Raw genomic sequence first — 288,358 nt, forward strand, 5'->3', positions numbered from 1 at the left:
TAGAGCCCCAGTGCTGGGGTAGTTAAAATATACCATCTTAGTGGAGGAGTAATGAGGTGGGACTCTCAAGGATTGTGGAAATACGGAGTCCATTTATTCCAAGTTCTTTCCCCCTTAAATATCCTTATATAACCAAAGCAACACTGTACATTCATTAAGTATATATTGTGTATGTGGAACCACATAAACAACTTGCTATTGTATGCAGATTGCCACCTGGTATCAGTCTGCTTCAATCACAAGACAGGTTGTCACTACCCCCTGACTTCTCAGGAGGACCAAGAGCCCTTCGGGGAGATGGGAGCCCAACCAGACATTGTCAGCAGGTTCCCTCTGGGCTGAAGAGTCTTATACCTCACCCAGAGTTCCCCCACTATCTGTGGCCCTCTATAATCATCCACCAATTCCTTTTAGGTTTAGTTCATTTATTAAATCACAATGGTTAACTCCTTTTTGGAACTACCCCACTTACTGAGTGTCATTAGGAACTTAGCCTGCTGTAATGGTATCTTCCTTCTTGTTAATGGCTACTTCCTAGAGAACTTAGATAACATCTTTCTCCTTGTTACTTGCTAACTCCCTTTTGAAACTTAGCCCACCAGTCAATGGTGTAATAATAAAATCTTTGCCTTTTGATTTGGAGAAGGTCTAAGCCTACAAATCCTTTGAGACACCTTGTGTCATTACCCAGATTCAATCCCTGTATCCCAAAATTTGGTGGACCCACACAGGGAAAGCTCTAGAACCCCAATATACTTTGGAGGATCAGTGCTTCTGCACCCCTGAACCCTCTCATTACTTGTGTCTAAGCCTCCAAGTTCTGTCCCGGCTCCTATTGTCTTCTCTTTAGTCTTTCTTGCCACCATATTAATTTACATGAGTTTAACATCATCTTGATGCAGATAACTCAGATTTTTCTCCCTCTCTCTTTCTGTTTCCCTTTCTCTCTTTTCTCTTGTTCTGTCAGTCTCTTCTCTTATTTTCTCTTTCTCTATATTTATCTCTGTCCCTCTGGGTATGTGTATGTGTGTGCTTCTCTCCATCTCTCTCCTTTGCCAGCTCCAAACCTTCCCTTGAGTTTCACTCCCAAATCACAAGTTCCTTATTTGATATTTTAAATTGAATGTTACAAAAATATCTCAAACTGAATACACTTAAAACTGAACTGATTTCCCTTAGAACTCTCCTCTCCTCCCTATTTCTGTTGAAGACCATCTTCTGGGCTCTTAATTCCTCATTCTCCTTCACTCCACATATCCAATTAGTTTCCAGCTCTTGATATTTAGAACTCGAAAATCTTTCTCATCTAACCATTCTCTCAATTTACATGGCTACCATTTTAATTCATGCCTTCTTCACCTTCTGCCTAGTTTATTACAACAATCTCCTAAGTAATCTCCCTGCTTCCAGTATCTCCCTGCTCTAGTTGATCTGACACACTGCTGTCAAAGTAATTATCATTAATTGTAGATCTGACCATGTGACTCCCCTAATCAACTACTGCAGGCTTCCTAAGGCTGCTAAGTCAAAATATAAATTTCCCACTGCCCATCTTATAGGCTGGGTATGAATTCCCTCTATATTTCTGTCTCATAGAGTCCCTCTGTTCCTTTTATTTTATATAGTGCAAATGCCACCTTTTGGATAGGGCCTTTCCTGATTTCTATCCTCCCTCCCTGACTAGTTTCCTTCTTATAAAATTTTCAGTTCAGTTGTTTGCAATTTATGACTCTTTTATGGTCCCATTTAAGATTTTCTTGGTAAAGAAAATGGTGTGCTATTTCCTTCTGCAACTCATTTTCAGATGAGGAAACTGAGGCAAATGGCTTTAAGTGACTTGCTCAGGATCACAGAGTTAGTATGTGCCTAAGGTAAAATTTGAACTCAGGTCTTCCTGACTCCAGCCTCCCCCCTCTTCATTACCCTATAATTAATTTTTGTATTTATATGTATTTTACATTGATGCCATAAATATTTACAAATGTACTTGTTGCTTCTTTTATTAGATGTAAATCTAATATGAATAAGGATTGTTTCATTGTTTCATTTATTGCATTTTTACCTTCAGGACGTCACAGAGTGCCTGACAGAAACAGGTGCTTAAAAAATGATTTTTGATTGATTTGCTAATTGGTTCAGAGCTAAATTTCCTCAGTAATTATCTGAACCAGTTGATTATCCTAGTTCATTTTCTAGATTTCTATTGGTCATAAGCAAATTGTTTCAGTATCTTTGTTTATACAAAGATACTGAAACAATTTATGTCCCAGATACAAGTTCTTGGACTTTGGTATACTCTTAGCTTAGTTTGAGGGAAACCCTTCCTCATAGCTCACTCCCTTGTATTCAGCATCATCTTTAGTCATCCTGATTTATGTTTTGTCACTGGATCCAGATACTGGAGGAGAAAGTGAGGCAGGTGACTTTGCACAACACCCTTTCACTTATATCCAATTCATTTGCATGCCATGGCATTATTCCCCTGATGTCATGGTCCTCTAGACTGAAGGACAAACAACCACCACAACTGCAATTTATATTTATCAGTCAAGTTGCACTTCCCAGATTCCTGTTGTCTTAAATAGATGAATGGCTTGGGACAGAAGTCCCCAAAAGCTGTGGTGGCCAAATTATTGTCTCATTGGCCTCTTTGTATGAAATCAAGCTATTCTAACTTCAGACTCTTTCTAAGGATTGGACTATTTCCTTTGTATTCGAAAGTATTGCATAAGTATAAAAAGAAAGACAGTATAAAATAAATACCTGGTTATTTTGGGAAGGAAGACACTGGCATTTGGGGACATTAAGTAAGATCTAATAGCAAAGGTGGGTTTTGATCTGAACTTTGAAAGAAACTTAAGGGTAAAAAAGGGACTTATTCCAGGCAAGGGAGTCAGCCTGTTTAGAAGTACAATGATCAGAGATGATGTATCATCAGGCCACTTTAGGTGGTCTGAAAAATGAGTAAAGAAATAAGACTGGAAGTGTTACCACTGGGCTTATATCCCAAAGAGATTTTAAAGAAGGGAAAGAGACCTGTATGTGCAAGAATGTTTGTGGCAGCCCTGTTTGTAGTGGTCAGAAACTGGAAATTGAATCGATGCCCATCAATTGGAGAATGGCTGAATAAATTGTAGTACATGGAATGTTATTGTTCTATAAGAAATGACCAGCAGGATGATCTCAGAAAGGCCTGGAGAGACTTACATGAACTGACGCTGAGGGAAATGAGCTGGACCAGGAGATCATTATATACTTCAGCAATGATACTGTATGATGACCAATTCTGATGGACGTGGCTCTCTTCAACAATGAAATGAACCAAATCAGTTCCAATAGAGCAGTGATGAATTGAACCAGCTATGCTCAGAGAAAGAACTCTGGGAGATGACTATGAGCCACTACATAGAATTCCCAATCCCTCTATTTTTGTCCACCTGCATTTTTTATTTCCTTCACAGGCTAATTGTACAATATTTCAGAGTCCGATTCTTCTTGTACAGCAAAATAACTTTATGGACATGTATACATATATTGTATTTAACTTATACTTTAACATATTTAACATGTATTGGTCAACCTGCCATCTAGGGGAAGGGGTGGGGGGAAGGAGGGGAAAAGTTGGAACAAAAGATTTTACAATTGTCAATGCTGAAAAATTACCCATGCATATATATTGTAAACAAAAAGCTATAATAATAATAATAAAAAAAAAGAAATAAGCCTGGAAAGGTGGGTTGAAGACATTGTGAAAGGCTTTAAATGCCAAATATAGAAGGCTTTATTTGATCCTAGATATAATAAGGAGCCACTGGAGTTTATTGAGTAGAAAAATGACATGGTCAGACATATACTTTAGGAAAATCACTTGGACAACTATGTAGAGGAGAAAGGGGAGACTTGGGGCAGGGAGACCAACTAGGAGACTATTGCAATGGTCCAGGAGAGACATGAAGAAGATCTGAATTAGGGTTTTAGCCATGAATAAGAGGAGGGAAAGGGATGTATTTGAGAGATGTTGAGTAAGAATTGACAAGACTTGAAAACTGATTAGAGATGCAGGGTGAGGGACAGAAAGATAACAGAGAGGTTGGAACACCAACCCTGGAGTGAGGAGGATCTGAGTTCAAATCTGATCTCAGACACTTACTAGCCGTGTGTCTCTGGGAAAGTCATTTTAATGATTTTCAAAATATATTGGGGTTTGGGACTAGTAATATGAAATGCTTCAAAATAATTTGCAGGCTTAGACCATTTCCAAATCAAGAGGCAAAGATTTTGTTCTGTTGTTAGGCAGGAAGTTAAGTTCCAAGAGGGATTTTAGTGATTAACAAAGAGAAAGACACAGGTTGAGTTCCCTAGTGGAATTCTCAGTTTACAAGGGGAAAGATGCCATAAGTCAGGCAATGTTCCTAGAGAACTTGCTATCATAAGACAGGCAGTTACTAATGAATCTGAGAGGGGAAGGGATTTATATAGTGAAGAAATAATCTCAAGGGTTGCTTGGCCTCTCTCAGGAGTACCTCAGGACACTTAAATTCCACTTAAATATAACAAAAGTCATCTGTTAGTGCCCCTCCCTATGGCTCACCTGGTAACCATGAACTTTGTGTCTTTGCTGGGGTCTTATTTATCTTATCAATTTAACTTCAATTGCCAAAAAAAAAACAAAACCAAAACCAAAAAAACAAAAACAAAAACGAAGGGTGAGAGTGAAGAGTTAATGTTGAAGCTGAAGTATCAAATCTAGGTACCCTTCAAAGAAACAAACAAAAAAAAAAAAAAAAAAAGAGAGAGAAAGAGAGAGAAAGTTTAAGGAGGATTTCAGTTTTGAACATATTAAGTTTGAGATTTTTATAGTAACCCTGCTTTAAAATATCCAAAGTCACATAGTTAATAAATGTCAGAGGAGAGATCTGAACCCAGATTTTCCTAACTTCAAACCCAATACTTTATTCTAATATAGTTATCTTTCCCTTTTTATCTGGGAAAATTAAGGTAACTGTCTTTAAATTCTAAGAAAAAGAAATTCTGGATGTGCGAGCTTTGCTTTTTCCCGGATTAAAATAGAGGATATTTAATTCATTCTCACAAGAATCCTGCAGAATTGGACAGGGGAGAGGCAGCTAGGTGGTAAAGTGGATGGAGTACCAATTCTGGAATCAGGAGGACCTGAGTTCAAATCTAGACTCAGACATTTATCTGTAAAATGGGGAGAGAAATAAATGTCAAATCATGACAGTATCTTTGCCTCAGTTTCCTCATCTGTAAAATGAGCTAGAGAAGTAAATGGCAAAGCACTCCAGTATCTTTGCCAAGAAAACCCCAAAATGGGGTCACCCAAAATGGGACATGACTGAAACAAATGAAGAATAAAAAAAACAAGATTGGAGTTCAAATCTGATCTCAAAATATTTACTAGTTGTGTGATCCTGAGAAAGCCATTTTAATGGGGTGCAGGGATTGAACCCCCAAAACATATTGGGGTTTCAAGCTGATGTTGTGGCCTAATACTTACAAACTTAATACTTCCAGAAAAAAAGACTCAGGTGCTTCTTCCACTTCAATATTCTTAAGGTCCACACAGACTGGCAGGAGCACTCAGCACCAGATATCATCAGACTGGCTTCCAGCCAGAACTCACCAATACACAGCCCAACCTGTCTTGTGTGCTAGCATGACTTGCTAGCTGGGTAGTTGTGACTACCTTTCTCCCTTAGGCATTTCTTATATAAGCAGGATTCTAGATAACTATTAGAATATTATAGATCAGACAATAATGTTAATCTGGAGCCCAGGTGGAGGAACTTCAAATAAGTTCATGTGTGTTCTAGGATGGAACAAGGCTGCTTTTGTTTGTGGCCACCCAGAAGCTAAACCAGGAGGATTCTAACGTTAGTTCTCTTTCCATGAGTATGGCTGAGCTCTCAAGACATTCTGGGCTTTAGTTTCCTAATCTATAAAATGAGAATAATTGTGTCATCGCAGCCCCTTCCCCCATCTAACTTTTTTTTTTTTGTTAAGGCAATTGACTTGACCAAGGGCACACAGTTAGTCTGAGGTTATATTTGAACTTGGGACTTCTTGACTCTCGACTCTGTTTTCTATACATTGCATCACTCACTTAGCTATCTAAGTTCTGACTTACCTCCATATTTTACATGAAGAACTAAGGCTTTTGCTTTTGCCTCTGAGTTGCCTATCTTTCTGGTGCTCTCCTCTGGAGGGTCTGGAGTCTGATTAGTGTTCCTTTCCACTGCCCAACCCAATGATTAACTAGATAATTTGTTATTTGTTCTGAAAGAGAGGAACTAGCCCTCCTGGGAAGAAGAATTCGGTGTTGGAGGTACAGTCATTTCCGAGGTCTGAATGAATAAGAAAAATCCCCGGAATCCTGTCTCCATCCCAGAGACTGGGTTCCAGCAAAGGGAGCAGGAAGATATTTCCTTGTTTTTAGGCTTTTGTTTATCAAATTAGTAAGTACTTTGGTAGCTCTCTAGCCCCCAGCATTATTCCAGCATGACATGAGAAAGCAATTAGACTTCTTCCCAATGTCAGTCAAACAGCAGTGATTCTGTCCTGGATCAAGGGTAAGGCCTTCCTTTTCTACCCATGAGCCAATTATCTCATTATCAGACCCTTGGGATTCTCTATAAAGAACTTCCTGGCCCCCAAGAGCTTTTCAGAGATGAATTACTCCCTGCAACAGGCCCAGGAGGTGGGTGAGTAGTTCTGGCATCATTCTAATCCCCTAATTGGCAGAAGGCAGTAGGGAAGCAGAGGAAGGATGAGTCATGAACCAAGCTGGAGACCGTTAGAACCAGGAATCTTCCCAAAGGTCAGAACCCCAGCATTGCTGGTGAGGAGGGAATGGGATGAGAAAGGAGGTGAAATTTTCCAGAACTTTGATCTTGGTGGACTGGATCATGAGATAAAAAGCAAGAGAAGATCTGGGAGCAGTGGTCTTTTTCCTCAGTGTTTCCCAGTCTAAGGAGATGCTGAATTGTTAAATGTCAATGTGAGCATTTACACCTTAGTAATTCACACATAAATGGAGAGAGTCATCTGCACCCAGAAAGAGGACTGTGGGGATGGAATGTGGATCACAATATAGTATTTTCACCTTTTTTGTTGTTGTTTGCTTTTTTTCTTTTTCATTTTTTCCCTGTGTTGATTCTGATTTTTCTTGTGCAGCATGATAAATGTGGAAATATGTACAGGAGAATTGCACATGTTTAACATAGATTACTTGCTATCTAGGGGAGGGGAATAGGGGAAAGGAGGGAGAAAAATCTGGAACACAAGATTTTGCAAGAGTGAATATTGAAAACTATCTTTGCATGTATTTTGAAAATTAAAAACTATTGTTAAAAAAAGAAAAGAAAAGAAATTCACCCATACTTTAACAGGGCTGGATTTATTGTATTGCTGACCATCCAGAGGAGTCAAAGCTAGCAATCACAAGGTGAATGATGTGCAAAATCAGCAGAATAAGATTAATATGTAATTAGGAAATAGTTTAACAAAATAAATAAAAATACAACAGAAATGATGTTTAATTTCTAACATTCTAAGTCAATATGTGGCCAACAGGGATCTAGTTCTATTCCTGTTTTACAAATGAAAAATGAATTAATTTATTTTATAAATGAATGAATGAGAAGAAATAGGTAGTCCCAGCTCAAGAGGTGACTAGACACTTGAGGCTCTGTTAAGGGTGTTTTGGGAGAAGGTAGATTCTGAAGAACAGCTGATGGGTCCCTAAAATTTTCTCTCTCCAAAAGACAGAAAGGAGGGAGATGATAGGTCAGAGTCAAGGATCTACTTAAAACTGCATACCTAGCTAAGGAATGTGGAGCAATAAAATCTCTTATCTGTTGCTTCTTATTTGTCCTTTGCAAAAAAAAACCATCCTGTCTAATTGACAGTACCTTGCTAAAGGGCATCCTATTTCCTTACCTGGATGAAAAGAGATCCTGCTCCTTCCTTATCTTTTTTTTTTTTTTTAATTACAATTTACAGCCTTGTGGGCTATTAACCTGCTAGCTAAACCTCAAATTTTCAGGGACTAAGCCCTCTCTGAACTATTCCTAAATTCCTAGACTTTTTTTAGAGACTAGCCCATCAACTATGGCATAAAAAATAAATTGTGACTGTAAGAGAATCTTTTTGAACTCTTTTAAACCATGACTTGCACACTTCACAGTATTCATAGATTCACATTAGAGGAATATGTGATGGACAATAAGTCAGAGTCAGAAAAAATACTATGGAGGGGGAGATATTTATTTAGGGCAGATCATTCAGTCATTGTGGTTCTGGGTATACTGGGTGGGAAATTACAAAAGCCACTAGAGAAGGAATGGGATAGCTGATCCTATAAATGAGGAAAGAAGAAAGTTTGTGTGTAAGTTTTGGCAGGAGAGGAGAGACTGAGTGGGTGGCTGAGTTCCAAATGTACAGACAAGGGAGATGGAGTAATAATAATGTCTTGGACATACAACAGGAAAAAGTAGCTAAGGGACAACGACTCCAAGATTTCTGGTCTTGGGAGTCTGGTGGGGATCTGAAATATGGAGAGTAGTAGTGGTATCATCAGTGTGGAGGAGGGGTGCTATCAGGCTGAGGGATGTTATTGGATATAGGAAGGAAGTTACAAAAGATCCAGTGTCTGAGACTGGGAACTACATTGCCCAGCAACTGCTACTGGGCAGAGTAGTGTGAGACCCAATGGCTCTGGCCCAAGAAGTGATAGAGCTAGGGGTTACCCCCATAGGAGTGAGGAGGCCTTGGTTAAAGCTAAGAGAGAGAAGAACCAAATGGGTATGAGTATAACAGACAGCAGTCATCAGGAAAGAGTAAGGAATATTTAAAGCGGATATTTGGAGGCAGTATTGTGGTATGGGAAGAGTATTAGATCTGGAGTCAGAAGACATGGTTTTGAATTCTTGCTGTTATTTAGTAGAGTGACCATGGACAGACTTTTTAGCTTCTCTGGGCCTCAGTTTCCTTATGTAAACAAATGTTTTAATAGCAATTTTTTCTAAATACATGCAAAGATAGTTTCCAACATTCACCTTTGCAAAACCTTATTTTCCATATTTTTCTCCCTCCTTCCCTCTCTCCCCCTCCCCTAGACAGAAGGCAATCCAATATAGGTTAAACATCTGCAATTCTAAACCTATTACCATATTTGTCATGCTATGCAAAAACAAAATAGATCAATAGTGGGGGAGAGGGAGGAAGCATGAGAAAAAAAAAAAAACAAGCAAGTAAAAAAAAAATTGAATACTATGCTTTGATCCACATTCAGTCTCCATAGTTCTCTCTCAGTTTTCATATGGCACTTTCTATCCCAAGTCTATTGGAATTGTCTTGAATCACCCCATTATTGAAAAGAGCCAAGTCCATTACAGTTGAGATGATCTCTTCTAAGGTCCCTATTAGTTTTAAACTGCATGATCCTATAGTTGATTTGGTGTGTTCTGCCCCAGCTAGATAGTAGGTAGGTGAACCTGGACTGATCACTTCTTCGTGTCTCAGTTTCTTTTACCCATAAAATGGGACTAATAATACAAGCCCTAGAATTGCTGGAATAAAATGAGATGATAGATGTACCTGCACTCAGAAAAGTACACAAGTGCTATTATTGTGAATATTTTATCTTTTCTTCTTAGTGATCTTCTTATTCCTGCTTCTCTTTTGCCCCAGAGTTATGAGATGAGAAATAATTGACACTTTGGCTCAGGACCAAGATAGGACACTCCTCAAGGAAAGAGGTAGCTTTGTCTTATTCTTCCTTTCTCTTGTAATAATAGCTGAAACTTTATGGTTTGCTAAATGCTAGGGGTAACTGTTATCTCATTGAAAGATAGTTATGATATTGTTATGATCCTTATTTTATAGATGATAAAACTGAAGATCAGAGAAATTCAAAGACTTCCCCAGGATAAGAGAGATTGCAAATTCTAGAGGCAGAACTCAAACCAATGTCTCTCCAATGAGAGGCAGATTAAGTGGTGCTGGGGATAGAACTGTGGTCTCAAGTAAGCAATATCTGAGTTCAAATGTGACCTCAGGTACTAGCTGTGTGACCCATAGCAAGTCACATAATCTCATTTTCTTCATCTATAAAAATGGGATTAATAATAACTCCTACCTTCCAAGGAGGATCAGATGAGGTAATATTTATAAAGTGCTTAGCACAATACTTGGCACAGAATGGGCACTTTTAAAATGCTTTAAACTGATCCTTTTCAGAGAAAGGGACCTACATGTGCAAAAATATTTGTGGCAGTCCTTTTTGTAGTGGTAAGAAACTGGAAACTGAATGGATGCCCATTAATTGGAGAATGGGTGAATAAGTTATGGTATATGAATTCTGTGGAATATTATTGCTCTATAAAAAATGATCAGCAGGATGATTTCAGAGAGACAGGGGTCCTCAAACTATGGCCTGCAGGCCAGATGCAGCAGCTGAGGACGTTTATCCCCCTCACCCAGGGCTATGAAGTTGCTTTATTTAAAGGCCCACAAAACAAAGTTTTTGTTTTTACTATAGTCCGGCCCTCCAACAGTCTAAGGGACAGTGAACTGGCCCCCTATTTAAAAAGTTTGAGGACCCTTGACTTATAGGAACTGATGCTGAGTGAAATGACCAGAACCAAAAGATCATTATACATGGCAACAGCAAAATTATAAGATGATCAATTCTGATGGACATCGCTGTTGTCAATAATGAGATGATTCAGGCCAGCTCCAATGGTCTTGTGACTAAGAAAGGATCTGCACCCAGAGGGAGGTTGGAAACTGTATGTGGTCCACAACATAGTATTTTCCCCTCTTTTTGTTGTTGTTTGCTTGCATTTTGTATTTTCCCATTTTTTCCTTTTTAATCTGACTGTTCTATTGCAGCATGATATTTGTGGAAATATGCATAAAAGAATCACACATGTTTAACATATATTGGATCACATGCTGTCTAGGGAAGGGGGGAGGGGGAAAGAAGGAAAAAAATTAAACCACAAGGTTTTATAAGGGTGAATGTTGAAAATTATCCTTGCATATATTTTGAAAATAAAAAGCTTTAATTTAAAAAAATGAATAAAATACTCCTTTTCAAGACTTTTAAGTCCAGTGTTCTATTCATTACATTGTGCTATTTCCTGAAGTCAAAATAAGGAAGGAAGGAAGGAGGGAGGGAGAAAGGAAGAAGGGAGGGAGGAAGATAGGAAGAAAGGAATTAGCTCAAGGGTTAAAGAGCTCAATAGCCTCCCCACCCTATTAAGGGATAAAACCCCAGGGAAGCTCAATATCACGAGTCAAAATGACAGATGTAAAAAAGCCCTTTTCTTGATGATGGGGAGTTTGATTATCAGCTAGTTGTCAGTTCCCTAGGTTCTGTCACCCTACCAGCATGAATTTGAACTAGTCTCCAGTTCCTTTTTCCTAATGCCTGATCCTAATTGATTCTAATAAAAAAATTTTAAAAGCTCATCAGACTCTACTAGGTAAGTTTAGTCATTTCTACCAGGGTTTCAGTGCTTTTTCCACCATCCTATATCCCCTCAATCAGTCCAGTCAATAAACATTTGTTAAGTGCCTCCTATTTTCTTTTTTTTTTTTCTTCTTTTTTTAAAATTAAAGCTTTTTATTTACAAAGCATATGCATGGGTAATTTTTCCAACATTGACCCTTGTAAAACCTTTTGTTCTCAGTTTTCCCTTCCTTCCTCCCACCCTCTCCTCTAGCTGGCAGGTAGTCAAATACATGTTAAATGTGTTGAAATACATGTTAGAGCTACTATATTTATACATATTTATACGGTTATCTTGTTGCACAAGAAAAATCAGATCAAGAAGGAAGAAAAAGAAAAGCTGAGAAAGAAAACAAAATGCAATCAAATAACAACAGAGAGAATGAGAATGCTATGTTGTAGTTCACACTCAGTTCCCCTGGTTCTCTCTCTGGGTGTAGATGGTTCTCTTCATCACTGAACAAGTGGAACTGGTTTGAATCATCTCATTGTTGAAGAGAGCCAGTCCATCAGAATTGATCATCATATATTCTTCTTGTTGCTGTGTAAAATGATCTCCTGGTTCTGTTTATTTCACTTAGCATCAGTATTCTATAACATTCATATGCCATAATTTATTCAGCCATTCTCCAATTGATGAGCATCCACTCAATTTCCAGTTTCTTGCCACTACAAAAAGAGCTGCCACAAACATTTTTGCACATGTGGGTCCCTTTCCCACTTCCCTTCCAACATTCATCATTATCTTTCCCTGTCATTCTAGCCAATTTCACAGGTGTGTAGTGGTTATCTCAGAATTGTCTTAATTTACATTTCTCTGATCAATGGTCATTTGGAGCACCTTTTCATGTGGCCATAAATAATTTCAATTTCTTCATCTGAAAATAGTCTGTTCATATCCTTTGACCATTTATCAACTGGAGAATGAAGTACCTATTATTTTCCAGGCATTGTGCTAAGTTTTGGGAATACGAATATATATATTAAAAAAATTTGACCTCAAAAATTTATTATCTAATAGGGGAAGACAATACAAAAATTCAAAAGAGGCTGGTGGAATAGGTGGCTAGAAAAGGTGCCCAAATAGGGGAGAAATCAGTTAAGTCCAGTAATACAGTAATAATGGGAGGTTCTAAGCAGTCCTTCCTTCTTAGATGGAGGTTTGGGAGTTCGTGTTTCCAACCTCCAATCAGAGATAAAAAGGGTAACGATGAGGTGAAATATCAAGGCTACTGGCATTTTGAGGGTGATAAGGTTTTTCAAAAAAAGTCTGACTTGCTTTAATCTATTATAATGTGCTCTATGTTTCCTTGTACTAGACTTTGGTATTCCAAACCTTCCTAAATTTTTATCACGACACCAGTCCAGCTCCCTCTTTTCTTCTTATTCCCCTCTCTTTAAGTCTTTTAACCCACAATAGTGCATTTCACTATTAAAAAAAATCTCCACTGATTCCTAAATCCCATTTTGGTCTCCTGTGCCTCCTGGCCCCTCAACCAATCTAGGTTCAGAGACCTAATGTTTCCATTTCTTCAGTTTTCTCATCTGTAAGATTTGGGGATGAGACAAAATGATCCCTAAGGTCACTTCTAGCTTTTAAGTCAATTATATTATGAGTGTCTATCCCCTCCTTTTATGAAGGAAAGGACAGTCAACCCATAAATATTTATATGCCTGTAATAATTGTAATAATTACTAGGGATAGCAAGAAAGGCAAAAGGTAATCAATCCTTGCTTTTAGGGAGCTCACAGTCCAATGGGAAAATAACATGCAAGCAACTATGTACAAACAAGATATATAGGTAGGTAGATATATATATATATATATATATATATATATATATATATACATATGGATATACTATAGTATAAATAAGAGATAACCAACAGAGATAAGACATTGTAATTAATTACATATACTACTGTAAGTTCTGGCCAATATTTGCTACCTTTCTTTTTATTCACTGTCTCCCCTGCCTTCTCTCCACCCCTTTGAGCCCCCTATTCCCTTTTTAGAACATGAGTGTCCTTTCTACAATTTATTTTTAAGGGGGGGGGGGAGAAATAAATCCAGAAATAGTTATTTCAAGGTAATGTAACTAGAATTGCACATAAAAGAAACTTATAAGCTAGAAGGGAAATTACATATTCTAAATATGATACAAGGTAGGATATGATAGGTACCACATGAAACATGAATAAAATACCAAGGGAGTTAGTTCAGAGGACAGAGACTTCTAGCTTGTGGGAGTTCAGAGGACATTACTTTCAGCTGGAGAGGGGAAGGAGGATAAAGGAAACCTCATGATTAGGTAGCTTGAATTTTTTCCTCCATTTTGTCACTGACATCTTATATGACTTTGTGGCATTGCAAAAATGGAAATACTCATTCCATCCCTCACTCCAAACAACACATACATCTCTGACTGACTTTAATCATAAGTAGACTGCAGTGATTGAGGGTTCAAAGACTTGAACAGGATCAGATAATGAATTCCTAATGGGAAAGTACTTTGAATTTCTGACTGAATGAATGTTAAGAGTTACAAGGTATGATTGTGGTTGGGTAATCATTTAATACGCTGTAGCTATGAATGAAGAGCTAGATTAATTCCACTAGGGGGCATAACTGTGCAAGTCATCAAAAAGCCCCTTTATGCCCCAGGGGAAGGCGGAAGCAAGAGAGTTCTGGACTGTCCTCCAGCCACGCGCGGCATGTGGCACTAGGCATGAGTAGTCAGCCCTTTTGGAGGAGATTGTAGTTTGCAGTAGTTTCTGAATCTCGGGCTCTGGACCCGTCTAATCCTTTCAAGGTGCGTTCGGGCGCCACCACAATTCTTCACTAGCCCCTGAGAGAGTCCCGGAAAAGTGAGGATCAAAGAAGGAGGAAAAAAAAAAAAAAAAAAAAAAACCAGCCAGGGATGACTAGAACAGGTGAGAGATGCACTTGAACCCACAACCTGCACAGACCCTACTTCCCCTGAGGGCTCTCGGAGTAGGGGACCCGCCTGTTCCCTGCTCTTCAGGGGTTAATCCCCCTCCGCCTTTCCTGCGCTCAGCGGTGCCAAAGTGGGTGTTACTGGAATTCCTCCCTCTCTCCCGTAATGAGGAGGCTGAGCCGTCTCTCCGAGGAGGGGGCAATAGTGTGGATAAAAGAGACTGGGAAAAAAAAGTGGGAGGTTTCCAAAAATAAAACCCTTCAGATCCCCTCCTGAGGTTGCAGTGACAGGGGGAAGAGACCAGCTGTGTGTTCAGAGTGGGCTGGGGGCACAGGGCTTAACGCGAGGTCAAGAACAGGTCTGAATCCGGGAGAATTCTCGATATCCCGGCACCGACCAAATCCTTTCCCCCAAGCTCTTGATCGAGAGGCAGGTTTGGGACCGAAATTGCTGGGTGGAAAGTGAATTTCAAGGCAAGCATCTCCTGCCTGGCGAGACCAGGAGCCTGGGAGCCCGGCGTGCAACTGCTCCGGGCGCTACATGTGGCCGCTGCGGCTAGTTGTCCGCTGAGTTCTTCTTGCCCGAGGCCAATCATGGGAAGCTACTGGAGAAGTTTTCTGCCCTTGACCTTGGCTTTTTTTGTGGGTGTGGGTGATGCCCAGCGGGATCTCGTGGGAAGGTACGAGCCCTCAGGCAGGGACCGGGGCCGCCTTCGGCGACCTGGCGTCAACCACTCCGGTGCGACTGTAGGCAAGGTGTATAGTCTGTTCCGGGACCAAGGAGGGCTTGGTCCAGGTCAGCCTCACGGAGATGTACCTCAGCCGGTTTGGGGACACCTGAGGAACCCAACCGACGGCGAGATCAGGAGGCCTCTCAGAACGCAGCAGACTCGTAGAGTCCCGCCACCTGTACAGATGTCTGCGATTACCCTACGACAACAGAGCCCACCTCTGGCCAGGACTGCCTCTGCTCTCCAGCGCCCTAGGACCGGGCAGAGAGTCCGGGCTGCGCCCCCGCCCCCGCCCTCCTCCCGAGGGCGACTGATGGGGTAAGCCAGAGGGTGTGTGTATGTGCGTGTGTGTGTGTGTGTGTGTGGGTACTTACTACTTTGGGGAAGTTCATTACCAAGATTATACATCACTTTCTATGTATTTATAGGTATATGTTTATTTGTACATGTATGTTGTATGTTTGGATTATATATGCCTCATAAATATCTATATGAAAGAAGCTAGGAAGGAGCAGGTATTGATAGATGTCTAGACACATGGATCTATATCAAGATAGGTAGATCGGTGGTATAATTATCATTTCCTGCCCTTCTCTTCCCGCTTGTTATCGTCCGTTTAAATTGGACACAAACTTTGAGCCGCTATGTGAGAGCTACCCGAGTTTTCGATTTGTCCGAGCTTAGCTTTTTTTATGTCGTCCTCAGTTTCTTCTTCCTCTCTAATTTAACTTTCTTAACCCCGAAGTGTTTGCACACCCGCAATTCAGATGGGGAAATGGAGTTCTGCTCCGGCTAAGAGGAAAAAGTGCACGCAGATCCGGGAGTGTCTCGTTGTAGCGGGCAGAACGAACCAGATGCTGAGGGCTTTCTTTACCGGGATTCACTTCTGTGTGTTGTGCCTGAATCCAGGAGCGGTGGTCCCTGGGGAAGGCGTAGGAAAGGAGAATGGGGACTAGCCTGGGGTGGAGGTAGGGGAAGGAGTGGTCTGGAGGGCGGCACTCGCAGGTGGAGTGCATTGGAAATGTTAGGAAAAGAGACCGACCCTATTCCGGGACTCATTTTCTGAAGGGAAGTTTAGTGTTTGTATGAACTCGTGGGTTTGTCTGAGAATGTTTAAGAGGACTGGATACATGAATGAGACGGAGGTGGGGGAGGGGACGCGGGAAAATTCTTGACTGAGTTTAGGAACTGGAAAGAGGTAGAAGTTTGGAGCGATAGGTTTTAGATTGTGTGTGTGTGTGTGTGTGTGTGTGTGTGTGTGTGTGTGTGTGTGGCTTGTACCCCAGAATATTCTTTGTGAAACTGAGCCATCCCTAAGAAACAGTATATATACTGATAAACACAAATTCCCCTCTTCTCATTCATCTTCCCAATATAACATCTCTCTTTGATTCCTGCCTCCCAATTTCGCTTTCCCTCCAGAAGCTCTGGGTTTCTCCACTACCTCTGCTGGCTAAGTCCTGTGACCTCCTCCTCCTGCCTGGATTGTAAATGCCATAGTACTTTTTGAACAATTGTGTGCCTGGCTAGTGCCTAGAGCTGGGCAGGTGCCTCCTGAGGTGAACTCATGGTTATTGGCAGTGCTGTAGAGAGCAGCAGGGGAAAGGAATCAACTGGCAAAGGACCTCAGCAGTAATGTCCCCATCCCTCTCTCTCTCTCTCTGCCCCTGTATTTTGTACCTTTCATTGGGCCCCAAGGATTGGGTGGACTAAGTCAATGATCTTGATTGTAGTTGTATTTCCATGGAGAACCGCAAACCGTTCTCTGCCAATTGTGCACACTAGAAACAACAACAGCTTGCATAGGTATGTGTCCTAGCTATCTATTTTTCTATCTATACACATGTATAACACATACATACATGATGCAGCTTGCCTATATAGAAGACAATATTTTCAAAAATCAGCTTTGTCCTGCCAGTATAGATATGGTACTCACTTATTTGTTAACAGGATTGTGTGGGATGTTTCTTCTAGTATTTCTTTGTTACATTTTCCTCACATCTTTCAGATAAGTTTCTTCCAAACTTCCTACCACCTACCAGCTCTGGGGCAAGTTGAGTGGGTTGGGAAATGAGAATATGGAATAGGAATTAGAGATAATAGAAAGGTGATTCATTAGAAAACTGAGTATTGAGTCAAGAGGGTCAGGATTTGAAGCTTAGCCATACAAACATATATGATTTGGAGTTTCACTTAAACTCTTTGGGCCTCAGTTTTTTTCTCTGTAAAATGAGGGAGGTAGAAAGGATATATCTATTACTATTGCCTCATTTTTTTTCCAGATGAAGACATTTAAGGCCTAGAGTGGCTAGCTCCCCACCTCACCCTTTCCACAGGGTACATAGAGTGTGGTCCTGGAGTCAGGAAGACCTGAGTTCAAATGCAATCCTAGACACTTACTAACTGTATGACCCTGAGCAAGTCACTTAATTCTGTTTGTTTCAGTTTCTCATCTGGAAAACGAGCTAAGAAGGAAATGGCAAATGACTCCATTTTCTCTGCCAAGAAAACCTCAAATGGGGTCACAGAGAGTTGGATATAACTGAGACAATTCAACAACATACTAAAACAATAATATCTGAATCAATATTGATAATCCACATTGGTTCCCCCCTGCTCCTATCTCTGACTCTTCTCCATGTAGCCAGTAGACATTTAGATAGTATAGCTTTTAAAAGCAGATTCATGTTTCTCCTCATGATTTTTACTAATAACAAAGTTTTTGCGTGTGGAATGAACTTCCACAAATTCAATAGTTCCAAAAATATTTCTTAAGCACCTATATGGTGCTTAAGAATTTCAAAGATGCAACAAGATATAGCCCTTGAGGCTTTCACAAATTAGTGGGAGTATGATGTTTACAGGTGACTACAGTAAAAATTAATATATGAAAAGGAGAGGTCTAAGCAGAATAGAGAGATCTGAGGTAGAAAAATCACTTCAAGCTTGAGGAATGCCCTGAGGATGCCAAAATGTTTGAGTTACAGATCACAGACCTGTAAATCTAACAGTAGATTTAGGAGAATGCAACAAAAACTTTCAAAGACAACAAACATTGCCAATGGCCTTTGAGAAATGACCCTTTTTGTTCTTTAGGAGAAAATGCTATAGGAGTTCAAGGAAAGGATTGAACACTATGAACTGGAATCATTGAGAAATAGTTGAGAGAGGGTGGGACTTGAGTTAGACCTTAAAGAAAGGGAAGGATGTAAGTGAAGGGGAGAGGAAATAAATTCCACAAAGGGGTGATGATATCAGTAAAAGTACACAAGTGAGAAGACCAATCTAACTAAAGCAAGAATCAGTCAGCTGATAACTATTTGATAAACACTACGTTAAACATAAAGAATAGCAAAAGATAGTCAGTCCTCTCAAGACCATTGTAATATGTGAAGGGAGACTATATTCTAATAACTATGACAGAAAAATTAAAAGCAATATAAATTGGAGATACTTTCAGAGAAAAAGAACAAGCATTCTTGGAATCTGGGAGAGATTTCCTGTAGAGGGTGGGATTTTAATTGAGACCTGAAGAAAGCCATGAAACAGAGTGAGGAGGGAAAGTATTCTAGGCATGGGGGACCAAAAATGAAAATGTCCAGAGTTTGCAGTGTCTTGTGCAAGGAAGAACAAGGAGGCAATGTGACTGGATCACAGAATGTGTGTGTATGGGTGTGTGTGTGTGTGTGTGTGTGTGTGTGTGTGTGTAGTGACTAAAGGTGAAATTGTGCATGTAGTGGGGAATAGGCTGAGCAGATAGTTGACAGCTTGTGGCACACTAAAGAGTTTGGACTTCGTCCTTTATAAACTGGACACTTCTTGCAAATTTGGGAGTAGGAAAGTGACATATGGGATAGCTAGGCGATACTGTAGATAGTGTCAAGTTTAGTGTCAAGAAGACTCATCTTCCTGTGTTCAAATCTGGCCTCAGCCACTTACTAGATGGGTGATCCTGGAAAAGTCATTTCACCCCCTTTGCCTCAATTTCCTCAACTGTAAAATGATTTGAAGAAGGAAATGGCAAATCCCTTCAATATTTTTGCCAAGAAAACCCCAAATGGGTTCAAGAAGAGTTGGACACAACTAAAATGACTGAATAGCAACAACAAAAGTGATTTGTTAATGGTACTTTAGAAAAATTTATCTGATGCAGTGAATGTATACATATAGAGTGACTTCATGTAAAGTGTGGTCAATCCACTATTTAAAGTATCTCCCATGTACACAGGGACATAAGCTATCAGCCTTTTCTTCTTGGTAAAGAAGAAGGCTTTTAACTCCCAGTTCTAGTCTATCACTCTCTACTGGCCTGTGGGGGCCTGAGTGGAGGGATCTTGTTACTTCATCTATCTTCCCCATCCAATGGAAAGAGATAAGGAGTCAGAGATTCTGTTTTAACATGTTCTGTCAGACTCTGTGTGATCTTGAGAAGGTTGCCATTCCCCTGGACCTTCTTTTCTTCATCCGCAAAGGGAGCTTGTTTTAGACTAGATTTCTAAGGTTTCTTCTAATTCCAAGTCTTTGATACTTTGTTCCTATGTCCACTGTGAATAATGATGGAGAGACTGGTTGATCAATGTTTGCCCCTAGCTACTTAGCATTGAAATCTAAGTGCCATCCGGTGGTGAAATTGGGAACTACCACGCTCTCTCACTTGGTTGATCTGCCCAAGAAGTAATATTTGGTTACTTTTGAATTTTGGAGATCATCTCGTCCGGTCCCCTCATTTAGAGAGAAGGCAACTGAGGTAGATGAAGTAATCTACGGCAGAATCCCACAGTTCAAAAGTGATACAACAAATGATTGAATAATCTAGATCTCTGGTTTATCATATCTCTATCATAATTCTATAATCCGTGGTCAGAACCAGAGACTGAGCAGCCTGTAGAAACCTTACTAAAGGGATGAATTTGCTCTAACAAGTGTGGAGTATGACTAACAATTAAGCAGCTCCGTGGTGCAGCAAATAGAGTACTCAGCTTGGAATCGGGAACTCATCTCCACAAGTTCAAATCTGGTCTCAGATACTTATTAGCTGTGTGACCTTGGTCAATTAACCCTGTTTGTCTGTTTTCTCATCTGTAAAATGAGCTGGAAAATAAAAAGCTCAGCTTTGACATCAGGGCTTCTAAAACTTTTTCTTCTCACAAACCCTTCTTACCTGGGAAATTTTTCTATGACCCTAGGTACATAAAATAGATATATAAATTAAAAAAAAATTTTGTACATATCTAACATTGGCCAACTTTCTTTCTTTTTCCAAATACACATAAAGTAGTTTTCAACATTCATTTTTGTAAGATTTTGTATTCTAATTTTTTTCTCCCTCTTTCCCTTCCTTATCTCCCCCTCCCCAAGCAATTTGATATAGGTTAAACATGTACAATCCTTCTAAACATTATAAATAATACATTTACTAATAATAAATCATAAACAAACTTATTTCAAAATAATTCTTAAATGTATATAATTTTATCATTTATTAAAGATGAAAACAATTTGCATATTATATTTTTACATAATTAAATCTTTATTTGATACAGCAGTTCAAAGAATATTCAGAAACCTTTTATTGTTGTCAAATTTTTCAAGTTCCTCATATTCAGTTACATGACCCCAATACAATGTTGTGACCCACAGTTTAAGAAGTTTTCTTATACGTGATGCCTTTTGTAAGTGTTCACGGCCAAATTTGAATTGAGGTCCTCCTGTCTCCAGGCCAGTACTCTACTGCACCACCCAGCTGACCCAGCATGATACATTTCCTGATCTTCCCCGGCTATTTCATTCTCCCTCAAAATTAAAATGTAATTATGCAGTATACAGTAATTAGCTTTCATATAGCATTGCAAGATTTGCTAATTATTCTGAATATGTTATCTCATTTGGTTTTCACATTACCCACTGAAGTAAGTGGTACTATTATCTCCATTTTACACATGAAGAAACTGAGACTAAGAGATTTAAAAGATTTGTCCAAGTTTCTAAGGTAGGATTAATACTCAGGTTTTCCTTGATTCCATGTCTAATCCATTCACCACCTAGCTGCCTCCAAATGTATTATCTCTCCCATTAGATATAAAATGTACATTTCTTGAGAGCAGGGATTGTTTCATCTTTGTCTCTGTAAACCAAGCAATTAACATGGGGCCTAGGTGCTTAATAAAAGCTTATTGATTTATTATGGTAAGCAAAGACAGTAGTAATTACTTCTTATTCCCTCTCAATTCATTGATGCTCTGTTATCTGCTTCAGGGGGCTTACTGGGCCAAATTTGTTCTTCCTCAAATGTAAGAACATAAATCTTGTGAACCTGGATCAGACCCATGGTGCATCCATCCAGCTTAGTATTTCATCTCTGATGGGACCATTGAAAAGTAGGCTATCAAAGGAAATGACCATTCTCCCTAATGCAAATCCTGAAGGCATATTTCCTATGTTATCAGCATTTAATAAGAGAGGGATATTTGGCCCCAGTACACTTCTCAGAATGGATTTTGTGCTATTCACAGCCCTTTGCTCCCATCCATCCACCACTTCTATGTCCTCAGTGTCCACAAACCCAATTCTGTTTGTTCTCACTGACCTCACTGACACACTTTGTAATCATTAAAAAAGGACAGGGATCTATAAATGGGATAGTTAGGTGGTACCATAACGCAGAGTGCTAGGCCCAGAGTCAGGAAGATTTGAGTTCAAATCTCACCTCAAACAGTTATTAGCTATGTGATCTTGGTTAAGTTTACCCTCAATTTCCTCATCTCTAAAATGAACTGGAGAAGGAAATGGCAAACCATTCCAGCCTCTTTGCCAAAAAAGCCCCAATGGGGTCATGAAGAATCAGACGTGACTGAAGAATAGCAACAATCTGCAGATTCTCTCCTCTTCCCCTCTTTTCCCCCTCTACTCAGTTCCTAGAAATTCTGGAAGGGTTCTAGGGTCTTTTTTCCAAGTATTGGAAGGCAGCACTCAGGAATAGGTGTGATTGACCTATCACCCTACTTGATTTTCCTGGAATAGGTTTTGGTGATGAAAGAAGAATGCTGGAGGGCATGAAGCTTCTGGAAGAGGCAAGTGCTAGGAATGTCTGATCCAGGAAGGTTGAGCTATGGGCCAGAGGGGTGACTTGGCTGTAGGGGACATTCCTGGAGCTCCCTGGGTGGTAGCTCCCCATAATATTAGTTCAGAAGGCCAGAAATGGGTTTCCTTTTTTTGTTATTGATTTTTTTTAAGTGAAAGGAATTTATTTTGAATTGTTTGTGAGGCTCCAAAAACCACATAGGCTTTGGGGTCCACTCAAATGTCAAACAAACTCCTAAGTGGGACCAGATGCTCCCCCCATGCTGCCCACAGAGGTTTAAAAGTGGCCACCAGTCTCAGCTCTTCCTTTTGGAAGAGCTCTAAACTCTAAACTCCTCATCTCAAGTTCTGATCTATCTTCCACTAAACTCTTAGCTTCCCCTTCTCTAGTATAGGCTTCCTCACTTCTAGCTCTGGAATAAGTATCTCTAGTGTCATCCTCACTCTAATCCATCTATCCATCTTCTAGTCTCATCCTCACTTCTAATTCCTTCATCTTTTCTGCTCCCGTGTACCTGAACAAGTTGGAAGATAGAAAGGACTTCAGTTTCTTTGTTAATCTTCATCATCACTTAGTTTAGAGGAAGAATCTATCCTTCTCCTCTATAAAATAAACATGCAGATCATTCATTTTATGATTTTCCCACTCTAATCCATTCTACTACTTTGCACATGATCTCATTCTTCATTCCATCTCTTTATCCCATTTTTCTTCACTTCTGAAATCTGTACTTCTTCAATCTTCACTTCTCTATTGCCTTCTTCTATCTCTTGTATCTCTGATCTTCTGAGACAATTCTTCTGTCCATTTCAAGCTTTTGGAATTGAAGCTCTTTGTATTGAATGTCTAATGCTTTTGTAGGAAGTTTGTCCAAAACCTAGGAGACATATTTGTGGAGTACCTGCTGACTGTTATGGATCTCAAAGCATCAGTCAGTCAACAAACATTTTATAAGTGTGTACTATGTGCCAAGCATAAAGTAACTGTGGTAGGGTGTAGGGTAAGGAGGACACTAGCAACTAGGGAAATTAGGAAAAGCTTCATTATAAAGTATTTGCTCATTCAGTCACCTAAGCACACCACCCTTCATAAGTCTGGGAACACTTATATTCTGCAGTTCTGAAACATACTTAGAAAGCCTTTGTCAAGTTGACTATCTGGAGTTGAACGTCCTGGTGAACATCACCTAGGTCCCTAAGTCATATTTATAGTATGGCACCCAAAAATGACTATTAGTGATGATCAGTGTTGATATTAAAGGCCAATTTACTTTTGTACAAATCAAGACCAAAGAGACCTTAGGGCAGAGGTTAAAAACCTGTGAACTTTTATTTAATACTTTGATTCCTTTGTAATCTTACATATTTTATTTTATGTATTTAAAAAGGCCTTATGCTAAAAAGGGGTCCATAGGTTTCATCAGACTTCCAAAAGAGTAGGTTTGTTTTATCCATCTACCAAATGGGTTCATGATATTAAAAGAAAAAGTTAAGAACTGCTTGCTTTGAGGGAACTTCTTTTGCCCAAAGCAACCCATAGTCTCTGGTCCAGTCCTGGGTTTTAGGGATTTAGGCCTGTTGCAAAAGAATCCCTTACTCCACATAGCAAGACCAAAGTCAAGGAACCCTTTCCCTACTGTGATAATTGCTTCCTGATTCAGAGTGCTTCTTTAGAGAAATCCTCCCTCCCTCCCTCCCTCTCTCCTTCTCTCCCTTCCTTCTTTCCTTCCTTCCTTCCTTCCTTCCTTCCTTCCTTCCTTCCTTCCTTCCTTTCTCCCTTTCTCCCTTCCTTTCTTCCTTCCTTCCTTCCTTCCTTTCTCCCTTTCTCCCTTCCTTTCTTCCTTTCTCCCTTCCTCCCTTCCTTCCTTCCTTTCTCCCTTTCTTCCTTCCTCCCTTCCTTCCTTCCTCCCTTCCTTTCTCCCTCCCTTTCTCCCTGCCTCCTTATCTCCCTCCCTTCCTCTCTTCCTTCCTCCCTTCTTCCCTTCCTCCCTCCCTTCCTTCTTTCCTTCCTTCCTTCCTTCCTTCTCATATTTTTACATAGGTCTTTATTGTGTTATCCCCATGAAATAAGCACCTCAAAAATCCAAATCATGGTTTCTATTGCTTTCCCATTTCCTTGTCCCAGCTTTTTATGGCATAATGCCCCTATACAGTGGGTAAAATTTGATTGACATGCCCCAAACAGGTCAAAGGTATGCTGCTTGAGAAGGAAACAGCAATGGAAAAGGGATATGGGTTATTTAAAGCTGGGCACTATCCTCAGGCAGATATTCCCAGAATGCCTTTTTCCTAATACCATTATAATCATGCAGGAGGAACGTCTGCGGGGGACGGTGCTGCCCAGGATGGACGACTGCCAACAGCACCAATCAGTGCATCAAACGTGAGTTGACCCCAATTCTCCTAAGCAGGACATTCCTGAGCTTGTGGGAAAACTGTGTTCCTTAACTTTCTAGTACTTTACATCCTACTCCCTTCCAAAGGAATTTTGGGGGATGGGGTTAGAAGGGCACATTTTAAAATATTTTCATTTGAAAAAAATGAATGTGCATATTACATTCTTACTATGTGTTTTAAAAGGCCCCAAGTTCTAAAGTTATAATTTCACCTTCAGCACTTAAAATTCTTATGTGATATCTTTGACCAGGTCCTTTTCAAGTACTTGTTTCTAGGCTTCCAGAACTAGCATGCAATCAGATTTCTTGAATATTCCTTCCTCAGATGTCCATTGTTCCTTTGTAATTTATGAAAAATGGCTATTGTTTTAATTCACTGAACAGGAGGGCAGAAGAAAGCATCTATGAAGCTGAAAGTATCCTAATGTTGGGCTTTGACCAGAATCCAAGTCCTGGTTCTGACTCTTATTGGCTATGTGACCCTAGAAAAATTCATTTACTGCTCTGTGTCTCAGCTTTTTATCTTTAAAAGAGAGATAATATAAAACCCTATATTGTAGTATTATTGTGAAGAGGATGGTTTGCAAACTTTAAAACAAATGAGTTATTATTACGGCTTTCTTGACAATTCTTCCTTTAGAACTGCTGCTAAACAAATGCCCACGATTGGTTGGTGGGAGTGGGGTGGATGGGAGTGGAGGAATAAATAGGGTGAATTCGAACAAAAGAAAGATCATAAAATCATAGATTTAGAGATTAGAAAATTGAGGTCCAATGAGATTGTCAAAAATTCTAGTTAGAATTTGAATTCAAGTCCTCTCACTTTAATTCTACTGTACTCTCTCTAAAACATATAATCTCAACTGGGCCCTTAGTGTCATAAGGCAATCCTTTTATTCTCTTATTTGATTTCTATCCTCCCCACAGAGTTTATTCAACCTTTCCTTATCTCCCTCACGCACACCTTCTTTCAGTTGAGGGCCTTGCCTTCCACTTTACTGAGAAAATATTAACCCTGGGGTTAATTTGTGCCCACACACATACACACACTCTTCCCTCCATGATATATCACCTAGAAGTAAATGAATCTAAAAGTTCCTGGCTATATAATTTATTAATAATATAATTAATAATCACAAAGGCATAATTATTTATGCTTTAGTCATTTGAATGTCAGAGTGATCTCTAATCATCACTGTAATTATTGATAACTTCTTGGAAATACAGTTTATTTAAGGTATCAAGTAAAATCCCTCCTCTTCATCATACATACATACACACACATACCTTAAATAAACTGTATTTCCAAGATGTTAAAGTAGTTTTATAAGGAAAGAAGATCCCTCCATGTTTTTCTCTGGGAATTTTCATTGTGGGATCTCTTTCAGCAGGTGATCAGTAGATTCTTTCCATTTCTTTTTACCTCTGATTCTAGAATTTCAGGGCAGTTTTCCTCAACCATTTCTTGCAAATGATGTTGCAACTCTTTTTTGTTGATTATGACTTTCAGTCAATCCAATTAATTTTAAAATTATCTCTCCTGGATCTATTTTCAGGTCACTTGTTTTTCCAGTGAGATATTTCAAAATGCAATTTTTTCATTCTTTTGGTTTTGTTTTATTGTTTGATTTCTTATAAGGTTATTAGATTCCATTTGCTCAATTCTAATTTTTAAGGCATAGTTTTTCTCAGTGAGTTTTTGTATCTCCTTTTCCATTTGAACAATTCTAATTTGTAAGGAGTTTTTTTCTTTGGTGAATTTTTGTGCCTTTCCCCCCATTTGGAAAATTTTGCTTTTTAAGGCATTTTTCTCCTTATTGACTTTTTGCCTCTTTTACCTCTTTTACCATTTGGCCTAATCTGTTTTTAAGGTATTATTTTCTTCAGCATTTTTTTTTTGGTGTGTTTCTTCTTTATCAGACTGTTGACTCATTTTTCATGGATTTTCTTCCATCATTCTTATTTTTCTTCCCACTTTTTCCTCTACTTCTCTTACTTGAGACCAGCTCTTCCCTGGTCTCAGACCAATTCTTTTTTTTTTTTTTTTAAGAGGCTTAAGAAGTAGGAGCTTTAAATTTGTTATCTTCTGAGTGTGTGCTTTAATCTTCCTTGTCACCATAGTAACTTTCTATGGTTAGAAATTTTTTTCTGTTGTTTGCTCATCTTCCCAGTTTTTTCTTGACTTTTAACATTTTGTTAAATTAGAATTCTGCTTTTAGGATAGAAGGTGTACAGTCCCAAGCTTCTGGAGTTTTGTGCAGCTATTTCAGAGGTACTTTTTGGGACTTGAATGTTTTAAGTTCTTCCAAAGTGGTATGATCTAAGGAGAGGTGAGTTTACTACTCTCCTGCTCTCTGCTCTGGTCTGTGGGTGATCAAAAGCACTCTTTTCTGCCCTGGAACTATGAGGAAGGTCCCTGCTCCATAATGGTTGCAAGCTCTGGTGTGCCAGGGCTCCTTCTTGCCCTGGGACTGCCACTTAGGACTACAAACTGGATTCAAGTTGAACAAAGGAACAGAGTATTGTTGCTTTGCCAGTACCAACAAAAAGACTTCTATGATCTCTTTCTGATAAGTTATTTGACTCTTTTACAATATATGGGCTGAGACCTCCTGAAGCAGTTGCTGCTGATTCTGTGGCTCCCAAGACCTACTCCAGGTTTGCTGGGGCCAGGTCTATGCTGACATAACCTGCGCTGAATTGTGGTCCATTCTCACCCAGGTGCAACAGACTTTCCTGCTGACTTTATAAGTTATCTTTGGCTGGAAACTTATTTTGCCCCATCTTTTTGTGGGTTCTGCTACTTTGAAAATTGCTTTATGGCATTATTTAAAGGTGTTTGGAGGGGCTTTAGGGACAATATTCTCTGCATTTTTTCTCAAGCCATTACTCAACTATATTTCTCCAGATTTACTTCTCATATTTTCTTTATAATGTTTCTTCATAAAATATAGTTGACAGATCTCCTAAGGAAGAAAATTTTCCTCATTCTCTTTTTGAATTCTCTCTCATTTCTCTCAAACTATCTTCATTAACCCTTTTCTCAGTTTTTCAACAAACTTCCAGTTTCAACTGCCAATATTAAACATTGTATTTGGCTTGTTATAGTACAATACTAGTAACTAGCATCTGTAGGAGAGGCCTTTGAAATGGGTGTTAAATTTCTCCTTCGAGCCAAAATCTTTCGGTCCTCTGAAAATCATTTGGAAATATACCAAATCTATATATTACATTGATATTAAAATACATAAGATACATGTATCATAATGCAAAACATTTGACTGGTTTTTAAATGAGAAAAAATATGCTTGCAATAGTAATAATTTGTTCAGGCTTGTCCAATTCTTCATGAACTCATGGACCATAGCAGATCATTGCTGTTCATGAGGTTTTCTTGGTAAAGATAATAAAGTGTTTTGCCATTTCCTCCTCCAGTGGATCCAGGGTTATCTTCAATTGTCTTGATCTATATTTTGCCACTGGACCCAAATGGCTCTGGAAAGGAAAATGAGGCAGGGGACCTTGCTCAGCCCTCCCTCACTTCAATCCAATTCACTTGCATGTCATGGCATCACCTCCCTGATGTCATGATCCTCCTGGAAAATGAAGGACAAACAATAATTTTTGTCAGTAAAGCTAGCCCACAAATTGGAATTGATCAGTTAGAAGACTCCTTCCTCCCTTCTTTCCTTCCTCCCTTCTTTCCTTCCTCCCTTCTTTCCTTCCTTCCTTCCTTCCTTCCTTCCTTCCTTCCTTCCTTCCTTCCTTCCTTCCTTCCTTTCTTCTTCCCTCCTTTTCTCCCTCTGTCCACATAGAGTGTCATACTCTTACCAACAAACAGATGCTCTTAAAAGCATTTTTTTTTCACCTTTGGACCCTCCCAAGATATCTTGAGCTTTACTGGCTAGATTGCTTTCTTAAGGTCTAGGCCTCAGACCAAAACCCATCTGATTCTAACTGGTCACCAAAAGGTCCTAGATCAATGCCTAGAGGTGTTGTTTGGGTCCTGATTGACTCAGATTGAATGTAAGTAGCAATCATTTTAGTTTTGGTCCTGAGGATCTTCCCCTCCCAGATTCATTTATTTATCTAGATTTCTTTGGACTGGGTGAAAGAGGAGATTCTTTGCCTCAGTTGCTACCTATCCTTAATCATTGAATAGGTATAGCCTCAGGGAAACTGAGACCGTTGAAGACTTTAGCTTAAAAAGGCCAAAGTCTCCCCTTGCATCATGAGCTGTCTCCAATCGTCCTGGAGACTGCATCCAGTGGAGGGGAAAGTGAGGCAGATGACCTTGCATAGCTCTCCCTCACTTAAATCCAATTCACTTGCATGTCATGCCATCCCCTCCCTCATGTCATGGTCTTCTTCAAGAACAAAGGACAAACAAGCAAACAGAGCTTTAGTGACTTGTTCAGAATCACATAGGTAAGGTGAGATTTAACTCAGATATTCCTGACTCCAGGCCCAGCACTCTATCCACTGAGCCTCTAATAGTAACCAAAAAAGAAAAATACATTTAATAACAGTCAAAAATACATTATGTATAATTCTACTATGTAGCTGAAGGAGTAACTCTGGCAACTTTACAATTTAACCTATTTAACATGAATTGTTGAATTATCCTAATTCTATTTTTATTTATTAATCTTTCTCTCTATCTAAATTGATTGACATTATAAACTCATTAAGATCTTTTTTTAACTTCAACAGCTTGTCTCATTATCCTAGGGGATTCAATGGCTGAGATTCTAGGCAATAAAGATAATGCCTCTTAAGTTAGCCCTTCCTCTGATTTGGCAACCTCTTTGGTCCTAGGCAAAATTATGGGCTTCTAGATGCAGTGTCTGCTTCACTTGGACCAATACCTCAAGGAGGAGCTCTCAAGGCTGAATGGGAAGCAAGCTGGGCTTCCACATTCTGAAACTATTGTTCAATGTAAACCATTTTCTTTATGGTACTGTTTAATAGTTCTTTTGTATTAACCTATGACTTGTTTCATTTCTTGTCACCATGGGTTTTCATCTCGTTTCACTTTCTAATTTCTTCTTCAATTGAGCCATATTCTGTTAAATTTTGTTATACCTGATTATCAAATCTCTGTTTCAAATTTCTCTGAAAAGTTATTTAGCAAGATCTTTTCATTTTGCTTCAGTTTTTTTTTTGCTTCAATTCTTGATAACAAACTCAGGCTTCATACTGTTGCTTATTTATCGATATTGGTTCTTGACTGGATGCTTTTAAATTAAAAAATACAATATTTAAAAAAAATTTATTATAGCTTTTTATATACAAAACATATGCATGGGTAATTTTTCAACACTGACCCTTGCAAAACCTGTTCCAACTTTTTCCCTCCTTCCCCTTCCCCCCTCCCCTAGATGGCAGGTAGACCAATACATGTTAAATACAATATATGTATACATACTTATACAGTTATCTTGTTGCACAGGAAAGATGGAATTTAGAAAGAAGGTAAAAATAACTTGAGAAGAAAAAAACAAAAATGCAAGCAAACATTAACAGAAAGAGTGGAAATGTTATGTTGTGGTCCATACTCATTTCCCAGTATTCTTTCTCTGGGTGTAGCTGATTCTGTTCATTACAGATCAATTGGAACTGATTTGGATCCTCTCATTGTTGAGGATATCCACATCCATCAGAATTGATCATCATTGTAGTATTATTGTTGAAGTGTATATTGATCTCCTGGTTCTGCTCTTTTCACTCAGCATCAGTTCATGTAAGTCTCTCCAAGACTCTCTGTATTCATCCTGCTGGTCATTTTTTATAGAACAATAATATCCCATAACATTCATATACCATAATTTACAATATTTTATTTTCCCACAATTACATGTAAAAATAATTTTAACATGCAGTTTTTTTAAAGCTTTAAGTTCCAAATTCTATGTCTCCCTCCCTTTCTGAGATGGTAAACAATCTAATATAGATTATACATGTTTATTGCATCCTCATTGCCAAACCTGATGGTTGTCTCTCAGTCTATCTCCTTCTTAGCGTCTCACTAATAACTGATGCCATGAGTCATCCTTTTCTCCTGGATACTCTCTTTTATATTGATTTTTGTTGATACTGCTCTTTCCTAGTACTTTCCCTACCTGTCTGGTTGATTGGTGCTGTCTTCTGTCTCTTCTGCTGTGTCTTCATCCTCATCATATGCTCTAAATACAGGTGTACTCTAAAATTCTACTGTTCTCTCATATTCTTTCTTTCCACCTGCTTTCTTGGTGTATCATCTTTCCTTGTAGGTTTATCTTCCTGCAAAGATTATTCTTAGCACTATGCATCTAGTCATAGTTTCCAGCAATGGTGATGGTGATGATGATGATGACAATGGTGATGTTATTGATGATGATGTCCAACTGTTTTTGGACATTTTGAAGTGCAACTCTCAAACTCAATATATCCAAAACATCATCTTTTCCCCAAAGCTTCCCCTTTCCTTAAGTTTCCTATTTCCATCAAGGTCACTACCACCCTTTTACTTCACATTTCCAATCAGCTGTCAAATCTTACTGATTCTACATATATAATCTCACATACAGCCCCTTTTCTCCACTCACATAATGACCACTCCAGTTCAAAGCCACATCAACTCACAATTAGAGAGTGCTTCTTCTTCTCCTTGTCTCTTTCTATGCTTGGATACATGGGATTAATCTGCTTATTGACTGTCATCTCTGACTGCATCTAGTTCCTTTTTCATTCTCAGCTCTTATCCAGATGATATGAAAAGGGGGAAAAGTTGCTTGAAGCTAATCATAGGAAGACAAAAGTCTTAGATGATTCAGGAGAGCTGGAGTGTGGAGAGATCAAAGAGTCATGGGGGAAAAAAATATCAGAACTTTGGAGCTGGAAGGGACTTCAGAGATCAATTAGTCCAACCTTCTCATTTTAAAAATGAAGGAATTTAGGGTAGAGCAGCAAAGTGATTTTTCAGTGGCTACAAATGTGGCAAGTAGTAAAGTCAGGGCTTAAAAAAGTCAGGGCTTAAAACTACCCCCTCTGCTACTGTATCTGCAACATGATAAAGAAAGTTGGGTTGGTAAAGTCACTTTGGTCCTTACCGGAAAAAAGAGCCTTTTGGAAAGGATAGTTTGGTTGTGAATGGGGCACTGCTAGGAGTCAAGATGAAGAAGTGACAGGATGCCTTGGCTTTGACAGGAGCAGGATTTCTTCCAGTCTTCCTTGTCCATTAAATGGGTCCATCCAAGCCTGGATTTCCAGACTAGGCATTTGAATCCTAGAGAAATTCTCATTATTTAAGCATGCTTGTAACTTTCTAGCTTTACCATTTGCCATAATGGAGTTTCAACACTGGAAATATTGGTTTGATGTCACTGAAGAATATTGACAATAAGGGGTGTGTGTGTGTGTGTGATCCATTTTTCCTATTAACTCCTTTTTTCTGACCCTTCTTTTCTTCATGTCTTCTCTTCCCAATCTTAACCCTAGATTTTAAGCCTGGCAGGTCTTCTGGAGACAATTGCCTGTAGGTGTCATCTCTGTGTATGGTTTCCCACTTGTAGTCCACTTGTACACTGGTGGAATATTTTCTAATTAGCTGATCCTGATGCTGTTTGCTTGTTGCTATTTTGCTGCTAATGAGTCTAATGGGAAACACGTGGGGGTTGAAGCACTTACCCAAGACTAACTGACTATGTCCTGAGTGCCTTAAGATGTAGGGCTCTTGGATCCACGCCGAGTCAGCTGGCTCTCTAGTCTGCTCACGTCCCATTGCTGCTTCCTTCTCTCCATCCCACCTCCTCCCAAGGAGACTCCCATTGCCTGGGAATGTTAATGATTCCTTCATGCCAGTTTCACACATGTGGGGTGACTCCCAAGGGTGTGTGTGTCAGGAGCTGTGTATGAAGTTCCCTCCTATAAAATGGGATCTGGCTTCAATCCTCATACCACCACCCCTCAAATTTTAAATACAATAGAACAGTGAGTTCTTAACCTGGTCCTTTTCAAATACCTGACTAACAAGGCCAACTAAGCATTAGAGAAATGGAGAAGTTTCAGTGCTTACTGATACTCTCCACAACCAAGTTCTCTCTCACATGTCAGTTAGTCTGTTCTTCTCTCTTTCCATCTATCTGTATGCTCACCTACCTTGGCCCCTCTCCCTATGCCCCCAGCTTTGGTTACTCCCCTGCAGGTGTAGATGATGATACCCCAGCTCTTTCCTTAACTCCCATGCTATCTCTCCATCTGGGCCTCTGTCTCCTTCTGTGGGTTTTTGTATCTGTCTTTCTTTCTGTGAGTTTGCCAGTTCTGAAGAGAGATTTATGTGTTTGTGTGCCTGAAGAGACAGCTGACTTGTTGAGCCTGCTGAATGTGGCTCTGAAATGGGGAAAGGCTGAATGGGTTATGGGTGAATTGGGATGAAGATGGAAATGGGGAGCAATGTACTGTTTATAGCTGTTGCTTTTGGAAGGACTTCCAGACTTCATGGGGGTCTTTTCCCTCTCCCCCTATAGTGGGGTGTTTTTGTGCCTGTGGAGAATTTCCCTGGAAGTCTTTTGGACTCTGGGAGCTGTACTATAAGCAACCAGTTTCACTGGGTGAGTTTTTGGGAAAACAGCAGACAGAGCCCCTGCAACTTGTTGGGAAGGATCTTTGTGCAGAATTCCCTAGAGGTACTTGGGTTTTTGGCAACTGGAAGGCTCAGATTAATGAAGTTCAGACTATTCTGAGGTGGGGAACCTTCTCACATCTCAAGTCCAATCTGCCCTTGTAATAATATACATATTTATGCACAAATACATGTGGACACATAAACATACATATACATATACACATATACATGGACATATACGGATACACACACAGACACATACACATAAATATATCTTTTATAAGAGTAGAACAGAGGGATAGTAGAAAGATGGCTAGGAGGAGCAAAATTTCCTCCAATGGTAGCTAGGAGGTGCAGTGGATAGAGTGCTGGGCCTGGAGTCAAGAAAATTCATCTTCCTGTGTTCAAAACTTGCTTCAGACACTTCTTAGCTGTGTGACCCTGGACAAGTAACTTAACCCCATTTGCCTCAGTTTCCTCATCTGTAAATGAACTGGAGAAGGAAATGGCAAATCAGTCTTGTGTTTTTGCTAAGAAAACCCCAAATGGGGTCATAGAGAGTTGGACATGACTGAAACGAGAGGAAAGGAAGTGTGGTCCTGAATCTTGGATCCACTGGGAGCAAGAGATATGGCATCTTGTTCTCTCTGTACCCTCTACCTCTAAAGACTCTGCTAGTCCTTGAAATCTTATAATGAAATCTTATAATAAAGATATATTTTCTTTCTCGACTCCTTCCCAAATGCTTGTTAGGGACAAGTCTTTGTGCTGCTTCTCCTGGCTTCCTTTGCATCTCCCTTTCTGGGGTAGCAAGTTTGACCATCCTTGGGTATCTGAGCTCTGTAAGATTTAGGAAAGTATGGATTAGTCCATTGGATTGCAATTTTAAAGCTAGAAGAGACGTTATGACCATCTTATCTAATCCTCTCATTTTACAGATGAGAAAACCAAGGCCCATACATAGTTCTAGTGTGATCTAAATAGTTGATGAAAAGTCACATAGGAGTAGGTGGCAGAGTTGGAATTCAATTCCAGGTCACCTGGCACTAATTCCAGTGTTCTTTCCACTGTCCCAGGCTGCCTTTAAGTTGAATGTGTGACTTCATCTGTCTTCCTTCCCTTAGCCCTTTTGCCTGGGGAACAGATACATTTTGTGGCACTTAAGTTTGGCACCTCTCAACCAGCGAAGAAGTTCTGTCCTCTCTGCACTGCCTAGGGATCTAGGGTGAAGATTCCCAAGTCCCAATCCTTTCCCACATTCCTAAGGTTACTTAGGATTTAAGGGCACCATGGAGTTCAAGGGAAATCAAAGGATGTGGGTTATGATCCTGTCTCTGATGCTTATTTTTTGTGTGATTTTGGGTAAATCACTTAGAGACCATGAGCCTCAGTTTCTTCATCTATAAAGTGAGTGGCTGGGACTAGATGGCCTCTAAGATTCCTTCCAGTCCCAGATCTCTGATCTTATGATTGAAAATATATGATGGATCAGCTCTGCTGCTCTAAATCTGTTTACATAAGAATGGAATCTGGGCCCCAGACACTTACTAGCTGTGTGATCCTGGGCAAGTCACTTAACCCTATTAGTCTCAGTTTTCTCATCTGTAAAATGAGCCAGGGGGAAAAAATGGCAAATCACTCAAGCACCTTTGTCAAGAAAATACCAAATGGGGTCACAAAGAATCAGACACAACTGAAAACAACTGAACAATAAAATGGGGGAGGGGGTGTGTCTTTGAGGGCACCTCTGAGAACTGAGATTTGGATTAGGAACAACCTCCAAAGTGTTCCCATCAATGAGAATGGGCTGCTCCCTGTCTGCCCCAAGGCCTCCCAGCCAGCTACAACATCTCAACATTTGTTAATGCAATTACTCTCCTACAGTGGAGTCCATGTTCAGGAGCGGGGGCCAAGATCTGACTCACACACTCCCCTTCCTTCCCTCCTCCAGCCGCCAAACGGTAGAGGCCGAGTCAGCCTGCCAGACCGAGTCTGCAAAGAGCTTGCAGGGCCAGGAACGGCATCTTTCTCTCATTAGAGGCTTTTATGTGAATACAACTGCTATTTTGGAGCTGGGCTTTTGGCTGGCCCTAAACTCTGGAACACTGTTTCCAGTCCTTCTCAAGGTGCTGCCCTCTTTGTAGTGGGAAAGTGGGGGGTGGTGTCTCTGTAGCCAGATAGTGATTCCCTCCTATAAACCCATAGCTATGCCTTATATTGGCTAGGTCCTTCATGATAGAAGCCCAAGGAAGGATTTGGGGTGAGGGAAGGTTAATGTTAAACTTCAATTTTTTATGTGTGAGGAGAATAATGAGATTAAAATCCTCATAGGTACACAGCTGGACAGGAATTTGGAATCAATATATTTCATCCCTTCATTTTACATATGAAGGAACTGATCTGTGAAAACTGAGTGACTTGTCTAAACTTGGCTTCCAGAGGGCATGGATTTAGAGTTGGGAGGAATATTAGAGATTAAACTGCCTCATTTAATGATTCAGAAATCAAGGCCCCAAGAAATCAGGTGACTTTTTCAAGAACAGACAAATAAGTGGCAGAGCTGAGATTTCAACCCTGGCTTCCTGACTATAAATTTGGCCCTCTTTTCACTTGCCACAAAAGTCTTCCATTGGAAAATAAAAGATGACTTGGATGAGGGTCCCTCGAAAGCTCCTTGGAGATAAAGATGAGGCAGAATCCATGTACCAAACATAAAACAGCTGAGGAAAGTTGCTGCTGGTGAAACTGGAGAATATTGCCATCTGAACTGAAAGAGTAGCTAAGTGTGGCAGTAGGTTCAAGGTTCTGGCCAGAGAGAAGATTTTGCCCATGGATGAGTGAATCCTTGGCTTGAACAGGGGGATTCAAGGCTTCAGTATCAACCTTAACAATACCAAAGCTGTTTGGTATACAGTGACTTAGGATGAGAATCATGGGGTCTGGAGGAAAAAAACCTGTTAAAAAAATCTACGTTTCATGTCTCAGAGTACTTGTTTGTTCTTCATTTTCAAAGAGGACCAATGACATCACAAGGGTAAAATCTTGACTTGCCTATGAATTGGATAAAAGACAGGCAAGAACCCTAAGAATCTGTTTACATAAAAGATGGAATCTGTGTTGACCTCAACACTTTCCTTACATCCTCCCCACCACAAAAGTGGGCTCTATCTCTAAAACCATCAGTTGGGCTCTGATAGGCCACCTTTGGCTTATTTTAGCCAGCTCCCCAGCACTTTCCAGACCTCTTTTGCACTCTTTTTTCCTTTTCTATTCCTTTTATGTATTGTTTTCCCCATTAGAATGTAAGTTCCTCAAGGGCCAGAACTATCTTATCTGGTTGTTTTGTATACTCAGAACTCAATAGAATACCTGGAATATAACAAACTTGATAAATTATTTAGCTATCATCTATATCATTTTGTCATCTATCTTCATCTTCATCCTCATCTCTCATTATCCATGTCTACCATTTATTTGAAAGAAAAGGAAAATGGAAAGGGAGAAGATCATGAAAGAGTGGATGTCAATAAAAATAGGATTGGAGAACTGTTTTCAAATATCCTTCTGGAGCTAGAGAACTGTCTATTGTGTCTTGATAGCAACTGTTTTCCCCTTACCTCTAAAGTCCTTTCCAAGGCCCTAGTTCTAAATCTATGATTCTATGATAATCTCTTCTGTCCTCCTAACTTCGTGGATTTCCCCTTCCTCTCTCTGGTACTGATAATCTAGTGCCCTATTCTATCCAGATGCGGAAAGAAAGGCTTGAAAGCTGTCTCCCTTTCTTGTTTGCTCTAGAGGTACTTGAGGGGATTATAAGAGAAACTTTTCCCCAGTGAGAAGCTACTTCCAAAATCTCTCTGGGCCAGTGGTTTCTGAGTTTGGGTTCTTCCCAAAGGTAAAAGTTTTGTATGGAAAGTCTGAGTAAAACCATATTCAGCTGCTTCAGTTGAGTAAAGAAGAGGATGGGGGAGGAAGAGAGAGAAAAGGTTATTATATTCTGATTTAAAAGTAATTTCAGAGGCTTTATTTCTTTCCCCTCTAGTTGTGCAGCTGATTCCAAAGCACTGAGCTTGCAAGGCTAAAATGTTCCCCATTTTCAGTCTGCTTCAAGGAAGAGTGCCCTGTAGGGGTGGAGTGGGGGGGAGTGATGGAGAAAGAGAGTATTCAGAAATAACTCAAGTTATGAATGGTTGGAGACCAAAATTTGCACGTGGGCAGAGGGAGGTTATGCCAGGGCTCCACTTTTTGAATGCCTTGAAATTTCCCATGCTGGTTTGGGAAGTCACGTTTCATGTTGTTTTTTGGCAGAGAAAGCAATTCATGTGAATTGGTAAAGACCAATTCTTCTTCCTTCCCCTCAAATCTCTCCCCCATCCAAAAAAAGCTTTCATACCCTCTGGTGGCTAGATATGAGAGCTAAAGAGATTATGATAAATATTTTAATTATTGATGACCATAAATCAAAATAAGTGGTTGCAGTGGAAAGAACTCTGTACCTGGAGTTCATATCAGGAAGACCTGAGTTCAAATTCTACCTGAGATACTTACAATCTTTGTGATCCTGGACAAATCATTTAGTTACTGCCTGCCTCATTTTCCTCATATGTAAAATCGGTTAATTTTAGCATCAACCTGTTAGGGTTGTTGTTGAAGTTGAGGTCCTATATGTAAAGTGCTTTGTAAACCTTAAACTGATATATAGCTAGCTAGTTAACTGCCACTTACTAACTGCTAGTTAGTAAGTAATAGCAGTACTAGTGGTAGTAGTAGTAGTAATAGTAATAGTAGCATAGTAGTAGTAGTAGTGGTAGTCGTCGTCATAGTAGTAGTAGTAGTAGTAATAGTAGTAGTGGTGGTGGTAGTAGTAGTAGTGGTAGTAGTAGTAGTAGTAATAGTAGTAGTGGTGGTAGTAGTAGTAGTAATAGTAATGGTAGTAGTAGTAGTAGTAGTAATAGTAGTAGTAGTAGTGGTAGTGGTAGTAGTAGTGGTAGTAGTAGTGGTAGTGGTAGAAATTGTAGTTAGCACATATCCTCACACTTCATTGTGTTCTAGGAATATCAATTAAGCATGATATTGTCTTTGTCCTCAAGAAGGCTTATAATCTAGTTTCAAGAACCATGAGTTATTCAAGAGTCATTACATACAGAATAGCTAGAAAATAATAAAAGACAGTACAGTATTAGAATTTAGGTGGTGTGATGCTCCATAGAGTAGATAATAGTAGAGGAAGGTAAAAGACTTGGGATTTGGTTCTATTGAAAACTAATGGTCTCATTGTCAAAAGCAAAACTGGCTTATAAACTGTCTTCTTTGGAGAAAGATGATTGTTAGGAAGTATCACTTTGAAAATTGCCCAGTTGATTATAGAGTATTGATCGAAGGAAGAGGAGGAGGAGGGGAGAAAGAGGACTTAAGTAAGGTTTGTCTCTAAGACATATCTGCTGCCAGGGCTTCTTAAACTTTTTCCAATTGGAATCTCTTTTCTTCTGAGAAATTTTTTATGTAACTGTAGGTATACAAATCATGTAAATGTAAATCAAACATTTAATGATAATAAATCATGATTTTGCAATCCCTACATTCAGTTAATGAGACTTCACATGGGGCTGCAAACCACAGTGTAGGAAACTGAATGTTCTACCACTTGGTCTGATGACCAAGTATTTTGAGTTGGCCAGTTGGGGTCTCCAATAGATGGCTGCTTTTTGCAGCATAGGACAGGAGGGTAATAAGTAGTCAGTTCATGTTGAAAGTAAGCAACAAATAGGCCAATTTGATTTGCAAGATAGAATCCTTGGGATAGAGAGCTATCAAATTTTGTGTTTGGAGAAACATTTGGGATTAAAATGACTTGTTTATCCAAATTCTCTGCAGATTGAAAGGTAGAGGTTCTTAAGAGATGGGAATGGGAGTGAAAAAGGTGGCCTAGGTCTATAACCTGAAGATGAGTTGCTCTTGAGGACCTGCTTTTTTGCTGGGTCTCCCCCAATTGGTCATTTGGCTCTGTGGTTTCATATCTAACACACATTTAGAATTGGAAGAGATCTTAGAGGCCATCTGTTCTAAATTCTAAATTAATTTTTCAGATAAAGAAATTGAGGGCCAGAAAGCTCAAATGATTTGCCCAGATCACACATATTATTTATTAGTAATAAACATGTAGGGCATCATGTTAGGTACTTGGGATATAGAGAGGCATATATGCAATCTCTATGGATTTATGATCTAAATGAATGTAAAGGATAGATTCATACAGTGACAAATGACAAAATAAAACCATATCTGCCAAGACCTAAATGAATACTAGAGTGAGACATTCAAAGGATAGAGATTTTATTGCTTAGAGCTGGGGTGTCAGAGAAATTTTCACAACATACATGAGAATTGAGTTGGACCTTGAAAGAAGATTTAGACAAATAATGAAGAGTGAGAATATTCTAGGCAGGGGAAGCAACATGAGCAAAGGCTAGCAAGTGAAAATACATAGAATATAATTGGGAAACAATGAGTAAACTGATTTGGCAGATTGGAAGATTTAGTGGAATACATTGGCTGCAAAGGGAGGTGGGAGCTAGATTACAGAGGGCCTCCAATGCCAAACTAGGATTTGGGCTTTATGTTGTGAATAATGAGGAGTCTTCGAAAGTTTTTGAGAATAAAATAATGTCTTGAGAAAACTGAGCTCATATCACATAGGATGGGTAGGAGAGGAAAGAAAAACTAGAATCATGTTCATGTTCCTCTTATAAGGATACTTGATAGAGGAATTTTAGATTAAGATCTTAGAAGAATATGGATTTGGATGGTTCCAGAGACCCTTCCCATTCTAGAAGAATGGCTGGAGAGATCATCATTGTTAAGAAATATTCTCCTTTTAGGTTTCCAGGGAATCTGGATTAGTCTGGGGATGTTAAATCTTCTCCAGGATGTCCAGTTTAATATACTCTTTTAAATCTGAACATTAACATTGATCTGGGTCAGAGGAGGCAGGGATAGGAAGAGGGTGATTTTCACCCCTGCGTGCATTTCAGTATATTGGCTTCTGACCAGTTGGCAGCAACTTGGGCTTGGCAAGGTAGTGAGGGGCAGTGTTCTCATGTGAATCTGATTGGTTGGTTTGTAATTAGGAACATGCAGGAGAGAGGAATTTATGGGCTGAGAGGTCTTATGGCCCCCTGAGAAAGCTGAATGCAATGAAGAGAAAGTGTGACTCGTGTTTGGAGATGGAGTCTTGGCCTGGAGCCAAAAATGAAGAACCTGGGGTCCCGGATGCTGATCCATAAGGCATCTTCATCATTTGGTCTACTGTTTGTCTTGGGGCAGAGGAAGCTAATGCTGAAGAATGTTGAGGAATTGGGTATAGATCTTTCCTTTCTTAGCTACTGGCTGTCTACCCCACCTTGTGGTAAGCAAGGCCTTGAGATCCCTATCCTCCTAAAGATTCCGTTTAGAAGATTTGGGAAGTTTTCTAATCAATCCTCTCTTTAGTGATTGACTCAAAGTCAATTTATCAATTAGGGCTGAAGTCTCCTGACTACTAATCCAATGCAGATAATAATAATATCTAACATTTATATAATGATTTGGGGAGGTAGGTGGTACAATGGATAGAGCCCTGGGCTTAGAATCAGGAAGACTCATCTTCATGGCTTCAAACACTGACTAGCTATGTGACCCTGGGAAAGTCATCTTACCTTTTTGCCTAAGTTTTACATCTATTAACTAAGCTGGAGAAGGAAATGGAACCAACATCTTTGCCAAAAAAAACAAACAAAAAAAAAAACAAAAAAAAAATCCAACCCAAAATGGAATCTGAAAAAGCTGGACACAATATAAATGTAAACAACAACAAAGATGTAGTGGTTTAAATTTTGTAAAATATTTTACATTATGTGAATTCTAAAAACAACCCTGTGAAGTAGGGAGTTATTATTATTTGTATTTTACTAATGAAGAAACTGAGTCTGAGAAATGTTAAACGACTTGCCCAAAATCACGAACCTAATTCAAATTTAGGTCTTTCTGTTTTTAGGTCTAGCACTTTGTCCATTATAACACACTGTCTCCTCTCCAGGGAACACTGTGAGAAATGGCAAGGTCTTACTGCCTCAAGCTTCTTCTTTATCTAATCCAACCCTCATATGTCTTTACTCTTTGGACAGTGAGCTCCTTCAGAGCAGACTCTGTCTTTTACCTTTTTTGCGTTTACCTCTTCAGTGTTTAGCATAGTGCCTGGCATATAGTAGGTGATTAATAATTGTTTATTGAGTGACAACTATCAAAGTGATATATCCAAAATACAGGTTTCCCTGTCACAGCTCCTGTGGCTCCCTATTGTCTCTAGGATTACATAAAGCCCCTTAGAACTTGATTCATGGGCAGCTAGGTGGTGCAAAGTAGTATAGTGGAAAAGGAAAGCTTGCTTTGGGAGTCAGAAGGACCTGGTTATGTGACCTTGAACAAATAATCTCTTACCTATCTAAGACTAAAAATTAATAAAAAATAAAAATTAATAAATACTCATTTTGCATGACTAGAGGAACTGGCTTCATCTGGGATTCTTCATACCAAAAAAAAAAAAAAAAAAAAAAAAAAGAGGTCTGGTAGTGAGCCTGCCATGTATGTCTTTATTTCAATCATTAACACAAATGTTTAACAGTATTAGACTTAATATATTTCTCTGGGACTCTACCAGATGCATATTTCTAAACTTATGTCAAACTATTATTGACTGCTTTTAGATCTAGACGTTCAATCAGTTTTGAATACACTGAACCATACTATTTTTTAGCTCTCATCTCTCCATCTTATATATATGTAGGAATCTCTTGAAAATATAAAAGCAATATATAATATGGAACCATATATATATAAATCATGTATCGTATGTATATATGTGTGTATGTATATATATACATATATATACACACATATATATATAAATATATTGATATTATATATTGATATATTGATCAATAATATATTATTGATCAATATATCAATATATAATATCAATATATTTATATATATATATGTGTGTATATATACGTATACACATAGAAGAACCACATGAAAAACTTTGACAAACTTCGCTGTATTTTAGGTAACTTATCTATAATATTGACTTGATTTGTCAGTTACATTGTCAAAAAAAATTAAATTAGGTTGGTCAAACATAACCTTCTCTTGATGAAGCTAAGCTGTCTTTTTGTGATCACTATATCCTTTTCTAGATGTTCACTTACTATGCCATTAATGATACATTCTAGAATTTTACCAAGATCAAAGTCAAACTCACTAACCCATAGGTTTTAGAATGCATTCTCTTCTCTTTTTATAACTTAAATTTTAATTGATATCTTTTATTTTTAAATTTCTTTAATTCCCAATATATTCTCTCTTCATATGTTATCCTTTATTTTAAAAAAAGAATATAAATGAAAGAAAAAAAATTCAGCAAAACTCATGGTAGCATGTACATTTTGGTCCTGTTCTCTAAGAGGCCAGGATATTTTCCTCTTGGGGTATTGAGTGAATTAAGATATAGGTGGGTGTTTATTTCTCTGCTTTTGGTTCAAGCCCCTACTAATGATTCTAGCACACCAGTTCTATTAGGCATTTTATTTTATTAGGTGGCTTTTATAAAGGGTTTTATTTATCTTATAAATCTAGCAAGAACAAACACAAAGATATACCCTGCTACTTTGGTGATGTTGAGGTGTGTATAATTTCCTTTGTATTACCTTGGTCTCTGGGTAGGAAGGAAATTATGTTCATAATTTAGCTCAGTTCCTTCGAACATTTGCCCCATCAGGTTCACTTCTAAAGGTGAAATTACTGCCAATTTATGAGAGGCTGGGGCCCTGAAGGTCATTTCAAATGATCATTCCAGGTAACCTCCAAGCAGGGCTGATTGTAACATCTGCACTAAATTCCCAGATTCCCGTGGTTCTCACTGCTAGCCTCTTAATCTCCCAAGCTCAGAAATTTCACTCTTTTATACTGGTAGCAGCTAAATCTTGTGGGATCCTGACTATGGCTCCATAGTATTTGAATTATTTCTTTCTGGCTGCTTACAGTATTTTCTTCTTGAACTGGAAACTCTGGATTTTGACTCCAGTATTCTTGGGAGTTTCCATTTAGGTATTTCTTTTAAGAGCTAACCATTGGATTCTTTCAATTTCTGCTTAACCCTCTATTTCTTAGATATATGGAAAGTATTTCTTTATATTTTCTTGAAATATGATCTTTTTCTGATTATACATTTCAGATAATCTGGTAATTCTTAAATCATCTCTTCTCCATCTATTTTCTAGGTTAGTCATTTTTCTTATGAAATGCTTCACATTTTTTCAGTCTCATTTTATGATTTCATGATGTTTCATGGAGTCATAAGTTTCCACTTGACCAATTCTAATTTTTAAGGAGTTATTTTCCTTAGGATTTTTTGTGCCTCTTTTACCAAGCTGTTAATTCTCTTTTCATAATTTTCTTGCCTAGTTATCATTTCTTTCCTCAATTTTACTCTACCCCTATTATTTCATTCTTTTTTTTTTTTTTTTTACTTTTTAAAATTTCTCTTTAGCTCTTCTAATAAGTCTTGGATTTATGTACAACCTGTATTTTCCTTTGAGGTTTTACTCAGGGTGTTTTCAGTTCATTGTCTTCTTCTGAGTTTATGTCTTGAATTTCTTTGTTACCACAGTAGCTTTAAAAGGCAGGGTTTTTTTTTTCACTTTCTTCTTTTTGGATTTTGTATTAGAATTGGGCTCTTTTCTCTGAGAAGGACGACTGGCTTGAGCTTTCCTTTAATATGTGCTTCTGCTTTCACAGTTCTACCTGGGAGCCTATAGGTTTTTGGTGCTTCCAAAGTGGTGTGATTCAAGCAGAGGTCTGGTCACTTTCCTCTAGTCTTTGCTTTTTTCCTTAACTAAGTACACTCTCTACTCTCTCCTGACTGCTTCTCTTTATACTGGAACTGTGATCTGTAACTGGGTAATAAGTGACATAGATGGCAAATGGAACCTTATCTATACCCCAGTGTTAGCACAGAGGGCCCCTGAGATTCTGACCATGTGTTCAGTCCCCTTACCACACCTGGGCACAGGTGTTGCTGCCACCTGCCATAGTCTCTACCTGGGACTACTTCCTCTGCACCTTGTTTTTGGCCAGTCTCCACCCCCTATATCCACAGATCTCTCTTCCTGTCTTCCTAAGCTGTTATAAGCTAGTGAAATGATTCATTTCCCCCTTGACTTTCTCATTTAGAATTCTGTTTGGTGTTTTCTGCATTTATTTTGTAGGAAAGGTTTTGGGGGAAGTTTGACAATTGTAGTCTTTTACCCTGCTATTTTGACCCTGCCCTGCCCCATCATTTCTATATTATGTCTCTGCATTAAGATTGTAATGTGTTTCCCAAATTCTTTATCTGTTTCTTTCTTCTGCATAAGAGATCTCTAACATTTGTTTGATTTTCTGCACTATATCTTCCAACCCTGGTATCTAGATGTCTTCATTTAGATGTATTTCCTTAATTTATAAATATTTTCATTCTCTCTTTATTTCTCCCATTTCTGTTGAATCGGGTTCCCTTTCATTGACATATTCATTATCTTGGATTCCATCCTAGTAGGTCTCTGTAATATATATTAGGTCAAATGTACTTCCTTGCATTCATATTTTTAGTTGACCAATCTTGTATGTGGAGGAGGTTCAATGTATAGGGTTCCTTTCACTCAAGTTGGAAGGAAGGTTTTTCTGGCCTCAGGGCAGATCCAGACTTAACATGTTATTGCTTAAGAAAGCTTTATCCTACTCATGTGGCTCAATCCTCTCTCTCTCTCTCCCCAGCTGTCTGTGAGCCACCATGCCAAAACAAAGGTTCCTGCAGTCGGCCCCAGCAATGTGTCTGTCGTTCTGGTTTCCGAGGCAACCGTTGTGAAGAAGTCATTCCTGAGGAAGAGTACCACCCCCAACCTTCATGGCCAGTGCCTCGGTCACCAGTGGGTTTGCCCAGCCTCAGCAGGAGTAGTGGGTTGAGAGAGAATCCTGCCTCGGTGGTACAGTCCCCAGTGTTGCAGAAATTACCAACTGGGTATGTTTTCCTTTTTTATTGTGGGCACAGATGCCATTCTTTCCAAACACTTGGATGTTTTATTTATTTAATATATTTTTAAAAATTTACAAAGAATATGCATGGGTAATTTTTCCAACATGTAGTTCAATACATGTTAAATATGTTGAAATATATGTTAGATCCAATATATGTATACATATTTATACAGTTATCTTTCTGCACAAGAAAAATCAGATCAAGAAGGAAGAAAAAGAAAAACTGAGAAAGAAAATAAAATGCAAGCAAATAACAACAGAGAGAGTGAGAATGCTATGTTGTGAACCACACTGAGTTCCCACAGTCCTCTCTCTGGGTGTAGATGGCTCTCTTTATCACTAAACAAGTGGAACTGATTTCAATCCTCTCATTGTTGAAGAGAGCCATGTCCATCAGAATTGATCGTCATGTAATCTTGCTGTTGCTGTGTACAATGATCTCCTGGTCCTGCTCATTTCATTTAGCATCAGTTCATGTAAGTCTCTCTAGGTCTCTCTGAAATCATCCTGCTAGAAGTTTGATTTTTTTTTTTGGCTGAGACAACTGGGATTAAGTGACTTGCCCAGGATCCCACAACTGGGAAGTATTAAGGTCAGATTTGAATTCAGGTCCTCCTGACTTCTGGGCTAATTCTCTATCCACTGCACCACCTAGATGCCCCCCTTGAATGTATCCCATTTCTAGGATGCCCTTTCCCTTTTGTGACTTATGTAGTCTTTGGTGGACAGTGTAAGGCTCACGGTGCTACCTAATTTTACCCCTTCATTTTATAGATGATGAGATAGAGACCCAGAGGCATTAATGTGTGCCCCATTCACACAGTAAGTGAAAGAGCTGGGATTTGAACTCAACCAGACTGGATAGGGTATAGTCTTAGACTCAGGAAGAATTGTTCCATTCAAACACTTATTGTTTTGTTACAGGCAAACCATTTAATTTCTCTGGGGCTTAGTTTCCTCATCTATAATATAAGGGCTAGGTGGCCTCCCTGGAATCTTCTAGCTATGTATCAGTGATTCTATAATTCATTGATTCTAAATTCATTGATGCTCTTTGCACTGTATTCTGCTCGGTCACATCTAATAGGCAGCAGAATGAGCCCTCTGGTTCCCTGTCCATTGTATCGTGCTGACAAAAACATCCAGAGCTTTCACTGCATAAAGAACACAACAATAATTTCTCTCTATAAAAGCCAATATCACCTTTTAAAAACAGTATTGCATTTTTCCAAATAAATGCAAAAAAAAAAAACCAAAACAAGCAAACAACACCACCAATCCAAAAAAAGTTGAACATACTATGCTTTGATTCACATTCATTCTCCATAGTTCTGTCTGGATATGAATGGCATTTTCCAGCCCAAGTCTATTGGAATTGTCTTGAATCACTTCATTGTTGAAAAGATTCTTGTCCATCATAGTTGCTCATCATATAATCTTGTTGTTACCATCAGTTTGCTCATCATTTCTTATAGAACAATAATATTCCATTTCATTCGCATACCATAACTTATTCAGCCATTCCCCAACTGAGGGGCATCTACTCAATTTCTAGTTCCTTGCCACTACAAAAAGTTTCTATAAATAGTTTTGCACATGTGGATCTTTCCCCCTCTTTTATGATCTCTTTGAGATACAGACTCATGTGATGGCCCTGTCTGCTGTGTACACACACATGCCCATAGCTATACATTCACACACATATATGTATATATGTAGATACCCCTTCATATTGCCCTCAATTATTAGTGATTTATGAATGTGTGCTGTTTCCCCTACTTCACTGTAAGTTCCTTGGCACAATCTTGTCTTTGAATTCTTGGTATTTCTCATGATACTTTACTCTTATCAGACACTGTCTAGACTGATGTTGCCCTGGACCATTTAACATCTTCCTTCTGCACTCTAACCTCTATCCAAAACTGAAGTGCTCAAAGATAGATAGACAGGTGTGTAAGAGATAAAAATACAAACAAGAAAGGTAATTCTTGTCTTTAAGATGCTTACATTCTAAATGGGGAAGATAATACATCAAGGGGTGTCAGAAAGAAGGGAGACTTGGTGAGATGGCCAAGAAATGATGTGAAGGCTTGGTCTCCAGCAAGATAAGATGAAAGCTCATTGGCGCAGAATAAGAGAACTTTCATACTGGTTCAGTAGGAGGTAGAATAATTCATTACAAAGGAGAGTCTCATATTTGAGGAAGAGAAAGCAAAAGGGGACTGAAGGAAAATGCTCAAAAAGAGGTTGCAAAATCACGAATTTAAAGTTTTCTATTGTGTGCAAGGAACCAACCGATAATACTATGACTATTCATCAACCCTGTATATTGTCCCCAATCTTTTTTTTCCCTCCATGAGAGATGTTTTGTGTTTTCAAAGCAATCCCCACTCACCCTGTAGGTTTCAGAGACACATGATGACTGTGATGTTCTTAATGATTTTAAGGCTCCAGGCTTATACTCTGCAAACTGTACTGGACCCTTGATGCCATGAAATCTGGGAAAGTCTAACCAGGCCCCATCAGCTGTGTTTTGCTTTGGAAGGCCAAATCCCACTCGCCTGGTAGTGTCAGACATTTCCTGTGAGCTTGGCCAGGTTTCTCCAAGCAGCGGCTGGCCTCTCTCCTGATAACAGCTGGGAAAGGGATAAGGCCTTTTGTGTCCAGAGAGGGAGGTAGTAGTGAGGGCATCCTAGGCATGTGAAGAAAGGGAAAAAAAGCAAAATTAAGAACGGACCTTGAAATTCATCCAATTTCAAAGATTCTGCTTCAGGGCTAGACAAAGGCCAAGGAGACTCCTGGGAGAGAGAAGATAGCTTTTTGTGAAGAATGGAGGGAGAGTATGGGTGCGGTAGGCAGGATGCTCTGCATAGAGCCAAATGTGGACTGATGCTATCCAGCTGTTTCCCAGGCTGGCTGCACGAGACTCAAATTTCCTTCTGAGATCAAATCCAAAGCTCTTTCCCTAGACCAAGGGAGCAGGAGAGGAAGAGAGAGAGAGGTAGAGACTACCACACCTGAAAAATGGCAGCCTGTGAAAGAGGAACTGGAAGTTGGACCCTTTGGATTGAACCTTGTGTTGAAAAAGTTAAAAGATTCAGAAAATCTTGAAAAATACTGGATTGACCATTATACACTCAAAATAAGATTTAGAGGAAGAGTAGAATGGAGAGAAGCTTGAGTGCCAATTTCTAATAATGACTCAGGGAAACATTTGAGCATCATGTCAGACTTGAGGGAAGAAGATCTAGCATTCCCCAACCTGGAGCATGCTTTGGTAGTCTTGGAAAAAAGGACCTTTTAAACTCTTCTAGTCAATGAATGTGAGAAAGGGAAAAAAAGATATGGTGGAAAGCATTGCATCTTTTTCTCAAAATGGGAATTGCCCAATTGAATGTTAATTAAGTAGCACTGAGATACACCATAGGAAAATGAGTGACTGAGTTCCAGAGGCTCTGGGTGAAGCCAGGAACCTTGGTATAGAAAGGCAAGGGCAAGTAGGATTCTTGAATTCCAGTGGATAGAGTACCTGAACTCAGAAAGACCTGAGTTCAAATCTCAACTATCAGACTCTAAACAAATCACTTTATCCCTCTTTGTTTCAAGTTCCTCCAAAGGAGAGAGTAACAATAACATCTACTTTTCAGTGTTGTTGTGAAGATCAAATGCCATAATACATGTAAAAGACAGCACAGTGCCTGTCACATAGTAGGCATTGTGTAAATGTTACTATTATGATTATTACTCTTGTCTCAGATCATATAACCTCCCTTGGCTTCAATTTCTGCTATGATAAAATGAGAAGGAGATTATAGGATAATAGATTTAAATCTGGAAGGGACTCAAGAGGCCATCTAATTTAAACTCTTAGAGATTGAAGAAAATTTATAGATGAGGAAATTAAAGCCTAGAGAGACTGGATAAATGGGAGGGCCAAGCTCCAAACCTAGATCTTCTGACTTCAAATCCAGCTTTCTTTCCATTATACCCAGATGTCTTCTGTGGTTTAGTCCAGATTTAAATCTATGTTCCTCTTCTTGAGCCAATGAATTAGAGTGAAAAGGTGGGTCAGCTATGGCTCTGGGCCCATGAACAGTGGCTGCAGTGGCTAGAAAGGACAGTTCTACTCATGTATAATAAATGTCGGTGAGTGTCTGGGCTTCCCACAAGATCCTGCCTTCTATAGGTGGCGGGGGACAATCTTCTGTATGCTGAGACCATTACATTCTGGCCATTTTTCTTCCTCCTCTTTTCTCCCTCTCACTTTAGCCTAGGACTGGCTGCAGAAGATTCAAATTTCCTTCTGAGCTCAAATCCAAAGCTCTTTTCCTAGAACAAGGGAGCAGAAGAGAGAGAGAGAGAGAGAGAGAGAGAGAGAGAGAGAGAGAGAAAGAGAGAGAGAGAGAGACTACAACCCCTGAAAAATGGCAGCCTGTGAAAGAGGAACTGAGAGCATCTGATTTTGAGGGATGAAAGAGACAACAGTGTCAGAAGAGCAGCATTTAGTTGGTGCAACATTTAATGTCCATAGTTTAATTTTAGTTATTTTTCAGTCACATTTAAGTCTTTGTGACCCTTTTGGAACTTTCTTGGCAAAGATTGAAGTGGTTTTCCATTTTCTGTTCCAGGTCATGTTACAGATGAGGAAACTGAGGCAAACAGGATTAAGGCATTTGCCCAGAGTCACACAGCTAATAAATGTCTGAGGTTACATTTGAACCCAGGAAGAATCTTTCTGATTCTAGCCCTAGTGCTTTATCCACAGTGTGACCTCGCTGCTCCCATAATAGTGAGCAATATAGAAACCCTCAGTATACATATTATAGCAAACAAGAGAGATAAAATATTTTAAATACTTTGGAAGTCTTGGAGTGCTACAATTATCCTTCTCCACCTCTGTATTCTTATTACTGTTGCCATAATGAGAATGAGAAACATAAGGATGACAGTATATATGTGTGTGATTATATGAGGATGATAATAATGTGCATTTAGGGTCACCCCAGATAAGACAATGATTAGGATTCAACACCACCCCTTTTTGACACTGTGACTTCCACTGCTTAAAGCAGGAATCCAGTCACATCCACACACTTCTGTTTCCATCTCCATTGGTATCTCTCACAGAAGGGCAACTTTGATATCTTTTTACATAAAGCCAAAAGGCCAACCTGCTGTATTTGTAGGGGAACTTGAAGACTCCCCCAGTAAGAGTTTCTGGGCAGAAGTTCTCTTCTCACATCAAATGGTACACTGACTGTAGTGATGAGGACTCTTCCTGAGCAGACTTGAGGAAAAGGGGGAGGACTATAAGTAGACATGCAAACAGATAGAGAGAAGGACACACATAAAGTATATATGGATGGGTAGTCTCCTTAAACCAGAAGGAGAAATGGGATCTCTCAGAACATCACTAATTTGAAACAACTTCTCAAAAAGAGAAGCATTTCCAGCATTTCCACTGTGGTGGGAAGGGAAACAATCCGTGAGGAAATCAGTGGATTCTTCTCCTGTAAACTGTAGATTTTCCCACAGGATCAAGAAAGAAGACTAAAATTCCTCTTTTTTCTCAAGTAGTCATAATTGCTGAAATAGAAAACAGGCAGTGATGAGAAAATGGGGGAGAGACATAGAACCTATATACCAAACACCCAGGCTCAATGAATTCATTTTGGACATGTGTATCCCATGTGCTGCCAGAAGTAACTGGGCAAGGGGGACAGAGGAAAGGAGGAAGGATTATAGAACACAGCTTCGTGTAGGGCTGCTTTTTATGCTGTTCCATGAAGTTATAGACCCTGGCAACTGAGGTTGGCTCAGTGAGAAGACAGGGTTTGGACAAGCTGGCACTGTAGGGAAATCAATCTGACACTAAGAAAATATTCTTGTCCTTTGTGGAGGGAGTTCCTCTGGGTCTGCTGTGTAGTATGGGAAAGGGAATGACAGAGAGATGACAAAAGGGGTTGGGGATGCTTGTATTTGCTTGTTGATCCAAATAATAAATGAGTCAGTCAAGATGCATTTTTTTTGTATTTTATGTTTATTCTTTTTTTTTAAATTTTAGTTTCAATGGTATTTTATCATTCCAAATATATATAAAGATAGTTTTCAACATTCATTTTTGAAGACTTTGTGTCCTAAATTTTTCTCCCTTCCTCCCTTAGTTCCACCCTCCTCAAGACAGCAAGCAATCTGATAAAAGTTAAATATGTGTGATCCATTTAAACATATTTCCATATCTGTCATGTTGTCCAAGAAAAATCAGACCAAAGAAAGAAAACAAGCAAACAAAAAAGGTGAAAATACTATATACTTTGATACATATTCATATGTCTCCATAGTTCTCTCTTGATGTGATTTTCATCTCAAGTTTATTGGAATTGCCTCTAAGAAGTATTTCATAACTGCGTATTATGAATCAGGCACTTTGTTAAATGCTAGAGATACAAAGAAAGGTAAAAAAAAACAGTCCTTGCCCTCAGAGAATTCAATTCTAACAGACCACATGCAAACAACTATGTACATACAAAATATATACAGTACAGAGCATCAGATCTGAAGACAGACAGACCTGTGTCCAAATCTGGCCTCAAACACTAGTTTTGTGCCCCTGGGCAAGTTACTTAACTCTGTTTGTCTCAGTTTTCTTATCTGTAAAAATGATCTGGAGAAGAAAATGGCAGATTAGTTTAGTGTCTTTGCCACCAAAACTCCAAATGCAGTCAGAAAAAGTCAGACATGACTGGAATGACTGAACAGCAACAACCTGAAATGTAAGAAACTACCATGGTGGGAAGGAACTGAGAAAGGCTGCCTGTAGAAAGGTTTTGAGCTGAATCTTAAAGGAAGTCAAAGAAACCAGGAAGTAGAGCTAGGAAAGGAAAGCATCTCAGGAAAGGAATGAAAAAGCAGGAGTTGGGGAGATAGAATGTGTCACATGCAACGCACAGTAAATAGGTCAATGAAGACCCATAAAGCCAGATAGGAAGGTAGTTTGAAAGGACTAAGTAATGAAGGGCTTTACAAGCCAAACATAAGGTTTGTTTCTGGGGGTAATAGGGAGCCAACGAGGTTTAACAAGCTGATGATAGAGATTTGTGCTTTAGGAAACTCATTTTGGCAACTGTCTGGAAGATGGGTGAGAGGGGAGAGACTTGAGGCACAAAGATCAATTAGATCTTGTTGCTGTTTAGTTGTTTCAACTGTGCCCAATTCTTCCTGACCCCATTTTGGGTTTCCAGAGTGGTTTGCCATTTCCTTCTCCAGCTCATTTTTACAGACGAAGAAACTGAGGCAAGCAGATTTAAATAGCTTGCTCAGGATCACATAGCTTCTAAGTGTCTGACTCCAGATTTAAACTCAGGTCTTCCTGAGTGGCCCCTATAGCACTGTAGTGCCTTGTATATATATAGTAGGAACTTAAAAGACCTTTTTAAACTCCTCCCTTTCCAAGGTGCTGAGTGACTAAGGATTTTAGATCCATTTAGATGTAGCATCTATTCCACAAACTCTAGTCTAGCCATATGACTTTGGGCAAATTCCTTCCCTTCTCGGAATCTTAGGTTTCACATCTCTAAAATGAGAAGGCAAGACCATGAAATAACAGCTGACATTTAGAGAGGTTTTTAATGTTTGCAAAGTACTTTAAACACACTTATTTAAACCTTATTAGCAATACTATGAGGAAGGTACTAGGTATATTATTATCCTCCTTTTTCATATTGGCAAACAGGCTGAAAGCTTAAATAGCTTCTCCATGTTCACGCAGTTAGAACATGTCAGCAGACTAGTCTTTCTGATTCCAGGTCAAAAACTTTAGCAACTCTACCACATTACTCTATTGATTCTATGGAGAATGCTCTGGTCCTTTTCAGTGATAAATTCCTTCTCTGTCAGTTATTGTCCCTAAATAGAAAAAAAGCAAACAAAACCCTTTACCTGTCTCTAAGAGATGTATTTGAGGATAAATCAAATTAGATGATTGCCAAGTAATGGTGTCCTACATGTCTTTGAGAAATATAATTGAGGACAAATCAATTTAGATGACTGCCAAATAATGATGTCCTTCATGATTGCAACAGTTAGCTCTTCCAAAAATGACATACTGCACTTGATGCTCAAACTGGCACCAAGTATGCCTTGGAAAAATTACATAGCCTACATACTTCTCTTTTTATCATTCGCCATTCCTTGTGACCAATAAGCAATTTAATCTTATCACTGTGCTTTCCAAGGCTACTTCCTAGTTGGATTGACATCCTCTGAAGCTCCTTTGAGTGCCAGGATTTTCTCTGCCACAGGGCATATAAGTTTGTTCCATCTCAACCTCTCACAAAACTCCACCCATTGCTGAGTTTGTTGCTTAAACTACAAGCTCACCTCCTGGAATTTTCTAGAAAAAAACAGATTCTTGGGACTTTATAAAGGGTTTCTTGGGATTTTTGGTGTCCTGATAATGAGCTAGAATATTTACTAATGTCTGAAATAGTGATTCTTGGTTATCCTTATAAGATTTGAAAGTTTTCCCCAAGAGTAACAATAGGCAGGGCTTAAAAAGAAAAACTAAAAACAAGAATCAACTGGCTAAAAATATTAGTTAAGCACCTTGCAAGTGCTCAGAACTTTGGGAGATATTAGAAGATTGGACTTCTGCTTAAGGTAGAAAGATTATAGATGAGCTCAGCTCTCTCACATATACTCCCTCCATTAAATATCTAAGAAGAGCACTACCCTCAATAGTGATTTAGAAGTCCAAAAAGAAACAATAGTAAATTCTTTTGTCAAGCCTAAGATTACATAAAAAGATAACCAGATGTCTTGGAGAAATCTTGCTAAAGATGCCAATGCGAAATCAGGTAAGTACATTTCTTTGAACTTAGACTTGGGATTAGAAACCAAAAACATCTTGACTGATTTTCTATTTTATTGAAAGCCTACAGTACCCTGCCCACGGTGCTACAAAGAAGCCTGAAGATCACAACCCTCTGACTGGAGGTGATCTAGGAGGACTTAAAACCTTTTAGTTTTCTGTGGCAGATATTCCAAAGAAGGTGGAATCTGTGGCATGAACACAAGAAATCAAGATTAGGTTCAAGCAGACCTGAACTAAAGCTGAAAGATTAGTGAAAAGAAGCTGTCACCAAAAACTCTGAATAAATACTATGGGTCAAAAGAAAGAAAGAATTCAGATAATAAGGAATCACAACCCCGATCACATAAGATTATGTTGCAGCTACATTAAAGCAGAGAAAAATTTGTAACATATATTTCAGAAGACAGATGATAAAGTCTTTCTCCCAGACATCTGGTTATCTTTTTATGTAATCCAAGGTTCAGTATAATGGGGAAAAATAAACCTTTAATGGAATAGAAGATTTTCAAGAATATTTTGTGAAAAAATCTGAATTAGTAGACATTTTAAATGCAATAAATGCATTAAGGAAAACCTAAAAAATGAACCATGTTCAAACAAATATAAGAAGCTAATTGATTCTTACATTTTAAGAGAACTAAGAAAAAAGTGGAATTTGAACTCAGGCCTTCTTGACTCCAATTCCAGTTTTCTATTCATTGAGCCATCTAACTGCCTCTTACTTCTTGAAGGATTATAGAAATTAGAAGGACAAAAACAGACCTAGTAGATGATTTTGTTTTGTGCTGATTATCTTAAGAGGTGAAAGAAAGGGGAGAGGGAAAGGGAATACATGAAAGAAGAAATGAATTTGGATGAAAAAGAAATTTAATGTTTTTCATAATCCAGTATATGAGAAGAAGAGTTTACAAACATAAAGGGAGAAGTGTGTGGGGAGTGGGTATCACATAAACCTCACTCTTTTCTGAACTTGTTAAAGAAGAGTTGAACATATACATGAATCCACAGAGAGTTGTGTGTATATACGCGTGTGTGTTTTGTGTGTGTATGCTCAACTCAACAAGAATAGGTCCAGAGATAGGGAGGACCAAAAGGAAAGAAAGAGTTAAGAGAGGAAATAGGTAGAAATAAAATAATTTTCAAGTCAAGATTGGAAGCTGGATCTTAAAATGGAGATTAAAAGGAGAGAAAGAAAATGTAAGAATCTATGATAAGGACCTGGCAAAGGTGAAAAGAAATAGGATGGTGTGAAAATAGAAAGGAATATACATATTTCTCAACTGTTCATGTCATCTTGTCCCATGTGCTAAAAATCTCATAGACAAATGGAGAAAACAGAAATATTATCATAATGATTCATCATAATGATTATAAAACAATAAAAAAATCTATAATTAATAAAAATCATTTGAAATAAGGATTCCAATTTTAATGGAGACTAAATAATATAATCCTGAAAAATTGGTTCATCAAAGGAAGGAATAGTTTTGGAGAAACTGGGACAATCTTAAATGAATGAAGCAGAGTGAAATAAAACAGAACAGAAAAGCAATTCATATAATAACAACATTGTAAAGACAAACAACTCTAAAAGAAAGAATTCTGATCAGTGCAATGATCAATTACAATTACAGAGTACTAATAACAAAACATAATACTCATACATACATCAACATAATACACATAGGTATAATGGGCCCAAGAGGCAGAAGGAGACATATATATTTAATCATAATCAATGCAGGAATTTGTTCTATTATACTTATTTGTTGTAAATGCTTGTTTTTAATTAAAAAAGAAAAATAAAATAAAAGATTATTTAAAAATGAAAGGATTCATTGAATAAGGGGATTGTAGTTCCTGAGAAGAGAGGTCTCTTCCCCTAGTGCCAGGTTTCTTTTAGGTTTTATAAGGGCAGACATATTATTATTGGTACAATTTAGGATCAGTTAGTAAGAAGGTGAAGTTTCCATGTAGACAGGATTAAATGGAAATAGTTTTACTTTCCTAAATCTGAATTATTAGGGCTTTTGATTTAAGTAGAAGCTAAAAGGTGTATTTGTCTCTGAGCTTTGGACCTGCTGCTTCCCACTCTCTCTTCCCCCAGGATTAACTGCCTGAAAATCTAAGGAGAGGATAGAAGAGGAGCAGAGAGGAAAATATAGGTTCAGCTATCCAGAAAAATCCTCTCCCTCTTCCAAATCTAAATGGACCATTCTTCCACTATTGTGGTCACCCCTCTCACCAGAAGACACTGAGAAGTTCATTTATTTGAGTAGAGAAGGCAAAGCACAGATGTGCAGATTTCACTGCCTCTGACCTAGAAAATTCAAAGTCTCTTGGAAGGAGATAATGATGACAATTTCCCCTCCTGACTGAGCAGAGTTATAAGAAACTTATCCAGTCAAGTCATTTGTATCTTTCTGGACTTGGATTCTTCATCTGTAAAATTAAGGAGTTGCACTAAATTATTCCTCCTAGGTTTAAAATGTAATGAGTCTATTTTTCTAGATAAACAAGCATTCAAAACTGAGGCTTTAGGAAGGTTTCATCTTGGACAACCTCTTTTTAATTCCATTGGTGACTTGTGTTTTCCCCTCACCCAAGGGATGTTTTTCACCATCTGAGAACATTTGAATTTAGATTATTTCTGAGTTTCCCTTAGGAGAATTTGAATCAGCTCACCTGTAAGTGTCCAAAGCTACATTGTAGACATCAGACTCTAGTATAGATCTAAGTAAACACAATTTCTAGCTTAACCTAAGATGAAGTTTAAGTATACATTTACTGGTCCCAACTTCTGTCACCTATCCAGAAGACTCTGCAAATTTAGAATGACATAGCTATAGGATGATCTCTGGTTTACATTCCTCACCCTTGAAACTTTTTCTTCGTTCTAGTCTTAGGCCTTGGTTTAAGGTCAAAGATATTGACTCACACCTGTTCCATGTCCATGGGTTCATGATTCTGCTCCTAGATCAGAAGGGGAATGAAGCTACTGGCTCACTCGTATTTCACAGTGCCTGCCCTGGTCACTTGCTTGTAGGCTGAATTCAAGCTGGAAAAATGACTCACTGATTTTTCCATAGGTTTCCTGATTGCTACTTGATGTATCTCTTTTCTTAACTTGTTGAAATAACTATGACAGAGAGCTGGTTCTCACTGCTTGTTTCTATGCTAACATCTTTGTTGATCTACCTCCTTTTTTTCCTTCTTGTTTTTTCCAACCAGCACTGGTACTTTGGGCTTAAGGCATCACGGGAAAGCAATCTACACCTTGGGCTCAGAGCATTAAGGAGAAGTGAGTCTTTTCTTATTCTTCTCCATTGTATGTCAACCACATTATATGGTGGACAGGGAGAGGGAGGAAAAGAAAGGGACAAGAAGGACATTGAGGAAGAGAAAGAAGAAGGGAAGGCAAAGAGAAGAGCAAAGAAAGGAGGAAATGGAATGGCATAGCATGGCACTTGATGCTGGAATTAGAACTGTTCCTTTGTTGACATGAACGAAGCTCACATTTCTATTACTGCCTAGCTTTACTTTAGCTTGTTTTCACCCTGGGTGAACAATGACTGAGTTTTTACTACATTCTGGGTGTTCTAATATAGTGGGAACAAGAAAGCTGGTCCTTCCCAGTTGTATTCACTTGCAGAAGGTCAATTCTAGTTTTTCCTGGAAATGGGATTGGTTGGGGCCCAGTAAAGGCTTAGCTCATTTAGACTGGTCAGCTGTCAGGCCACCATTGGAAGGAACAAAAAGAACTCAGAGCCCATGTTTTCGGACAGGACAGGACATAGGATAGAGGTTGAACACTGTTTTCTCCCCTGTGTGTTAGACCCTACAAATCTTCCCATTTGCACATCTGGTCAATTAGCAAACACATGTTGCTCCCCTAGTACTTGTCTTGGGGATAGCTGAAGCTACAACCTTCAGAGCTGGAGTTGACAATCCATAGAGGGAGTGACTGCAAACGGCCTCCTCACTCCCACCTGCAGGACAGATCTCTACTTCTGTTATAGAATCAAAGGAAAGAGAATGTCAAAGAATCCATTCCTACCTTGCCTTTGTTCTCTCTACCCCCTTCAAGGTCAATTTTCTTTTTAATCTTGGCCTTTAAGGATCTGGATCATGTCATTCTCAAGACTGCCAGGAGTTTTATCATAATTTCTGGCATCTTCCTACAGTATGCAAGTTTGTTCTGAAGGTTCAAACTTCAGCAAAGAAGTTTGCTAAGGCATGGTGTTAATGTTATATTCTCTAGAGACAGTAAATTGGAAACAAACTAAGCTGGTATAATTCATATTATTAGTATTAGGCTGACCATGATGTTATAGTTTTACCATTGTTTACTGGAACAAACTGTATAGGGAAACTAGAGGAATAAGAACCACAAAACTGGTTTGATACCACTACCATAATGAAAATAGAAGGGGAAAAGAACAAAAACCAATATCATAGGTGCTTCAAATCTCCCTATCTCCAGCTTTTTGGCCTCTTTGGCAGCATTCACTCATCCTCCACCTCCAACCAGATGCTCCCTCCACATCTCGTAGCATGTTGATTCATGTTACTCTTCTGAGTAAAAGCCAATCTTTGTCTTTAATAAGCAACATATATACTAGGAGCCTTTCTGTTCTTTGGTATTTCCAAATATTATTTTGGAAATGCTGGGGCAATCAATAGTTTCCCATTTCCCTCACTGAATAGTAGCATTTCTTTTTTGCCTCTCCCTTTTCTGAGGCTCACAAGTCTACTGAAACCCAGAACAAATGGCTACTTATCTATAAAATATACCATTCCATACTCTTCTTCTGTATCTTGCTATTCATATAGTACAGAGAATAAAACAGGGCTTGATTAAAAACAACAAGAAGATATTGAAAACAACAACTTAGTAGGGGCCGTGACTCAAAATTTACACACACACAAGTACATTTAAATTTATACATATATATCATACACGTACATTTACACACATACATATACAGTACATATATATACACCCATAGAATGTATATATCTTGACGTATGTAAATATGTATATACAAACATATGTTTTCAGTTTCCTATTTCACCATAGTATTCCATTCTCCCTCCCAAAAAACTGTCCCATATGACAAATAGTATTTTTTTGAGAGAAAGTGACATCTCTATATATTAAAAGAAAAAAAGTTGAGAAATATGCAATTTCAAGATAAAAACTGGAAGAAATCTTGGAGATTATCTAGTTCAGTCCTTCATTTGACAGATGAGGAGACAGATCTAGAGCAGTAAAATTTAGGGTTAGTATAGTAGAGGATGCATAATGGAGCAAGGACAGAAACAGTGTCCATTATTAGGATCGGAATGCAAATTGTAGTTAGGGTATTGAAGGGGTTACCAATAGGATGAAATGAAAATTAAACTTTATATAGTATATTTTTCTGTTTAATCTTTTTTTTTTTTAAATCACATAATATCAAGAACCAGAGGTCCTGGGTTGAAATTCTGCATAAGTCTAATCATGTCATCACCTTCCTGCCCCCCATTCTATAAATTCTAGTGCCTCCCTACATTCTGCCAGGATTTTGCAATTACCTGTTCCCTTTCTACCTTTCCAGTCTTTTTACATCTTACTCCCCTCCAACTATTCTAAGATCCAGTGACACAGGGCCTTTTACCATCTTTCTCCTCCTAAGACATTCCATCAAATGATGCCATACATTTTCAATGGCTGTCACCCAGGTCTGGAATACTTTCCTTCCTCAATTCCACCTTTTGAGTTCCTTGACTTCAAGTTTCAGCTAAAATACCACCTTTAAGAAGTCTTCCCAAGTCCTAATTCTTGTACCTTTCCTCTGAGATGACCTCCAATTTATCTGGCATATATCTTGTTTGTATAAGTTATTTGCATGTTAACTCACACGTTAGATTGTGAATTCTTTAAGGGTAGGCACTGTTTTTGTCTTTTTAAAAATGACTTGGGTTAAGCATAGTACATGGCATACAATAGGTGTTTAATAAATGCTTGTTGACTTGACCAATACTACCTTGTTGGGTAAGTCAGCATCCCTTGACCTCATTCTTCATCTATAAAATGATGGTATTGAATTGGATGGGTTTTTAGGTGCCTTCTGGCTTTAGTACTATGATCTTAAAGAAATATTTTGCTTTGTATTTATTTGTTTTTGTTTCATACCTCTGGACTGGAAGCTCTGTGAGAGAGCCATTATGTTTTAATTATATGTTGTATCTCCTCTGTATGTTCTGCACAAAGTAGGTATTTAATAAATGCTTGTTGAATTCAAGATAGGTATTTAATAAATGTTTGTTGAATTAAAAAGAAAATTATTATGGTAAAACTTTTGGGTGAGCGACTTAAAGGTTATAATTAGGGTTTGGGTTATGGTGAAGTTATAACTATGGTTAGAGTAAGACTGTGATTAAGGGGAAGGTTTGCAATAGGATTAGGGTTTTGGTTATAGTTAAATTGGGTTTGTGGTTAAGGTAGAACTGGAGTTAGGGTTATGATTTTGTTTAAGGTTCAGTTAGTATTATATTAAAATTAGGGGTTGCTTTGGAAGAATTAGGACTTTGTTGAAGCCACAATTGTGGCTGTAATAAAACTAGGTTTGGGATCAGTGGTTGTATTGAGGAATAATTAAAGGATATGTTTATATTGGGGTGAGGGTTACTTTAGGGCCTATGTTCTTGACATTTTTTTGTTTTATGGACACTTTTGGCATTCTGGGAAAGAATGGTGGTTTTAAATGTATAAAACAAAATATATAGGATTGCAAAGAGAAAAATTATATTGAATTATTGAAATCCTTTTTTAGAATTCCTAGTCCCAATGTTAAAGAGCCCTACCTTTTAGGTGAAGTTAATGATAGGATATGATCACAGCCCTAGAATGTTGAGAGAAATGTAGTATTGCTCTTTTTGTTTCCAAACATTGATATTTTGGTGAGGGGCATGTCATTAGAATCCTAACATAAGCACATCTTATAAAAGCCAAAAACTGTTCAAGTTTAAGTCTGTACTTAACTTTTTTTGGGGTCTAACTTTTGATTTAAATTTGCTCAGATTTTTGTTAGAAAAATAAGGGGGGGATGGGAGTGATAATGAGAGGCCAGCAAGATGAAAAGGAAGTCAAAGTTATTATTCTAATGCCTCTAAGCAAGTCCTGTCCAGTTTGAGTTGAGATCAGTGTCAGTCTCTGAACATAGCTCTTGGGGGTTGGGGATTGTCTGGGAGAGGCAGGAATAAGTGAGAAGATGTTTTTGGAAGAACAGGCCACAAATCTGAGTGGAGAGTTTTCTAAGTCTGTGAACTGTTCTCTAGAGCTCAAGATTTTCAAACTTTTATCAAGTTAACCATAAGACAAAGAAAATTTGTGGTTTAGATTGCCCACCACTATTTAGATAATTAAATCTAGTATCAATTAATTAGCATTATACCATTAGTAAGGTGCTTTGAGATCCTAAAAAACTGCTAAAACCAAGTGGTATTAGGAAAAACACTAATTAGGCTAGAACAAGTCTTGAAAGTGAAAAACACTCCCCTTCTTCCTATTCCATCTCCACTTCCCACCCCCAAACTAAAAAACAAAAAAATCCAAAATACAGTTGAAATAATGTTTCAGCACTTTTCAAGAAATTAATCTTTGGATGGAAGCAAAATGGAAAAAAAGAAAAGGACAGTCTCATAAGAAAAAATTCTAGAAAGCCATTAGAAAGTAAAAATAGAAATAAAATGATGGTTATAGTTATTATTAAACAATATGCTTTCTAGGCCTCAGTTTCCTTTTCTGTAAAATAAGAAAATTGAACCAGGTGATCTCTAAAGTCTCTCTATGACTATTAATCTAGGATTAGCATCATAAGGTTGGCTTTTGAGGCTATTCAAAAGTATGTGTATGTGTGCATGCACATATAATATGTGTCTTCAGATGACATAGTTCAAATTGCTAAATGATTTCCAATAACGAAATGTGAAAACACATAGTTCCTTTGTTAGCTGCATAGCTGTGGTTTTGTGTTAGTGATTCATTGTGGAAGTGAGTAGCTGTTACAGGCATTCTGTGGGTTTTTTTTTATTTTTTCTGAAAAAAAATTATTTATAAAAGGTATAAAATTCAAGGAAGTTGAATATTTTAGAAAAAGAAAAAAAAGTCCTACTGCTTGCAAAACGAAGACCATAAATCAAAGTCTCCAGGGCAGCCCCTTCTTTGGTCACATCGGTTTGTCTGGGAAGTGTAGCCATTTTCTTCTTTGCCTCTGGATTACTTGCCTGGTCTGGCTAGAGAAATGTAGTACGCATGAGATGCGTCAACACTCTTTGAAGTGAGTCTCAACAACCTGAACTGCCTTTCTTTTTGACAGACATTGTGTCTTGAAGGCTTAACTTTCCTGAGGTCCTGATGAGCTGCTCAGCAGGGTCTCCTCCTTAGGAGGTGATAGAGAGAAACTTCCATAGCTCTTTCTGAAATTATAATGGGAGACCCTCAGAACCCCGTCAGGTGTTGCTGGTGTGAAGCAATGTGGACTAATGTTAGAACGGGAACTTCATTGGGAGCCACAATGACTGGGCTCAAGTTCTTTAAAATGTGCTAGCAGTTTGGATTTGGACTTAATTTCTCTGTGCCTCAGGATTATAGATTTGGAGCTGAATGGAATCTGTGAAATCATTTAGTCCAACTTTCTCTTTTTTCAGAATCAAAATTTTTATTGATAGCTTTTCTTTTTTCATCAATTAAATTCCGCCTTGAGAAATTTCCTCTAGGGGAGTGCTGTAACTGTGCCATACTGGCTCCTGAGAGCTGATTGTTAAATTTTCAGTTGGAGCAGTTAGAAATCTGCAAGTGCTACAAATCAGAGCTTGATTTATGGTCCTGTTGGTTGTCTAGACAATCAAAACAAGTAAATTTTTGCTTAAGTATACATATTTGTTACAAGGTCTTTTCCTGTTAAATTCAAAAGATATGAAAGGAAGAAATATAAATGCTTGTCAATTTAAAAAGAAGTGAAAAAGAAAAAAATTTCAAAAAAAGGAAAAGTAATTTTTTAGGAAATTTGAAAAAGTGATAGAGAATTATGACACACAAAACAGTGCTTGACATAGTAAGTGCTACATAAATGTTAGTGATGATGAAGATGATGATGATGGAGAAAATGTTAATAATTCAAATTAAACTTAAAAGTCTGTCTTGTGCACATTGTCCCTTTCCAAAGAGCCAGTTGTTAAATATTTACCAGTACACCACTGCTTGTGTCTGTTCTTCTCCCAGATTAAATCCCAAAGAATCATCCTGTATAAAACCTTTTTATCTACCAAAAGATGCTTTTCAGAGTTGTGGAGATTAGAAAACGTATATCAAGTGCTTTGCAAACCTAGATTGGAAGAATTATTCTCCAGCACTGGGAACAGGGATTCATTAACTAAAAATTCTACCTAGTGGGCCTGGCAGTATGAGACTTTGCCTAATCTGCTCTCATTGCCAATCAATCAAGCACTTATTAATCACCAACTTTGTGTGAGGTCAGTGGGGATAGAAAAATAGCCCCAAATCCCATTTATTTTATTAGAAGAAATAACAGATGTCTAAAAGCTGAATTTATACAAAGTAAGTATAAGTAATTTCGAGGATAGAGATATGGAGAAAAGCTTCATGTATGGGCAGGGACTTGTTTCTATTTTGTCCTTATATGTCTTGAAAAGTGCCTGGTACGCAGTTAACGCTTAGATCCACTATATTCTTGATTGATTAGTATAGGAGGTGACACTGGGATTGAATTTTGAAAGAAGCTAATGATTCTAGGAGGAAGAGGTGAGGAAGCAGTGAATTCCAGTCATGGTGACAGTGTCCACAAAGGCTTTAAGCCAAGGGGAAGCAACAAGCCAGGCAAAGTCATCAGCTAAATGGGTCTAAATTCTACTTTTAGCAGACAATCAGTGTACTTTTAGTAGACCATGGAACCTAATGTCTAGACTTCTGACTGCATAATGGAGTTTGGTGGTAATGGGTGGGGGCTTTTGGTTTAGAGCTCCCAGAACTTCACTATTGCTGAGAAGGCTAAAGAAGTGAGACTATTTGTCCCTGGGGCTTCTCTTGTCCAAGTGACCCTCCCTGTATCCCACCCAGTAATGTGATAGAGGAAGAGACAGATGAAACTGAATAAAGCATTTATCAAGGAATTTCTGCCTCTTCAATTCCAACTTCTGTCTCTACCAAAATCTTTTCCTTGACATACTTAAACAGGACTTCTGGTTCAAAGGAATCGTGTGTGTGTGTGTGTGTGTGTGTGTGTATGATTTCAAATGCCATCTCCTCCAAATTTCCTACAAAATCACTTTTCCTTTCTTTCAAATTTTTTTTGGGTTTTTTTTTTAAACTAACAAGTATTTATTTCTCTCCCATCTCTCTTGAATTTTTTTAAAAAGGAAAAACAAAACTTTTGTTAACAAGTATGTATAATTAGGGGAAAAAAACAAATTCTTATAGTATCTATGTCCAAAAAACCTTCCATCACAAAGACAATCTTTCCTTCAGCAGAGAAGTTATAGCACTCCCATGAGTTTCTGAGTTAGCAGAAACTTGGGAGATCATCTAAATGATCTCATTTTACGAAGAACAGTCCATTCTTTGGTATAATTTGATGAGGATTTCCAAGGCTCTTCTCTTCTTCCCTTATTGTCTTTCCCTACCTCTTGCTCTCCAAACACCAACACACATTTTGAAAAAAGACATAGTTCTGGATGATAGCCCCATGTTGAATTTACAACCACAAAGGATTATCTTCCTGCCCTGGAGGAAGAGCATTCAGTCTGTTAAGACCCTTGCCAGTGCTTGGGTGCGTCTCTGGCTATGCTCCTTGTCAGTTTTTGTCTGTGCCAGGCTCGTCCAGGCAGGTACCAGCAGCAGGGCAAACACATCTAGGGATTGTTCTGCTGTTTTTTCTGTAATTCTTTGTTGGGCAAAATGGGAACAGCCCAAATAGTGGTTTTGTCATGAGCTTAAAGAATATGCCTAATGAGTATTAATGATTACACTCTGCCCATGTCAGCGTGGGTATGACGAGAACTGAAGAGGCTCTTATGTGATGGAGGGAAGTACAAGATGGGTTTTGATGGGCCTTCATAAGAAAAGGATTATTGGAGCTGGGCTCTTCTCTTCTCTGGATTCTTGTAGCATTTACTGTCTTGATCATATATCTGACCCTTAGCAGATGTTACTTGTATTGTTCATTGTTTTTCCATGTAATAGAGTTGATCTGGGTCTCCCTGATTTACTAGGCTGACACTTTCACAGGACTGGACATATACCCTCTCTAGTTATTAGATATACTCTGGAAGCCTGTAGGAGCTGGCTTCAACTCTCCCATCACTGTTTTTTTTTGTTTCCTATTCTTCCTTCAGAGGCCAGATAAAGTCCCATATGGTTAATAAAGATTCCTCTTCATATTTTAGTCCACAAATTCTTAACCTGAATCTGTGAACTTGGTTTAAAAAATGTTTTATACTTATATTTCAGTATAATTGGTTTCCCTTATTACTCAATATATTTTATTTTATGTATTTAAAAACAGTATTTTGAGAATAGATCCCCATAGGCTTCATCAAACTGTCAAAAGAAAACAGAAAAGATTAAATATCCTTTTCTTGGCCTATTATGACTTCTCTCATTCAATAAACCCATAGTGAATATCTATACTGCTTATAAATATTTATCCATATAGTTCCTTATGACAGCTGTTTTACAAAAATGTAAAACTACTTTCATTTAACATTCATATGGAAATGTTTCATATTCCTATGTGATTTATTCTATAAGTTCTTTGAGAAGAGAAACCAACCATATCTTAAAGGATTTTGCATTCCTGCCTTGATGGCTAGCACTGTTATTATCAGTATTATTATATACTGAATAATAATAACAGGTCACAGAGCTGACCCTGGAACTATGGTCTTCTTCCTAATATCCAGTGCTCTTCCCTTTACACAGAATTTGGTTTTCTTTCATGCCTCAGATTTGGACAGCGCTATGAAGTCTGTAAGGCACTCTTCTCACAAGTATTCATATTCTCATCTTACAGATAAGGAAACTGAGACTCGATAAATGTTGGGTCCATCCAAGTCAGTATTCTTTCCACTGCCAAATTGCCTCTGAGAAAATATTTGTTGAATAAATGGATTCTTAGGTGTTAATGAGGGCAATACTGGGAATTTTTGGGGGGGATGGGGGGGGACTTCTAGAACTCCTGATGGAATGCATAATGAGTGAGTAAAGATGTGATGTGGTGGTGGTGGTGGTGGTGGTGGTGGAGGGTGTGTGTGTGTGCGTGTGTGTGTGTGTGTGTGTGTGTGTGTGTGTTATTCAGTTTTAAGGAAATAAGTATAATTTCCTTAAGGATCTGAGTAACTTGTTAATTTCTATTAGTTTCTCTTAAGATAGTCACATGCTGCAGTAGATAGAGAACCATATGTAAAGTCTGGAGGACTCATCTTCATGAATTCAAATCTACTCTCAGAGACTTACTGTGTGACTCTAGGCATATCCCTTAATCCTGTTTGCCTCAGTTTCCTTAACTGTAAAATGAACTGGAGAAGGAAAAAGTAAATCATTTCAGTATAGCTTTGGTTTTGAGTTCCAAGAGAAACCCAAATGGAGTTGCGAAGAGTAAGAAACGACAGAAAGTTTCTGAACAAAAACTTACTTTCTCATTGATAAAAAGAGGGGTTGACTAGATCAGGGGTCTTTTAACTTTTGTATATCATGTTCTCCTTTGGCAGCCTGGTGAATCCCAAGGTCTCTTTCCCTGAATAGTATTTTAAATGCATAAAATTTAATTCATTGAATTATAAAGGAAACCTAGTATATTGGATATTAAAATGAAATTTAAATTGAAAGTTAAGAACACTAGACTGGACTACAATAACTGACATTTATAAAGTGCTTTACATGTATGACCTCAGAAAATTGAGACTGAGAAGCTGACTTATGCTAACACATCTAGTCTTCTTGGGTCCAATTACAACATTCTATCCACTTACCACAGAGTTCTAACATCTTTTGTTACTCTGGCTTCTATGACCATGGGAAATAATTAGATGTTTATTTGTTTAGTTATTTGTGTGTATTACTTTTACTGAATGCCAACCATGTGCCTGGCACTAAGTAGGTACTTTGAGAACACACAAAAATAATTAAGCCTAAGGAATTAAGATCCATTGTGTTCTCTATAAATGAAATAAAGACAGCACATTTTACCTTTTTTATATTTCCTTTGGGGAGTGGCATGAACTTGCCTGGTAATGTCTCCAAAGGTTCCCCACCAGGAGACAGAGAGATGGAGTCCATTTCCATTAAAGAGTCCACTTCAACAGTCTGGCATCTGACAAACGAGGGAACCTCCCTCCTCTGTTCTCTCCTTACCCATCACTGAAACCTTTAGTGCTGCAGTGATAGCTACTGGTTCCAGAGTTCACTCCCCTGAGTCCTATCTGCTGAATGAAACTATTGCAGATTGACTGTGTGCAAGAGGGTGGGAGCTTTGACAGTGAATGAGTAACCCAGAAGTGAATGGGGAAATGTGTGTGTGTGTGTGTGTGTGTGTGTGTGTGTGTGTGTGTGTGAGAGAGAGAGAGAGAGAGAGAGAGAGAGAGAGAGAGAGAGAGAGAGAGAAGACAGAGACAGGGGGTGGGGTGGGCAAAATGTACATGGATAAACATTGAGTGAGGATTGTGGAAGCTGGGTGACAGTGATGAAACTAGAATAATCTCCAGAGAAGCTCCCAGCTGTAACTGGGCCAAAGAGATGTCCAGTTTAGGTATTGCTCTCAGATCAGGGGCTCAGAGTATAGGGACCTGTCCAGGAAGCTTTGTTTGAGATGGCTGTCCCCTACACACTTTCCTCTTAGACTGAATGGGCTCTCCCTCAATATCCACAAGGAACTTTTTTCTTCTTCCCCCCTATAACTCATATAATTATATGTTAATCTGCCAGAAGACTTAGAATTTGTAGAGATCTTGTTTTCTCTCTAATGCATGCCTCCCTTCCCAGATCAGGGAGAATTTGTGTCCCAGAAAGCTCTTTTACTGCAACCTTGAAGAGAGATTCTTAAGCCTAAGTGAGAGCTCAGGGTTGTCCATAATTCTGGGGTGTGGCTGTGGAAGGAGTGACAAGCAATGGAGGAGCTGAGTTAGAGGAATATGACTCATGCAGACTCCTAGTGGGGCGGGACAGGGCAGGCTAGGTTGTGATGGGGAAGCAAGAGCAGCCTAGGTGCTGGAGAGGCTTTGGTCAAGCATAGTGTCTCACATTGGACAAAGCATTAGACTCAGAAATCTAAGGCTTCAGTCTGAATGTTGGTTCTTCTATTAACTGTGGGGCATGAAACAACTTTCTGGCCCATCTGTAAAATGGGTATTTCACTAGTGTAGGGAATTCCCGATAAGGACTTTCTCTCTTCCAATGTAAATCTATAACTTGAAGCTTGTGGAACTAAGAAATAGAAGAACTTGCCTGCTGCCAATCTTTATGGATGACAGGAATTCAAGTCTTTTTGACTCTGAGACCAGTTCTCTCTCCCCTAAGTCATTCAGCCTCCTGTAAGAATGAAAGAATGGGGGTAAGGCAATAGTTTCCCCTCTAGTCTAGCTGAGCCAGTTCAGAGCCAGTGTAGGTTGGTGAGGCAGCAAAATTGAGTAGGTTCCTACTGTGTTAAAAGGAAGTATGTTATGTGCACTGACCTAGAGTTGCAGTGCCCTGATGTAAGGCTATTCTGTAGGGTTGTGCTGAGCTCTTTACTGTCCCAATCCTGCTTCTGAGATAGGACTGGGAGTAAGCATTGGCAGTGGAGGGATAGAAGTGTTGGAGAGGGGATGGAGATGAGAATTAAGAGCCCAGTCTGCCCCCACCTCAGGACTCTCTCAGCCAGCAACGATATGCTAATCAGACAGAGCCAGGATGGAATTAATTTTTTTGACCCTGGCTGAGTTAGGAGTTAGGAATGTACCATGTGAAGGAACTTCCTGGAATGAAGGTTGGGGGTGGGGAGAAGGACTAAGCCTTTTCCTGGCACAGAACCACCCAGGACTTATTCTGAGGCCAGAGGACATTGAGAAAACAGTGCTCCTTTCCTAAGCAGAATAACCTGGTGTAGATGAGAGGAGATACCTACAGATGGGCAGCTAGGGTGCAATGGATAGAGCATGACCAAGCCTGGAGGCAGGAAGAACTGAAATGCGGCCTCAGACATTTAGTAGCTGGGCAAGTCACTTAACTCTTTTTGCCTCAGTTTCCTCATCTGTAAAATGAGTTGGTAAAGGAAATGGCAACCACTCCAGTACCTTTGACATGAGATGCCAAATGGAGTCAGTCATGAAGAATCGGACATCACTAAAACAACTCAACGACAATAAGGATAAGGGATACATCCTTTATGTTAGTGGGATCAAGCCCTCATCAGAGAAGTTAGTTAAATGCTCAGTTAGTAAGCATTTATTATGTGCCAGGCACTGTGCTAAGCAATGAAGATACAAGGAAAGGCAAAAGACATTTGCTTATCTTTAAGTAGTTCTTGTCTACTGAAGGAGACAACCTGTAAACAACTCTGTACAAACTATATATAAGAAATATTGGGAAGATTCACCTACATTCAAATATCTGCCTCCATTAATGTCTAAAAGTTTATCAATAGTCAACCAATCAATAAACATGTATTAAGTGCCTACTACATGCCTTAGCATAATGCTAAGCACAAAGCTTAATTAAGTTAAATTAGCATTTTTTTTATGTTAAGCAAGTCTTTTTCTCTCTGCTCTTTTTAAAGGTGAATACTTGATACACTTTGAGTTTTTAAAAATAATTTTATTGTTTTCCCCCAGTTCAATGTAAATTAATGCACTATTCAGAGTAACAAAGAACTGGAAGCAAAATAGATGTCATTGGATTGGGAAGTAATTAAATCATGGGCCATGATTATAATGAAATATGATTGTACCATAAGAAACAATAATGATTAAGAATATAAGGAAACAAGATTACATTATTTGAAATGATGAAACAATATACTCGATATTTTGGACAATGTAATTGAGAACAACAAAAGAAAATCAAAAGTGAATATTTATAAGTATAATGGCCAAGCCTGGCCAGGGCATGTACTTCCCTATTTTCTTTGCTCAAGGGGTGGAGGGAGTACAGGTGTGGGATACTTCATGCATGAAGTGCATGAAGTACCGCGAGACTGGATTGATTTGTTGATTAGTTTTGCAGAATTCTTTTTTCCTCTTTCTTTTTCCCTATCACATGGGACAGTCTCTGGTGGGATAGGAGGAGGAATGGGTTTGGAAAAGAAGACAATTTAAAAATAAAATATATCAACAAAAATATTTTAAAGGTAGAGAGATACCCAGGGCAGTGGATAACAGAGTCAGTCTCTAATTACTTAATATAGGGATTGGCAGCTCACTGTATGTACGTCAAAAGTGGTCTGTGGGATGCTCTTTAATGGCACGGCCAGGGCCAGCCTCCGGCAACATTATGAAACAGGCTGAGTTTGTCTTGGAAATTTTTTTTTGTCTTGCTTCTCCGCTTCCCTTTCCCTGGCTCTCAAGTGTGCTCCAAGATTTCTCTTGCTCCATCTCTCTTATTGCCTATTGTGTGCCATTCTTCCTCTGGTGGAGCTCAAGGAATCCTAAATTAAAGTATATTAGTAAAGAAACTGAGAAGGAAGATGTAGCTCCTTTTCTCCCTATCTTGGCCCATGCTAAATTTTTTTTTTTTTTAGTGGTTGTACTGACCTTTGGTTGGGTAGCTCTCTCTTCGGGAAATTTTGAGGAGGATTCTCTTTAAGTAGAGAACAGTTGGCTGTCACTGTCCTGACCTCTCCCTGGGAAGAGGGGAGAGAGAGGGCTCCCATTTCCCCTGCAAGGAGAGCCCCTAGCTCTTTACCAACATCATAGCTGAGTAAATAAATAGCCTTGGTTTATCACTTCTGAAAGAAGAGGTAGGGCAAATCACTCTCACCATAAACTGAATGAGTTTATTAGTTTTCTTTCCTCCCCAGGAGGAGAAACCAAGGCATAATGAAGGGGATTTGGGAAGAGAGTGGGAAATAAATATCAAGGGAGAGGCAGAAGGTTGTGTTCTAGCCCTGGGCAGAAAGTAGCTTGGAGCATGGAAAAGAGAGGTGTGTTTGGAGTTAGAGGTCCTAGGTTTGAATCTCATCTCTTCTGTGCATTTCCTCTTATGTTTGTGGTTAGGCCACTTAACCTTTCCAGACCTCAATCTCCTCAACTGTAGAGTGATGAGAGGATTGGACAAGATGATTTCTGGGTCCTCTTTCTAGCTTTAAATCCATAGGCCAGTAGCCATGGTACAGTGGAAAGATCACTAGTCCTAGAGTTAGAGGTTATTGTTTGTGATTTCAGTCATGTTCAATTCTTCATGATCCCATTTGATGTTTTCTTGGCAGAGATGAGTGGTATGCTATTTCTTGCTCTATTTTACAGATGGGGAAACAAAGGTCAGCTGGGTTAAGTGACTCATCCAGGGTCTCACTGGGTTAGTATCCTGTCTCTGATGCTCACTAGCTATATGACCTCAAGATAGTTATTTAGTTTCTCTAAGCTTCAATTTATCAGTGAAAAGAAAGGATTGAACTAGACCTCTGAGATCCCTCGAAGCTCTGGATCTAGGAATCTGGCTTCTTGGGGGAGAGGCAAGCTCTAGTTCCTCCCAAAGGCACCAGGAAGACAAAGTCCCTGGAGTCTGTGATTAACATGCAGAGGAAGAGAGAGGTATTTGGAATGGCCTCAGCACTATCCCCCCAGAGATCAGCCTTGCTCCTTTTACCTATGTCTCCCTGCTGGGGTGGAATCTCACCCACCAGGGGCACTTAAGATCCCTCACTTGTTCCTCTGCCCCGGGAGGCCAGCAGTTCAGGGCTGGAGGCCAGGGCTGTCTAGACGTGTGCTCAGCCTTCTACTCTCCAGGCAGGACTGTCTGAGCCGCTGACAACAATATCTCAGACTGGGGGGGGACTTGGCAGCCAAGGACTCCTGCAACCATTCTGACCCACCTTCTGGGCCCCAGGTGTGAGAGCCCATCTGGCAAGACAGAGAGAAGTGAGAGAACCCAGGGTCTGGGAGGGCTTCCTCCCAGCACCCCGTGTCTGGCTTCAGCTCTGCCAGATGCACAGCAGTGAACTGAGTCATTTGGCAGGCAAGTCTGGGGGACATAAAACCTGGAGCAGAGCTGCTGGAGAAAGAGATAAGCTCCTTGTAGCTAGGAAGGAACAGCCCCTGACTCCTTTACCCTGAAGCTTAGGCAGTGAAGGATAGAGAACGGCAGCATGGGGATCCCTAGATGGGCAACCAATTCATTTACAATGATTTCACCAATGGGCCAATTTATTTTCTTTTTTTTAAAAAAAACAATTATAGATAGATATAAAGCATTTATTAAGGACATAATTAGTGCTGGGTGCTGCGCTAAATCCTAGAGATAGAAATACAAATAAGCCAGACAAGCCCTGCCCTCAAAGAGCTTACATTTTAGTGAAGGAAGATATCACAAAAAGGAGTTCAGGAAAGGGGGAAGAACATGAGGAGGATGTGGTTAGGATTTTCATGTTACATTGTTTTCATTTACAAATATATCCCTTCTATTTTATACAGAAAGCTATCTCTTGTTACAAAGAATAAAAAAAGAGAAAAAAAGTAATTCAATAAAACAAATCCATATATCATCCATGACACTATATGCAATATCCCACATCCATAGTCTTCCAAAGCAGGGAGGTGGGTGTGTATTATCCTGTCATTTTTATTTTAGGACCAAATTTGGTCATTATAATAACACAGTGCTTAGTTTCACTTTTTATTCTCTTCATTTATGGCATTTATATTTATTTTGTGAATTGTTTTCTGGTTTACTGGTCACTTTCATTTGACCTTGATGCAGATATCAATCTATGAAACGGAACTAATTCTTTCCCAGTTAGGTTAAAAAGTCATAGAATCTTGAGCTCTAATGGGAACTGTTAAGTCCCTTACTCTAGTTTAATACCACTGGGATTAGATTGCCTGCAGATTTCCTGAGTTTCATATCACTGATCTACTCTATCTTTTTGTCTTTGGTAGGATTATACCATCACCTCCAACTTTTAAAGACTTCTAGGGAAGACACTTTTGAGACTTACGTTAATTTCCTGTTTCTTACTGTTTAAACTGTGTAGTAAGATGTCATAGTAGATAGTCCACTGGGCCTGGAGTTAGGAAAACTCATCTTCCTCAGACATTTACCATGTGCGCAAGTCACTTAACTCTGTTTGCCTTAGTTTTCTCATCTGTAAAATGAACTGGAGAAGGAAATGGCAAACCTCTCCAGTACCACTGCCTAGAGTCATGAGGAGTTAGACATGATAGAAAATGACTAAACAACTGTTTAAATGAAATCTTTCTTTATGTAGCCATCTGTTTTCTTTTCTGCTTTAAGTAAACAGTAGCTACAAAAGAGTGGCTATATCTAACGTTAGTATGGTATTTCTAAAAACTTTGCCTAACATTGTATGTGGATGTAAGGAGCACCTCAAAACCCCAAACAGGGTCACAAAGAGTTGCACACAACTGAAAATGACTTAATAAATGTGTGAGGAGGGGAGAAGGATGACAGAATCATCAGTCTGGAGATGGAAAGCTCTTCAGAAAGACCATCTAGCCCACCTCTCTGGTTTTACAGAAGAGCTTTAAATGACTTGGCCAAGATTTCTCAGTGTTGCAAGCACCAAAGACTAGAGCAAAAAGAAATTCCCTAAGAGTAATGATGAAGTAGTTGAAGTGAAAGAATTATGTAAGAGGAATAATGCCATTAGAAATGATGAAAGAAATAATATCAGAGAAATCTGGGAAAACTTGAACTGATACAGATTAAAGTGAGCAGAATCAAAAATACACTTCACAATAACATTGTAAAGACAAAAACTGAAGAACTCAGATCAGTACAAAGACCAGTCATGATTCTAGAGATCTGATGATGAAGAATGCTACCCACCATCTGATGGAGAGGTGATGGACTCCAGATGGAGAATAAGATGAACATTTTAACTTGGCCAATGTGGAAATTTGTTTTGCTTGACTTTGAATATTTCTTACAAAGATTTTTTTTTTGGTGAGACAATTGGGATTAAGTGACTTGCCCAGGGTCACAGCCAGTAAGTGTTAAGTGTCCGAGGATAGATTTGAACTCAGGTCTTTTGACTTCAGGGCTGTTGCTTTATCCTTGCATCATGTAGCTGCCCCTTCTCTCTTTTTTTTAATTTGTTTTTTCTTTGTTTTGTTTTTTAACGATAAAAGATGTGGGAGGAACAAAAAATACTTATTAAATAAAAAAAAATTAAGGATCAGGGATTTAAATACAGATCCTCTGATTCTAGAACTTGTACCCTTTCTACTATACTACATAGTCTCCTCAGAAGAAGAATAAAGTTCCTTTATTAGCAATAGGAAAGATATCATTTTCCAACAAAGGGGCACTAAATAGCAGGGTCTGTTCTTCCCAAAGATAATCTAGGCCAATTTCTCTGGGCTGGGCCCCAGAGACGCTTTCAAAGGGTAAGGAATACATTGTGTCATGGAAAAAATGTAATTTTCCTGACAAAAGAAAGGAAGGAAAGGAAAGAAAAGCAAAAGCCCTAGATTAGACTGTCTGTGTTGGAGTTGAGTCCCTTGAATTTCAAGTAAATTACCAGGTTTCTTTCTGTTTTCTGTTAGGGAATAAGTGGACCCATAAAATCATAGAGTTTTAGAACTGGAAAAGATCTTAGAGATGTTCTAGACCAACCTCCTCATTTTACAGGTGAGGAAAATGAGGCTCTGAAAAGGTTAAGTGACACTACACATTAAATAATTGGTAAGGTGGGGGACTAGAACCGAGGACCTCTTATTTCAAACCCGTTTTATTGCTCCCGGTTGCCTCCCCCTTTACTCTAGGGACAGACCTAGGCAAATCTGGGAAGAAAGACATTTTAGATCTTTATGTTACTGATGCCCTAGGGAGAGGAAATCTTAAAGGTTTGGCAACAAATTAATGGTTGTAATGAAAGAGTGTGTCATATTCTCTCTCACCACTAGGGGTGTGAGGAAAAAGCAGAATGATAATGATAGTGGATCCTGTTACTGTTATTCCTTCCACATCACTGGGGTTAGGGGCTCAGCACCTCTTCTCCCCTGTTAGGAAAATCTGCATATAATTTTTGGCTCTCCCTTTGTACCAGAAAAGAAGTCTGAATTATTATGGTACTAAAAGATAAAATATGTTGAAAGATGGTGAGTAGGTAGAGCAGTATTTGAATCCAGTCCCTCTTTTTGATTTTCTTAATCTTGTACAGGTCCTTGTTTAGTAATGGGAGTTCACTGGCAGCCATGGAAATTAATCTGTGAATTAGGAAGGCAAAAACTCCATTAGCTCTCTCTTGCATTAAGGATAAAATACATCTTCCATTTCCCTTTCCAAGCTGGCTTCCACGCTGATAACACATTATCCCACTCACATATTTTATGTTCCAGCCAAATTTACTCCCTTATTGTTCCCATCTCACATTGCCATGCCTTTCCTTAGTTTCTCCTGCTGCTTGTAATGCATTTCTCATTTCTTATAGAATCCCTAACATTCTTCAAAACTCATTTCAAATGCCACCTCCTATAGGAAGCTAATCTAATCTCTTCAATTGTTAGTGTGTTCTGAAAATAATTTGGTATGTATTTTAGATTTAATTTTCCAAGTACTGGATCTTTTTTGGTTTTGTTTTTGCCTTCTTTTAACCTTGATAGGTTGGAAGTTCCTCAAGGAAAGAGATGTTTTGTTTGGTACATCTTTAGGGTCTAACATAGTAAACACTTGATACAATTTTATTAAATGAATGAACAAACCTGTTCCTAGCAGTCCTCAAGAGGGTACCAGTCCCTTGAATACTCTCAGGCTACCTGTTAGCAGCATATGAGATTTAGGAAAGCCTAAATCTCTCGACTTGTTTTAGAGTGGTCCATTATCCTGTCTTGTAAGCTGGGTTTTGTAAGGTAATGTACTCCCAGTACATTAGGTTGGACTGAAAACCACTTGAGGTCTAAAGCCCAGAATACACCGAAGGACTGCTCAGTAATGATCCCATATCACAAAGTCAGTGATAGTTGCATTCACAACCACACTTACTGAAATCTTTCCTATTCCCATCGACATTCCTGTGTCATAGCTCATAAGATCCCAATGGGTCATTAGAATGTCAGAGAAAACATTCCTACTCCCAGAAGATCCCAGAAGAGATACATGAGCTGAGTAAACAACTGCTTGTTCCTTGGTTTGTAGCACAACAGGAGTGCCAGGCGTATAGCTAATTATGGTATCATTGATGCTGGACTACAGTGGCATTCTTATAGCTTGAATTGCCAGAAGTAGGGAAGTGAAATGGTGCGATTAGATAGAGTACTGGTTCTGAAGTTAAGAGGGTCCTGAGTTCAAAGCCCACCTCAGACACTAAATACTTCCTAGTTGTGTGACCCTAGGTAAATCCCTTAATCCCAATTGCAAAAAAAAGAAGAAGAAACCCTCTCAGTATTTCCTAACCCTCATTGCAGGAGCAGACTTGTGGGATCATTGTTAAATCTAGGTTGGGAGTCTTTAAACTTTTAAGCAGTCTCCTGAAGCCTATGGACCCTTTCCCAGAATAATATTTTTAAATGTACAGGTGTACAAAGTAAACCAATTATATTGGAATTGATATCAGTTTATCTACTATCCAACTGATGCAAAGTCATAGAACCCTCAAAAATCTATCCCTGGATGGTTTGGGGTTTGTAGACCCCAGATTAAGAATCCTGAAAAGAAGAAACTTTGAGACTATTTTCTCCAACTGCCTCATTTTCAGATGATGAAACCAGGCTTGAAGAGTTAAGGGACTCATTCAAAGTTATACAGGAGCAGAGATGGAACCAAAGCCATGGCTTCTGGCTCTAATGCAAGTGTCCTTCCTAGGTTGCCAAGCTAACTCTGTAAGAGTCAGTTGCCCACAAAGCAGGAGGAGTCTTTTTTTGTAGTTGGTTGGGTAGTTAGGTGTTCTAGGTTGGAATCTTCCTCCTCTGCTGGGCAGTTTAAGAAAGGATTTCAGGGCATTTTAGAGCATTGTACCTTTGCCAGATCAGCTTGAGCCATGTCTAGATTCACTTACTCCCTGCATGATCTTGGTTAAACCTCCTTTAGCTTTGCTTTCCTCACCTTAAAAAAGAGGAAGTTTGCAGTGAATGGCTTCTGAGGTCTCTTTCAGCTCTAAATCTAAGATTTAATAACTCATGACCCCAATAGAAGGGATGGATAATTTATAATAGTAACATTTTTGTGGTTGTACAGTACTTGCAGTTGTATTTTACTCTGCATGGTATCATTTGGGGGTTTTCTTGGCAAAGATACTGGAGTGTATTGCCATTTCTTTCTCCAGCTCTTTTTTTTTTATAAATGAGGAAACTGAGGCAAATAGGATTAGGTGACCTGCCCTGGGTCACACAACTAGTAAGTATATAAAGCTAGATTTGAACTGAGAAGGATGTGTCTTCCTAACATCATCATTATAACAATTGCTAACATTTATATGACATGACTATGTGCAAGGCACTGTGCTAAATTCTTTATAAATATTGATTCTCACAACAAGTTTGGGAAGTAGGTGCTATTATTATCTCAATTTTATAGTTGAGGAAATAAGGCAAATGGAGGTTGTGCCCCATAATAAGGGTCTGAGATTGGGTTTTAATTCAGGTCTTTCTGTCTCCAGTCCTGATGCTCAGTCCACTGTGCCATCTGATCTGTATGAGCAAATTCTGTCAACTGGGAGCATCTGTGAGAAAATACTGATAGAAATCAATGAGCTTTGATATGGATATGCGAATGTTGTAGAAAATGCACTAGATTGTATGACCCCCTAAGCAAGTCCCAACATTTCTGGGCCTTCCTCCTCATGTGAAAAATGGAAAGGGGACTGTGGACTTCAAAAATATTTTTGCTAATTAAAGTCATTAAATCTATTCTCCTCTACCAGACTAAAATGATATCTTTTTGACCTATTAGATATTGCTAGTCTTAGGACTTTTTATTTGTTTGTTTGTTTTAAGATTCAAGCCACTTTCCTGGTCACTATCCCTTAAAGGGGAAGAGGTGATATCAAGCTTACAATTGCAGGCTTGATTCCTTTCTACCAAATGCTAGTTGCATAAAAAACCATCACAAATATTTAATAGCAAATAAATCCATTTATTTGAGTTAATAGCCAAAGGAAAGGAAAAAAAGTTGCATAGATTACAATATACTAGAAAGTACATGGAATAAATAAGCTCTCCCACTGGGAGTGAGATATCTCAGCTCAATGACAAGAGAAACTCAGATCTCCCGAAGGGAAAATTCTCTGAAGCTACTAAGAAGCCAAGCTGAGAATCAGGGATATATGGAGGTGCCAATTCTGTATGTCTGCCACTTCCAGGATTTTCTTTCTCTCCAGGGGTCCCTTCCTGAAGAGAGTCTGGAACAACATGTTCCTCAGAGCAGGAATGAAGGACGTTTTTCCTTTCCAAAATTCTCCTGCCAACTCTACCTCTCACAAAGGAATGCAGAACATCCTTTCTAATTACTTTCCTCCAATCTGGAATGACACCTAAGAAATATCACACAAAACACCCCATATGAAACTTCAGTTACTTAGGCATTTAAAAATCATTATTCTGAGGAGTCCATAGATTTCACTGCTTTGCCAAGTAAGCCCATGACACACACAAAAAAGGTTAATAAACCTAGACTAGATGTTCTCCAAAGTCCTATACAGTTCTAAATCTTGTAATCCTCTGCTGACAGTTCAGCTGAATGACTGCTTAGAAAACAGGAAATGGGAGTGGACTTGGAAACACAAAAAAACCTACTAAAGGTGTCAGAAAAGGACTGAGCCCATGCAGATAGGAGCCAACCAGAGACTATAATTCTCAGAGTTCTGGCAGTACTAGGTGGGTGTGGTTTGGTGCCCTGGATTATCTAATCTAGAAATTCCAAACCATCGGCACATGGACCATGAGTAAGAGACCTTAGGAAGGCAGGAGTTCTGGGACCCCAAAAGAAGCCAGTTGAAGATTTTGTTTCCCAGATGATGGTCGTACCACAATCTACAAGGAATGATGTTTCTGCTATAGGGAATCTTGGTCAGCAACCAAGGAAAAGGGGTGAGAAAGAAGGGAAGGGGGAAAGGGTGGGAAAATGATTGATCAACTATACTTGAGGCAATCTTTGTCTGGGGTCAGCAGCAAGAACCTATCTGGTCTTATCTGATTTAGGAGCCTCTGGAAATTATATGGTCCACAATTTATCTGTGAGGTAAGGAAAACATGTCCAAATCTAGTTGTCACACTTAAAGGGAGACCACTGGGAAGATAATGGATATGGCAATAAATTATTTCACTGATCTTGCAGGCTTCCAGTGGAGAAGCATTGCCAGAAGTCATTCAGATGGGGGAGGTAGAGAGGATTGGAGTTTTAGACCTGGAAAGGATATTAAAGGGGGCAGCTAGGTGGCAGCTAGGTGGTACAGTGGATAGAGCACCAGCCCTGAAGTCAGGAGGACCTGAGTTTGAATCTGGTCTCAGACACTTAGCTGTGTGAACCAGGGCAAGTCACTTAACCCCAATTGCCTCAGCAAAAAAAAAAAAAAAAAAGAAGGGGGGGGAATGATGTTATAGGCCATTTAGGTCACCCTTATTTTACAGATGAGGAAACTAAGTTCTAGGAGGGCCATCAATCTGGCCTTGATAGGTGATATTGCTTAATGCAAATTCTGCCAAGTCAATAAGTATTTATTAAGCACCTATTATATTCCAGGTACTGTGCCAAGGGATAAGAGCAGTCCTGCCTTAAGGTGCCCACAGTCTAATAGTGGGGACAACATGCTAAACAACTATATATGAATAAATATATTCAAAACAAATTAGAGATAATTATTATACATGTTGATTTAATTCAGAAAAGCCTCTAAGTATATTTCTTGGAAGGCTTATGAACCAGCCCTGACACAATATCCCCATTAATTACTCAGCATTTATTAATGCACCTAATTATATAATAAGCACTATGTTAAGTTTTGAAGATGCAAAAAACAAAAACAAAACAATCCATGGGGGGATGAGATTCTATATGAGAAAAAAACATACACTTGGTAATTATATACAAAATATCTTCAAAAAGAACAAGGTAATTTTAGAGAAGGATTAGCTGCTGGGAAAATCAGGAAAGGCTTCCTGAAGGAGGAGGCATTTGAACTGAGCTTTGAGAAAAGTTAAGGGCTTCAAAAAAGGCAAAGATGAGGAGGATGAGATTCCAAATAAGACATAACATCTCCTAATTCCAGGCATTTTCACTGGCTCTCCTTCATACCTGAAATTCCCTCTTCTTCCCCACCTCCCCCATCTCTGCTTTCTTGTTTCCCTGGCTTTCTTTAAGTCCTAGCTACTCATTCAGTCAGGGGCCATCTCCAGTCTTCCTATCTATATCTTGCCTCCGGATCTAGATGGCTCTGGAGGAAAAAGTGAGACTGGTAATTTTGGACAGCCCTATCCAATTCATTTGCAAGTCACGACATCTGCTCCCTGCTGTCATGGTCCTCTTCAAAAATGGATAAAACAACAACAACAATCACTAAATCAAAAAATATCTGTTAAATGCCTACCTCAGGGCAACTAGGTGGTGGAATGGATAGAGCATTGAGCCTGGAGTTAGGAAGACATCTTTTATGAGAACCCTTTCTTAATACTCCTGAAAAGCAGGTCCTTCCTCTCTGCTTTATCCTGTTTATATATATCTTGTCTACAAGGGCAGCTAGTGCACAGAGTGCCTGACCTTAAATTAGGAAGATGCATCAAGAGCATGGCCTGCATTTTTGCCTTTCTTTGTAAATAATAATAATAGCTCATTTACTATGTGCTAGGTGCTGTGCTAAATGCTTTTTGAGTAGGATCTCCTTTGAACAACCAGAACCAGAAATTGCATACAGTAACAGCAATTTGTACAATGATCAATTAGGAAAGACTTGGTTCTTCTCAGAAAGGCAATCCCGATAAACTTTGGATAGAAAATACCATCTGAATCCAGAAAGAGAACTATGGAGATTGAATGTAAACCAACACATGCTATGCTCACTTCTTTTTTCTGTTTTTTTCCTCCTCCTATGATTTTTCCCTTTTATTATGATTTTTCTCTCTCAACATGATTCATAAAGAAATGTGTATTTAAAAAGTTAATATACATGTATAACTAGAAAAAAGGCTTTAAAAAAGCATCTCATTTGATTCTCACAACAGTCCTGGGAGGTAGATTATATTATCCCCATTTTACAGATGGGGAAACAGGTTAAGTGACTTGCTTAATGTCACTCAGCTAGTAAGTGACTGTGGTCAAATCTGAATTCAGGTCTTCCTGGTTTTAGGTCTGTTGGGCTCTATCTAAGCACCACCTAGCTGTCTTGAAACTCATATACTTGGCATCGAATAGAACAATATGTTCCCATGGCCATGAGGGTGGCTGAAGCAGGTTCTGTGGAGAACTGGGAGCTTGTTCAGACATAAAGACACCAAGTTCACTCATTCTGATTTTGCCTTGCCAATGGTGGAAGACAGGAAGGTTGACAATTTTGTGAAACTTTCCCTCACTTAAATCCAATTCACATGTAATTCAAGATCTCAACTGTGATGTCAAGATGAGCAGCAACAAACAAAACAAGATCAATAAGTGTTTATCAAACATATCTTACTGTATGTGCCAGATACTATGTTAAGAGCTGGTGATGCAAAAAAAAAAAAAAAGCATTCTCCCCATCCCTCCCCCCCAAAAACCCTCCCACAATCTCTTGCCTTAAGGAGCTTACTTCTACTAGGGAACTGATTCTTATGTCACTATGCACTGGAATGTTTTAGAAGGAGGGAGTGCAGCTTTTTAAACTGTGATTTGAGACCCCATATGGGGTCTTGTAACTGAATGTGGAGGTCATGAAAGTATGATTTATTATCAGTAAATGTTTGATTTGTATCCCTATTTTATATAGCTATATATATACTCAGGGTCATATAAAAATTTCTCCAGTGAAAAGAGGTCACTTTGTAGAAAAAATTTAAGAAGCGCTGTAAATTAGGCTTTATTTTAAGTTGTAAAAGTATCAGTCAGAGTAGATCAAGGGCTAAGCCATGATAATGCCTTGTCATAGGGTCAGCACCAGCTGTGTCCTTGACAACACTTACTGAGTCCTATACCTTTGGGTATGCCCATTCTTTGGGGTGTACTGGTTTGAAAGGTTCCAAGATACTGACATCAGGTACCATTCTTAGCCTAAACTAGGGGGTACTGTAGTTGCTTAAGATTACCTGATTTATGCATAGGCAGAAATCTTTCCCCTAGTTCACTCAATGCGATTTTTTTCCCCAAAAAGGATTTTGCTTATAAAGAACATGAAGAGTGAAGAACTAATGAGTTTATAGAACTCAGAAATCCTATCTTAAGTAGTTATAATTTGCCTACAGATGAAGGGTATATACCTCTTGAGAGGGGCAATAAGCCCTTTCCCCCCAGCCCAACCTTAGTCCACTGTTTTCACTAGCCTTTAATTTAGGCTTGTGTCATCCAGTGTCATTTAACAGCCTTTACTACCCTGTGCTCTAAAAATCATAGAATCAGAATTGGAAGGGGATGTTGAGATCATCAGACCTAACCCTCTCATTTTACAGATAAGTAAACTGAGGCCCACAGAGGTAACTTGCTCAAGGGACAGTGCCAGGATCTGTATCCAAGTTCTTCTTCCACTTCACCCTCACAAGATTTTAAGCCATGTAGCTAGATGCCAAGCTTCCTGGAGATGGCATTTGGCTCGGGAGCTACCCCCTACCATGACCTAAAGCTGACTCTTTCTCTTATTTTCTTTCAAAGCTAGCCACCATCACCACTCCTCCTCCCAGTTATATAACCTAGAGTGGGAGAGCCTGATATTTGATGAGTCTGTTAACGCTGGCTCAGTAATGGCTCCTCCCATTTCCTTGTGTTTTTCAAGATGCTGGTCACTGCACATAAGGGAAGTACCCATCCAAAGTCCTATCTTACAGTTTTACAATAGCCACACATATTTTTAAAATGTTGTAATGAGAAATACACTTTAAAAAAAAAACAACTTAACAATAAGGGAAGAATTCTTTCTTTTCTCCTTCCTTCCAAAACTATTTATTGAGTGCCCAGTATGAGTTGGTCCTCTCAAGGGCACTACTGAGTGCCCTTACACCCTATCTTTTGGGGTCTGGATCTATGATTTCATTGGGTGCTGGTTTGGAAACTCATCCTCTAATGGATTGACAACTATCTGCAATTTAGTCTCAGGCACTAAGAGGTTAACTGATTTATTCTCCATGGTTACACTGCTACTATGTATCACAACAGAATTTGAATTCAGGTCTTCCTGACTTAGTCGTGAGGCTGGCACTCTTCCCTCATGCAAGGTATAAGATTTTACGTGGAAGCCAGAATCAATCTCTTGTCCTTTGAATACAGGGATGGTAAGGATGCCAGTTCAGTATTGGGAAGGCTAGTACTTTAGGTTGTATTTTTCAGTAATGGGGAAGAATTTACACATGCATAATCTCCTAATTCCTCTTCTAGGTATTAATAAATATTTATAAAGTCACAAAATCAAATGTAAAACGAGGATAATAGGTTTGGAAATGGAAGTGATCTTAAAGATTATCTATAATAGTTTGCAGTTACACAGTGCTTTGAGGGGTTTACATATGGAATAGTGTATGACTCTGGAATGATGATTTTTTTCCTCAGTGCAAAACTAATTAGCCTTTAAGGCAGGGGTTCTATACCTTCTTAAGGTTAAAAATAGTGTATGTGGACTCCTTTGTCAGTCAGTCAGAAGGAGCCTATGGATCCTTCTCAGAATCATGTTGTGGGTCCTTTATTTCCCCCCCTCCTATAAGCAGCAGATTACATGTGAGAGGCAGCCAGTGGCACAGTAGATGGAATGATAAGTCTGGAGTCAGAAAGGTCTAAGTTCAAATTTATATGCAGATACTTGCTAGTTGTGTGATCCTGGGCAAGTCACTTAACCCTGTCTGTCTCTGTTTTCTCATGTGTAAAATGAGCTAGAGGAAATGGCAAACCACTACAGTATCTTTGCCAAGAAAACCCCAAATGATGTTATGAAGAGTTAAGCATGATAGAAATGATTGAACAGCAACAAAATATTTCCTTTCAGGAAACTTCTGAGGAAAAGTATAATCCAGCCCAGTTCCCCTAGAGGAAGATGGGAGTAGGAAAGACAAATAGGAGTGCAGCCTGCTTCATTTTCTTCATCTATAAATCAGACATAATAATTGCAGAAACCTACCAGGGTAAAAATGATCAAATGAGATAATCCTCAAGATAAAATAAGATACTATTCATAAAATGCTTTATAAACTCTAAAGCACTATGCAAATGTGAAACTATTTTAAAATTCATAATTGAAGGAAATGCTAAACTAAATTTTGAGGTTAGTGGAAATAAAGATGTCATTTTCTCCCCATCTGATTTAATGGAACCCTTGAAATCTATCCATATACTCCTTCCATGAATCCCAGGAAGGGAATAAAGCCCTTTCTTTACAGCATTAAATCCCTTTCAAATCTCTTCTTTAAGGAGAGTGAACCTAAAAATCCTTATGTCTTTAACACTAAACACTAATCAAGTAAATTTAATCTGAGTCAAAAAAAAAAAAAAAAGAATTTCAATACTTCAAAAGAATAGTAATTTCATCACTGTGAGGATATTCCCAGTGACACAGCTCCTGACCTGTCTCTTTATAATTGAGTGTACAGTTTTTATGAGTTTCTGTGGCCAGACAGAATTAATTATTTGCTGTCTATCCCTCTGATGAGGAATCTCCCAGAACTTAGTAAGGCTGTTTTCAGACATATAGTTCATTGCAAGGTCTCTATCTGAGGCTTTTTTTTCACTTTAGTAGGGCCTGCCTTTTCTTGGCTTCTATTGTTGCTGCCTTTTAATAAGCAGAGTAATAATAATGATGGTGATGAGAGCTAGCATTTATATAATGCTTTAAAATTTCCAAAGCATTTTACCTATGCTATCTCATCTGATTTTCATAGCAATTCTGAGATAGGTGCTATTATTAATCTATTTTGTAGATGAAGAAACAGGTTGAGATGTCAAATGATTTGCTCAGTGGTACACAGTATCAGAGGCAGAATTAGAATTCAGGTTTTCCCAACTCCAAGTCTAACCTTCTGTTCAGTGCACTGAGTACCTTTGAAAGCCCATAATCCCCTTCATGACCATAGTGTGACAGAAAGTAGGATTTTGATGGATAATTAAATAGACAGTGAATTTTAAAATCTTTTTCGCTTTTAGCTTGGCCAAATCCAAAAACTGAACCCAAGGGTCAGGTTCAGAAGTGCCAAATGGGGTGTATATGAAAGACCTCACACCCTATTCTCCTCATTCACCCTCTGGGTACTTGTTGAGTCTGTTCATCAGCATATGGTCTAGTACCACTGAGAGGTCTGTGCTGAGTCTTACCCCGTGCTTGCTTCTCCTCCCCCTGACTAACGCCCTCTTGAGAACAATGAGAAAGGTTCATATTCCTGCTGCAGCTGGCTTTGCTGGCCCTGTCCCCAGTAATGGGGAACAGCTGTTGGAGATTTGGGTTCTCAGCTGTGCTCCCAACTCTGGCCAATTGTTTGTCAAGCTCTCTCTGTGCACTGGATCTCCTGTAGCCCCTGAAGCTGCAGGACGCTTTCCTAGAACCCACCCCAGAGTAGAATGGATAGAGTGCTGAATTCAGTCAGAAAGACCAGAGTTCAAATTTCTACTCTCACATTTGCTGGCGATGTGCGTATGGGTCAGAACATTAAGCCTGCTAATTTCCAGGGTTTTTTCTGTGAAATGTGGTTAACAACACTTGTATTATCTACCTCATAAGGTTGGGAAGTTTTTAAACAAAAAAATAAACCAAATATGATTGTATGAGGAAACTCCCTCTGCTAATGAAAATAAGCACTTCCTCTGCAAATGTTGTCTAGGGAACTGAAAGGTTAAGGTTACTTGCCTAGGACTGAGAGAACATTTGAAGCCAGCTCTTTCTGAATTTAGGACTGGCTCTCTATTTGCTGGGCCAGGCTGCCAACAGTGCTTATGGACAACTGAAAGGTATGTAAGGTGCTTTGTAAATAATAAATCAACCACCAAAACATTTCAATCCAGGGGGAAAAAAAGACAGCTGGACCAGGAGGTGAGATTAGGACTTAATAAAATGAATAATTACTGGTTGTCTAGTTTCCATGTATGAGTGGAAGTGGAGCTCCCACAAGCTCACTGAAATGGGGAATGGGAGAGGCTGGTAGTCTTCAATGTGTCTTAGAACCTGGAGTTTAGCTAGATACTAGATGAAAATGGATATATGTCTTGGAAGTTATTGGATTGGAAGAGGATGAGAGATAGATGTGTAAGGCCAGGGGGCTTCTACTGCTGATATTGAGTCCTGAGTTTTGTTCTTTAACAATAATGAAAAGGTATCTGTTGTTGGCTAGTTTTGTTTCCCAGTTTACTCCTTCTTCCCTCCCCTACTTCCTTCCTACATTCCCTCCCCACACACACTCCTTCCCCACCCCTCAACCTAACCCAATGGAAGGGTGACATTAGCTTTTCACTAGTGAATTCCCCTGGACCCAGCTCAGGACACATGGGGATTTGCCCTTAAACATCTACATGGAATTTAGGAGTCTATCCTTCTGTCTGATTGTTTAATCCTTTTTCTTTGGGATGATGATAGTCCCTGTGTTTTGCCTCATAGTCATGTAGTACCTCTACCTCCAATATTTTTTTGCATTGGTATTCCTCTACCAAGATCTGACTTCCCTCCAACCCTAGTCCCTATGGAGATGGGGGTGGGGGTGGGGGGCAAGTATTGGACTCTATTGGAAGATGAGTTGTTCTTTCTCCTGGTAATATTGCTGTCCCCTGCCCTGTAACTTTAATTGTCATAGGCTACCTCAACCAAAATTATCCCAGGTAAAATAATAATAATCATATTTTATAGTACTAGTACTATATGCCAGGCACTGTGCACTTTACAAATGTTTTATCTTCACAACCACCCTAAATGTAGGTGCTATTATCATCCCCATTTTTGAGATGAGAAAACTGAGGTTAAATCTTTGCCCAGGATCACACAAGTAATAAATATTTGAACTCAGGTCTTCCTGATTCCCAGCGTATTACTTTTGCATTAAGCTACCTAGCTGCCCCTAAGAACTCCTACTAATCCCTCTGGGCCATAAAGGGGACCTGGCCTCTGGGCCAAGATGGTGGAAGTGAAGGATGTCACCTTCTTAGTGAATGAGTCTAAAGGTCTGAAAGTCACTTTGTGATTGGGTCTCACTTTTAATATCTCTGCCCTTTTAAAATTCAGAGAGTGGCAGGTAGAAGAACAGACTGCTTGTATAGACCTTTCACCCTATATTCTCCATATTGAATGGATCAATTGCTTGAGTCTATGGCTCTGCTCCTGACAAGATTTGGCTTCCCTCAATCCTGATCATTTCATCCTCAGCACTGTTAATGTTCCTATCTGTCTCCTCCTCCATCCAGTCTACTATCCCTGACTCCCACTTCTGCTACCTCTTCCACTCTTCTTGTAAATTGACCATTGCTTTGATATTTCAGATCCTAGTCTCTGATGTTGAGCTCCTTCCCCTGGGCAATAGGCAACGATCTGTTCTTGGCAGCCTCTAGCTGTTAATGATAGACTGGTTGAAACCAGCTGTTTAGATGTAGCATTCCATGTCCAGACTCAGAGACCCAGGACCAGAAGAGCTGGAGTGGAAAGGGACCCTAGAGATCCCCTGGTATAATCTCCTTGTTGTAGAGATGAAGGAAGCCAGGGTCAGAGGAATGAAATAAATTATCTAAGATTTCAGCTGTAAAGACAATGGTTATTGAATGATTAATGTGTTTATTTGATTTGGAAAGGTAGCTGCCTAGTGAATAGGCAGCTGGTCTTAGAGTCAGGGAGAATTGAGTTCAAGCCTTCCCTCTGACATAATTGCTGTGACCAAGGAAGGAAGAAAACAAACATTTATTAAGTGCCACCCTATGTACTAGGAACTGTGCTAAGCACTGTACAAATATAATCTATTTGATCCTGAAAACAACTCTGGGAAGCAGATGCTATTATTGTCCCCAGTGATGAGGAAATTGAGTCAAACAAAGGTGAAGGGACATGCCCAAAATCACGTTTAGGAAGTAGCTGAGACTAGATTTGAATTCAGACATTTCTGATTCCAGATCTTGGATTAGATTCCCTGGACCACCTAGTCACAGAGAAAGGTGAAGTGACTTGCTCAGTCACACAGGTAAAAAGTATCTGAGGCAGGATTTGCACTCTGGTCTTCTCACTACTCTAGATTTCTCTTGGCTAAATCATTTAATCTTTTGGGATCCCTGATTCCCTTTTAAAACTTGTAGAACAAGTGTCAATTGATGTTGGTAGAGGGGTTTTCCCCACTGGGAGTTTTTTTTTTAATACTAATCAATCTCAGGTCCAGACCAAAATAATAATAACAACAATAATGGTTGTGATAATAATTTGGATGCTCCTTGAACGATGATGTGTTTTGAAGTACCATCATTACCTTGACCATCACCATCATCTTCACCATTACCATCAATGTCAAGAAGCTTCCTAAAGGCAAGAATCTCATTGGTTTGGTTTGATCTTTTCATGGCCAGACATAGCATCACACCTCATCCAATGACAATGACAGTAGCGGGGGTAGGATGGGAAACATGCTGCTTTGTGTTACCATGTTATGTTAGAGAAGTAAATATAAAAAAAGTTTGATATGTGAACAACTATGCCATCTGTCTCTGCAGGAATGCAAACCAGATCAGCCATCCAATCTCTCCCCAGCAGCAGTTGAGGTCATCCCCGACCATCCGGCGGTACCCAGGAGTGGTCACTGGCCAGCTGACTTCCAATGCTCTAACTGGAGGGAATGGTCATGAGCAGAGTGACTCATCACACCGAGCAATACACGTGGCTCCTGGCTCATCCCCCTGGGGTAAGAGATCCCTGCCTTTGTCCTCTCCAAAATAACCCAAGCTATAGAAGGACTATGATTGCCTCCTCTTTCTTCCCCATAATTCCCATGTACACATATGCTTGATTCTAGGGCTGGTACTCTATCCATTGTACCATGTAATTGTCCCGCTTGTTCATTTCCATGAATTCCCATGATTTCTGAGAATTTTCAAATCTTTTATTTTTATCTAGACTTTCTGATCACTGTCAACCCAAGATTCCATTAACCAATTAATTTGTAATCCTGTTAACTATCCAGATGATGCAATCTCAGAAGTCTGATTAGTGATATCCAGATGCTTCTCATATCATATAATAATTAATAATTACCACCATTTACCTCATGTTTTAAGATTGTTTCATCTAAATTTCCCTCTTCTTCAAGAAATCTTTCCCACGTTTCTTAATTTTAGTGTCTTCCCTCTGAGAGTATCCCTAATTTATGCTGCATAAATCTTATTTATACATAATTGTTTGTATGTTGTCTTTCCTCATTTTCTCTTTGAGAAAATTGAGGCCCAAATTTGTCCAGGGCCACAGCTAGTAAGTATGTCAAATGGGTGTCATACCAAGTCTTCCAGATTACAAAGTTATTGATCCATCAGCTGCTAAAGCCGACCTATGTATGTGGCTGTTCATCTTTTGTTCTCAAAGAAAACTAAGGACTTCATGAGGGTGAATGTCTTAATTTGCAAGTGAATTGGATTTAAGTGACTAGGGATGTGAAAAATCATCAGTCTCACTCTTTTGTCCAGAGTTATCAGAGTCCATTGGCAAGACATAGTAAATCAGGATGACTGGTGATGGCCCTGAAACTTTGGAGAACTTGACCTTTTTAAGCTAAGGTGTTTTCCCATGTCTCAGTCTGTCTAAGTCAACACATATTCAGTAGTTAAAGGCTGGATAAGAATTGAGACTAAAGGTGGTTTAGTTTGTCTTCACAAAAGAATCATTCTGGGAAAGGAAGATCTTCAAAGTGAACTGAAGGAAACCACTTTAGTTTGTCTTCATGAAAAAAACCCAAATAGAGTCATAAGGAGTAAGAATGAAAAACAACTGAACTGAATCCATTTATGTGCTTTGAAGTGTACATGAAGGAGCCAGATTAGCAAAGGAAAGATTGGGACACATGATCTTGAATGACACTTCTAAACTGCCTAACATTATACTCTTCTGGGCTCCCTGAAGATTTAACTCTCTCAGGTATTTATTCCCTGGAAACCTATGGAAATAACCTAAGGGCACAACACTGATTTGCTCTTGTGAGCAAGGATTCCTAAGGTACTGTCAGTGACATGCTCTCATTGGCCTTTGTAACACAATCCACTCAAAACTAAATTTTTTGGGTACTGCCTCAGAACTTGGCCAAGTCAGCATAGGTGTGACCTGGCATTTTTTATAATAGCTTTTTATTTTTCAAAATATATGTAAAGATAGTTTTCAGCATTCACTCCTGCAAAACTCCATATTCCAAACACTTCTTCCTCCCTCTCCTCCTTCCTCAGGCAGCAAGCAATACAACAAAGGTTAAACATGTGCAGTTCTTCTAAACTTATTTCTACATTTATCATGCTGCACCAGAAAAATCAGATAAAAAAGGAAAAAAATGAGAAAAAAAAAGCAAGCAAAGAACAAAAAAGGTATAGTGGAGACTATACCACATTTAGTCTCCATAGTTCTTGCTCTGGATGCAGATGACTTTCTCCATCCCAACTCTATTGGAACTGGCCTGAATCACTTCATTGTTGAAAAGAGCTAAATTCATCACAGTTGATCACATTACCTTGTTGCTGCTCTATATAATGTTCTCTTGGTTTTACTCATTTCACTTAGCATCAGTTCATGTAAATCTCTTCAGGACTTTCTGAAATCATCCTGCTATGGAACATTATATTCCTTTACATTCATATACCGTAACTTATTCAGCCATTCCCCAACTGATGGGCATCCACTCAGTTTCCAGTTTCTTGCTACTACAAAAAAAAGGCTGCTATGAATATTTTTGTGCATACGGGTCCTTTCCCCTTTTTTATGATCTCTTAGGGATATAGACCCACTGCTGGATCAAAGGGTATACACAGTGTGATAGCCCTTTGGACATAGTTCCAAATTGCTCTCCAGAATGATTGGATCAGTTCAACTCCATCAACAATGTATGTGTCCCAGTTTTCCCACATCCCCTCCAACATTTATTATTATCCTTTCCTGTCATTTTAACCAATCTGAAAGTAATGACGTGGTATTTATAACACTTTTGGAAAATTATCACAGTAGCAACATTGCTGTCATTGACATCCTTGGGATCATCATCATCACCATCATAATTGTAGCTAGTATATACATATCATTTTAAAATTTGAAAAACACTTTACACATATTACCTCATTTTATCCTCATGATTATCTTGAGAGTTAGGTGCTAGATGTTATTGTTCTCCCCATTTTACAGATGCAGAAACTGAGTTGGTTATTATTGTTATTGAATTGTTTCAATCATGTCCAATTCCCCATGATCCTATTTTGGAGTTTTCTTAACTAATGATTTGCCATTTCCTTCTCCAGCTCATTTTACAGATGAGGAAACTGAGGCAAACAAGATTAAGTGAGTTGCCAAGAGCTGTACAGATAGTAAGCCAGATTTCAGTCTTCCTGATTCCAAGTCCAGTGCCCTATCCAATTCACCACTTGAGCTTGAGAGCAGTTAGATGATTCATCTAGGATTTACACAGTTAGTAAGTGTCCGAAGCAGGATTTAAACTCATGTTCCTAATTTCGAGTCCAACATTCTATCCACTGTGCCAAAACATATGGGGTAGGACACTCATAAACATGGAACTCTTCAGTTTTGGTGCTGTACCACACTGAGGTCTTCCCTATCTTTAAGTTTTGCTACAGCTGTATCATATTTATGGGAATATTGAAGGTATCATTTGGGGGGCTGGTGTCTCATGTGCTGAATTTGTTCCTCTCTCTGGTTTTTGGTGTAGCCATAGGCAGTCCCATCATGGGAGGCTGTTGCTCTCCTTGGGACTAGTGACTATAAAAGTTGCCTTGACACCCGCAAAGCTCTGCTGCCCTGTTTTCCTTACTACAGCAGCTATGCCAAGGGCAGCAGGAACGATTAATTTTCAGTGGAAAGTTATGGTAGTTGCCAAAACCCAGGCTCTCATCAAAATGCCAAGTCAGCAGAGTTTGTGATTGCTGGCCACTGTGTTCAGGGGAAGACAGATTTTTCAAGGACAGCAATTGTTTAAACAGAGGGGAAGACTATAATGTCTATGCTAGTGATTTACATTTATAACGGGGCTGTTGCAAGATAGGTGGGACTGTGTGGATCTCAAGAAAAGGGAAAGGGATAATAAGCTATACTTATACCTAGGCAAGAATCATCCATCCGTATGACCTCCATAATGAATTTAGTAGTGGGGGGGACCCTGATGGAACCCTGAAGAAAGATGGAGCTTTGAAGTTGGACCATGTGATCCAAGGCAAGAAAATTGGAACCTTAAAGTAGGGCCATGTGGTCTGAAGCAAGAAAACCATAGCCTTGAAACATTCAATCAGTCAACAAGTATTTATTAAGCAACTGTTGGGTTTCCGAGGCATGTGGTCTGAGGCAAGAGTCAGCGCCTCAATAATAGTAGGAGACAAGGGACTTACTGCCTCAAGGAGCATGACAGTGATTTAGGGCCTTGACAAGAGAGAGGAAAAGAATTTGGAGACTGTGAAGAGAGATGGAAAGAAAGATGGATTGTGCGTGAGAAAGAAAAAGGATTCAAAACTTCGATGAGAGATGATGATTAGAGATACCCAAATTCACTAGGACCAAGACAGAAATCCATGGGCTCCTTTATCAGGATAGAGAATGTCAACCAGACTTGTGAATGGCCAGAGCTGAACAGAGAAGGCTAGAGAGAGGGGAGTCAGAAATCAAATAGAAGTTTAATTTCAAAGTGAGGATGATGGCTTGCAAGCAGGGAGGCGATCTGGACACATGTGCCAGGTCCTGCCCTGGTGGGCAGAGAATTCAAAACGTATATCAATGGCTATTTAGTGAATTGGAGCCCTGGTAATGAGGGGTAACAGCAACAAGGAAACACATTTGATTCATAGCAAGGATTCATTACCTGAACATGGGAACTTGTTTGAGCTCAAAGAACACCTGGTGCTAGTCAAAGCAGTGCAATAATCATGTGATTTTGCCAGAGGGTGAGATTATCATCCAGAGGTGAGTGCAAAGGATTGTTGCTCTACCAAGCTCAGGGCAGAGTTTGCTTGCTGGGTCTACTTCTGGAAAACAGGGTGCCTCCTAATATATTGACAAGAAGAAGCAGCCAGAATAACAAGGAACTACCTGTCCCAAGAAGCAACACTGACATCTCTTGGGCTTAGTAGATCTTGTGAGTTAAACACTAGAGTACCAAAGGAAGAAGGGATGCCCTAGGGTTAGTTGTACCCTCTGAAAAGTGGAGGATGATATGAACAGATAGTGTTACGAAAGCAACAAAAAAGAGCTTGGAAAGACTTTGAGAGATAGTGGAGGAAAGTGTTCCACAAAGGGTTTAAGTTGAGTGTATCTTCTCATCTTTCTTCCTTTAAGAACTAACTGATTAAATTTTTTTATTTTTTGCTACATTTGCTTTTTTTTCTTTTTTGGTATGCAGTTCTTTTGGGGGCAGTTTGTATTTTATTTGGTCACTGAAGGTATTTAATCTAAGGAGTAATATGATCAAAGAGGTGATATAGAAAAAGCAATATGGCTAGTGGACAGGGTGCATTGGAGGGGGAGGAGATAAGTCAGGAAGACCAGTTAGCAAACTATTGCAATAGTCAAGGTATGAGGTAATGAGGATCTAGCCGAGGGTGATGGCAGCAGGAATGGAGAAGAAAGACTCCATCAAGACTTCACCCAGGGTGGTTGATCTCATCCAGGAGGAAAGTAATTTTACTTGATTAAAGTCATTCATGTTAAAGTGTGAAGGATTGGCAGACTAAACTCTGTCAGAGGTTATATGACTTTTGAAAAGGAAACTTTTGCCTTTGAGCCAGAACAACAGTGGTCAACAACTTGGCACCCTATTCTGAAGAAGCAGCCAATCCCTGACCTGGACTGTTAGCATCTCAAGGTCAGAGAGCCTGGAATTATGTTTCTCTTGGATTCTCTCATAAGTCCTACATGCAATAGGTGTTTAATAAATGCTTGTTGGTACTTTGGTTTACCTTTTGCTTCCATGGCATCTCTAATTGCTTCTGCACTTCTTGAAGGCCTTCTAATAATAATATTGGGAGTGTTTTACCAGATGTGGAGTGAGGCAATCTGTTTTTAAAAACTACTTTGAAACTCTTACTACTTATAGAACCTTAGCTAGTCACTTCATTTCTCAGGGTCCGAGCTTCCTCATCTATAAAATAAAGGGGTTAGATTGGAGATCTTGCAGGTCTGTCTTCTACCCACCTTGCACCAATCCTTCTCCCCCCACCTCCTTCCACTCTTCCAGTCTCCCATATTTTTAATCTTGCATTTTCCATGACTCCTCCCTTTTCCCTCTCCTCACATATCTAGTCATTTAGTCAAATCTTCTTATTTGGCTATACTTGTACTTGACCTCTCTCTACTCACACAACTACCACCTTAGTTCAGGCCCTGATTATCTCTCACCTAGATTATTTAATTTATTTAATTTTTAATTTATGGAATAAAACTAGCATTTCTATAATATAGCATGATAAAAATGATGATTATACACAACACTGCAAATCTATTATGTGCAATTTGCTATATTTTCTAATATATATTATAACATTATATAATGTATATAATAACAATATATAATAATTTTATAATAAAATTATTGTGTAAATTTTTTTCTTCCCTCTTTTCCTCTCCCCTAGAGATGGCTATATTAGACACAAATAAGTGCATATATATGTATATATACATAATTATTCTATATATTTTTTATTTATCAGTTCTTTGTCTGGATGCAGATATTTTTCTTCAAAAGTCCTTTTATAATTAATTTGAGTATTTATAATAGTCAAAATGAATTATTTGGTTAAAATTGTTCTTTAAACAATATTACCATTACTGTATCGACATTCTCTTAGTTCTGTTAATTTTATTCTTTGTTGTTTTGTGCAAGTATTGCCATGTTTTAAGATAATTGAATTCATTATTTCTTATAGCAAAATGATATTCCATCATAATCACATATATATTATGTGATTATGATGGAATATTATTGCTCTATGGGAAATGATGAGCAGGTGCTTTCAGAAAAACCTGGAAAGTCCTTCATGAAGCAAAGTGAAATCTACTGTGTACAAAGTAATAGCAACATCATGCGATGATTATCTGTGAATGACTGCATGTGAATGAGCAATACAATGATTTACAATTACTCTAAAGGACTTACTTTACAGTTACTCTAAAGGATAAAACATGCTACCCATACCCAGAGAAATAATTGATTGAGTCTGAATACAGATTGAAGCATACTTTTTTTTAAATTTATTTTTCTTAAGGGTTTTTTTGGGGGGAGGGGGAAATCTTTTTTTCACAACCTGATTTTTATGGAAATATCTTGCATAACTTCACATGTGCCTTCTGAAAGGAAAAGTTAGGGTGGGAAAAAAGGAGAGAATCTGGAACTCAGAGTTTTAAAAACAAAAATGTTTTAAGTGTAACTGGAAAAATAAAAACATGAAATTAAAAAAAAACTAATCACATATCATAATTTATTCTGCCATTCTCCAATTAATAGGTATCCACCACAAAGAGACTTGCTATAAATATTTAAGAACATATTGGTTCTTTTCCTTTTTCTTTAATCATCTCTGGAAATAGATCAAGTGATGGTATGTTGGGTCAAAAGGTATAGGTAATTTAATAAGTCTTTGGGCTCTCAACTAGATTGTTGCAAAAGTCACCTAATGAGTCTCCTTGTCTCAAATCTCTCCCCCACTTCAATCCATTTTACACATTGCTGTCCAAGTGATTTTTGCTTAACTGTAGATTTCACCCTATGACTCCCCTACTTAATCAAATGCAGAGGTTCTCTATTGCTTTTAAAAGCAAATATGAAAGTCTTCATGTAGTTTGAAGCTACAGAGGCTTAAAAAGTCACTAAGACTTTTGAGATAACCTGTACAAACTTTTCTGTTTAACTTTAAAGCCCTTCATACCCTTGCTCCACCCTATCCTTCTAGACTCATTGACTCCCAAACTTTTTACTATAGTCAGATTGGCTTTCTTTAGGTTCCTCACACATAATAAACATTCCATCCCAAATTTCATGCCTGTGTACTGGCTCCCCTACATGCTTGGAATAAACTCCCTCCTTATCTCTGTCTCAGACTATCATCATCTCATCCTTCAAGACGCATTTGGAGCTTTGTTGTTGCTGTTAAGTCATTTTCAGTTGCATCCAACTCTTTGTAACCTTATTTGTGATTTTCTTGGCAAGAAATGCTGAAGTGACTTTTCCTCTTCCAGCTCATTTTACAGATGAGGAAACTGAGACAAACAGAGTTATGACTTGCCTAAAGTCATACTAATGAGTGTCTGAGGGTGGATTTGAACTCAGGCCTTCCGGATGCTCTATCCACTGAACCACTTAGCTGTCCTAGCTGGAGTATTATTTTCCCCATCAATACTTTCCTTATCCCTTCAATTTTAAGTGTTCTCCCTCCCAGATTGCCTTGTCTTTAACTACTTTGTGTTTATTTGCATTTATTCTCTTTGTAAATCTTCTGTATATGCTTCTATATGTTTTTATCATCTCCCTGCTAGAATACAAGATCCTTGGCAGTAGAGATTGTATTATTTGTGTTATTAATATTTGGAGCACCTAAAATAGTTTCTAAGTTCAAAAATCTCTTGTTTCAAAATGAATGTCTAATATTTTAGGTGATCTTGGGCAAGACATTTATTCTACTAAGTGTCAGTTTCCTCACCTGTAAAATGGGGATATAGAGCCTGTGGAATTAATGTCACTGCATTAATGAAATAATGTATTATTGTTTGGACCTGCAACGTCTTTTGGAAAAGGGAACTCTGTTGAAAACCATCTTTACATGTAACTGGGAAAAATAAACTATTAAAATAAATTTTTTTAAAAAAAGGAAAAAGGAACTTCTTCTATCAATGCAAATCAAATGATTTGCAACTTATATCTTTACAACCACTTCTGTTTCTTTGCCAAAAAACAAACAAACAAACAAACAAAATGGGGTCATGAAGGGTAGAACATGACTAAAAAAAAAACTAAAAACAAAATCCTTATTAAAAAGTCATTTGAAGGGCACCCAAAAACCTGAGTTCAAATCCAGCCTCAGATACTATCTTTGTGACCTTAGCCAAGTCAATTAACCCTAATCTCCCCACCTCCCCACAAACTCACTTGGAGACACTGGCCAGCAGCCACTTTGTGTCAGAGGCAAGAGTGAAACCCAAATTATCTTGGGTTGACTTAGGTCAACTCTCAACCCACTGGGCCAGCTGACCCTTGCATTAATGTACACAAGTGCTAACTAAATAACTGTCAGTTACTATGATTTCGATTTTCTAATCCTTCCTTCTGTGATATTTCAATACAGGGCTAAACCTGACTGAGAAAATCAGGAAGATCAAGATTGTCTTCACCCCAACCATCTGCAAACAAACTTGTTCCAATGGACGATGTATCAATGACTGCTCCAAAGGGGACACCACCACCCTGTACAGTCAGGGGGGTCATGGACACGACCCCAAGTCTGGCTTCCGCATCTGTGAGTCATGCCAGCTCCTCTGTACCCAGTGTTGGAAAGCTCTCATTGGGATATACTAGAGTTAGGGACAAGAGAATGGAGAGAGTAAGGAAGAAGAAAGAGTTGTCCCTTTTAATTTAATTTAACTCTTATTTAAGCTCCAACTTTGTACAAAACTAAGCACTTGAGAAAGGGACACAAAGTTTAAATAAAGGATTGTCTTTTACCCTTATGAAGTTTTTATCGTTTATATAATTACAATGAGCTGGAGAAGGAAATGGCAAAGCACTCCAATATCTTTGCCAAGGAAACCCCAAGTAGGGAGATGAAGAGTTGAACATGATCGAAATGACTGAACAACAAAAAATTAATAGTATAATATATAACTACATTAATGTCAATATAACTACATGATTATTAAATATTATAATTTACATGATTATATATTTATTTAATGATATTTCCCCTATTAGTGAGGGAAATAGAATGTATATGCAGATAACAAATAAGTGTCTAGAGCCTGAAAGAAAGTATTTTGTGAGGTTTACATAGTAAAGTTCAAGGGAACAAAAGTTGTTGACTTGTGAAATCAGGAAAGGCTTCATGGAAATACTGATATTTGTTCCTAGCTTTAAAGGATGGTTAGAATTTCAGGCAGGCAGCTACATGGCACCGTAGTACACAGAGTGCCAGGCCTGGAATCAGAAAGACTCATCTTCCTAAGTTCAAATCTGCCTCAGATACTTAATAGCTGTGTGATACCCTGATTTACCTCAGTTTTCTCATTATAAAATGAGAATAGTAATAGCATCTACTTCCCAGGATTGTTGTGAGGATCAGATAAGATAATAGTTGTAAAATGCTTAGCCAAGTACCTGGCACATAATAAGTGTTATTTGTTAGCTATTATTATCATTATTATCAAATAATAATTGCAAAATGCCACCACATAGTAAATATTATATAGATGTTAGCTATTATTTGTTGTTGTTGTTGTTGTCCAGTTGTTTTAGTCATATTCAACTTGTTATCCATTTGAGGTTTTCTTGGCAAAGATACTGAAGTGAATTACCATTGCCTTCTCCAGCTCATTTTGTAGATGAGGAAACTGAGGCAGACAGAGTTAAGTAACTTGCCCTGGGTCAGATATTAGTAAAATACCTGAGACCAGAATTAAACTTGAAAAGTTGTCAGCCTGGCACTCTATCCACTGAGCCTTAGCTGCCTTGTAATTATAATTATCATCATTATTATTATTATATAACAGCTATAAACTATTTAGTATGGTGCTGGCCTATAGGAAATGTATGTAAATGTTAATTATTATTTTGATATTATTATTGTTATCATTAAAGGCTATACTAATGGTTCCAAGGCCACTGTGTCCTTTTGCCACCCTCTCCCCAAATGTTTTGCTTGCAGAACATTTTACCAAGCCCTGCTTTGGCCTCTGTTTCCTGATTTGGCTTCAATCCATGGGAGAAGGGAGTGAGACAGGAGTGAACAATGAATATCTTCCCTCTGAATAGAGGGGCAATGCCAGTATCCCACTGATGTCCCACCGGTAGTCACTTTGAACATTGACGTTGCAGATTTTTGCCAGATCCCCTGCCTGAATGGAGGCCGCTGCATTGGTAGGGATGAATGCTGGTGTCCTGCCAACTCCACAGGGAAGTTCTGCCACTTGCCGGCTCTTCAGGTGAACAGAAAGCCAGAGAGGCCCCCTCCTGTGGCCCCTGCTGAAGGCTCTTTGAAACAGTCTGTCTACATGCTGCCCCTCTCCAACCAACTGGGTGAGTAGGAGCTCTGAGGAAGGCTAGGGATGGGGAGCTTCCCAGCTCCCTGGGGCCCCTTCCCTTTTCCCTGTGCTATATTGGCAACAAGCAAACTAGGAAAAAGCATCAGCCCAGAGACAAGAAGCCCTTTCCTCCACAGAATGGGAAGGGGGACTCAAGCAATGATCTTTCCTGTTTTAGTAGCTGCCTTGCCTTTACTACTGTGAACAATGCAGAGATATTGAAGAATTTTTTAATAGATGTGATAGAATGAGATCAATATTTAAGGAAAAAAAAATCCATTATCCCGTTACCCCTTTCTGTATCCCTAGTGATGAGGTCGAGCTGGCAATACCTACTTTGAAATAAACATGTGACAAATTCACAATGGCCATTCTCTTTGGCAAAAGGCGGATTTATTTAAGGGAAAAGGTTACAGACAAAAATAAGAAGTAATATAGGCACCAGAAGTGGCAAATATAAAATAAGAGTTGAGAGAGTATATAGTTAGCAATGAAAAGGACAAATTCTCCAGAGAAACTCACAATTAATCAAGAGATTGGAAATACTCCATGAGGGAGCAGTAACCATTAATTGGCAGGTTAGACTGACCAGAATTAGCTAGAGTGGGAAGAAAAGTATCATTAGAGGGAAGGCACTATGAGGGAGAGAAAGAGTGACTTCATAGTGAGTTTATTCCTGAAGAGAATTTAGGAAAGATCTTCACCCTAAGCAGATCTTTTATAGGGGAAATAGGTTTCTCATGTGCAAGGCACAAACTCAAGAAGGACAGTCAGACAGCTAGATGGAATGCACCTAGCAGACCAGGTCACAGACCCATCTACAGATATACCAATCAGTATAGTCCAGGAAAGCTAATTTTTTATGCATTTATAGTTGATAGAATTTACATTATGACAGTCTTAATTTAAGGTAATAAGACAGTCTGGGAAAGCTAAGTTGCCATCAAGGTTGTCTCAAAGGTTGCTGTGAATGTCTTTAAAGATGCCAACTAGATTGGAGTCAGGATGGATGAATTAATAATAGACTCTGACTTGACATTATTCCATATGAACAGGATCTGGGCTTCTTCCTGACTGGGGAAAATGGTCAGTTCACTTCATCTAGCATTATATAGTGCTTGGTACTATGTGCAAGTGCTTAGTGAATATTTATTGACTGACTGACCAATGGATACCCAGATTCCTGGTGTTAAGGGGTGTTGGGGAGGAAAGTTTTATTCACTTGTTGCTGATCCTAACACTTTTCCCCAGCCTCTGTGAACCCCTCCCTGGTGAAGGTGCACATTAACCACCCACCAGAAGCCACAGTTCAGATCCACCAAGTGGCAAGAGTTCGGGGGGAAACTGAACCCCATGAGGAGAATAGTGTGGAGACCAGACCTGCTCCCCGGCTCCCCATCCGACCTGGCCATGAGCAGTGGGACATCAACACCATCACCTCACAGACCAGGGAGCCTCCTCAGCTGCCACCACCATCTTTCCCCAAGCCTGAGGGCCTACTAGGCTGGTGCTATCAGAACTCAGTGAATGACCAGGTGAGCCCCTAGTCCCTGCCAGATGTGGTCCACGATAGTTTTGGTGTCTGTTGAGTCTGAAGTTGAGTGTCTTAGCTTTTCTGTCCATCCTTCCTCTCTCTATCCTACCATCAAAGATGGAAAGAATCTTAGAAATCACCTAATCCACCTTCTCATTTAACAGTTGAGGAAACCGAGGTAATAAATGGCAGTGACAGTATTTGAATCTAAAGCTTCTCATTTTAAATCCATCACTCTTTCTATGGCACTGGGAGCTGAGGCAGGGCATTTATTCTGATGCAGATCACCTACTGTGGTGCAATTCCTAGATTTGGAGAAATATCTGAGCCACTGAAAGATTTTAATGGCTTGTCTCAGATTCCCCACCTAGTTTGTGTCAAAGGTATAACTTGAAATCAGATTTTCTTTTTCTGAGACTAGGATCTCCCCCTCTTTTCTATGTCAGTTCTGGCCAGGAGCACTGTAGGTTTGTTGAGAGGAAGCTAGGTGGTTTGGTGTGCAGAACGTTCAAAACAAAAATCCAAATTCAAATTTAGCTTTATATACTTACTAGCTGTGTGACTTTGAGCAAATAACTTGATCCCGATTACCTCCTAAAGAAGAGAAAATAATTTTTTTGTTTATTTGTTTTTAATAGTATTTTATTTTTCCAAATACATGCAAAGATCATTTTTAACATTCATCTGCAAAATTTTGTGTTCCAAATTTTCCTCCCTTTCTCCTCCCTAGACAGCAAGGAATCTGATATATGATTCTTCTAAACATATTTCCACATTCATCATGCTATACAAGAAAAATCAGATAAAAGGGGGGAAAAAACAAGTAAACAGCAACAACAAGAAGTTAAAAATACTATGCTTTGATCTACATTCAGTCTCCATAGTTCTCTTTCTGGATGTGGGTGGTACTTTCCATCCCAAGTCTGTTGAAATTGCCTTGAATCACCCCATTGTTGAAAAGTCCATCACAGTTGACCATTACATAATCTTGTTGATATTTTGTACAAGGTTCTCTTGGTTCTGCTCATTTTGCTTATAGCATCAGTTCATGTAGGTCTTTCCAGGAAAAGAAATGTTTGTTGATGGGCTGAATGAATGGGCTAAGTGAGAGTAGCCTGGAGCTTAGAGGGTGTCTCTTTTGGAGGAGGGCAGTTGGAGGTTGGTATCGGAAAGCAAAGTCATATTTTTCTGAAGAGAAAATTGTTTGCTACTGTTTCCATTTGTGTTTTTTTCCCCAGGTTATTTTTACCTTCTGAATCCAATTCTCCCTGTGCAACAAGAGAACTGTTCAGTTCTTCTCACTTATATTGTATCTAGGATATACTGTAACCTATTTAACATGTATAGGACTGCTTGCCATCTTGGGGAGGGGATGGAGGGAAGGAAGGAAAAAGTCGAAACAGAAGTGAGTGTAAGGATTAATGTTGTAAAAAATTACCCTGGCATGGGTTCTGTCAATAAAAAGTTATAATAGAAAAAAAGAAAAAAAATTGTTTGCTATCCATTCCTGCTAGACTTTAGCCTGAGGATAAGCAGCAAGGGTTAATAGAAAGACCTGGGCTTTGGAGGCAGAGCCCAAGATTCAAACCCTGCCTCTGATGATTACTTCTTTTATGACTTTTGGACCAATCATCTAGGCCTTGGTTTCCACATCTGTGTTATAGATAGCCTCTGTGTTCCCTATCAGCTGTAGGCTTAGTCTATCAATATGCATTTATTAAGCACCTACTAGATACCAAGTACTGTGCTAAGCCCTGTGGACACAAAGAAAGACAAGATAATCCTTGGTCTGAAGGTGCTCACAATCTAATAAGACAGGTCACTGCATTCCCTCCCACCTGTAGATCTAGTCAGTCAATATGTATATATTAAGCACCTACTAGATACTGAGTGCTGTGCTAAGCCCTGGAGAGACCCCCCCAAAAAAATCCTTTGTCTGAAGGCACTCATAATATAATGGGAAGACAGGACACAAAGAATTAAGTATAAACTAACCACATATAAAATAAGATAAGATAAGATAACCAATCAGGGAAAACTGTAGAATTAAGGCAAATGAAGGAAAGCCTCATGTGGATAGAGGGATTTTATCTGGGAGCAGAATGAAGCCAGGAGGCAGAAATGAGTAGGGACCATTCCAGTGTTGGGTTCCTTCTTCTCTTGTCCCTTCCTTCCGAGTAGTCCCTCCCAGTCAGGGAACAATCCCGAATGCCCAAGGTTCCCCCAAGAGCCCTACCATGTGGAAGATTTAAAAGAATCTTTATTTTTTATTTTTTAATAATTTAATTTAATTTAAAAGAAGGAGGAAACAGATTGATGACTTTTGTTGCCTTCTCTTACCAGTGTGCCAACCCTTTGCGGGAGTTGACCAAGCAAGAGGATTGCTGTGGGAGCGTCGGAGCCTTCTGGGGCGTAAATGCATGTTCCCCGTGCCCTCCCAGGCCAGGTAAGACCAGGAAGCCGGCGGTCTGATGCACATTTCCTCTCAGCTTGGCTGGAGATCTTAGTTCTGATCCGCTTGACTCCGGCCAGGACATGTGAAAGTCTAGAAACAGAAACCAACTTTTAAAAGTGTTGATAGCTGGTAGTTGGAGGTTCGTTTTTACAATAGCTAGTAAGTTAGACCCAGAGATTTTTTGATACTCGGTCTGAACTCACTCGATGTTGTTTGTTGATTGAATATTTGTGTGGTAGGTCTTGCTACCTGTATTTCCTAAAAATGCTTTTGGTGGATTCTGATCTTTTAGCCTGAGCTTCTTAACCTGGACATCACCTTTTCCATCCTCCTCTTGGCACTTAACTTAATCTTCTCTGCTCTTGAACTAGAGAAAGAGGTGTACTTGGCTTCTTAACCCAGACAACAAGTTGGCAAAATGCTCCAGTTCCACCCTTTAAAAATTTACTGCTCAGATTTTATATCACAGTCATTTCTCTCTTTGTTAAAAAATAAAATCTTATTTTTCCAAATACATGCAAAGATAGTTTTCAGCATTCCCCTTTTCAAAACCTTGTATTCCAAAATTTTCTCCCTCTCTCCCCCGCCTCCCTCCCCAAGGCAGCAAGCAATACAATATAAGTTAAATGTATCACAGTCGTTTCTCAGCATTCTTCTCTCTCGGCACATACCTTGTGGAATTAAGACAACCTGAATTCAAATCTGGTCTTAGACACTTACTAACTGTATGATCTGGACAAGTTACTTTACCTGCCTCTTCAATCTCCATGGCTGAGAAATGGAAATATAACAGCAGCTACTTCACAGGGTTGATGTATAGATGAAATGACTTGGTATTTGTTAAGTGCTTAGGATAGTACCTGGCATTTTTGTTGTTGTTCAGTCATGTCTGGCTTTTTACGTCCCCATGTATTGCCCATGGGATTTTCTTGGCAAAGATACTAGAGAGTGGTTTGCCATTTCCTTTACTAGTGGATTAAAGCAAACAGGGTTAAGAGACTTGTCCATGATCATACAAATAGTAAATACCTGAGACTGGATTTGAATTCAGATCTTCCTGACTCCAGACCCAGCACTTCATCCATTGAGCCATCCAGCTGCTTCCTGGCATATGAAAGGTGCTTAATAAATGCTTGTTTCTTTTAGCTTTCTCCTTTTTCCACCTTTTTCTTATAATAGAAAAATACTTCCGTAAAACCAAAGGCATTGAGCTGGCCTTTGTGAAGCATATGAGGCAGGATATGAATTCAGGTTCAGAGAAAATCTTTATTCAAAATCCATTTTAGATACTAGCTGTATGACTCTGGACAAGTTATTTAACTTTTTGTGCCTCAGTTTCCTCATCTGTAAAGAGGAGATTGGATTCATTGGCCTCTAAGGTCCCTTCCTTAGGAGGAATTCTGGCTCCCTCAGTTCGTCAGAAAGGTTCTTTGAGTTTGTGGGGGGGGGTCCTAAGTCAGGGTCCAACTTAGGAAGGGCAGAAGTGTTTTCTGGATCAACTGTTGCTGAGCTTAGACTCTGTGCATATCAGCAGAAGGAAAAAAGGAAAGTGGGAATGAAGCATTTATACAACTTCAGCTCTGTGCCAAGCACTATGTCTATAATGATACTGGGAGTTCAATGAACTCTGTGCTTCTCCCTCACAGTCATCCATCCAGTGGGCTCTGGCACCCTTGGCCATATATGGAGTCTGTTGCATATTTCAAAAGGTTTTGCTCCTATGGCCAGGTAGGGCCTCTCTGGGGGCCAGAAGCCTGACTGAAAGCAAAACATGACTGCCCTCCTTTGCTTCTGAAATTCTTTCTTTTCTTCAAGCACTTTATACCCACAGCATCTTCTCTAGACTCATATTTCCCTTTGGATTAGTTCATAGAAGGGGCAAGGCCAGGAGCAGCAGAGGCACAGAAAGGGGTTGCCTTTGGTCTTAGACCATACAAGTAGCATTTACATTCCTTCCTTCTCTAATTCCATGGGTGCGTTCCTAATTTTTTAAAATTTAACTTTAAAATTTTTTTAAATTAAAATTTAATTTTAAAATATTCATAATTTTTTGGTTTTGTGCTTTTAAAAACATTTTTGGCCACTCTCTAATGTCTCCTCTTTATTTATTTTTCCTCTCTTCATCTTCTTTATAAGAAAGAATCACAGTTCACCAACATAAAGTAATGCATTATGGTCTGGCAGTGTATGCCCCATTCTGCACCTATAGGTTACCACTTAATCATTTCTCTGGCTTCATGATTGGTCATTTCATTCATCAGAGTTCTGAAAGTCTTTTTTTACATCATGGAGACTATTGTGTAAATAAATTGCTCTTGTTCTGCCTAAGTCACACAGTTAACTCTTCAAATCCAGCACCCCACCATTGCATAGCCACAGGGTCACTTGCCTCCTTGGGAAAAGAAGTATTTGTCTCTCGAGCTCTTCTTTCTGGCTCATGTCCTTGCTTCCTTCAGTCTTTCCTTCCTTCCTTCCATATTCAGCAGGGGAAACTAAGTCTTTGAGAGGCTGTGACTTGCCCAAGATCACACAGTCAATGAATGCATTTTTCCTGCTCTCACCATTGCCATCAGCCTCCCAGGAGCAGGAGGCACCTGGGGATACCTAGAGGGAGTTGTATTAGGGGTAGATATTGGACAGGATGTTGAGAATGGGAGGAATAGAGAATTATGCAGCTTAGTCACGTGGGAGAGGAGCCTTGACCAGGCCTGAGCTAAATTTGAAGGAGTTCAGGGATGGGAGTATTAGTTTTGTCCAAATGGAAATTCAGGAGCCATTGGCTGATAATCATCACTGAAGTGTGTCCTGCTTGTCCAAGTGCCCAGAAGCTGTCATGGTGGGTGGACCTTGAGAACTGAAAAACAGTGAAAGGGAAAAGAAATGAGGCTCTTTTGCAAGAAGCTATGCTAACTGACCTGGTAGAAGCACTGGGGCTTGGGGGAAAGAGAGAAGTAGGTGCCTTTTTGCTCAGAGAGAACCCTCACACTCTACTTGGCAATGTTTCTGGCCATTGGCACGGGTAACCAGGGTGGTCTTGCCCAAATTTGTACCTCTGCCTTGGGAGTTATAAGGGAAACCTTCCCTTTTAAGGTTACCTTCCACCAAATCTGATTTTGTTTGTGCTTATATACATACATGTCATCTCCTCTATTAGAATGTAAGGCTCTTAAGGACAGAGATGGTTTTGCCTTTTTTATTTTGCATCCCTAGGCTTAGCATGATACCCAACACACAGTAAATAATAAATGCTTATTGTTTGATGGAACAATCCATCACAGAGCCCTCTCCCCCAAAATTTGACCCTGTTGGATATAAATGGTCTGACATCTGGTCCCATAATGTCCTCAGCATGAACATCTGTAGCCCCTGACTAACCCTGACCCTGACCCTCCTTGCCTATTTCAGAAAGTTCTCCAGAAAATAATCTGAAGCTCATAAATTAAACAGGATATCACTTTTAATTCTCATTTTAAATGCAATGAGAGTCTCATTACACCCAACTGCATGGCCTGGGTCCTATTATAAGGGAAGAAACAGACATGGGAAGCATGCAAAGGCTGAGCCAGTGCCCATATTTTGCCTGGAGCAAAGGCAGCAAGTAATAGAACACACAGTGTTCTGCAGGATGGTTTCCTATGGGAAACTCCCCATAGGTCATTGCTCTGCCCGTACCCTAAAGCCTGGGGTAGGGATTGGAACAGCATCCACGCCTCCCCCACTTCCCCCACGGTACAGCCAGACGTTGGACTGCAGATTAAGCTCTTGGGCGTGGGTATATACACAGTCCCCAGACTTGGGTGGGTGTACAGTCACATCCTATAAGCCAATACATTTCTGGGAACTGTCCCACCCATCCCACCCCCCATCCCAGTGATGTGCCAGCCGAGTAACAGCATCCCAGGGACTGAGCTGTCCAACAGGGTCCCTCCATTAAATCGTTTCCAGTTTTAGTCTTGGCCACATCTCACCTGATGCCCACAAACCTTCTCCTCCTTGCCCCCCCCAATGGAGCTGGCAGGCTCTGTGCTGGGTCTGGAGCGCACATGTGTGCCGGGTGTGGGAGCGTAACTCCGTGACTCTGGTCAACCGCACCCACAGCCACCCGGGCCCGTGCTGCCCCCCGTTCCTTAGCTCTCCCTCCTCAGCTGCGAGTAGGACAGACTTCAATGGATCATGTTTCCTCTCCTGGTCAGGGGGTCTTAGACACTCTTTGGTACATCTCAGGAAGCTGGGCACCCGGATCCAGACCCCTGGAATGTCAAGCATTCCATCGCTCCCAGAAAGAAATAACAAAGACCCGGGCAATGTAAACATTTGCAAATGCATTAAAGTGCAGCTGGGCATTGTATAGAGAAGGAGCAAGATGGATGGAGAGCTTGTTTGGGTTGACTGAGTGCCAGGGACCCAACTCCTTAGTAAAGCCTAGAGCTAGGGGATGTTTTTTTCAACTCCCATAGGACATCAAACAAGTGCTACTGTGTGAAAAGCAGATTTGAGGAAAAAATGAGGACAGGCCTTATAGGGCCTCCGATGCTAAGTAGGTTAAGGAGATTTAGGACTAATCCCGAGTTCAACCCTTGGACTAAGTAGATGAGGCTTTGGATTGTACAACCTCCTTTGAATATGAAATGATAATGAAAAGATTCATTAACCCTCCAAGGTGCCATCTTTCTATCTGTTAAATGGAGCTACTGCCTAAAGGTAAACTACTTCTTTAGTAGAAAAGAATCAGATCACAACCAAAAATTGTTGCCAGCAGACTTCTGGATTTCCTGACTTTTGGTGCTTGTAACTTTTTGCTAAAGAAGTTTCTCTGAGAACATCGCTGTCTTCTGGAAGCTAAACAATGGCCATCACAATGATGGCTTTAAAGTGTCAGTTACGGTGCCCAGACATAGCCGCCTTTTTAGAAAAGTTCTATTTGCTTCGGTGGTAGATCCCAGAATCTAGCCTGCATGGTAATTCCTTCTCCCTTCTCTCCCCTCCTGTCTTTATACTAACACTGGATTGAAGGCTGAGTGCCCCTGCAGAATGTGCCCCTCAGAACTTTCAGGATTTATCTTCTCAGTCCACTGGGGTTTATTGCAGTGTTCCAGCTCAGAGACTCGTGCCCTCTCCTACTACTAATCCTTAGACTCCATAAGTTCTCCATAGCTTTCAGAACACACTTTTATATACTTTTATTGGTGCCACATTTTTTAGTTTTTATCCCAGAGCAAGAGGGGAAAGTTGGCTTGGCACTGGCTATGTCAACCCCAAAGTTCCCTGTTGCTTGGGCATTTAGGGATGGCACACAGTTACAGCTCACTCTGATGGGTGGCAGGGTTTTGTTTTGTTTTTTGCCATGAGATGCCCTGATAATAGCTGATTTCTCCTAAAAATCTAAGATTCCCTCTTGACCTTTCTTGAAATTTCCATTTCTCCATCTCTGCTTTCTATAAGGCACCCTTCTGCATCTCTACCATATTTGACTGATTTGTCTGTTTTGTTGATGTGTGGACCAGGCAAAAGAAAATCATCAAGAACTTTAGATATGAGATTTCATTTTTTAAAAATTGTTTTCCCCCAGTTACATCTAAAGACAATCTTTAACATTCATTTTAAAAAATTTTTTGAGTTCCAAATTTTCTCTCTTCCTCCCTTACCTCACTTCTACTATAAGCCAGTAAGTAATTTGATACTGGTTATACATGTTCAATCATGCAAAACATATCACCATATAGTCGTGTTGAAAAAGAAGACACATACCCAAAGGAAAGAAAAAATTTTTAAATGTACAGAAAGTGAAAATACTATGCTTTGATTTGCATTTAGACTCCATAAGTTCTTTCTCTGGAAGTGAATAGCAATTTGGAATTGTCTTAAATCACTGAATTTTGGAGAATAGCTAAGTCACACACAGTCAATCATTATAGAGTATCATTGTATAATGTTCTCTTGGTTCTGATCACTTTACATCGATTCATGTAAGTCTTTTCAGGTTTTTCTGAAATCTGCCTGTTTGTCATTTCTTATAGCACAATAACATTCCTTCACTGTCATGCACTACCACTTGTTTAACCATTCCTCAACTGATCGGCACACCCTTAATTTCTACTTTTCTGCCATTTCAAAAAATGCTACTATAAATGTTTGTACATTTATAACATTGAATATATGTATATATGAATATATATAAATATGTGTATATAGTGTGAATGTTATGTATAATGACATTATATTTATATGTATACATACATATTTGTGTGTGTGTATGTTTCCATATGTTGATCAAAGAGAACTGGCATTTTAGTCATTTTCTTAGTATAATTTCATTCTATTCTAGAGTAGTTTGACAAATTCATAGTTCCAAGAACAATGTATAACTGTGCCCTTCTACAACCTTTTCCACAATTACTATTACATTTTTTGCTTTGCCCACTTGCTGGGCACAAGAAAGTGCTTATATCTTAAAGTATTATATAAATGTTAGTTTTTATATGTATCCAGGCTTGCCTCTATCTTGGATTTGGGAAAAGCTGTTCCAAATGACACACTCGTGTTCACTGATTCAAGGTTTGGTCTGTACCCCTTACTGATTCTGTCTCTGACTGTTATTTGGATAAGACCCAGCAGATACTAGTCTTGGGGGAAACCAGAAAGAAAAGTGAGGTTTGTCTTTGGCACAGTTCTCATTCCTCTTTTCACTGTCCCTTTCTTTCATCTATGCTCTTTGCCTCAGGCCATATTCAATTACCCATACTGCTCACTCTCTAAAATCACATATAAATTTCTGAAATCCTTTTTACCTTTAGAGTATGAGCTTGTTAGCCCCTCCTAGAATCATATGCATTTTAATATACCTCTAATTCCTTTCTTCAAAAAGGCAAACAATCTTTATCCAATGAATTAGCATTATCCATAGTGCTAAAGCACTAAACATTTTTTCCCATTAAGATGGGGGTAAAGCAAAGATGACCACTGTCATTCACTATCATTATTTAATATAGTTTTAGACATGCTACTAACTTTGATGATAAGAAAGATAAATTCAGGTAATATGCTTAGGCAAATCAGAAATAAAATTATCTGAAGCTAGACAGCCCTAAAAAATTAAATGAAATGATTCCAGTAAAGTAGCAGGATATAAAATAAACCCCCCATTCAGCAGCTTTTTAGTATCATTACTTTAATAATCCAATGAGAAGAGATAGAAAAATATATTCCATTCAAAGTAACTATAAAATGTACAAATTATCTGGTAGCCTACCTCCCAAAATGTGCTTATATGAATATAACTACAAAACATGTTTAGAAAGATGCTATTAATAATTAAGATTTTATTTTGTTAATAAACAGAATTTTATTTAATAAAAATAAAGGAAGACAAATAATTGAAGAGTTATTAATTGCTCATGTTTGGATCAAGCCAATATAATAAAAAGGGTCTTATCACCTAAATTAATTTAATGCTTACCAAACTAATAAGGAGTCATTTTATAAACCTAGACAAATCTTTGGAATAGGGAACAAAATGGTCAAGGGAAATTATGAAGAAAGTGTGACTGAATGAGGTCTAGCATCACTGGATCTCAAATTATACTATTAAGCAACAATCATTCAAACACGCTATTATTGATTGATAAATGTAAAAGTTGATCAAAGAAACAAATTAAATAGTTTACTACAAATAATTAAACATAGTAGTATAATGTTCAAAAAAGCCCAAGGATGCTAATTACTGGAATAAGAATTCCCTACTTGATAAAAATTATTAGGGAAACTGGAAAAAATCTGGCAGAAACTCTTTAGAACAATGCCTTATGCCTTGCTCTATAATAAAATCTATATGGATTTATGACACACATATATATATATATATATATAAAGATCATATCATAAATAAAAATTAGAGAATAAAGTAAAGAAATATCTTTCACAAGGTGTAGAATTCTTAACCAAACAAGGGACTTTACAAAGCATTATCCAAGTGTGAAAATACTATTTATAAACTATAAAATGAATCTTTTTTGCATAAAATTGAAAAGCTTTTACACAAACAAAAAATGTGTACCTAGCTGACACAGTGGATAGAATGGTCAGAGAGTTAGAAAAACTCAAGTTCAAATCTTGTTCAGGCACTTCCTAGCTATGTAACCCTGGCAAATTATGTAACCTCTTTTTGCCTCAGTTTGTTCATCTACAACAACTATAATAATATCTAGATTGTAGGGTTGTTGTTAGGATTAAGTGAAATAATAGTTATAAAACACTAAACAGTGCTTGGCATATAGGAAGTATTATATAAATATTACTTGGGGTTATTTTTTGTTTGTTGCTGTTGTTTTTAAAATCAGAATAGTAACAATTATAACTGTTACTTTCCACATCTGTAAAATAAGAATTGATTAGATGGCCTATCAGGATCCTTCCAGTTTTAAATCTATGTTCTACGAGAAATTAAAAATTATCTAATCCAATCTGTTCATGTCATATTCAAGGAAGCTGATAGTATGTCTATGTGTCAAGAGATGGGCCACTTGTTTTGTCCATCAGACTGTGCCTACAAAGGCAAGGAAAGTTGGTGACTGAGATAAACAAACACAAGGAAAAATAAGCACCTTAGACTCAGTGACAAACCATGTTTCTCCCCTACCACACTGGGCTTCTTCCTTTCCAGAATTGTTCTCTATAGACTGACTTCTCATTCTCTTTCCTTATTGCTATCTCAAAGCAATAACTTATAAAATTCAGTTCCTCACACTTATTAATTCCTTTGTATATATTATCCCAACTGAGTCTTATAAAAATTGTATTGTAGGCCTCTTTGTTCATTTCTATTGGCATCTTCTGTTTTTATATCACTTTCAACCCTGCAAGGATCCTTATTATGATTTAGTGTCCAGCACCTAGTACAATACATTTTGTTGTTCAATTGTTAAATCATGTCCAGTTCTTCATGATCTTATGAACCATAGTATTCCAAGCTCTTTTGTCTTCCACTATTTCCCAAAGCCTGTCCAAGTCTTTGTTGTTGCTTTCATGACACTATCTGCTCATATCATCTTTTGCCATCCCCTTCTCCTTTTGCTGTCAATCTTTCCCAATATCAGGATCTCTTTCAATGAGTCCTCTCTTCTCATTAAATGACCAAAGTATTTAAGCTTCTGCTTCATATTTTTTCATTACAATAAATAAGCTGAATTGATTTCTTTAAGTATTGACTGATTTGATCTCCTTGCTGTCCAAGGAATTCTCAAAAGTCTTTTCAAGCACCATAAATTTAAAAGTGTCCATTCTATGGTTCTCATTGTCCAGCTCTCATAGACATAGATTACTATTGGAAAAACCATAGTTTTGACTATACAGATCTTTGTTGGCAAGGTGATGTCTCTGCTTTTTAGTTTGCTGTCCAGATTTGCAATAGCTTTCTTTCCAAGGATCACCTTTTAATTTCATGGCTTTACTCATTATTGCAGGGATCTTTGAGCCCAAGTATATAAAATTGGACATTTTTTTCTTCTCTTTATTTGCCAGGAAATGTTAAGCTTCAAACCAACTTTTATAGTTTGCTTTTACCTTCATCAAGAGGTTTCTTAGTTCTTCTTTACTTTCTGCCATCAAAGTGTTATCATCTTTGTATCTGAAACTATTGATATTTTTTCTAGTAACCTTAATATTCTGGCTTTTGATTAATCTTGAACAATGTACTTCTCATATAAGTTAAATAAATAATGAAAACATTTCATAAATGCCAATTGATTGGTTGATTCCCATTTCTATTTGAACCTGATGCCACTGGATTAAACAACTCACCCAGGGTTACGTAATTACTGCATATTTAGGATAGATTCAGGTCTTCCTAGCTCAAAAGCCAGCTCACTGTTCATTACACTGAACTGCCTCTTTCAGAATCAACTTCAGGGAGAAAATATCAGGAATGGTAGGTTTAATGCCCAATATAATCCTATCCCTGGTCCTGATATCTATAGAAATCATCATTAGCTGAATACAAACCCACTGAGAGGATGGCAAAAGAAAGTGATCAGGACAGGTGTGGCAAAGGAATGAATTCTAGCCAATACATGGAGACTCCTGGATCTAAATGAATTCCTGCATCAGCTATTTCCCCACACTTGAGGACCCTGCATTGGGAAACAGCTGTATTGGGGCGGTGTTCATTTTCTTTAGTTGAGATTCCCAGTTCCCTGGAGAAATGAGATTTTCAGAATTCCAGTTGTGCTAAAAATGCAAAGCTGTTCTGTCAGAGTGTTATTCTAAAGGGTTCTTTCCAGGATACATGGAGCCCTCTGGGGATAACTCCCTGTTGACACAATCCTGGTAAAGATAGCATTAGTTGATATGTGATGAGCAGATTCTCCATTCCTGGACACCTCTCAGAACCACATCAGCATCTACCTATCTATTAGGTATAGTGGAGGTTTAGCTCTATGTGGAAGCAGGGAGGATGACAAAAGGATACCATGAAGTCCCTTTATACTCCAGGTTCCTTCCTTTGAGAAACATCAAGATCCAGTATTAGATGAAATTTCTCAAATAGAGGAATTTCATGGGCATTTCTGGCAAATGGATTAATACAAAAACCACAGGATGTCCCTTTTTATGGATGAAAAGGGCTCTTATATTGGGGAGAGATGAAAAGGAGACTTGAATCCATCTCTAATCCTATAGAAAGTCAGATTTCTAGTCTTGGTTTATAATTGGGTTCTGTTCTATCTGCGTACATGTTTGAGTGGCTTGAGCTCACTCTATAGAAAAAAAAATATATGTACACACACATACATACATATAAAATGTATGTATGTATGATCTTCAGGCAAAGGATGGGTGGAATTGAAGGGCCACACATCCTTTAAATCCCCTTGAAAATAGACACCTTTCATCAAAGACAAAAATCAAAGACTTTTGTAAACAGACATGTCTTTTGCCAGAACATATGTCTTCACCATCTCTTTCTTCCTCCCTCTGCTGAATGCTTGAGCCAGAATTCTCTGAAGCAATTACTTGGCTCCTGATTAAGTGCTGAGAGTCACCAACAGCGTAGGGAGAAAATTCATAGGGTAGGAGCAGATTCAAGCAATTGAGAAGCCTTAAAGGTTCATAACCTGGGGTCTTTGGGCATATTTTAAAAAATATGTTATCAACTATATTTCTATATAATTGGCTTCCTTTGTAATCCTATGTATTTTATATGATGCATTTAAAAATATGGTTCTATAAAGGAGCCCATAGGCTTCACCAGGCTGCCAAAGGGGTACAATGCAAAAAAATGTAAAAGCCATATATTTCTTCCATTGGAACATGATCTAGGCTTTGTTTTCAATTAAACTGGTATACACAAGGTCACAAGAGATTTAAGTATTCTGATCTTCACAATTTCCTCATTTAAAAATGGGAATAATAATAATAATACTTTTCCTATATACCTCATGGGATATGATGATCACATGAGATCATAGGTGTGAAAGCTCTTTGAGAAATTAGACTGTGGTATATGTGATATGGTGACAATCTCTGGCAATTCTTGTTCTAGAGATTGGTCAATCAACTGAGATTGGGAATTCTGAGCTGCAATGGACTAAGTCCACATTAAGTCTGAAATTAAGTCTAAAATTATGGTCAGTCAAGGGTCACCCATTTACTTGAGAAGGTGGAGTAAATTGACCTAGGTCAGAATAAGAGCAGGTCAAGATTCCCATGTAGATCATTAGTGAGATCAGCCTTTAAATGATGATTTCCCATTACACACACACACACACATACACACACATACACATACACACACACACATACACACTTAATAGTACTTTATTTTTTCCAATTACATGTAAAGATAATTTTCAAAATCAATTTTTGTAAGATTTTTGAGTTCTAAATTTTTTTCCTTCCCTCTCCTTCTTCCCCCTCCCTAAGATAGCAACCAATTTGTCTTAGGTTACAAATGTACAATCATTTTAAACATATTTCCATATTAATCATATTGTGACTGAACAAAACAACAAAGTAGAACAAAAGAAGAAAAACCATGAGAAAGAAAAAAGGAAAAAAGTGAAAATGGTATGTTTCTATTAGCATTCAGTCTCCATAGTTCTTTCTCTAGATGAGGATGGCATTTTCCATCACAAGTCTATTGAAATTGTCTTGGATCACTGCATTACTGAATAAAGTCTGTCATAGTTGATCAGGTGATAGTGCTTCCAGCCTAGATGGGATAGGACACAGTCTGGAAAAAAAAAAGGCAAATTGGTCTCTGAAAGAATCTTATTATTGGGAGCAGCTAGCTGACACAGTGGATAGGAGGACCTATCCACTTGAAGCCAGAATTGTTGAGCATTCCTATTAGGCAAATAAGTAGAACAGTGAATATATGGAATTAGGAAGACTTGAATTTAAATCTCACCTTAGATACTTACTAACTATGTCACTTAACCATAGTTTGCCTCATTTTCCTGAATTTTTAAATGGGAATAATAAGAGCACCTACATCCCAGGATTGTTAAGAAGATTAATTGAGATAATATTTATAAAGTACTTTGCATAGTGCCTGGCATATAGTAGGTGATATATAAATGCTAGATATTCTTACCGAAACCACTCTCTTTTCTTCCTTTGTCCTTCAGGAGTTTTAATTCTGAGCCAGAATTGGAAAAGTAAAAGTTTGTGCCCTGGGTATAAACACCTATTTCTGTCACTCTTTGTTTCTTTGTCTTTTAAATATTGATGGAGGGTTTCAATGATTTATCCAGTGCTGAAAGAAAGGACAGCATTGTGGAATCATTGTTACTCACTCTGAAAAACAGAATTTTGCAAAATCCTGGAGAATGAGATGCTACAGGACTAGGAGAGGACAAAAATGGAACACCATGAAGTCTGTTAGTGATAGTTCAGTGAGCTTAATTTTAATTCTGGCAATATTTTGAAATATATTATTAAAGAGATAGTTACCAAGTACCTAAAAAAAAGAAATGTTGATCACAAAGACCCAGCATGACATTATCGAGAAGAGTCATGTCAAACCAAGCTCATTTTGTTGTTGTTGTTACTTAGTCGTTGCAATCTTGTTTGACTCTCCACAACCCCAATTGGGGGTTTACTTGGCAGAGATACTGAAGTGGTATGCCATTTCCTTCTCCAGCTCTTTTTACAGATAAGGAAACTGAGAAAGATAGAGTTAAGTGACTTGCTCAGGATAAGAACCTGAAGCTTGATTTGAACCAATTCTTAGTTGGCATGCTCTATCCAGTGTGCTACCTAGTTGTCCCTCATTTTGTTTTTTAGAAACTACTATAATGATAGATCTGAGAAATGCTATAGAGAGATTTAAGCCTGACAAAGACTCTTATACTACATTTGTGGAAGAGATAGGACAATGTGGACTAGATAATACATTGAAGTGGATTTAAAACTGAAACTGTTTGACTGGCTGGTCCCATAGAGTACTCAATAATGATTCAATGTCAACATGGAAATAGATCTCTAGTGGAGGGCTCTAGAGATTTATAATTGACCCTGTATTCTAATATTTTTGTCAATTACTTGGATAAAGGCTTGGTTGGTATGTTTATCAGAATTTCAGATGATTAAAAAATTAGGAGGAATCATTTACATGTTGGATGACAGTACTGAAATATATCTTGGCAAACTAAAATATTGAGCCAAATATTTGAAGATTCAATTTAACTTTTTTAAAAAGCAAAATCTTATACATAGATTCCAAAAAATAAGTTCCACAAGTACAAAATGGGGGAGGCACAACTAAATAATATTGTCATTGTTGTTTAGTCATTTTTCAGTCTTGTCTAATTCTTCATAATCCCATTTGGGCTTTTATTGGCAAAGAATCTGGAAGGGTGTGCCATTGCCTTCTTCAGTTCATTTTATAGGTGAGGAAACTGAGGCAAACAGGGTACAGTGACTTGGCCAACTTCACACAGCTAGTAAATATCCAAGGTCAGATTTAAACTAATGAAGAAGTCATAGAGTTTCCTAACTCCAGGACTGGTGCTCTATATACTGGGCTACCCAGTTGCTTTAATGAGGTAATAGTTAATCTGATTAAAAACATCTAAGAGTGTTGGTGGATCACAATTTCAATGTGGATCAATAGGAGCCATATGACAACCAAAAAGTTAATGTGATCTTAGATTGTATTAAGCGAGTCATAGTGTCTAGACAGGGAAATGAGAATCCATGTGAACTCTTCCCTGGTCAGATCTACTGTATTTTTTTTTTCAGTTCTGGGAACCATCTTTTAAATAGGAAAATCATAAACTATAGGACAACTACAAGAGGGCAATCAGTGCAGAGGAGCAAGCACAAATCTCCACCTTCTGCTAGAGATCTGTATGTAGACACTGAATCATTAATGACTATTTTTTAGGTCTCCTCATTCAACGAGTTTTGAACTCACGTATACTATGGAGCAACTAGATTGTTCAGGGAATAGAGTGCTTCAGTCAGGAAGACTCATCTTCCTGAGTTCAAACCTGGCCTCAAAACCATACTGTTATTATTAATTTGGGTAAGTAATTTTGCTGGGCCTGAAGTCAATAAGACTTGAGTTCAAATCTGGCCTCAGACATTTACTAGCTATGTGACACTGGGCAAGTCACTTAACCCTGTTTGCCTCAGTATCCTCATCTGTGAAAGGAACTGGAGAAGGAAATGGTAAACCACTCCATTTTTTTTGCTAAAAAACAAAACAAAACAAAACAAAACACCTCCAAATGGGGTCATGAAGAATCTAATATGACATAATGAATGACTAAATAATGAATATGTTATCCTGTTATGTGAGGATTAGTTAAAGGAACTGATAACATTTAACCTGGGGAACAGAAGACTTAGGGTATACATAAAGGGCTGTAATGTGGAAGAAAGAGCAGAATCAGAGCAAGTTCTAGAGGGCAGAACTAGGAACAATAGATGGAAGTTTTAAAGAGACAAGTTTGGGGTGAATATAAAGATAATTATATTAATTAAAATTAATTATCTAATTAGTTGACTTTAATACTGATATAAAGGAAAGCTTCCTAACAATTAGAACTATCCAAAAGTGCAATAGGCTACTTTGGATGCAAAGGAGTTCCCTTCACGGAAAGAGCAGCAAAAGCCAGATTACCAACTGCCAGAAAATTTGTAGAAGGAATTCTTGTTTAGCTGTGGGCTGGATCAGATGGTGTCTGAGTCCCTTTTGACTCTGAGATTCTGTGAGTCTTTGATTCCATTCATCAAAACTTGAGATGGGTCATGGGAAGATATAAACACTAATGTACTGTGAATTGGTCCAACCATTCTAGAGAACACTTTGAAATGATACTAACATATCCATGACTACATATTTTTTGACTCACTGAAACCACGACTAGACATATCCCAAGAAGATCAAAAGCCTAGGGAAAGATAGAGGGGAAAGGTCCTAAATACACATTTTGAGTAAAGAGAATGAAAATGGACACCAATTGATTGGGAAGTGGCTGAACAAGTTGTGGTATAGGAGTATAATGGAATATCATTTTACCTTAACAAGTGTTGGAAAGACAATGAGGCACAGTGGATAGAAAAACTGCCTTTGGCATCAGGAACACATGGATTTAAGTCCTGTGGCTTAATGTGGCTCTGTTAGCTTGGCAAGTTACTTAACCTCTAAATGCCCCCAGGCAATTCTCTAAAGCTATAAATATAGAGGAGATACCTAACTGTATAGACAATGAGAATGCCTCCATCCATTTATTCCCTATACCAATGAAATCACAGATGAGAGAATGGTGAAGGAAAGAAAGAGAAGGAAAGGAGAAAAGAGGAGAAGAAAAGAGAGGAGAGGAAAGGAGAGGAAGAGTAGGAAGGGGAAGGGAGGGAAGGAGAGAAGGGAAGAGAGAAACACAGAGGGAAGGACAGAGGGGAAAAGAAGGAAGGAAGGAAGAAAGAAAGGATGGACAGAAGAAAAGGGAGGGCAGAAGGAAGGGAGGGAAGGAAGAAGAGGAAAGGAGGGAGAAAGGAAAGAAGGAAGAGAGAGAGGGAATGAAGGAAAGAAGGAAGAGAGGGAGGGAGAGAGGAAAGGAAGGAAGGAAGGAAAGAAGGAAGGAAGGAAGAAAGAGAGGGAAGGAAGAGAGGGTGAGAGGAAAGGAAAGAAGGAAGGAAGGGAGGGAAAGGAGGGAAGAAAATAGGGAAGGAGAGAAGGAGGGAGGGAGGGAAGGAAGAAAGAAGGCAGTATTTTCATGAGAACTCATTTTCATGAGTTCAAATATGGTCTCAAACACTTAACAGCTGTGTAATCTTGGGTAAATCACTTAATCCTGATTGCCTCAGTTTCCCCTGAGCTATAAAATGAGCTGGAGAAAGAAATAGCAAACTACACTAGTGTTTTTGCCAAGAAATTCCCAAATGAGATTATGAAAAATCAGATACAACTGAAGTGACTGAATAGCAACAACAACAAAGTAAAAGGAACTAGAAAAACAATCCATAAAATGAACATAATAATATAAAAGAAAACATCAGTGAAAAAATTCACAATTCTAATCAATGCAATGACCAATTGTGACTTCAGGGAACTGGCAGTAAAAAAACATATTACCCATTTCTTGGCAAAGAGGTAGTGGACAATAAACAAATAATAATGCATACTTTTGTTGATATGGTCAATATGTTGATTTTTGCACTATCTATACTCACCTATTACAAAGGAAAAATTCTTTGGGGGTGGAATCATTGGGAAATGAGAGTGAGGCTTTTAAAAGAGAATCAATAAAACATTCAAAAATAAAACAAAAGCCAATAGAGTTATTATGTAACCCAGATATAGCAGACCATTTGCTCTGTCAAAACAACAAAAAAGTACTTCAAGTTGATTTGGCATGAATTATGAACCCATGGTTAATGATGGTTAATGATCACTGATTTCCTCTTCAAATACTTATGCATAACTGTTTTAGTGATTTGTTCTAAGATTTTACTTGGGATTGATGTTAAGCTCTCTTCTTAACATATTTTTATTTATTTTGTTAAATATTTCCCAATTATATGGGGAGAAATTTAACATCCAGTTTTTAAAAATTTGAGTTCCAAATTCTTTCCCTCTCTTCCATCCTCCCCCCTCAGAAGGCAAGCAATACAATATTGATTACACATGTGAAGTCATGCATAACATATTTCCATATTAGCCTTGTAAAAGAAAACACACACAAAGAAACCAAGAAAAATAAAGGTTTTTGTTTTTTTTTAAGTATACTTGACTTTACAAATAAGATAAAGACTGGATAAATCAGAGATAATCTCAGAAGGAAGGCATTAGTATTGAAGGGGACCAAAGGTTTCATGCAGAAAGTAGGATTTTTAAGTGAGACTTGAAGGAAGCCAGGGAGGTCATGAGAAAAAGATGAGAAGATAGAGAATTCTAGGCATGAAGTCTGGAGATAGATTGTCTTGTGCAAGAAGACCAGTATCCCTGAATCACATAATATATGTAGAGGGGAGTAAAGTATAAGATTGGACAAGTAGAAAGGGGCCAATTTATGGATTGTTTAAAAAGGTTAACAGAAGAAGACCATTTTTCTTAAAGAAAATGGAAATAAATTAGCACGGGCAACTAGGTGGTCCAGTAGATAGAATACAGTAGATAGAATCAGGAGAACCTGCATTCAAATCTATCTCAGATATTTACTATCTGAGTGACCCTAGGCAAGTCACTTAACCCCAACTGCCTCAATTAAAAAAAAATGAGCATGACTTTGTTTCTACCATAAGGTACCATCAAGTACTGAGCCTGGTGTTTGTTTGTTTGTTTTTAACCTAATTACAGCTTCCAAACCCTTTTTTTGTGTGCTTATTTTTCAAAGAGAAGATTCATCTGGATTTTATTCTTCCTGATAGGTCCATATCATTCTTTTATATCTTACTTTGACATGTGTTCTTGCTTCCATCTTTTATACATTTCCTTTACAATTGTCTCCTTGGAGACTTATCTCTGCTAGTTTTGGGATATGTTAGAAACTCATAATCAATTGTCTACATCTATCCTAGTGATATATGGTATAATCACATATTGAGTTCACATCTGTCTCTATCTCCTTTTATCTTAACCCAAGTACAGTACATATTGCCTTGCTCAGAGTGGTGGGTTTCCACATTGGTTTATGAATATAATGGAGTAGGCTTTATAAATCCAGGACCTAATATCAAAAAAAGGAAAATAAAGAAAGCAGTGAGTTAGTTGCAAAGGACATGTCACTAGATGATCCCATGATAAGATGTTAAATTATTTTCTTGGGAGAGTCAGAAAAGAAGCAATATAAGAAAAAAATGATAAGCCATGCTTCAGAATGATCTTTAAAAGTTAGGTCAGTAAGTTCAGGAGAAGGGACTTTAAGAGGAACCCAACTCCAGATGAGAAGATAAAGAAGTGTGCAGATAGAAGAAGAAGTTATAGGAAGACATTTGGAACAAACCATAGAGAAGCTATAAGAAGTCATGTGGTGGTGAGAGAGTGGGAACTCAAGAAAAGTCAGATGCCACAAAAAAAGGAACCATTCTGAAGAGGAAATATGTCAGTTAAGTCATGGGCAGATCCAGTCCAACTGTTGCTCTGGTATCTAGGAAATAGAAAATTCAGTAGAAAACACTCCAACGTTCTAGAGAGAACTTAATTGGAAGATGTATGGAAGATCACGGTCATGAGTTGCACATGATAAAAAGGAATGAATAGGCTGCCTTCTGCCCATTCTGCTGTTGTCATGAACTCAAAGGAATATATAATTATAGCACAATTGCCCATTTAGGTATAATCATCAATGGTTGCCTCAGGCTGGTACATTGATCATTCATGTATATGATTGCTTCCTTACTCTAATGGTTCCTAAAGTTATTGTATTTAGTTGTTCTAGTTGTATTGGTACCCCCAGGTAGGATTTTCTTGGCAAAAATATTAGAGTGGTTTACCATTTCATTCCCTAGCTCATTTTTTTTTTTTTTTTTTTTTTTTTTTTTTTTTTTTTTTTTTTTTGCTGAGGCAATTGGAGCTAAGTGACTTGCCCAGGGTCACACAGCCAAGAAGTGTTAAATGTCTGAGGCTAGATTTGAACTCAAGTCCTCCTGACTTTAGGCATGGCTCTATACACTGCACCACCTAGCTGCCCCATCGTTTTACATTTGAAAAACTTGAGGCAAATGGGGTTAAGTGACCTGCCCAGGATCACATACAGCAATTAAGTGGCTAAAGCCAGATTTGAACTCAAGAAGATGAGTGTTTCTGACTTTATCTGCTGTGCTGCCTAGATGCTCCAACCTAATGTTAGGAAGAGGCACAACTATTTTGGTTCTATAGAACTACTATAGTTGTTGTATCACCATTGATTGATCCAATCCCTTCTTTGCACAGAAGAAATTGGAGATAAAATGACTTGCAGAAAATAAAGCAAGGCTATTTCTAGATAACAGATCTAGGTAACAGACCCAGAACTGAGTTCTTCTGGTTCATCCAATTAGAGATCCATTCTTTTATTGCCAAGTGACAAATATTCAGGCCAGCCCATCAAGTCTTTTCTAGGATATAGCATTATTTCCTTCTATTAAAAGCTTAAGGCCAATTGTTCTCATGCATATTAGTATATGGTCATATGCTTATTCATAACATATGTTAATGTATTATCATATACATGTTAATGTAGTGGTGAATACATATTAGTATGTTATTGGGCATGTTAATATATTTTCATTAATATAGGCATCTGAGCCATTAGTCTTGTTCCCAACTTTATTCACTTATTTTTTCTGAGCTACTGGGCATTTACTGCTGTTGGGAGGGAGCAGAGTACTCTGGAAAGAGGACTGCACTTGGACTCAAAGAGACCTGGCTATGCATTCTGGCTCTGGAACTTTTCTAGTTGTGCGATTGTGTACGAGCTGGACTTCATTTCCTCACTTGTAACAGGGGGAGGATAATACTTGTTCAATCTCACAGGGTTATTGTTGGGCAAGTATTTTGTAAATTATGAAGTATTCACATAACTGTGAGTTATTATTGTTCTTTTTCTATTATAATATCTGGATTTATAGCATCATTACCTCCCCACCTCTCTTTTTAGCCCTCTTGATCAGATTTGCAAGTCTCTGGCCAAAAGTATTCTTCCAAGCCCTCAGGAAATTGATTCAACCTCTAAGAACTTGTCATTCTGTTACCTTAAACTATGGTTCAGAGAAATAAACCCTGCTTTCCAATAACAGCTTATTTTAAAAAGTAAAGTTTTTTGTTGATTATCAGTTATCCCCAGTATCCCTCCCTTGTGTATAAAGCCAAAAAAAAAAGAAAAAGGGAAACCCCCCCAGCATAACTGATGAAGATTGAAAATATGTGCTACATTTGTTGCACCTTAGTGAAGAGATGGGGTAAGAATGTCTTCTTTTTTTTTTTTTTTCATTTGAGCCATACTTGTTCTTTGTACTTTTGCAACAATCACTTTTGATTGTGTATATGTGGTTGTTCTTTCCATTTATACTCTTGTATTCAATGTATCTTTTTGTTTCTGCTTATCTCAATTATATAACACTTCCTATGGATAAGGAGAAAGGTAACAAACACTTATTTAAGTTTCTACTATCTACCGACCCCTATGCTAAACATTTTACAAATATTAACTCATTTGGTATTCATAAGAACTCCAGAAGGTAGATGTATTATTATCCCCATTTTACAGTTGAGGAAAGTGAACCTGAGAAAGGTAAGGTGACTTGCTTAGCATCACACAGCTATTAAATGTCTGAGGCTGAATTTGAACTCGGGTCTTCTTGACTGTAGTTCCAGCACCACCTAACTGTCTCTGCAGCTAGCACAATAATATTCCATTACATCCACGTATCAGAATTTGTTTAGCCATTCCCTAATTGAGAGGCATTTACTTTGTTTCCAATTCTTTATCACAAAAAGTGCTGCCATAATTATTTTGTTGTATACAAGAACTTTCTTCTTATCAGTGGTCTCCCTATGATATGAGTAATAATGGAATCTCTGAATTCTTTTAGTATAAACATTTAAATCATTTTATATGCATAACTCCAAATTGCTTCTCAAAATAGTTATAATGATTCACAGCTCCACCAAGAATGCACTCATATTCCTATCCTTCTACAAACCCTCCAACATTAAATAATTTTTTGGTTGGTTGGTGGTAGAGCACTAAATAAATAAATAAAGTAGAATTGTCATTTTTATTACAGTGACTCTGCCTACTTATAAGCAGTTAATATTTTCTCAATTATTCAAATCTGACTTTATAAAATTTTTTTTGTAATTTTGTTCATATTGTTTTGTATTTGTCTTGACAAGTAGACTCTCAAGTAATTTATATTGTTTACACTTGTTTTAGATGGAATTTCTCTTTCTCTCCCTACTGTGTTTTGTTGAAAGTATTTAGAAACACTGATGATTTATGTGGGTTTATTTTATATCCTGCAACTTTGCTAAAGTTGCTAATTATTTCAACTAGTTGATTCTCTAGGATTTTCTACCTATATTATTTACAAAGAGTGATAATTTCCTCATTAACTATTCTAGTTTCTTTCATTTCGTTTTCCTTCTCCAATTACTATAGTTAGCATTTTTAGCACAATATTGAATAATGATGGTAATAATGGGCATTCTTGCTTCATCCCTGAAACTGTTAGGAAGGTTTTTTAGCTTATCCCAGATATATATAGAAAATGCTTGCTGATAGTCTTAGAAAGATACTCCTTGTCATTTTAAGGAAAGCTATATTTATTTCTATGTTTTTCAGTGTCTTAATAAGAATGTGTTGTATTTTGTCAAAATATTTTTTGCATCTATTAAGATAATCATATGATTTTTGTTATTGTTAATGATATGGTCAATTAGACTAATTGTTTTCATAATTGAAACACCTCTGCATTCTTGCTTTAAATACCACCTGATCAAACTATATGAGCTTTGTGATATATTGCTGTAATGTAAATATAAAATGCTAGCATTTTAAATGCATCATTATTCACTAGGGAATTGGTCTATGATTTTCTTTCTCTGATTTTGCTCTTCTTGGTTAGGAATCAGCACTATCTTTATGTCATAAAAGGAATTTGGTAGGACTCCTTTGTCTATTTTTTTTTTCAAATAGTTTATATAACATTGGAATTAATTGTTCTTTAAATGTCTGGTAGAATTTATTATGAATCTATGTGATCCTGGGGATACTTTTTTTTTCTTTGAGAGCTTACTTGTGGCCTGTTTAATTTCTTTCTTTTTTTTTTTTTAAAGATGAGATTATTTAAGTATTCTATTTCCTCATCTGTTAGCCTAGGCAGTTTATATTTTTGTAACTATTTATCCACTTCATTCAGACTCAGATTTATTGGCATGTAACTGGGCAAAATAGTTTCTAATATTTGGTTTAATTTCATTTTCATTGATGATGAATTCATTCTTTTCATTTTTAATACTGGTAATTTGGTTTTCCTCTTTTTTTCCCCCAAATTAACCAATGGTTTATCTATTTTATTTTTTCATAAAACCAACTTTTAGTTTTATTGATGAGTTCAATAGTTAAATTTTGTTAATCTCTGCTTTGACTTTTTAGGATTTCCAATTTGGTGTTTAATTGGAGATTTTTTATTTTTTCTATTTTTTTAGTTGCATGCCCAATTCATCAATTTGTTCTTTTTCTGTTTTATTGATATGTGTTTAGGAATATAAATTTCCTCTAAGCACTGCTCTGAGTGCATCACATAAATTTTGGTATTTTGTCTCATTTTTGGCATCCTCTTTAGTGAAATTATTGATTGTTTTGATGATTTGTTCTATGGCCCACTCTTTAAAATCAGATTATTTGGTTTCCAATTAATTTTTAATCTATGTTTCCATGGCCTTTTTATTGAATATAATTCTTACTGTATTATGCTCTAGAAAGAATTCATTTACTATTTCTTTTTTTTTTTAACATTTAGTTGTGAGTTTTTTAATATGCCCTGCTCTCATATAAAGTCAATTTTTTTCTGGGTACTATATACGACTGAAAAAGTATATTTCTTTCTATATGAACTGATAATATGAACATAATATGAACTGATGTTAAGTGAAGTGAGTAGAACCAAGAGAACACTATACACAGCAGTAACAAGATTATGTGGTGATCAACTCTGGTGGATTTAGCTCTTTTCAACCATACGGTAATTCAGGCCAAGTCTGGTGGATGTGCCATGGAGGGAACCGTCTATAGCCAGTGGGAGGGCTGTGGGGACTGAGGGTGTATTATGGCATGGTGTTTTCATCTTTTTTTTGTTGTTGTTCGTTTGCTTTTTTTCCTTCTTATTTTTTTTTCCTTTTTGATCTGATTTTTCTTGTGTGGTATATAGGTGTGGAGGTTTGTGTGGAGGGGTTGCAAATGTTTAGCATATGTTGGATTTCTTACTGGGGGAGTGAGGAAAGGGAAGAGAGAGAGAAACATTTGGAGTGCATAGTTTTGCAGGGTGAATGTGGAGGACTGTCTCTGTATGTATTTCAAAAATAAGAAGCTATAATTTAAAAAAAAAGTCTACCATAACTAACATTTCTAAAATTCTATTCATCTCTTATTTTCTTTGTTATTTTTTAATGTTAGATTTACCTAGTTCTGGTAGGGCAAAGTTGTAGTTCCCCAGTAATATAGTTCTGCTATTTCCTCCTGTAATTTATTTAATTTTTTTCTTTAAAAATTTGGATGCTATGCCACTTGGTGCATATGTTTCATATTAGTATTACTTCATTGTCTATGGTCCTTTTTAGCAAAATGTAATTTCCTTTCTTATCTCTTCTAAATAGATTTGCTTTGTTTGAAAATGATTGCTATTCCTGCTTTTTTTTTTTTTATGTCACCTGAAGCATAATAGATTCTGCTCCAGCTGCTTATTTTTAATCTGTATGTGACACTCTGTTTCACATGTGTTTCTTGTAAACAGCATATTGTCAGATTTTGGTTTTTAATCTACTCTGCTTTCATTCCCATTTTATGGGTAAATTCATTCCTTTCACATTTATACTTATGATTACTAATTATCTTCTACCCTATTATTCCCCTTTTTGTCCTTCTTTCTCTCTCCTTTTACCCTGTCCTTCCTCATAATTCTGTTTTATTTCTGAATACCACCTTCCTCCATCTGCCCTCCCTTCTGTTACCCCATCTTCTCTTAACCCCTTACCTTCCTACTTTCTTGTAGGGTAAGATAAATTTCTATACCCAACTGAATGTGTATGTCATTGTCTCTTTGGGCCAATTCCAATGAGAATAAAGTTCAAGTATTACCCATCAACCCCTCATCTTCCCCCTCCACTATAAACGCTCTTCTTTTCATGTTTCTTTTATATGCAATAAATTGCTTCATTCTACCTCTCCCTCCCCTGTATTTCAGTGCATCCCTCTTTCTTATTCAATTTTATTTTTTGAAATTTTCCTATAACCTCTATCTATGTATACTCCTTCTAACTGTCCTAATGATAAAGTTTTTAGGAGTTACAAGTATCATCTTTCCATGTAGGAATGTAAACAGTTTAGCTTTACTGAATCCCTTATGATTTCTTTTTCACATTTGCTTTTTTATGTTTCTCTTGAGTTTTGTATTTGAAAGTCAAATTTTCTATTCAGCTCTGATCTTTTCATCAGGAATGCTTTAAAATCCTCTATTTCATTGAATATCCATTTCCCTCTGACGGATTATACTCAGCTTTCCTGGGCAAGTTATTCTTGGTTGTAATCTGAGGTCCTTTGCTCTCCAAGATGTCACATATCACATATCAGATCCTCTAATCCTTTAATATAGAAGCTGGTCTTGACTGTGGTGCCACAATATTTGAATAGTTGTTTCATTGTTGTTGTTTTTCCCCTGGCTACTTGCAATATTATCCCTTGATCTGAGACCTCTGGAATTTGGCTATAATATTTCTGTGAGTTTTCATTTTGAGATTTCTTTCAAGAGGTATTTTACCTTCTGAATCTTGGATATCCGGAAAGATTTTCTTGATAATTTTATTGAAAGATGATACCTAGCACTTTTTAAAAATCATGACCTTCAGGTAGTTCAATAATTCTTAAATTATCTCTCCTTGATCTATTTTTCAGATTAGTTGTTTTTCAGATGATATATTTCACATTTTCTGCTATTTTTTATTTTAACTTAATTTTATTGTTTCTTCATATATCAAGTTATTAGCTTCCACTTGTCCAATTCTAATTTTTAACAAATTATTTTCTTCAGTGTATTTTTGTGCCTCTTTTACCATTTGGTCAATTTTGTTTTTTAAGGTGTTACTTTTTTCTTTATTTTTTGGTGCCTTCTTTATCAAGTAGTTGCCTCCCTTTTCATATATATATATATATATATATATATATATATATATTTGCACCACTCTCATTCCCCTCTCAATTTGTCCTCTACCTCACATTTGATATTTAAAATCCTTTTTTAAAAGTTCTTCTGAGAATTCTTTTTGGACCTGTAACCAATTCACATTTTTCTTTGAAGCTTTGCATATGGATATTTTATCTTTTTCTGAATTTGTCTTGATCTTCCCTGTTACCATAGTAACTTTCTATGGTCAGAAATTTTTGTTATTGTTGTTGTTGGCTAATCTTCCAGCTTATTTCTTGACTTTTAACTTTATGTTAAACTTGGGTTCTGTTCCCAGGGTGGAGGGCCACAGTTCCTAGCTTCATGTTTTTTGTGCTGCTGTTTTCAAGAACTTGTTCTGAAGGTCTGTAAATTTTCAGTTTTGAAAGTGTTATGACCTAAGGAGAGTTGTGGTCATTGCTCTCCTAAACTTGTGCTCTGGTGACCAAAAAACACTTTTCTCCCTCCCTCCCTCCTAGAATTGTGACCAAGGTTTTTGTATCCCTATGGCCTCTAATGAGCTAGTTCTCCTCTTAACTCTGGGACCGTGATGCAGAACTACATATGGGTAATGTGACAGAGTCCTACACTTAATGCCATTAAAGAATTCCCTACATTCTTCTTTTGATTTCTCCTTACTGTGGGGATTTTGAGAGCTCCCAAAGTTATTGCTGCAGCTAATGAGCTGCCTCCAAGGTCTGCTACTGGCAGACTCTAGTATGGCCTATACTATAGAGACTGCTCTGGGCTCAAGTCCGACCACCACCCTTCTGAGACAGACCTTTCCTGCCAACCTCTAAGACTGAGGGGTAGAAAATTGTTCTTTCCTGAACTATAGTTTATTCTGCCACTCCAGAAACCAATTTGAGCATTATTTTTAATAGCTTTTTATTTTTCTAAAATACATGCAAAAATAGTTTTCAACGTTCACCATTGCAAAACCTTGTGTTCCAAATTTTTCTCCTCCTCCCAATGGATAGCAAGCAATGCAATATAGGTTAAACATATGCAATTCTTCTAAACATATTTTCATATTTGCCATGCTGCACAAGTAAAATCAGATGAAAAGGTGAAAGAAAAAACAAGCAAACAAATAAACAAACAACAACAAAGTAAAAATACTGTGCCACATTCAGTCTTTATAGTTCTCTCTCTAAATGCAAATGAGTCCCTCACAAGTCTATTGGAATTGCCTCAAATCACCTCATTGTTGAAAAGAGCCAAGTCCATCACAGCTGATCATCATATAATCTTCTTATTGTATACAATATTCTCTTGGTTCTACTCACTTCACTTAGCATCAGTTCATACAAACTTTTCCAGGCTCTATTGCTATCTGGACTACTTTGCCCCTCCTTACATAACTTGAAAACTCCCTATTCCTGGGGTCTCACCATACTAATGGCTCACTCACATAAGTGGTTTAGTCCAGTGTAGCTCAGAACTCTCAAGCTCAAAAGACCCACCATCAAGGGCCTCCCAGGAGCTGAGATTGCAGTCATGTGCCCCCATGCCTGGCTGTGTTCCATTCTTATATCCACCAATTTCCTTACCCTATCTATTCCAATTCCACTTTCTCTCCTCAGAATCTTTTCCTCACTGGTATCCTTTTTGAATGATTCCCCCCTTCCTTTCTTAATAACATTTTGTCCTGTCTATGAAGCCAGATCTAAAGGACCTATTCCTCAAGCCCTTCCACTTTCTGTTTGCCTTTGATTTAAAGTCATTATACTTTGCTTTGCTACTGCATCCTCAGTCAGAGTCAAGGCACTTTTCCATCTAATTTGCAACTGAAACTTTCCTCTATCAAAATGGGAGATCTTTGAGACCAGGAACTGTTTTGCTTTTCTATTTATATTCCCATCACTAAATACAGTGCTTTTCATTAAGTAAATATCATTGAGTGCTCTACTAATATGAGCTTGTATTTGCCACCTATTAAAATATCAAATTCAGTTTATTATTCATATTCTGCCTATTGGGGTATATGTGTATATGTATGATATACAAAAATATATGTGTATGTATGTTATATAATTTTATATTCTATGATACTATATAACATTGTTACATAGTTATAATATATTTTTATAATGTGTTATATATTAATAATATGTATGTATGTATACACTGCCTTGAAAAGATTCTGTCAGTAATAGACATCATGGAATAGTGGAGAAATCATTGGATGGAATTTTCAGTCCCTGCCACTAACTGGATGTGAAACTCTGAGTAAATTACTTCATATTTCTGGAACTCCATCTCCTCAGCTATAAACCAGTTTTTGTTTAGATCTTCTAACTCTAAAACTCTAATCTGTTTTCCAAGCAATATTTGGTCATTAGGGGTTATATTCTCCTAAGGTAGAGCAAGATGATCTTTTGATTGTAATATGTTCATAGCTCTTTACCTAACTGAATCAAGCCCCTTTCTCTGACAAGAATTGTTAGTGAACTCTGACAATTCAGAATTTTAACTGAGAATAGTTCTGGTTTCTTCCTGTCATGTGTAGAAAAGTTATGGGGAAGTCAAGTGAAAATAAGAACAAATATTGATATTATCTGCAATTATGACTCAGTTATTATTGAGAGGATGAACATTAGTATGTGCATTCTTGAGTGAATTTTTCTTATTGTATATTAAAGCTAAATAGGAACATCTTTTCAATTGTTCATTATTTGGAATTAGCTTCACCTCTTTTCCTTTCCCTTAGCTTGAATAATTGAGATTTAACTTTACATCTTTTCTATTTTTGCTACCTCTTCCATTCTGCAAATCAACTCTATTTGAATATTAAATTTTCTATTCAGTTCTGCTCTTTTCACCAGGAATTTGATTGCTCTGCCATTTCAAAATCTGGTTTGATTCATTGTTTTAAAGTTATTTGGAAGGGAATATTAGGAGAATCCAGCTGGATGGCTGCCCCTAATCTACCATCTTGACCACTTCCATAATAGATTCTTAATAAATGTTCAATAAATGAATTATTGATTGAATTGGATATGCCAGTAATAATAACATGCATGAGCTTCCTAAGATAGCATATACTATTTCTATATACTTGCCTCTACTCTTCTATTTTCCCCCTAAGGATTGTACTCAGTCTTGCTAAAATTATTTTTGGTTGTAATCCTAGCTCCTTTGCCTTCCAGAATATCACATTCCAAGTCCTCCAGTCCTTTAAAGTAGAAGCCATTAAATCTTGTATATTCCTGACTGTGGCTTCGCAATATTTGAATTAATTCTTTCTGGTTATTCAAAGTATTTTCTCTTTGATCTAGATGCTCTGGAATTTGGCTATAATGTTCCTGGAAGTTTTAATTTTCGGATCTCTTCCAGGAGGTGATTAGTGTGTTCTTTCAAGTTTAAGTTTTATACTCTAAATCTAAGACATCAGGGCAGTTTTCCTTGATAATTATATTTGAAATATGATGTCTAAGCTCTTTCTTTGATCATGGCTTTCAGGTAGTCCAAAGATTCTCAAATTATCTCTCTTCAATCTCTTTTTCAAGTTGGTTGTTTTTCCAATGAGATAGTTCACATTTTCTTCAATTTTTTTATTTTTAAATTTTGTTTTATTGTTTCTTGATGTCTCATGAAGCTATTAGCTTCTACTTGCCCAATTCTAATTTTTAAGGAATTATTTTCTTCAAAATGATTTTGCATCTGTTTTTCCATTTGGCCAATTATGTTTTTTGTTTGTTTTTACCAAATTTTAGTGCCTCTTTTACCATTAGGCCAACTCTATTTTTAAAAAGTATCATTTTCTTCAGTATTGTTTATGTTTCTTTTACCAAGCTATTAATTTTCTTTTCATAATTTTCTTGTATCACTCTCATTTCTTTTCCCAGATTTTCCTCTACCAGTTTTATCCCTTTCTTTAACTTCCAAAGCCCAATTAACATTTTTTCTTTGAAGTTTTTTTTTTTTTGCTAGCTCTTTTTACATTGTTGTCTTCTTCTGAGTTTATGTCTTGGTCTTCTCTACTACTACAATAGTTTTTGGTACATGTTTAACCTATTTTAGATTATTTGCTGTCTAGGGGAGGGGGAAGGGGAGAGGGAAGAAGAAAAATTTAGAACACAAGGTTTTGCAAGGGTGAATGATGAAAATTATCTTTTCATGTAGTTGAAAAACCAAGTGTAATTATTACTATTAAAATAAGTAAAGAAATAAAAACAAACTTTTACTCCTTTACCTAGATGGCAAGTAAGACAATATATGTTAAACATGTGTAATTCTTCTATACATACCATTGGAACTGGCCTGAATTACCTCATTGTTGAAAAGAACCATGTCCATCAGAATTGATCATCCTATAATCTTGCTGTTGCTGTGTACAATGATCTCTTGGTGATACTCACTTCACTTAGCATCAGTTTATATAAGTCTCTTCAGGCTTCTGTGAAATCATCCTGCTGATCATTTCTTATAGAACAATAATATTCCATAACACTCATATACCATAACTTATTCAGTAATTCTCCAGCTGATGGGCAGCCATTTAGGGGGCTGCCACAAACATTTTTTTGCACATATGGGTTCCTTGAATTAATGGATTACTGACAGCATTGAATATACCAGTAATAATAACATGCAGTTTCTTTGAACTTCCTAAAATAGCATACTATTTCTATGCACTTTACTTAGGGAAAAGATCACAGCTCCTTTCTCTCCTCATGATTTTTGTTTGAATGGCTACATGTGAAGAGTATGTAGTAGGAGGTGTGTGAAGGGGAAAAGGGTACATGGAATTCTATTAGCTGCTTTCCTATAGTGTACTGTTCCCTCTATCTCCACACTATAAATAAAGTCAAAGTTATACCTCAGATGATATCATGCTGGGGGCTTTGATGCTGACAGACTTTAGTCTAAGCAAAACTGTCTTCAGCAGTATAGATTCTTTGGGGATCAGCGGGATCAGAAGTAAGGGGAAAGTCACATGAGGCAGACTTTTACACAATTACAGAGGGGCAAGTGCCAGAAGCAAGACAGTTGTCCAAAGTCTAGAAACAATATCACAATCAGCAATGTGAGAGACTGCTACTGTCCAAAGCACAAAATAGGAAGTGGTGATCTTAAGTTAGAAAGGAGTTTAAGGAACTAGATATCCAAGAGTGTTTGAGTTCAAAAAAAAAAAAAGATTGTTTATCCCAATTTGATTCATTCATACCTTTTGAGTCATAATATTTCAATCTGACTCAGCCTTCTCTTTCTCTCTTCTATGAGTTCCAACTGTGGACAGCTCCTGGCCACTGCTGAAATGTCTTATATAAATCAAACGAGCATTTATTAAGTACATATTCTGTGCCAGAGACTACATACTATGCCCCTGGGATTAAAATACAAAAGAGAAGACTTACATTCTACTGGGAATGGGGAAGGGTAATGGAGATATAACATGTTCATAGATAAGTAAATACAGTCTATATACAAAATGAAAACAAAGTGAATGTAGAAGGAGTGAAACTAACATCTGGGAGAAGTGGGAAAGACTTCTTGAAAGAGAGGGTACTGGAGTTGAACCTTGAAAAGAGGCAGAGGTTCCAAGAGGTAGAGTTGAGGAGGGCATCATTTGAAGCACAGAGGACAGCCTATTTGTAAAGGCAAAGAGATGGTACCTGGAGTGAGGAACACATATCAAGAGGAGAGCACCTATGCCAGTTTGAATGGAAGGGAGAGATCGTGAAGTGGAGGAATATAGACAGCAGAGAAAGGCAGGCTGAACCCAAATTGGAAAAGGCTTAAAAACCAAAATAAGAAGTTTATAGTTTATCCTAAAGGCAATGGAGTAATTGAAGTTTTTTTTTTCTCACAGGTCTATGCAGGTGAGGGGTAATGAGGGCCTAAGTTAAGGAGGTTGTAATGTTCAGAAAGAAAAGGATAAAGGTACTGAGGTATTGAGATATTGAGGGATAATTGACATTTGAGCTGATCTGGCAGTTGAGTAGTGATGAAGGAGGGGAGGGTTGAGGGTGAGTGAAGGATTAAATGTTGTACACTTAGGTAACTGGAAGAATAGTGATACTATTGACAGAAACAGAAAAGTTAGGAGAGGAGGTGAATTTTGACCAGGCATTCTTAATTCTTTTTGGAAATCTATGGATTGCTTCATAGGGATCCATGCTTTTAAATGTATAAAATATATTTAATTACAAAGAAAATAAATTATACTAAAATATAGTTATCAAAATATTTTAAAACCTCTGACATTCAGACTCCCAGGTTAAGAACTTATAGTTTAGAGGAATACATAATTAATTCAATTTTTAACAAGTTTAATTTTTAACATGTTGAAATGGAGATAACTAGCAGGTAGAGATATCTAGCAGATAATCAGACTTGTGGGACCAAAGCTCAGAAGAGAAATATTATCTTACAAATAGCTGAGTTTGTATTGCAATATTTATATAACATGAATTCAATGTTGAGTATTCTTAATTAAGCCTATTTTCTTGCTCTCCAGCTTCTCCAGTGATTGAAAATGGTCAAGTGGAATGTCCCCAAGGGTACAAGAGACTGAATCATACTCACTGTCAAGGTAAGGATGGACTAAAGTTCCAGGCTGTAGGAAGAAGGGATATAAGAAGAAGATTGTTGAAAGCTGATAATATAGACACATTGACCTCATCTCCACAATGATATAAAACATGATATACTTTCTAGTAACTGAAAGACTTCTGGCATTGCTCCCCAAACCACAGCTGCTTTGGGGCCCTGTGGTATTATGATGGAATTCTGGTTATAGATTGAGGTGGGGAAGCAGTTCAGAGGAATGCAGGGGGTAACACTCAAAAACAAGGTAGATTAATTCTACCTAAAGTTAAAGTTGAAATATTCAGGCAAAAGGACAGTGTTTGAAAACAACAATCAGACAAGATATTTGCTGAATGATTTTTCCCAATAATCTGACAAGTACAACCTTAGCTAGATTTAGGCATTCACTGTCTGTTCATGGACTGGGCTTTCTGCATCTAGATTTTCTGCTCCCCAGTGAAGATAAATAAATATGTCAGAAGCTTTCCACTCTGTTTGTCAAGGAACAAAACATGGTTGTTTAGATCATTCTTTCTATCATCCCCTGGTCTATAGCTGATGGGACAAATACTGGGACTTTCCCTTAGCTTTTTAGATGGATTCCATCCTCTTATTAAAAGTTAGTTCTTGCCCTCCCTTACTCCCTACCCTGTTAGAAACTCTGCAAATGAGCCTAGTCAAAAAAAAAAAAAAAAAAAAAAAGAGCTACACATCTGGGATGGATGAAGGCTAAAGTGGGAACAAAATAAAAAGACCTGATCAGATCTAGAAAACAATGTCATTCCAAGAGACTAAAGTAAGAACGTGAGTGATTGGATGGGCTGGTGGGAGGCATCCTGAGGGTTCATATTTGAATGACTACATGTGAAGAATATGTAATAGTATGTGTGCATAAAGGAAAGAGGTAAAGGAAATTCTATTAGTTGCTTTCCTATAAAAAGTAATTGACTATGTTTTGCATGCCTTCACACTTAAAGTTAGTATTATATTGCTTGCCTTCTCAATGGGGAGAGGGAGGGAGAGTATTTGGAACTCAAAATTCTTCTTTTTTTTAATAATAGCTTTTTTATTTTCAAAATACATGCAAAAATATTTTTCAACATTTATGCAAAATGGAACTCAGAATTCTTAGGAATGAATGTTTAAAAAAATTGAACTGTAATTAGGAAATGTTAGATAATAATTTATATTTCAATTTATTTAACATCTACTGGTCATCCTGCCATCTGGGGGAGGGGGTGGAGGGTAAGAGGTGAAAAATTGGAACAAGAGGTTTGCCAATTGTTAATGCTGTAAAGTTACCCATGCATATAACCTGTAAATAAAAGGCTATTAAATAAATTAATTAATTAAAAAAAAAGGGAAATGTTAGATAATAAGGGGAAAAGGGAAAAAAAGTAATTGGCAAGAAGGATTTGTGACCTATGTAGGACAATCATCTCAAAGAAGCCTTAGATGGAAGACATGATTGCTAAGAATCAAAATCCCAGAATCTCAGATTTGAAGAGGATCTCAAAGGGCTTCTTCACATATTCATTGCAATATTTTCATTCAATAATCATCCCACTTATGCTCAACCTCCTCCAATGGGGGTGGTGAGGTGTGCATGGGGAGAATTCATCTCCCCTTTTCAGAGACAACCTATATTATTAAGCATTTTTCCTCTTAACTTGAATTTGCCTCTTTGGAACTTCTATCTGTTAATCATAGATTTTCTCTTTTGTGTCAGATATAGCAAATCCACCCCCTCTTCCACAAAACAATATACTTGGAAGTAGATATCATGTCTCCTCTTTTTTCTAGTAACTTCAGCTTATTTTCATTTGACATTATAACAAGGATCTCTAATATTCAGGTGGTTCTCCTCTGGACACTCACCAACCTTTTAACATCCTTCTTAAAATGTGGTATCCAGAATAAAATTCACAATATTCAATAGACTGTATTCTAGATGTGACTTTTCAGTCATATCTGATTCTTCATGACCCCATTTAAGGTTTTCTTGGCAGACATATTGGAGTAGTTAGCCATTTCCTTTTCCATCTTATTTTATAGATGAAGAAACTGAGGTAAACATGATTAAATGACTTGCCCAGGATCACACAGCTAATAAGTGTCTGAGGCTAATTTGAACTCATCTCCTCCTGACTCCAGTGCCAGTGCTCTCTCCACTGAACCTCCTTGATTTCCAGTTTTTGAGATATAAGTATTTGTACTGAAAATTTAATAAAGTATTCATTGACTCCAACATATTCCTGCTGCACCTTCTAGAGTATTGATAGCTAGTATTCGCACTGTGCTTTGAGGTTTACAAAACATTTTATGTGTTATCTTCTTTGATCTTAGTGTGCTAGAAAGTAGGTGCTATTATCTTAATTTTACAGATGAAGGAATTGAGACTGAGGAAGATGAGTAACTTACCTAGAATCACACAAATAGTATGTGACTATTATGGGATTTGAAGTTCCATTTTCCTAGAATCTAGTCCAGCACTCTTCTTATATGCTGTCACTTAGCTGCCCCAGAATGATAAAGAAGAAGAGAGTAGAAGCTGTTTTTTATCTGTGTAGCCCAGAACCTATCACAGTAACTTGTATATAATTATAGTTCAGTTTTATCTGACTCTTCATTACCTCATTTGGCATTTTCTTGGCAAAGTTACTGGACTGATAAGTTACAAGAAGAAAAAGCATACTGGGGATGAGGAGGGTCAACTTCCCTCTGTCAGAATTAGATAAATTTAACTACAAAATAAATAAGAGAGACGTTAAGGAGATAATTAGAATTTTAGAAAAATTAGGTATGATAGACCTCTGGAGAAAATTGAATGGGGATTAGAAAGGAATATCTATCTTTTTCTCAGTATTACATGCCACCTACACAAAAAAATGACCATTTTTTGAGCATAACTCACAATCAAATGCAGAAAGGCAGGAATATCAAATGCATCCTTTTTAGAGGAATGATACAATAAAAATTACATGTAGCAAAGGGCCATGGATAAATAGATAAAAATTAATTGGAAACTAAATAATCTTTTTTTAAAAAAGATACTGGATTAGTTTTTCATTTCTTTTTCCAATTCATTGATGAGGAAACTGAGGCAAACAGAATTCAGTGACCTGTCCAGGGTCACACAGCTAGTCAGTATCTGAGGTCGGATTTAAACTTAGATCTTGATTCTAGGCTTGTTGCTCTATCTATTGTGTCATCCATATAATATTCTAAATGTAATCTGACCAGGGCAACAGAATATCATTGAACTATCATGCCCCTGGTCATAGATAGTATATCTCTTTTAACCCAAGAGGAATAAACCTATACAAAAATAAGAGCTTTGTGAAACTAAATAAGATATATAAATGTCAACTATTATATATTTCAATATAAATTATATCACCGAAATGCTGACTGTGAAAAGTAAAAAAAAAAAAACGAAACTGGGAATGGAGAAAGGATAGCAAAACAGAAACCATGTCCTGAGTATGACTAGGTCTGTGGCAGACTGCTAACACTCTAAAAAGATAATGACTAGGTTTTCTTGGTCAAGGCAAAACTCACGGTGACAGGGAATTATATCCAATGTCCTATCTTTTCCTGATAGCTAAAAAAAAGGCCAGTGTTGAGTACCAGAGAAGTAGCTAAATGCCCAGTTGTATGCAGACAGAATAGATGCTCCTCGAGAAAGGAATGGCTAGCCTGATGAACCAGTGAGTATGCAAGGCTTTCATAGTTTATTAAGCTCCAAAGCAGCCTGGAGACTTTGGCATTGTGGGCTCTATCCTTGGCTCTGTCTCTGCTTCCCCACAAGGTTGGCACTCTTGTCTTGGCCTTGGTACCCTGGAGGAGATTTCTTGGGCGCATGTAGGATCTGGATCACCAACCCCTGGGGCTTTGTCTGAGACCCCAGATCTGCCGCTGTGCAGGAAAGTAAATAGTCCCCACTTGGTAGTGCCTGGCAAAGGCACCAGGACTGATGGAAACCAGGTCCCTATTCAGCATGAAGCATTTGAGACCCCCTCTGCTGGCTCTGGGGCTTGGGAAATGGAGTCTGAGAGAAAGAAGTGCCAAGAGACTGCTTTACATTAGAGGTTGGCTTGCATTCTTTTCCAGAACCAATGCAGCAGCACTAAGTGTTGACTGATCCTGACCTCATGGATGTACCCTGAAGTATAGGGTAGATATTTCTGGTTCTTCTCCTGGAGAGATTATTGCCTTACTGTCTATGGGGTAGCAGTAAGGGATAAGTGTGTGACATTATCTCCATGCAGTTTTGAGTCTCATATATTGACATCACAGCCATGGGCAAAGTCTTAATTTGAGTGATGGGGGATGAGGTGGGGATAATATTTTTCAAGAGAGGTAGGGCATCCTTCTTTTTAAAAAAGTTTATGATGAGAATTACACATATTTAATCTATATCAGATTGCTATCTTAGGAAGGGGGAGGTAAGGGAGAGAGGGAGAAAAATGTAGAACACAGAATCTTACAAAAATGATTGTTGAAAACTATCTACATATATTTGGGAAAATAAAATACTATTTGGGAAAAAATGCAATATAAATAAATGAAGAGTTTATGATGAACTTAAAGAACCATCAACAATAAAGGCAACTCAATGAAATACAAAGTAGGCAACAAAATATTACATAGACCTTTTAGCGTTCACCAGAACCAAGAAAATGAATGGAACAAAAGAAAAAAATGAATTTTCTCTGTCGCTTTTCATTTCCAAATGAGACTCTCCTAAGATGTTGTTTTTTAATGTATAGCTGTAGCTAATATGTGCGGATGTGAATCCAGTTCTGCTAATCTCAATTTGCTTCATTTAATAGGATTATAGATTTAGAGCTGAAAACAATCTTAAGGCCATCTAGTCCAAAACCTTCATGTTTATAGATGAAAAAAATGAAATCTAGGAAAGTCAAGTGATTTTGCCCAGTGTCACATAGAAAGAGGCAAGGGGTCCCATGTTCTTTGTATTGTACCTTCCTGCCTTTCCAAATAAAACAAGCAGACTTATAACTACTCTTTGGTTCTTCCATTCAGTATTGGTAACTAGGCAGATAACTTCATCTTGAACCTCCCCTTTCTAAACACAATCGTTTTACTCTAGGATTACTCTGAGAATTATTTTCTCTCCCCTCTCCTCCCCCATCCCCTCCTCCCACCGTTTTGTAAGTGTTTCTCTTATTTCTTATTTTCTCTTATTGTTAGTGCAGTGATTAAATGAAATTGTTTCACTTTGAAATGAGAAGAGTTGGTGGAGGAGAAGCTTCTTGTAAGGACAGGATTCATACCAGACAAATACAAAAAGTTCTATGAAAATAAAAATAGGTGAGTGTTGCAGAAGTCAGGTAACAAGCATTTATTAAGCACCTTTTATGTATCTGGTGCAGCCAGTTGGTGCAGTGGATAGAGCACTGAGACTAGAGTCAGGAACTCATTTTCCTGAATTCAAATCTGATCTCAGATACCCTAGCCAAGTCACTTAACTAAGTTTGCCTCAGTTCTCAGACACCCTAGGCAAGTCACTTAACTAAGTTTGCCTCAGTTTCCCAATATGTAAAATGAGTTGGAGAAGGAAATGGCAACCCACTTCAACATCTTTGCCAAGAAAACCCCAGATGGAGTCATGAATAGTTAAACACTACTGAAAAAGGACTATATGACTATGCTAAATGCTGGGGATCCAAAAATAAAATAAAAAGGCAAAGATCAGTCCCTGCTCTGAGACTGGGAGGAAACAATTGCAAACAACTATTTATAAACAAGATATATACAGGACAAATTAGGATTAGTCTCAAAAAATAAAGCATTAAGAGTAAGAAAGGACTGGGAAAAGCTTGAATTAAGTTAGGAAAGAAGTAAAGATGAGGAAGGAGTGAGAGTTCCAGTCATGGGAGACAGTGGCAGCAGTGGAAGAATGGGCTATTGGACCCCATCCTCAGGCTTTCTGAGCTAATATAAGATCTATGGGATTGTAAAAAAGGTAATGCTCTCACAGAAAGCAAGAAGCAAGGAGGACCAAGACTGAGAGGTGACTCCAATCCAGTCTTCCCCAAAGATGCTCCACCTCTACCTACATTGCAGAAATTTTTCTTATTGCTCTTGGCAATTTGGTCCTGACTACTGGACTTGGGTCCAATTCCATTTATACCCTTATCTATTTTGTAATATATTTCTGCTTTCATTGGCTGTTTTGGCTGCTAACTGATGAACTAACTAGAATAACTGAGAAGCAAGTAGAATTCAAATGTTTCCAGAGAGTAGATTTCCACTTCTTTGGTGGAGGCTCAAGCCATGATGCTATTTTCAATTAAGTCTCCAAGACCAAACCTAATCTGTCTTTAGTTGACACATGGGTTGCATTAGCAAATGATTTATCTCACTCTGAGAAGTGTGAATTGTCTTAAGTACTTTTGAAGGGATTCAAAGACTTAGCTATTTTGGGAAGATTTCCTTGAAGTGGATATTTCTTTCTGCAAATTTTTTAAACTGGTAGATTTTCAAATTTGTATTGCTTGCCTCAAAAAACAAAACTGAGTTTTATTGGGAAGATAATGAAGAAACTGATGCTTTTTAATTTTGTTTATGCTATATTCCAGTTCTTTTAATTGTCCTTTGTCCCTATTAAGTTCAATATGATGACTATTCTTTAGTAGATGATTTCAGTATTTTTTCTGAAAGCTCAAATGTTTTTCCTTAATATTATAATTTTGGATTTTATACGGTAATACTGAATCCAGAATCTGTCTTTATCAGAGCCCTAAGGATTTTTACCCTTTGTATATATCATAGCTTGTGTTGGCTAATTTTAGAAAGTTTTAGTAGACATTCTGGAATTTAGCATCTAGATTATTTATTTTCTTATATTTTCTGGTATGTTAGCATTCCTAAGCTTACTTGTAATCTATCTTTGATATCTACAATATGATCCTGTATATTTCTCAATTCTTTGAATATTTCAATTATTTTCTGAAGTATTTGTCCCAGCTGATCTGCATTGTAATAAATATTATATTTTCCACATTGGCTATTTTCTTTCTACATTATTTCCTCCCCATATTGTTAAAGTTGTTGTTTGTCATATCTGGACACTTGGTGACTACATTTGGGGTTTTCTTGGCAAAGATACTGGAGTGGTTTGCTATTTCCATCTCCAGCTCATTTTTACTTATGAAGAAACAAACAAAAAAAAAACAAGATTAAGTGACTTGTCCAGGATCACACAGCTAATAAATGTCTAAAGCCTTTTTTTTTTTTAGCATCTTTTAATCATAACCTCAGTTTCTCGCATATTTTTTTTTACTTCAACCTCTTCTTTTACTTCAATTAATCACCAAATAATAATTTTAAGGAAAAGATAAATTTAGTTTCTAGTGTTTTATATTCATTATTCCAATGGAACATCGAATTTGAAATATCTAACAAATAGTTTGTGATGTAGGATTGGAATTCTAGAGATAGCCACGGTTTGTAAAGATAAATAGATGTTTGAATCACTTGCATAGAGATAATATGGATAAGATCTGCCAAGTGATAAAGCACAGAAAGTAAAGAGAAAAGCACCTAATGGGTTCTATAATATTTAGAATATATCTAGGATAGAGCCTTGGAGTACATCCATAATTAATGGATTTGACAAGAATAATGATTCAGCAAAGGAGAAGGAATGGGCAAACAGGGAGTAGAAGTAAGAGAGAGAACAAGAAACAAGACCAAGAAAATCTAGAGAGAGGAGAGAGTATCTTGGAGGAGGTATCACATAAAATGTAGAGAGGTTAAAGTGGATGAGTTCTTTAAAAAAAAAAAATAGACTGAGAACAAGCCATTAGATTTGGTCATGAAGAGATAATTGGTAACTTGGAGAAAGCCTGACTTCAGAAGGGATTTCGATTTCCTTACTAATGTTTATATCTTGCTCATTTTCTTTGAATGTTCCATTTGGCTATTTGAGAATGCTTCTTTGAAATGTTATCCATTGTTCCTTGGTCCATGCGTGTTTCTTCTAATATATTAAATAATTCAGTTATTCCATGTTATTTTTATTTTTAAATTTTGCTGGTACTCATCTTCATTTTGTTCATTTTCTATTTTGGTTGATTTTATTTTCAGATTTTTTCAGATCCATTCCTTTATCCCTGACCAATAATTTGACATTTCTATTGGTTGTTTTTTTTAAGATGTATATAAGGAACTGGCCTTGCTTCAAGCATCTTATTCTATTATTTTCCAAACAGTTACGTAAACACATTGCCTGTATAACCTTGACTGAGTGACTTAATATCCCCAAGGCTCAGTTTTTTTTTAAATCTGTAAATTTAAGGGATGGGATTAGATGGCCTCTGAAGTCAATTGTAGCCTTTAATCTATGATGTAGGTCTAATCTTCCTTTCTTACATCTTTTCTTTCCCCCTTTGTTCTTTTCTTTCTTCCTTCCTTCTCTATTTCCCTCCCTCTTCCTTTCTTCTTTTACTCCCTCCCTATTTTTACTTTGTTCTTCATTTCTTCCTTCCATTCTTTTAAAAATGTTAATTCTTTTTTTTTTTTTTAGCAATATCACTTTTCATTGACTGCACTTCCTCAATAAGATTCTCCCCATAACAAAAAAGTATAGTAAAGTAAAACAAACCAACTCATTGTCGATATCAGTTAATATATCTTCTTTCCATACTTATAGCCTATCATCTCTTTGAGGAGAACAATATGTTTCACCATTGGTTTTTTAGAGTTAAGATTGCAAGATTGCTCATTGCATTGATCAAAATTCTTAACTTTCAAAAAAATTTCCCCTTCTACATTACTGTGGTCATCATTTAAATTGTGTGTATTTTAGGATTACTGGCTAATTGGAGCACATTCAAGCAGGGTGGGGCAACTGATTGAGTGAGAGGTCTTAAAACTATGTTATATGAGGAACGGTGCAAGGAATTGGTCATGTTTGTTTTGTTTTCTCCCTGAGTATTCCAAACTTAATAATCATTAGCAGAAACAAACAGAAATAAAAGATGAACCATAAATATCACTATTTATCATTTCTTTTTGAATGTCTATATTAATGTTGGTATGACATTGACAAAAATGAACTGTTTGCTTCAATGTCCCCTTCTGAACTCATTTTCTTCTACATATTTTTCCAGATTTTGTTGCTTTTATTATTTTTTTTCTACATAGTCAGTATAGTCAGTGTGTATATTGTTGTTTTAATTCTGCTTTCTTCACTCTGTATCACTTCATATAAGCCTTCAGAACTAGGAATGTTTAGTCTAGAGAAGAAAAGATTAAAGGGAGATATGATAATTGCTTTCAAATATTTGAAGGTCTATCATGAAAGAAAAGGGAGTGGGTTTGTTCTTTGTTGCCCTCAAGAGAAGAACTAAGGCCTTTGGAGAGAAATTATAGGGAGTCAGGTTTTGGCTCAAAGTAAATTAAATATAAATAATTAAAGCTGACAGTGGAAGGCTACTGAATGAAGTAGTGAGTTCCCTCTTACTAGAGGTAATTTTTAAAAAGGGAGGGGGAGGAAATGGTGGCCTAATGGATAGATAGTGCTAGAAGTCAAAACTTAAATTCACATCCTGCCTCAGTCTCTTACTAGCTGTGTGACCCTGGACAAATGATTTAATTTCTCTGTTTCTTCATCCGTAAAATCGGGATAATTATAATAGCTACCTCAATTATTTATTATGAGAATTAAATGAGGGGCAGCTAGATGGTGCAGTGGATAGAGTATCAGCCTTGAAGTCAGGAGGACCCAAGTTCAAATATAGCCTCAGAAATGTAACACTTTCTAGCTGTGTGACCCTGGGCAAGTCACTTAACTCCAATTGCCTCAGGCAAAAAAAAAAAGGAGAGAGAGAATTAAATGAAATAACATGTAAAATATCTTGCAAATCTTCAAGCACTATATAAATGCTAGTTATTATTGTTATTATAATTCCCTCTCCCCCCAATCAGGATAAGTCCATCATAATCATTTACTAAGTTCTTACTCTAGTGTGCTGAGGATGTTGACTGGGACTATTGTGTGGATGGAAGATGCTCCCTAGTTCTGTAGTCCTAAAACAGGGTATTGGAAATTCTTTGAGCAACAGTAAATATTGGAATAATTGTATAGTTTCCTAATATGCATATATTGAAGAAAAGAATTCAACTAAATGCCTAAGTTCTTAAAAATTTATAAAGTAAGAAAGTGAAGCATTCAGGGTCAGCTGGAAAGAAGTTGATCAAGATTATGTAGAAAAAGGACAGGAGTCCTTTTCCTGAGTTCAAATTGTGAGGGATGTAGAAGACCCTTACCCAGAATGATTACTCAGAGATCACTCAGTAGAAGGCAGAAAAGTTGTTTATTAAAAATCTCCGGAGAATGAGCCGTCCCATCACGAGATAAGAAAGAGAAAGCTTTCAGTAGGAGGGCTAAAGAAGTAGTAGAGATACATAGCTTTTATACAAGAAATTACATCACAAGTAAGAGAGCATTGAGAAGGGGAGGGAGAGGCATCTAATTGGTTGTTGCTATTTGGAGAGATTGGAATGGAAGGTTTCTGTTTCTCCCAAATCTCCTGATTTCTAGAAAACAGAAAATCAGGCCTTCAAGCTTAATCAAGCAGATAGTAGTCCAACTAATAGACTAAATATCAATAAATGTCAAATACCAATAAATGTCATCACCTCAAGTTAAATAAATATGTTTATAGCTGGCCAAGGCTCAAGTAAATATGAGCCTGAACATATTATACAGGTCATAGGGGAAACACAGAAATAATGAAAATAAAACACAGAAAAAGAATTCATACATTCCTGTAAGTTCTTCACCTTATCTTTCTCTATTCCATACAAAATCCAGCCTCAGGCATTTACTAGCTGTGTGACCCTAGGCTAGTCATTTGCCTCTGTTTGCCTCAGTTCATTATCTGTAAAATGAGCTGGAAAAGAAAATAGCAAACCATTCCAGTATCTCTGCCCAAAAAAACTCCAAATGCAGACATGACTGAAATTACTGGGCAGCAACAACATGGCAGAAAGGATTTGGGTAAGCAACAAGCAAGAATTTCCCAACAGGAAGGACTAGACAAGTATTAAAGTAGGTTTGGTGGAGGAAGATGGACAATATTCTTTAGAAAGTTTCAAGTATAGGACATTTAGGACTGATCTTCTTGCATATAGTAGGTGCTGAATAGACCTATAGTTTAATTATAACTAAGACAGTAAGAAGTGAATAAGCATTATTTGTGCCAGCCACATGCCAAATGTTTTACATTCTCATTTGATCTTTACAACAATCCTGCAAGATAGGTGCTATCAATATTATATTTTATAGGAGGAAACTGAAGCAGACAAACACTAAGTGGCTTTCCCAAGATTATACAGCTAGCATCTGGGGCAAATTTAAATTCAAGTTAGTTGATTCCAGAGCCAGAACCAATAATATTTGTTGGTGGAGAGAGTGCAAAAGCAGAGATTTGGGGAGACTTGGAGCCTGCCATGGTGGAAATTAGAAGGGTCAAATCAAGGAAGAATTGACCTGAAATGTTGTGTGTGTGTATAAGGGAATACTATCTGTTGTTTGATGTGTATAATTCTTTGAATCCCCATTTAGAGTTTTCTTGGCAAAGACATTGGAGTGGTATATCATTTCCCTTTCCAGATGAGGAAACTGAGGCATACAGGGTGAAGTGACTTGCCCATTGTCAAACAGCTAGGAAATGTCTGAGGCCAGATTTTATCTTAGTAGGATGAATTTTCCTGATTCTAGGCTCTGCACTCTATACACTATGTTATATAGACAATACATCTACTAGTAAGACACACCATTTACACCATTCATTTATATACAATAAGCATTTGTTAAGCACCAAAACCATAACTAGTGAGGGAGAGGAGAAAGTGGAGCTTTGTCTCAGGGTGTCAAAATTCAGAATATGCTGTTAGTTCTTTAACATCCTACAAACACAATTGATCAAGGATGGACAGAAGCAGCTACACCCAAAGAAAGAACACTGGGAAATGAATGTACTGTTTGCATTTTTGTTTTTCTTCCCCGGTTACTTTTACTTTCTGAATCCAATTCTTCCTGTACAACAAGAGAACTGTTCGGTTCTGCACACATATATTGTATCTAGGATATACTGTGACATATTTAACATGTATAGGACTGCTTGTCATCTGGGGGAGGGGAAAAATCAGAACAGAAGTGAGTGCCCCCTTTTTTGTTGTAAATGTTTAAATAATGTTGTAAAATGTTGTAATATTGTAAATAATAATTTTGTTGTAAATGTAATGTTGTAATAATTTGTTGTAAAAAAATTACCCAGGCATGGGTTCTGTCTAAAAAAAGTTATAATTATGAATATTAAAAAAAAATCTGACCTCAGACATTTACTAGCACCTCTGGTATGAGGGCTTGCCCTTTTCAGGGCTGCTTATCCACCTTTGATGTCCACCTGGCACTCAGCACTCATCTATGTCTCCAAGAACCTATAGTATACCCAGCAAAACATCTGGGCAAATGGTCTAAAGTAGTTGAGGGTAATCAATAGGTCTCAATCATTGGTGAGTTAGGGGATGTCTGCTCCAAGCACGTGAAAATTTCCTCCAAAGCAGAATGGACAGATGAGAACGTTTTGTCCTGGTGGCCATAGAGCCAGCTGAAGCGTGCTATAGAGCACTAAGAACTTGGTCAGACCTTTGTTATACCAAGATTATCTACTGCATCCTGGCCATTGCCAAGTGTCTTGCCTTCTATCCTGCTACTGAACTTCAGTGGCTCTGGAAGAGAGAGTGAGGCTCAAAATTTTGTGCAACTCTGCCTCACTTAAATCTAATTCACAAGTGAGTCAAGCTATCATGCCATGAGATCATTGGTCATCTTTAAAAATTATAAAAATTATATAAATGATAAAAAACTATACTCTATCCATTAGGCCATGTAGACACTTTCCAATTACTTCTAATAACAGAGAACTCACAACTTCATTCAATAGACTTGTTGTCAAATAACTCTAATTGTTAGAATGCTCTTTATATTTTGCCAAAATCTGCCTATTATTGCTATTCACTGGTCCTAGTCCTGTCTTTGTTTGTTTACATTAAATGAGGCAGATCTCTTACAATAACTCTCCATTAAACCAAGAAACCAATTCTTATATTGGGATGACTTCAGGAGTATCCTTCTAGGTTTAGGATTTTTCATTTCTATGAATTGCAAGAGCAGGTTGGAGGTCTGGCAGAGGCCTTGTGGTAACTAGCTTATTTTATCTTTGGGGTTGCCAAGCCACAAAGAAATGTGGATTGTAGGGGGAGTGGGAGGAATGAGAAGGATATAGAGTACAGTAGAAGATATGGCTGGAACTTTGTTAGTCACTAAACATTTATTAAGCATCTATTATGTGCTTATTATGTGTTGGAAAATTTAGAAGTCAAGAAGAGCAAGCTTAGTGGCTCTATATATGGCTGGAGGGGTGCTACTTTGAACCGGTAGTTTTTAAGGAGTGGGGGGAGAGGGAGGAAGAGAGGAAGAGGGAGAGAGGGGAGGAAGGAGGGAGAGAGAGAGAAAGGGAGAGGGAGAAGAAGAAAAGAAGGAAAGGGAGAGAAAGAAGGAAAGAGAGAGAGAGACAGAGAGAGGGAGAGGGAGAGGGAAAGGGAAAAAAAGAGGGAGAGGGAGAGGGAAGGAAGAAGAGGGAAATGGGAGGGACAGGGAGAAAGAGACAGGGATAGGGATAGGGAGGGAGAAAAATGAGAGCTAATTATTGGGAATTCTGAGCCCTGGCAGGGAAATAATACAAGAGGCCTGCAACCCCCTCTGGATGTCAATTGAGACTGTCTGCTAGACACAAAAGGCTGGAATTCGTGGAAAAAAAAAATACTGCTTGAGGATTTTGCTCTTGAAGGAAGTTAAATACTGATGAACCTATTCCTCCTTCCCTATCCCAAAGTCAGGGCAGCTAGGAAGCACAGTGGATAGAATGCAGGACCTGGAGTCAGAAAAACTCTTCACAAGTCCAATTCTGGCCTCAGATACTTCTTAGAAGTGTGACCCTGAGCAAGTTACTTTATCCTATTTATCTCAGTTTCCTCGTCTGTAAAATGATCTGGAGAAGGAAATGACAAATCACTTCCTAAGAAGTGAACTCCTAAAATGGGGGTTTTGTTGCTCAGTAATGTCCATCTCTAGAGATGGACATTACTGAGCAACAAAAACAAATCCCTAATTCAGAAATACCTGGAAAGCAAACAAGCACTTAGATAGTGGCCTTTAAAAAAAAAAACATTTGGGGAAGAAGGAGAGCAGGATCCTTAGTAACCTGGCCTCCTGGAAACTTGTCCAGCTTAATAAATGATAGTCCTTCCAAAGACACCAAAGATGCTGAACCTGTGCTTCCAAATGCTTCTTCTTCCCTTTCTTTTTCTTTTCCCCTCTTTCCTTCCTCTCTTCTAAGACCCAGCTCCACATGACCCATATGGGCAAGACCTCATATGGGATCTCATAAATGAGTATGGGGGTATGAAATTAGTAAATGTTTGATATTTTTGCTTATTTTATATATCTGTATACCTGGGTCACATGAAAACTTCTTGGGTGAAAAAAGGCTGCAGAAAAAGTTTTTAAAGCCCTGTTCTAAGGAGATACTAATTAAGATATAAATAATGAAATGTTGTGCCTGCTGGCATACAGCTTATAACTTAGTAGAAAAAAAATAGAACACAACATGTTCAGAGAGATATATGATTATACAATTAATATGCAATAATTCTTGAATAAGTCAAATGAAAAATAGAATACAAGAGCATCAGGCATCTACAAATTTATCCTGTGAGGTTGAAGGAAAAATAGCAACTTTTCAGCCAAGGAGAAATGGAGAAGCCTTCTGTAGGAGGTGGCAGTTGCTCTGGATACTAAAGGATGGGTAGGATTTCAAAAGGTATGAGCATGAGAAAGAAGGCAGAGGCATAGAAATGGCCTTGCTTTTTTCTCAACTCTCCCAGATAATCTAGGCTACTAGGTAACACTCCCTTGAGGAAAGCTACCTTTCCCACATGGGACAAATTCTACAGGACAGCTGTCAATCTAAGCAGGAGGAAGGAACTCCCTTCACTTCTGCACCCCTGGGATCAGCTATATTCCCATCAGGACTTGTCCTTGACAAGTCCTGTGTCTGTGGCACCCCCCAGGGCCCCCACCTCCTTTCAGTGAATCCAGCCAAGCAGCTGGTTTTCCTTAGTGCCCTAGCCAGGTCATCTTTCAACCATTGTCCTTGTGCTTGACGCCAAATGCTTTAAAGCACATATTTGGCAAGGAGTTTGTGGACAGGGCCTGGGCAGGTGGCTCTGATTAGGTTTGGCTGGCTCCTATTAACAGCTTATCTGCTTAAAACATTAGTAAGGTCTCTTTGGAACCATTAAGGACAATTCCCTTCTCTTTATATCCTCCTCTGCTCCCAGCTCTCTATAGCAAAGACCTCTTGAAAAACCTTTGTCATCATAATCACCACCAACTAGAAATGTGTTAGATCCCTCTCTGTGGGAGATGTTCAAGCTCCTTACCAAGAAGACTCCCTGTCCTCTTGGAGTCTACAATCTAAGACTAATGGCCCTGCTACAGAAGAACCTGAAAAGATTATGGGGGACTTTTAGACCCATACTACCTGTGAGCTCCACTCCTCATAAGTCATGCTGAAACAGAAGCGGGTACATGGAAACATGAGGGCAGTAGAGATTCCATATAAGATCTGGTGGACAGCAAATTTTCTTCTTCATAGATAAATATACAAAAAGAAGTAATATACTGTAACAGGAAAGATTTTGGATAGAAACACTGACTGGAGAGAAGTCCATTAAAAGCTTCTGCACTTGGAGTCAGAAAGCTTTAAATTCTGTTATGTAACCCTGGGTCATTCCACTTAAAACTTTGTGCCTCAGTGTCATTATCTGTAAAATGGAGAAATTAGTACCTACTTCATAAAGCTTTGTGAAGATCAAGTAAATAAGTTAAGCATTTTGTAAGCCTTTGTAAATGTTAACTACTAATTCTCCATTCACTATTCATATAGCTATAACACTAATATATAGTGTTAGCTATAAATATAAATGTTATTTATTATTATATTATAATTATATATTTTATATGTATAATATATAATTATAATATTATTAATTTTAATTAATTTTTGTTATAAAAAGAACTTTCCAATCATATAAGTTCTACATATATATATACATACACACACACACACACACACACACATACATCGAGATGGGATTCCCCTCACTTTTTGAATCATAGAATCTACATAGAACCAGATTGCAGCTGGTTGCTCTGCTCCTCCACCCTACCTTTTTTGGAGCTCTTTGGAGACTCTGGGGAGGTAATTTGCATAACCCAGTCCAGCTGCCCCTGAGGAAGACAGGAGAGGGAAAGAAAAATTGAGAGGGAGTAGGAGTGTCCTTCAGAACTTCTAAACTGTGTGGGATTTGCTGATATGAGCAGAAGGCATACTACCATCATGCTGAGAGAGGGAGGAGGCAAATAGGACTGACTCAACATCAACCAACCTAGAGTGAAAAACATAGATGGTTTAGTGCAGGAAGGAGGCATGTCCTTAGCCAGCTGCAGAGACTTTGACTGGAGAGTGAGTTCGTGGATTCAAATGGTAAATCACACACACACACACACACACACACACACCCCAAAAACTTGGAGGTGCTCTCTCCTGAAAATACAAAACTCTCTTCATCATGACTTGAGAGATGGTCCCCTGGAGAGAAGATATGGAGCACCATCTGTTGGAAGAGAGATGAACTTCATGGAGCATCTGAGGAAGGGATAAGCAATAATAGCATCTTGTGAGAGTGCCAAAGTCACTGGGGACGGCTCTGGATGGCAGTGACAATGGAAAGGGCATAATGCCTTGAGAACAGCAGAGAAAACTGCAGTGAAGGAGGGAAATATGGTACTTTAACATATTTAACATGTATTGGTCTACCTGCCATCTGGGGGAGAAAGTGGGGGGAAGGAGGGGAAAAATTGGAATAAAAGGTCTTGCAATTAATGCTGGAAAATTATCCATCTATATATCTTGTAAATAAAAAGCTATAATTAATTTAAAAAATCTAAAAAAAAAGAGAAGGGAAATATGGAATTGGAAGATGTGAAGAGGAGTACCAATAAGCAATAAGCCAGAGAGATGTCTATTAAAAATAACATGGTACACGCAATAGAGCAACACCAATGTTGAGCAACACTTCTGCTGGAGTGGCACCAGTACCATAAGTTACAAAATCAGGGTTACAAAGATTTCTTCATTAACTAAGATGCAAGTTTTTTCTGTGTCCTTTAATGCTGCAATAAAATTGTTCTCTCTTTCTCTCTGTCTCTGTCTCCCTCCTTCTCCCTTTTCTTTTCCCTTTCTCTCCATCCTTCCCTTCTTCTCTCTCCCTCCCTTCTTCTTCTTAAATTAAATTAGATGAAAGAAAGCTGATTCCCTAGAGATATTTTAAGAATAGGGAACATACCAGGAGTGCTCTAGAACCAACCCCAAAAGATTGATTGTAAATCAGTAAGTTATAAACCAGGGCTTGATTCATTGTTTTATTGGTTGTCTATAGCTGAGAAAGCAGTTAATAAAGCAGATTAAACTTAAAAATGTGTCCAAGATACTTTCTCTAGTTCCATAACCTTCCCTCCCCCAAGCTGGTTATTAAACATTTTATCAGCACATCACTGGAGCATACCCATTGTTCATGGATATTTTAGGCACATCCTACCTGAAAATGGCATGACAAACTAGAAGATCTGACTTCTTACAGTCAAGAAGAAAGGAAAAAAGGCTGGGCTTGGGGGTGGGGCTACAGAGCTGTTGCTGCTGCAGGAATGTCTATAAAGAGCACCAATTGATTACAATCCTACAGGGAATCATTAGAGAGACTCAGGCAGATTTATTGCTGGTGTTTGTGCCAAAATGTGGTATATATGAGGTCAAAATTGGCATAAAGAGTACTGTAGCTAGCACTTGGTAAAAGAATACATAAGTGAACTATACATTTTGACACTCAGTATAGAGAAATGGGAAAACTTAGAAAATAGAGACAACTTGATGCACAATGGCTATAGACCCCAGGAAGACCTGAATTTAAATCTAGCCTTAGGTATTAACTAGCTATGTGACCCCAGATGAATCAGCCTATGCCTCAGTTTCCTAATCTGTAAAATAAGGATAATAATAACACCTACTTTCCAAGGTCATTGTGAGGATCAAATAATGTAATAATAATTGTAAAGTGCTTAAAAGAGTGCCTGACACATCGTAAGCACTATATAAATGTCAACTGTTATCATTATTTTTATTTTGAATAGCCTTTGCCTTACATTACCTTTTCCCATATGATGATCAAAGTGTGTTTATATGTGTATGTGTATGTACGTGTGGTTCATGTTTCATTGCAGGGAGTTGCCAATTATAAGTGTTTGCCTAAGTCAAAGGTTGCAAGGTGGTTCCTAGCACTGGTCTTCCTAATGTAATTCAGCATAGAATAAGCAACTAAGAGAGATGAAAAATCATGTTCTGTCTAACAGCTTACCTGACAGAGGGATACAACTGAGGCTACTCTCTTCTTCATCTTGGAAAGAGCCTGGGGGGGGTGGGCGGGGGGGGGGAGGCAGATCAAGCAAAAGGTTGTAACTAAGGGTGTCAAATCATCTACTCTCTAGCTCTCATTTTGTTCCCTCCTGTGCTTAGTTCTATCATCACTGTTGTAACCCTCCAGCTCGGCTTCTCCTATCAGTCAGCTGAGGTCCATGCTAGTCGGACCTTGTTAATATTTTTTCTCCTCAAGCAAGCAAAACCAGGAATACATTGTACACAATAACAGCAAGAATGTGAGATGATTAACTATGAAAAAATTGGTTCTTCTCAGTGATTCAGTGATCCAAGGCAATCCCAATAGACTTTGGACAGAAAATGCCATCTGCATCCAGAAAAAGAACTATGGAGATCAAATGTAACTTAATACATAAATGTTCACTTCTTTTTTTTTTAATCTCTCCCATGGTTTTTCCCTTTTGCTCTGATTTTTCTCAACGTAATTCATAAAGCAATGTGTATTAAAAATAAATACACTTACTAGAAAAAAAAATTTTTTCGCCTCTTGCAGATATCAATGAATGCCTTCTGCTGGGACTGTGCAAAGATGCTGAGTGTGTGAATACCCGGGGCAGCTACCTCTGCACCTGCAAGCCGGGCAACATGTTGGACCCATCTCGAAGCCACTGTGTGTGTAAGTGCCCTCAGCTGGAGGAGACTGGGGTGGTGCTCTTTGAGAACCCAGAGACCAGCAACATCCCCACAACATTGTTTCCTCTAGTGCATGTGAACCTGTAATTTTGTGTCTCTGTAACGGTTTTCTTCTGTTTACTTTTGTTTCAGTGTGTGAATCTGTGTGCACATTGTTTCCCTGAGGGAGCATGCACATGCAAACATTTACATATATTCTTGTGTATCCCTTTGTAGTGACTTGGAGTGGGGGGTGGGATGAAATAGCCAGTTGGGATCACACTACATTCAAGGTATGAACCAGACAAAAGAGCAGATCAACTAGCCTGGATGGGACTTCTTTCTCAAAAGCAGAAAGGAGCCAAATAAAACAGGATAATGTTGCCCTCTTTTGGTGTTGTCAGAGACAGTTATATAAGCCTGGTCTAGTTTCCCCCCTGAAAACCAGCCAAGCTCCAAATGACTCAATGTAAAATTACTCAAAAGCTCTTTTCTACTCCCTATGAATACCTTCCCTCATCACAAAATTCATTAATTAATTGATCCTATGATTTGCCAAGCAAAAGAATTCCTTTGACTTTTTATCATCTGGTAGAGGGATGAGAGTGGGGGGAAGATAAGGGATAACACCACTACAGTAACAGAATGCAATATGTGCTATGTTTTAGATGCATGAAATAAGGAGTTAGGAGTGATCCCTTCCAGCTGGGCAATGGGGGAATCAAGGAAGAAGTGGCATTTGAGTAAGACCATAAAATTTAGGCGGCAGCCAGGTTGTACAGTGGATAGAGTGCTGAGCCTGGAATCAGGAAGATGTGTCTTACTAGACACTTACTAGCTGTGTGACCCTGAACAAGTCACTTAACCCAGTTTGCCTCAGTTTCCTCATCTGTAAAATGAGCGGAGAAGGAAAGGACAAACTACTTCAGTACCTTTGCTAATATGTGAGTGTGTGTGTATGTACACACATATATCATACGGAGTCATAGAGAGTAGGACACAACTGAAAACAATACTAATATCCATTCACCAGTTCCTAGGCACAGCCTTCTAGAATGGTTTCATGTAACTATGATCTCCCCATTCAGCATCAATGTAAGCTTTTTGAAGGCAAGGACTGCATATTCACTTCTGTGTTACTTACCTACTTTGTACAGTACTGGGACCAGAGCAGGTGCTCAGAAAATTCTTACTGAAACTTGCTCCCTTACAAAAAGAGGGAGATCACCATCATCATTTCCCCAATGTGTTCATTTGTGACAAATTAATTCCTTCTCTGTTCTAGCTGATAAAGCCGTGTCCATGGAGCAGGGACTGTGCTTCCGATCAGCAGGGACAGGCACATGTACACTGCCCCTAGCCCAGAGGATCACCAAGCAGATTTGCTGCTGCAGCCGGGTTGGAAAAGGATGGGGGAAGAAGTGTGAGAAGTGTCCTCTACCTGGCTCAGGTAACCAAATCCCTGTGCATTCCCTATACTCCCTGACTTCTCTCTCCACTCCACCTGAATATCCAGCAGCTCTAGCTTCAAACAAAGGAGGGGGACACTTCTTGAGAAGGATAACAATATCCTTCCTCAGAAAGAGAAGGAAGAAAGGAAAGGAAGGAAAAGAAGAAAAGGAAGGGAAGGAAGGGAAGGAAGGAAGGAAGAAGGAAGGAAGGAAGGAAGGAAGGAAGGAAGGAAGGAAGGAAGGAAGGAAGGAAGGAAGGAAGGAAGGAAGGAAGGAAGGAAGGAAGGAAGGAAAGAGAGAGGGATTATTACTTATTATGTGGCAGGCACCATGCTAATTTGATCCTCACAACAAGATACTATTATATCAATTGAGGAAACCAAGAGAGACATAACTTAAGTGACTTGCCTAGAGTCACATAGCTAGCATCTGAGGCCAGATTTGAACACGAGTGTTTCAGAATCACCCAACAGCTCCTTAAGTCCCTGAGACTCACCCAATCCCACAGGTAATAACTGTCAGAGCTGAGGTTCGGACTCAGGTTCCATCACTTCAATTTCAAAGAAAGAGTTCTGTAATCTTTCCACTGTGCCACGCTTGTTCCTTTGCTTCTGCTTTCTCTAAGGCAGGAGGGAGGAAATGGAAGGAATTCCTAAAAATCAGTAGATAGAGTAATCCTCAAGGTATGGAAGTTGATAATGGTAGATGTGGGTGTAGTTTGCTATGACTTTGAATCTACCGGAATTTGGGTTAAGTTGGTAAAGGAAGAGATTTCCAAGGTAGACACTACTAGGATGGAGATTCAGTTCACCTTAGAATAGAGTCCTGAATAGATCTAATTACAAGACAAAAGACTGGCCTTTAGGCAAGTTTCTCTAAAATGCTGGTGAAGGGTAGAGTTACCCAGATAAGGAGTTTGGACTTGCCAGCTTCAATCTTAAAAATAGAATTTAAAAAATCAATTTCCAGTTTTAAAATGTGCAATCTGTGTGTTATTTCTACAATTCAGGCAGGGCAGTGGATAGTGTGCTGGGTTTAAAGTCAAGGAGACTTGAATTCAAATCCAGTCTTAGGACTAGCTGTGTGACCCTGGGCAATTTATTTAACCTGTTAGACACAGTTTCCTGGATTAGAGATAGTAGAGATAATTACAGCACTTACCAAGTAGGTTGGTTGTGAGGATCCAATGAAATAGTAATTATAAAGTATTTAGCACAGTGCCTAAATCATATATGAATGTCAGCTATTGCCATTATTAATATTATTATTGTGAAGATCAAATGAGATATCATTTGTAAAGTAATTAACACAGTGCCTTTCCTTACCTTTCTTCCCCCTTCCTTCCTTCCTTCCTTCTTTCCTTCCTTTCTTCCCTCCTTTTTTCCTTCCTTCCTCCTCCTTCCTTTCTCTCATCTCTCTCCTTTCCCTTTCCTCTTTCCCTTTGTGGAAGCCAACTTAACTACAGCCTACTTAAAATAGTTTTTTTTCCCCTGTGGCTTGAAGCAAGCACCCCTCTCTGCACCCTTGCTTTCTCCCTCTCTTCCCACAAATCATATATACTCTCATGCCCAAAAAGTTGTTGTCCAGCTCTTAAGGACAGTCCAATCTGAGTGACTTTCATGTTTATGCCCTCATCCCAGTAACTGCCAGTGTTTTAAAATCAGATGACAAGACCTAGCAGATATCCAGAGCCTTCTCCTAAGTAGGGTAGATCTTCTAGTACACAGATGTAACTAAGATCCTATGTTTCATTGAATAGATTAGAAAAAATTTTATAAAGAAGGTGGCTCCCTCATTGGCTTAGCCAAAATGTAGGCAAGTCTTACTAGCCGAAGTGAATAAATGGACTTTTATCTCACAATACTTTGCATATGGGAGGTGCTTCATGAATGTAGATGGAATAAAAATTGAGAATGTGGCCCCTCTCTAATCACTCACCTACCTTTTATCTTACAGAGAGCTTCCGAGAGATCTGTCCTGCTGGCCATGGTTACACTTATTCCAGTTCTGATATACGCCTGTCCATGAGGAAAGCAGAGGAGGAAGAGCTGGCTAGGAGCTTGGAAAAGCCAGGGGAGAGAAACAACGGGACTCTAATCTGGACGGCTGGGAGGCAACCCCTTCGAGAAGTGACAGCCAGCCAATCAGAAGCTGTGGCCACTTCTGCCAAAGGTAAAGTGGGGCCAGTAGCCTTTGGGTCTGCAGGTAGGATTCCCTGGGTCACTTACTCCTCTTGAGTGTCAGGGCACTTCCTCTGGTCCAAATTCTAACTGTGTAAAAAAAGATGGGAAGAGCAGTGTTTAGTTATCTCCTCTTGGAAACATTCCTAGCTTGTCTTTACAGGAATTTATCCAGCCTCCTCAGAAAAAGTTGTTCAGCTTCTTCCTTTCTCACCTTGAGATCTGGTCACATCCTAGGGAAGATGGGAAAGCTCTCCAGCAGTCCCTCACTGTCTTCTTTCTCATGCCAGCCCAACCAAGAAGAGCATTTTTTCTGTTGCTATGCCCCCAATTCTTGCCAGAAAATGCTAGTTAGTGAATTCCCAGAGCTGGAAGCTGTTACATTTGCTGAACAGCTGGATCAGGTCTTTAGTGTTTGGTAATCTAAATGATACTTTTCTTTGACATGGAGTCAGAGCCTAGTATCTATTGCCCTAAAACAAATATGAGCTGTAGGATTCAGTAGACAGAGTACTAGAGTTTCTGATGGAAAGTTACTTTTGACACCAGAGATTTTTGGTTTGGTGGATCTTGGAGAAAACTGGACATGTTGTTCCTGAAACCTGTGCCATTGGGAGAAGGCTGTGCCAGATTTGTAGGAGAGCAACTGATCTAGAATGGCTACACAGACAGGGTGCCAGAGGTCAGAGAGATGTCAGTTCAATAGAATCTAGGTAGATGAGACCTGAATTAAGAATCTCTGGAAGTCGAGAAGTTGAGGTAGGTTAGACATCTAGAAGAGGTAGATTGTTTGGGCTTTCTCCCTGATTAAGGAGGCAAAATACAGGAAAAGAGAATTAAAAGAGCTCAAACTAGTGAAGGGCTGGTCCCTGGAGATTAGCAAGGGATTCAAGATGGAGCCATCTTTTGTCAAAATAAAATAAAGACAATTTAAATAGAGCCATATCAGCAAAAGGGGATGGGCCATGGCATCTCAGCTCTTTCTTAAGGTAGCAGGTATGTGATATTTAACAAGTAGGAATACCAGCATGCAGAATGGCAAGCAATACAAAAGCTGTAGTCTGGACTAGAGTCCAACTGAGCTTGAAAAGTCAAGTGGGGCTTGGAACAATAAGTTACTGGGTCAGCATAACTTTCTATATCTTCTTCACATTTGAAGTTGGAGAAAGGCTAGGGAGCAAAGGTTGGTGAATAAGCCCAAGGTCTTATGGCAGCTCTGAATCGAGAGAAGAGAGGATATCTAATAGTAGGGAGTAGCTCAGAAGCTGCACAGAAGCAAGGATAACAAAGACCACAGAAAGGTCATTGGCTTTAGAAATTAGTGGCCTTAGAACAGTTTTAGTTGACAATTGAAATTGGGGCTGAACTTCAAATGCAAAATATTGTGAGAGTGGATAATGAGGAAATTGGACACATTGGAAATAAACACCTTTTAATAGAAACTTTTTTCTAATTTTTTAAATTTTAAAATAAGTAAAAAATTTTAAATAATAAATAAATTAAATAACATTTAAAATTAAGAAACAAATACCAAGTAAAATGAGCATTTTTATATTTTATAGACATATAGAAAAGAAAGGGGAGATGAAGAGAAATTGCACATAAAACTCGGAATTTCTATTATGTAGGACTTGTTTTTCTTTTTAAAATATAATTCATCATGTAATTTTCAAAGCTGATCTCTTGTGATTTCTTCTGGCCTGTTGTCTTTTCATTTTGGAGGTGGAGGTGGGAATCCTATCCCTAACTCCCCTCTCTTTCCCACTTCTCAGCTGAAGAAAAAAAGAAACACTCTTGTCACAAATATGCAGTTTGAAGATTGCTTGAAATTTGGGAAGAGATGAGTTAGAGAAAAGAAGGGAAGGAGGGAGGAAAAAATTGGAACTCAAAAGCATATATAAGTGAATGTTGAAAACTATCTTTACATGTCATTGGAAAAAAATAAAATACTATTAAGTGGGGTCAGGAATGGGAGGAACAAATATGCAGTCAAGCAAAACAAATTCTTGAACTGACCTTGTCCAAAAACTGTATATCTCATTCTGTATCACGACTTTATCACCTCTTTGTCTGGAGGTAGTTAGTGTGCTTTCTCCTCAGTATTCTGAAATCATGGATGGTCATTACATCTATAAGAGTTAATCAATAATAAAAAAAAAAGTTTAGCAGTGAAGGAGCTATCAGATGCTCAGTGACATAGGAGGAAAGTATTTGGGGGAACATCTCAGCAAGTGAGATCAGAATCCATATCACTTCCACCTGAGCTGACATTCACCTTTCTCTTTACAGGTGACTCTGATGGTGGCCAGGTAAGTACTTCTCCTAGCTAGAAAATTTAAGCTGTATGGACTTGGGGAGTGGGATGGGGAGTGTGAGCAAGCAGTAAATTCTAGGGCTATGTAGATCTAGCACAGCTAGAACAGTCATAAACATTTTATTAAGTGCTCACAGCCAGGCATTGTGCTAAGCTTTGGAGATATAAAAAGAAGCAAAAGGCAGTTCCTACCCTCACAATCTGAAAGGGGCAACAACATAAGAACAGATATATCCAAAATACGTACATGATAAATGGAAATAATTAGAGAAAGAAAGCACTAGTGAAGTTAGGAAAGACTTCCTACAAAAGATGTGATTTTAGGAGACACTTAAGTAGTCAAAGGAGCCAGTAGGCAGGGATGAGGAGGCAGAGCATTCTAAGCATAGGGGAGATCCACAAAAAATTCCTGTCTTTGAGAAATGGGTGGGAGTCGGGAATTGGGAGGCATTTAGGATTAGTTCATGAAATAGTCAGGAGCTCAATGTCATAGGGATTGAAGAATATGGAATGTGGGGAATAAGGTGTAAGAAGACTGAAAAGATGGGTTCTGAAGGGCACTGAATGAAAGCTTCTTCTCACTATGGGGGGGAACCACACCCCTCCCCATCAGGAATTTAGTTGTAAGTAGATATCTTTCAAGGATGGTATCCCTGAAACATGAAGTTATATTAGTCTAAAGCTTCTTTGCTAGCCTCCAATGTGGCTAATGTGCTGTTCCTTTAATGGTTTTATGGTTTTTTCCTTAATGACCCTTGAATACTTTTCCCTAAATCCACACCCTTTCCTTGCACCCTGATCCTTCCTCCCCCATATTTCTACTTCCAGGTCCTCCCAGAACTAGGACTCAACGTTCTCACCCCTGCTATGGCTAAGTTCTCCTTTCATCCTCTGCCCACTCCCACGCCACCATTTCCTTTCTTTGCTGTGATCTCGGCTTTCTCTGCCTTGCTTTTCTTCACCATCTGATGGTGACCCCTTGTTTTTTGAATTCTCGCTTTTAGCCTGGATACCAGTACTGTCTCCCATTCTTTCCAAATCTCCCTGGACCCCCACCATTGGCCCTGTTCCTCATTATTCTCTTTATTATTACCATCTTCTCTCTCCATTAAGTGGGCCTTCTAATTCAGTGCCTCCTTGCAGGGATTCGATTCCTTTTCCTAGGAAACCATCATGGCATATTGAAAAGAATATTGGATTTGCAGTAAAAGATGCTGGAATTTGAATCCCACCTCTTGCCATTTACATCTTTGACCTTAGGTAGATCACTTAACTCTGAGCCTGAAAAATTAGGGAATTAAGATTAGAAAATCTCCAAGATCTGCCTCAATTATGAATGTATGATTTTTATGATTTTCCTGAGAGTGCCAGGTATCCTGGATTGATTTCTCTTCTGAGTATTTTTGGACTGGGATGAGATTTAGTTTCTTAAGAAGTGAGAGCTGTATTTCCTTCATTAGAAAGATTACACATATTATTGTTGGGCTAATGAGGCTTTCTTCAAGAAACACTAAGAGCTGATCTTAAAGTAAGCTGATCTTACTTAAATGTTTAATATATGTCTCCTTTAAAATGTACTGGACTATAGGGGTTGATGATATATATGTAACTTGTATTCATTATTTTATAGATACCAGTTTTATAATTTAAGTGATACAACATAGTAGTTTTTATTTGTTGGTTTTTGCTTGCATTTTGTTTTTCTTATTTTTTTCATTTTTGATTGGATTTTTCTTATGCAGCATGATATTTGTGGAAATATATATAGAAGAGTTGCACATGTTTAACATATAATGGATTACTTGCCATCTAGAAGAGGGGGTAGGAGAAAGGGAAGGAAAAAATTGAAATACAAGGTTTTGCAAGGGTGAATGTTGGAAATTATCTATGCATATATTTTGAAAATAAAAAGTTTTAATTAAAAACAAGATAAAAAATAATTTAAGTGATATTTAGATAATCCTACTAACTATATATTTGGCAAACTATTAAAACTTCAGTGATTTAAAAAAAAAAGAAGGAAAGATTTAAGGGGTATGTGGTACAGATAGACATGTGAGATTGGCATATGCTTCTGTCTCCACTATTGATTTTCTCTGGAATTTAGAAAAAGCAAATTTGCTTCCCTGTGTGTTTCTTTATCTGTACAATGGATGCAGGAGAGCAGAAAGGAAAGGTTGAAGGACAAATAAATAAAGTTGGGCCTGGGCTATTTTGAAGAGGAGCCTCAGTGAGAATTGTCCAAGTGTATCTTCTTTTGAGTTAACCAGGGAAGAATGGAGGAGATAAGTAGGATAATGGAAGGAAGAAAGTTTCCATTTGGTGACAGAAAGGCCCTTCTGAAACCTTTTTCCCTCTGTACCAACTCCCATCATAGAAATGCTAGAATTGATCTCTTCTCATCTCTAAAATTGAACTCCACAGATCACTGCAACTGTTGACTCTATGCCAGCTGGGTCCCTGGGTAAGTGTCTCCTTGGGGAATAGAGGGAAGGAATAAAACTAAGTTAGCCTGAAACTTGGACTCTTTAGGAAAGCTTGGGGAGGCTCAAGAATAATGGACAGCAGGATAGAGAAGAAGATCATGTTCAACAACTCAACTGTGGTGGGCATCTGAGTCCCTCAGGAACCTAGTTTCATGGTTCCTGGTGCACTTTTTCCTCTACAGCACCTGCCATAGAAACGCCATCTCCGCCACTCTTTGGGCAGGTGACCCCAGATCCTCGGGAAGAAGAAAAAGATACATCCCTCCCCAGTGTGGCTTCAACATTGAACAAAGGTACATGTCTGAGTCCCTGTGAAAACAATAAGTTGGGACTGTCTGACTCAGACAGTCAGACTATTTTCAAGGAGCAAAGGGAAAGCACCTGCGTTCTAAAACCTGATGGATGAATCTGACAGGCTTCATCGACTTCTGTGAGGGTTTAGAAGAGTCTTTTTCTTTCCTCTCTGCAGGCCTTCAGGATTCCTGGCTCAGGAATGAAAAGAGCATGGGATCTCCCTTAGGGATACAGTGCACATCTGGTGTCTTTAGTCAGCTCCAGGGTGTTGAGTGAGGGATTTAGGGGATGGACAGAGAGGGAAAAACAGAAATGTTTTGGTGAGGGAGATGGGCAGGGGTAAGGGGATTAGAGTTTTCCTCAGGTGCTATGGGGAAGGGGCATATTAGGATCTCTTTGGAGACATTAAGAGAAACTCCCAGAAAGGGAGGATAAGTAAGTCCCCTTGGGAAACCTGGCTTATATTCCTGCTGCAGTGAACATTGAGTCATCTGGTCTTACTGGCAGCAGCTCCAGCCTTGTGGCCCTGAAGAGAGCTTGTTTACTAGGGAGAATAGCGGTTCTGTTGTTTCAAGGTTGCTTAACTGTCTGAGAGTCTGTACTTTTCTCTCCCTCTGAGCTTCTAGGGTCTGGTCTGTAATGACCCAAGAAGACTTCGGGGAGAGTGGGAGGGGAAGGAAAGGGGGAGAAACTTTGGCAATCTACCTCTCTGGAATGTGCTTTTCTCAATAGCTTTTTTGTTTGGAGTTTAATTCAAACAGAGATGTCCAGTGTTGTCATGGTGCTTTTACAACATGTGTGTATGTGTGTACATACCATACTGTCTCACTCTTGCCATGCTCAGGTTCCCCTTTCTCTCTCCTTTCTATGGATCCCTGTCTTAGCTTTCCTTCATATTTGCTTTTCCTTTAGCCTTGTCTTAGAATTACTTCCTTTCCCCTAAAAACCAGTCCTTTCTCCTCCTATCCACCTGTGACCCGACCCTGACATCTTTTCTTCCCATTGAGCTTCCCTTCCTCAAGGTTATGATTCTTTGTACTACACTGAAATTTGCTTCTCTTCTCATAGGGAAACAACATGGCATATTGGAAAGAAGTTACATAGGTGTTTATTGCATATTGATTTAGAGGTAAAAGGGACAAACACTTCATTTTACAGGTGGGGAAATTAAGACAGAAATTAAGTGATTTTCCTACAGTTACCCAGTTAGTAAGTGTCTAGCGTGGGATAGGAACTCCACTGGTCAACTATAACAGCTGCTTCTCCTAGAGGTATTAAGGTTGAAAACCCTACTTCAACTTGCCTGTTTTTTGAAGAATCTCCCTAGAGTAGAAGGGAGGAGAAGTAGTTTCCTCATGCACAGGTTGAGAGGGTCTCATTACCAACTCATTCTATCAGTTCACAGAACTGTCCAAATGCATGGAATGTCTTTGCCTTCTCTCACTTGGGTCCTGAAGAGTCCAGCTTTAAGTGTCTGATGAGCGCTTCCTCCCCTTGATAATGCTGAAGCTCCAACTTTCACACTATTTCTAGTGATTCCTCCTTCACTAGCTAGCTCTCCTCTAGTCCCTTTTTTTCTTGCTCCATGATTTGGTGAGTTTTGCTAGCAAGAAGCTGAGCAACATATATAAAGATCATTGGATTTGGTTCCAGAGACTCTTGCAGAGATGAGACTTAGGTCAGACCATTCTTAGCAGCCAGTCTGCCCTTCCGCCCAACTTTGTCATGTGAGACAATGCTGGTGGTAGCTCCCTTTGACTCAGAGTATCCTGCGTGCCCTCCCGTCCCAAGCCCCTCTGAATGCTGGTTTAGGATTTTGCTGGGAAATCCCAATAAACTTCTAAACTGCTGTAGCTCAGACTTTATTGTACAAACTGCCTTGACCTCTGGAAGTTAGCGTAGGAGATGGGCTCATCATGGAAAATAGTCTGTGATCACATTATACATAAGCCAGTTTCTATTCTGCTGACTTAAAAAAAGTTTTTTTTGACTTAGCAAACACTAAATGAGATGGGCATTTCCAGATACAAAAATAGAACTAAAAAGAGGATTGGACATAAAACTTCAGTATTCTGTTATTTCTGGCCTACAAAGGATTTTTATGTCAGAGTGGGGGTTGGAGAAAGTATTGGGGAAAACCATAAGTGAATTTGCTACAAAATGAACCCTGTGAGGTAGTTAGATGGTCCAGTGGATAGAGCACCAGCACTGAAGTGAGGAGGACCTAAGTTCAAATCGGCCTCAGACACAACACTTCCTATCTAGGTTAGTCACTTAACTCCAATTGCTTCAACAAAAAATAAAATAAAATAAGAAAATAAGCTCTGCATGGAGCAGACCATGGTAAATGAACTTTATACTATACAATGCAAGGAAATCTAAAGTATAATCCTAGCTTTTTTAGGGCAACTAGGTGTCACAGTAAATAGCATGCTGGGCCTGGAATCAAAAAGACTCTTCTTCATGAGTTCAAATCCAGTCTTAGACACTTACTAGCTGTGTGACTGAGGGCAAATCACTTAGTTTTATTTGCCTCAGTTTCTTTGTCTGTAAAAATGAGCTGAAGAAGGCAATGGCAAACCACTCCAGTATCTCTGCCAAGAAAACCTCAAAAAGGATCATGAAAAAAGTCAGATAACTAATTTAACAAACACCTCTTTCACTTTCTGTATGACTAGACTTTAGTCTTCTATAAAATGGAAATAGTAATGCCTAATCCACCATTTTCACTGGATTTTCTTTTGTGAGAATTTCTTAGGAAAGTATTATGAGAAGCAAAAAGATCTATACCAATAAATATAAAAAAATTATTATGTCTGAAGGTGGGGGAAATATGGAACTTGAGGAGGGAGTGCATTGAGAATTATAGAAGAGGTCAGCACTGATGTTTTGCATATCAGGAATGTCATGAGGACAGAGGTTACCTAAGGGTGCTATGAAGAAGTTTCTACAGAAAGAGGAAACTTTTCCATCTGTAGATAGAAAAAGGTCAAGGGGAATTTACTTGGCAGAATTAAGTATGGAGCTAAGAAGAGAGGCTCACAGAATCATAGATTTAGAGCTAAAAGGGATATTAGGAGCCATGGAGTCCAATGGTCTCATTTTACAGCTGAGAAAAACAGGTTAATAGGGTTAAATAACCTGCCCTGGATCATAAAAGTTGCAAAGTGTTTGAGGTAGGGTTTGAACTGTAGTCCTGGGAAGAGGTTGGGTTGTCATAGGGGCTGAATGACAAGACCACTGGAATGAAAAGGGAATTTCTAGGATTGTAGAAGTAAGTAGGAATTTCACTTTTTACCTTCCAGAGACTCTGGCGTATAGTGTCCTTTTATAGGTATTACAGCCAGGCGTAGAGACAAGAACGACTCTGCTTATCTTGGTTCCTTCCCTAAGCACTCAGTCAACTCTGCTTTGGTTCTATTCAGACAATGACAGATGTGCTACTCTGGCTGAAGATGTCTGTGGTCCAGGAACTTGTGTGAACCTTCCAGGAAAATACAGCTGTGTCTGTAACCCTGGTTACCAGCTGCATCCCAGCCAGGCTTACTGTACAGGTATTCCAATGATCTCCAAGAAATGAAAGATGAGAGAGAGGAACGGGGTCAAGCACTTCAGCATCCCAGAGGCAATGCTGCAGGTCCAGGGTGTTTGGGGTGTGTTGGGAAGTAGCCCTGTGACAAGTGATGGGACATTTTCTATCCAGGAACACAAGTGTCTGAGTGGTAAATATGTATAATGTTAAGGTGATTCAGAGAAACCTGCTTTTGAGCAGAATGTTAACTGACCCATTACAGAGTTTTTTAAGCCTGATCTTGAATATCTCTAGCAAAGTAATTGTTTGTCCAAAAATAAGCATTTATTAAGCAATTAGTGTGTGCTGGTCAGCATGCATTCATTAAATGCTTACTGTCAGGCAGTGTGCTGAGCAATGGGAAGGCAAAAACAAACCCTCCAAAAGTTGTACTCAAGGAGCTCATTTTCTAATGGGAGAGATAACATACAAACCAATTTTATTCAGGATAAATTGGAAGTAAGCTCAGAAGGAAATCACTAGCTCAGAGTTCTGGCAAAAAGTAACATTTTAGTTGAAATCTAGAGAAGCTAAAAAAGTCAGGGAGGCAAAAATAAGTATCTTTTAGGCATAGAGGGCAGTCAGGGAAAATACCCAGAGTTTAGAGATGGGGTTTCTTATTTTAGAAATAGCAAAGTCTAGGTGGCACCATGGTTCAGAGCACATGGAGTCAGAAGGACCTAAATTCAAATCTGGCTTCAATCATTTAACTAAGTGACTAACAAGTCACTTATTTCTCAAATAAAACCAAATCAAAAAAAGAAGAAATGGAAAATAGCCCAGTATCACTGGATCATAGAGTATATGGAAGGAAGGAAGATAGAAAGCTGGAAAGTTTATGATTATGGTTATGAAGTCAAATGGAGAATTTTTATTTTATTCTGGAGGTAATAGGGAACCACTGCAGTTGGTTGAATGAGGTGAGGGGAAGACATGTGCTTTAGGAAAATCATTTTGGTGGTTTCATGGAGGATGGTCTACAGTAGGGAGAGATTGAAGTAGGGAGAGCAATCAGAAGGCTCTTGCAATAGCCCAAACATGAGGTGATAAGGGCCTGCACCAGAGTGATGCACAGGGCACAGAGGAAAATCAACAGGAGTTGGCCACAAATTGGATATAGATGAAAGAGCGAGAGGGGGGTTATGATTATGGGATATGGGATGGGATATGTTAAGTGGGAGTGAATAGTTGAGGAAGATACCTAGATTGCCAGGCTAGGTAACTGGAGGGGGATTATGATCCCCATGACAGTAATAGGGAAATTAGAAAGAAGAGAGGGATTGAGGAGAAAGATAACAAGTTTAGTTTCAGACATGTTGAGTTTGAAATGTCTGTGTTACATCCAGGTCGAGATATACAATAGAGAGTTGAAGTCAGTTGTTCAATAAACATTGAGTAAGGATTTACCATGAGCCAGACACCGTGCTAAATAAGTATTGGGAATACAAAGAAAGGCAACGGTAGAAGAAGATCTATACCCCTAAGAGCTGACATCCTAATGAGGGAGACAACATGCAAACAACTATGAACAAACAAGACATATGCAGAATAAATTGGAAATGATCAAAAGGGAAGGTACTGAAATTAAGAGGGATTGAAAAAGGTTTCCTATAATAAGTGGGGTTGTAGGTGGGACTTGAAGGAAGCCAAGAGGAAGCTTTGCAGGGATGGGGAGCAGCTGTTGACTATGGGCGATGGGAGGTGGGAGGTCAGAATAGAGGCTAAAAGTGGGTAAGAGGCACACCTGAATATGTCTGTCTGTCTCCCTTCCCTCAGATGAGAATGAGTGTCTCCGTGACCCCTGCAAAGGAAAAGGGCGCTGCATCAACAGAGTGGGCTCCTACTCCTGCTTTTGTTATCCTGGCTACGTGCTAATCACTTCTGCTGCTACTCAGGAGTGCCAAGGTAAGGAAAGCCCACTCAGGCTACTTCCGTTGTGTGTGCCCTTGAGTTCCATTTTCCTCATTTCTCTCTAATCAATATATTACTGAATGAAAAAATGAATGAATGTGAGTCCTGTAACCAATAACTACAGTTTGAAGTACTCAATGAAGTATTTAAAAACTCACTTAAACAAAGCATACTACAAAGTATCTTTGGGATACCTCTAGCAGCTCAGAAGAAATTCAGGGCACTAGAAGGTCAAAGGACCAAGATCAAAATGACAACTACAACAACCTCTAATTGCTAAGGTTTCCCCAGGCTTTAATCTTGGGCTACAAGGATCTAATCTATTCTTTCTTCAGGACAAGAACAAGCTAGAGCCCTCTTACTTGGCTACATGGATGGGGAGGCAGAGGAGGTCAGAGGTGGAAGAGGGAGGGTAATAACCTCACCATGGCACACTGGGGATCAAACTGTCCAAAATAAGGTGACAAGGACAGGTATCAAGCTGACTTTTTGCCCAGTCACATCTGACCATATTTTCCAAACCATACGCTTGATGACAAAGGATATCCCTTTTTGCAAAGCCTCATTACAAGTATATTTTCTAAATGAGATAATGTCTGCAGAGCACTTTGCAAAATCTACAATGCTATATAAATGTCAGTTGTTATTATTTCTGAAATTGGTATTTTTGTTGTATAAATAGTGCTAGCTATGGGCCCAGATTCTCTGTATAGGTTGAGGTGGGGGCCACTGAGAATGACTGTTGTGGCTGTGACTGCCCTACTAGGGCTTGGCAAGGAAAATCAGTTCTACTGCCCAGCTAATCCTAGAGTGTGTGACTTTGGCTGCTAATAGCGATGGCGGCTTTGGGGCAGGAGTTCACAGTTATTGCTTTTCCCAACGGGGGCTTGGCTCCTTCTCTGAGATGGATAGTTTCTCCAGCAATCACAGAACTAGAGTCCAGGGAAACATCAATGCCCTTAAGGACAAACAATGAAATTCCCATTAATCTCTCCCTGCTCCGATGACCTCAGTATTCAATTCCCATACATAGCAATGACATCCTCCCCATAACATTTCTGCTCTGGCTGACTGTTTCTTGACTCATTAGTAAGGCTGGTGGGCAAGCACCAGCCTCAGACAGCATGGGGCTAGATTGACTTGGTCCAATTTCGGCCAATCCTCCCTAAGTTCCAGGCTTCTGCCCAGCCATGACACAAGGTAGTGGTTGGAAAGTCTTTAATAGCAGTTGGAATAGGTGGTCACCTCTACTTGTCATTTGTTGAATGGGGGAAGCTTTGAAAATTTTCTGCCTTGTAGAATACTTTAAAACATGGTAAGAGTACCAGACTATAACACTACACTATCAGCCAAAAGCTTGAAGGTTATGAATGTTCTAGTTCAGCTTCCACCTGTGAGCATTGAGAACTAAGCTAAATTGTACTTTGGGAAGAGAACTGTCCTGAAAACAGAAACCCTGAGTCCAAATTCCATCTCTGACATATTTTCCTACCTTTATGCAGCCACTTAACTTTCTCTGAACTGAGATTCCTCATCTCTCAAATAGGAGATTGGACCAGGTGGCTCCTGAAGTCAATCAGCAAAGGTTTTAAGTGCTCACTATGTGCCAGTCACTGGGCTACATGCTGGGGATGCAAAGAAAGGCAAAAATCCAATCTTTGAAGCAGCTAGATGGTACAGTGGTAAGAGCACCAGTCCTGAAGTCAGGAGGACCTGAATCTGGTTTCAGATACTTACTATCTGTGTGATCCTGAGCAAGATCCCTATCTATCCCCTTAAAAAAAAATCCAATAAGAACACAAAAATCTAACCCAGTTCTTGCCTTCAAGAAGCTCACATGTTAATAGAGTAATAGCCTGAAAATATGTACATGTAACATCATAGACAGTACAAATTGAGGTTAAGGAACTGTGTAACGACCGCACTAGCACCCAGGACACCCCAGAATCAGCCGGAGTCAGGATAAGCAAAAGTCCATCTTTATTCTTGGTCTTTAGGGGGGTAGAAGTGAAGGGGATAGAAGAGACTCTCCGCAAGTGGCTTCTCCCTTTGTCTACTGCCCTGAGTGACTCTGGCTAGCTTTTCTCCACTCCCTAGTCCCTCCTACAATCCTCTATATACCAATCATTGAGCCAGTATGGATAGTGGAAAGGACCATTTTCCAAGCATATGCCCATAGAGTATTGTCCAATCAGTAGGTAGTCTCAAGTGCTCGGCAGTCCTGACCTCAGTGCATTGAATTCAATAGTTCCAGCCCTCTACAGAATTAGAAGTGGGAGGAGTCCTCTTGTAGACGGTGAGATATAGTCGAGTCTTGAATCAGAAAGCCAGGAGTTGAAGAGAAGGGACAGCATTTCAAACATTGGAGGGAAAAATCTGTGAAAATGCCTACATTACAGAATATGTGAAAGTAATGGTACAATATAAGGAAATAGAGAGCACCAGCCCTGAAGTCGGGAGGACCTGAGTTCAATTCTGGCCTCAGACAGTTAACACTTCCTAGCTGTGGGACCCTGGGCAAGTAACTTAACCTCAATTGCCTCAGAAATAAATAAGTAGATAAATAGATAGATAAAAATAAGAATATAGGGAAATAAGATGCAAGAAAACTAGTAGGAAGAGGCCTGATAGTGAAAGGTTTTAAATGTCAAACAGAAGGTTTTATACTTGATGCTGGGGGTAAAAAGGAACATCTGGATTAGAAGTTCTTAGCTTTTGTGTGTGTGTGTGTGTGTGTGTGTGTGTGTGTGTGTGTGTCATAGACTTTCTTGGGAAAGGGAAGGCAATAAACATTTGCAAAATGCCTACCATGTGCCAGTTACTGTACTAAGTGTTTTTTTTTTACAAATTATTTCCTTTGATTCTCTTAACTCTGTGGTGCATTGTTATCTCTATTTTATGTTTGGGGAAACTGAGACAAAAAGCGAACACATAGCCAGGAAGTGTCCAAGATCATCTTTGGCAATCTGGTGAAGACTGTCTCACAATGTTTTAAAATGCATACAATAAAATACATAGAGTTATAAAATAAATCAATGAAACAGCAATAAAAATGTATCTTTTAAAAACAAAATACATATTTACACATCCTTGGCTAAGAATTCCTGTCCTAGATGTATGATTCTGATTTTCTATGGGAAAAGGACACAAACAGGGCAAAAGAGAAGTATGATAGAGGCTCTGATTTTCCTTAGAACTCCCTCTTTGGATTAGATTCCTTCCTCTGCCATCCTCCATTGGGATACCATTACAAACTTGAGACAGTTCCGCATCCCTTTGCCCTTTGCAGCCAACAAACCACACAAAGCAGATCCCTTCTCAGTCTTAATGCTCAGTGTCACCAGAATCTCTTGTGCTCCCTCTGTCCCTGTGCCAGAAGAAATTTGGGGAGTCCCTGATGGCCTGAGCATAGGTTTGCCTCCCTCAGCTTTTTGCTCTCTTGAGCTCCCTGCCCCCAAATGGTAAACTGCTATCCCACAGCCTCATAATTATCTCCAGATTCTAAGGCTGTAGGGATAGTGTCCCAGGCTTGTGTGGGGTGAGGGAGAGTCACGAATTACTGATGATGGGGGAGCTGGGAACGAATCTGTTTTGACCTGATGGGATGTAATAGTTGGGTCTTGTTTCAATTACATCCAGACTCGGCCTCATCCACTACAGCCAACTTGACTTATGTGTGCCTGCCTCTTACAGGCACACATTCCCCTGTAGGGACTTCTCCTCCTGCCAGGAGTGGGTTGGGACTGAAAGGGGTGATCCAGATGGGGATCCATTAATCAGAAGAATAGAGACAGCAAGAGACCTGCCCAGGCTAAGGAGGGATCCTCGGGGCTCTGTGCTGATGAAAGATGGCCCTGACTTTGGGGGGGAGTCTGTATGTATGTGTGTATGTTTCAAGTTTTAAGTTATCACCTGAGACCTGAGTGCTGACAGATTTCTCCAGCCACACGGGACCGAGCCTGTTCAGTATCTTGGCATCTGGTCAAATCAACAAGCATTCATTAAGTGCTTACTATGTGCCAGCCCATGTGTTAAGATGCAAGCTAGTTCTCACACCCAGGGGTGTGCTAGAGCCAACTCTACTTTTTTGTTAAATTTTCAGCATGAACATTTTCACCTCAGAAATTGGCAACACTACAAATTGGGGCTTGATTTATTGTTTTGTTGATTGTCTAGACATAAGAAAATGGTAATAATGTCGATTAAGCTTAAAAGTGGGCCATGGGGAGATATGTTTAAAATATATATTAAAAAATAAAATGTTTTTTTTCTAGGGAGCTGGTTGTTAAACATTTACCAACAGGTCATTGAGTGTCACCCCTCAATGTGTGCAAGAATTGTATATAACTTGAATAGCATCATAAATTAGCTAGAGCAGATGAATATTTGAAGAAATCTTGAAATGAAGCCTTCATTTGTGTATAAATTAGCAATCACTAAGCAACCCAATTCATAAGAATGTTGGACTTGGACGAAGGAAGACCTGAGTTTGAATTTGTCTCATGCACTTACCAGTGTATTAAACTAACTTAACCTTCCCAGCTTTCATTTCCTCATTTGTAAAATGGGGATAATAATAGCAACTACTTCACAGGCTTCTTGTAAAAATCAAGTTGATTAACAGAGGGTGTCCCAAAAGCCTTAGCATCATTTTAAATAAGACTTTTTTTTTTTAGGTTGATTAACACAGTCCTAAGACTTTGGGGACGTCTGTATTTAAACTTTAATAGCTTAAGATGGAACTGTAAAATGCTTTGCAAACAAATGCTAGCTATTATTACTATCATTTATCTCTATATAGATATAAATGCTATATATACAAAATGTATGTGTGTATGTATAAAAGTGCTAGCTATTATTACTATTACTATTTATCCAAAAGAAACTTCAGATTTATACCAATTTAGTTTAAAAGGTGTAGCCATGTAAAGCGCCTCAGAATCCCATAAATTCATCTGTAGCACACATAAGTCACAACAGGAGAACCCCTGCTACACAACAGACAAATGATCTTTATCTCCTGTTTCAGCATTATAATGAACCCTTCTTATTCCCACATGAGAATCTGCATGTGGATACACTAATCTTATATGCATAAGTGGGTGTTTTCTCTCTCCAGTTAAGTTGAAGATAGCTGCACTTGTGAGATGATACTCATTTCCTATGACACTCAGTCCTATGATGAGTTCAGTCCCTGATCCAGTAGGAGAGGTTGACAATTCTGTGGAGAGAATGCAGCATCAGAGATAGAAAACCAGAAGGGACTTTTGAGCATTGGGTGGCAGAGTGTTTAAAGATCATACTTACCAGCTGTGTGACCCTGGACAAATCACTTAATTCTCAATTTCCTCATCTGTAAAATAAACTGGAGAAGGAAATGGCTAACAACTCCTGTATTTTTGCCAAGAAAAACCTAAAGGGGTCAGGAAGAGTTCCATATGATTGAAATAACTGAACAATGAAATGAAATCTTTTGTGTGTAAATTAGTAATCATTACCTAAGGCTAGGGGACTGGATTAACTCCCTTTCAGGGTACCTATGTTTAAAATCCCAGCTGTGTCATTTATCACCTATGTAGGTCCACTTTGAGAATCAAGAATAAACATCAGTCAATCAAATGGGTAAATCATTTAGGCTCTCTGAGCCTCAGTTTACTCATCTATAAAATGCCTACTTAAATATTGTCAAAAATAGCTAGCATTCCTATATTATTTTAAGGTTTCCAACATAATGTGCATATTTTATCTCTCTTGAGCCTCCCTTCAACTCTATATAATCGGTCTTACTATTTTCTCCATTTCATAGAAGAGCAAACTGAAACTGAGGTTGTGGGACTCACCCAGTGTTAATCACATATCTTTCTTACTTTAAGATCAGCTTTATCCACTATATTACCTAGTTGCCATTCCTTAATTAACAATTTAACTTGTGTAAAAAAAAATGTTACACACACCTATATGTGTGTATATATCTATATACATCTCTCTTTCTCTCTCTCATATATATATATATTTGTTTGTTTGTTTATTGGCTGAGGTGATTGAGTTTAAGTGACTTGCCCAGGCTGGTGTTTTATCCACTGTGCTACCTAGCCACTCCTATACATATATTTTTAAAATTTATTTAAATTAAAATTTAATTTTAATTTTCCATTAAATTATATATTAATACTTATATATGCATATATATGTGCTGATACTATGCTTTTGTGTTTTTAGGCCTAGTCTCTTAGAAACAATTTTATCTAATGTAACATTAATATCCAAGCATTTCTTGTTTGGGGAGAGACATCCAAATACTGGCACAATCTTCATGCCCTTTGCCACCAAAATAATTTGAGGTAACATTTATAGGAATCCTAAACTGAGGAAGAGATCATAACATAGAAAATACAGTTTTGGTTAACAATACAGAATTGTTAAGTAACCAGGACACCATTCCTGGACCCCTCCCTTGAAAGAATCTCTGGGGGTTTTCCCAAAGATGTGTAGTCAGAATCTTTTCTGAAGATGATGCAGAGAAGATGACTGACTCTGAATGGATCAGAGGGTACTTTTGTTGGGGAGGGATCTTAGTACCAGTAACTTCAAGGAAAGAAGAAAGGAGACTGCTCTAAGATGGATCAATAACCCAATCATTTCTTGACAATGGGGTAAATTAGTTAATAACCTAATCACAAACTGATGCAACCAGGTGACTCAGTGAACAGCACATTGGATCAATAGTTAAAAAGACCTGACTTCAAATCCTGCCTCAGGTATTTAAAAACCTCTGTGATCCTGGGCAAGTTGCTTAATCTTTGCCTAGGATTCCTCAAATGTAAAATGGGCATAGCATTTATCTCCTGACATTATTGTAAAATGAAGTAAGATAATATTTATAAAGACTTTTATAAACCTTAAAGCATCAAATAAATGCTAGATGAAAAGTTCTTTAGAGAAAAATATTATTTCTCAAATATTTTCACTTTTACTAGAAAAGAGGTTTTAACATATTCCCATGCTGGATCCAATGACACAGAGAACTCTGGGCTGTACAAGCAGCATAAGAGCATTGGTTTCTCTAGAGGTAAAGGGGCTGCCACAAAGGATCAAACAAAGGGGACTGATGTAAAGACCTCAGAGGTAAATTCTAGCTCTTTCCCAATCTCGCCCAGGTTTAGCCTTAGATGATAGAATAAAAACTTATCATGGTATGGGACAGTCTCAATGCTGAGGGTATATAAAAACTGTAGTCCCTTGGACTCATAACAGTGTTCCTATTCATAAAGCAAAAGATTTAGAATAAATTATCTCAGATGCCTAACAGATCTAGCATGCTATGGTTTTGTCTCACAAGTTAGAGCAGCTAGAACAGGCTCCCTCTTAACAGAGTAACGATGAACTTGGGGTACAGATTAGGACTTTTTTGTGAATGTGGCTAATCTGGGTGTATTTGTTTTACTTAGCTGTGTTTATTTGTTACAAGGGTTTAGTTTTTCTTTTTTTCTTCCAACAGGGAGGCGGGAAAAAGAACACATTTCTGTTCATTAAAAAATAATTTAAAAAACCAAACTATAGAAGTAAAATTATATGAATGATGGGATTTAATCTGTCAAAAATGGGAATGATAAATCAAACAGTAAGTCTTTCTGACAGTAAGGAATCTAGTAGCAAAAACTGGTGGCATAATCTTTGGATCCTTACTTGGAGTCAAATCCTTGTCAAAACCATGCTCATTCCAAGCCATGTCTACATGTGTTGATAGGCAGAGAAGAAAGATGTTAAAAAGGAAGAGAAGGTAAACTGAGGGCAATTAATAATGCAGGATAATGTCTGTGCTACTCTATTAGCAAAACTACTTGAGCATTTTTTTTCAAAGTAGTAATTATTGAAATCCTTCCAAAGCAATTAAAAATCCATGTAATTGGTCTCCTTGTTTTCAGTTTCTCCCCTTCTCCAATCCATCTTGAACATGGCTGTCAAATATTCGTGAAACACAGATCACACCTTGCACTTCTTTATTCAAAAATCTTCAATGATTCCCTATTGTGTCTCTCTCTCTCTCTCTCTCTCTCTCTCTCTCTCTCTCTCTCTCTCTCTCTCTCTCTTTTAATAGCCTTTTATTTACAGGTTATATGCATGGGTAACTTTACAGCATTAACAATTGCCAAACCTCTTGTTCCAATTTTTCACCTCTTACCCCCCACCCCCTCCCCCAGATGGCAGGATGACCAGTAGATGTTAAATATATTAAAATATAAATTAGATACACAATAAGTATACATGACCAAACCGTTATTTTGCTGTACAAAAAGAATCAGACTCTTAAATATTGTACAATTAGCTTGTGAAGGAAATCAAAAATGCAGGTGGGCATAAATATAGGGATTGGATTCCCTATTGTCTCAAATATAAAACAAAAAAAGAAAGTATCTGGCTCCTACTTACCTTTCCAGATTTTTTTCTGTATTATGTCTCTTCACACAAGAAGGTACTGGAACAATCTTGGAACAAGGTGCATGCTCAAACTGGCTCAAAAGAGTTGTTAAATTTCTAGTGTAGGCATATTCACCAGATTGACAAAGCCTTGATTTATTGTTTTGTTGCTTGTCTAGATTTAAGTAAGGGGAAAAATAATAGTAATGCAGATTAAATTTTAAAAAGGTTTGTGCCTTTTTTTTTTAGGAAGCTGGTTATTAAACATTTACCAATACATTTCTTGCTTTCAGATGTTATAAGTTCCAATTAGACTGGTCCAAACCTGAAGCTTCATGTTCAGTTTCTTATATTTTTCCCCAAATCCCTCCCCTACCCCTTCCACCAACCAAGAATCACTGGTATGTTCACAGATGTAGATGAGTGTGAGCAACCCGGGGTATGCATTGGAGGACAGTGCACCAATACTGATGGCTCTTACCACTGTGAGTGTGGCCAAGGATACATCATGATCCGGAAGGGACATTGTGAAGGTAAGAGTACCAAAAGACTGCCATCTCCCAGCTCACTTGCCACCTAGACTACAACTCCAGGATTGCCTTGGGTCCCTCTAGCTTTCTGCAGAAAGTCTCTATTCAGAGACTGCTTTCTGTAGTTCTACTTATGCTTTCAGCTCTAAGAAAATCTGGTGTCCTCATTCTACAATCTGGTGTCTATATTCTAGGGGAGGTTACCCAGGCAGGAAGCATCAGAAGTGGGATTTGAAACCAGTCCCTCTGACTTACTGCTCTTTCCTCCTTGGCTCCTTAAGCCTTAGCAGAACTGAATAGCCCCCATGCTATGTCATTTTCACATTTTGTTCTTTCCCTAGTTTCATTGGGGTTTTCTTTTAGTGAAAGAGCTCTTAATGTTTTTGGTGTCACAAATATAAAAATTAACCCACTGGCAATCTGTGAAGTCTATGTAGTCTATGTATCCTTCTCAGAATCATGTTTCTAAGTGCATAAAATAAAATGTATTGGATTAAAAATCCAATTATTATATTATATTATATAATTATATTGAAATATAGTGATATATGTTCTGTCAATAAAAAGTTATAATTATTTAAATAAAAAAGACAGTGATATATATATATATATATATATATATAAAGCAAAAACTCACAGAAGCCAGCTCAAGAATCCTATTTTAAAGTCTCCACGCAAATCCACAGCCATTTCAAAAGCCCTGAGTTCCCATCTTAGCCTCTTTCTCCATATGATCCCCTCACAAAAAACTTAATTTCTGACCCTCTGGCCACATTAGTCACATTGTATGCCTGGCTCCAGCTTGACCTTTACGTATTTAATTATCTTTCCTTGAAAGTGTCCTTCTAATCTATGATGAAGCATGTTGACCCCTTCTAACAGAAAAGTAATGAACACAAAGTACAAAAAGACATAGCCATTGCATGGATTTTACTTAATTCCTTTCTTCCCACCAGCCCTTCTTTGTTCTTAATGAGGGAGGAGGAATAAACAGGGAGGATTGGAGGTGAGAAAAGTGGGGAGGTTATTAATAGCCATGGGGAAAAATAAAGAACATTGAAATATATATTTTAAGAATATACAGAACAAGGAATTTTAGAAAGGAGCATGGAAAATCAGCACAAATTTAAAAGTAATGTGTTAAATTTATTAATATATTTTTTAAAAAGGCAAGTGGTGTGACATTGAAATTCAGTTTCATGTAGAATTGTCTTTTTATGTTTCAAAATAATTACAAAGTGCCCCTTTAAATCAACTATAATTTTTAAAATGCCTTTGTATTAGAAAATTCTGTCCATAATCTTTTTTCAAATGTTATTTCAGGCTGTGTGTCTGCTCAAGGCAAATGGCATTGCTTCTTATGGTATAGCCCTTCTATGTGTGTAAAGATTATTCTGGAATTGATCCCTAAAGGATAACAAAAGTTGCATAGATGTATTTAAAATGGGGGAGGCGGGGTTAGGGTGGAGAGAAAGGAAATATCTACTTCTCTATCCTAGAAAATGATTGCCTAGTTGTCTCTAGGGCCTCTAACTTCACTCTTTGGTGTAGCTCAGAACTTTCTTAGGCTACCTATTTTGACCTAGCTAGATTCATGGTGACCACTATCCAAACAATTAAACTTTCAACAGATTGAAATAAACCTGCCATATCAAGCAGATATTCTTTGACCTCCAACTTGTCAACCTTCTATCAGAGATTGGCCATTGCGCCTGAAAAATTTTCCTGGCTAAATTGAGGTTTTAGATACTTGTGAGAGCTCCATCTTAAAACTGACCTAAGACAAATTTGCATGTCTGGGGATGGGGGGCCTGGATGAAAATAAGGCACTCCTGGATGAACATCTTGGATGAACATCCTGGGTCTGAGGCAAGACCCAAGTTATTCACTCAACAAGCATTTGTTAGGCACTTAATGTGCATCAGGAACTGTGTTAAGTATAGGACATACAAAGAAGGCAACAATATGATCTCTATCCCCAAGAAACTCACAATCTAATGGGGAAGACAATGTGTAAATTACTCAATATATATATAATATTTCTGTACAGTAGATGGAAGGTAATCTTGTAAACTCCTAGTTTCTAATGGCTCTTTCTGACTAAGCCTTTATCCTAGGCCCAAGGATGTGGGTGGTCACTGTTTTAGACTACAGATCCAGCAAATTACTGAGGGGGAGGGTGGTATCTGGGTGCTATTGTTATTTTACAGATATTGATGAATGCCGCCATCCCAGCACTTGTCCTGAAGGGAGCTGTGTCAACTCCCCTGGCTCCTACACGTGTCTTGCCTGTGAAGAAGGCTACAGAAGTCAGAGTGGACGATGTGTTGGTAAGTGATCTCTAGTTGGCCATGAAATTCTTTGGCTTCTGGGGATCTCTATATTATCCAGTTGAGTGAAAGGAAAAGAGAAAGATATGAAAGGTGGGGTCAAAGCAGATATTGGTTTTAAATACATAGAATGAGGGTTCATAGAGGGGCAAATGTTTCTTCAATCACCATCCCTACCAATAATTGGAGAAAATGCCTCAAGTGACTGCTTCACTATGCAATGCTTTGCTCTTCCACTTTCTGAAGCTATTTAGCCTGGTCGGAAACATGGGTCCTGAATCTGGGTTGAAATAAGAAACAGGAAATCAGTGTGATTCAGACCCACATAAGGATCCAATCTGCTATTGTGCTCCTCTTGGTTCCCTCATCCCTCATCTCAGCACCACAACTAGAGAACAGCTCCAGCCCATCTCCTTCCTTTTCTTCCCTTCCCTCCCTCCCCAGCCCACAAGACCTGGAGAATCTGGTTCCATTCATTCGTTCACTGGAGATTTGCTACATATTACCAGATAGGATTGGAGTGACATCGAAATGTCAGTTGCTTTTCCCCCAGTAGAGGGGTAGGACAGGTAAAGGTACAAGGGAATTTAATCTTTCAGGAGAACCTAGTTTCTCTGGAAATGAATAGTTACACTTTCTAGTTGAGTCATGAAGAATTTCCTGATTTCCCTCAATGACCTTGTATTTAAGAACTCACATATCCGTGTATGTGTGTAAACTTTATATTATCCTCTATTTTTATACATATTTTTTGGCTTCTCTATCATAAGCTAAGTCACTTATAAGTAGAGATTGTTTTATCTAGAATGTAGTAGGTGATTGAGAGACTTTAATTTGACTAACTGGCACTCCATGGAGTGAAGGAGGTCCATATTCCCCTAAATTCTGACTTCTTTTCCCCAGATGAGGATGAATGTCTGGCCCTAGGGATCTGTTTGCATGGAAAGTGCATCAATCTGGAAGGCTCTTTCAGATGCTCCTGTGAACTGGGCTTCCAAGCCACAGAGGATGGGAAAGGTTGTAACGGTATGGAACTGCTAAGTACTCCACTTCTCATGAACAAGCATCAGAGTGGGGGGAAGAAAATACAGTCTCGGGACCTCTCTTTTGGAAAGGAAAGAACAGTTTTAAGTACCCTCCTGTAGGCATAGAGTCTCCACTCCACCCGTAATCCTATAAACAGGCCTCAATCCACAGTCCCTTCCTTCATGTACCCCTTACATATTACTATTACCAAATCTCCAGTGTGAGATCTAGTGGCAAAAATTTGTTCTATCGTCTTGTCTATCTCCACCAGCCTGTCTCTTTCTTTATCTATTTGCCCTGAATAGAGCCTTCTAATAAGAGATTCAGTGACCTGTTTTAGACTGGAAAACCCATTGTTCTGCCTCAATACTAAGACCTCATTTTCTTGCTAAAGGAAGGCACAGTATGTGAAGATATTTACTGTGGGAGGTAGGGAGATAACATACTGGAACTGGAAGGCTTCCCAAAGACCAGGTCATCCATCTTCCTGTCTATAGTCAAAACTACGCCCGATAAGGTCTTTCCTGAAACTCTTGTGGAAAGATTGGAGACAGGGAAGGCCAAAAGTGGCTGTGGATGGTCATCCCTAGGAAAATGTGGGTGATTCAACCAGAGGTAATGGGAAGAAAGGGAGACAATAAGAGCTGTCTGAATCCCAAGGTCTTTGAGATAGAGATAGATGTCCTTGAAAGGGAGATGCTAAAGCCAATAGGGAAGGAGAGAGCCTTAGAAGATCCAGGAAAGGAGGGAGAGATGAAAGGAAGGGGGAAAGGAAGTAAAGGTAAGGCACTGGGTCTCCCTTGTTGGGGAAATTAGTCTTGAATTCTTACCCATTTCTGAATGACCCATGTAAATCCTCTCTATTCACTGATCTGGCTGAATGGGACCCTCTGACTTGTATACCTGTCTATCTATCACAGATGTAGATGAATGTGCCTCTCCTGGTGTCTGCCTCTCTGGAATTTGCTCTAACACCATTGGTTCCTTCTCTTGTAATGATTGTGACAGGGGATACCAGCCAGATGCCCTTGGGCGTATGTGTGAAGGTAAAAACTGGCTATTTCCTTTTGAAAACCTTCATCCCCTCAAAGACTGGGATGGACTGGACTATACCAGCCTGAACTGCTCTAGCGATTCCAGAAGCCCTATAGGTTGTCAGGGAAGGGTTAGGCTGACTATCTTTGTTTTCTATGATTCAAAAAGCTGTACAAAGAGGGCAGTTTACCTAACCCTCTAAGATAATGTTCCAACATTACCAGCCCTCCACTCCCACTTCCTTCCTCTGTTTAAGTTCTTCCTTTCGTGCCCCATTTTTATAATATAATTGCTCTTTTTTTACTTTTTTTCTACTCAATTTTGCTTTTTAGAATCACAACTATTATACACAATTGTGCCCAAACTCATTTCTAGGATTGGGGGAAGAGGGAAGGGAAAAAAAAAAGAAATTTATGTGAGAACTTTGTTGTATATTTGGAGGGAATAGCAAGTTGAATATGGTAGATTTGCAGTTTCATGTGCAATAATCTTTATTGTACTCTATTATGGAAATGCTTATTTTGTTCCCTGAATTGAAAATAAAAAACTTTTTTAAAAAGAGAGAGAAGGTAGTTGAGGATATTCTACCTACCCTCTCTTTGAATCATATTGATGGTTTATTAGCTTAAAACAACCTTTCCTTGTGCTCCTTGCAGATGTGAATGAATGTGAAGACCCCCAGGTCAATTGTATAGGAGGAGAATGTAAGAATACTTTGGGTTCCTATCAGTGCCACTGTCCACTTGGCTTCCAGTTAATCAATGGTACCATGTGTGATGGTGAGTCCAGTTATCTCCCTTTCTATGATTTTAGTTCTAACACCTCAGTCTTCCAATCCAATACTAACTTTATTGCTCGATAGGAAAGAATACATATTTGAATTGCTTCCATAACTTTCTTCCTACAGGGTTTACAACAGAAACCTTTAAAGAAAGAACAGATAGGTTGTTCACCAAAATTGTGAACGATGCCAAGCTGGAAAGATAACTTATTGGATAAGAAAGTCTGGCTCTAAAAACACCTTGGTAGACTAGAAAATGGGGCAGAAAATAATCAAATAGATAATAATAAGGATAAATATCACATCTTATATATGAATTCATAAAATCACCAGTACACATATATGATGGGAGGGCATGGCTAGACAACAATTTTCATGAAAAATGTTTGGGAACTTTGATGGACTAAATATGAATTAATCTGTATAAAGTGGCAGCTTCTCCATATTCTCTCCCTTGCCAAAAATGATATTTAGCTATATTAAAGCAATATAATGTCTAGGAGTAGGAAGGTGATAGTCTTTTTGCCTTAGATGTCATACCACAAAGTCTTGTGTTTAGTGAAGCATTTTAAGGAGAATGTTGATTAATTGAAATGTGCCCTCAGAAAAGTGAGCAGGATAGAGGGAACTGGAGACCAGGACATAGAAAAATACATTGAAGGTTTAGCCTCGAGAAGAGAAAGCTTAGGGGCAGCTAGATGGTACCATGGATAGAGCACTAGTCCTGAAGTCAGGAAGGATCTGAGTTCAAATCTGATCTCAGACATTTAATACTTTCTAGCTGTGTGACCCTGGGCAAGTCATTTAGCCCCAAGTTGTCTCAGCAAAAAAGAAAAGAAAAAAATTAAAGAGAGAAAAAAAAGCTTGAGGTACATTTTTAAAAGAGAGGCAGCTAGGTAGCACAGAGGATACAGAGCTGGGCCTGCAGTCAGGAGTACTTCACTTGAAATCCAGCTTCAATCACTTCCTAGCTATGTGACCTGAGCAAGTCACTTAATCCTGTTTGCCTCAGTTTAAAATGAGCTGAAGAAGGAAATGGCAAACCACTCCAGTATCTCTGCCAAGAAAACCCCGAATAGGGTTAAAAAGAGAAAGACAGGACCAAAAAGACTGAATAACAACAAGAACAATAACATGGGCAAGAGAGACCAAGTAGGCCCAAGCAGAATAATTCTAATGCCCCTTCCAGGTTCAATTAGGTTCAATTTAACAAACATTTATTAATCACCTACTACATACAGGGTACTATGCTGGGAGCTGAGCATACAAAAACAAAATAGACCTTGTCTCAAGGAACTTACATATGGGTGGCTATAATTACAGAGGTAGCTAGGAGACTCAGTAGATAGAGTTCTGGATTTGGAGTTAGAAGGACAAAAGTTCAAATCCTACCTCAAATGCTTGTTTATTAGCTATGTGACTCTGGGTATGTCCCTTAATTTCTCTGTGCTGTCTCCTGATTTGTAAAATGGGGATGATAGCAATGGGGAAGTACTTTGCAAATTTGGGGAGGGGATTGAAGGGAAAAGGGGAAGAGACAATCGGACCTAAGTGACTTGCTCAGGGTCACAGAGCTAGTGTCTGAGGTCAGATTTCAATTTAGGTCTTTCTGACTCCAGGATTAGTGCTCTAGCCAAGTGCTAGTTAGCATTAACTAGTTACTTCCATGGGAAGATAGAGGGGTAGAAATGGGGAAGAATACTATATGTTTACAGATAGGTAGGTAAGTATAAGATATGTATACAAAAGAATATCAAAAGGCAGCGTATATCTGAGATGTCACATTCTGGAATAAGGAAATAGAGAGGAGAAGGGATTACATTACACCCTGGAGGAATACCTGGCAGTTTGTAGAAAAGCTCAGAACCCAGAGGTGGACCATCCAGCATGGAGAACAGCCAGGAGGTCAGTTTGACTGGAACATCAAGTGAGCTAAGGGAAAAATATAACATAAGACAGACAAGGCTGATAGCAACTTGTTTAGAACAGCCCCAAAAGACAGTCAATGAGCATTTATTAAGCACCTACTATGTGCCAGACAATAGGTTAAGTGCTAGAAATATAAAAAATATGCAGAACATTGTCCCTGCCAGTTGAAGCAATACTTCCTCCTGACTAAAATGAAATGAATGAGACTTGAATATGAAACTCTTGGGGGAAAGGGGGTATCGGTGGACCCAGTAAGAGATGAGATAATTAATTTCCCCAGTAGCCAGAAAATCTGAATTGATTTTTCAGTCAATGAAGTAACAGAATTTTGTAGGAACCCTTAGAGAAATGTCTCTCATTCTTTACAAACTTGTTCACAAGGCATTAATTCCCTTTCTAACAACTTATCTCTGACAATCAGGATTCTCATTCTTGTTCTCAATTAAATCTGAAGCAAGAGATAAATTAATATACCCATATCTCTTCCAAAAATAAGAATGAGAATTAAAACTTGATTGATAAATAGAATCAAGGTTCTCACTAAATTGACTATATTGTAATACACAGTTAATTACTTTATGATCCTAAAAATTCTATGTGCTTAATAAAGTTTCAGTCATGGAAGAAAAAGAAAGTCAGTCGCTGCCCTCAGAGACCTCATAGTCTAATGGGACATCACATGCAAATAACTATATATAAAATAGATAAGTGGGAGGTAATCAATAGAAGGACAGTACTAGAAATTAAGAAGGATCTAGAGGAGCTTCCTGTAGATGAGACTTAGCTAAAGTCATTTCCAGAGGCTACCCAGAATCACATAGCTAATGAGGGTCCAAAGCTGGACATTATTTGGGGCAGCTAGATGGTGCAGTGTATAGAATACTGGCTCCGAACTCAGGAGTACCTGAGTTCAAATCCAGCCCACACTAAACACTTTCTAGCTGTATGGCCCTAGGGAAGTCATTTAACCCCAAATGCCTCACCAAAAAGAAAAAAGAAAACAACTGTGACAACAAAATTCTCTATCCTCTTTACCATCTGCTGCCTTAAGGCTGGGCCAAAATTGAGGGCTGGATGACCCTTTATTGGAAATGTTGTAGAACAGGACATAAATTCTTGTTCAGTTCTATAGCCACATAGTTCAACAAAACGAAACATCCTTCATTTTTTTTAAACAACAATTACTTATTTTTATATATTTTTTAGCTTTTTATTTTCAAAATACATGCATAGATAATTTTCAATATTCAGCCTTGCAGAACCTTGTATTCCAAATTTTTTCTCTCTCCCTCTCTTAACCCCTTTCCTAGATGGCAAGTAATCCTATACTGGATTATATGCAATTAACATATATGCAATTCTTCTATACATATTTCCAGTATTATCATGCTCACACAAGAAAAATCAGGTCAAAAAGGAAAAAAATGAGATAGAAAACAAAAAGCAAGCTAACAACAACAAAAAGGTGAAAATACTATGTTGTGATCCATACTAAGTCTCCACAGTCCTCTCTCTGACATCCTTCATTCTTGAAGAAGAGTGTCATGAGGGTGATGTCCAAAAGTCAAGATGAATGTTGATGGCCCAGGATGCAATGGACGACCTTGGCCTTTCTAAATTAAGATTTTTTGCTGCATATGTTTTACTTACATTGGATTACTTGCTGCCTAGGGGAGGAAGTTGGGGGAAAAGAAGGAAGAAAAATTTGGAACACAAGGTTTTACAAGGGTGAATGGTGAAAACTATCTTTGCATATATTATGAAAATAAGAAACCTGTTATTAAAAATTTATAAATTAATTAATTATTAATTAAGGCCTTTCCCAGACAGGTCTCAGCTTGTCTGACTTTACCGTTCATTGACTAATTCTACCTCCATCCTCAAAGTATTTTGTATTTTCCCAGAACCTAACATAGTATTATGTACCTTGTACATAGTAGGCACATAATCAATATTTGTCAAGTAGAAAAGGATATGGGAACATAAAGGGGAATGAACTTTGTTGACTAAGACCTTGTATAGGCAGCAAAAAAAGAAATCCACTGGTGTCTGTTCCTATGGCTGTGCCCACACAGGGCATTTACCTATTCTCTGCCCTTCTCCTATAGATTTGGACGAATGTGCTGGGGAGGAAGAATGTGCACCCCATGGCGAGTGTCTCAATACCCATGGGTCCTTCTTCTGCGTCTGTGCCCCCGGCTTCTCCAGTGAGCCCGGGGGGACTAGCTGCCAGGGTAAGTGACTACAGATGGTGGGTCTCCCTGTGGAGGGTGTAATCCATTCCAGATGCCAGGAGTTGGGCATTAAGAGCCTAGACAGATTGCTAAAACCACAGCAGAGACCAACCACGAGAGGCTCAGGAGGCCCTGGTTGAGATGCACTCTTTGCCTGCTTTGCCCTTACCTGTGCCATGGAACCAACTACTCTTGTCTCTTCCTTCTACTTCTGGTTTATCCAGTTTGGACACTTTTTGGAGTATTGGAGACTTTCAGCTCTGTGCTTTCCCATTAGCCTCTCCATCTGCACCCTAACTATCCCTTGTCCAGTACATTTTGTACCCCAACTCCACAGAAATAACCTCCCTGGGAGGAGACAACTGAGAAGAGACTTGGCCTTAGGCAAGGGGATGCTCATTGGCCTTTTCGTTTAGACGTGGACGAGTGTGCCGATATAGCCAGGTGCCTTGGAGGGCAGTGTCTCAACACAGAAGGTTCCTTCATCTGTGTGTGTGAGGGTGGATTCCGGTCTTCTCCAGAGAATGGGGAGTGCATAGGTAAGGACTGGACATAGTCAACTTGTGCTTCTGTTCAAAACAGAGATTTAAGAGGCAGTGTGCCATAATGAAGAGTCCTGAAACGGGTGTCTGTGTTACCATAATGTTCCAGATTCTCTAATTTCTTACTCTATAATTTCACTGAATTTTATTATCTTCATTTAAAGATAATATTTGAGCCATCTAACTCATTGGCTTCGTATAGGGAAAATCCTGTCTAAATGTGACTTATTATTCCATCTCCTCTGTCCATTCTCAGCTCCTTCCTGACTTTGATAAGTATTGTAAAGTTAAAAAGATAGGAGGCACTGGATAGTCCCTAAATTGCCAAAGGCATTAGAAGTAGTTTCAATTGAGCAGAAAGGATTTATTGAGCATCTGCTATGTATACAGAACTGAACTAGAAATTAAGGGAAAATCTAAGAGAAGTAAAAATTTCCTTTACTTAGTGAGCTTATATAATCCAAATGTGATTTTCTTTTTTTAAAAAAATTAATTAATTTTTTAAACTCACATTGCTTTTTGAATCATGTTGGGAGAGAAAAATCAGAACACAAAGGAAAAACCATGGGAGAGGGGGGGAAAAAGTGAAAATAGCATTTGTTGATTTAGATTCAATCTCCATAATTCCCTTTCTTGATACAAATGGCGTTTTCTGTCCAAAATCTATTGAGACTGCTTGGGATCACTGAACCACTGAGAAGAACCAAGCCTCTCATATTTGATCTTCACATATTCTCCCTGTTATTGTGTACAATGTATTCCTCACTCTGCTTGTTTAGCTTAGCATCAGTTCATGTGAATCTTTCCAGACCTTTCTAAAATCATCTTGTTCATTATTTTTTATAGAATAATACTGTTCCTTTACCTTCATATGCCACAGTTTATTTAGCCATATAATTTTCTTTTTAAAAGTCCTTTCATACATTTATCATTCTGAGAGCTTATGGAAGCCCTGAGAGAGTTATTTTACTATTGTGAAGAAATGGCTAACTTGGCAAGACTTATATAGAATAGACTAAGGTCCCTTCATGATTAAAAGAGAATTGAGAATTCCCCAAGAGAATTGAGGCCCACATGTGCAAAAATATGGCAGCTCTCTTTGTAGTGGCAAGAAACTAGAAAATGAGTGGATGCCCATCAGTTGGAGAATGGCTGAGTAAACTGTGGTATATGAATATTATGGAATATTATTGTTCTATAAGAAACGATCAGCAGGATGATTTTAGAGAGTCTTGGAGAGACTTACATGGACTGATGCTAAGTGAAGTTAGCAGAGGCAGGAGATCATTGTACATGGCAACAGCAAGATTATATGATGGTCAGTCTGATGGACATGGCTCTCTTCAACAATGAGATGATTCAGGCCAATTCCAATGATCTTGTGATGAAGAGAGTCATCTGCACCAAGAGAGAGGCCTGTGGGAACTGAATGTAGAACACAACATAGCATTTTGACTTTTTGTTGTTGTTTGCTTGGATTTTGTTTTCTTTCTCATTTTGTTCCTTTTTGATCTGATTTTTCTTGGGCAGCATAATTGTGGAAATATGTATAGAAGAATTACATCTGTTTAACATATATTGGGTTGCTTGCCATCTAGAAGAGAGGGTAGAAGGGAGGGGAAAAATTTGGAACCCAAAGTTTTGCAAGGGTGAATGTTGAAAATTATCCAAGCATATGTTTTGGAAATAAAAAGTCTTTAATTATAAGGGGGTGGGGGTGGGGGAGGAAAGGAAGCGGGAGGAAGAGAGAGAGAAAAGGAGGGAGGGAGAAGGGGGAAGGAAAAGAGGGAAGGAGAGGGAGGGAAGGAGAAAGGGGAGGGGAGAGGAAGAGAGAATTGATCATGGGATCTTTGGACCAAATCAGTAAATTGAAACTGACTTATACATCCATTCTTCCTCCTGGGGCTCCTGCGTGGTGGTGCTGGTGACAGATGTGGATGAATGTAAGGACTTTGGGGACACAGTGTGTGGAACCTGGAGGTGTGAGAATAGTCCTGGATCATACCGCTGCATCATGGGCTGTCAGCCTGGCTTCCATATGACCCCAACAGAAGACTGCATTGGTAAGTCAGGACAAAAAGAGAGTGGGCAAGGACCCGGGACTACTGAAAGGTCCAGGGAGAGGGATGGAGGAGGAAAAGGGTCCATCCCCTTCCCTTATATCTCTCAGACATAGACGAATGCGCCAACGAGACCTTGTGTGGGAACCATGGCTTCTGTGACAACACTGATGGCTCCTTCCGCTGCCTGTGTGATCGTGGCTACGAGGTCTCACCTTCAGGCTGGGATTGTGTAGGTGAGAATTCCACAGGTCATCCCTGGAGGATTTCCTTGCTTTCCAAAAGCCTTGAGCATCTTGCCGTGGCAGCTCTTGTGGCCTTCTAAATCACTCGGATGAGGAATAAGTCCCAAGGAGGAAAAAACACTGAGTACCTGCTCACACTGGGTTTAGTACAGTGGGGTACACAGAAGGCACATTGTCCTGCCCTCAGGAGATAATTATATGGTTGGAGATAGAAGCCAGCAACAAACAAGAAAATAAAAAACTTCAGCCTGTAAGAAAGGCAGTGTTGTTGGAATGGGAAGGACTCTGGCATTGGGAATCAGCTCTGTCATGATCTATGTGACTTTGGGCAAATCACTAGCGAAGGCAGGGTTCTCTGGTTTCCTTCCATCGATGACAACTTGTGCTTGTACATAATAAATTATGTGGGAACTAGAACAGTTTATTAGGAAGGCTTGATGTTGTTCTAGAAGCCTTCATGAAGGAAGATTCAGGGAGGTCTTTAACCTGGCTCTTTTCTACTGCCCAGGGGTTTCAAAGGAATAAGGGCAGGCAGGATCTGCCGTCTTAGGGTAATTTGCTAACCCCTAAGAAAGAGCAGATTTTGTCTCTTTCCCCTGACTTGCCTCTCTTTCTGTCCACAATCCTGAAACCCATTCGTCCATGTCCCTCTATCTCTCCCCCTCTCCCCACATACAGACTTACACATTCATCCCTCTATCTCTTCCCTCAAATCCATCCTGCTGGCTTGCTTGCTTGTTGTGGGGACTAAGATTTTGGAGAAGACCAGATAATGGGGTCCCAGATTGGCTAGAGGCAGAAGTCAGGTCCCAAGGAACAGGAGGGCTGAAAGGGATCAGACCCCTGTCTCCTGCAGAGGTTGCCTTTTTCATTCTATCATTAATTCTCCTTTTCTGTGTAGATGTGAATGAGTGTGAGCTGATGGTGGCAGTGTGTGGGGCTGCACTCTGTGAGAACGTGGAAGGATCTTTCTTATGTCTCTGTGCCGATGACCATGAGGAATATGATGCACAAGATGGCCGTTGCCGCCAGCGGACTGTAGCAGGTAAGGGGTCTGCCCTGGGGGTGAGGGGGATGGGACAGAAGGATAGTAGGTGGGTGTTGGGCAAGCCAGAGGGCAGGGAGTGAGGCAAGGCAGAACTTAGAGAAAGGAGGCTAATTAATGACAACACCAAACAGTTTTTCCATTGTCTCTGAAGATCAAGCAGTCACCTTGCTCTAAGGGTGTTCTGCTCCTGTCCAGGAACTCGCTGGAAGAAAGACTATTTTAGAACTACAGTTTATTTTGGGGCAAATGTATAGGAGGCTGAAAAATAGATGTTAGCAGTGTGATACCTCTGGTTGACTTTGGGCCACCAAGGGACAGAATCAGATTGATTTCCATTAAATACAGGCCAAGAAAGCATGAAGGAGCTAACTGGGGAAAACTTCCCTGGACCAGAGCGCAAATTCTGCTACTCGGGACCAAGCAACCAGTCACCCTGCACCAGCATCCTGGGTCGGAACACCACAAGGGAGGAGTGCTGCTGTACCCAGGGAGCCAGCTGGGGAGACAGCTGTGACCCCTGCCCTTTCCCTGGCACAGGTGGGAATCCCCGGGAGCCACCTTGAAAGCATGGGGCTCAGGGAAAGTCTGTGAATTTGCTAGGGGATGAAACAACACAAGCAGTGAAGAAAAAAAGCTAAGGTGGGAGAAAGGCTTTGACTTCATCTGAGCTCTGGTTTTTCTCTTTACTATTCTTCCCCAGTGGAATTCAGCGAGCTCTGCCCCAGTGGGAAGGGATATATCCCTGTGGAAGACACTTGGATGTTTGGACAAACCACATATACTGGTAAGGTTCTGGCCCAAAGCTCTTCTTCATCCTTGCCCATTCCTATCTCCTGAGCAGATAGGACAATGCCTGTGATGCCCGTCAAGGTTTTGATCATTTGGTCAATAACAGTGAATCAATAAATATTTATTAAGCACCTATTATGCACCAAACACTATGCAAATAAAAATGAAAACAAGACAGCCCCTGTCCTCAAGGAGTTTACACTCTAAGGAAGAAAACAATATACAGAAACTGAAAAGTGGGGAGGAACTCACAGCTCTTTTTCATTTCAAAGGCATTTTCAGTTAAATGTCGCCAAGGAAGACTACAGGTTTCTTCTGTTACCCATCACTCTTCCCAAACCACCAGTTTTCTTCTTCCCTGTATTTGTATATATGAAGCCAGCCTAGAACTGCCATTATTACTCTCCCTCCCTCATAGCCACGTGTGAACATAAAGGAAGTGGAAAGAAGAGAGAGTATCTCATTGTCCTGCCTGCCTCCCTCTGTTCCCCTCCCATCCCCACAGAACCCACTACAGATTTTAGGAATCCTAGCTTTTCAGGAGTTCATGTAGGAGGGTCCCTCTCCCTGATGACAACTCTGTCCCCATTCAGATGCAGATGAATGCTTGATGTTTGGCTCTGAGCTTTGTCACAATGGCCAGTGCCTCAACACAGTGCCTGGATATATCTGCCTTTGTAACCCTGGCTATCGCTATGATGCCTCCCACATGGAGTGCGAAGGTAAGGTCTGATCTGTTCCTCAAGCTGGCCGTATGCTCTGTGACCCAGAGCTCGCCATTTCTCTTGCCTTGAATTATCAGGAAAATCCATCCTCCCCTTAAGGAAGGTGATAGCAGAAGCAGCTGGGTGGTGCAGTGGATGGAGCATCAGCCCTGAAATCAGGAGGACCTGAGTTCAAATTTGATCTCAGACACTTAACACTTCCTAGCTGTGTGACCCTGGGCAAGTCACTTAACCCCAATTGCCTCAGCCCAAAAGAGAAAAGAAAGAAAAGAAAAGAAATTATTTGAATAAAGGTGATACCTTCTCAAGGAAAGGGGCTTCCCTATCTGGGGAGATACCTGGCTAGAGGCCCTGGCTGGGTTAGAGACTAGTACTGTTCTCTAAGACGAGGGGAATTAGACGGCTTTCAGGGTTGCATCCTGATGTCTCAGGAGTGACAGCCTCTGAGGCTCAATTTTACAAAGATAAGTAACTGGTTTGGCCGTGTACAAGAATCCTCCTAGGAGGGATCGATCCCACTGAGAGGACCCTCTAAGGTAGCTAGATGGAAAAGTGTTTAGAGCCCTGGACTTGAATCTGAAAGATCTGAATTCAAGTACTGACTGTGTAACTAGTTATGTGACCTTAACCTGTGTCAACCTCAGTTTCCTTATCTGCAAATGGGGATAATAGTGCCGTGTCTGAATTGTTCTGAAGATCAAATGAGGTAACATATGTCAATTGTTTTGCATACCCAAATGTTCTAAATAAAAATCATCCTCATCCATGTGGAGTCATGCCACCCCAGCCTTCAGTTGGAACGTGAAGGATGGAGAAACTGAAACGTCTTTGTTATTCACTTACACGAACTCTATGCCCCCCCTCAGTTCCCCCATCTCCTCCCCTGCTCCTGCCACCCAAGCTTCTTCCTGTCTTTCCCACAGATCATGATGAATGCCAGGACACAGCCTGTGAGAACGGAGAGTGTGTGAATACAGACGGCTCCTTCCACTGCTTCTGTAGTCCCCCCCTGGTCCTGGACCCCAGCCAGAGACACTGTGTGAACAGCACGGGCAGCATGGGTACGATCAGGGCTGACACCGCGTGAGCCAAGGCCAGGAGCCTGGAAGGCAACGCTCACTGGATGTCTTTCTGTCCTTTGGCAGACCTCCCCGACCATGACATCCACATGGACATCTGCTGGAAAAAAGTCACCAATTATGTGTGCAGCCAGCCCTTCCGAGGTCGGCGCACCACCTACACCGAGTGCTGCTGCCAGGACGGGGAGGCCTGGAGTCAGCAGTGCGCCCTGTGTCCCCCCAGGAATTCTGGTAGGAGGGATGGCCACACCTTGGATGGCTTAAGGGAGAGGGGCGGCTGGGCTGGGGGTCCATAGACCTGGGCCAGAGACAACAGGATGGACAGATTGCTGTAGGATGAATGAGAACCTGAGAGGGGGAATGGTAAGGAACTCTGCTGTTTCCTACTGATCCCCCCTGGAAAGCCCTCTGAGGAATACCTCCCCCACCAAAGTTAAGTCGCATTAATGTGCCCTCTGTGCAGCGAAGAAATGTTATTATTGTTCGGCCTTCATTCTCAAAGGGGACCAGGATACTAGAAAGGGGCTTCTGGGACGTGCAAGTGAGAGTGGGGGGGAGGGGGGTGCTGTGCAGAGCCGTCCTAGGATACCTGGAGCTGGCCCTGGCTCTGGGAACAGAGACCAAACTGAGGTTCTAAAAGGCACTGGTTACTCTGAATTTGTGCCCATCGCTTTTCTCTCCTCCTTGACAGAGGTCTTTGCCCAGCTGTGCAACGTGGCAAGGATAGAAGCTGAGCGAGAAGCCGGCCTTCATCCCCGGCCTGGCTATGAGTATGGCCCTGGGCCTGATGACCTGCACTATGGTCTCTATGGCCCTGAGGGGGCCCCCTTTTATAACTACCTGGGTCCTGAGGAGGGTGCTTCAGAGTCCCCTTTCCTGCACCCTGGCAGCGGCCCAGTGCCCAATCTTCCTGCCCTTGAGCCACCACTGCAGCCTTCAGAAGTTCAGCCCCACTTCCTGGGCAACCGACCAGGTTTGTGCTACCTCCCTGGGGCACTGATGGGGGGAGGTGGGATCAAGTGTCTTTTCCTGCTTTCTCTCTTCAGACCCAAACGCCTAATTCTTTCCTCCCACATTAGAACAGGGAAGCCTGGCTTCACCAGTGAGTCACAGAAGTCAAAGGACTGACACCTGGAAAGGACCCAGTGCTACTTAGCCTCAGTTTTCCCATCTATAAAATGAGAGAATAAGGAGCAGGACATGGGTGATGACTAATTCTGTGACCCTGTACTGCCTCTCACAAAGAAGTTAATGAATGGATAGGAACCTTTGTGTTACAGTTATCAGACATTTAATGAGTAGTAATGTTAGACTAACTGCAATGTGTTAGACTTGGGGATTCATTCAAGAATCATTTAGTAACCACCAACTGTGTACAAAGCATAGGCATTAGGGGAGTTAAAACTCGATTGAAAAATTGAATTCAATTACAATTCAAACATGCCCTCAGGGTGCTTACAAAATCTTTTTTGGGGGGATGATATATGTAACATCCTCCATACATGCTTTTACATGCCCCCCAAAAAGACAATAACTATAAAAAAAATAGGATATTGTCAGAGATATTTACAAATTGACTTGAAGTTAGAGAAAGAAAACTCTGCTCTAGCTGGCTTTTGAAGAATACATAGGATTTAAAATATGATAGAGAGATAGGAAATTCTTGCAAAAGGAGTACCATGAACCAAAGCATAGCACGTATGGAAGAAATTATGGTCATCTTCAGCTGTGTCCAAATCTTCCTGATCCCTTTTCTTGGCAGAAATACTGGAGTGGCTAGCCATTTCCTTCTCCAGCTCATTTTACAGATGAGGAAACTGAGGCAAATGGCGTTGTAAGGAACTTGCCCACGGTCCCACAGCTAATAAGTGTCTGAGGCTAGATTTGAATTCAGGTTTTCCTGACTCTAGGCCTGGAACCTAGCTGCTCATAGGATCAGGAGTTGGCTGTGAAAGTTGGAGTGTAACATGAGATAAGGCTTACAAGTAGGGGAAGTGTCTAGTGGTGAAAAGCCTTGAATGCTTTGGATCTGAGCCCTCATATGTCTGCAGTCTCCTGACAACCTTGGGGCCTGATCTCAGAGTCTTCTTAGGATAGATATGTGTGTGTGTGAGTGTGTGTAATAATATATATATATATATATATATATATATATATATATATAATATATTAAATAATATATAAATATAGGATAAGATTTGTCTATTAAAAACAGACAAAATAGGAAGAATATGGCTAGGTGATGTGTTCTTCCTTTTCTCCTTCCATCCTCTGAATCCCCCAGGGAACTATGACAGCTTTGAAGGTCTCCGAGCAGAAGAATGTGGCATCCTTAACGGCTGTGAGAATGGCCGCTGTGTCCGAGTAGATGAGGGCTATACCTGTGATTGCTTTGAAGGCTTCCAGCTGAATATTGCCCAGATGGCTTGTGTGGGTAAGTTTAGAACGGGGGAGAAATGTAGAGAGTGGAATTCCAGGGAAAAGGGTTTCTATGGCCAGGTTGTGCAGTATTAACAGGAAAGACCAAGTAGCTGATTAGGATCCCCCTAATATGAGGGCCATATTTGGAATCGGCCAGCTCCAAGTACTCGATAGGTCTATTCTGGAGATTTTCAGGACAGGACTAAAAAAAATGAACAAGATTTCTAGAGCTGCTACCCTAGCGGTTGGTACAGGACTGTTACCTTGTACTTTTCAAAATATATGCAAGGATAACTTTGAAAAACCTTGTGTTCCAGTTTCCCTCCCCCCCCCCTTCCCCTAGATGTGTTGCCTTGTACTTTGGAGAGGAAAGTATTACTTCCTCATTTAAGAGTTAGTTCTCCAAGGCCAAATACTTCGATAAGGGAAACTCACTGCCTTATCCTTTTTCTTATAGATATAAATGAATGTGAGAACATGCATGGGCTCATAGCTCCCTGTGCACATGGTCACTGCGAGAATACGGAGGGCTCCTATTACTGCCAGTGCCCTGTGGGCTATGTGGCCATGGCAGGGCCCCCTCGCTGTATCCCCAAGGAATAATGAAGGACAGCACTTGGCAGCCACCTGGAAACGGCCCGTCATCCACAAGGGCCCTGAGGAGGAAGAGACCATGAAGGCAGCAGTAAGGGGGCTGGAGGCTCAGCCCCCAGCAAGTCTCCTTCTCCCACCATCTCTCATGGCTAAGGCCCTCAGGAGGCCTGCTTCAGCCGGGAGTTTCCAGCTTGGCTCAAACACCACCTGCTGCTTTGATGCTTCAGCCACTGGTCATGGGGCCTGACTCATTGCCTTGCCCTGTGATACTTGCTGAGGGAAGAGCCCATTCTCTTCTCTCCAAACTGTGCCTGTCTGCAGGGCCCTTTAGCCTCACACTATAGGCATCCCCCTCCAGCTATGACTCAAAGGAACCCGCAGCTGCGAAAGGGGCAAACAGCTGCCTCACTCTTTGGCCAGTCGTTGAGGGCCGTAGCGCTGGACGGGGATTAGAGTTTTGCTGATGATTCCAAAGCCCCTCTTGGGAGGACGTCTGTCTCTACGAGGCTGGGCTGGGCCCTTCTTTTGATGTATCTCCATTTTATAGCCAGTTCTGTGACCCCAGGTGGGCAGCAAACCCCCTCACCACAGAGCAGCAAGACTGGTGCGGGCCTTCTCCTGTGCAGGAGATTCCAGAGAAGGGAAGCAAAGCAAAGACAGACCCAAGAGAAATGAGATCAAAGCGGGATGGGGTAGGGGAGGAGAGGAGAATGGGGAGGCAAAGGAGAAAGAAAGAGCCAAAATTTTACAGGAGTCCAAAGGAAACATTTCAGTGGCTTCAGCTTGGTAAATTTGCATCTCCCAGCAGGGCCCAGCCCTGTGTGCGCCAGTAGCAGGGCTGTTTGTTGCAAGATGCCCTCCTCTCCAACAGACCTTTGTAAACTACACATAGCTTTTTGTAGAAACCAAATCTCTCTTGTGCTCTCCTTTTTTGAAAACCAGTTTGATGTGTTATAAATAAAAAGGTCGATTTTCTGGCCTGTGGATTACAGTGTATGTGTAGTGTATTTTTTTTTAACCTTGGCTTAAGCAATTCAGTTTTAGTTGAATTCATACAGGGAGTGAGCGAGCAGATGCTTATCTAAATCCAAGACACTGTTTGGAGCTAAGCATCCAAAGCTAACTAGCTAAGCAGAGTAAAGCAGGGTTAATGGAACAAGAATTACTGAAAGCACATGACACATTATTGGGAAACCTCTTATCAAACTTTCCTAGAATGCAGTTTACAGAAAGGGAAAAATCACAAACTCAGATATAATTTTCCATTTCTGTTCTGAAACCCTGGTACCCAAAGAAAAATATTTCTTTTGGGACCTTGACGACTACTTTCTATTTTGTTTTTATTTGGTATTCAAATAAAGGGCCTGCTTTAATTTAACCCAGCAATAGCTGGAGTGATATAGTTCAGTCTGATAGAGACATAAAGAAATTCTTATAGAGGGTGTCTATACCTAAAACCTTGCTGGTAGGGAAATGGGTTGTCAGAGAGTCAGGCCCCAACATGCCTTGTGTCTTGCCATCTAATCCAATAGTGATCTGGATTTCGCTTCTGAAACTGGCTTTCTGCTTCTACATTGGACTCTGAAGAAATCTTAGCACCAACCCAGCATGATCTTTTTTGTTCTCATTTGGACTATCTTCCCTGAGAGGGAATTGTATCTCCTAAGTTCTCTTTCTTGTCCTACTACCCCAAACATGTATACTTCTGCTACTCTCTCTTGACCCAAGAGGACCCAGAATTAGCCATGATTACTTGGGTCCTTACTAACCTATTTGATTTTTGATCCCTGACCTATTACTTAATAGTTAGTTAGTTTTGCTGAACTGCTTTTTATTATTATTATTATTATTCTTTACTATAAGGGATGACTTTCTGAGCAGGAGAAGGGAGAGGAAGGGAAATGAAACAAAATTATAAAATTTTATTTAGAAATATAATTTGACAAAAACTAAAAAGTCTAAAGTGGTCAGGACAATTTTGAGAATTGGGTTAGATATAGTGATGTGTATAGGTTTTGTTTTGTCATTTCCTTTATTTATATTGTTTTAGTCATTGTTTTTGTGGTTCTTACTTTTCTCTGCATCAGTTTAGAAGTCTTCTCATACTTTTCTGAAGTTTCCCTAGTCATAATTTCTTCCAGTATAGTAATCCCATTACATTAATGAACCATAATTTGTTAATCTGCTACACAGTTGATAGGCATTTATTTTGCTTGTAATTCTTTGCTCCCACAAGAAGCTCAGTAGTAGCCTATTATTAAGCTAGTATTGTACTTAGAAGAAGTTCTGCTTTGTCAGATCCTCTACTAACTAGCACATAATATTAATGGTTAACTAATAAGCTAAGCTAATAACCTTGTTAGAGCTAAACTTCTTTAGGAATTTAGCCCACCATTTGTAATCTTTGCCCCTTGATTTGAAGGATGTCTAAACCTACAGATTCTTTTTGAGGTGATTCATGACACTGATCTATAATCCAATATACTTTTGGGGTCTCATCCCATACCCCCATCATTTTGGTGACCTAGTTTGGGAAGAATTTGACTGCACTTAATAATCTCAACAGTTCGAGTACCTAGACTGGAGTTCAGGAATATCTGAGCACAAATGTGACCTCTCATACTAATAGTTGTGTGTCCCTTGGTAAATCACTTAATCCTATTTGCCTCAGTTTCCTCATCTGTAAAATGAAATGGAGAAGGAAATGGCAAACCACTCCAAATGGGATCACAAAGAGTCAGAGGTCAAAGATTGACTGAACAACAACAAATAAAAACCCCTGGCAAGGGTGGAGGAGGGAGACGGGAGGGGAGTGGAGCCAAGATAGCAGAGTAAAGGCAAGGACTTACCAAGTTCTCCCCCCCAAACCCTCCAAATTCTTTAAAATAATAATTCTAAACAAATTTTAGAGTATCAGAACATGCAAAAAGATGGCATGAAATAAAGATATCCTAGAAGCTCATAAAGAAAGGTCTGGGGCACTAAGGAAGGAGTCCATATGCAGTCCCAGCACAGCCCTAGCCCCAGCCTGGAATGAGTCTTGAAGGCCCTTGAGTCAGCAGCGGCACTGGCAGTTTGCAGATATCCTAGCCCAGAATCATCAAAGAAAATTTAGAAAGTCAACAGGAAAGGTTTGTCTCAACTATGGTGAGAGGGCCTTGGGAAATCAGCAAACCAGGAGTAAACAATGGCAGCAGCAGCTTCTGGAGGCCTCCGCTCATGGGAGGTCTCTTTATACCAACACTGAGGAAGGAAGTTGTGGCTTTAGTACAGTATCATTTTACAGCCACAGTGAAGTGGGGACCCTTCTCACAGTTCCAGGACAGAAAAGAGTACTTGTGGTCAGTCCCTAAAAGGATCCCTGGAAACAACTACACAAACCTCCTGAAGCTTGGTACAATGCACCTTCCACCCTGGAAATAGAGTCCTACTTTAACAAAGAGTTAAAAGCTGAGTAATAAGCTTGGAAAATGAGCGGACAACAGAAAAAAGATTCTGACCATAGAAAGCTACTGAGATCAAAATGCACACTCAGAAGAAGATCATAAAGTCAAAGATCCTGCATCCTGCATCCAAGAAAAATAAAAATTAGTCTCAGACCATGAAAGAACTCAAAGAGAATTGTGAAAATCAAGTAAGAGAGGCAGAGGAAAATTTGGGAAGAGAAGTGAGAGTGATGCAAAAGGAAATACAAAAAGCTAATGAAGAGAAGTATATATCTTAAAAAGCAAAATTGTCCAAATGGGAAAGGAGGTACAAAAGCTCACTGAGGAAAATAATTCCTTGAAAATTAGAAAAAGCAAATAGAAACAAGTGATTTTATGAGAAATTGAGAAACTATAAAACAAATCCAAAAGAATGAAAAATAGAAAACAATGTGAAATATCTCATTTAAAAAACAACTGATGTGGAAAATAGATCCAGCAGAGAATTTAAAAATTATTGGTCTACCTGAAAACCATGATCAGAAAAAGAGCCTAAACATTGTCTTTCAACAAATTATCAAGACTGTTATTATTGATAATTCTAGATACAAGAGGGTATTTGAAAGAATCTACCAGTTACCTCCTGAAAGAAATTCCAGGATGAAAACTTCCAAGAATATTATAGCAAATTTCAGAACTCCCAAGTCAAGGACAAAATATTGCAAGCATCCAGAAACAATTGAAAAAGAGTGGAGCCACAGTCAGGATAATCCAAGATTTAGCAGCTCCTATATTAAAGGATTCAGGAAAGCAATAGAGCTAGGACTACAACTAAAAATCACCAATCCAGCAAAACTCAGTATAATCCTTCAGGGGAAAAAGTGGATATTCAAAGGAGAGCATTCATTAAAAAAAAAATCCAGAACTGAATAGAAAATTTGATTTTCAAGTACAGGACTAGGGAAAAGCATAAGAGGTAATCAAGAAAGGGATATCATAAGGAACTTAATAAGGTTTATCTGTTTATATTCCATCAATGGAAAATGATACTTGTAACTCATAAGAACTTTCTCCTTATTATGGTAGTTAAAAGTATTATGTATACAACAGAGGGTACAGGTATGAGTTGAATATGAAGAGATAATATCTTAAAAAAAATAAAATTAAGGAGTGAGAGAGAAATGTATTGGAAGAATGGGAAAGAAGGTGAAATGGAATGGCTTAAATCATCTTCTATAAAAGAGGGAAGAAAAAGCTTTTACAGTGGGGGGGAAGAAGGGGAGGAAAAGGGGAATGAGTGAACCTTACTATCATCAGAATTGACTCAAAGAGAAAATAACATAAACACTCAATATGGGTAGAGAAATTTATTTTACCCTGTAGGGGAGAAGGTTGATAGAGGGCATATTGGGGAAGGAGGTGGTCAGAAGCACAACACTTTGGAAAGAAGAGAGAGAATGGAATAAACCAGAGAGAAATACAGTTAGCAATAGTAACTGGGAAAAGAATTTTGGAGCAAGTTTCTCTGATGAAAGCTTATTTCTTAAATGCATAGGGAACGGAGTCAAATTTATAAAAATAAAAAAAAGCCATTTTCCAATTGATAAATGATCAAAAGATATGAACTATGCCCAAAGGGCTATAAATACATTCATATCCTTTGACCTAACAATACCACTATTAAATATGAATCCCAAAAGAGATTTTAAAAGAAAGGAAAGGGACCTATATGTACAAAAATATTTATAGAAGCTCTTCTCAGGGCAAAGAACTGGAAATTGAGGGGATGTCCATCAATTGGGAAATGGCTGAATAATCCATGCTATGTGATATGAATATTATTGTTCTATAGGAAATGATGAGCAGGATACTCTCAGAAAAACATGGAAAGTCCTTCACGAATTCAAGCAAAATGAAATGTATTGTGTATAAAATAATAGAAAAGTTGTGAGATGATTCACTGTGAATGACATTGCTCTTCTCTAAATAATACAATGAATGATCTACAACTACTCTGAAGGACTTATGATGAAAAAATGCTATTCATATCCAAAGAACTGATTGTCAGTTCTGATGATACAAATTGAATTATACTCTTTTTTTTTTAATTTATCTTTCTTGAGGTTTTTTTTTTTTTTTTGGGGGGGTGCTATCTGTCTTTCTTTTGTAACTTGATTTTTATGGAAATGTTTTGCATAACTCCACACGTGCCTTCTTAATGGGGGATTGAAGGTATGGAAAAAGAATCTGGAATTCAGTTTTTAAAAGAAATATTTGGAAAAATTGTTTTATATGTATGGGGTGGGGGAGAGGGGGAGGAGGGGACGAAATATTAAATTTAAAAAAAAAAAAAAAACAACCCTGAGACAGGAATTAGCCACTCCTGAAGCAGTCCATTCTGCTTTGGGACAGTCCTACTTGTTAGGAAAATTTTCCCTTCTTTCTGTCCTTTTGAGTCTAACAAAAGAAATCTACTTCTTCTTCTTCATAACAGTCCTTCAAAAAAACATGAAGACAACCATAATGTCATCTGTTTTGCTCCCTAATCATGTACCCCAAGTCTTCTCGCTAAATATTCCAATTCCTTCAGCTAATCCTCCTACAACATGGATTCAAGGTCCTTCACTATTCTGGTTGCCTTTGGATGGATACTTTCCAGCATATTAATGCCCTTCTTAAACCTCTTTCCCAGAACTAAACCAGTACTATTAGATAAGATCAGAGAAGGGCAGAACACCCTGAGACATTGTAAGCAATATAGTTGCTTCCCCACCCCATTAAATAAAGAAGCCCTAGAGAATTTTTTAAAAACCTGAGTCATCCTGGAGAGTAATATTTTCAGTAATAGCTATCCTTCCCCCCTTTCTTAAGGGCAGGAATGTGAATATTAGTTAGCTGTCATTTTCACCAGCTCCTCCTAATATAAGTTAGAGCCTGTCCTGAACCCTGACCAGGATCCCCACTCCCTGCCCCCAGTGACTTGTCCTATTTGATCTAAACAAGAATCCTCCAATAACCTATCGATCTTTTTTGTGTTGAGCACACAACTCCATCGATGATTGCAGCACACTATCCTGTATCCAAACTCACTGACCAGTCTTCCATTGTATGAGAATCTCCCCTCAATAAAGTTGCTTTACTTTATTCTCTTATGAGTACCAGGTTTCCTTATATTGGACCTAGGTATTCTGAACTTTCCTAAGTCTGTGTTGACAGACTAATTACCTCCCCATTCCTAGAAGCCATGTCCCTTTTAATGCAGCCTGTAATGGCATTAGTTTTGGGGTTTTTTGGTTTGGGTTTTGGGGGTATTTTTGGCTGTCATATCATACTGCTGAATAATTACAATGATTGTAGTCTACTAAAATCTATAAATCTTTTTCAGAATAATTGCTATGTAATAATGCCTCCCTCATTTTATGAAGTTATTTTGTTTTGTACCCAAGTATAAGACTACATTTATCCTTACTCTATTTTATCCTATTAGATTTAGTCTACTAAGATTCAGCATATTGATAAAAATATTAAATAGCACAGGGTGAGGTACAGATAACTAGGGTTACTCCATTGGAAGATCCTACCACATTTATACTTAACCATTAAACTGCTGGTTTTGAGTGCAGCCATCTGGACCAGTGATTACCCCTGAATCCTTATCATTGTTCTATTGTCTCTAAACAAAGTCCTACACTACACCCAAAGAAAGAACACTGGGAAATGAATGTAAACTGTTTGCATTTTTGTCTTTTTTCCCAGGTTATTTTTACCTTCTGAATCCAATTTTTCCTGTGCAACAAGAGAACTGTTAGGTTCTGCACACTTATATTGTATCTAGGATACACCATGACATATTTAACTTGTATAGATAGGACTGCTTGCCATCTGGGAGAGGGGGTAAAGAGAGGGAGGGGAAAAGTCGGAAAAGAAGTGAGTGCAAGGAATAATGTTGTAAAAAATTACCCAGGCATGGGCTCTGTCAATAAAAAGTTATTAAAAAACAAAACAAAACAAAACAAAGCCCTACCATCTTCTTCACAAAGTATGAGAAGCTTTAGCAGGAGCTTGTCAAAAAGGCTATGTCTATAGCCTCACCTGAACTGCTTGTAAAGTGGCAGTTGATTGTTGTCCTCAAAGAGTACTAAAATGACATCACTATGTCCAGGTCAAGGTATCTTATGATTAGACCAATGGTTGGGTACAAAATAGTCCACATAAAAATGAAGTCAACAAAGGAATGAGGTTTGTGCTTTCAAACTTTTTGGTCTCTGAACCTTTATTTTAAAAATTATTGAGGATCTCAAAGAGTTTTTGTTTATTTGAGTTATAGCTATCAATACTTACTGTATTTGAATTTAAAAACTTTAAAATATATATTCATTTTAAAAAATAATAATCCCATTACATATTAATATAAAGAACAATTTTGATGAAAAAATATTTTCCAAAATAAAAGAACATTCAGTATGAAGAGTGGCATCGTTTACATATTTTTGCAAACACTTTAATAATTGGGTTAAGAAGAGACATCTAGATTCTCATCTCTGTTTCTTCAAAAAGTTTTATTATATGTTGTTTTGGTTGAAGTATTTGAAGAAAATTTGGCTTCATACAGTTATGTAGTTGAAAAAGAAAAGAATATTTTAATAGGCAAATAACATTTTAGTTTTATGAAAATAGTTAGGACTTCATCCCCTATGAAGATACAGATGTCCCCAATGTTACAGATTTCCTGGCCACCTTTTCTAGTACTGGCTACACTATTTCACTTTGACCCAATACAAGGTTGGGGAGTTGTATTGCTCAATACTTTCATGCCCCATACTTTCATCTCTTAGTAAATTCTCCTCTTTTGATATTTTTGCTTTTCATCTCAACTACCCAATCAAATCCTAGTAGCTATTGCCTACAGACTTCTAGGTCAGTTCCCTTCTTTTCTCAGAATTTACTATGGGTCATAATTTTTTTTCTTTTCTCCCCAACTCCTGCTGTCAGACTTACCTCTCCTTTAAACATCCTAACCTCTCAGTTCCTCAATTTACTCATTTTCTATGATTCTTTCCTTCAACCCATCTTAGCCACACACAAAGATGTGCTATCCTTTTTAAAATTAACTAATTTTTTGAATACACATTTCTTTATGAATCATGTTGGGAGAGAAAAATCAGAACAAAAGGGGAAAACCACAGGAGAAAAAAATAGAAAAAAAGAAGTGATATAGCATGTGCTGATTTACATTCAATCTCCATTGTTCTTTTTCTACATGCAGATGGCATTTTCTATCCAAATTTTATTGGGATTCTCTTGGATTTTTGAACTACTGAGAAGAACCAAGTCTTTCATAGTTGATCATCACACATTCTTGCTGCTACTGTGTACAATTTATTCCTGGTTCTGCTTGTTTTGCTCAACATCAGTTCATGAAATCTTTCCAGACCAAGATGTGCTATCCTTAATCTTGCTATTACTCATAAAATATACTAAATCCCTGTCCAACAATTCTAAAATCCCCCTTTTTGTTGACTTTCCACTTCTCTTTCTGCCTTCCCTCATCAAACCCTACTCTTGATCCATGTCATGAGATTCAATTCCTCAAACCTTCAAACATTCTGTTTTCTTTTAGACCATCTCTTCTATACTTGCCAATCTCTCCTCTTTTCCCCATCTTGATCCCTTGGTGAATTAGTTCAATTCTACATTGTCCTGTTCTCTTGAATCCCCAAATTCCTTCTGTACTTTCTTTTTTTAAAAATTAAAGCTTTTTATTTTCAAAATATATACATGGATGATTTTCAACATTAACCCTTACAAAACCTTGTGTTCTAATTTTTTCCCTCCTTTCCTCCCACCCACTCCCCTATGGCAAGTCATCCAGTATATGTTAAACATGTGCAATTCTTCTATACATATTTCCACAAACATACTGCACTAGAAAAATCAGATCAAAAAGGAAAAAAGGAAAAGGAAAACAAAATGCAAGTAAATAACAACAAAAACTAAAAAGACTATGTTGTGATCCACATTCAATTGCCACTGTCCTTTCTCTGGGTACAGATAGCTCTCTTCATCATAAGATCCATTGGAATTGGTCTGAATCAACTCATTATTGAGATGTAAGGGCCATATCATACACTTTGAAACCTTCATAATTTAGCCCCCTTCTACCTTCCCAGTCTTCTTAAAACTCCATATATGCTTCAATCCAGTGATACCAGTCTCTTTGCTGTTTCTGCAACAAGAAAAGATTTAAGCTGGAGGTTAGTGACCAGGAGACCCCCAAAACTCTCTTTCTCTCTCTCTGACTTCTGGGTGAGCCATGAGGTAAAGCACTTGAGAAGCTCCTTGAAGGAGAGATTCTCCTTGAACGCTGCCTCTGGGAAAGACCAGCCCCAGGGAATCAAGATAAATTGGTTTCATTCTGTTATCTTGGTGGGACTGGTTGAGTCCAGGACCACTCTCTACTTAGCTCAAATTTAAGTGATCTCATTTAGCTGGAGATCTAGATTTCTATTGACCCTTATTGAGCTGAAAATTGGCTCAAAACCATCTAGGCCTGGGGGGCAGTGACAGCATTGAGGGAATCTCCTTTGGTTGAAACTTCTATCTCAGATTTCCTTATAAAAATGGCAATTTTAAACTCATTTCTTTGCAGAGGATCTAATATGCCATGCCAAGGAACCTCTCTCTCCCCTTGGCATAAGATGAAACCCTCTGCCCGCTGAAATGATATTCTCTTTCAGTGTTACTCCCTCTTTATCTTTATCTCTCTATTTCCCTAACAAGACTTTATTCACTTTCTCTGGATGACACAATGGAGGGAGGTACTGGAGAGGTTACTGATATTCTAATGATGTCTAAAATGGATAGACCTTTATCCTGTCAAACATTAAGAAGGAATGATTATAGCCTAAAGATATAAAACCTTTATCTCATCAAACATTAAGAGGGAAAGTTCATAACCTGAGGCACAGTAACTAAATAGGACAATGGAGAAACTGGGTCAGGACATTAAAAGGGAACTGTGGCATAACACTTTTTGCCAGTCTAGTTTTTCGGGTTTGTAAATTCCTTTACAAAGGACCTCTGCACTGACCAAAGGGGTTCCCACAATTTCCTGCCCTGCACCAAACTTCATCATTTGGGAACACAATCCTGAACCTTTTCATTTAGATCAAAGTGTACATGGAGGATTGTAAGAGAGATGGTGCATCATAAGGCAGCTAGATGGTGCAATGGGTAGAGTGACAGTCAGGAGAACATAAATTCAAATCTGAGCTCAGATTACTTATTAACTATGTTATCCTGGGTAAGTCACTTCAGCTCATTTGCCTCATCTGTAAAATAAGCTGGAGAAGGAAATAGCAAACCATCTTAGTTTGTGAGAAAACCCTAAATGGGGTCAGAGTCATGACTCAACAACAAAGTATAAGAAGAGTGAAAAGATAGGAGGGGACCAGGTTATGAAAGAAAGGCTTTCAATGTCAGAGGATTTTAGATTTATCTTGGATATGATAAAAAACCATTGAAGCTTACTGAATGGGAGGTCTTCAGCATGACTTAGTAAGAACTACAGTTTAGGAAAATTACTTTGATGGCTAAATTGAGAATGGATTATGTGTGAGGAGAAACTTGTGATAGGCAGACCAGCCAGCAGACTATGGTAATAATCTAAATGTGAGGTAAAGAGGGCCTGTACTAGGATGGTAGCACTACCTTGAGGAGAGAAAGGAACCCATGTGAGATAGGTTACAAGCATAATAAGGAGTGAAATAGAGAAAGAGTCAAGAGTTGAGGATGATACCTGGGTAACTGGGAAGATGGTGATGACCTGAATAGTAATGAAGACATTTGGAAGAGGATTGAGTTGTTGGGGATTTGGGGGAAAGAGGGCTGATGATGAGTTCTGTTTTGGATATAATCAGTTTACTGGACATACAATTCAAGGTCCAACTGGAAGCTGATGGTCAAAGGCTTAAGGTCAGCTGAGAGTTAGGGTTAGATTAGTAGATCTGCTAATCATCAGCATAGAGATGGTAATTAATCTCTAAAGATTGATGAGATCACCCAGAAAAGTAGGAAGAAAGAAGATAAGAGGGTCTAGGACAGAGGTCTGTGGAACATCCATATTCTAAAATTTTCCCACAACTTGCCGTCCAGCTCAGTGGACATAAATTTTCAAGACAGTACACTTGACTTTTTTGAAAATCTGGGCATAAATCTTTTTCTAGTTCTGTGGTACACGGTCCATTTTTCAAGACCTCTCACGTATTAATGACTAGGCTCAATAATCCTATTGACCAGTTCTCTAAGTAATTGAGGAAGTTGTTCTTTGGTATCAGTTGGTCTGAATTCAATAAATGATAATTAGGTACATTCTTACTGTTTTATCGCAGGTATCTACTTCTCCTAAGTCATTTTTGTTCTGATTTCTGATGCAAAGGTCTCCTCAGCAGAGAAAACAAAAACAAAATGAGTACTGAGTAGTTCTTCTTTTTCTGTCATGTCATGACATATTATAACATTTTAAACAAAGGTCTGTGAGCATCCTTTTTCTCCCCCAGGGCCATCTCCAGTTGCCTTGATCTATATCTTGCCACTGGACCCAGATGGTTCTGGAGGGGAAAGTGAAGCAGGTAACCTTGCCCAACCCTCTCACTTAAATCCAATTCACTTGCATGTCATGGCATTCCCATCCTGAGGTCATGGTCCTCTTTGAGAAGGAAGGAACAACAACCTTCCTAGCAAGGATAAAATAGCTAGTATTTAGTATTTTTAGGTTTTCAAAAAGATTTACACATATTTTCCCATTTCACCCTTACCCCAGTCCTTGGAAGTACATATATTATTTCCATTTTACAGATTGTTGTGCCATAGTTCCCTTTAATTGTCTTAACTCGGTTTCCCTGAATTGTTCTGCTCAGTCCTGCAATATCACCTCTCCCTCCTAATCATCATGATCCAGATAAGGAGAAAAACCTTCCATCTTAGACATCTTGACCCTAGACCTTCCCTTCTCATCAGAATGTCCTGTGCCTCCCCCCACCCTGTCAGAACCATATTGATAGTCCCTTCCTGCTGTCAGTACTCTGACTCCACGCCTGCCTTGGTTTATTCCCTGCTAGCTTGGAGTCACGTGCATATATGTCATTGAAAACTCACATTGGTCCCAGCACAATCTCTCCCTTTCAAATAAAATACTAAAATCTCTAATCTTTATCTTGCCTCAGTTTCTCCAACATTACAAAATAAGGAAAATGAGATTGGAAAGGCTAAGGAATTTGCTTAGGATAACATAGTAAGTGCCACTGGGTTAGGATTTGAATTTGGAGCTTCTTAATTCCAAATCCCGCTCTCTGTCAATGTCATGTAGCTACTTTTGGAGGGTGGGATTATTAGAGAATTAGGAAAATCTCAAGAACAGTAGTTTGGTCTCATCTTCAAAGTACTATTCTCCATCTTCCTGCTTATCTTATTATTTTAGGAACTCTAGCTCTTTTCCATTGTAATGCCAGAGAAACTGAGCAAGATCGAGATTAGAGAGTATTTGATAATTTATTTAATGGAGAGATTTACTGGGACCAAATGAATCCATGGTTTGGTCCCAGGGCTGAATGGGACTATTGTCTTAAAGGAGCCAGCAGTGAATGTCAGATACAAGATTCTTTTATAGGGTAACAAGAACAATGACATAATGGGGGAGGCACCTAGGATGACATAATGGGAGGTACTGGAGAAGCTCCTGATATTCTATGATGTCTAAAATGGATAAAGACCTTTATCCCATCAAACATTATGAGGGAATGATTATGGCCTAAGGTCTAAGGTATAAAGACCTTTATCCTAATATTAAGAGGGAATGGTTATAACCTGAGGCAGAGTAACTGAATAGGACAATTAGGGAAACTGGGTCAGGACACTGTGGCACAACACCATCAGCATATCAGCATCAAAATTTCAATAAGCAGCAGAAGTAACATTGGAAGTCCTTGGAATTGGGAATAGTTGGAGGCTTGTAAACTTACTAGAAAAACCATAAAAGCCCATGAAAGCCTAGGCAAACAAGCTGAAAGAATTCAGTGTTTGACTGGCCTTTAAGCTAACCCCCTCATTCCCTCCCCTCTTCTCCCCCACCCAACCTTTTATAATTATAATTCAGCTATTCACAATTCTAAAGTCACTATTCACAAAATGCTTTGTTTTATGATTATGATTTTATCATGAGCAGAAGAGGGAGAAGCACATTTTATTCTGGCAATGTAAAGGTTAAAAAATTCTGGTCACAGCCAGTAAAAGAAAATAGACTCTAAGGTATAATAAGATGAAGTGCTTTATTTCTAAAATGAGAGGAAATCAACAAGAAGAAGGTACCTTCTTTTTTATTATTATTATAGGTTTTTATTTACAAGATGTATGCATGGGTAATTTTTCAGCATTGACCCTTGCAAAACCTGTTGCAACTTTTCCCCTCCTTCCCCCCACCCTAGATGGCAGGTAATCCCATACATGCTAAATATATTAAAGTATATATGTTAATATATATATAATATAATGTTAATATATGTTAAATACAATATATGTATACATATCCATAGTTATTTTGCTACACAAGAAAAATTGGACTTAGAAATAAGGTAAAAATAACCTGAGAAGGAAATCAAAAATGCAGGCAGACAAAAACAGAGGAAGTGGTTCACACTCATTTCCCATAGTTCTTTCACTGTATGTAGCTGGTTCTCTTCATTATTGAACAAATAGAACTGATTTGGTTTATCTCATTGTTGAAGAGAACCATGTCCAGCAGAACTGATCATCATATAGTATTGTTGTTGAAGTGTATAATGATCTCCTGGTTCTGCTCAATGATCTCAGCATCAATTCATGTAAGTCTCTCCAGGCCTAAGAAGGTAACTTCTGCTTGCAAAAAACATGTGATGGAGAGAGTCCTTTGCATCCAGAGAGAGGACTGGAGGGACGGAGTGTGGATCACAACATAGTATTTTTTTGTTGTTGTTATTTGCTTGCATTTTGTTTTCTTTTTCATTTTTTCCCCTTCTTGATCTTGTGCAGTATGATAATTGTGCAAATAAAAAATTGGAACACAAGGTTTTACAAGAGTGAATGTTGAAAACTATCTATGCATGTGTTTTGAAAATAAACATCTTTAAGTAAAAAAAAACAAATTAAGTTTCAGAATTCTTAGATTAAGGGGGCCACCTAGCAGCATTTGAGAGGTATAGCTATTACCACAGATTGCTAAAATACTTCCTTCTTTTAGTATTAAATTATTAGGCTGTATTTTACAGCCAAAGAGCCAGGTTAAAAAAAAATTTAAAGGACCAAAAACAAATTTCCACTTAATGTAATTTGTTGCTATTTGGTTTTTTCTCTCTGCCTTCCCCCCTCCCCCCCCCCCAAAAAAAGAGGCAAAATATTACAGACAACTAGAAATTGTGAGAGAGTGACCAAATGTGGAATATTGATGGTTCCCTTGGTGAAATACACGAAAAGTGAAAAAGTCCTCAACTTCCAGGACATTTGTATAAAGACATGTACTTTATGATTGGAGTGTGATAATGATGGGGTTCTAGTGGCAGTTAGAGAATTATGGAAATCTCCTTTTGGTCTGCACTGGTCCTTCATGAAAGAATTCATGAACCCAAAGAGTTTTAAGTGATAAAAATGGAAGTTTATTGTTGAATGAGAAGTCAGCTTTGCTAGGAGATTGACTTCCTAGTGGCAAAGTCCTATTAGGGAAATGGAGGCTGCCACTGAGAAGAGAATGTCTTCACAGCAGTCAGGGTCCTAAGGCAAAGCATGTTACTTTGGATATTCTGCAAAGAAATGAGTTTAAAGTTGCCCTTTAATAGGAAATCTGAGACTAAAGTTTCAAATTGAAAAAAAAAAAAAAAAAAAAAAAAAAAGCCAGTCTCCAGGCCCAGATCTCCAATTGAATGGAAATCACTTCTAAAGCTTCCTGAATGAGAATCCAGCTATCAGTGGGGGTAATTTGTCTTAGAAAAGGCCAGCCAGGAGGGTATGCTCTCTCTCATAGACTCTCTGGAGTCTGGGAGACCCCAATCTCTCTTCTTTTGCAGATCAAAAGGGGACACAATTTCAGAGTGATTAGTTTTACAGATTAAAGGGTTACCCTCCCACCCACCCCAACCCCCACCCCCTCACCCCCCACCCCCCACCCCCATCAATAAGAGGGATCATTTAAGACCCTGGGAAGGGGAGGATGGAGAGCAAGAATGGAAAAATGCCTCTTCCTCCTCAGCTTTGTGTCAGAGTGATGGGAATGAACCCTGAAACTGTCTAAACTCTCCTCTGGAAGAGGCCCAAAGGGGGATGACATAAACTGAGATCTTTTGGGGGGGACTGAATATGTATCCCCTTCAGAGAGTTCCCAGACCCTGGGAAAAGCCTGAAAACTCCCAGTTATCTTTTGGGGATGGCCCAGATCCCCTTCAGGGAGTTCCCAGACTCTAGGAAAAGCCTTCAAACTCCCACTAAAGTGATTTTATTCAATTGGAGATCTCTGTCTGATGATCTTCTATTGATTAGCCCCAACATCTCCCAGCCCCAGTCCAAGATATATCCCATATAATCATGATTTGTCAATCCACCTCTGCCAAATTCCTAATGAGGAGTTTTGCCTGCTAAGAGAGCTTCCTTCTTAGTGAACAATAAAATGTCCCTTTTTTTGCCACATAGATTTCGGGTTTGCGAATTCTTTTGCATTGGACCTGCGTCTCTGAGCAGAGGGGATCTCTACCCCTATTCCCACACCTCATCAAGAGTGCAGCATAAGAACATTTCTTTGGATTGACCACTCACCAGCAGGGCAGTCCACTTCATTTTCCTACTGGATAGTCTTACACAAATTCTCTTTACCCTTCCCCTCTATAGTTCTTCTTAATAGCCAAAAGTCTAAAGCAGTCATGCCAGCAGCAAATGATGCTCTGAAAATTTTTATTTACAAAGTAATGAGTAGGCAATGAAAAATCAGTGAAAATGGTTTTCCTGGCACATTAACTGAGTAGCATTAACTAGAGCTTTACTAGCAATCCCCATTTCTGCACAAGGAAAACAAGAGAGACTGCGTCAGAAATTAGTTTATGCATTATTAGAAACCATTATCACATTAGTTCAAGACTTTGACTAAAATACCACTCACTGCAGCAGATAGACAGTTGAAAGCAGATCTAAAATACTAGGCTGTATTTCTTTCTCCATTGTTTCTATGTTAGAAGAAAATTAGATCACCCCAGACACTTTTATGCAACAAGTCAACAATAAACAAAGGCCTTGAGGATCTTTCCTCACAAAGTACAAAGAGATTCCTGATACTACCACTGCCTGGTAAATTTGCCCTAAGGGTATTTCCACAATGGAAAAATAAAATGCCAGGACTTCTCTCTGCCCTCTGGCCCGCCAGGATGAGGTGTCTAGACATAAAAGGCTTGCAAAAGGAACTAAATCTGTGCTAGGTATTCCCCAATTCATTGCTTTTTGAAGTGAATCTGCTCAATTGCCCCTTTGTCTGATAGTCCCACTTTCCACCATTCTAAATGCAATATATACTTGGAACATCCTCCTTTCCCACCAAAACCACTCTGGTTGCTTTTTCATCATTTTGGCAGTTCCTCAAGTTCTTTCTTGAAGCTTTCCCAAATTGATGAAATAAGGCAATAAATTTAAAAACTACCCTCTCTAAACATAAAACTCTTTAAATAATTTATTATATTAACTACTAACTTTTGACTGCTGAATCTTGAGATGTTTTTTAACTACAATAAGTCAACTTAATAGTTTATTTATTGAACAAAAAAATGAAGCTTTGTTGATCTTCATTTAAGGTCTATTATCTCATCAAAAGGGCAAACCAGTACAATCTGGGATAAAAGAAAATAAAGGCTAGTCCAATTTAATTTAATTTAATCTACTTTCTACAGAGGGCTTGATGAGAATAGGGTTCCTGGTGATCAGGGAGTTAAATGATGAGGTTAATGGCAGGTTTGGGGTTCAGGGAACCAAATGAAGAGGTTTGGCTCCCCTAAATCCCCTTAGGATTTGGCACATGGCAGGGAGTTCTGGGAACCCCCTCTTGGTGGAGCAGAGGTCCTTCATAAAGGAATTTATGAACCAAAAGCTAGACTGATAAAAAGAAGTTTATTTTTGGCATTGGGAGGTCAGCCTTTGCTATGCATGAATAGAAAGACTGAATTCCTTAGTGGCAAGTTCTGACAGAGAAGTAAAGTTTCTAGTAGAGAAATCCTGACAAGAGAGGTATAAAATCTTATTAGGGAAATAGGTAAGAAAGATAAAGAAAGGGTAACGCTGAAAGAGAATATCATTTCAGCAGGCAAAGGGTTCCTTGGCATAGCATGGCATGGCATGTTAGATTCTCTGCAAGGACTGGGCTTAAAATTGGCTCTTTTTATAATAGAAGCCTTGGCTACAAATTGGGGTTTGCTCTTGATGGGGGCTGGTAGATGGAGTTTGACCTGGAATCAAAATAGACAATCTTGGAATTAAATGGGTGTTTCTCCAATTCAATAGGGTTGGAATCTTCAGCTCTGGACTCAACCAGTCCCAACTAGATAAACTACTTTACTTGATTCCCTGGGGTGGTTTCTCATAGAGGCAGGGTTCAAGGAGAATTTCTCCTTCAAGGAGCTTCAAGTACTTTACCTCATGGCTCAGTCCCAAAGTCAGAGAGAAACAGAGAAAGAATTTTGGGGCTCCCCTCCTCAGGCTCACTTTATTATGTGCAATATTCCTTCATAAGAATTATGGAGTACCAATAACTACACATCTTCAATTCTTCAACTTCCAATGGAGCTACATACCAAATATAGAATCAGAGCAAAATCCTCAAGATTAAAACATTCATCAGAACCCAGTAAGGTAGAACTTGCATAAATTATAGACTTATGTGATTCTACTGATTCTAGGATAGTTCACCCTAGTTCCAGTGGTTCTGCCTAAGCAACCTTATTTACTGTAAAAGGATCAGTATCACCAATTCTGCCTAGCAGAGGAAAGGAGGAGAGCAGAAAAGAGGACAGAACAGACAGCTCTAGCTCTAATGGGCCTAAACCAGGCCCAGACTAGCACAGGGAGGTTATCCCCATCTAGTAACGATTTCTCAAATATCTCATAAGAAGCAGCTGAACTGATATCATAAAGAAAAGTAAGACAAGTGGGAAAATGGCTGTTTGAACATCCCTATGCCAACAAAACCCACACTCTACTGAACTATAATCAAGAAATCTAATGAGAAAATGGACTATTTTGCCTCTTCTCCTAAACTGCACAAGAAGTCAAGCGGAATTCCGATGGCAATAGGAAAACAACAGAAAAACTAGAGTCAGATGTGAGTAGAGATGGCCAGGGGCCCACAAGTCTTCCTGTTCAGAAGTAGTAAAAATAGGGGAATTCCTTGAGAAAGCTCCTGCATGGTCAGAAAGCCCCAGGTGGGGACCTTTGGGAAGTTTTGGAATTCATTCAAGTTTTGTATTATTCAACCAGGACAACCCAGGCCCAAAGGTTCTGAGATGCCTAACATTCTTTAGGGAGATGTCAGAGAAATCCTTAAAGATACAATGCTCTGAACCTCAAAGATTTAGGGGCCCTAACCAAGAGTGCACTGAAGTTAACTCCCACAGGAAGAGGAGAGTTGATCATTAAGTGTGAGCATTTACACATTTGAGATCAGCAAACACTAGAAATAAGGGCTTGGATTTCTTATTTTGCTGATTGCTTAATCTTAAGAAATGAATGGAGAAAACTTTAATAATGCAGGTTAAACTTTAAAGTGTGCCATGAATTTTCAGATATTTGGTTGTTAAACATTTATTAGCACACACCTGGCCTAATCCTGGAAAGTGAAGGTCAGTCCAAGAACTGTCAAGACCAAACAAGATGTACCACACTCATCCAAAAGTGTGGCAGGAATTAGAGCAGGGTCTTGGCACAAATGAAGTTAGAAAGATGAATAAATCAAAAAATATACATCAGCACAAAAACTACTGCAAATATAGAGATCTCCCCCTCCCCCAAGGAGTAACTGTAACAAAATGAAAGCAGTTTCTTGTTTGTTTTTTGAGAAGGAAAAAGTTGATTTTCCATAGGGACTATATGAATACCTAGAAGAAATAAAGCAAAAGAATAAAAAAAATGAAACTAAAGTTCTGGAGGAATGAACTAGAAGCAATTTAATAATTGCAATTAAAAATTGATTGCAAAATAATTGCAATAATAAGCAATTTAAAACAGAAAATGGTAAACCTTACCTAAAAAAAAAGACTATCTGAAATATTAGAATAGAACCAAAGAAAAATCTGTAATCTTATGAGATGGCAAGAAATAGTAAAATAAAATCAAAAGATTTTTTTAAAATAGTGGAAAAAATGTATCTTATAAGTCAGAAAGACCAGAGTTCAAATTGAATCTCAAATGTTTACTAGCTGTGTGACCCCAGAGAAGTCATTTACCCCTCTTTGCCTCAGTTTTCTCATTTGTCAAATGAGGATTATAAAAGTTTTTGCCTCCCAAAGTTGTTCTGATATGAGATAATAATTATAAGGAGCATAGCACAATGCTTGGCACATAGTGAGCAGTAGATAAATCTTAGCTATCATTATTGTTATTATATCTGATATGAAAAACAATTTACATGAAAAACAGATCAAGGAGAGATAATTACAAATCTCTGGACTCCCTGAAAATCATGATTTAAAAAAAAGAATGGAATAGCTAGAAATAATAAATGATCACTTAGAATCAAGAAAACATCAAACAAAACATCAAAGATAAAATACTCCAAAAATCCAAAAAGAGGCTGTTGAAGTACATAGGAAACTACAGGCAGGGTCACTCACACAAGATCTAAAGACTTCTACCAAAAAAAAAAAAATCTTGAAATATAATAATTCAAAAGACAAAAGGCTTATAACCAAGAGTGGATGTACAAAGCTGAGAATAATCCTAAAGGCAAAAAAAAGAAAGTTTTTTGTTTTTTTTTAAGTAGAGGGCTTTCAAGCAGTTCTAATTAAAAAAAAAAGAAAAAAAGATCAGATCTGAATAGCATCATTAAAATAAAAAGACAAGAATACAGAAAAATCTAAAAAGGAAAATTTATTAGAGCATTTGGAAAAAGCTATATGATTCTGTAATATTACTGTTCTAATGAAGGGAAAGAAACAACTATCTCTTTAGAATCTTGATGCCCCCAAAGGGTACTAAGAGAGTCTCTCAGTAGTTAAGAAAAACAGATGGCTGAATTGTTTTGAGGATTTGAAGAGGAGGAAGGAAGTCTGCATATTTAGTTAAAGGAATAATACACTACAGCAGAAAGGAGGAAGAGGGTAGAATTTGTAATTTCTCATAATTGGAAAATATAGTTTGTTATTATTGTTCAGTTTATAAGAACAGTGTTAGAGGTAGACTTGAGAGGCCAGCACTTTGTTAGGTCAGGTTTGGTATTGGGATGAAATGAGGCACTCATAGAAGAGTAAGCAGTTAATGACAGAGGTTTATTTTTCTCTGACACAGGAAAAAAAATTCAATAAGGATCTAATTGAAATTATCTTGATACTAAGTGACCTTCCTAGTCTAAATATGGAAATACATCTGATTAAGAGAACAGTGACTCGGTGTGGTTTTGAGATATCCACCAAGTCTGAACGATCCAGCTCCTTGACAGATGAGTCTTAGATGATCAGAAAGTTATGTCAGAGTGACCAGAGGCTATCAGAAAGATTTATCTAGAGCTTCAGCTTGAGTCTTGCCCTACTTGACTTTTGCTGCCTTTTAGGGAAAATCTAGTCTAACCCATATTAGCTTAAACCATGGTAGAAGAGCTGTAGTAGAGAGTGGTCCCATCACAGATAGCAACATAATAAGGAAAAATTATTTTAAAAGTCTTATGAACTCTGAAGAAAAGCAATAATCAATCATATCTCCAGAGGACCTGTTATGAAGCATGTCATTTCCTGATAGAGAAATAATGGTGTAGGAGACATTCATTGTGGACATGGGGGGAAGAGAAGGATGAAGGGAGAAACTCCTTAAACATATAAATGGTCTCATTTTTACTTTTGTTTTATAAACTGGTTGCGGAAAGAGGAGACAAGGAAGAAGAAGAAAATTGGGTGGCTAAAAATAGTTGTCTTGCAACTAGGGACCAAGACCTAGAATAAGATATCCTAAGACTGCAGTGACTACTAGAACACCATTGTCCCACCCTAAAAGAAGTCACAGATATAAAGTCTGCTCAGTCATGAGAAGGAAAAGGAGAAGATAAGAAAAGGAAGATCTAGATATAGATCAATATGTTACATATTAAATAAACCAGCATAAGTTCAAAATGGATAGTTAAGTCCCAATTAACACAAATAAACAATCCTCTTTTATGTTTATATTATTTATATTTGAATTGTAAATTAGCAGAGATATGAATAGTCAATGTTGGAGAAGAGAACCAATTCATTTGTTGGTGGAGCTATAACTTGATCCATCCATTTTAAAATGCAATTTGGAATTATCCTTAAAAAAAATTAGCCATAGAAGATTAGCCAAGGAGATTAAAAAATAAAATAAAATAGAAAGGCACAATATACCCCAAGATATAGAAAAAAGTTTTTGTAGTACCAAAGAATTTGAAACAAAATAGATGCCCATCAACTGGGCAAATGTTAAATTGTGGTACATTCATGTAATAAAATATTACTGCTCCATAAGAAATAATGACCATAATGAATCTAAGGAGGCATAGGAAAACTACCATAAACTGATACAGAGCAAAATAAGCAGAATAACAATATACATAACAAAAATGTAAGTAAAAAGTATGGCAACCACAAACAAACTGAATACTATATAATTGTAGTGACCAAGCTTGTCCCTAAAGAAGAGAAATGAAAATGTCTCTTTCTCTTTTTTTCAGAGGTGGGAGAGTATGCAAGTGAAACACTGCATATATTGTTACACTTGATCCATCTGTTTTACTGTACTTCCTTTTTTCCTTTTTGTCTTTGTTTTTTGTTTTGAGGAATGATCCTCTGAATTGGTGAGGCAGTAATTAGTAAATGCAAAAGACTAACAATTTTTTAAAAAGCATTGCATCATATCACAAACAAGATTAAAGGAGTAAGGAAGTAATACCCGTGACAACTACAGGTAGAGAAAGAATTCATGACTAAGGAAGGGATAGAAAGTATCATAAAGGTAAAATTGAAAGGAACTTTTTTTTTCCAAACAAAATTAATGTATCTAAAATTATAAGGGAAATAATAAATAAGGGGGGAAATCTTTGCAGTAAGTTTCTCTGGTAAAGGTATGATACCCAAAATATACATGGAAATTATTTGAATTTGTGAGATTAAAAGATATGATCAAATAATTCTCAAGGAAATAAAATGCAACTATCAACAAAAGAATTGCAATTCAAAATAACTTTGAGGTTCTACTTTATATCCATCAGATTGGCAAAAATGAGAAAAATGAAATAGCTATTGAATGGACCAGAGAAAACAGATACACTAATACATCATTGATGGAGCTATGAATTGATCAAGCCATTCTGGAAAGGAATTTGGAGCAATATACAAAAAATTTATTAAACTGTGCATTCCCTTGATTTAGCAATACCACTACTAGGCCAAACTCCAGAGAAAGAAAGGAAAAAGAAAAAGAACATATATATATATATATATATATATATATATATATATATATATATATACAAAAACAGTTATAACAGTTTTTGTAGTGACAAAAAACTAGAAACTTAGGGGGTATTCATTTGGAAAATAGTTGAATAAATTATGATAAATGCAGGTAATAAAATATTATTGTTCCATGACAGATGACAAAAAGACTGTTTTAGAAAAATCTGAGAAAGCTCCAATGAGCTGATGTTGGAATCTTTACAAACTCTTAAGCCATTAGAGTTGATAGAGACAATAATTATCTAATTTGGCATGGTTCAATATGATTGATTTGATCTTAGAAGGAGATATTTTGGGCCAGAACTTGAAACAAGGTACTAAGTACAACTGATAGAAACGATGCTTGTGTTCACACCTTTAGAGACCTCATAGAAGCAAGAAATATTTAAGTACTCATTGGAGTTCACATGTTTGGGAGATTTTAGGGTTTAGAAAGAGATATCAGAATTCATACCTCCCTTAATCCCTGCTTCCAGAAGACAGAGTCAGCCTTTTACACTCAGCATAAATACAACTCCAGTGAGCCACTCGAAAGAGTTACTTGGGAACATTCCCAGAGGTCAGAGAGGAAGCCTACAAGAGGAAGCCTTCTGGGAGGAAACCTACAAGCCCTCTCTCAAAGGCAAGAGAGATTCATTGCATCTTCCACCTTGGTGCTGGCTGGAGTCTGAAGGACAAACCTTTGGATTTGGAGACATTCGGAGAGAGCTCTTGGAACCAAGCAGAGATAGGCCTCTGAGCTAACCAGGCTATATTGAAGGACACAATAAAAGATCTGAACTTTTATCAGCTGGCTATGATTTTGGGTGATTATTTACTTGTAACTGAAACTAAGGCTGCCTCCAGAAAATCTCCCCGAGAAACCTGCTTTCTCCCAGAGAGAACTATTATTATATTTTTAAAAAGAAAAAATACCAAGAAGCTGATCTTGAGTAAATTGCACAAAACCTTGGGAAATAATTTATACACTAACAATATTATAATATAAACAACCAAAAAAAAGACTTAAGAATTCTGGTCAGTGCAATGACCATCATGATTCCAGACTAGTGATGACACATGCTACCCACCTCCTAATATACCCACCTCAAAACAAGACATATTTTATGACATGGCCAATGTGGGATTTTGTTTTGCTTGATTAAACATTTTTGAAACTAGAGTTGTTTTTCTTTCTTTCAGTTGGGGTGGAGAAGAATGCAGGTCAAAGGGTTACCAAACTAAAAAGAAAAGTTTTAAAAGAGGTCATAATTATGGATTTAAAAAAAAAATAGAACATTTTACTTTTGTTCTGGTTAAAAAAAAAAGCATATTTTACAGATTGTAATGTAGAACCCTGAAATAATGACACATCCTCTTATCTTGTATAACGCTGAGGTTTTCTTTGATTCACTTTACAAACTACAATTAAAAATTCAAAAGGAAAAAACCCCCAAACCCAGTGTCTAAAAAAAGGAATCCCACAGCACTTCCTCTTGTGGAATGCTTTAAAAGTTAGCCTACTAAAGAAAACAATTGACTTATGGTGAAGGTTTTGAAGAAATGTTTCTTAGTTCTTTTTGATTTGGGTATTCAAAAATATCCTTGGTGATAATGCTGACCGATTTCAGGACTGACTCTATTGCCACTGGGTATATAACCCTGAGATTGATTTTTGTTACCATGATTGTTCCTTGGCTTCTTAAGTTCTATTGTGGTTCCCCCTGCTGGATATTTCACATCTGTTGAAGTTGGCTCTGAAATCACCTCCGGGGAGCCACAGGGTTATGGATAACCAATTCTTCCACTTCCTTCTTCACCACACTGGGGCATATTTCCCCTCCATGATTTCCAGAGTACTTCCTCTAAAGTTTTCACCACACATATTAAATCCTCCATGATTTCTGTAACCAACTATTGCCTCCAAATTGGTTTTTGCCAATTAAATAAAAATTTTTTTTAATACTCAAAAGAGAATGGAAAGAATATAGCAGGAAAGAGACCAGCAGGACAACTTTGAAGAGCTTGTTGAATTTAATATATATATTTTTGAAGTTGCACCTTCCCGTTCAATTCTCTTTCTTATTTTGAATCTGGAAATTTTTACTCTATTTGGGGTTTAGAATGAAAAATAAAAATAGAATACAATATATATGGAAATAGAGATAAAGTGAAGTAATTTTACAAATAAATTCTGCTGCTAATAGCTGCTTTCAGTACTTAAATCATTTTGAATTCAGAGTCTTCTATGTACCTGATGTGGAAGAATGTGTAATAGAGCAACTAGGTAGCCCACTAGATATACCTCGGGGGCCAACAATCAAGGAGGACCCGAGTTCAAAATAGACTTCAGACTGTAATGCCGGAAAAACTGAGCAAGACAGAGGTTAGAGACCAATTTAATAGTTTATTAAATGGAGAGATATGCTGGAACCAAATGGATCTTGGTCCCAGGGCTAGAGGAGACCATCATCTCAAAGAATCCAGCACTAAGTATCAGAGAGCAAGCTTTTTTATAGGATAACAAGAACAATGACATAATGGGGGAGGTACCTGGACAGGGATAACCTAATGGGGGGAGGCACCTAGGATGACACAATGGAGAGAGGTTACTGATATTCTAATGATGTCTAAAATGGATAAACGTTTATCTGGTCAAACATCAAGAAGGAATGATTATAACCTAAAGATATAAAACCTTTATCTCATCAACCATTTAAGAGGGAATGATTTGTATACTTATTTTGTATTTAATTTATACTCTAATATATTTAACATGTATTGGTCATCCTGCCATCTAGGGAAGGGGGTGGGGGGAAGGAGGCAAAAAATTGGAACAAAAGGTTTGGCAATTGTCAATGCTGTAAAATTACCCATGCATATAACTTGTAAATAAAAAGCTATTAAAATAAAAAAAAAATTTTTAAAAGAGGGAATGATTGTAGCCTGGGGTTTTGGGGCACAGCAACTGAGGTAGACCTTTATCTCATCAAACATTAAGAGGGAAAGGTTATAACCTGAGGCAGAGTAACTAAATAAGACAATGGGGAAACTACGTCAGGACATCAAAAGGGAACTGTGGCACAAGACATGTACTAGGTGAGTGACCCTGGGCAAATGATTTAACTCTGTTTGCCTTTCCAGGAAAGAGGATAGAAAATCCTATCTAAGCAATTTCTAACTCGTATGTCATAATAATCATGATGAAAGATGATGCAATTAGATAGCAAGGATAAGACCGATTTTTTTTTTTTTTTGGCTGTACAAAAAGAATCAGACTCTGAAATATTGTACAATTAGCTTGTGAAGGAAATCAAAAATGCAGGTGGGAATAAATATAGGGATTGGGAATTCAGTGTAATGATTTTTAGTCATCTCCCAGAGTTCTTTCTTTCTCTGGGCGTAGCTGAAGACCAATTTTCTTTCTTTCTTTCTTTCTTTTTTAATTTAATAGACTTTTATTTACAGGATATATGCGTGGGTAACTTTACAGCATTAACAATTGCCAAACCTCTTGTTCCAATTTTTCACCTCTACCCCCCCCCCTCCCCTAGATGGCAGGATGACCAGTAGATGTTAAATATATTAAAATATAAATTAGGATAAAAATAAGTATACATGACTAAACGTTATTTTGTGTACCAAAAGAATCAGACGAAATATTGTACAATTAGCTTGTGAAGGAAATCAAAAATGCAGGTGGGAATAAATATAGGGATTGGGAATTCAGTGTAATGGTTTTTAGTCATCTCCCAGAGTTCTTTCTTTCTCTGGGCGTAGCTGAAGACCAATTTTCTTTCTTTCTTTTTTTTTTTTTAATTTAATAGACTTTTATTTACAGGATATATGCGTGGGTAACTTTACAGCATTAACAATTGCCAAACCTCTTGTTCCAATTTTTCACCTCTTACCCCCCCCCCCTCCCCTAGATGGCAGGATGACCAGTAGATGTTAAATATATTAAAATATAAATTAGATACACAATAAGTATAATGACCAAAACGTTATTTTGCTGTACAAAAGAATCAGACCTCAAATATTGTACAATTAGCAGGAAGAAATCAAAATGCAGGTGGGAATAAATATAGGGATTGGGAATTCAGTGTAATGGTTTTAGTCATCTCCCAGAGTTCTTTTTTTCTCTGGGCTAGCTGAAGACCAATTTTTTTCTTTTTTTTTTTTTTTAATTTAATAGACTTTTATTTACAGGATATAGGTGGTAACTTTACAGCATTAACAATTGCCAAACCTCTTGTTCCAATTTTTCACCTCTACCCCACCCCTCCCCTAGATGGCAGGATGACCAGTAGATGTAAATATATTAAAATATAAATTAGATACAAATAAGTATACATGACAAAACGTTATTTTGCTGTACAAAAGAATCAGACTCAAATATTGTACAATTAGCTTGTGAAGGAAATCAAAATGCAGGTGTGCATAAATATAGGGATTGGGAATTCAATGTAATGGTTTTTAGTCATCTCCAAGAGTTCTTTTTCTGGGTATAGCTAGTTCAGTTCATTACTGCTCCATTAGAAATGATTTGGTTGATCTCGTTGCTGAGGATGGCCTGGTCCATCAGAACTGAAGACCAATTTTCAATAACAGAATTTGAATTATTTCCACAAAAGGAATAGTAATATTTACCTTTAGGTAAAGGTCAGCCTAGAAAAGAATGTTCCATCCTCTTAGTTGGATCAAAGAGAGGACACTCCCATTCATAAAAAGGATGTCTTTCCCATTCATAATTTGGTCATCAATAAACAAAACACACATTCCATTTTATTATTCATTAATAAATTCCCTCTAGTCCTCTCCTCATAGAGTTTCAGGTTGTCTTGGAATTAAGATTATTCCCCAAATTGAAAATCATTTTCTTAAATTAGATTGCTTAGATCTTCCATTCAAGTGAAACCAAGAACTTTACCAAGGACACCATCATACCATTAATTCTTAAATTTTTATAACTTAATGCTTTTGTTCGCAAGCACTAAGGGGAGAGCAACACAGTATAGTAGAATGAACAATGGCTCTGGAGTCAAAGGGCTAATCACTACAACTTGGTTGTAGATTCTCAACTGGATCCTTCTTATAGCAAAGCAAGTCTTTTACATCTCCCTCACTGAGTCTATTATCCCACTTACCACAGGAACCATTCCATATCTTTACATCTAGTCAGCTTCCCATAGCATCCCCTTCTACTAACCATCTCAACAGAGGATCATGTCTTTGTGTCTTCATCTCAAAATGCTCAGATGCCTTCTCCAGCTACTTCCTCCTTCACTTTTGTCTCACACAAAGAATGAGCTCTTTTCCACAAGGTAAATCACTCCACAGGACCTCTGATTCTATTCTATTCTGCCTTTTCCAAAAGATTGTTCAATTTTATCCTTTATCACTAATCTCTTTCTAATCTTACAGCTTATAAACACACCTAGTAGAATCATTAAATAAACTAACAGCAGCAGCAACAACAAAATCTCTTGTCCTTGCTCCTTTTTGTAGCTAAACTATCTAAGCCATCCTTAGCTGGATCTTCCCCCAGGTCATACCCACTAATTTTGTTTGTCCCCATGCTTCTGTCCAGGCCCTCTTCTTTAACCTCTCTACTATTATAGTGATCTTTTTTAGCTTTCATGGGTTCAATGATTATTTCTATGTAGATGTTTCTTCTATTTATCCAGCCCGCCAGTCTCTCATCTCTAACTTCCTACTGAACAGGACAAAATGAATGTCTTGTAGACATCTCAAACTCAACATGTCCAAAACTGATCTTATTTTCTCTTATTCCTCTCCCAAACTCTCTCCTTTCCAACTTTCCTGTTACTTTTAAGGGCAACAACATCCTCCTAATCATGCACTCATAATCTCCCAGATTCCTCACTCAAATTCATTCCACTTATCCAGTCTATTACCAAGTCTTACCATAATGATCTTCACATTTCACTTCACTCAAATAACCTCTGCCATGGCTTAGGCACTCATTACCTCACACATGGATTATTGCAATAGTCTTCTGCTTGATTTCACTAATTTGTTTTCCCCCACTCTAGTTCATCCTCCACTTGGCTGATAAATCATACTAAAACTTAGGCCTGACCATGTCAGCCCCTTATTCAATAAATTCTAGTTCTTCCTTATTATTTCCAGGATCAAATATAAAATCCTGTTTGACTTTTAAATCCTTTCTCAATCTTTCCTATCTTTCCACTTCTTCCCACAGTTTCTTTTTATGTACTGACTGCCTTGCCATTTTTTTTTACATGACATTTCATCTCTTAAGTGCCTTTTCATTGACTATCCCCGACGTGTGATATGAAGTTCTTTCTCACCTCTATTTTCTGGCTTCCCTGAAGGTTCAGCTCAAATCTTACCTGCAAGAAGCCTTCTTGGACCTCCACCTCCACACTGCCTATATTTTCTGAGATCACCTCCCATGTACAATATACAGTATATAATTTATACCCTAACATATATTTTTAAATTATATGTCAATATACACAAAAATTAGGTCAGAAAGTGAAGAATTCTCAGAGGGCAGACAGTATGCAATTATGCAGACACAAGACAAACAACTGATCTAATTTCAGAATCTGCCTGTTTATTGCCCACATAATCTTAGACAAGTCATTAACCACCTTGGGCCCAAATTTCCTCAGTTAAAAATTATGAGTATTGTCTTTGATGATCTCATGTCCCTTGTAGCACTAGACCTATGATTCTGTGGCTTCCACAACTTCCCCCTCTCTCTTCCCTCCCATTTGTGCTCATAAATACAACATATATTCATCAGTTCTAGAATCTTACTTTGCACATAGTCTTCCTGTTCCTTAGGTTGCATACCACAATAAGATTATTCTATTTTATTCAAATAAATAAGGAGTCTGATATCAGTTGAAAAAAATTCTTTGATGCTAATTTGCTTTCTACAAAAACCAGGTGGACTCCCAGTGGTCTAGTGAAAATGGTGGTCCAATTAAAACCAGACATATTTTAGTTAGCTAGTCCTAAGGGTTTAATTAGTACAGTCTTTTTATCCCTGAGGTTATAGACTCTGGGGTGTAGCAAATACTGTTGATTGTGGTGTTGGTTTCCTCTTCTTAGGGAGGCAGTGGTTATGAACAATTGCCAAGTCAAAGCCTTGTCATTATGCCCTTCTGTTAAAATATGAGCCTCCAGAGAAAACTAAGTTTTCAGTATGATGTTTAAATTAAATTAAAATTAAAAGTTTACAGTGTGATGTTCTGATCCAAGGCTGAAGACTTTATCATTTAACAAAATTGTTAGTGGAGTCTCTTCCAACAAGGGAAAGCTGTCTTTGACAGTTCCTTCAGGACCTGTGAGAGGAAAGCCTTAAAATGCCTCCTCTAAATCAGGCAATTAATTCAGATTGTCATCAAATGGATATTTGTATATCTAATATGGGAATCTTGGGCTTCTCATGGCTCTTTCCATTAATACCTCATGTTCATGTTAAGGCCAGTTTTTCTGTTTAAGCTCCAAATAGGAGCTAAGAGCACCTGCCTATTTTAGACTAGTTTTGGTTTTGGTCAGCTAATTTTTTAGAACACTAATATAACTTTCTACTGTTCTTGCTGAGTAAGGATGAAAAGGACAATAAAGGGACTATTTTTTTTCTTAGCTGGTTTGTGAAATGAGTTCCAGGATCACTGTTAATGGCAATGGCAATCCAAATCATGGGATAAGTTGTCTGGATCATCTTTATATATGTCAGGGAGTCTGCTTTATCAGCAGGTCAACTGATCCCAGTTGATCCCAAATAAAATTCCCCAAGAACATCAAAACATTTAATCACTTGAATGCTCAACTTAAAAGTTAACAAAGGAGCCCATCAAGGTTGGGTGTATCAGTCCCTCAAGTTTTGATTTCCCAACAACTGCAGGGCAAAGGGGATAATTCTAAAGTATGCAAATAAATCTGGAACATATTGACATTGTTCTTTTTATTCCCTGAGGCTAGTATTGATCTGATCAGCCTCAGGCAAGACACACTGTAACTTGACTCTAACATAGTGATGTTATTTTGGTCCTCTTCAAGAACCAAGGACAATGATCAACCAACCAACAGCACTTTTTACAAATATTTCATTTCATATCTCATTGGAGCAATACAACTCTTAAGAGGTAAATGCTATTATTTTTTCATTTTATAACTGAGAAAATGGCAACAGAGATTATGCAACTTGTACAGGGTCACACAGCTGAGTACTAGGTAAGGCTGAATTTGAATTCATCTTCCCAAATCAAGGACCATTGTACTATCCATTGGACCATTGTACTATCCATTGGGCCACCAACTGCTTCATATTCATAAGCCTCTGAATCAAAAGGATAAGGTAGTGTGTGGAATGGAGATAAAGTGAAGAACTTCCAGGAATGTTTAAGTTCCTTTTCTATATTTTATTTTTCATTATTTCTATCTCTGTGACCTGCATAAGTATATTGTTTTACCCAATATTTACTTAAACTGAAATGACATTTATCACTATTCAATGTTATCAATATTTAGACTATTAGTCTAACGCTGTTAGCTTAGTAATCTAAATTTTGAAGGTTTGTTGGCACCCATGTCTAACATTCAGTTAAGGGGAGAGGGCACCTATTTTCTTAATGTTCCCCAACCTATGATGTAATCCTTTGTAACCAAACCAATAAAAACTGTATATCTTTCCTAATTATTAAGCCTTCTACCGTGAGCTTTCTCTCCCTCCTCATGGTGGAATTGCTCATTCTCATGAACAATCTATTTATAAACAACAACTTCTCTGCTTTTTACTTCGAGAAGTCTCTGAGTAGTCATTTTTTGACAGGAGTGCTATCCCTCACAGTAGTAAGTAGAATGAAGGACAGGATATCTAGTTAATGTGACATTTCCTAAAGAGCAATATTTTAATTAGTCAGCTAGGTGTTTGACAGGCATTGGAAATATGATTTTTAGAAGGACAACCAAGAATGGTCATTTTACATTCAAACTGCGACTGAATTGTCTAATCTAGGATCTGCTCAGGGAATTAATATCACTTCCTATAGTTTAAGAATTTTTATACTTTTCCCACTTTTGAAATCAAGTTCTCTTCTCCTTTTTCCCCTAATGACTAATTATATTTTATTGTTCTGAAGAGTACCCCAAAATGTTATGAACTTAGGTACTTAGTGACTGTGACATAACACAGAAGTTGACACTTAAAAATCGTTTCTTTCATTGGCTCAGAAAATGACTAGAAAATATATCCCAGTGCTTATGATGCCACAAAAGTTTTCTTCTAAGTTGAAACTGCATTATTCCTAAATAGAGGCAAACCTTAACCATTAACGAATGTAAAATTGTTAAAGATTCAGTATCTAACTTTGTCCTACTCTATCTGGGTAGCTACTTTTCACATGATTAAGGAATCTAACACAATACCATGAGAAATTTGGAACAAACGAATATATCTTATGCTTCCTTTTATGCTGTTAAATGGGAGAAGGGGGACTGAGCTCCTGGGAAATAATAAGCTTATGTCAAGAAGCAGTTATACAAAACTGATTTTCAATTGTTCTTGGTGAAGAAAAAAATCAGCTGACAGGCATGAGGAGGAGGAAGAAAAGTCACAAGCTTTTTTCCAAACCATCCTTCCCTCCTCTTCACCTCCCAGTTCTCAGAATCATTATATACAGGCAACACTTACTTCTAAGTCAAAAGACTGAATAATGAGTAACAGATTTTCTTTAAAAATAGATACTTTATATACTATATACACTAATAACACACACATATATACAAGCAGCTCTGAAGGCCAGAGCTATTATCTCTGCATTTTGGAATTTTGGGGTTAAAGTCTACTGAATTAAATCTTAGCCTTCAGGCAACTGGTGCTGAAACAATCATTTGGGGAGCTTGAAAAATTTCTACTTAATTATGAGGCCGTTACATGGGATGTTCTTGGAAGCATACTGACACTCACAAAAAAAAAACTAGATATTTTGATGTACAGTGACAGGATATAGACAATAGAATGACAGGATATAGACAGGATAGACATTCAGGGCTGATGAAAAGGAAATTGAGTAAATAATATAGCAAGGGAGAAAACTCTGGAAAATTCTATCGTTTAAATGGAATCAAGAATTGAAGTTGGAGGGGAAAGGCAGTCTCTGGACCATTCATCATTTCACACATTATAGTTTGACAGAGAATGAAGTCCCACAAGAACATCCCTGCTGTGCCTGAGGGTTGTTCAACACTTGAAATGAACTTCGGATCAATTCTTGGCAGTAGTCCACAAGGGCCCCTTTCACGAAGACCAAGCTATCAGTGTCAACCACCACACGAGCCCCGCCCTGTTCAAACACTCTGGGGAAACATAAAGAAGTGATTAATTAAAAAGCAGTCATCCAAAACATCACATATTCTCTTTCCGAGCTCACTCATACCCAGATAGATATTTATTCCCAGTCCCCAGCAATATAGAGAGCCATTCCTACTTCTGTACTTTCTTTGTGTGTACACACACATACATTTTATAGTCCCTTTCTAATGTACCATCCCACCTGAATAAGTACATAATGAAGCACTTTATAAATTTTTACTCATTGCAGAAATGTGAATAATTATTGAGTACTTTACTGAAGAAAAATGTTATCCAAATTCAAAATATCATCATCCAATGTGCCCATCCCTGAAAAGATACTGTTGCTGAAGGTGCATCTTGGAAACATATTTTTAGAGTTGGATGGGATCTTTTCTTTTCTTTTTCTTTCTTTCTTTCTTTTTCTTTCTTTCTTTCTTTTTCTTTCTCTCTCTTTTTCTTTCTCTCTCTTTCCTTTTTCTTTCTCTCTCTTTCTTTCTTTTTCTCTTTCTTTCTTTCTTTTTTGTTGGATGGGATCTTAAAGGCTAACAGGTCCAACCTTTTCATTCTTATAGGCAGAATAAACTGAGGAAGAGGTTAGAGGCAGAGACAAAAACTCGTATTTCTTGCCTGTCATCAGGATTGATAACTGTGTCCAGAGAGAATTTATACTGGAATCCGGAGCATCCACCTCCCTCCACCTGCAGCCGGAGGAACTCTGCCCCTTCTGTGATTTCCAGAAGTCTCTGGGAGGGAAAAAGGCAAAAGCGGGACTCCATGAGCACTCAGTGTGAGTCCCTAGAGGAAGGATTGCTGTCCCCCTCTCCCCTTGGTGTGTCCAACACTTAATACACAGACAGACATACACTAGGCGCTTAATAAATGCCTTTTGGCTGGCTTGCTTGGGGTGGATGAGCACTACACACCAGGCACTGTATAAGTGACGGGGACAGAAATGGGAAAGACCACCCCCGCTTTTAAGGCGGGAGACAACGTGCAAACCAGGTTACAGTCGGGGTAAATGGGAGATGCTCTCGGAATGGAAGCCCTGAGGTCAAGGAGGCTTGGGAAGGTGAGACTTCGAAGGAAGCCAGAGAAGGGAGACGGGGCTGGCGGGGCTGCCAGAGAGGGGCGCCCCCGCCCCCACCCCTACCTTAACGCAGCTGTCAGTGAGGCGGATTTGACCTTCGCGGGCCTCGGAGCCCGGCGCCTGAGAGGGAGTAGAGGAGGAAGAGGGGGGGGTGGACGATTGCCAGCGCGCCGAGTTGCCCACCTGCGGGAGTGCCCCGGGCGGCGTCAGCAGCGGACGTGGGGGGGCGTGAAGGAGCCTGCTGGGGGGCAGAGAGGAGGGTGAGCGCAGAGGGGGCTGGGGGAGAACTCCCGAGGGCCCTTTCGGCCCGCGTCCCTCCCTCGTCCGCCCCGCAGCGGGCAGGGGATGGAGGGTGTCCTTCTCCCCGCCTGATACCTGCCCCTCAGCCGGGACTTCATCGCTCTCAGGCCCAGGACTGTTAGTGCCCATCCCCGGGGCGATATCGCCAGTGCCGCCATTTTTCTTCCGTCAGAAACCCCACACTTGGCCTGGGAGCCCGGAGAGCGGAGGCTCCGCCCCCCAGAGTCCTATAGGAGCAGGAAGAAAGGCGAGGATGCGATTGGTCCGCATGCCGGAAGCGAGGACGGACAAAACAAAGCCGGGGGGGGGGGGGGGGGGCGAATATTTTCAAAACCTGAACAACTTTATTAGTCAAGATTTGAAGCTGGATAAAGAAGACCTCTCCGGGGGCGGGGCCCGGCCCGTGACTCCGGAGCGCCGGGCGAGTTGGAGGAGGGTGGGCGGGGCGTGGCCTTGGCCCACGTGGGCTGGCCTTGGCCCACGTGGGCTGGCCTTTGGCTTGGGCCCCGCCCATCGGGTTTATCCGGTGACCGTCCGGTTTTCCGCTGGGAGCCGCTTCCTCTCTGCCGTGGCTCGTTCTCTCAGCGCGATGGCCCCGTTCTCCTCCGCCTCGGTGCTGCTTTTCCTCACCCTCGGCGTGGCCGTCCTGGCCGAGCCGGTTCACTTTTTGGACTGCGGTACGTACTGGGCCGGGCCGGGCCGGGCCGCTCAGACCCACTCCCCTTAAACTTTCACCGTGGGACGCGCTCCGTCTGCTCTGATTTACTGGCCTCGGGCCAAGCCCCTTCCCTCTCCCTGCTCTTGTGATCTCCCTTGTTTTCAGTCCCGTCCTACTCTCCGGGACTCTTTTTTGGAGTTTTTGGGCAGCCCCTGGAAGGGGTTGGCCGTTTCCTGCTCCAGCTCGTTTTACAAAGGAGGAAACTGAGGCACAAAGGATCGATTTGCCCAGTCGTTTGTCATTTACTTCTCCGGGTCATTTTACAGACGAGGATACTGAGGCAAGCAAGGTTAAATCACTTGCCCGGGGTCGCGGAGCTAGTCGGTGTCTGAGGCCACATTCCGACTCCAGACGGGCTTCTTAAAATATACTTGGGGGCTCCGTATGGGGATTTATTTATTATCGTAAGTGTCTGGTTTTTATGTCTTTTATATGCCGTTATATCTGGGGTGGTGCGAAAAATTTCTTTGGCAAAAAGCTTAAGAAACCCTTCTCTATCCCCCTAACTGCCGCCTCATTTTCTTTGTCTGTAGAATGGGTACAATAGTCCCCTACTGAGCTACGCAGAGAAAATTACTTTGTAAGCCTACTACAAGCTAGCATCCTGGAAGGGCAGAATTTGAACCCTGGTTTTCCATGATTGCAAGTTAAACAATATCTCTAACTCTGTCTCTGCCTCTCATTCTCTCGGAATGGGATGGGGGAGAGGGTGGTAGCTCCCCCCTGAAGCCCGGAAGCCCCTCTCCCCCTTCCTCTCTAGGATCTTGATCTTCCTTGGCTCCCAACACACACCCAACCCAACTGTGGGTTGGTCCTGACTGATATTTAGTGTGTTATCCTTTTCCAGCCTGGAAAGAAAACAGCCTGGTTTTTAATCCAAAGAGCCTGAGTGCCCCTTAGACTATTGCTTAAAGTCACCTTTGTAAAATTTCTGGAGGACTCCTGAAATCTTTTCCAGCTTTAAAATGATCATATGATCCTGTGACTAATTTTACTTCTCCATTTATGCACTGTTGTTTGCTTGGGCTCTTATTTGGCTTTTTACATCTTGCTAGCAATGTGGAAGTAAAAGCAAAAAGTAGAATTCTTTTTATCTTATTTTATTGTGTGCTGGTTATTCATTTCCCTTTCCTTTTATTGTTTCATTCTTGGTACTTGTGTCTTCTGAGCCTGGCTCAGCCTCTGATTGATAGATAAGTTCCTAGATAAGTTCCTTGATATCAGGGATTGTCATTGTAGGTTGCTCAATGAATGTCAATTGATTGGTTTATCATTGGCTTAGTGAATGTAGTACTAGATTTGGATTCTAGAATTTCTAAATTTGAATAAAGCCTCTGGATAAAGACACTTTAGCTGTATGATCTTGGACAGATTTAACCTGTATCTGTTTCCTCATCTGTAAAATGAGATTAATAATAGACAATGGCACAGGACTTCCTAGCATGGATTGCTAGATACAAAGCAGAAGTGAGTCAGCCCAAATTCACAAAATTGGAGAAGCTACCCCAAATGTGTCTGAGATTTTCTTGGGGTCTCTGGAGGCAGCCTTTGTTTCAGTTTGGTAATCACCACATGAGTGGCCAAGGGTTAAAGTCCAAATCTTTTATTATCTCTTTCAAAGTCTTGTCTTTTTTCCTAGGGCTTCAGCTAGCTTTCTTGGAGGCCTTCTGTAGTCTTTGTTCCTAGTGCTTGAGCTCCTGCCTCCTTCTCTGGCATCTGAATCTCTCCAAATTCCAAGGGTTTGTGCTTCAGCCTCCAGCCACAACAAAGGTGGAAGATGGAATGAATCTGTGGCGGGTTCCAAGAGCTTCTATGTCTTTGTCTCTTCTGGCCCTGAAAACTTCTAGCTTATATCCTCTACACTAACTATACACCAATCATTATATCACTAGGAAACCGTTATTTGTTGTAGGATTAAATCAATGCTATACTAGATTTAGCCATTGTCTCCTCAATTCCACTTAGTACCTTATTTCAAGTTCTGCCATAACATCTCCTTGTAGGATTAAAATCAGTCATACTGAACCATGCTAAATTAGATAATTATTGTCTCTCTCAATTCTACAGACTTAGTACCTTGTAAGAATTCTTTGTTTCAAGTTCGGAATTCTGGCCTATAACATCTCCTGCTTGCTTTTGTGTTAGAACATAGATGGTCATGACCTCCCTGACTTTTTAAGGAGGTGAGAATCCCAAAAAAGGAGGTGATCACACCTTCCCTGACTGCTCAAAAAAGGGGTAAAAACACCATAAAAGGAGGTGATCACACCCTCCTTGATGTCTGAGGGAGATAAACCAAAGGGAAATGGGGAATCAAATCAGATTAGTGGGTTTCTGAAGGGTCTCATTTGAAACGGGTATACATAATATCAACATGGAAGGTATTGCACATAGTAACATAACAGGCTAGTAGTGATGTAACAAATAACATGAATCCACATGAGGAATTACACATGTCCATAAATCCTAGAAATAGTCCAAAAATGATTCCTGCAAGTTTTGAAGTCCTGTATCGGTCTTATAAACAATTTTTCATCTTGGGGAATCCAATGATTACTGCTGATTTTAAAGTTCCTTAATAGTCTCGTTATCAGTCATGTTTTCAGTGTCGGATGTTTTTTAGGTCTTCTCGGCACCCATCTGATTCCTTCTCCATCTGTAAAGATACAAGCAAACCCCTTCTCCCAAGCAGTTAACCTATCTAGTTCCTTCTATTTTATCACTTTCTAAATCTCTTCTCACCTGGCAATTACATTGGAGCGGCTCGCACTGGACACTACCCTTCTGTTGGGTTAAAAAAGCATCTATATTCTCTCCAAATTGTAATCCCTTTCTGCCATCTGATTACTTTTTTGGCTGATAGATCTTGTAATCCCTTTTTTTCATCTGAATGCTTTTTTGCTGATCACTTCAGAGTCCTCAACTTCTAAAGACTCTCTGGATCTAATCTCAGCTGCCATCATGCCCCACCTCTTTTTTGAGGTCTTGGAGATGGGCCCTGCCTCTCATTTCCCTGGGTCAATTCTGAGACCCAGTGGAAACCCCAGTTGTATTTTGGACATAGGGTTTTAGGTCTTCTCTCACCCTCTCCTCTCACTCTATCTCTATACCTATCTTGGGTTCTCAGATGCCCAATTTTTCCACACTGAAAACATTGACGAGTTTCTTTAGAAGTCCCTTGCCAAGAGGGACCCTGTCTTCCCATGTTCTCATAGTCTGGGTATAATAAGCATTTGTGTCCACTGTGGCGCAGTATCTTATGATCTCCTCTAAAGGAGCATCTTTATGTAGTCCCCATATAATTCTTTTGCAAACTTCATTGGCATTTTCCTTAGCTAGTTGTCTGATCATTATTCTTGTAGCTGCATTTTCTCCAATGGTTCTTATGACATCTGTATGCATACGTCCCACAAAATCAACAAAAGGTTCATTGGGACCTTGCTCTATTTTTGTGAAGGCTTCCCCTCCATCTTTTCCTGGGAGGGGAGCACCAAGCTTTGATTGCAGCAATAGCAATCTGCTCATACACTGCTATAGGGTAATTAATCTGTGCTGAATTCTTTGCATGCTGACCTTCACCTGCTAGTTGGTCAAAAGTGATTTGTGTATTAACTCCGGGGTTGCTTATTACATTGGGCTTGAATCCTACATAATTCATGATATTCTGAAAGCCACAAGAAGTTTTGTCCAGGTTCTAATTCTAAGCATATCCTTGCTATGGATTTCCAATCGCTAGGAGGTTTTCACAAACCAAAATTTAATTCACTCCCTGCAAAAAGAAGAGTAGACTCTGCCAAATCAGTGCCTAAAATCTCCTTTATATCTCATGCCTATAAGTATACTCAGAAAGAGATGTTATTTAAAAACACTTATAAGAAAAAAATATCTTACTAGAAAGGATGGATTTGGAAGTCTTGGGAGGTATTAGGAAGCCTGGATTTGAGTTTTGATTCCTCTATTTGCGAACTCTGAAGAACTGGACCTTAGTTTTCTCTAGATGACTTTTAGACCTCCCTCCATACCCCATCATCTGGAAAGTTTCTGAATGCACAGAATACTTTTGCAAAATCAAATAAGCAAACACTTGTCACCTTCTGTGGTGTTTTTATTTATAATATGATGGTTCTCTCTGGGAGCAGGTTTCTTGGAGATTTCATAAACCAAATTCTCTAGTAACATCTTAACATAAGATGATGCAACCCTTTTTCAAATACTTAATTTTTTCCAGATCAAAAGGAGTATGTATATCTTCTCCTTTGCTGACCTGAAGAGTCAAGCTTTTTAATCATGGGATATGTATTTATTAAATCAGATATATCCTGACCTTCATTTAAGTCCAAATCCTTTATTATCTTTTTGAAAGTCTTGTCTCTTTTCCTGGGCTTCAGCTACATTTTTTGGAGGCCTTCTGTAGTCTTGTTTCCAAGAGCTTGAGCTCCCCCTTCTCTGGCATCTGAATCTCTCCAAATTCCAAGGGTTTGTGCTTCAGCCTCCAGCCACAACAAAGGTGGAAGATGGAATGAATCTGTCTCAGCCTCCGAGAGTTTCTAGTGTTCCTCTTCTGGCCCTGAGAGCTTCTAGCTTATATCCTCTACACTGACTATACACCAATCATTATATCACTAGGAAACCATTATTTGTTGTAGGATTAAATCAATGCTATACTAGATTTAACCATTGTCTCCTCAGTTTCACTTAGTACCTTGTTTCAAGTTCTGGCATAACATCTCCTTGTAGGATTAAAATCAATCATACTGAACCATGCTAAATTAGATCACTGTTGTCTAACAATTCCACTGACTTAGTAACTTGTGAGAATCCTTTGTTTTAAGTTCAGAGTTCTGGTCCATAACACAAATGTTCAGAGACTATTTGTCTCTGACCTGTGGCAGAGAATTTTGAACTGATCAGCTACAGTTGGACACTGTAACTTGACAATAACATAATGATGTTATTTCGGTCCTTGGCAAAAACAAGACAACAATCAAAAACACCACAATAATGGTGCCTATTTCCTCAGGCTTTTGAGGACCAAATTAGAGAAGTTTACTTTATAAATCTTAAAATGACCATAGAAACATGAACTATTATTACTACTTTGCAGTCTTCAGATTTAAAATAGGTCATTTTATTTAGTTCTCTAGCCATATTGATTTCACCTTTCCTACGTGAAGAGCTGAATGATCAGAAGGGTTGAAACTATACAAAAGGCACTAAAGAATAAAAGACTAGAAGTAACTTTTATTTCACTTTCTCAGTTTTTAAACTAGAAAGTAGTTTTTAGATACCTGATAGAGGGAGCAAGCATGTCAAAACCATACATGATCTAGTTCTAAAAGTACTATAATCTTATTCATTAGTAATATAAAGAAGTTTGAAGAAAAATGATTCAGAAACTATTCTGATTTGGTTGAAGGAAACCTGAAAATAAGAGAACTTTTTCATACAAATAGCTAAATTAGGGTTATTTCTAGGTGTGGCAAATATTTAATGGGATTTACTTTTGAGTTGGGAAATAAAATTCTTGACCCCACTCAACTTATTTGCATTCATTCAATTAGGGCTTTCCTGCCCTTCCTTTCCCATTTCTCCTTTTATGTGTATGTGTGCATGCCTTGTTTCCTGTTCCCCATCTTTCCCTCCCCTTACATCAAAAGGATTTTTGAGGACTCTTCCAACCTTCTGAAGAGATTTTTCCTTTAAAGGCGAAAGTTAAGCAAACTACCTCAGTTTTGCAATATTTACAAATTCTACAACTTTTTTTTTTTTTTTTAGCATTGAAAAATGCAAGTAGATACAGTGGTAGTTAGCACATTGTTTAAATTTTTGCTTTTGTAAGCATTAAAATACTTGAGACATTTGATTTCTTGCTGCTGGCACTATTTTCATCAATATTGAGCAACTAATAACCTCTCCATGATTTGGTTGTGTCCTGAAATATTTTCTCCCTGGTGGAGTATACTAGTGAAATTCAGAGCCGCTACAAAGGCTGCTTCTGTATATATATATGAATGGTTTTTGCCATTCCCTTCTGTTCCCTTAAGGGGTAACTAAGCTAATATGGGGTCAAAAACTTTTTCAAAAAGTTTTCTTCTGTCCATTGCTAGGGGTAATGCCAAAGGACAATTGGTTCATGCTTTTAGACATTTCTCTGTGGTCCCTCTTCTCCTTGACAATAGAAACTTTATTTTGCATTCTTAGATAGTACTTTTTTTTTTTCCCCTCATGCAGATGTCATGTGGTTAGCTGAAAGGCAGTTTGGAGGTACAGCTGATAGAGTACCTGCCCTGGAGTCAAGAAGACTCATCTTCCAGAGTTCATATCTAGCTTCAGATACTTAATTCTGTATACTTCAGTTTCCTCATCTGTAAAATAAGGTAGAGAAGGCAAACCACTCCAGTATCTTTACTAAGAAGACTCTAGATGGGGGGTCATGAAGAGTTGGCTAGGAGTGAAATGACAAAAATCTTCCTAAGATTATGTAGTCTTGTACCAAGTGAAAATGGCAGTGGAGACAAAGGGGACAGGCCAGGGATCGATCTACCATACTCTCTAAACTGATAAGATATCCTTACTATATTTGCTGTTAAATGTAGTTGATTTCCATATGAGAAAAAGGGGATTAACTTTTAACTTGACAGCTAAACCAAAAAAAAGCAGCAGAAATAAAATTCAGGCCAGAACTTCTTTGTAGAGAAACAAAAACCTTATCATTTGCCCTTCTCTCCCACTAGCTGGGAACTCTGATCAGTCCTTGGAACTTATGAGGTTATCCACTATAATTGGAAACATTAATGTACTACTATCTGGCATGATTTTGAAGACAGCAGATTTTTTTCAACTTAACTGTCGTAGGAGCTCATAAGTTTTTTGTTTTTTTAATGTATTTTCCCCATGTAAACTTACTAGAGAAGTGTGAGCTCAGTGGCAGAGGCTCAAGACAGTTCTGAGGACAGTTTTCTTCTACTCTGATAGCAGTCTTACTCTAGATTTACCCTTGAAAAGCCAGGGCAATGATCAGATTGTCTTAGCTGTTTTTTCCTATATTCTTAGTATTACTGCTTGATATCCCAGGAAGTGTTGAAGGTTTACTGGTAGGTCAGTTTTGGGGGTGGATTTTGTCCAGGTCTAAATGCAAATAGCTTGATTTACTCTCCCTGGATACCTCATTTTACAAGGGAAATCAAATACTGTTATGTCTATACCTGAAAAAAGATTTTCTTTGTTTATTTTAATGCCATGTGTACAAGAATTTTTATAGCAGTTCTCTTGTGGTGGCAAAGAATAAATTATAGTATGTTATTGTAATGGAATAGTATTGATAAGAAATTCAGGATGTTTTAGAAAAATGTGGGAAAACTTACATGAATTAATACAAATTGAAGTGAGCAGAACCAAGAGAATAATGAATACAATAACAGTAACCATAATCAATTGTGATTTACTCTGATCAATACAATGATTCACAACAAATCCGATGGGCTCAGTGAAAAATGCTAGCCATCTCTAGAGAGAATTGATGGACTCTTGGCATAGATTGAAGCATTTTTCATTGTTTATTTTTATTGCTTTTTTCCCTCACAAAATGACTAACATAGAAATATGTTTTGCATGACTTCATGTGTGTATTAACGTCTACATTTTTTTCCAGTTGCATTCAGTTCTTTGGAACCCTTTCTTAGGGTTTTCTTGGCCACTGAAATGGTTTTGCCATTGTCTTCAACCCATTTTACAGATGAGGAAACTGAGACAAATAGGGTTAAATGACATGCTCAGAGTAAGTGTCTGAGGCCAGATTTGAACTCGGAAAGGTGAGTCTTCCTAACTACAGGCCAGACACTATCCATTGAGACATGTAGTCGCCTATTCATATGTAAAATGGTAAGGGGGAGATTTCAAAACTCTTTACAATTAAAAAAAATTGGCAAAAAGGACATTTGAGGATTTAAAAAAAAAAGGTTCAAATATTGAGGGAATGGTAATTCACACAAATTCCCTGAGGTATCCAAGGAGAGTAAACCAAGCTATTTGCATTTAGACCTGGACAAAATCCACCCCCAAAACTGACCTACCAGTAAACCTTCAACATTTCCTGGGATAGCAAGCAGTAGTACTAAGAATATAGGAAAAAACAGCTAAGACAATCTGATCATTGCCCTGGCTTTTCAAGGGTAAATCTAGAGTAAGACTGCTATCAGAGTAGAAGAAAACTGTCCTCAGAACTGTCTTGAGCCTCTGCCACTGATTCACTCATGATCATTATCATCTGAGATGAGGTGGGGAGAGAAAGTTTCTGTAACGAGAACTTTCTACTTTGTTAGGTATTTTGTTTTTGTGTTTTCATTAACTGTTTTGTTACCTTCTACTTCCTTTCCAGGCTCTACTGCTGGACAAGTTAAGGAGGTAGCAGTGTTTCCCTGCTCAGTTCAGCCCTGCAGATTGCAAAAAGGAGTATCCTATGTTGTCAATGTCACCTTCGTCAGTAGTAAGTCAAAAAAGTACTTGTTCTAACTTAATTAGAATTTGATAACAAGGCTTTCATATTTAGTTAAGTCTCCAAACAACATTATAAATTAGGTAATACAAATACTATCTATCATCTTCTATTTTGTAGATAAAGAAATCAAAGCTCAAACAGGTTGAGACTTCAAAGCTCCAAGGTCACTTGGATCTATATCCTCTACCCCTTGTTTCCCTTCATCCATTTTCTTGAAAGTACCTTAAGAGGAAGGAGTTACATCATATTTTATTTTTAAATCTAATAGATTAGAAAAATTTAGTTTATCACTATATATGTTCAGATATCTCTAAAAGCTAGCATGCTTGTTGCTTAATAATGATGGGGTAAAATGAGTCATAGCTATTAAATTGTATCTTATGCTTTTCCATATGTTTGAATTCTTCATATCTGTCATTTCCATAGTCTCCACAATTTTCCATTATTTTTATATACTATAATTTATACAACCATTGTACTCGGTCATTGGGTACATAGCTTATTTCCAATTTTTTGCTTTTAAATCTAAATTGTTCTTTCCATGACAATTTTCTGCCTCTTTTAAAAAGAACAGGCTTAGAACATGGGAAGGAAGAATGTAATTGACCTAAGCATGTGGCATCTTGCAGTCTAAGCAGGGTTGCATCTTCCAGAATATTCATATTCTTAAAAGTTGAAAGGGACGTTATAAGTCACTGAGTCCAAGATCCAGTCTTTATTATTACAGCATCTCTGACCAGTGGTCTTCTGAGCTTCTTAAACAATTCTAGTTGCCAGGGCCTTCCATTTTATGATGGCACCAATTAGAATGCCTCTATCTTTTGCCAATTTCTTCTAGTTTTGTGTATTGGAATCCAGTAGAATAAGTCTGATCCCTTTTTTATATGACAACCCTTCATAAAGTCGAAGACAGGTATTGTGTGTGTTGTTTTGAATGGATGGATACATGAGTGAAAGCAAAAACATTTATTAAGAGCATACTATTTGCAAAGCATTGATACAAGAAGAATAAAACAATCTGCTGCCTCAGAGTTCATCTTTTTATAGAAGGTTTCTGTGCAGATTGGAAATTCTATAGTACTCGGGCTTCAATGGCAAAGCAGATTGTAAGGCATTGGCTTTCCTGTCATCCCACTGAAAATTGTTACTTTCTGAGTATGGTTGCAAGACTTGGGCTAGAAGCACTGAGTTCAGGAGCCTGGGCTATCTCCCATAAGGTCTTAAGGGAGTGATTTGGTTTTCTGTCTTTCAGAATACCCTGTCTGGGGCCTCTGGGCCTCTATTTCCTGATCTGTGAACGGAGTGAGGCTAAATGACCTTCCAGTTTTAAACTTGTGATGGCTATATAGACCATAATGATTCCAGTTATATAGAATAGAGATTTTTCAGAGATTTTCAAGAATCCTCTGAAAAGTATTTTTGAGGACAGGGACTTTTATTTTTGTAAATTCAGATTTATAGTACTAGAGCTAGAAGGCATGCCAAGAGCCATTTTACAGATGAGAAAACTGAGATCTGGAAGATCAGTGAACTACTAAAGGTCAGAGATGTAGGAGGTTGCAGAGGGGAATTTGAATCAAGTCCTCTGACTGATATTCTACAGTAGAGTCCCTTGCCCATAGAAGGCAATTAATAAATGTTGAATTAGTGTACTTGGAGCAGGCATCTGTCTGATAACCAAGAGTTTTTGCTTTGATGTAGATTCCACGAAGATTAAGAAATCAAAGTCCAGAAGACTTGAATTGAAAAGGTGCAGATTTGAGCTAGGGGTATTTATTAAGCTTTACAGGAGACCCATTTGTACATAATCCTTAAATTCAGTTAAATCCTCTGAGCTTTGAGGGTATACCTAGAATTGCACATTAGGTACTTAGATTAAAGGTTAATTAATTGTGCCACTCATCTTTTCTGGGAAAAATGCATCCATGTAACAAACAGCAAGCTATAGTTAAAGCTACTAGCTATTGCTATCTGTAACCCTGCATAAATGTAACTTGCCCCCATATTTGGGAGGTGGGGAGAGTGGAAATTGCCTCAGAGAAACTAAAGATGGGAAAGTATGTCTTCAGCAAAAGATACCATTTGCATTGATTCCCTAAAGATTACTGATGCTAACCACTGGGGTCCAAGTTGGTCATGTGGCCATCAGTTCCAATCTGGTTTTGTTTCTTCTACAGATGTCTGGTCTCAGAACACCACAGCTTCAGTGCATGGCATTATATTGGGAGTCCCAGTACCTTTCCCTATCCCTCAGCCTGATGGGTGTAAGAGCGGTATAAACTGTCCCATTGAAAAAGGCAAGACCTATAACTATTTGAACAAACTACCAGTGAAGAGTGAATATCCCAATGTAAGTGACATTCAGGAATCGATTCTGTTGGGGCAGTGGGTGGATTTCTTATATGTGTATTGTGATACTGTAGCAAGACCCTGAAGAAGGAAGAGATTTTCTGATGCTCAGAAATTGTAGTGATGGATATGGATGGAGCAAGTCCCTTTTTTTCCATTTACATAACATTCCTAGCGATTAGGCTGAAGATAATGATACTTGCACATTTTTGTCTTTGTGAGAATTCTCTCTGTTGCTAAAAGCATAACCCCTCCACAACTTGGTAGTTGTTTTAAGAACATTACAGCCTATCTGCCCTCACCGTTTCATTTTAAATCAAGTATTTATGTACAAAGTTTGAAGACTTGCTGAAAGGAGAGGATGTACTTTGTTTGAAGTGCTTTTTCAAAAGAGATAAGGGGCTTGGACTAGTAGGTCTATGCATTCTGACTTGGTTTGATACATGCATGCCCAATGGTATATACAGGGATTAGGATGCAGTCTGTACCCACAACACAGACTAAAATTTGAGGGTTTAATGTAAAAAATTAAAAGCATAGTTTTGCCTTAAGAAGTGTCATTTGCACCCAAAGGACCAGATATCTGGCATCTGAGGACCAACATAGAAAAATCGGGCTTGGAGTCAGGAAGACCTATATTCAAATCCTTTTTCAGACACTTAATAGCTGTGTAATCCTGCTTATTTGTTTCTGTTTCCAAATCTGTAAAATGATATTGAAAATAACACCTCTGAGAGTTGTTGTGAGAATCAAATGAGGTAGTAATAAAGTGCTTAGCACAGTATGTGGGACATAGTGCTGTGCTGTATAAATGTTAGTTATCATCCTCATCACTCCCATGTCCAAAGTGGAAGAGGGGGACAAAGAGGCACAGGTGATCCTGGAAAGAGTTGAGTTCTGGTCACCATTTCATTTTCTCTTATCCTATTCTTTTCTCTAGATCAAGTTGGTGGTGCAGTGGGAACTTTTGGATGACAAGTCAAATATCGTGTTTTGCTGGAAGATCCCCATAGAAATTGTTTAAGCTGATGAGCTACACTCTGTCAGTGTACACTTTCAGGATGAGAGGGGTTAAGGGTGGGAAGTTGGGTTATTGGGAAAGGATGAAACCTGAAACAAGCTCAGTGCCATAAGAAGGATTTCCAGTGTGCTGCTCTACACATCCAGACTCTGCCCACTGCAAGATCAAGAACTTTGCAGCTACGCCACATGAGCCCAGAGAGGGCAAGTTTGGACTGTCCTCGGCCTTCTCTGCAGTTGGCATGGGGAGGCCGGAGAGGAGTCTAATCTTAGGGAAGACTGTTTGGAGACATCCAGGAAGTTGGCATTGGGTCAAGGGACTTCATTCCAAACTGGTAATGCTGGGTGGGATATTAAATCTCTTCAGTTTTTCAATCTAAGTGCCTTGTTGTGAGTAACATTCTGGTCTAACATCTTTTGCACTACACCCTGACCCCGTTCCTACGTCTGTCAGTGCGTGAGTGTCATCTGCCTCCTTCTACCAAAGACCTCAGTTGCCAGGAGCTTCACACGGATGAGTGGCTATTGGTCTTGGTTGGTGTCACAATGCTTCTGCTTTAATTCTGCCTTACATGGCTTTTACTGAACAAATGGATAATTTTTTTATTTTTTATTTTTTTTGGTACTACTTTGTGATGAATACACCACAGTACATATCAGCTAAATCTTTTTTTTTCTCATTAACTTGCAAACTTTAATGTGCCTGGAAATACCTTTGAATAAAGTCTTTATGAATCATTCCTCTCCTGTTTAGGATCTCTCCAACTTCTGCTTTTCAGATAAAATACCATCTGGAGGCTCTGGTTGTATGGGGGTCAGAGAAAAGCTTAGAACCTCCAGAGCAAGAGAACTGGGATGGTAAATGACTTTGAGAACATGCCATATGGGGATTGGTTAGGAACAAAGATTTTTTTGCTAGATGACTGGGGAACATGCTAGCCATCTTTAAATTTTTGAAGGGGTATTTTGGGTAAGAGATTAAACTTGCCCTCTTAGGCCCTAGAGGGAAGAAGCAAGAATCCGTGTTTAAAAGAGGAAAATTCAGGCTCATGTTAGAGAATTTTTTTAACAATTCAAACTGTCCCAAGAAGTGGTAGGGTTCATGAATTTATGGTTGAAGAAACTGAGGCAACTAGAAGTTGAGTGATTGACCCAGTGTCAATTCAAACTGTCCCAAGAAGTGGTAGGGTTCATGAATTTATGGTTGAAGAAACTGAGGCAACTAGAAGTTGAGTGATTGACCCAGTGTAATAGCACAGTGTCTGAATATTTGAACTCTGGTCTTCCTGAATTCAGAGTGAGTTTTATATGTGCCACTAGCTACCTCAAAGTGTACTCTCAAAATAACATAAAAGTCATCTTTACTTTTCAAATGAGGAAATTAAATCTGTCCAATGTACATTTGTTGAGTCCCTGCTATCTGCCAGACACTTTGCTAGATCCTGGAGATAGAGAAAGGCAAAATAATCTGCCACTCACAATGAAATGGGAGATATCTAACAAGCTATTTACAGGCCAAGTAGGGATTACCTTCTCTGATTTCTACCGTCTATACAAAGTGGGATTTTAATTGGGACTTGAAAGAAACTGCAAGGGAGAGATAAAGCATCCCAGAAAGTTGGGCCAGAGGAAATACCTTGTTAAAGAAAGGCCAATGTTACTAGATCAAAGAATGAGGGGAAGAGGACACCGAGTAGTAAAGTGTAAGAAATCTTAAGTCTTTTTGAAAGTTAACTAGAATAATTCTAATTTGTTAAATTTGTTCCTGAATAGGAAACCTCATTGGTCCTCTTCCTTTCATCTCCGTTATTATCAACTTTTGGTTTGGGGTATCCTATAAAGATACCAGTTAAGACCACCAGGGGACAGCAACATGTCAAGAGTAGTTTCACATTTTATTTCATCTGAAACTGAAGCCAGAAATCGGTTTCAAATTCCATTTGGTGTTTAAACACGAGCAAAATTTAGGGTGAGTAGAATAAGAACCTCTGGAAGACAAACGTCAGATTATTCTAGAGGGAGGATAGTTAAAATGATACTCTTATTAGGAACTCTTCTCACTTCTCCCTTCAGCATTTTCGGTTAAGCCCCATGAATCTGCCAGATTACTATTTTTTGCCTTTTCCCTCTTCCCAAAGCATTCTTTGTCATTTTTACCTCCTTTGAGACACTAGCCAGTGGTTCTCAAACTTTTGTTCTCAGTGTCTTCATGTTAAAAAAAAAAAACTATTGAGGATCTGTTCAAAGAGTTTTTGTTCACATGAGTTATATTTATAGCTATTTACTATATTAGAAATAAAAAATAATTTTGAATTTGTAGACCCTCTGAAAAGGTTTCAGAGACCCCAACAATTCTTTGGACTGTACTTTGAAGACGACTGCACTAGACTGTACCTAATTTTGTACTCTTGGTCTCTTTCTTCACCTCTATCTTCAGTAGAATGGGAGTGGAGGAAATTATTAAAATTCTGCTACATGAGAGGCAATGTGATGAGCAGTAGGAATGTTCCCTCCCTTAAAGAGATTACAGTCTAATGGGGTAAGGTAACAGAAAAGGAAGTTGAAAAGTAAGGAGAGAACAAAATGTACCTGTGGCCCACACCCATGAGAAGTTGGAAATGAAGAGATGACTAATTCAGGTTCCTCAAGTGGAGGTTCTAGAAGGAGGTCCCCCTATCCATCTTCAGTCAGAGGGAGGAGTCCCAGAGGCAGAGGTTGCAAGTGAAGAAAAGTTTAATGATTTTAAGAGGCAGGGTGCTAGTATGAGAGAAAGACTATTGACTTTGGAGTAAGAGAATGTGGGTTCAAATGTTGCCTTTGGTGTTCACTAGGCTATGTGCAGTGTATCTTTTGGGCAAGTGATCTATACCACCTTGTGCTATTTCCACAAAATGAAAGGGTTGGGCTCGGGGACTTCTGAATTCTTTTCCTCTTGATTCTATGTTCTTAACTGTTTATCAACCTTCCAAGACTACTTACTGTGAGGCAAGCTGCAATGAGCTAGGGGAGGATCAGTAAGAGTAAGATTTCTCAGAAAGGTCTCTCTTTGAATAGAAAGTTCATTGAAACCCTTCTGAGTCATTGAAGCACTAAGAAACTCAGACTCTTGATCTATTTGGATAAAAAAAAAAAAGGTCAAGCTCTTTCTGAGTCAGAATTACTCAAATTCTGCTTCTGTACTAAGCCATGAGGGCAGCCTTCTTAGACACATTCATTTTTCTCCTGCACAAAACTTATCCCAAAGAAAGTGGACCTCCCCTGTTTTCAATCATTCCAATATCCCCAAAGTGTCAGATTTATATAGAAAGAGAAAATGAAGGAGGAGCTTTTCTATTTGCAATTTGGAAGACGGAGACAAGATGGAAGATAGAGCTCATTCTGGCTCCAGGCCAAGTTGAAGATGATGATGCAAGTATTGTTTTCTTTTTACAAGGTCATTGTAAATGCTACTACTATTAAGAGTAATGATAATTGACACCAACAAGGTTTGCAATGCCATTTATATAAATGATAACAGAGGCTCACAACAACCCTGTGAGAAGGACTACCTTTATTATCTCCATTTTACAGACTCACTGGTTAACTGATTTTACCATGGTCATGTAACTAGTTATTGTATGAAATGGGATTCAAGCCCATCTTGATTCCAAATCAGCACTGTATCTTCCATGCACTTCAAAATAATCCCAAATAGATTGCTTCAGAGTTTGCAAAGTACTTTACATTGAATTTGACTTTTGTAACCTTGTAAGGTAGGCATGACAAGTATAATTAGCCCTGTTTTATAGGGAACAGATTTAAACATTAAGTGACTTACTATGATCTTATACTAGTCAGCAGCAGAATCAGAATCTAAATTTGAATTTAGATCTTCCTCGCCTCAAAAGTCAGCTACCTCACTAACTCTCGCTAGCCCCAGGTTACTATATCAGACCATGTTTCATATCCCATTCAACAGTCTACCTCAATCATTTTGACAGCTCCCACTTTCATTTTTTGCTCTAGGTTTAGCAATCAAATCCATAACTACTATAGTCATTGTTACTTTAAAAAAAATGTGTCGTTTTACTGCTCTGAGTGTTGTCACCATACTGACTCCCCAGATACTTCCTTCTTTCCCTTCCATTTGAATACTTATGTTGTCTTGGTTCTTGAGGGCAGTAATTCTCTTATTTTGGTATCTGTTAGCACTGCTCAGCCTCTGGCCTGGCAAGTAGTAAGTACTTAATAAATGCTTTTTAACTAATTTATTCATTCTAAGTCTAGCATTTTATTTTTACTTGCAGTAGCATTTTTTGTTGTATAGTCAGTTCTTATTTAATTTTATCAATACTAATAAATTATATCTGTATAATAATAGATGTTAAATTTTATGAAAAGCTTTCTTCACATCTTTTTTAAAAAAGCTTTTTATTAATATCTTCTCTTTCTTACATCATAATAGTTATTCCAAGTATACCTCTCCCTGCCCATTTCAGATAGTCAATAGTATCTTTAACAGTATTTTATTTTTTCTAATTACATATAAAGGCAGATTTTAACACTTTCCACTGCTAATAATTAGTTAGCTTTTTACAGCTTATATTACTTTAAAAAATTTTTTCAATAGTATTTTATTTTTCCAAATACACATAGTTCTCAACTCATTTTTATAAGACTTTGTGTTCCAAATTTTTTTTCCCTCTCTTTCCCCCTCCCCAAGATAGCAAGGAATCTGATATGGAATAAATGTGTGTAATCCTTTTAAACATATTTCCATGTTTGTCATGTTGTATAAGAAAAATCAGATCAAAAAAGGAAAAAACCTATGAAAAACAAATCAACAAAAAGGTGAAAATACTATACTTTGATCCACATTCAATCTCTAGATGCAGATGGCATTTTCCATCCAAAGTTTATTGGAATTGTCTTGAATCATCACATTATTGAGAAGAGTCATATCTATCACAGTTCATCATTACATAATCCTGGTTGTTACTGTACTTTGCTCTCTTGGTTCTGCTCATTTCACTACTCATCAATTCATATAAGTCTATCCAGATGTTTGAAATTAGCCTGCTTGTCATTTTGTGTAGAATATTATTCCATTATATTCACATATCATAACTTATTCAGCCATTCCCCAATCAATGGGTATCCACCCAATTTCTAGTTCCTTATCACTAAAAAAATGACTTGTAGCAGTGCTACAAGTATTTTTGCACATATAGGTTCTTTCCCCTCTTTTATGATCTCTTTGGGATAGATCCAGTAGTCTTACTGCTAGATATGCACAGTTTGATAGTCCTTTGGACATAGTTCCAATTTGCTCTCTAAAATGATTAGATCAATTTACAGTTCTACCAGCAATGCATCAGTGTCCCAGTTTTCCCATATCCCCTCCAACAGTTATTATTATCTTTTTCCTGTCATCCGAAATAATCTGAGAGATGGGAAGAGGTATTTTAGAGTTGTCTCAATTTGCATTTCTCTAATGAATAATGATTTAGAGCATTTTTTTTTGTAATGCTAGAAATGGCTTTAATTTCTTTATCTGAAAATTGGTGGTTTATGTCCTTTAACCATTTATTAACTGGGGAATGTTTTGTATTTTTATAAATTTGAGTCAGTTCTCTATGCATTTTAGAAATGAGGCCTTTATCCGAAAAACTGGCTGAAAAATTATTCCCCACCCTTGTGCTTCCCTTCTAATCTTAGCTACATTGGTTTTGTTTGTGTAAAAACTTTTTGATTTAATGTAATAAAAATTATCCATTTTGCATTTCATAATTTTTTTCTGGTTCTTTTGGCCACAAATTCTTCACTTCTCCAAAGATCTGACAGAGCAGACTATCCCTTGCTCTCCTAATTTGCTTATAGTATCACCCTTTATGTTTAAATCATGAACCCCTTTTGATCTTGGTTAGATATTGGTCATTGTCTAGATTCTGCCATACTATTTTCCAATTTTCCCAGAAATTTTTGTAAAATAGTCAAATAGATACTTCTTATTCTAGAAGCTAGATTCGGGTTTATCAAGCAATAGATTACTATTTTCATTGACTGTTGTGTCTTTTGTACCTAACCTATTCCACTGATACACTATTATGTTTTTTAGTCAGTGCCAAATAGTTTTGATGACAACTGCTTCATAATATAGTTTTAGGTCTGGCAAGCTTCCTTTGCATTTTTTCCCATTAATTCCTTTGATATTCTTGACTTTTCTTCCAGCTGAATTTTGTTATTATGTTTTCTAGATCTATAAAGTAATTTTTTGACAAATTAATTGGTATGACACTAGATAAGTAGATTACTTTAGGTAGAGTTGTCATTTTTATAGTATTAGCTCTGCCTACCCATGAACAATTGATATTTTCCCAGTTGTTTAGATCTAAATTTATTTAACTGAAAAATGTTTTGTAATTGGGTTCATATAGTACCTGACTCCCAAATACTTTAGGTAGACTTTAGGTAGACTACTTTAGGTAGACTCCCAAATACTTTATAATATCTATAGTTATTTTAAATGAAATTACTCTTTTTCTCTTATTGCTGAGCTTTGTTGGTAATTAATAGAAATGCTGAAGATGCAGTTACCAAAACCATTTGGTATTGGCTAAGAAATAGATTAGTTGATCAGTGGAATAGATTAGGTTCAAAGGACAAAACAGTCAATAACCTTAATACTCTAGTGTTTGACAAACCCAAAGACTCCAGCTTTTGGGATAAGAACTCACTGTCTGACAAAAATTGCTGGGAAAATTGGAAATTACTATGGCAGAAACTAGGCATGACCTACAATTAACGCTGTACACCAAGATAAGGTCAAAATGGGTTCATGACCTAGTATAAAGAATGAGATTATAAATAAATTAGAGGAACACAGGATAGTTTACCTCTCAGACCTGTGAAAGAGGAAGGAATTTATGACCAAAGAAGAACTAGAGATCATTACTGATCACAAAATAGAAATTTTTGATTATATCAAATTGAAAAGTTTTTGTACAAACAAAACTAATGCAGACAAGATTAGAAGGGAAGCAATAAACTGGGAAAACATTTTTACAGTCAAAGATCCTGATAAAGACCTCATTTCCAAAATAAATAGAGAATTGACTCTAATTTATAAGAAATCAAGCCATTCTCCAATTGATAAATGGTCAAAGGATACTCAGATGAAGAAATCAAAACTATTTCTGGCCATATAAAAAGATGCTCCAAGTCATTATTAATCAGAGAAATACAAATTAAGACAACTCTGAGATACCACTACACACCTGTTAGACTGGCTAAAACGACAGGGAAAGAAAATGCAGAATGTTGGAGGGGATGTGGGAAAACAGGGACATTAATACATTGTTGGTGGAATTGTGAATACATCCAATCATTCTGGAGAGCAATTTGGGACTATGCTCAAAAAGTTATCAAACTGTGCCTACCCTTTGATCCAGCAGTGTTACTACTGGGCTTATATCCCAAAGAGATACTGAAGAAGGGAAAGGGACCTGTATGTGCCAAAATGTTTGTGGCAGCCCTGTTTGTAGTGGCAGAGTATTTTATATCTTGCAACTTTGCTAAAGTTGTTATTTGTTTATTTGTTATTTGTTTCTAGTAGCTTTTTTGTTAATTCTTGAGGATTCTCATATTATCCATAAAGAGTGACAGTTTTGTTTCTTCATTACCTACTTGTTGGAATCCTAGTGTCAACTCAACTTGAAACAAGGTGAAAACTCAAGGGTGATGTCAGAATCCTGGTGTTAACTCAATAGAATTGATACAGTGCTTATTGGTTCACACCTTAGAGTGAATCCTTACAAGGTGATAAGTTGTTAATATTGATGGAAATAATGCTTGTGTTCATACCTTTAGAAAGCTCATAAGTATCTAAGTACTCAATGGAGTTCACATGTTTGGGAGATTCAGGGTTTAGAGATATCTGAATTCACACCTCCCTTAGGGCCAGAGAGCATGCTGGGAGGTATCCCACAATCCCACTCTTGGAGAAGTAGCATAAATAGAGCACTCTGGGAGATACAGAAGCCTACTTGCTTCAGTTGGAGATTGAGAAGACACGCTTCGGAGTTGAGCTGGAGGCGATAAAGGACAAAGGAGAGATAGGCCTCTGAGCTAACTGGGCTATTTTGGAAGGAGAAATAAACGTTTGCATTTTTATCATCTGGCTGCATTTTGGAGTAATTATTGATTGTAACTGAAACTAAGGCTGCCTCCAGAAAACCTTCTCCAATTGATGGGTATCCATTCAGTTTCCAGTTTCTGGCCACTACAGAGAGGGCTGCCACAAATATTCTTGCTCATACAGATCCCTTTCGCTTCTTTAAAATCTCTTTGGGATATAAGCCCAGTAGAAAGACTGCTGGATCAAAGGGTATGCACAGTTTGATAACTTTTTTGAGCATGGTTCCAAATTGCTCTCCAGAATGGCTTGATGTATTCACAATTCCACCAACAATGTATCAGTGTCCCAGTTTTCCACATCCCCTCCAACGTTCTGCATTATCTTTCCCTGTCATTCTAGCCAATCTGACAGGTGTGTAGGAAAACTCATTTATTCCTATGCTTTCTAGGGTTTTTATTAGGAATGGATAGTGTATTTTGTCAAATGTTTTTTCTGCATCTAATTGAGATAATCATATGATTTCTACTAGTTTTGTTATTGTTATGGTCAATTATGGTGATAAGTTTTCCTGATATTAAACCAGCCTTGCATTCCTGGTATAAATCCCATTTGGTTATAGTATATCCTGGTGATATGTTGCTGTAATCTTTTTGCTAATATTTTATTTAAGATTTTTGCATCAATATTCATTAGGGAAATTGGTCTATAATTTTCTTTCTCTGTTTTGGCCATTCCTTGGTTCAGGTATCAGCACCATATCTGTGTCACAAAAGGAATTTGGTAGCATTCTTTCTTCATCTATTTTTAAAAATAGTTTGTATAGTATTGGAATTAATTGTTCTTTAAATGTTTAGTAGAATTAGAATTTACTTTTAACATTCACTTAAAAAACTTTTGAGTTCCAAATTTTCTCCCTTTCTTTCCTTTGCCCCCTTCCCTAAAAAGATAAGAATTTTAAATAGATTTTATATGTGCACTCTTGTAAAGCATATTTCCATATTAACCATATTGTAAAAGAAGAAACAGACCAAAAGGAAAAATCTATGCAAAAGTTAAAATGAAAAAAATGTTTTGATATGCATTCAGACTTTTAACACTTCTTTCTCTAGATGTAGATAGTATTTTTCCATCTTGAGCCCTTTGGAATTATCTTTGATTACTGTTGAGAAGATCTAAATCTATCATAGCTGATCATCACACAATGTTGCTATTACTGTGTACAATGTTCTCCTCACTTCACTTTGCATCAATTCATGTAAGTCTTTCCAGGTTTCTAATAGTATTTCTTAGAGAAAAAAAAACCCAACAACAAACAACTCAGAACAATTGATTGATACAATGAAAAAAATCAGAAAATGTGTAATGTGAAACATATTCATGAAGGATCAGGTTGGGGATGTTTTATCTCTTCATTCAAGTCATACTTAATCTTTATAATTTTGTTATATTCACTTTTAATTTTTGATGTACGGTTGTTCTTTTCATTTACATTGTTGTAGTCATGATACATATTGTTTCCTTGGCTCTGCTTACTTTACTGTATATCAGTTCATTTACATGTTTCTCTACATTCATCGCACACATCATTTCTTATAGCCCAGTAATAATCCATGACATTCACATGCTATAATTTATTTAGATATTACTAATTGTTGGGCATCTACTCTTTTCAACTCTTAACTATGACAAAAAGTGTCACTAAAAATATTTTGGTATATATGGGAACTTCCTATCAATAACTTCCTTGTGGTATAAGCCCAATAATTAAGTCAAGTTCAATGGCTATGAACATTTTAGTTATTTTATTTACATAATTCTAAATTGATTTTCAAAATGGTTGTATCATTTCACAGTTACAACAATGTTTTAGTATGATTATTTTTCTACAACTCTTCCAAAATTAGGTATTACCAATTTTTGTCATTTTTGCTAATTTGCAGAATGTGAAGTAAAACCTGAGTTATATTGATTTGCATTTCTCTTATTAGTGATTTAAAACATTCTTTCATGTGGCCTGCAGCTCTTCTTTTGAGAACTGTTCATATCCATTGATCATTTATCTATGGCATATCTACATATACATGATGTCTAAATACACATGTAATATGTAATATATATAATATAATATGTATGTATAGACATTATACATTATTGCTTATATATCATGGATAGCAACTTATCAGAAATTTGATATAAATTTTTTTTTTTTTTTTTGCCATTTGAACACTTCCCTTCTTATCCTAGTTGCATTAATTTTGTCTGTTCTTTTACATAGTTTATCTTTTGTAATTGCTTCTTACTCTTGTTTGGTTAAAAATTCAAGTCCTACTGGTAGCTATGAGAGGTGTATGTTCTCTTTCAATTTTTTAATACTCTGATCATTAATATTAAGTATGCATATCCATTTAGAATGTATTATGGAATGTGGCACAATGGAATGTTGGTCTAAGACCAAATTCTGCTATTCTTTCTCAGTAGTTTTTGTCAAATTGTCAAATTGCATTTTTCCAAGTGATTTAGGTTTTCCACTTGATCAACAATGGCTATTGAGTCCCTCATGTCTTCCTTATTTATTCTATTTCATTGATATATATTTATTTATTTAAAAAATCAATACCAGATGTCTTAACTGCTATTTCATAATATAGGGTGTTTTTTGTTTTTGTTTTTTCTGAAGCAAATAGGGTTAAGTGACTTGCACAGGGTCACACAGGTAGGAAGTGTTAAATGTCTGAGATGACATTTGAACTCAGGTCCTCCTGACTTCAGGGACTGGTGCTCTATCCACTGTACCAACTAACTGTCCCAATAATATAGTATGAGGTTTGAAAGTACTATTCCACTTCAACTTCTTTTCATCATTTCACTTAATATTCTAGATTTTTTGGTTTTCCAATTCAATTTTGTTTTTTTGTTTTCTTCTTTCTTATTGGATTACATCATTTTATTGGCATAGCACTAAAAGTGCAAATTTATTTTAGAAGTATTTTATTTTTTATAATATTGATATGGCCTAGCAATAAGTCCTGAATATTCTTATTTAAGTGGAGAACATGGTACTTTAATCCATGCAAGTTTTTTTATGTGCTTTCAATGCACAGATATTTTATGGATTTTTTGGTTCTTCTTAGGCTTTGTTATTATATAAAATACTCTTGGGTTTGAGAGTTCGTTTTGTAGCCTGTAACTTTGTATATCATCATGTCATCAGCAAATAGGGATAATTTTGTTTCTTTTTTACCTAACTTTATACCTTCAATTTATTTCTCTTATTGCTGTTACTGGCATTTCTAGAACTCTATCAAATAACAGTAGAGAGAATAGACATTCTTGCTCTGCTTCCATATTTATTGGGAATGTTTTTAGTGTATTTCTATTATATAAGGTATTTGCTTTGGGTTTTAGACAGATGATTTTTATGTACTACAAAAAGTATAAAGCCTATTTTTGAATGGTTTTTAGTATAAAAGAATGCTGTACTTTGTCACAGATTTTGTCACAGACTTTTTTCTACATCTATTGAAATAATCATGTGTTTTGGGATGTTTTGGTTTTTAATATGATTAATTATATTGATTATTTTATTAATGTTGAACTATTCTTGTATAACTGTTATAAATCCTGCTTATTCATAATGAATGTTTTCTTGGATAAATCATAATAATTAGAATTTTATTTAAAAGTTTTGAGTCAATATTCCTTTACTACATTGGCCTGTAATTTTCCTTTTTGCTTTATCTTTCCCTAGTTTAGGTATTAAGACTATTTCTCATAAAAGAATTCTGATAGAGTACTTTATTTCTCAATTTTTGAGACTAATATGTTAAGTAAAGGTACTAATTATTCTTTAAAATCTTAAGAGAATTCTCCTGTGAATCTATTAGGTAAAAAGAGAAGGGTTTTTTTGTTTGTTGGCTTTTTTCCCCCTTTGTGTCTTTATATTTAAAGTTATTTTCTTATCTGAGACTAGATTATTTAAAATCATCATCTCATCTTCTGATGGTTTGAATAGTTTATATTTTTGAAAATATTCTTTTTTGTGTTCTCAGTTTTGTTAGCATGTGACTGCATAATATATTCTGATTATTTACATTATTATTTCTGTTTTTGCTGTAATTTCACCTTGCTATTTTGCTATTCTATTAATTTGAGTTTTTTCTCTATTAATGTGAAAAGTAAGGTAAACTGAGAGACAATGATTTGAACACGATCAGTTTATTAGTTAAGTTAGCAATAACAAATAAACTGGATCTATGAACTCTCAATAACCAAATACCCTGAAGTAGGTTTACTAACCTCCATATAATTTTGGGAAGTACAAAGATGGGTAGGTAGGAAAGACAATGTGATTGAATACCTTGTAGTCATGTGGACAACATGGTTGGTTATGTCAAAGAAAGAGGACTAGTACTCACATGGGACTAGTAATCATCACTTTCTAGCAAGTAATTTTAATTATTTTAGGAGACTCACCTGAATTTTGTAATCTTTGCTAGAGAATCAAAACAATAAAGCTGATTCTAGAGAGCAATTTGGAACTATGCTCAAAAAATTATCAAACTGTGTATACCCTTTGATTCAGCAGTGTTTCTAATGGGCCTGTATACCAAAGAGATCTTAAAGGAGGGAAAAGGACCCACATGTGCAAAAATGTTTATGGCAGCCTTCTTTGTAGTGGTGAGAAACTGGAAACTGAGTGGATGCCTATCAGTTGGAGAATGGCTAAAAAAGTTATGGCATATGAATGTTATGGAATATTATTGTTCTGTAAGAAATGATCAGCAGGATTATTTCAGAGAGGCCTGGAGGGACTTACATAAACTGATGCTGAGTGAAATGAGCAGAACCAGGAGATCATTGTACACAGCAACATTAAGACAATCAATTCTGATGGATGAGACTTTTTCCAACAATGAGATGACTGAGGCCAGTTTCAATGATCTTGTGATGAAGCCATCTACACCTAAAGAGAGGAGAGTGGGAATTGAGTGTGGATCACTCTGTTTGTTGTTGTTCACTTGCATTTTGTTTCTTATTCATTTTTTTTTCCTTTTTGATCTGATTTTTCTTGTGTAGCAAGATAATTGTATAAATATGTTTACATATATTGGATTTAACATATTTTTAACATGTATAATATATTGGATTGTTTGCCATTTAGGGGAAGGAGTGGGGGGAAAGAGGGGGAAATTTGGAACACAAAGCTATACAAGGGTCAATGTTGAAAAATTATCCATCCATATGTTTTGAAAATAAAAAAAACTTTAATTAAAAAAAATAAGGCTGGCTATCTTTTTGGAAGAGATAAAAACTCCCTTAATTATACAAAGATAGGAGGCAAGGATGGATGATATATCTTTTGGGATGGTAGCAAATTAATTTGTTGGATTTAATAAACATATCCAGAAAGAATCCCAGGGATACCAGTATGAGAGATAAAAATTTTTCTTTTTTAAAAAAATATTTATTTCCAATTATATACAATTTTAAAAAACATTTATGTTGAGTTCCAAATTCTCTCTCTCCCTAACTTTTATCTTCATTGAGAAGGCAAGCAATTTTATATAGATTATACATGCTCAGCCATGCAAAACAGATTTCTACATTAGCTATGTTGCAAAGGAAAACAAATCTTGCTCTCCCCACCAAAAAACCCATCAAGAATAATACAGTAAAAAATAAAAGTATGCTTCTATTTACATCTAGACTCTATCAATTCTTTCTCTGAAGATAGAAAACATTTTTCATCATGGGTCCTTCAGAATTGTTTTAAATCATTGTATTACTAAGATTAGCTAGGTCATTCACGGTTGATCATTGTATAATACTGTTATTGTGTACAAAGTTCTCTTGGTTCTGTCACTTTTTATCAGTTCAAATAAGTCTTTCCAGGGTTTCTGAAAGCATCCTGCCTGTCATTTCTTATAGCATGATAGTATTCCATCACAGTCATATATCACAACTTGTTCATCCATTTCCCAAATGATGGGCATACCTTCAATTTCCATTCAATCCTTTGCCACCACAAAAAGAAATGCTATGAATATTTTTTGTACATACAGATGTTTGTTCTTTTCCTTTTTATTTTTTAATCTCTTTGGGATACAGATCTAGTAATGGTATTGCTGGGTCAAAGGGTATGCACAGTTTTATAAAAACCCTTTATGCCTAGTTACAAATTGTTTTCCAGTATAATTAGATAAATTCATAACTCCATCAACAATGCATTAGTGTCCCAATTTTCTCACAACCACTCCAACATTAGTCATTTTCTTTTTCATATTAGCCATCAGATAAGTATGAGGTAGAACCCCAAACTTGTATTAATTTGCATTTCTATAATCAATAGTGATTTAGAACTTTTTTAATATAACGTTAGATAGTTTTGATTTCATTGTCTGAAAACTGCCTGTGTGTGTCCTTTGTTGCTGTTATTGTTATTCAGTTGTTTTAATCATGTCTTACTTTTTGTGACCCCATTTTGAGGTTTTCTTGGCAATGATATTGGAGTAATTTGCCACTTCCTTCTCCAGCTCATTTTGCAAATGAGAAACTGAGGCAAACATAATTAAGTGATTTGACCAGGATCACACAGCTACTAGGGGTAGGAAGCCAGATTTGAATTTAGGAACATGAGTCTTCCTGACTTCAAGCCCAGCGCTTTATTCACTGTGCTGCCTAGTTTTCTTTTGTGTCCTTTGATCATTTATCAACTTTTTGTAAACTAACTTAAAAGTAATTCAGAGAGAAAACTAAATTCCTGAACTCAATTCAAGGACTTAGAAATGTGTCTTTAGGCAGATGCAGACTACGTTAAAAAATTAATACAGCATAAAATCACTTACATTGTAAGGTCGGTAGGATAGAAACTTTAGGTAATATGAATTTTGATCTTTTTAGCTGTCTTCTTTTTAATCAAATTAGCTAAAGGTTTAATCAATTTTAGTAATCTTTTCAAAGAACTAGCTTTTATTTTTATTATTTCTATGAGATTTTTATTTCCAATTTTATTTTTTTCTTCTCTAATTTTTAATATCTCCTCTTCTGCACTTATTTTAGGTTTGTTAATCTATGGCCTTTCTAATTTTTTTAAATATATATTCTTCTGTTTTGTAAATATATGTTTGTAAATATATGTTTTCTCCAAGGACTACTTTAGCTGCTTTCCAGAAATTTTGACCTGCTGTTTTATCATTATCATTTTCTTTCATATAATAATTTATTGTTCCTATGATTTGTTCTTTGGTCCCTTCATTATTGGATTTCATTGTTAAATCTCCATTTGGGTCTCTGTCTTTTGTTTGTGAACCAAGTGTTATTAACTATTTCTGCTTTTTTAATGTTTGTTTGCGATATCTCTTCACTCTACTATATATTATTTCATTCCCTCTTGCATTTTTTGGTGGGTGCAGAATAGACTTGTATTATTCATATTTCCTTTCTTTTGAATTTGAAGGTCTTTACCCTTATATATGATGAACTTTTCCAGTATCCTGTCCTGCTATCCTATACCCCTCTTCTGTGGCCCAGCATCAAGAGTTTAGAGAACCATTAAGTTGGTGTGGGAGGGAGGGAGGAATAAGTTTTATAATTGGGGTCTCTGGGGGGGGGTCTAAGGAACAGTGTGAAATGGGATGGAGTATGGAACTCTTTTTTAAACCTGGACATGTATATCTTACCTCTTTCACCCTGTTCCTAGCTCTCCTACAGAGACCTTTTGCAGCATAGACCATTGACCCCCCAACCAAGCTTCTGCTCCAGGAGCACTATCATAGCATAGTGCTATTTATTTAGTATAGACAATTTATTGCAGCTGGAACAAACTGCTAATCTTTGAGTCAGGATTTCCTTGGCACAGGAAAGAGAAATCAGGGACTGTGGTGTGAAGACAGGACTTAAGTGTGGGGTTGGCTTTTGCTTTGTGCTTGTACCTTGGAATCTTGGATCTGGTCTTTAGAAAGTAGGAAAGGGGTGCTGAATGAGCTTAGTAGAGAAGTCAGCTTGTTGTTTGGTTCCCCCCCTTTTTTGGATTATTAGTATCCTAAATCATGGTGACAGCTGAAGTTGCTTTATCTTTAGTACATACTGTTTTGGAGAGGTTTGAGAGTTAAAAGGGATATAAGAGAAAATATTTAGTGCTCCAGTTTGTTGATCATTCTACATCACAATAATCCAGGAAGTAGGTTCTTCTTTATTATTATTCCTCTTTTACAGAGGAAAAAACTGGAGCTAAGAAATTGTAAATTACTCCCTGGATCACCTCATTAAAATATACTAAAGACAGGGCCAGTGAAGAGAGGCAGCATACAATGAGAAGAGTACCTGTTAGAGAGTGGAAAGCTAGTGCCCAAAGTGCTAGCAGGGGAAGAAGGCACCAGCCACTCAGAGTGTATCCTGCTTCAGACACAGCCATCTTGGAAATCAAAGGCTTTTGCCCTTTCTACCACCATGTCCTCAACAAGATAAAAACTATGCTGACTGAAAAATGAGACCCCTCCACAATTACTTAGCAACTCTTCAAACCATGTTTTTTTTTCTGGGTACCGCTTATGAAATGGGAGTTGATGAGCACTAGATTAGCTGACATGCCAGGCCCTATGGAAAAACTCAGCACTGCATAGTCTGCTAAATTGATGGTTACAGGGTTCATTTGGTCAAGATAGTTTCTTGCTATTTAAAACCTGAGTGCAGTTTTGTTAGTGCTTCAGAAGGCTTTCAGCTCTTTCATAGATGGAGAAACCAAAAACTAAGTAAACCATTTAAAGGACCCTTGATCTACACATTCAGAAGCAGATATTATCACCAAAGGGACATAGCTCAATTAATTTTATTATTTATTTTTCAAAAAGGTAATGCTAACAAAAACTAATATTCTGAGGATGAATCTGAAGCCATAGTCATAATACATATCCCCCCCCCAAAAGACTTACTGACTTATCTTCCTAATTCTCTTTTGCTTAGGGTAATACTAAAAAATGAATTTATATTCCCTCACCTCATACCTGCTGACTTAGGGGGAGATAGTATGGAAATATCCTGGGTAGCCAATGCACCTAAACTGGAATTTAAATTTTATTTCACATAATCCACAAAGTGATTAATCCATATACAGATAACAGATCTGAATAAATTGGTCTGGGAATAGAACTGTAGTGAGTAGGAGGGAAAATTAGCAAAAGGTTGGGGATAACTGTGGATGAGGTATCAATGTGAGGTTAGGGTTGAGAAAAGAATGAAAATCCTGTGATGATGTGTAGCCCAGATAAATCCCCCAGATCTCTCAAGGCGGGGGAGAGTCTGGGGCAAAAGGTCAAGCTAGGGTTATTCAGAGACTAGGGGAAATAAGCTGTTGTGATATTTTGGACTGGGAATGAGAACTGAGGCTCTGTTACAGGTCATTCCCATTTTTAGGGTAGTGGGGTCTTTTAGGAGGGGTGTTTTTTTTTCTTAAGGAAGAAAAAGAATTTCTAGAGCAAGAACAGCTTCGGGGTTCATCTTTACAGCCAGTTTGAGTTCTGGATTGAGTCTTGTTCATTTACCACTGTCATTTGACAAGGAACTGAATGGTCTGAGTATTTGTTGCCATGGAAACAGAAAGATGAAGGCCCCATTGCTATGGGAACCTGCCAGTGATCTCTGAGCCTAGGTTCCAAGTCCTAAAGGGGAGAGTTGGGACTTAGAGAATGGGGGTTGTGACAACATGAAGGAAGGACATTGTCTTTATTTATGGGAGTGAGGGCCATGCCCCACCCAGATACTTAGAGGGTAGGAACCATGTGGGACCTGAGCTTTGGGCAAGCTAGGCACAACATCACTGAGCAAGGCAAAAGATCATGGCATCATCAACTTAGACCTGGAAGGGAGGTTTGCAATCTCTACTCCAGTTTAGAATAAACACAAGGGTGGGATAGTCCTTACCCGGGGCTGAGGAGAAGGATAGGTGGCAGACCTCACTTACCCATGTCCCAGACAATCAACTGGGAAAAAAAGTGGCTTCTCCAGCAAACCAGGCCAATAGCTTTTTGCTATTTGGGGCTCTCCCTGGCATGGTCTCATTCTCCAGCCATCTCATCCCAGCAGAAACAGGACTTACTCGTGGTCCCCCCTGGCTCTGATGGGTGGGCTTTATACCTCATCTCGCCATGAAACAGGATGGGAGAACACTTCCTGCAGCCTCTGTGTTCTCGCGCTTCCCCATCTGGCTTTCTCCTCGCTACTGTCCTCCTCCGTTTGCCTTTACACCCCCTGCGGACAGGATCTGTACTGTTTGCTTTTTATATGTATTCCTGGGCAGTGGCATGTGTGGCACACAGTAAGCACCTAATAAACACACTATGTTTTTTGTCAGTATTTCATCCATCATCTATCCTCTATGGGCTAAATGAGGAGCTGTTAGAGAGGGACAGAGAGACTCAAGATAAAGGTAAGTGAACAAAGCTGGGCAAGGGGAAGAGGCAGATTTAGCTAGCTGTCCCCTTGGTCAGAGGAGCAGAGGGAGCACTCATTTGCATGTGCTGTATACCCTACCAGTAAGAGTGAGAGACCCACACCAAAGGGCGTGGACCTGCCTTCAGATCGGATTTCCACTTTCTTATTCGCCGTGGAGTCATTTTTTCAGCCATGTCTGACTTTTTGTGACCCATGTGGGGTTTTCTTGGCACTACACCACTAGCATGGTTTGCCATCTTCTTCTCCAGCTCCTTTTACAGATGAGGAAACTGAGGGCAAACACAGCTAGTGTCTGAAGCTGGATTTGAATTCAGGTCTTCGTGACGTCAGGCCCATTGTGCCACCTATAAACTTGTAAACTATATCAAATGCCTATAGAATAGAATATCGGATCCGAAGCTTGTATCATGCCTTCACACTCCTCGCTCTTGTCCTGACCTCCTCTCTTGTGTGGGACTCCTTGGTCTCCTCCATTCCTAGGTGACTGGTGGTGTTCCTAGGCTACGAGCTAACACTAGGGGGGTGTCATTCGGAATTTGGACCACAGAAGAAAGCAATCTATTGATTGTGTAAGTCCCTCAAAAGTAGCACACTTTACATATTTAATTTAATGGAGGAAATATCCATGCCTGGTTCCTCTTTAATTCTCTCTGGAAATTACTTACTGGCCTGACATGATGGAAATTTATACTAGGTTATTTATCTAACTTAATACTATTTGCCTTTCAAAGAATAACTCATATTGGTATACCTTTCAGATTTACAAAGTATTTTTCTTCATCACAAGTTTGTGAAACAATAATTTAGATATCTTTTATCCCCGTTTTGTAGATTAGGAAATAAATAGGGATTTCAGTGGGATGGCTTGCTTGTGATCACAGAATTAGTAAATGCAAGCTCTGGACAGAAGTTCTTAATCTAAGGTTCATGAACTTGTTTTGAAATTGTTTTAATAAATGTATTTCATATTATTGTTCCATAAGAAATGATAAGGAGGCTGATTTCAGAAAAGCCTGAAAAGACTTACATGAACTGATGCTGAGTGAAGTGAGAATCAGGAGAACATTGAAGACAATAACAAGATTATGTGATTAACTGTGATAGATTGGCTCTTTTCAACGAGATAAACCAAGACAGTTCCAATAAACTTGTGTTGAAAAATGCCATCCTCATCTAGAGAGAGAGACCTATGGAGACTGAATGTGAATCAAAGCATAGTATTTTCATCTTTTTTTGTTGTTTGCTTGGTTTTCTCTTTTCTGTGTTCTTTTTCCCTTTTGATCTAATTTTTCATAGACAGCATGACAAATATGGAAATATGTTTAGAAAAAGTGCATATATTTAACCTATTTTGGATTGCTTGCTGTCTTGGATAGGGGGAGGGGAGAGAAGGAGAAAAATATGGAATACAAGGTTTTACAAAGATATATGCTGAAAACTGTCTTTGCATTTATTTGGAGAAATAAAATATTTTTTAAAATTAATATATATATATATATATATATACACACATATATATAAATTGATTATCTTTTTAAAAAATCAGTGTGGTCCAATATCATCAATGTCTTTTGTAATTCTATATATTTTATGTGTTAAAAACATGATTCTGAAAAAGGGTTCATAGGCTTTACTAGACTGCCAAAGCAATCCATGACATAATAAAGATTCAAAACCCCTCAACTTGGATTTAAACTGAGATTTCCTAGCTTCAAATCCATATACCTTTTTACTGTTCCACCCTTCTTATTTGTCTCTTGTGGCCCTTCTGCTCAATTTCTTTTCATCTAGGCCCAGAGCTCCAAATGGATCACTAATCCTAAAGATTTTGATTTTCACTGTCACCCATTATAACCCCTGATTTCAAAGTAAATTAGTGACACTACCTTGTAGAAGGTCATGGTGCTGCCCTGTTCCTGGTAGACCACTTTTAGCTAACAGGAACCAGACCTCTTGCATCCGAGAACCCAGCTGTCACAAATACCCAGCTCATCAGCAAAACTGGAATGTCTCCAGCCTGAAGGCATCTTGGCCCTGATCTCTGGAGGAAACAAATGCCCTCCCCCTGCCTCTGGCTGCTGTCTTTCTTCAGTTCAGTGAGTCTCCCAGCAGCCCCAGGCTATCTCTGGCTCACACTGCCGGCTCTGCTGCTTCAGTTTACATCAGGTTACTCTGCTAGCTACTAGAAAAGGGAGACAATCTTTATTTTTTCTCACCCACCCCCACCTCCATGCAAGAAGCTGGTTCAATGGATCTTTTAAGATACTAACAGACATCCCTATGGCTCCTGGCCAGCCCCATCCTAGCCCAGCAATAATAGGATGGGGCTTTGAGAGGTACCTTCATTTGTCTACTTAATCCTTTTTAAAAATATTTCCTCTTATTTTATTTCCTCAATTAAATGTAAAAACTTTTTTAAAAAACATTTTGAGTTCCAAATTTTCTCCCTCCCTTCTTCTTGAGAAGGCAAGCAATTTGATACAAATGGGTAACAAAGTGGTGCAGTGAATAGAATACCAGGCCTGGAATCAGGAAAGTTCATCTTCCTGAGTTCAAATGTGACCTCAGCACATCATTTGACTCAGTTTCCTCATGTATAAAATAAGCTGGAGAAGGAAATGTCAAACCATTGCAGTATCTTTCCCAAGAAAACCCCAAATAGGGACACAAAGAATAGGACATGACTAAAAATAAAAATTGAACTGAAATATATATGCAGTGATGCAAAACATATCTCCATCTTAGCGATGTAACAAAAGAAAACAGACCAAAAAAAAACCACACACACACAAAAACAAAAGCAAATTTTAAAAAATGTCTCTATCTGCATTCAATTTCTATTGTTTTTTTCATTGGAAGTGCATAGCTTCAAATTTGTCTTAGATCATTGTATTGCTGAGAATAGCTAAGTCATTCATAGTTGATCATGGCAAGGGACAGGGAGCACTAAGATGGTGTAGTAGAAAGTGTTCAGCTGAGCACTCCCAATATTCCCCTCAAAATAACTTTAAAATAAGCCTCAAATCAAACTCTGGAGAGTTGGCTCGAGCCAACAAAAGTTAAACTGAGTCTTTCTTCAATTAGGAATTCACAAAAAAAAGATCTGAGATACCAGTGGTGGGACTATGAGGTGGCAACAGAATCACCAGTGGCTTTCTGAGCTCCCAAGCCAGAGATAATAAGGGGACCTGGCATTGATCAGAAATAAGCTACAGGGAACTCCTGTACTAATACTGTAATGCTGCCAAACAAAACTGCTGTTTGGCAATTCCATCGTCTGAACCCACTTCTGGGTCATAGTTCAAGGACAGGGAGGAGCACTTTTGGTCATGAGGGAGTGAAAGCCCTAAGGAAGAGTATTTCTTCTGGTCTCAAGTGTTCAGGGACCTGAGGAGCAGAATTTACTGCAATTCCAAAAGATCAGAGATCCTTCCTGGGTAAAGACCAAGAGAATGACCATAACTCTCCCCAGATCACACTATCTTAGAAGCACCAAAAATTTCCATACCCTTAGAAATACTTCTAAAAGCATCAATTAAAAAAAAAAAAGCCTGAAGCTTGAGACAGTGTCTTTCCATTATCACCACCCCACCTCTCATTCAGATAATAGAGTCCATCTTTAACATTAAATTCCATATCAAGAAATAAGGTGGAAAAATAAGAAAACACTAGCAACTATAGTTTCAGACAAGATCAAGATACAACTCAAAAGAAGATGATGAAGTAAAAACATCTACAAGCAAAAACTCAAAGAAAAATGTGAATTGGATACAACCCCAACAAGAACTTCTGGAAGAGCTTTAAAATATTTACAAAAGTAGCTAATAGTAGAGCAAAAATCAGGAAAAGAAATGAAAGCAAAAGAAGAAAATTATGAAAAGAAAATTAACAGTTTAATAACACACACACAGACACACACAATACAGAAGAAAATGACATCTTAAAATAAAGAATTAGCCAAATGAAAAAAGAGGTATAAAACTTCACTGAAAAAAGTAATTCTTATTTTTTTTCCTTTTTGGTCTAATTTTTCTTATGCTGCTTGATAAATGTGGAAATATATTTAGAAGAATTGCACATGTTTAACATATATTGGATTATTTGCTGTCTAGGAAAAGGAGGTAGAGGAATGGAGAATGAAAAATCTGGAACACAAGTTTTTGCAAGGGTGAATGTTGAAAATTATCTTTGCATGTATGTAGAGAGCTAGAACTCTGGAGAAGTATGCTGGAAAGAAATATACTTGAAACAAGGTGTCATCTTGGAGGAATTGATGAGACAATGGTTATGTAGTTTACATAGTACTTAGCATGGTGATGTAATAGTTCTCTAGTTCACACATATTCAGTATGCTATAATGATGTAATTGTAATAGGCTATACAAGAACTGGCGACAGGAAATCAGGCTGAAGTCAGACTGGCAGACTGCTGAGGGAGACTGGGTCAGACTATGACAGACATAGACTGTGAAAGGGACAATAAAGACTCTATTCTTGTCCAAACTCATGGTGACTATCCAGCTGAGACCAAGGTCCATCCAGAGGACCTCCAGAAAGCTAGCCTGAACATTACAGAGATACATTCTGCAGGTCTGGGTTGGATCTCCAGCAGCCACAATCAAATGCCTCCCATTAGCACAACTCATGTATTTTAAAAATAAAAAGCTATTATTAAAAACAACAACAACAAACAAACAAACAAACAAAAAAACAGCCCTGAAGTCAGGAGGACCTGGGTAACCACTTCCTAGCTGTGTGACCCTGGGCAAGTCACTTAATCCCAATTGCCTCAGGAAGAAGAAGAAAGAAGAAGAAGAAGAAGAAGAAGAAGAAGAAGAAGAAAAGAAGAAGAAGAAGAAGAAGAAGAAGAAGAAGAAGAAGAAGAAGAAGAAGAAGAAGAAGAAGAAGAAAGAAGAAGAAGAAGAAACAATTAAAAAGAATATTAAAAAGAATGCTTTTTAAAAAAAAGGAAAGAAAAAAGTAATTCCTTAAAAATTGGAATAGGGCAAGTGGAAGCTAATGACTCCTTCTACTTGCCTAATATTTCATCGGAAAAACAACTAACCTGGAAAATAGATCAAGGAGAGATTATTTAGAAGTTAATTGGTTTCTCTAAAAGCCACAATCAAAGAGAGCCTAGAAATTATATTTCAGGAAATCATCAAGGAAAACTGACTGCATTGATATGAGAGGGCAAAATAGAAATTGGGGGAAAAAATCCAGATAGATAGGTACTCAATTGGTAACAGAGACCTAGAAAACAAGTTGAAATAATTAACAATTTCAGCAAGGTTGTAGGATATAAAATAAACTTATGTCATCAGCATTTCTGTATATTAGTTTCAAAACCTAGTAGGAAGAGATAGAAAGAGAAATTCCATTTAAAATAACTCAGGAAATATGAAACATTTGGAAGCCTACCTGCCAAGGCATCCCCTTGATTTCTAATCCTTTGCCACTAAAAAAAAAAAAAAAAAAAAAAAAAAAAAGCTGCTATAAATATCTTTATATTAGATATGTCCTTTTCCCTTTTCTTTGATCTCTTTGGGAATCAGATTTAGCAGTGGTATTGCTGAATCAATGGGTATGCTCAGTTTTATAGCCCTTTGGGTATAGTTACAAATTATTTTCCAGAATGGTTAGACTAGTTCACAATTCTACCAGCAGTGCATCATTGTCCCAATTTTTCTACATCTCCTTCAGCATTTGCCATTTTTCTTTTTTGTCACGCTAGTCAATCTGATGTAAAATATGGTATCTCAGGTATGAGATAGATATCACAGAGCTGTAATTTGTATTTCTCTAATTGGTAGTGATTTAGACCATTTGTTCATAAAACTAAAGATAGCTTTGATTTCTTCTGAAAACTACCTTTCATATCTTTTGATCATTTGTCAACGGGGGGAAAGTCTCTTATTTTTATAGATTTGGCTGGGTTCCCTATATATTCGAAAAATGAGGCCTTCCATGTATTACAAAAGAGATTTAAAAAAAAAAGAAAAGGACCTATATGTACAAAAATATAGCAGCTCTTTTCCCAAGACAAAGAATTAAAAATTAAGGGGATACCCATCAATTGGGGAATAGCTAAATAAATTATGGTATGTGATTATTGTGGAATATTATTATTTTATAAGAAATGATGAGCAGGATACTCTCAAAAAAACCTGGATAGCCCTCCATGAGCTCATGCAAAGTCAAAATGTATTATACTTCATATTCTTGACCTTTTTCTGGATGAATTGTTACTATTTTTCCTACACTATAAAATAATTCTTTGGTAATTTAATTAGTATGACACTGAATAAGTAAATTAACTTAAGTAGAATTATCACTTTTATTATATTGACCTGACCTTGTTGAATTGTTTCAGTCATGTCCAATTCTTCATGACTCCATTTCAGTTTTTCTTGGCAAAGATACTAGAGTGGTTTGTCATTTCATTCTCCAATTTATATTATAGATGAGGAGACTGAGGCAAACAGGGTTAAATGACTTGCCAGGGTCACACAGCTAGTAAGTGTCTGAGGACAGACTTAAACTCATGAGTCTTTTTGATTCCAAGCCTGGCACTCTATCCACTATACCAACTAGTTACCCATGAGCAATTAATATTTTTCCAAGTTGTGTGAAATTGTTTTGGAATTGTGTTCATATAATCCCTGGGTTTTTCTTGGCAGGCAGACTTACAAGTATTTTATATTGTTTGCAGTTCTCTTAAATGGCATTTCTCTTTTTATCTCTTCCTGCTATGTTTTATTGATAGCATATAGAAATACTGGTGAATTATATGGGTTTTATATCCTACAACTTTGATGAAGTTGTTAATTGTTTCAAATAGTTTTTTGGTTGATTCTCTGGGTTGCTCTAAGCATACCATCATATCATCTGCAAAGTGATAATATTGTTTCCTCATTACCTATTCTAATTCCTTCCATTTTTTTTTCCTTCTTCTTGCTATAGTAAGCATTTCTAGTACAACATTAAATAATAGTGAGAATAAGGAGCATCCTTGCTTCACCCTTGATCTTACTAGAAAGACTTCAAATTTATTCCCATTGTAGATAATGTTTACTCTTGGTTTTTAGATAGATATTGGTTATCATTTTAAGGGAAAGCTCCATTTATTCTTCAGCTTTCTAGTGTTCTTAATGGGAATGAGTGTTGTATTTTGTCAAAAAGGTTTTTTCTGCATCTATTAAGATATTGTATGATTTTGGGGTTTTTTTGTCATTTATATGGTCAGTTATCAGATAATTTTCTTAATATTGAACCAGTACTATGTTCCTGGTATAAATCCAATCTGGTCATAATGTGTGATCTTTATGATATATTGCTGTAATCTCCTTGCTAGAATTTTATTTAAAATGTTTTGTATCTTCCAAGTGACTCATGATGGAAAATATTATCCATCTTCAGATGAACAAATGGAATTTAAAAGCACATCAAAGCATACTACTTTGAGAAAATTTTGGAATTCAATTTTTAAAAAATTAACATTAAAATTGTTTTTACATGTAAAACATTTACATCAATATTAATCTGTTTTTGCTCTTCCTGGTTTAAATATTAGTATTATATTTGCATCATAAAAGGAATTTGATGAGACTTTATCTATTTTCTCAAATAATTTATATAGTATTAGAATTAATTGTTCTTTAAATGTTTAGTAGAATTCACTTCTGAATGTGTCTGGCCCTGAAGAAAAAAGGAACTCAATAGATAGTTAAATTTCTTTTTTTCTAAGATAGGGTTAACTTAATATTCTATTTTCTCTTAATCTGGGCAATTTAAAATTTTGTAACTATTATTATGTTTCACTTAGATTGTCAGTTTTAGTGGTATATAATTGGACAAAATAGCTCTTAATAATAATTTAATTTCATCTTCATTGGGGATGAATTCGCTTTTTTCATTTTAGATACTCGTATTTGGTTTTCCTCTTTCTTTTTTATAAAAATCAAATCAATCAATATATATCTATTTTAATTATCTTTTTCATAAAACTAGCTCCTAGTGTTCCTTGTTAGGTAAATAGTTTTCTTACTTTCGATTTTATTAATCTCTCCTTTGATTTTTAGGACATCTAATTTGGTATTTAATTGGGGATTTTAAATTTTTTTCTTTTTCTGCAGGCCTAACTCATCTATTCTTTTTTTCTATTTTATTAATGTAGCATTAAGAGAGAAGAATTTTCCCCTCAGTATTGCTTTGGTTGCACACCACAAATTTTGTAATGTTGTCTCATTGGCATTCTCTTTACTGAAATAATTGATAGTTCTTATGATCTGTTTTTTTGATCCAATCATTATTCAGGATTAGATTATTTAGTTTATAATTTACTTTTAATCTGTGTTTTCATGGCCCTTTATTAAATGTAATTTTTATTGCATTATGATTTTAAAAGGATGCATTTAATATCCATATTTTTCTGAATTTAATTTGATGTAAATCATGAGGGTTTTATGGCCTAATGCAAAATACAATTTTTGAATTTTTAAATACAAAATAGTGCTTAACAATTACAATAGATTTGAACTGGACAATGCCAATCACATCTAGAGAGAGAATTATGAAGACTGAATGTAGATCAAAGCATAGTATTTTTACCTTTTTGTTGATTGATTTGTTTGGCTTTTTTCTTTCTTGGCTTTTTTTCCTGCTTTTGATCTGATTTTTTTTGCACAACATGACCAATATAGAAATATGTTTAAGAGGAGTGCACATATTTAACCTATATCAGATTGCTTGCTGCCGTAGGGAAGGGATAGGTAAGGGAAGAAGGGAAAAAAATTTAGAACATAAAGTTGTTTAAAAATGTATGTTGAAAACTATCTTTACATGTTTTTGGGAAAATAAAAAAATACTAATGAAAAAATATTTCCTAATACAAAATACTTTTGTGTAAAGGTGCCAATGATAGGTGAGAAAAAGGTATGCTCCTTTCTATTCCCATTCAACTTTTCTCCAGAAGTTTGTTTTATTTAACTTTTCTAAAATTCTGCTCATCTCCTTGATTTCTTTCCTTTTTTTATTTAATATCTTATTTTTCTCTACTTGCATGTAAAAAAAGTTTTAACAATTACTTTTAAAACACTGAGTTCCGGATTCTCTCCCCACGTCCCTCTGATTGAGAATGCAAGCAATTCAATATAAGTTATACATGTGTCTTGATTTCTTTTTTTTTTAATCTATTTTATGATTAAATTTATCTAGTTCTGAAAGAAGAAAGTGAGATTTCCCTCTAATAGTTTTACTGTCTATTTCCTCCTGTAATAAGTGTAACTTTTCCTTTAAGAATTTGGATGCTATGTCATTTAGTACATATATGTTTAGTATTACTTCAATATCTATAGTTTCTTTTAGTAAGATGTAGTTTTTCAGTTTATCCCTTTTAATTAGGTTTCGTTTTGCTTTTGCTCTGAGATCATGATTTCTACCTTTCTCTCCTTTTTTAACTTTAGCTGAAGCAGATTTTGCTGCACTTCCTTCTTTTTACTCTGTTTGTATATCTCTCTGTTTCAAGTGTTTTTCTTGTAAATAGCATATTTTTGGATTCTAGTTTCTAGTTTGTTCTGCTATCATCTTCCATTTTATGGGGGAGTTCATCCCATTCATATCCACAGTTATGATAATCCTCCATCCTATTTTCTTCTGTTTATACATCACTCTTTCTTTTTGTCCTCTTCCTCTTCTAAAGTCTATTTTACTTCTGACAATTGACTTCTTTTCTCTGCCCTTCCTTTTATCATTCCCCCACCTTTCTCTCTTATTTCCCGGTTGACAAAGATAAGATTTCTATACCCAAGTGAATATGTATTTTATTTCCTCTCTAAGCCAATTCTTATGAGAGTTCCTCTATTTTCCCATCCACTATAAAAGCTCTTTATTTTGAACCTCTTTTGTGTAAGATAATTTTCTCCATTCTACCTTTCCCCCTTTTCCTAGTGCATCATTATTTCTTGCCCCTTAATTTTATATTTTGGATATCATCCTATCATAGTCAACTCACATCAATGACCTCTACCTATGCATACCCCTTTTAACTACTCTAATAATGAAGAAATTCTTAGGAGTCAGAAGTATAACTTCCCATGTAGCAATGTACAGATATTTCTCATTTTATGTAAATTCACATTAAATAAACCCAAGTTTACATAAAGAATTTTGAAAAAAAATTGCATTCCCTCCCCCCAAAATGTGTTACTTTTTGCATTACTGTGCATTATGATTTTTTCTCTCTTCACTCCTACCCCTAAATTTAGAATTCCACAGCCTCCCACCATCTACAAAATCTTAAAAATATAAAACCTTATTTTTAAAAAAGCATCCAAGTCAAAGCAGAAGAGCCTAGGAGGAAAGACCTCTGCTACCATCAACAGCATCAGATGGGAGTTTGCCTTGAGATCTCAGGTTCGGCCTTTGCTTTGCTCCTCCCACCTGCCAATGTGTCCATCCCTCATGTCTGTACTCTGGTACTACATGTCTGTGCTCAACCCTGAGTATTCATCCTCCTGATTTTTCTTCTCTATCCCCAGCTTTCACAGGTGTACATCCCTCTTCTTGCCTCCCTTCCTCCCTCCCTCCCTTTCATTCCTCTGTCCGCAGGCAATTTTGTATTATATAAAAATCACTTTATATAGAAGTCTATAGAAAGGTCCATTTAAAGTCAGAATGGTCTGAAAAAGATTAACCTTTTTGAATCCCTTATGATTTCTCTTTCATGTTTACCTTTTTATGCTTCTCTTGAGTTTTGTATTTGAAAGTCAAATTTTCTATTCAGCTTTGGTCTTTTCATCAGGAATGCTTGAAAGTTCTCTATTTCATTAAATATCTATTTTCTTCTCTGAAGGATTATACTCAGTTTTTCTGGGTAGGTTATTCAAGGTGACTAACAGGAAAAAAGCCTCAGAAGAGAGTAAGACAGTATAATCTAGTGGAAAGAGCAGTAGTCTTTTAGCCAGCCAGGAGGCTGTTCTGATCTGAGACGTGTCAGTTTTCTGTGTTGCTATTTTCCCCTCTAGACATTGGAAATAATACTCACTTCGCACTGGTATTGATTAATCCAAGTGCTATATAAATATGATATTATTTTGTCTTGCTATTGTAAGGAAAAAATAATTTGTCCTTTACTTACTATTTTGTTATATGGATATAGTTGGTTTTGGCCAGGTATGAATAAGACCAAGGTCAAGATCACCATGGAATTGGAGTAACTTGGCAGAACGAGAGCCCAGTTCTACAGCAACAGCCTACCCCTGAAGACCCCCAGCCCCCTGTCTTGCAGCATAGTAGGGTGAAAAGTACAGTGGGGAATTTAGGTTTGAAGACCAGCTCCACTACTTTCCTATGTATGTGATGTTTGACTAATTCCTTTGAGCCACAGAGGTGAGATTTGATTTATCAGATCCCTTTCAGCTAAATCTATGATCCTTTTGATCATCTCCCTAGTCTGGGTAAGGGAACTGGCTGGAGTTCCAGCTAAGAGAATGAGCACAGTTCAGTATAAATCCATCTTTGCTGCTGGGGGAAGAAAAACCAAAACTTTGTCTCCTACAGACATTCCACTAGTAATATTTGAGCAGTAAGGAGTATCGGGCTTTTGGAGAAGTGTCATGATGGATATGTCCCAGCAGAGGGAGTTCTGAAAGTACTTGCCTATGAAATGAGTAAAGATAGAGAGAGTAATAGGATTTTTAAAGGCTGAAACCGAGGTCCCGAAATGTAAAGCAGCTTGCCCATGTTTACACAGGAAGTAGCTAGAAATGTTATTCAGTTGTTTTCTGCTGTGTCTGACTCTTCTGATTCCATTTGGGATTTTCTTAGTAGAGATACTGGGATGGTTTTCCATTTTCTTCACCAGCACATTTCACAAATGAGGAAACTGAGGCAAAAAGGTTAAGTGATTTGCCCAGGATCACACAGTTTGTAAGTGTTTGAGACTGGATTTGAACTCAGGAATATAAGTCTTCCTGATTCCAATTCAGTACTCTATCCACTGTGCCACTTCAATGCCCCTAGGTAATATCTAGTAGGTCAATTTAAAAATATGTGTGTGTGTGTGTGTGTGTGTGTGTGTGTGTGTGTGTGTGTGTGTGTGAAGGGGAGAAATATGAAAAAAAAAGTGTAAAAAAATAGGTGTAAGTCATATTGTAGAGATCATTAAATGCCAGGCTGAGAAATTTGTATATTATCCTAGACGCTAGAAAGTTATCAAGGATTGTTGAGCAGAGAAGTTTGTGGTCAAACTTCTTCCTCTTAGGAAGGTTATTTTGGTAGCTTTGTGGGGCAGAGATTGGAGAGGTGAAAAGCAGAGGATTGTTACAATAATCCAAGTGACAGATGAGGAGTAAATGAATTAGATATAATTGTGGGCTGGATAGAAATAAGGAAAGAAAGGCTAGAGATGTTATGAAGATAGAATAATCAAGACTTGATAAGTGATTAAAGATAGCAGGTGAGAGAGAGAGGGAAGAATCAAAAATAACCTCCAGGTTGTGAACTGGAGTAACTAAGAAGATGGTGGTATCCTTAATAAAAGTAGGAAAGCTTGGAAAAAGACTAAGTTGAGCACCAAGATAATGAATTCTGTTTTGAACACACTGAGTTTGAGATTCTGATAGGACATATACTAATAAATGTCTTTCCTGGGTTTTCATAATACTCTTCTCTCCTGGTTCTCCTCATACCTATCTGATCACACCTCAGTTTCCTTCGCTAGCTTATATCCATATCATAGCCTCTAACTGTGAATGTATCAGAAGGTTTTTTCTGGGTACTATTCTCTCCTCTCTTTATTCTCCTCACCAGTTCCTATTCCATTCCTCACTTGAATTACATCTTGCCAACAAAAGATTGCTAGCTAAAAACTTTCTATCTCTCTCTCTCTTTTTTTTTTAAGTAATACTGCTATTTTTTCCAATTACATGTAACATTTACATTTAATTTTTTAAAAATTACATTACATTACATTTTTACCAATTACATTAACATTTTTAAAAAATTAAATTCCAAAATCTCTCCCCTCCTCCACTCCCCTATTCTTGAGAAAGCTGGTCATATAAAATATAATTCCATATTAGCATGATGCAAAAGAAAATACAGACCAAAAAGATACAAATATGAAAAATAAAAATTTAAAAAGCATGTTTTGATATGCATTCAGATTCCATCAGTTCTTTCTCTGGAGATGGATGGCATTTTTCATTTAAAAAAGAAACAACCTTTGTAATCTTTCGAATCACTGTATTTCTAAGAAGAGCTAAGTTATTCACAATTGATCATCATACAATATTGCTATTATTGTTCTCCTGGTTCTGCTTGCTGCGTTTTGCATCAGTTCATATAAGTCTTCCCCATTTTTTCTAAAACCATCCTAACTTTTTCTTTTAATAGATGTGGTACCATTGTACCATCAATTGATGGCAATTATCTGACTCAACAGCCAATTAGAGGATCGTTAGCTATGGGTTTTAGAAGGTGGCCTCCTACTTCTCTCACATCGTCTACCAAAAGCTGACAGATAATGCCTGCACATACTATATGTATGGTCACAGGGTTGTGGTTCATAACCGCATTTATATATGTAAATGTTGTTTCCCCTGATGGAGTGTAAGCTCCTTGAGGGTAAGAAACTTATCCTTTCTTTGTATCCTCAGCTCTTAGCACAGTGACTGGCACATAGAAGGTGCTTAAGATATGCTTTTTGGGGTGATTTCTTGAGGTCAGATGTGATTATCCTTGTAGATGACTGAGGTGGATCAAAGATGTAAATTATTAGAGTTCTGGGTAGGATTGACAAACTGAAAGGCCAATATATTCAAAGGAATATCAGTCTACATATTGATGATCCCAAATATGAATATAGTTTTAGGGGTAAAGAGGAAGACAATTGAATTCTGAGAAATTAAGGAGAATGATTTCAATTTATGTTAAGTAGCTAGAGACTAGTTGAAATTAGACAGATGGAATGTTTTTGTTTTTGTTTTGCTGAGGCAACTGGGGTTAAGTGACTTGCCTAGAAGTCACACAGCCAGGAAGTGTTAAGTGTCTGAGACTAGATTTGAACTCAGGTCCTCCTGACTTCAAGGCTGGTGCTCTATACACTGCACCACCTAGCTGACCCTGATGAAATGACTTTTAAAGAGGAAAGAGTTTGATGATTGACAAGGATAAGGGAAGTAGTGCAATGGATAGAATAGGGGACCTGCAGTCAGGAAGATTCATCTTTCTGAGTTCAAGTCTGACCTAATACATTTACTAGCTGGGTGATCCTAGGCAAGTCACTTAACCCGGTTTGCCTCAGTTTCCTCATCTGTAAATACAGTAGAGAAGGAAATGGCAAAATGCTCCAATATCTTTTCCAAAGAAAGCCCAAATCGGGGGTAATGAAGAGTCAAACATGACTGAAAACAATTGAATATCAAAAGTGGTAGAAAGAGGGTCTTGAAATGACATTAAAGTTCAAAGAGCAGGCTTACTCCACTTCTTGGCACAGGATGTCAGGGAACATGAGAAAAGCATCTCCTAGTATTAGAGAGCATAGCCAAAGATGCAATATCTTCCAGAGAGAGCCCATGGCTACCAGAAAATAGACAATGGAAGGAGGCAACCTACAACAAAAGGAAATATGTTAGTGACAGAGTGAGTGTTCTGAAAAGCACAATGGAATAGGGAGATACAGGACACTTTGGACTGTGGAGAAGTGAGGCTGAGAAGATATTCTAGGTATGTATCAAGTATCTTCCCAATTCTAACCTATCTTTATGGCTCCTCCCCACCCCATCCTCATAGTTTAGTGTAGTTTGTTGCTTGCATGTGACATTTCATCTCTTATTGTCTCTAGTGGTGGGGTCTCCATTGCTGGGATACACACTTTCCTCACTCAAACCTCTTAAAATTCCTTGTTTCCTTCAAAAGGCTGCTGAATTATCGTGTACATAAACTCCTTCTTGATCCCCCTCTCCATTTAATAAATACTTGATTCTTGATTGGAATTCCTTGTTCAGGGGATATTTGTTGAGTTCCTACTCCCCTGTTCTATATTCCACAATCCCTTGACATCATAGTTTTTTGTCCAAGTCTCTAATAAAGAAGTGATCCTTATCCATACCTTCCACTTGTATACCTGATCATATTTTTTCCCATCTCCTTTGGTAACTTCTTTTCTCTGCCTCCCACTCCATCCTCCCACCCTTGATTTAATTTTCAATCTCTCTTAATCTATAGATTATTCTTTTCCTGCCTATAAATATGCTTGGGTCTCCCTCATCTTTAAAAAAAAAAAAACTTCACTTAATTGCACCATCCTTTAAAGGTAACATCTACTATGTCTTTCTTTTCATAGCTATATTCCTACTCATCTACACTCCTTGCAGTCATTTCTCCTTTCCTTGAAATAAGGCTTTTTTACTTCATCACACAACTGACACTATTCTCTCCAACATAGATTCTCCATGACCTTTTAATTGCACAAACCCCATGTCCTCTTCTCAAGTCTTCATTCTTCTTGAACAATCTGCACATTTAGCACTATTGAACTCTGTTGAACACTATTTTTCTTCAAAAGAATGTCCAGGAGGAGGTTTTCATAACAATGAATTCTCTTGGTTCCCTCATGGCAATGAATTTTTTTGGTTCTGAGTTTTCAAGACAATGAATTTTCTTTTCCTTGACTGTTTCTTTTCAGATTCTTTTACTGGTTCATTATTTATCTCAGAAAGATCTGTCCTAGACCCTCTTCTTTCTATATAAATTCTTTTTCTGTAATATCTCATCAATTGCTATGGGTTCAATGAACACTTCCATGCAGATGACTCTTAAATTTATATATCTGGGCCTAGTCTCTCTTGTAAACTATAATTTTACATCATTGTTTATTGGATATTTCCAACTGGATGCTCAGCAAATTATAGTCCAAAATTAATTTCCCTTCCCACTAAAATTATCCTCCTCTTCCTATTTTTATTGAAATAGCCACCATCTTTCCATTAATTCAGATTTGTGACCTTGGAGTCATCTTCTACTCTTCACCAAACCCTTCTCTCATCATATTGGTATTATTCATTTTGTCTCCATATTTCAGACCCTTTTACTGCATTCAAATGGCCACTATCCTCATTATTTCTGACCTGGACTAAGGCAGTAGCCTCCCAATTAGAACAATCCTCCAATTTCTTCCCTGTCTAATCCATCTTCCACGCTTCTACCCCATCAATATTTCTGAACTATAAGTCTGTCCATATTACTCTAGGGTAAAATATAAATTGTCTCTTGATAACTTATAAATTCCTTGACTTGTTACCTAAAATCTCTCACAATCTGGCTCCAACCTACCTTTCCAGATTTATTTCACATTATTCTCCTTCATGTCCTCTGTTTCAGCCCAGACTGGCCTACTTTCTTATTATTCCTCATAGCAGACATTCCATCCATTATAATTGTCCCTGTGCACAGGCTGTCCCTCCCATGCAAAGAATAAACTCCCTATTCCCTTCAGTCTCTTAACCTCAGAGACTCCTATCAAGACTTCTGTGTTATTTCTCCTACATGAGGTCTTTCCAAGTGTTAATCCTCTCTTGTCTTTCCATATCACTATGCACATAGTTTTATTTATTTATTTATGTACATGTTGTTCTTGTTCTCCAAATAGAATATGAGCAGGAGCTGTTTCATTTTTAAAATATGTTTTTACATATCCAACTCCTAATTCAGAGCTTGGAAAAAAAAAGGTGCTTAATAAAGGTTTATAAAAGCCTCTTTTCTTGGAGCCATATGGATTCCATGAAAGTATCACTGACTCTTCTTCCAAGGAACCAATGGGGGCAGCCATTCTCCAATTGGTATATCTCCCAATTCTGGTTTATTTATCTACCTTCTTTGTTAAAGTTCTAGCCTCTGTTTTTAGTTTCATTAACAATAAGTGTTATTGAACCTTGTCAAAGTGGGGTCACCTATGCAGAGTTAAGTTCATACCTTGTCAGAGAGATATTATCATTGCCAGAAAAAAGATCTCTGACTTAACCTTGTCAGCAAGAATTTAACCTTATAAAGAGTTAGTGACTAGCAGGGTCTTGGTAGGCCCACTCACTACACATATTTTTGTCTCATTTGTTGACATTTACAAAAAGGGAAGCAGAAAGAAGGAAGTCTTGATGTGGAGTGAGAGGACTTGCCTTAGAATCTATACTGAGTTCAAATCTATACCCGGATTCTTACTAGCTGTGTGATCCCAGGCAATTAACTTAATCTCAAAAAAGTAAGCTTTTTGAGAATAAAAACTGTCTTACTTTTCTACTTTTATATCTAGCACTTAGCACAGTGCTTTGCTTATAGTAAACACATAATAAATATTGATTTGCTCATCCATTCTTATTACTTACATATTTTTCCATTCATATTACTTACATATACTCCATAGTATACCCTAATCCATTCTTTTAGTAAGCTTTCAAATCTAGTGTCATTACCTCTCACCTAGATTTTGGCATCCTTGTTATTTGTTTTCCTGCTTCATCTTTTCAATTAGGATTCTACATAGAAGCCAAAATAATTTTCCTAAAGACAGGTCTGATCATGCCATTTTTGCTACTCAGTCAGTTCCAGTAGTTCCCTACTAACTTTAAGATCAAATATTATTCTATCCTTATTTCTTCCTTTTTAAATTTCCTTTTTGTGTATACACAATTATTAAGGCAGCTAGGTAAAATGGATGGAGCATTGGACCTGCAGTAGGTTATCTCATTCCAAACTCATTTCCCATCCTCCTCAATATTCCCATCCCAAAGGTCCAATCAAATACCATGTATCCCTTTTATGATGCCATTTTTTCTTTCTTTTTAATATTTTATTTTTCCAGTTATATGTAAAACAATTTTTTCCATTTGGTTTTAAAACTTTTGAGTTCTAGATTCTCACCCTTCTTCCCTATCCCATGTCCATTGAGAAGGCACATGTGAAATTATGCAAAACATATCTATAAAACTCAGGTTACAAAAGAAAACATAGATTCACCCTCTCCCCAAAAAAGCTCTCAAGAAAAATAAAATAAAACCAAAAAAAAGTATGCTTCAGTCTGTGTTCAGACACAATCAGTTCTTTCTCTAGATATGGATAGCATTTTTTCATCATATGTTATAGTATCCTCTTGAATGCCTGTCCATCAATGACAAACTTTTCTTCATCATAATCTTTCCTTTTCCTATTTCTTCCATTTTCTTCAACTCTGGATTCCATCTCCCTGGAAACCTTTTTCAATACTGGCTGCATCTTCACCTATCCTCAGCTGACTGGTTGAGGCAGAAAAGTTGTAACCCTTCTTGTTCTCTAGACTCTCCCTTACCTCATCAGTCTGTAACTCCTCCTTCTTTTGGGTTCATGCTGTTTATATCTACCAACCAATCAAAATCCTGGTAATTATTGTCTTAAAAGACCTCCAGGTCACTCTCATTCCTTAATGCATTTAGTACCTGGCTCACAAGAGTTGCTTTTCAACTCTTGCCCTCATAATAGAGAAGAACCAACATACATAATGGCTCTCCTTCACACACCCTAATTACACAATTCATTTACCAAGACCTTCTCCCTCAAACCTGTCTCAGCCACACAATAACTTTCATCTTGCACCAGCTCCCTGTTCAATAATTTTGAAATCCTCTTATCTGACCAAATTGTATTGGCTTTCCATTTCCCTCTCTCTATTTCCTTACTAAACCCTACTCTTTTCTCACACTTTGATCTCCAATCTCTAGATTTCTCAGTTCTCTCCTGGGCCCTCTCTCCTATGCTAACAACTCTCTCTTCCTCTCCCCATCTTGACCTATGGTGAATCAGTCCAGCTCTGAAATGACCTCTTTTCTTGAATCCCTAATCTCTTTATCATATTACTGAATGAACCCTGCCAAATCTCAGCCTTTATCCACTCCCTCCATCCATTATTTTTGCTCCTACACAAGAGCTGCTGAATGAAAGAGGAGAAAATCACACAACTGTTTTGATTTAAGTCCACTATAAATTTATATTGCACAATTTCCCTGGGCCCTCACTGATGCTAGGTAGTCCTACTATATCTCTCTTATCAACTCATTCTCCAGTCTTCATGGTCGCTTATCCAAACCTTTTCATTTCTCCCATTCTCTTCTTCCATCTTACTTCCACCCTTTCAACTGAGAACCTTGCTTCATATTTTAAAGAAAAAAAATAGACTATTTGAGAACTTCTTCTCTTCCTTCAACCCTGTTTCAAATGAAGATGTGCTCCTTCAAGGAAGATCTCTCTGCATTCACAAGTTATCCCATTCCATCTCCTTACCATTCCTACTCTTTCACTTATTTTCAATCTCTTTCTGTCTACTAGCTCCTTCCCTGCTGCCTACAAACATGCTCTTGCCTCTCAAATCTTCAAAAATCCTTCACTCATTCCATTCAATCCCCTCTAGTATGGACCTAAACCTCTCCTGATTTCTGTGCCTAAATGTCTCCATCTCCTTTTCCTCTTGATTTCTTCTTAATCCTCTATAGTCTGGCTTCCAACCTCATCATTCAACAGAAACTGTTCTCTCCAGAGTTATTAATGATCTCTTACATGCCAAACCTATGCAAGAAGGATGTCCTTATCCTTCTTGACCTCTTTGTCTCCTTTAACAGTTTTCAAAACTCTCTTCTCTCTAGGTTTTCAGGGTACCACACGCTCCTGGTTCTCTTCTCCTATAATACTGCTCCTTCTCAGTCTTCTTTGTTGGATCCTCATCTAGATTATGCCCTCTAAATTTAAGTATCTTAGAGGGTTATGTCTTGGGCCTTTTCTTCTATAATACTTAGTGATCTCATCAGCTTCTGTGGATTTAATTACCATCCCTAAGTTGCTCCTACTTTTCCTTACTGGAACCTCATCTACTAATTGTAAGTGTCCCACCAAATCCTGTCCTCTGTCCTCTTTTCCCCTGGATATGACTTGGTAATCTCCTTAGTTTTCATGGATTTAATTATCATCTGTACTGATAATTTTCAAATCCACATATCCTGACCAGTCTTGTTGCCGACCTACAATCTCACATCTGCAGCTATTTTTCAGACATCTTAAAATGGATGTCCAGTAGGTATCTTAAACTCAACATATCCAAAACTGAATCATTTCTTTTTCTTCTCTTAAAGTTATCTGAAATAAAGTGAAAACTGAGGACACAATTATCGACTATATGATTTAATTTGTGAAACTAAAATATGCATATTAAACCAAGTAACCTGATTTGTCAGAAGTCAGAGACAAGAAGTGATTTATAAAGATGGTTTTTATAACAAAAAAGAGGAATAGGAAAAATGACAGAAATTTATTTTGAATATAATTCACTTGGACAAGTCAAATCACCCGAGTAGTTAGTTTCTTCCATACTTTCTTAATATGCCAGATGTCTTTTTCTCCAGATGGTACCTTTTGTAACTAGAAAGCATACTGGGAAATAGGAGTTTGTGGTCAGTGATTAGCAGTCATCCCCAAGCCCCATCTTTCTTAGAAGAGTCAATTATCCAATTTCAACTCTAACTCAAGACAAAAAAGGACTTTACCCAGTAAGACTGGAAAGAAGAACTTGACCACTGCCTAACCTTTCTCCAGCCGCCAGAAAGGGGACCTCTGGTCAACCCCATTTTCTACCAGAAAGGGAAATCTAGCTTTTTAAAAGAGTAATCCTGTGATTATTTTATTACATCTTATTCTAAGTTATCTGCTACTAAATGATAAATCTATTCACTAAATCTATAGGTAACCTAGATTTAAGAAACTATTTATGTTAATCTGGCTTATTTTAAGACTAGCTCTTTTTAAAGAAAGGAGTCTAATACTATAATCAAACTAAAAATAAATCACAATAATCAAAAATAGCTGATTTTGTTTTCACCCCTAAACCCCCTCCTCCTAATTTCCTTATTACTAAAGAAAACAACAACAATCCTAATCTCTCAAACTTGAAATCTGGCTGCCATCCTCAACTCCCCATTATCTCTTATCTCCCAAATGGAATCTTTGCCAAGGCTTGCTGATTTCACCTATCTCAAAGATACCCATTTCTCTCTTATGACACTGACACCATTCTACAGCAGATCCTCATCGCCTTGCTCTTGGACTCTTGCAATAACCTGCTATGGGTCTTCCTGCCTCAAATCTCTGGACTCCAATTAATGCACCATTCAGCTACCAAAGTGATTTTCCCAAAGCACAGGTGTGACCTCACTTCCCTATTCAACAAACTCCAGTAATTCCCTATAACCTCCAGGTCAAATACAAAATCCCCTGTTTGACATTGAAAGTCCTTCATAATTTGGTCTACCTTCCAGTCTTCTTACATCTTACATATTCTTCTATCCTTCTTGATGGTTCATGAACAAGATATTCATCTCTCAGATCCTCATGAGGTATTTTCTCAATCAAAGAGGATATCCCTCATCTCTGGAATGCTCTCCCTCATCAATCTCCATCTACAGCTTTCTCTGAATTTCTTTAAGTCCAAACTAAAATCCCATTTTGTACAGTAAGCCTTTCTCCAATGCCTCTTAATTCTAGTGCTTTCTCTCTGTTAATTATTTCCTATTTATCCTGTATATTGCTTGTTCACACATAGTTACTATATTGTCTCCAATGAGGGAGTTTAATAAATGTTTATTGACTGAAGAAGACTTGAATTCAAATCCAGCTACAGATTTGTATTACTGTAGGTAAGAAATTTGATCTCATCTGTAAAAGGGGAATAATAATAGCACCTACCTCTCAATGTTGTTGAGAGGATAAAATGATATGTTACTAAAGTACTTTGCAAAATCTTAAATCACTATATAAATCCTACTATTATTAGCAACATAATACTATATAATTTATAATTAGGTAAATATATTTATATTGGTTGTGTGTTCTCAAAATTATTTTTACTGATGGGGGTACACAATCAAAAAAATTTGGAAGTCATTGCTTTTTTGCTACTTTTCTTTGTAATTCCTCCCTTGTTTGTAATGGTTTGCAGCCTATTCTCTAATACGATATAAATCGAATAGAAGGTAAATTGAGTTGGAATTGCAAAATGTAAGAAGAGCCCACAAGTGGGAACAAGGGGATTGGGCATCCAATGGGAGTCTGGGAGATCCCACCATCTAGTAAGCAAAATGGGTGAGCTATGCCTTGGGGAATGTCAGCAGAAAGTGGTGTGGTGATAACAGGGATTAATTTTCAGCAGGGCTGAGATGAAAAAGATGATATTCTTAAACTTAATCACTGCTTCCAGCCTCCGGGCCCAGTTTTGAATGACTCCTGTCTGGTGAAGCATTGTGCCTTGGCCCTCACATGTCTTGTTCTTCATTTGCCTCTGTGGTTGAGAGCCCCATTGATTCACTTATAGGTCATAGGGATGTAATTTGACAGCTGGAAGAGATGTTAGAAGCTGTAAGGTTCACTCCCTACAGTTTTATAAGCAAGAAAACTGGTTGCTCAAGGTCACATAGCTAGGAAGTGTCTGTGATAGAATTTGAACCTAGATTTTCCACAAATTCCAAATCTCTATCCACTACTCCAAGCTGTCTCTCAAAAACAGGTACTGATGTGTACTGATGAGTTCACTCACTGATCAAAGTACAGTTATCAAGCACAATCATGGTTTTAGTGTCCTCAGACTCAGGGACCAATAAAGACTTCAGTTCTGCTTTAAAGAAAGAATGGAAACTAAGAGCTTCCAGTCAAGACTCAATCTTCTGGTGACTGAGCAAAGCCCACCCCCTCGTTAGAGACCTCCCAAGGACAAATGACAGAAGGTTCATCACTATGGATCAGACAACATGGATCCAGACTCTATGAGTAGAGAGCTGGAATTTCAATCAGCAAAAGCTAGGTTCATATTCTGTATCAGATATTTCCTGTTATGTGCCTTGGGCAATCTCATGTGTCTCAAACCTATGTGCCTCAGTGTTCTTGCCTGTAAAATTGTAAGGGGTAGACTCAATGGCCTCTAAGGTCCCTTCCATTTACTAAATTATGGTCTAATGAACCTGTGAGTGAAATATTTGGAGTTTCAACCACTGAGTCAGCAGAAGAACAAGACAACTGAAGACCAAAGCACTTGATTTGTGCTTTTCCTGGGTCTTCAAAGGAGGACAGTTGTTTGTCCTTCATTCTCGAAGACAACCAATATCAGGAGGGAGATATCTTGGATTTGAGAGGGGCAGAGCTGTGCAGAATCATCAGGCTTCCTCTCTCCTTCAGTCACCTGGGGCCACAGGAGGCCAGTAAAGGACTAGGAGAGGAACTTAGATTCATCAATAACAAAGGAGGAGATTGTCCCCAAAGCTGTGAAAAAAATCAGAGACCAACATCCCCAGACTCTCTTATCTTACAGTTGGTGAAGTTTCTTCTTTTTCCACAAAGTTCCAGACTAATCATCTGCTCCAGACAAGCTTTTTCTGCTTGCAAATTGCAATCTGGCAGTCCTAAGAGCAGCATCTGAAGCTGTTGTTTGTCACGAGAAGCAGAATTCCTGTTTATTTTGGTAAATTAATTGCTGGCAAGAGGGCGCTTCCAGTTTACCACCAAAATGAGAATGAAAGAAAGTGGCAGGTGGTAGGCAACTAAGGGATTAATCTGAGCTAAACTGCCATGCTAGCAAGAAAAATGGACAATTCCTGATGCCTACAGGGTCCAAAAATGTGAAAAGTACCTATATTTGATTAAGCACCTGAACAACAAACTGCTTGTCTGCTCTTTGTAAAAGTTCAAACAATCAAATTAAATTTTCATTCACGTGTATCATGACAACTTTTGAATTCTCTTTCTTAGAATTCCAACCATCTTCCCTGAAGTCCTGAATTGGGAATCAGAAGATTTGACTTTCAATTTCGCTACTTTCTCACTGTGTAATCTCCAAACAACTCACTTCCATTTTCTGAATCTGTTTGCTTATCTGTGGCTCAGTGGATAGAAAATCAGACCTGGAATACAAAAGATGTGAGTTCAAATGTGGCCTTAGACATTTGCTGTGTGTCTGTAACTTAAGTTACTTTGCAAGTAGCCTAACCCTGTTTACCTCAGTTTCCTCATCTGTCAAATGAGCTGGAGAAGGAAATTGCAAACTACCTCATCATCTCTGCCAAGAAAACTCCAAATGAAATCACAAAGAGTTGGACACAACTGAAAAAACTGTCTAAACAATAACAAAGTGAAAACAATAACCCAGCTACCAGACTTGTAAAAAAAGCATTTCAGAGACTAAGTGTAAATTAGATGAGTACATAACATCCCAACGAAATGATCCTGGAAGCTCCCCCAGCATTCTTATTTCTTTATCAGAAGCTGTCCCAGGTGGTATTCTATTCCCAAAGGGGACCTTAATTTCCTGTGTTCAGATGTAAAGAGATGAGATGAGCACCCCTCCTACCAAGTAAATTCCCATGAAACCTAGATCGCTGGGAAGGTTCCTTCTACAATGCTGGGAGAATTAAATGGGACAAGTAACAATTTTGATATAGTTTCATTTTGTGGCCATATATGTGTGCTTCCATCGACACTTGATTGATCTAAAGTGATTGATCTTGACCACATGAAATTGAATTCAGCTGGTTTCCTATTTTTGGTTAGTTTTCTGTGAGTTGAGTACTGGGTTTCATGCCTTGTACATATTTTATTTCTCTCTTTAGTTGTGTTTTGAATTCTATGGTTTTTAAGATTGGATATAAATTACTCCAAGGAAACCTGCAAAAGTTGTACTTCTCTTTTGATGACTTCTTAGCGCTATAGCAGCAAATTTGCTGTGGGGAAGTCAAGAGTTTCAAAAATTATTCAAGCCAACAATGAATCAGGATCAGTTGTATTGAAACACAAAGAAAAATTTGGTCAACATCAAATTCCAAGAACTGACAAACTCAGTAGCTTGTTGTTGTTGTTGTTGGGATTTTCTTGGTGATACTGGCATGGTTTGCTATTTTCCTTTCCAGCTCATTTTACAGATGAGGAAACTGAGGTCAAAATTAAGGATTAAGTGACTGGCCTAAGATTACACAAGTAGGAAATGTGTGAGGTCAGATCTGAATTCAGCCTGGCACTCTCTCCACTTTACCACCTAAATGCCTAATCCGCAGCTAGAAAATGTTTAATTGATTCCTCTAAAACAGAGGATAAGTTTCTTAAAGTTGGGAAAGCAAGAAAATCAGTA

The 288,358-nt window shown here is 38.1% G+C and overlaps 3 protein-coding genes and 1 long non-coding RNA gene across 6 annotated transcripts; 2 read left to right on the forward strand and 2 right to left on the reverse strand.

Annotated features, from left to right (window-relative positions):
• The first annotated feature begins 14,223 nt into the window (after window positions 1-14,223).
• LTBP2 (latent transforming growth factor beta binding protein 2) lies at window positions 14,224-198,140 on the forward strand. 2 transcript variants are annotated; one of them, XM_012547766.3, is made up of 35 exons: window positions 14,225-15,523; window positions 24,601-24,671; window positions 45,140-45,383; window positions 89,245-89,432; window positions 98,050-98,220; window positions 99,792-99,992; window positions 101,249-101,532; window positions 103,875-103,977; window positions 135,815-135,889; window positions 155,038-155,160; window positions 156,442-156,606; window positions 158,564-158,779; window positions 161,077-161,096; window positions 163,526-163,565; window positions 163,770-163,880; window positions 167,307-167,435; window positions 169,229-169,357; window positions 178,195-178,314; window positions 180,522-180,641; window positions 181,545-181,667; window positions 182,588-182,713; window positions 183,359-183,481; window positions 187,521-187,646; window positions 188,063-188,185; window positions 190,120-190,251; window positions 190,359-190,484; window positions 191,395-191,538; window positions 191,887-192,078; window positions 192,242-192,325; window positions 192,924-193,052; window positions 193,979-194,116; window positions 194,201-194,365; window positions 194,826-195,107; window positions 196,419-196,568; window positions 197,013-198,140. In XM_012547766.3, the coding sequence occupies exons 1-35, from the start codon at window positions 15,069-15,071 to the stop codon at window positions 197,156-197,158; spliced, it is 5,274 nt and encodes a 1,757-aa protein (XP_012403220.1). In that variant the 5' UTR covers window positions 14,225-15,068; the 3' UTR covers window positions 197,159-198,140. The 2 variants fall into 2 exon arrangements, with proteins under 2 accessions (XP_031808383.1, XP_012403220.1); XM_031952523.1 differs by lacking the exon at window positions 182,588-182,713 and having other exon boundaries at window positions 14,224-15,523.
• Window positions 115,780-134,850, reverse strand: LOC105750313. Its single transcript, XR_004232002.1, has 2 exons — window positions 134,522-134,850; window positions 115,780-116,209 (listed from the first exon to the last, which is right to left on the reverse strand). It is a non-coding gene; the product is annotated as an uncharacterized LOC105750313 (long non-coding RNA).
• A 30,185-nt stretch (window positions 198,141-228,325) lies between the features above and the next one.
• ISCA2 (iron-sulfur cluster assembly 2) lies at window positions 228,326-232,257 on the reverse strand. 2 transcript variants are annotated; one of them, XM_031952525.1, is made up of 4 exons: window positions 232,106-232,257; window positions 231,794-231,968; window positions 231,271-231,386; window positions 228,326-230,645 (listed from the first exon to the last, which is right to left on the reverse strand). In XM_031952525.1, exons 1-4 carry the CDS (start codon window positions 232,186-232,188, stop codon window positions 230,471-230,473), a joined length of 549 nt encoding a protein of 182 aa, XP_031808385.1. In that variant the 5' UTR covers window positions 232,189-232,257; the 3' UTR covers window positions 228,326-230,470. The 2 variants fall into 2 exon arrangements, with proteins under 2 accessions (XP_031808385.1, XP_031808384.1); XM_031952524.1 differs by having other exon boundaries at window positions 231,794-231,971; window positions 232,106-232,256.
• A 269-nt stretch (window positions 232,258-232,526) lies between these two features.
• NPC2 (NPC intracellular cholesterol transporter 2) lies at window positions 232,527-245,354 on the forward strand. The gene is made up of 4 exons (XM_003756226.4): window positions 232,527-232,707; window positions 241,126-241,233; window positions 243,423-243,595; window positions 244,535-245,354. The coding sequence occupies exons 1-4, from the start codon at window positions 232,620-232,622 to the stop codon at window positions 244,616-244,618; spliced, it is 453 nt and encodes a 150-aa protein (XP_003756274.1). The 5' UTR covers window positions 232,527-232,619; the 3' UTR covers window positions 244,619-245,354.
• The last annotated feature ends 43,004 nt before the right edge of the window (window positions 245,355-288,358 follow it).

Source organism: Sarcophilus harrisii, chromosome 2 (assembly GCF_902635505.1).
Source record: "Sarcophilus harrisii chromosome 2, mSarHar1.11, whole genome shotgun sequence".
NCBI lineage: Eukaryota > Metazoa > Chordata > Mammalia > Dasyuromorphia > Dasyuridae > Sarcophilus > Sarcophilus harrisii.

Coding starts and splice junctions, on each gene's coding strand:
- ISCA2 (XM_031952524.1), bottom strand. CDS start 232,188: ATGGCGGCACTGGCGATATCGCCCCGGGGATGGGCACTAACAGTCCTG. Junction 231,972..232,105: donor AAGTCCCGGCTGAGGGGCAG/GTATCAGGCGGG, acceptor TCTGCCCCCCAG/CAGGCTCCTTCACGCCCCCC. Junction 230,646..231,270: donor GTTATCAATCCTGATGACAG/GCAAGAAATACG, acceptor ATGTTTCCCCAG/AGTGTTTGAACAGGGCGGGG.
- NPC2 (XM_003756226.4), top strand. CDS start 232,620: ATGGCCCCGTTCTCCTCCGCCTCGGTGCTGCTTTTCCTCACCCTCGGC. Junction 232,708..241,125: donor GGTTCACTTTTTGGACTGCG/GTACGTACTGGG, acceptor CTTCCTTTCCAG/GCTCTACTGCTGGACAAGTT. Junction 243,596..244,534: donor TGAAGAGTGAATATCCCAAT/GTAAGTGACATT, acceptor TCTTTTCTCTAG/ATCAAGTTGGTGGTGCAGTG.
- LTBP2 (XM_012547766.3), top strand. CDS start 15,069: ATGGGAAGCTACTGGAGAAGTTTTCTGCCCTTGACCTTGGCTTTTTTT. Junction 156,607..158,563: donor GTGTCCTCTACCTGGCTCAG/GTAACCAAATCC, acceptor TTTATCTTACAG/AGAGCTTCCGAGAGATCTGT. Junction 180,642..181,544: donor TCAGAGTGGACGATGTGTTG/GTAAGTGATCTC, acceptor TCTTTTCCCCAG/ATGAGGATGAATGTCTGGCC.